Source organism: Poecile atricapillus, chromosome 16, assembly GCF_030490865.1.
Source record: "Poecile atricapillus isolate bPoeAtr1 chromosome 16, bPoeAtr1.hap1, whole genome shotgun sequence".
NCBI classification, from domain to species: domain Eukaryota; kingdom Metazoa; phylum Chordata; class Aves; order Passeriformes; family Paridae; genus Poecile; species Poecile atricapillus.
The window spans coordinates 12,544,658-12,817,525 of record NC_081264.1 but is presented as its reverse complement, the minus strand read 5'-3'; the positions used below and the strand labels follow the sequence as shown (position 1 = coordinate 12,817,525).

General features: G+C 52.5%; 18 protein-coding genes and 1 long non-coding RNA gene across 48 annotated transcripts in view; 12 read left to right on the top strand and 7 right to left on the bottom strand.

Annotated features, from left to right (window-relative positions):
* The window catches only part of PES1 (pescadillo ribosomal biogenesis factor 1), a 7,354-nt gene extending 437 nt beyond the window's left edge, over window positions 1-6,917 (top strand). Inside the window, exons 2-15 of the mRNA XM_058851218.1 lie at window positions 107-186; window positions 814-967; window positions 1,042-1,151; window positions 2,122-2,293; window positions 2,472-2,561; window positions 3,739-3,855; window positions 3,994-4,071; window positions 4,410-4,499; window positions 4,664-4,794; window positions 4,938-5,063; window positions 5,158-5,342; window positions 5,428-5,597; window positions 5,972-6,139; window positions 6,446-6,917. Of these exons, the coding sequence (XP_058707201.1) occupies window positions 107-186; window positions 814-967; window positions 1,042-1,151; window positions 2,122-2,293; window positions 2,472-2,561; window positions 3,739-3,855; window positions 3,994-4,071; window positions 4,410-4,499; window positions 4,664-4,794; window positions 4,938-5,063; window positions 5,158-5,342; window positions 5,428-5,597; window positions 5,972-6,139; window positions 6,446-6,532 (1,758 nt within the window). The 3' untranslated portion in view covers window positions 6,533-6,917. The remainder of the gene's footprint in view (window positions 1-106; window positions 187-813; window positions 968-1,041; window positions 1,152-2,121; window positions 2,294-2,471; window positions 2,562-3,738; window positions 3,856-3,993; window positions 4,072-4,409; window positions 4,500-4,663; window positions 4,795-4,937; window positions 5,064-5,157; window positions 5,343-5,427; window positions 5,598-5,971; window positions 6,140-6,445) is intronic.
* Window positions 6,918-9,297: 2,380 nt separating this feature from the next.
* Window positions 9,298-16,741, top strand: GAL3ST1 (galactose-3-O-sulfotransferase 1). Of its 2 annotated transcripts, XM_058851846.1 has the most exons (4): window positions 9,298-9,416; window positions 9,824-10,037; window positions 13,236-13,369; window positions 14,571-16,741. In XM_058851846.1, the coding sequence occupies exons 3-4, from the start codon at window positions 13,245-13,247 to the stop codon at window positions 15,718-15,720; spliced, it is 1,275 nt and encodes a 424-aa protein (XP_058707829.1). In that variant the 5' UTR covers window positions 9,298-9,416; window positions 9,824-10,037; window positions 13,236-13,244; the 3' UTR covers window positions 15,721-16,741. The 2 variants fall into 2 exon arrangements, with proteins under 2 accessions (XP_058707829.1, XP_058707828.1); XM_058851845.1 differs by lacking the exons at window positions 9,298-9,416; window positions 9,824-10,037 and adding an exon at window positions 11,147-11,469.
* A 4,641-nt stretch (window positions 16,742-21,382) lies between these two features.
* MTFP1 (mitochondrial fission process 1) lies at window positions 21,383-23,851 on the bottom strand (the record flags this gene model as incomplete). The annotated part of the gene is made up of 4 exons (XM_058851786.1): window positions 21,383-21,589; window positions 21,972-22,195; window positions 22,267-22,394; window positions 23,614-23,851. Coding segments are annotated over 4 exons (666 nt in total), but the record flags the coding sequence as incomplete, so codon positions are not given.
* An 846-nt stretch (window positions 23,852-24,697) lies between these two features.
* SEC14L2 (SEC14 like lipid binding 2) lies at window positions 24,698-30,170 on the bottom strand. Its single transcript, XM_058851768.1, has 12 exons — window positions 30,039-30,170; window positions 27,891-27,966; window positions 27,763-27,806; window positions 27,548-27,607; window positions 27,251-27,439; window positions 26,461-26,556; window positions 26,258-26,318; window positions 26,100-26,183; window positions 25,878-25,984; window positions 25,664-25,803; window positions 25,223-25,392; window positions 24,698-25,013 (listed from the first exon to the last, which is right to left on the bottom strand). The coding sequence occupies exons 1-12, from the start codon at window positions 30,090-30,092 to the stop codon at window positions 24,883-24,885; spliced, it is 1,212 nt and encodes a 403-aa protein (XP_058707751.1). The 5' UTR covers window positions 30,093-30,170; the 3' UTR covers window positions 24,698-24,882.
* A 2,979-nt stretch (window positions 30,171-33,149) lies between these two features.
* Window positions 33,150-37,095, top strand: RNF215 (ring finger protein 215). Its single transcript, XM_058851180.1, has 10 exons — window positions 33,150-33,439; window positions 33,914-34,045; window positions 34,371-34,442; window positions 34,516-34,601; window positions 35,250-35,304; window positions 35,531-35,635; window positions 35,739-35,855; window positions 35,937-36,074; window positions 36,213-36,315; window positions 36,429-37,095. Exons 1-10 carry the CDS (start codon window positions 33,164-33,166, stop codon window positions 36,449-36,451), a joined length of 1,107 nt encoding a protein of 368 aa, XP_058707163.1. The 5' UTR covers window positions 33,150-33,163; the 3' UTR covers window positions 36,452-37,095.
* Window positions 37,096-37,243: 148 nt separating this feature from the next.
* On the bottom strand, window positions 37,244-39,761 carry LOC131585260 (coiled-coil domain-containing protein 157-like). Its single transcript, XM_058851186.1, has 6 exons — window positions 39,603-39,761; window positions 39,334-39,501; window positions 38,696-38,864; window positions 38,203-38,342; window positions 37,889-37,950; window positions 37,244-37,811 (listed from the first exon to the last, which is right to left on the bottom strand). Exons 1-6 carry the CDS (start codon window positions 39,759-39,761, stop codon window positions 37,610-37,612), a joined length of 900 nt encoding a protein of 299 aa, XP_058707169.1. The 3' UTR covers window positions 37,244-37,609.
* CCDC157 (coiled-coil domain containing 157) lies at window positions 39,754-44,076 on the bottom strand. 2 transcript variants are annotated; one of them, XM_058851174.1, is made up of 5 exons: window positions 43,567-44,076; window positions 42,180-42,351; window positions 40,903-41,614; window positions 40,529-40,606; window positions 39,754-39,880 (listed from the first exon to the last, which is right to left on the bottom strand). In XM_058851174.1, the coding sequence occupies exons 1-5, from the start codon at window positions 43,812-43,814 to the stop codon at window positions 39,876-39,878; spliced, it is 1,215 nt and encodes a 404-aa protein (XP_058707157.1). In that variant the 5' UTR covers window positions 43,815-44,076; the 3' UTR covers window positions 39,754-39,875. The 2 variants fall into 2 exon arrangements, with proteins under 2 accessions (XP_058707157.1, XP_058707156.1); XM_058851173.1 differs by lacking the exon at window positions 39,754-39,880 and having other exon boundaries at window positions 40,245-40,606.
* A 134-nt stretch (window positions 44,077-44,210) lies between these two features.
* On the top strand, window positions 44,211-57,150 carry SF3A1 (splicing factor 3a subunit 1). The gene is made up of 16 exons (XM_058851168.1): window positions 44,211-44,412; window positions 46,466-46,578; window positions 47,653-47,857; window positions 48,654-48,911; window positions 49,316-49,390; window positions 49,933-50,083; window positions 50,514-50,707; window positions 51,310-51,427; window positions 51,523-51,708; window positions 52,020-52,141; window positions 52,325-52,567; window positions 53,153-53,363; window positions 54,071-54,225; window positions 55,173-55,274; window positions 55,399-55,470; window positions 56,489-57,150. Exons 1-16 carry the CDS (start codon window positions 44,347-44,349, stop codon window positions 56,588-56,590), a joined length of 2,373 nt encoding a protein of 790 aa, XP_058707151.1. The 5' UTR covers window positions 44,211-44,346; the 3' UTR covers window positions 56,591-57,150.
* Window positions 57,151-59,927: 2,777 nt separating this feature from the next.
* Window positions 59,928-70,920, top strand: TBC1D10A (TBC1 domain family member 10A). Its single transcript, XM_058851175.1, has 9 exons — window positions 59,928-60,205; window positions 63,363-63,462; window positions 66,590-66,697; window positions 66,844-66,950; window positions 67,466-67,580; window positions 67,794-67,859; window positions 68,866-69,055; window positions 69,308-69,462; window positions 69,610-70,920. Exons 1-9 carry the CDS (start codon window positions 60,006-60,008, stop codon window positions 70,000-70,002), a joined length of 1,434 nt encoding a protein of 477 aa, XP_058707158.1. The 5' UTR covers window positions 59,928-60,005; the 3' UTR covers window positions 70,003-70,920.
* A 1,245-nt stretch (window positions 70,921-72,165) lies between these two features.
* Window positions 72,166-77,702, top strand: CASTOR1 (cytosolic arginine sensor for mTORC1 subunit 1). The gene is made up of 9 exons (XM_058851181.1): window positions 72,166-72,410; window positions 72,550-72,620; window positions 74,824-75,017; window positions 75,089-75,221; window positions 75,784-75,907; window positions 76,472-76,585; window positions 76,673-76,755; window positions 76,876-76,970; window positions 77,050-77,702. The coding sequence occupies exons 1-9, from the start codon at window positions 72,187-72,189 to the stop codon at window positions 77,113-77,115; spliced, it is 1,104 nt and encodes a 367-aa protein (XP_058707164.1). The 5' UTR covers window positions 72,166-72,186; the 3' UTR covers window positions 77,116-77,702.
* Window positions 77,703-79,408: 1,706 nt separating this feature from the next.
* Window positions 79,409-83,011, top strand: LOC131585255 (uncharacterized). Of its 3 annotated transcripts, none has more exons than XM_058851179.1 (3): window positions 79,409-80,631; window positions 81,342-81,478; window positions 81,591-83,011. In XM_058851179.1, exons 1-3 carry the CDS (start codon window positions 80,595-80,597, stop codon window positions 82,053-82,055), a joined length of 639 nt encoding a protein of 212 aa, XP_058707162.1. In that variant the 5' UTR covers window positions 79,409-80,594; the 3' UTR covers window positions 82,056-83,011. The 3 variants fall into 3 exon arrangements, with proteins under 3 accessions (XP_058707162.1, XP_058707161.1, XP_058707160.1); XM_058851178.1 differs by having other exon boundaries at window positions 79,409-81,478; window positions 81,591-81,806; window positions 81,915-83,011; XM_058851177.1 differs by having other exon boundaries at window positions 79,409-81,478.
* Window positions 83,012-88,136: 5,125 nt separating this feature from the next.
* On the top strand, window positions 88,137-90,050 carry LIF (LIF interleukin 6 family cytokine). The gene is made up of 3 exons (XM_058851187.1): window positions 88,137-88,339; window positions 88,573-88,751; window positions 88,892-90,050. The coding sequence occupies exons 1-3, from the start codon at window positions 88,276-88,278 to the stop codon at window positions 89,327-89,329; spliced, it is 681 nt and encodes a 226-aa protein (XP_058707170.1). The 5' UTR covers window positions 88,137-88,275; the 3' UTR covers window positions 89,330-90,050.
* Window positions 90,051-108,715: 18,665 nt separating this feature from the next.
* Window positions 108,716-133,389, bottom strand: HORMAD2 (HORMA domain containing 2). 4 transcript variants are annotated; one of them, XM_058851182.1, is made up of 14 exons: window positions 132,772-132,840; window positions 132,030-132,116; window positions 130,596-130,673; window positions 129,687-129,831; window positions 128,055-128,118; window positions 127,042-127,078; window positions 125,773-125,793; window positions 125,056-125,073; window positions 123,720-123,787; window positions 120,651-120,802; window positions 119,822-120,075; window positions 119,566-119,674; window positions 118,174-118,238; window positions 108,716-109,245 (listed from the first exon to the last, which is right to left on the bottom strand). In XM_058851182.1, the coding sequence occupies exons 3-14, from the start codon at window positions 130,638-130,640 to the stop codon at window positions 109,129-109,131; spliced, it is 1,095 nt and encodes a 364-aa protein (XP_058707165.1). In that variant the 5' UTR covers window positions 130,641-130,673; window positions 132,030-132,116; window positions 132,772-132,840; the 3' UTR covers window positions 108,716-109,128. The 4 variants fall into 4 exon arrangements, with proteins under 4 accessions (XP_058707165.1, XP_058707166.1, XP_058707168.1 ...); XM_058851183.1 differs by lacking the exons at window positions 132,030-132,116; window positions 132,772-132,840 and adding an exon at window positions 133,370-133,389; XM_058851185.1 differs by lacking the exon at window positions 125,056-125,073 and having other exon boundaries at window positions 132,772-132,833.
* Window positions 133,390-133,680: 291 nt separating this feature from the next.
* LOC131585252 (acyl-CoA dehydrogenase family member 11-like) lies at window positions 133,681-155,803 on the top strand. 4 transcript variants are annotated; one of them, XM_058851170.1, is made up of 15 exons: window positions 133,681-134,052; window positions 137,330-137,562; window positions 138,181-138,280; window positions 139,294-139,411; window positions 139,806-139,939; window positions 140,038-140,196; window positions 140,879-140,973; window positions 141,238-141,337; window positions 142,302-142,442; window positions 142,766-142,858; window positions 143,229-143,336; window positions 148,609-148,780; window positions 149,374-149,545; window positions 149,815-149,953; window positions 153,664-155,803. In XM_058851170.1, exons 1-14 carry the CDS (start codon window positions 133,849-133,851, stop codon window positions 149,924-149,926), a joined length of 1,941 nt encoding a protein of 646 aa, XP_058707153.1. In that variant the 5' UTR covers window positions 133,681-133,848; the 3' UTR covers window positions 149,927-149,953; window positions 153,664-155,803. The 4 variants fall into 4 exon arrangements, with proteins under 4 accessions (XP_058707153.1, XP_058707154.1, XP_058707152.1 ...); XM_058851171.1 differs by having other exon boundaries at window positions 153,659-155,803; XM_058851169.1 differs by lacking the exon at window positions 153,664-155,803 and having other exon boundaries at window positions 149,815-151,072.
* On the bottom strand, window positions 153,841-228,502 carry MTMR3 (myotubularin related protein 3). Of its 7 annotated transcripts, XM_058851161.1 has the most exons (22): window positions 228,360-228,502; window positions 227,693-227,736; window positions 196,613-196,690; window positions 192,666-192,739; window positions 192,217-192,306; window positions 190,554-190,670; window positions 184,920-185,002; window positions 182,260-182,426; window positions 179,313-179,409; window positions 178,395-178,508; window positions 172,497-172,702; window positions 172,178-172,309; window positions 170,219-170,330; window positions 169,281-169,476; window positions 167,600-167,785; window positions 166,067-166,237; window positions 163,764-163,909; window positions 161,708-163,103; window positions 159,643-159,753; window positions 159,316-159,404; window positions 158,116-158,142; window positions 153,841-155,990 (listed from the first exon to the last, which is right to left on the bottom strand). In XM_058851161.1, exons 4-22 carry the CDS (start codon window positions 192,666-192,668, stop codon window positions 155,819-155,821), a joined length of 3,615 nt encoding a protein of 1,204 aa, XP_058707144.1. In that variant the 5' UTR covers window positions 192,669-192,739; window positions 196,613-196,690; window positions 227,693-227,736; window positions 228,360-228,502; the 3' UTR covers window positions 153,841-155,818. The 7 variants fall into 7 exon arrangements, with proteins under 7 accessions (XP_058707144.1, XP_058707143.1, XP_058707146.1 ...); XM_058851160.1 differs by lacking the exon at window positions 227,693-227,736; XM_058851163.1 differs by lacking the exons at window positions 227,693-227,736; window positions 228,360-228,502 and adding an exon at window positions 205,350-205,370.
* Window positions 198,776-224,134, top strand: LOC131585262 (uncharacterized). The gene is made up of 3 exons (XR_009278916.1): window positions 198,776-199,513; window positions 202,744-202,932; window positions 223,716-224,134. It is a non-coding gene; the product is annotated as an uncharacterized LOC131585262 (long non-coding RNA).
* Window positions 228,503-239,083: 10,581 nt separating the features above from the next.
* ASCC2 (activating signal cointegrator 1 complex subunit 2) lies at window positions 239,084-263,296 on the top strand. Of its 10 annotated transcripts, none has more exons than XM_058851712.1 (20): window positions 239,105-239,163; window positions 239,210-239,259; window positions 241,561-241,656; window positions 243,165-243,323; window positions 243,664-243,834; window positions 245,772-245,901; window positions 247,714-247,781; window positions 248,205-248,315; window positions 249,187-249,299; window positions 250,342-250,416; window positions 250,940-251,047; window positions 252,090-252,158; window positions 252,778-252,852; window positions 253,279-253,456; window positions 254,013-254,227; window positions 255,686-255,805; window positions 259,588-259,809; window positions 261,539-261,647; window positions 262,141-262,217; window positions 262,880-263,296. In XM_058851712.1, exons 3-20 carry the CDS (start codon window positions 241,576-241,578, stop codon window positions 263,046-263,048), a joined length of 2,250 nt encoding a protein of 749 aa, XP_058707695.1. In that variant the 5' UTR covers window positions 239,105-239,163; window positions 239,210-239,259; window positions 241,561-241,575; the 3' UTR covers window positions 263,049-263,296. The 10 variants fall into 10 exon arrangements, with proteins under 10 accessions (XP_058707696.1, XP_058707699.1, XP_058707695.1 ...); XM_058851714.1 differs by having other exon boundaries at window positions 239,107-239,163; window positions 239,210-239,226; XM_058851713.1 differs by having other exon boundaries at window positions 239,084-239,212.
* Window positions 263,297-265,396: 2,100 nt separating this feature from the next.
* On the bottom strand, window positions 265,397-267,014 carry LOC131585396 (cytochrome b-c1 complex subunit 9). The gene is made up of 2 exons (XM_058851536.1): window positions 266,834-267,014; window positions 265,397-265,625 (listed from the first exon to the last, which is right to left on the bottom strand). Exons 1-2 carry the CDS (start codon window positions 266,972-266,974, stop codon window positions 265,587-265,589), a joined length of 180 nt encoding a protein of 59 aa, XP_058707519.1. The 5' UTR covers window positions 266,975-267,014; the 3' UTR covers window positions 265,397-265,586.
* A 108-nt stretch (window positions 267,015-267,122) lies between these two features.
* Window positions 267,123-272,868, top strand: part of ZMAT5 (zinc finger matrin-type 5) — a 14,982-nt gene continuing 9,236 nt past the window's right edge. For 4 of the 5 annotated variants that reach the window (XR_009278939.1, XM_058851533.1, XM_058851534.1 and 1 more), the window contains exons 1-3: window positions 267,123-267,184; window positions 272,000-272,222; window positions 272,590-272,652. Coding sequence is in view for 3 of the 5 variants with exons in the window: in XM_058851533.1 (XP_058707516.1) it covers window positions 272,096-272,222; window positions 272,590-272,652 (190 nt within the window). In the remaining 2 variants the exon portion in view is untranslated. Of the gene's footprint in view, window positions 267,185-271,996; window positions 272,223-272,589; window positions 272,653-272,868 lie in introns of all 5 variants that reach the window. The other variant, XR_009278940.1, reaches the window with a different exon arrangement.

The following is a 272,868-nucleotide window of genomic DNA, read 5'->3' as shown; positions in this document are numbered from 1 at the left end:
CGTTTCTGCTCCCTCTCCGTTCCCGGGGGTCCCGGTGGCCCCGGGGCGGTTCCGGGGTTCCCCTCAGCCCCCCCGAGCTTCCCCCGACGCCCTTGTCTCTCCCCAGTACGAGCGCGGAGCCGTCACCAACTACATCACCCGGAACCGGGCACGGAAGAAGCTGCAGCTGAGCCTGCCCGACTTCAGGTGCGCCCGGGACCCCCGGAACTCCCCGGACCCCCCTCCGGTGTCCCCCGCTCCCATCCCTCCGAACCTCCGGTCCCCCTGAGCTCCCCCGGTCCCCACCAGGGAAGCGATGGCAGATGGAGCCTATGGTGGGTGCGGGGGGTGGCCCCGGGTCTCCCTAAACCTCTCCCCTGGATCCTCGGTGCCTCTGAACTCCCTCCCAAACCCCCAGAACCCCCCCGGGACCCCTGAACTGCCCTCAGTGCCCTCCCCCCGATCCCCAAAACCCCCCGGGACCCCTGAACTGCCCTCAGTGCCCTCCCCCCGATCCCTAAAACCCCCCGGGACCCCTGAACTGCCCTCAGACCCCACAGCCCTCCTGCCCCCCTTGAGGCTCCCCATAACTCCTGAACTCTGCCCATCCAGACCCCGCTGATCGCCCCCAGCTCCCCTCAGGGGATCAGAGGGACTCAGGTCTGTGCTGGGTGTGTGGTGGCCCTCGGGGTGGCCTTTTCCCTCGGTGTCACTGGGCAGTGTCCTGTGTGTCCTGGGTTTCAGGGGTTTCCCCTCCAAGGGAAGGGTGTGAGGTGTCCCAGGGGACACAGGGGTGCCGTGGCCCCCCTCTCCCAGCCCTGTCCCTGTCCCCAGGCGCCTCTGCATCCTCAAGGGGATTTACCCCCACGAACCCAAGCACAAGAAGAAGGTGAACAAGGGCTCCACGGCCCCCAGGACCTTCTACCTGCTCAAGGACATCAAATTCCTGCTCCATGAGCCCATTGTCAACAAATTCCGGGAATACAAGGTATTTATCCCACCCAGGGGGCCCCTGGGGCTCGTCCTGTGCCACAGAGCTCCCATGTCCCCCTGTCCCCCCAGGTGTTTGTCCGGAAGCTCCGGAAGGCGTACGGGAAGAGCGAGTGGGGCACTGTAGAACGGCTGAAGGACAACAAACCCACCTACAAACTCGACCACATCGTCAAGGAGAGGTGAGGCAGCCCTGGCAGAGCCACCTGGAGCATCAACCTCTGGGGGCCTGCACAGGAGGGACCTGGAGCTGCTGGAGCCAGTCCAGAGGAGGCCACGGAGATGCTCCAAGGGCTGGAGCCAGGCTGGGAGAGCTGGGGGTGCTCACCTGGAGAGGAGAAGCTCCAGGGACACCTCAGAGCCCCTTCCAGGGCCTAATGGGGCTCCAGGAGAGCTGGAGAGGGACTGGGGACAAGGGATGGAGGGACAGGACACAGGGAATGGCTCCCACTGCCAGAGGACAGGGATGGATGGGATATTGGGCAGGAATTGTTCCCTGGCAGGGTGGGCAGGCCCTGGCACAGGGTGCCCAGAGCAGCTGGGGCTGCCCCTGGATCCCTTGCAGTGTCCAAGGCCAGGTTGGACATTGGGGCTTGGAGCAGCCTGGGACAGTGGGAGGTGTCCCTGCTCATGGCAGGGGTGGCACTGGGTGATCTGTAAGGTCCCTGCTACCCCAGACTGTCCTGGGATTCTTTGATCTTTCACCACATCCATCCCTCTTTGGGAATCCACCTCATACATAATTTCTAGAGGTTTTGATGGAATTTTGTGTTTCTGGGCTGGAGAAGAAGGAATGAGAGAGCAGGGAATGCTCAGCCATCCTGGGTGGCTCCAGGGGAACACAGGGAACTCTCCTGCCTCCCTGTGGGGCATTTTCCTCAGAGGGCTGGTGAAGGGTAAATGCTGCCAAAGCTTTGGTGTGTTTGCTGACAGTGAGAAAGGAGGGGGACACAGGAAACCCCATAAGCCTTATGGGTCCTTTCCTAAACCGGGATATTCCATCGTTCTCTGACTGGTTCTGCTGGGATGTGCCAGTGGATGCTCCCCAGTTCCCATTCCTTTCTCACTCAGGGTCTCCCCCAGCCCCAGCAGCTTTTGCAGGGCTCTGGGGCTGGGTGTGACCCCTCCCCCATGTCCCTCACCTGGGCACAGGTACCCCACGTTCATCGACGCCCTGCGGGACCTGGACGATGCCCTGTCCATGTGTTTCCTGTTCTCCACCTTCCCCCGCACTGGCAAGTGCCACGTCCAGACCATCCAGCTGTGCCGGCGCCTGGCCGTGGAATTCCAGAACTACGTCATCGCCTCGCGCTCCCTGCGCAAGGTGGGGGCTGTGGGGAGCTGCCTTTGGCCACTGGGAGCCACTGGGACGTCAGATCACAAATCCCACTGGGATCTGGCGCTCCCTGAGGAGCCTCCTGCCGAGGGAAGGGGTGATAGTGACGGGGACACAGCGATCTTCCTCCTGCTTCCTCCCACTGAGCCTCTGCTCTGTCTGCCAGGTGTTCCTCTCCATCAAGGGCATCTACTACCAGGCAGAGGTGCTGGGGCAGCCGATCACCTGGATCACCCCCTACACCTTCGCCCATGACGTGAGTGCCTGGGACGAGCCTGGGGGATCTCCAGGGAAGGGCTGAGGGACTGGCCCCTGGCAGATGAGGCTGTGCCCAGCCTGTGGTGAGAGCACAGGGCCTGGCTGCAGAGGCACGTGGGGACACAGCCCTCTGTCACCTCGGGATCCCCCGGGGCTGCCTGTACCAGTCTCCGCAGTTCCCCGTGTCCTCAATCATCAACGCGCTTCTTTATCAGCCATTAAAGATTAACCTGCAGGAGCGACTGAAGTGGAGGGAGGGGATGAGTCAGATCTGCAGCCTCCCCAAGGGGATTCTGCTGTCTCCCCCAGGCAGCAGGGCAAGGGGAGGTCCCCACGGGGCTGGGACGGCTTCCCCTGAGCCTTGGCAGGAGGTCACAGGCACAGCAGGGCCCTCTCCATTCACTCACTGGATTTCTGGGGCTGGGCACGGTTGGGTTGAGGTTTTGTGGTTTTACGGTTCTGAATCATAGAACCGTGGAATGTTTTCAGTTGGAAGGAATCTTACACTCCATCCAATTCCACCCCTGCCATTGGACCAGGCTGCTCCAAGCCCCATCCAAGCTGGCCTTGAACACTTCAGGGATCCAGGGACAGCCACAATTTCCCTGGGCACCCTGTGCCAGGGCCTCATCATCCTCACAGGGAGGAATTCCTTCACAGTATTCCGTTTATTCCTGCCCTCTGTCAGGGGGAAGCCATTGCCCCTTGTCCTTGTCCAGCTCTGCTGTACCCTGTACTCTTCACCTTGAAGAGTTGGATGAAGTGTTCCATGAATCCAGGCATAGAGGGGTGGCAGCAGGACCCTGGGGGAATCCTGCAGAGTTCTCCCTGCCCAGAGTCAGGCAGTGGCTGTGGCATCTCTGCAATTGGGGCATGTTTAGGCTGGAGATCAGGAGAAGGTTCTTCCCCCAGAGGTGCTGGCACTGCCCAGGCCCCCCAGGGAATGGGCACAGCCCCGAGGCTGCCAGAGCTCCAGGAGTGTTTGGACAGCGCTGCCAGGGATGCCCAGGGTGGGGTTGTTGGGGGGTCTGGGCAGGGCAGGGGCTGGGTAGGAAAATCCTGTGGGTCCCTTCCTAAATGGGGATATTATGTGATCCTTCTCCCTGTGGGTGGGATGGGCCCCTGGAGAGGGAGGTCCTTTCATCCCTGTGTCCCCCCATCCCGTGTGCTGGCAGCACCCCACAGATGTGGATTACCGGGTCATGGCCACCTTCACCGAGTTCTACACCACCCTCCTGGGCTTCGTCAACTTCCGCCTCTACCACTCCCTGAACCTGCAGTACCCCCCCAAGGTGAGGCCACCACCCCGGGGTCACCAGGTCCCACCCTGGGGTGGCAGCAGCCCAGAGCGGTGGGAGGGAGGGTGGGAATGAGGGATTTTGGGGATCTCTGTTTTTGGGAGCTGCTTCCACACCCTTTTTCCTCCCCAGATTGACAGCCAGGCTGAGGATGAGCTGAAGCCTGCAGAGGGCAAGGAGTACGCAATGGATTCAGAGAGCTACCTGGAGGTGAGGGACACTGCTGGCACTGTGACCCATGGGGACACTGTGTGGCCATGGTGTCCTGCCCACAGCCCTCCTGGTATGGCACTGAAGGACAGAGGCACATCCCTGCAGGGTGGAGGGGGCTGATCCCAAACTCCCTGTTCGTGTAGGGCAGAGCTGGGCTCAGCCTCAGGCACCACTGGCCTCCCCCTGCATGGCCAGGGACCCTCTGAGTGCCTGGAGGAGGCTGAATTCTGTCCAGGCTCTGGCTCTTCTGGCCTCTTGCTCTGAGAAATCCCCTTCTCCCATGAGGCTGCCCCTTTTCCCACCCCTGGATGTGACTCTGTGTCCTCTCCCTGCAGAGGCTCTCAGCTCTGAGTGCCAGCCTGGCCCGGGTGGTGGCTCCAACCCACGAGGATGAGGTGGAGATTGATGAATTCCCAGTAGAGGGGGTAAGATCCTGGTGGGGGGCTCATCCCTGGCCTGGCTGAGGAGAGGGAATCCTGTCCTGTGCCCAGGCTGGCAGTTTGGGACAGCTCCTGAGAGCCCTCTTTGCCAAGGGGGGCTTGGCAAGGACTGTGTGTGAGGAGGAGGCTGAGGGCTTTGCTCTGAGCAGGAGACAGCAGAGCTGATGGACGCCAAGAAGAAGGAGCAGGAGGCTCTGGAGAAGCACAAGAAGCTCTTTGAGGGGCTGCGCTTCTTCCTCAACAGGGAGGTGCCCCGGGAGCCGCTGGCCTTCGTCATCCGGTGCGTGGTGGGCACGAGACCCTCGGCAGCCCTGGCCTCCCGCTCTGGCAGGACTTCTGGGACCCACCCACCTGATGTCCTGTGGGTGGGGTGACCCTGAGGCTCCCACCTGCCCCCCTGACTCCTCATGGCGTTGCCCACAGGTGCTTTGGTGGCCAGGTGTCCTGGGACAAGTCCCTGTGCATCGGTGCCACCTACGACGCCGCCGACCCGTCCATCACCCACCACATCATTGACCGGCCCCACGTGGACAAGCAGGTGGTTGGCAGGTGGGTGAGGCAGGGGGGCCCTCCCCACAACAGCCATCCCAGAGCTGTGCCATGGGCACCCGAGCCTGAGGTGGGACCCCTCTGCCTCGCCCAGGTACTACCTGCAGCCCCAGTGGGTTTTTGACTCGGTCAACGCCAAGCTGTGCCTGCCCGTGGCTGATTATTTCCCCGGGGTCCTGCTGCCCCCGCACCTCTCGCCCTTCGTGACGGAGAAGGAGGGTGACTACATCCCTCCTGAGAAGCTGAAGCTGCTGGCCCTGCAGAGGGGAGAGAATCCAGGTGCTGGGAGCCCTCAGAGGAGTTTGGGAGCTGGGCTGTGCCTGCTGCAGAGCATCCCAAGGGTAATGGTGGTGTGTCCTTGTAGATGAAGAGAGTGAAGAAGAGGAGGAGGAGGAAGTGGAAGAGGAAGGTGCCAATGACAAAGAAGAGGAGGAAGAGGAAGATGAGTCTGAAAAAGAAGAGGAGATGAAATTACAGAAGATGGAAGAGCAAAGGATGGAAGAGCAGAAGACTCAGAGCACTGAGAACAAAAAGGTGGGAGCCCATGGAGGCAGCTCTGGTGTCACTGTCCCTGCTGAGGGGTTGTCCCTGTCCTGGGACCACTGGGACACTCAGTCATGGAATGGTTTGGCTTGGGAGGGGCCTTAAAGCTTATTTTGCTCTGCCATGGGCAGGGACACCTCCCACTGCCCCAGGTTGCTCCAAGCCCTGTCCAGCCTGGCCTGGAACACTTCCAGGGGTGCTCCTGGCCCCACATTCAAGAGCTGCAGCTCCCGTCCCTGTCAGGGCCTGCTGCAGGTCCAGAGGGAGCTGTGGCTGTCCCTGCCTGCAGTGAATGGGCTGGAAATGCCTGTCCCTGTGGAAGGAGGGTGGGTTCCCGCTATCCTGAGCTCCCTGGCTCCCCACAGGTGCTTCCTGTGAAGGTGACAGCAGGGAAGGTGTGGGTGGAGGACAAGCAGCGCCTGGAGCAGGAGCAGCAGAGCGAGGAGAAGCGCTTGGCCATCATGATGATGAAGAAGAGGGAGAAGTACCTCTACAAGAAGATCATGTTCGGGAAGAAGCGCAAAATCCGCGAGGTACGGAGACTGGGCCCCTCACCTACATCCTGGGACGGGCTCTTCCCAAACCCACTTGTTCTTCCACTCCTCCCTGTCCCTGGTGAAGGTGTTGAGGTCCCTCCCAGTGTCCCCAGGCTGCCCCATGGTGGGCCAGAGCTCCCTGTGCCCCCTCAGGGCCGTGGCTCCTGCAGCCACTTTCCATATCCCATCCCTGATCCCAGTGCTGTGGGGTCCATCCTCCACGTGCAGCTGGAGCTTTGGTGGGATCAGGGGGCTGCAGCCCCTGTCCTGCTCTGACTGAGGGTCTCGGGGGTCTCTCCCCAGGCCAAAAAACTGGCTGAGAAGAGGAAAGCCCACGATGCAGCCCTCAAGGAGCAGAAGAAGAAGAGCAAGAAGGCGCGACAGGCGTGACCGGGCCAGGGGCTCCTGGATGCTTTTCCACTGCTACTTTTGGGTGGAAAACCCTTGGCTTTGCTCCTGGGATAGAAAGGCTGGGTTTGAAATGTATCCCATCTGTAAATAGACCTGCTGCTCTGCCGTTCCCTTGGTGCCCTCTGCGGAATCGGTGTTACAAGGACAGTTGTCTCCGTGCTAGTGCCACCTCTGCGTGAGGAAGAGGAGGCCAAGAGGAGCTCTGGGATGGTTCCGTGTGAATTTGCACAGCCCTGGGTGCTGGAGCCTGGCTCCCAGGAGCACCCCAGGGCAGAGGAGTGTGGAGCCCGGATCTGCTTCCCAGTATCCACACAGAACCATATTCCCTTGTATTTTTATTTTTAATTAAAGAAGGTGACGCTTTCCTGCTGGTGATTGTTGTCTGCTCTTCTGCCTGGGCAGGGGGGAGGCTTCCCTGTCAGGATGGATGTGGATGGATGTGGAGATCCATGGCTGATGCCAGGGTTGCTGATCCTGCTGGATGTGTTTGTGACATCAGCAGTGTTCTGTCAATCCTGGGTTTTCCCCCCAAAACACCTTGGAAACACTCCAGCTGGGGACAAGCTCATGGGGTTTATGGGCACACCTTTGCCCCCAAATGTGGTGAAGGCTGTGTCTCACTCTGAGGAATTTTTGGAGGACACCCCTGGCACTGCTGTGGGGACACAGAGAGGATAACAGGGAGTGACAGCCCCAAGAAGGGAGTGAGTTCAGATGGCAAACAGCTGGGAATAGCCAGCTCAAAGGACTTTCAGATTTTGTTTCCTTTCCTAGATTTTTTTTCCCAACTTTTTACATTTTTTTTTTTTTCTTTTCACCATTTCCATTCTCCCCTTTATTTTCCATTTTTCACAGTTTTCTCTTTTTTCATTTTTTCTGTCTTTTCCTTTTTCCTATTCTTATTTTTATTGTTTCATTTTTATTTATTTTTCCCCTTCACTCATTCCCCCTCTTTTGCTCCTTTCTCCCTCCCATTTTTTTCCCCGTTTCATTTTTTTTTTTTTTCTCCCCTTCCAGAGGCTTGGAAGGCTTTTCCCTTTTTTTTAATGTTTTTCTCCTTGCTTTCCCCTTCCATTCCCCTCTCCCAAGAGGAGCAGGAGTGATCCCCAGGGCCGGGGCTCCCCTCAAGGCGGGAGAACCTGAACAAGGCCTCAACCCCTGGGAGCCACCGGTTCCCACCCAACCCAAACAAACCAACCCCAGATCCAAACAAACCCCAGCTCCCAAAATCCCAGCTCCAAACAAACCCCAGCTCCCAAAATCCCGGCTCCAAACAAACCCCAGCTCCCCAAATCCCGGCTCCAAACAAACCCCAGCTCCCAAAATCCCAGCTCCAAACAAACCCCAGCTCCCAAAATCCGGGCTCTAAACAAGCAAACCCTGGTTCCAAGCAGGTGGCTCCAGGCCTCCCTCCCGAGGCCTGGCTGAGGGCCTGGGCCAGGCCGGTGCTGGTGGCCACAGGCCGCTCTGGCTCCCCGGGGCCTCTCTGCCTGATCAAGGTGTGTGTCCAGCCAAGTGTGACCCCTCGGTGTTACCTCCCCCTCAGCCTCCTCACCCAATCCCTCAGGATCCCCTGCTCCCCTGGGATCCGCGGCTCCGGCCATCATTTCAGTGAGTGCTGCTTTGTACCCCCACATCGGAGGGGATGAGCTGCTGGAGCCCTCCCGAGCACCCCCCGTGGGATGTGGGACATGGTGGGTGTGGGACATGGTGGGTGTGGGACATGGTGGATGTGGGACATGGTGGATGTGGGACATGGGGTGTTGTGGCTTCCCAGCTCCATCACATCCGTCCCCAGCCTGTCAGTGTTCCGTGGTTGAGTTGCCACATACTGGCCACTGCAGCTCTCTTGTGGCTGGAAACCCTTTACCCCTTCCCAAAAAACAGGAAACCTGGGAACACTGTGTGACCCATTCCAAAAAAAATAAAAGGTGGGGGGGAAATTGGAAAACCTTCGCAATCCATCCCCCGCAAAAAAACCACAGGGGAAGCCTGGAATCCCTTCATAACCCACCACCAAAAAGGGGAGAAACTTGGAAACCTTTTGTGACCATCCCAAAAAAGAGGTAGAAACCTGGAATTAGGAGAGGTATAGGCAGAGAAGGGGTGGGACAGTTCATTGCTCCCACACACCAGTTCCACAGCAAACGCTGTGACTGTGATTACTTGTCTTCACCCCTCCTCTTGCAATGATGATGACGATGACAGTGATCATCAGTGATGATGATGGAAACAGAGCTGTTCTGGCTTTTCCTGATCCTGGAGGGTTGTGCAGGGAACTGGTCCTGGTGAGGTCAGGCAGGATGGGGGCAGCTGCTAGAGATGAGGCAAGAGCTGCCAGCTCACTGCAAGGTGATGTCTGTAAATCCTGTGGGGTAAGCTCTGAACCCCAGACACTGATGGTGAGTCCCAGGCGTGGTCACCCCTTTTTTGGGGACCCAAGGCCGATATCACCCCCTTTAGGGACAGAGACCTGGATCTGAGGGCAGCAGGAAGAGGCTGGATCCAGGAGCACAAGAGCCCCTTTTTCACCCTGCCAAACGCAGGATGATGGACCAGCGACAGGGCTGAGCCCTCCCGGTGTGCCCAGGGCACCCTCTGGGCACCCAGTCGGCTGCCATGACTAGAGGAGGGTGGAAAGACTGGTGGCTCCATGGCTGCTCCACAGTTGTCACCCCAAGGTTGCATTTGCCAGAATATTGCTGTCATTAAGGCCATAAATCCATGGAAACATAGTGGGAGGAGGGAGGAAGGAGGGCGGGGAAGCTGTGGGAGAATGAAAAGGAGCTGATGGTGTGTGTCCAGGGTGCCCCGGGGAGCAGGAGGCTGGGACAGGGTGCGGGAGCGAGCTCCCCAAAGCCAGGTGAGCTCCGGCTGCGGGAGGTGATGGCCAGGCCATGAGCTGTCCCGTAGGACGAGGAGGAGGAGGACGATGGCTGGCGAGAAGTGGGTGCTACCGCCCAGGGCCAGCCGCCGTCCCCCGGGGCTGTGGGGCCCAGCCAGGCTGGTGGCGGGGAGCCGAGGGGCCGGCAGTGGGGCCAGCGGGGACAATGTCCCCGTTGAGGCCACGGTCGCAGATGGAGACAAACGTCCCCGTTGTTCCCGGCGCGGGCTGAATGGCTCCTCTGTGCCCCGGCAGTGGGTGGGGGCCGGGTGGCTCGCGGTGGCCGCAGGCACCCAGGGCCGGCCCCGGGGAACCGGGCAGTGCCCGGCCGCAGCCCCGCGTCCCCGGCCGGCCGCTCCCACTCCCGTCCCGTCCCCCCTTCCCAGGCCGGCGACCCAGGGCCGCGATCCCGGTGATGCCATAAACACCGCGGTGCAGTGGGGAGGCTTTGGAAAAGCCGGCGTTTGCGGGGTGCTGCCCGGGAAGAGCTTATTCCATGTCGGAGCAGCATCGGCACCCCCGCCCCGCTCCCCTGGCACCCCGCTCCGCGCAGGAGAGCAGAGGCACGGCCCAGCGCCAGCGGTGCAGGCAGAGGAAAAGGTGATGGATACTGGGGGCCTGGAGGGGTCGAGATGCTCGGGGGAGGTGGTGGGGTGCTTGGTAAGGGCTAAGGGGGCAGCGGGATGTTTGTTGGGTTGCTTGGGAGGCCGTGGAATGCTGGGGAGGGCAGCAGGATGATGAGGAGGTAGTGGGATGCCTGGAGGGTGTTGGGATGCTGGGGGCAGTGGGATGCTCAGGAAGCAGCTCTGTGGGGCAGGATGATGGGGGGAATTGTGTACACGTGGGGCACAGAGGCGATGGAGGGGTGAAGCACCATGCCTGTGTGGGATGGGGCCTGTGGAAAACCGTGTCCATGGATTTGTGGGATCAGGAGAAAGCAGGTGCATGCGCCCTGTGTATGGCAGGGCCTTGGCCCTAAAAACATTGATCCTGTGGAGAAAACCCAAAAGCGGACTCTGGGATGCCCCCAGGGAGATGGGGAGCTGCTGGGCACAGAGATGGGGCTGCAGAGCTGCGTTGCCTGGCCTGGCCCGGGGGTAACTGGAGGAAATGGCGGGGGCAGGGGTGTGCTCCAGCTGGGCATCTCTGCCAGCTGGTGCCACAGCCCCCCCAGCCGTGGGAGCCTCAGGAGAACACCCAGCGCACCACGTTTCTCCTAACGAGCTATTAATAATTAAGCTGCTCACTGAAGGCAAAGTCAATAGAGTATTTGGCCGGGGAGTACTTGCCAGAACCACCCCAGGGAGGCAGACAGGGTGGAGCAAGGCATCTCCTTGGCATTCCAGAGCTCCGGAATGGAGTGCTGTGTGGTCCTGGGGGCCTGGTGGGGTCCCATAGGGATCTGTCAGCATCCATTGGGACCCATCTGGACTCACTGGGATCCCCTGAGACTCATCAGAGGGGTTCATGGTGCCATTTCACTCACTCCTATGGAGCTGGTGCCAGCTCCGCTCCTGCCTGGCAGCACCAACAAAAGTGTGTCCCTCCAGCCCTCTTCAGTGGCTTTTCCAGGTGGTGACTGTGATAAAATCACAGCCACCGTGTAAAACCGAACTCAGCTGCTCCTGGGCACATGGAGCCCTGTGGCATTCCAACCCACACGGTGGTTTTGGGATGTAGTCAGAGCCACCTGCTCCCCCCCTGCTGACACCGTGCACCCCCACACCCATGTGAAAGCCACTCGGGAAGGGGCTGGATGCACCAGCCCTGCCTGATCCAGTGGTCCTGGCTCCAGGAGAAGTGGTGGGGACTTGGATGAGCTTTTCGGGTGCTCCAGGTGCCCTCTCGCAGCTCCCCCCCTGTCCGCGGCGCTGTGCCCAGCGCCCGGCCGCAGCCCGGGGCTCCGGTTGCATTTTCCATTCATTATTCATCGAGCTGGAAATCTCGGCAGCACGAGGCGATCCGAGCCGGGGGGGCCGGAGCGGGGGAGCGGCGGCAGCAGCGGCACCCCGGGATCGCCGCGGTGCTGGGGGTGAGCCGGGAACGGGGGGGCTTTGCCTCGGGGGCCGGGGGAGAGCGATGTGCCGGGCTGAGATTTCATCCTGCCGGAGTTGCCGCGGGAGCTCTGAGGAGCTGAGGGGGTGATGCGAGGAGGGGATGGGAGCCCGGGGGTATTTCTGGGGGTGTTGTTCAGTGGGAGCGCAGCCAGCCTTGGCCGAAGGATTCCGGAGGATGTGGAGCATCGGGAGCATCGGGAGCTGGGGCAGGCAGGCGATGCTGCTCCCTCCGCTAAATGGGGGTGCAGGGCCGGGGGTGTCAGCCCCCAGCTCGGGGGGGCTCCCGGGCACGGAGCTGTGCTGTGGAGGGCTGCGGTCACGGGTGCCGTGTCCCCGTGTCCCCGTGTCCCCGTGTCCCCGTGTCCTGCCGCAGGGGACAGCCTTGCTGCAATGCGGTGTCACAGTGAGGGTGACCCCCGTGTCCCGGGAGGAGGGAAGGGACAGGGATGGGGGCCACGGGGGGAGCGCTAGGGAGGGGGCAGGAGGCACAGGGGCTCTGTGTGTGTGTGCACACGTGTGTGTATGGGCACGACTGATGTGTGTGCACATTTTGTGTGCACCTGAGTGTGTGTGTATACGAACATGCATTGATGTGTGTGTGTCCTGGTGCACACACGAGCACACGAGGGGATGGGGTGTGTGCCCCTGTGTACCCTGTGTGTGTTCTTGTGTGTTTGGGGGTGTCTGTGTGTTTGGGGGTGTCTGTGTGTGCCCTCTGTGTGTTCTGTGTGTATGTACATGTGTGTGTGTGTGTGTGTGTGTTTGGGGGTGTCTGTGTGTTCTGTGTGTTTGGGGGTGTCTGTGTGTTCTGTGTGTTTGGGGGTGTCTGTGTGTGCCCTGTGTGTGTGTGTGTGTGTGTGTGTGTGTGTGTTTGGGGGTGTCTGTGTGTTTGGGGGTGTCTGTGTGTGCCCTGTGTGTGTGTGTGTGTTTGGGGGGGGGGTGTGTGTGTGTTTGGGGGTGTCTGTGTGTGCCCTCTGTGTGGTGTGTGTGTTTGGGGGGGGGGTGTGTGTTTGGGGGTGTCTGTGTGTGCCCTGTGTGTGTGTGTGTGTTTGGGGGGGGGGGGGGTGTGTGTTTGGGGGTGTCTGTGTGTTCTGTGTGTTTGAGGGTGTCTGTGTGTGCCCTGTGTGTGTGTGTGTGTATGTTCTGTGTGTTGCCATCCTGCCTGCACCCCTCTGTCCCCAGATCTGTTCCTGGCCCCCACCCTGGGCCAGCCTGAGCTGTCACAGCCAGAGGGGCCCCCTGAGCCCCCCACTGCTGCTGGCAGGGCTGGAGGGGCCACACTGGGAGGGTATTGCAGCACACAGACCACCCTGAGCTGCTGCAGCTCCTGCTCTGACCTGGAGATTTTCCTTGGAAAATGGATCCCAGTGCCCTCAGGGAGCTCCTGCCGGTGCTGCTGGTGTCCCAGTGGATATTGGTCACTCTGTCCCTCAGTTGCCCACTCTGCCCCTGGGCTGTCCATAGCCCAGCTCCCCCTTCCCCCAGTCCCAGCCCTGCGTCCTCTCCCGCCAGGCCTGGGAGTCACTCAGTTTTCCCAAGGCGGGCAAAGGTTGGCTGGATGGGCAGGGCCGCTGGGGCTGGGCCATGGATCTGCTGTGCCCATGGCTGTGTCATGCCAGGCGCCAGTGAGATGCTTGTCTAGGAATTGCCATGCCCATGAAATGTCCACGTGCCTCGTTCAAGCCACACACCCCCGAGTCCCCACGTCCCTGGCACCAAGGTCTCTCTTCTCCGGCTGCAGGTGACCAGGATGCTGTGGCATGGGAAGCCCTGGAGGTCCATGTGCAAGGGGCTGGTCCTGGGGACCCTCCTGACCAGCTTCATGTTGCTGCTCTACTCCTACGCCGTCCCCCCGCTGCAAGTCAGCGTCACTGAGTGAGTCTGGGGTCCCTGCGTGTCCCTCCCACTGCAGCTCGGCCTCCCTGTTCCACACAGGAACCCCCAACTGGAGATGGGGGACATGGAGATGGCCCTGGGGCTTTCCAGGCCCTGGTGGCTTCACCCCAAGATGTCCCCTTCCTGCTGGAGGCTGCACCCTGTCCCACAGCCAGGGGGGAGGTGGCTGCCAATTCCCCATGGGGCTGGGGACACACCCTGGGGCACTCACTGCTCCTGGGTGGAGAGGAGAGGGAGAGGGAGAGGAAGAGGGAGAGGGAGAGGAGAGGACTCAAGTCTCTGGTTCTTTCACTGCCAGAGCTCTGCAGTGCTCAGCTCCTGGCCATGACACCTGTGATGAAATTAATCTCCAAGCTTGAAAACAAGGTTCACGTGCCTCACAATCCTGGTGCTGTTGGATGGGATCCTTATCAAGGATCAGTTTGGCGAGTTCATTACAGGTGTCCAAAGTCACTCGACTGTGTGGGCTCTGCGTGCTGCCCCAGGCAGCTCAGATAATGTCCCATGTGTCCTCGTGTGCTCCTCCAGGGCCCATGAACTCATCTGTGGGGCCAGGCTCTGGAATTATTTCCCTCTTTGCTGGGGGCTGGATGCTTCATGGATCCCACAACGTGTTGAGGGGTCCCAGACCTCCACAGATCCCATGAGAGGTTTGTGACTCCTGTAAGGGGTTGAGAGCTCCCAGACCTCCTCCATGGATCCCATGAGGAGTTAGTGACTCTTGTAAGGGGTTGAGAGGTCCCTGGCCTCCTCCATGGACCCTACAAACAGCTGAAAGCTCCAGGCCTCCTCCATAGATCCTACAGAGGGTTGAGAGCTCTCATACCCCATAAAAATGATGTCAGCTCCTCTCCATGGATTTGTGAGGATGGAGAGCTCCCCTTAATGCACTTTTTGGCATCACTTCCACCAGGACCACCATGGCCATGCCCATGGAGACCCTCTGCTCTATTTCCATTTCCAGCACCTATTCCCATTTCCAGAACCCATTCCCAGGTCCAACACCTGTCCCCAGGTCCAACACCCATTTCCAGGGTCAGCATATATTCCCAAGGTCCAGCACCTATTCCCAGGTCCAGAACCCATCCCCAGATCCAGCTCCTCCAGCACAGATTATCCCTAAGCCTTCAAAGTGCCACTGCCATTCTCACCATGGTGCTCCACCTCTTCTGTCACCCAGGATCCCCGTCCCCTTCTCCTGCTCCTCCCACCTGTCCCCCGTCCAGGCTCTGTCCCCATCCAACGGCACGGGCAGCACCTCGGGGTGGAGCTGCCGGCCCAAGCTCAATGTCATGTTCATGAAGACCCACAAGACCGCCAGCAGCACCATCCTCAACATCCTCTTCCGCTTCGGGGAGAAGCATCGCCTGAAATTCGCCTTCCCCAATGGCCGCAACGACTTCTACTACCCGTCCTTCTTCGAGCGCAGCCAGGTGCAGCACTACCGGCCCGGGGTGTGCTTCAACATCATCTGCAACCACATGCGCTTCCACTACGAGGAGGTGCGCAAGCTCCTGCCGCCCGACACCACCTTTGTCACGGTGCTGCGGGACCCCGCGTACCTCTTCGAGTCCTCCTTCCACTACTTTGGTCCCATCATCCCCCTCACCTGGAAGATCACAGGGGAGGATAAGCTGGACGAGTTCCTCCGGGACCCCCAGCACTACTACGACCCCAATGGGTTCAATGCTCACTACCTCCAAAACCTCCTGTTCTTCGACTTTGGCTACGACAGCAGCATGGACGCCAACAGCCCGCTGGTGGAGGAGCACATCCAGGAGATCGACCGCCGCTTCCACCTCGTCATGTTGCTCGAGTACTTTGATGAGTCGCTGGTGCTGCTCAAGGACCTGCTGTGTTGGCAGCTGGAGGACGTCCTCTACTTCAAGCTCAACGCCCGCAAGGGCTCCACTGTGTCCCGCTTGACCCCTGAGCTGTACGAGCAGGCGACCGCCTGGAACCTCATCGACGCCAAGCTCTACCGCTACTTCAATGCCACCTTTTGGCGCAAGGTGGAGGCCTACGGGAGGGAGAGGATGGCCAGGGATGTGGCCGAGCTGCAGAGGGAGAACGAGAAGATGACCAGCATCTGCATTGATGGGGGACATGCCGTGGATGCCAGTGCCATCCAGGAGTCCTCCATGCAGCCCTGGCAGCCCCTGGGGGAGAAGACCATCCTGGGGTACAACTTGAAGAAGAAGATCAGCAAGAAGCACCAGAAGCTGTGCCGCAAAATGCTGACGCCCGAAATCCAGTACCTGACTGACCTGGGGGCCAACCTCTGGATCACCAAGCTGTGGAGCCACGTGCGGGACTTCCTCAAGTGGTAGGGGCTGGCAGGTGCCCCACTTCCCTGGGGAAGAACCAGGTGCTTTTGTTTTTCTTACTTATGGTTCTCTTGGTTTGGAACTGGCTGGAGGCTCTGAAGCCTGGGAACTTTTGGGGAGATCCTCCATCACCTTCCTGCAGAGCCCCAGTGTGGGCAGGAGAGCGGAGACTCTGCCCCCATCAGCAAGGTCAAGAACTGGGGGCTCAGGGGTGGTGTTTTCCTGCAGGATCCACTTCTTCCTTCCCCACGGAAAAGCTGGAGGAATAATTTATGAAGGAGGTGGCCTTGTCACAGCAGGAGCAGGACATCCATCACCAGGTTGCTGGGTGTGCTGGGACAGCAGTGGTAGAGGGTCTCCTTTGCCTGGGGTGGGCAGAGATGCCCACAGGGAACCCAACCCTCCAGGGGCTCCTCAGATCACCCTGCTGAGCCCTGCTTTGGGGTGTGGGAATGACAGAACCTGCTGCAGTGCCTCAGCCCGTGGGTGTGATGAGTGCAGCAGGTTTTCAGCCCACCCACAGCCTTCACTCCATGCCAGGCTGTGACCTGGAGCCACACGGAGCCATTTGGAGATTGGAAAACCCACCCCAAAAGTCCCGGCCTTTATCAACAGGTCCCTGTGGCAAAGGGCACCCCCTCCATGCCCCCCATCATCCCAGTTAGAGGGCCCCATGGCCCTGGTCCCCACAGGGGACATCCCAAAAGGCCAACAGGGTCTGGTGACAACTGGCATGGGGAGGAGATGGGAGTGGGTGCAGTGGGACTGTCCCCGTGATGCCATCCTGAGCACGGTGGGGATGCTGAAGGCAGGGGCCATCCCCAGTCCCCACCCTGCCTCGGGGACAAACCTCGTGCATCCCAGCTGGGCTGGATGACACCGGTGACACCACATCCCACCGAGAGTAGCCCTAGCTGGGCAAAGAGGTGGCACCTGTGGCTGAGCCACCCCCCAGCAAAGGGACCTCCTTGTGCCCCCACCTGTGTTCAGCTCCTTCTGTAAAGACCAGAAATAAAAAAAAGCAATTTACTTTTGTAATATAATTGTGTATTTGGTAGTTTTTGACGTAAGGATGGTCCAGCTGGTCTCCAGCCATCTCCTTCTTCTCCGGGATGGGATGGATGGGGTGAGGATGTTCTCACAGGCACAGCAGGATGCTCAGCCGGTCCCTGCTCCTTCTGGGAGCTCTCCAGGGTCCTGGCACCACTGTCCCCATCAGTCCTGGGGCTGGGGGGGGGGCCCGTGTCCCCCAGGAAGTGCTGAGGAATGAGACCCTCAGTGAGTGGGATGCCTGGGTCTGTCCCCTATGTCCCTGCTGGGTGCTGCTGGGGTACAGCCCCATGGTGTGCAGGTGCCCCCAGGAAGGTCTGCTGGCTTCACAGGGACACCAGAGCCACGGGACCAGCCATCACTGGTGACACAAACCACTCGAGCCACCGCATTCCGGCTCTGCTGCTGATGGGGAGCACACAGTTTCAGGGGTGGCCATGGGACTTGCAATGGGACTTCTCCACCCTCCCTGTCCCTCGGTGCCCAGGCCACCAGGTCAGCCCACTCAGAGGAGGTCTGTGGTGGGGTGTTGGGGCTGTGATGGGGACACCTGAGACAGGCAGGACCCAGGGACACAAACACTTCACCTTCAGGTCTCTGTCCTGGCTGTGACCAAAGTGCTGCTCGCAGGTGGGCTCCCTCTCCAGCAGAGCTGTGATGGGACAAGGAGGGATGCTGGGGACTGGGACTCTCTGGTGGGACTGGGATCAGCCATGGGATCATGACAGTGCTGGGGTCAAAACTGTGGTGGGCTTAGGAACCATGGGGTGGGACCAGGGACATCCAAGGGACCAAGGCTGAGTGATGGGACCAAGCCATGAGGTGAACTGGGATCAGGGCAAAGTGGTTGGATCAGGACCACGTGCAGGAGTAAAAGGATATAGTGGGAGCAGCACCATGCACAGGACCAGGACATGGTGGGCACGGGACCTTGCTGAGGACCAGGACCACAACAGTGACATGGGAGGCCCAGCATCACACCTGGGAACAGGACTGACTGGTGAGTATGGGACCAGGACTTACTGGTGGGTATGGGATCAGGACCACCTGCAGGACCAGTCTGAGTGGTGGCACTGGGACTGTGGGATGGAACGGGGACTGGAAGATGGGCACAAGCTCTTGTGGTGGGACTGGGAAGGTGTAAGGGGTAGGACCAGCCCCAGGTGTGGGGCTGTTGATGGCTGCAGAGTCCAAGCAAAGCCCCCAACTCCATCAGTGCCAGCTGGGGCCCATTGACACCCAGCCCCAAGCCCTTAAAGACCCCCAGCTGTTGGGGGGATGCTGCTCACTGGGGATGGAGCTGTGCTTGTTGCTGCTGCTGCTGCTGTGTGGGGCTGTGCTGGGGGTGCCAGGTGAGTGGGGCTGGGATCCCCCTTCAGTTCTCCCACTGGTTGTACTGGGGGGAGGTGGATGGTGGGTGCCCTTTGCTTTGCCTGCTGCTGGCTCCTGACAGTCACCTGGGAGCTGTTCTGGCTTTAGCCTTCCTAAAATGTTCCCAGGCTCTGAGGGTTGGGGCAAGAGGCTGCCAGGAGCTCCCCCAAGGTCCCAGCAGGGCTGGTGGGACCGGTTTGGGGTGGGGGGATCAGAGGCACTGGTGGGGTCTGTGGCTGCTGACCGTGGTGTCCCACCCCATGAGCAGCTCCTGGTCTGTCCCCAGCCCTGGGCAGGGTCAGGGTGCTGGGAAGGCTCCTGGTGTATTCCTGTAGTGCTGGGGACAGAGGAGCCCCTGATGTGCTCCTGAGTGCTCTCCTTGCCTTTGTGCTGCTGCCACCTGTCCCCAACAAGTCCTGGGGACACCTGAGGATGTGGATGTCCTTGCTGTGTTTGGAACATGCTCAACCCTCCCCTTGCAGGGACCACCATGGCTCCAGTTGCCTCAGAGCCCCCTGGTCACACGGTGACAGCTCCAGCAATGTCCTCAGGAATGGGGACAGGGAAGGTTCCTGCTCACCCCCACTCTGAGGACCCCATCATGAACTTCACCTTGAGGCTCCTGGATGGTGAGTGCTTGGGGGTGCTGCAGGAAAAAGCTGAGGGTTGAGACCATGGGGTGGGTCCAGCCAAGACCCTTGGGCTCAGCCAGCAGCAGGCAGTGCCTTCTCCTGGCTGGCATTAGGACCACCAGGAGAGGTGGCTGTCCCTGGCTGTCCCTGCAGGAACTCCCCCTTGTGCAGGGTGCTGGGCTTGGAGATGTTCCCAGTCCTGTGCCTGATACCACAATGGGGTTTGGGGGTCAGCTCTGCCCCTGATGGGTGACATGGTCCCTCTCAGCTCCATGGGCGGCCCAGGAAGGTGCTGTAGCTCTGGAGAGCAGGGAAGGCAGGCCTGGGGGGCAGAGCCAGGACAGGGGATGGGCTCTGGAAGGGGAAAGTTGTAGGGATGAGGGCCAAGACACCGGTGGTCTGGGATGTGTCTGGTGCCCCCAGCTCTGGTGGGATAGGTTTGGGGGTGTCACACTAAACACACACTTCTCAGAGGACTCCAGTGCCACTCCAGAGAAGCTGCCAGTGCTCAGCCCCGGCTCTATGATCCACCTGGAAGCCAGTGTCCGCTTCAGTCCCAGCATCTCCATGAAGATCCATGTGGATCAGTGCTACAGGACCACCACGGAGCAGCCAGGACACTCCAGGAGGGTCCCCATGGTGGTGAACAGCCATGGGTCAGTGCTGGTGGGACAGGAAGTAGGGGCTCCTTCTCCAGCTACCCTGGAGTCCTGTAGGACCTCCTGCTGGAAAGGGATGTCCAGGGTCTGGAGACAGCTCTGGAATGTCCTTTGTCACTCTCCTACCATAGATGCCTGCACGGGGAGAAGCTGGGGAATGTGTCTGTCCAGCACCAGAGGGGGGAATCTGTCCTCCAGCTCTCCATCCTGGCCCCCACACTGGAGGGTGAGGCTGAGGAAGAGCAGGTGAGGTGGGGATGGTGCCCTTGGTGGTGGAATGGAGGTCCCAGGGAGGGGGATGACCTGGGTGTCCCAAACCACTGCTCATCCTGAGACAGGCTGGGGTGGCCCCAGCCCCACGAGGTTGTGTGGAAGGAGAGCAGGGTCCCTGAGGAAGGACATGGTGTCTCAGCAGGTCTACGTGCACTGCCTGCTGATGGCATGGGGACAAGGACATGCCACCAGGACCTGCTTCTACAGCCACACCATGGCCAGGTATGCTGGGTGCCCGGGGACACGAGCCCCCCATGGGTGTGCTGGGGGCGGAACCCACCTCTGGGAAGACCAAGTCACCCCACTGTGGTCTGGATGTCACCTCTTATTCAATGGCAGCTGGTGGCATCACCCCAGGTCCCAGCTCCCTCATGCTGCAGATGTGTTGGGGAGGTGTTTGGAGACATCTCTGGGGAGGCACCATATGGGTCTTGTGGTGGAGTCTGAGGACCCCCAGAGCTTCCTCCCCCCAGTTCTGTCCTCTCCTCTCCCAGCTGGCATAACGCAGAGGACCCTGTCCAGAGCAGCCCATGCCACTGCTGTGACACCGGCTGTCCTGCTGCTGACACCCTCCGTGGAGACATGCCAGGTACCAGGGGTGGGACAGGGTGGCCCCATGTTGTTTTGGGGTCTTGGGAGGCTCCTGGACCTGGACTGGACCACATTGGACATATCCTCCCATAGCATTCCCAGGAGAGGGGACACTCCACCGGGAGACAGTTGGACCAGTGCTGGTGAAGAAGGAGAAGGTGCCATGGTACAAAGGTGAGGGACACCCCAACCCTCTCCCATGTCCCCAAAACCCTCACCCCTTGTGCTGAACCCTCCTCTGACCCCCAGGTGTGTTTTTTGCTGCTCCCAGCAGTGTGCCAGACGATGAAGAAGTTCCTGCTGGCTGGGCTGGCCCTGGTGGGCAGTGCTGTGCTGCTGGTCACCGTGCTGGGGCTGGCTCTGACCACCCGGCGCCTGGGCAGAGCCCGGCAGGTACAGCGGCCACCGAGGCAGAGATGTCCCTTCCAGGCTGAGCTGCAGAGCGTGGTGGGGACCCTGGTCCTCAGGGAGATGGAGAAACCGGGCGAGATGGGACCAGAGCCTCTTTCTCAGCAATAAATGTGGCTTTGCTTTCTCTAAAGCGTCTCCTGGTTGGTAGCGTGTGGATGCCACCAAGGGATGGAGAGGTGTCCCTACACTGGCAAGCCACATCTCCAGGTCTCTCCAGGTCTCTCCAGGTCTCTCCAGGTCTCTCCAGGTCTCTCCAGGTCTCTCCAGGTCTCTCCAGGTCTCTCCAGGTCTCTCCAGGTCTCTCCAGGTCTCTCCAGGTCTCTCCAGGTCTCTCCAGGTCTCTCCAGGTCTCTCCAGGTACCTGGAGATGTGGCTTCCGGGGGTTGTGACACTGTCCCAGCCTGTGGTGCTGGAGATGGTGACTCCTGGGTGGGTGGATTTTGTGTCCTTGGAGACCATGGACATGGTGGCAGCTCCTTGGGGACAGTCCCCAGGATGTCCCATGAGGCTGTAGAGATGGAGATGTTGCATGGTGGGGACAGCAGGGCTGCTCAGGGCAGGCAGAGACCTCCTCTCCCAGCTGGAGTCCCCTGAGGTTTTGGGACCCACCCAGACCCATGTGTCCCCCAGGAGAAGACATGACTGGACATGGTGGCACCTCAGCATCACCCATCGGGGTCATGTTTGAAATGGTTTATTAGGACCAGTGTGGGGCAGGGTGGCCACTCTGGGGGTCACCAGAGTGAGGGGTCACAGTAGGTGGGTCAGAGCAGCATGCCTCAGTTTCCCCAGAGCGCATGGGGCAGTGCTCAGTGGGACGTCGGGGGTTCTCCTGGTGTCCTGTAAAGCTTGCGGAGGCTGGAATCCATCAGGAAATCCACAGTCCTGCGGCAGGAGAGAGTGTCAGGGGGTCCCGGGGGGGGGGTGGGTCTCTGGGGCGGTGGATGTGATGTGGGATGGGTGGGGCTGTCCTTAATATCCCCTGAGACACCAGCACCACCAAAACCAGGTTTAGCACAGCCTCACTGCGCTAATCCCGGCTCAGCTCCGGATAATCCCCATCCTGGCAGGGACATGTCCTGGCTGGACCCCAGCAAAGCCCCTTTGGAGCGGAGACATCCCATCACCACCCCCTGCTCCCAGCTCCAAGCCCAGAGTGGGCCTTGTCTCCAAGGAGACAAATGTGCTCCATCCCTCTGGGCTGCAGGAATGGGGTGGTGGCACACGTCTGTGTCCCCGCCCCAGGGGTGTCCTGGTGTCCTGTTACCTGTCGATGGGGGTGATGATGAGGGGGATGGCAGCCAGCCCCAGGGCAGTGGTGGTCCAGCGGCGCACGGGCAGGGGCCAGCGGGTGAGGGACCCCAGCAGGGCCAGCGAGGCAGCACAGAGCCGGTTGATGGTGAAGCCGGGGATGGCCACCGACGCCAGGCTCTGCCACACGAAGGTGTCCACCACGGCCACCCCCACGCGTGTGGGGTCCTGCCCGTGGGCCTGGGGGGATACAGGGGTCAGTAGAAGGGTGGGGAGGGGGAGGCTGGGGGGTGAGGAGGGGTGGCACTCACAGCGGCGGCTTTCCGACCCTTGTCGATGGCGTCGGCGGTCACGTAGGCGGTGGCCACGCCGTAGCTGGCCCACACCACCGGTACCGGCACCAGGGGGCGGAAGGACTCACCCACCTCGTTGGCGTAACCTGAGGGGATGGTAGGGTCAGGGACTGTCCCCATGTCACCCCTGCAGGGCGTCCCAATGTCACTGGATGGATGTTGCACAGCGGGTGTTTGGAGTGCCTGTGTCTCCTTGGACCGACCCTCTGCCAGCAGGACAGCTGGGCTGGGGGTGCTGCCAGTGCTGCTGTGACTGCCCAGTGCTAGTGACAGTGTTCTGGTACCTGTGTCTGTGCCCAGTGCTAGTGACAGTGTTCTGGTACCTGTGTCTGTGCCCAGTGCTAGAGACAGTGTTCTGGTACCTGTGTCTGTGCCCAGTGCTAGTGACAGTGTTCTGGTACCTGTGTCTGTGCCCAGTGCTAGAGACAGTGTTCTGGTACCTGTGTCTGTGCCCAGTGCTAGTGACAGTGTTCTGGTACCTGTGTCTCTGCCCAGTGCCCAGAACTGGTCCTGCTCTCCAGTGTCTGTGCACGGTGCTGGGGGATGATGCCACTAGCTAGTGTTGGTGCTGGTGACAGGTACCAGGTGCTGGTGTGCAGTGCTGTCACCCCGTGCCAGGGCCTGCTGTGAGGTGCTGATAGCCGGCACCAGAACCCCGCAGTGCCCAGAGCAGTGTGCAGTACCTGGTGCTGCGTGCCCAGCACCATGAACCCGGTGCACTCTGAGGTACCAGTGCTGGGTGCCGGTGCCCACCGGCACCAGGGGCAGTGCCTGGTGCTGGTGCCCGACACAGTGTGTGCTGTCACGTTCCTAAAGCATTCCTGCTGCCAGTGCCTGGTTCCTGCTGTGGCGCCTGATGTTGGTACCCGGTACCAGCGCCCGGTGCTGTGCTCAGTGCCCAATACCGCTGCCCGGTTCCTGAGGTCAGCACCCACTGTCAATGCCCAGTTCCCGGTGTCGATACCCTGTGCCAGGGACCGGTGCCCGGTATCACTGCCCCATTTGCACAGCCGGTACCCGATGTCAGTGCCCAGGTCCCGGTGGTGGTATTTAATGTTAGTGCCCAGTGTCAGCGCCCAGGTCCCCGTGCCTGTACCCGATGTCGGTGCCCGGTGCTGGTACCCGGTACCCGATGTCAGTACCCGGTTCCCGGCGTCAGTGCCCGCCTTCCGGTGTCAGCTATCAATGTCAGTGCCCGGTGCCGGTACCCGCTTCCCGGGGTCAGCGCTCAATGTCAGTGCCCGGTTCCCGGGGTCAGCGCTCAGTGTCGGTGCCCGGTGCCGATACCCGGTTGCCGGTGCTCACCCAGGTATCGGACCCACGTGTCCCGGTACAGGTCGGGCTCCTTCTGCCCCATGGCGCGCGCCACCGCTCCCGCCGCATGCCCCGCCCCCTGCTCTACGTCACAGAGCCACGCCCACACATTGATCTGATTTGCATAACCCCGCCCCTCGGGGTCGTGGGATGGCGGCGGGGGCGGGGCTTGAACGCCCACGTGACCCCGCGGCGTCACCGTCACGGGGGCAGCTCGGGGGGGCACTTGTGGGGTGAGGGGGCAGTTGTGGGGATGGGGGGGCAGTTGTGGGGCTGGGGGGGCAGTTGTGGAGATGGGAAGGGCAGTTATGGGGCTGGGGGGGCAGTTGTGGGGCTGGGGGGGCACTTGTGGGGTGAGGGGGCAGTTATGGGACTGGGGGGGCAGTTATGGGGCTGGGGAGGCAGTTGTGGGACTGGGGGGGCAGTTGTGGGGCTGGGTGGCAGTTATGGGACTGGGGGGCAGTTATGGGGATGGGAAGGGCAGTTGTGGGGATGGGTGGCAGTTATGGGGCTGGTTATGGTACTGGGGGCGGTTATGGAGCTGAGGGGGCAGTAGGGGCAGTCCTGGCCCTGGGTGGGTGATTGTGGGACCGGGGGCAGAATTAAGGGGCTGGGGGGAGCAGTTATGGAGATGGGAAGGGCAGTTATGGGGCTGGGGGCAGTTATGGGGCTGGGGGGGCAGTTATGGGGCTGGGGTGCAGTTATGGGGCTGGGGGGGCAGTTATGGGGCTGGGGTGCAGTTATGGGGCTGGAGGGGCAGTTATGGGGATGGGAAGGGCAGTTGTGGGGCTGGGGGGCAGTTGTGGGGCTGGGGGGCAGTTGTGGGGCTGGGGGGCAGTTATGGGGCTGGGGGGGCAGTTATGGGGCTGGGGGGGCAGTTATGGGGCTGGGGGGCAGTTATGGAGATAGGAAGGGCAGTTGTGGGGCTGGGGGGGCAGTTGTGGGACTGGGGGGCAGTTGTGGGACTGGGGGGCAGTTGTGGGGCTGGGGGGCAGCTGGGCAGGTTGTGGGGTTGGGTTGGAGGGCAGCAGGGGCAGTTCTGGCGCCGGGGAGCCACAAAGCGGAGCAGACCCCGCTCAGTCCATCCCTTTACTCCCCACCCAGGCAGCAGCAGCGGTGGGTGCGGGACCCACGTAAGGCACAGAGTTTGGGGGGGCTCGGCCCCGTCCGGCCCCCGCCTCAGTCCGGCAGCTCCGGGGCTCGGCCCCGGCTCCATCTTCCTGCGGGGCCATCCTGGGGGCGCGGTGCAGCCGGGGGGGCTCAGGGGCTGTGGTTGGGGGACTCCCCCTGGATCTGCTGGGCGGAGGCGGTGTCGGGCAGCAGCACCTCCACGCTGTAGCTCACCTTCTTGGAGTGGAGGAAGCTGTAGGTGTTGTCGAAGCGCAGGACATCTGCGGGGGGACGGGGGGGGTCAGGGACACGGCTGGGTCAGGGACACGGGGGGGGGTCAGGGACACGGGGGGCGTCAGGGACACGGGGGGGGGTCAGGGACACGGCGGGGTCAGGGACACGGGGGGGGGTCAGGGACACGGCGGGGGTCAGGGACACCGGGGACGCACCGGGGGTCCCCGCAGCGCCCCGGGGAGGGCTCGGCACTCACAAATGCCGGGGGTGGTGCAGGTGAAGGAGCCGTCCTCGGGCACCATGTGTGCATTGTAGCGCTGGTTCGGGAGCACCTCTGTCATGTCAGCCGCCCGCTGCCGCTCACCCACCTTGGTCTTCAGGTACACCCCGAAGCCGATGTCAGCACCCTCGGAGCGGAACTGCCACCTGCATGGAGCAGTCGGTGCTGTGGCGGGCTGGGGACACTGCAGCTGTCACCCACTGTGGGGCTGGGGCTGTCACCCGGTGCAGGACTGGGGACACTGTGGCTGTCACCCAGTGCGGGACTGGGGACACTGTGGCTGTCACCCAGTGCGGGACTGGGGACACTGTGGCTGTCACCCACTGTGGGGCTGGGGACACTGCAGCTGTCACCCGGTGCAGGACTGGGGACACTGTGGCTGTCACCCACTCCCCGCGGTGCGGAGCTGCCGCTCACCTGAGAACGCAGCCGGGGAAGAGGATCTCGTACTCGACCTGGTGGGACGAGCCCCGGTTGACCACGACCGAGTGTTCGTACTTCTGTGCCAGCTGGTCCCGCACATAGTAATGCTGGGGCACGTCTCCCCCGTAGTTTATCTGGAAGGGACGGAGGATGTGGGGGTGGGGGAACTGCCCAGCAGCCCCAGAGAACCCGGGGGGGACCCTCCTACCTTGCTGGAGCACTTGGGGTCCCCGTCAGGGTCTGTCAGTGTCCCCCCGTACTCCACTGGGATCTGCGCAGGGTCAATGTACTTCTGCAGTTCCTCCTTCCAGTTGGCTGGGGGGGGACGACAGCGGGTTTGGGGGGACTGTGAATTGGAGTATCCCCCCTGGGTGGGGTAACAGCAGAGTGGGGACCCATTTGGGACACCTCGGGGAGGGTCAGGACTCACATCCCAGCACCACGACCTTCTTGCGCGTGTCCTCGCTCAGGAAGTGCTTGACCAGGTTGTAGGCCACGGGGAAGAGCTTGGGGGCTGGGGGCAGAGGGGGGCATTAGGGGGGTGTCAGCACCTGGATAAGGGGAGCAGGACCCCAGGGCCGAACTCACCCTTCACAATAAAGAGGCGCTTGAGGGACTCAGGGTAATTCTCTTCAAACATGGACAGGATCTGTAGGGCAGGGGGAGCTGAGGTCACCCATGCCATGCACCCACCAGGACCCCACCCAGAACACTGGGGGGTGCAGGGCACTGCAGGGATCAGGCCAGACCCCTGTGGGCCAGCGGGAAGGGGGGTGGGCAGGAGCCCTCACCTCCCCATACGTGTCCACAGCTGGCTTCCAAAGGTGCTTCAGGCCCAGGCCCTCACAGTCGTACACCATCATCACCATCTCAATCTTCTTGCCCAGCTGGGACAGGAGGATGGGGGGGATCAGGCAGGACCCATGGGGAGGTCCAGGGATGGGGTGGCCCCAACAGGCTGGTCACCCCAGCCAGAGCCTCCAGCCAAGTGTTGGTGTACGGAGAAGGGGCATCATGGGAGCTGGGTCAGGGATTTGGGCTAAGGGACAGCAGGAACGTGGAGTGGTGGGGATGGACAGGATGCAGAGTTGTGGGGTGGGAGGATGAACCAGAGATGGACATATGGGGTTGGCAGGGACATGGTCCATGGTGAGGTGGACAGGACATGGATTTGTGAGGCTGAAGGAGATGAACTGGACATGGACCTGTAGGGCTGGTGAATGAGGCCATTGGCTGGAGAGATGGACCAGAGATGGACATATGGGGCTGGGGAGGACATTGGGTGGTGGGGATGGACAGGACACAGGCTGGCAGGGACAGGCTGAGGGGGATGGACAGGACATGGACCTAGAAGATAAATAGGGCTGTCAAGGACATTGCCTGGTACGGATGGACCAGAGATGGACATGTGGGGAGGACTTTGAGTCCTTTGATGGACATGGACTTATGGGGCTGGCAGGGACCTGTAGGGCTGGGGAAGATGATGACTGGTAGGGGCAGACCAGATGTGGACACGTGGAGCTGGCAGGGACATGGTCCCACAGGTCTGTTGGGGCCAGCAGAGCGTGGGCAGGTTCCCACCTTTTCACTCTGCTGGTCACAGGCGTGCCGGAGCAGTTCACAGTCCCGGAACTTGTTCTTGATCAGGTCCTGCTTGGAGGCGGAGAACAGCAGCCCCTTGGCGTCCAGCGGCCCGATGATCTCGTACCACACCGGGCTGCCCTCCCGGTCGTAGCCGCACATCCCGCCTGACATGTACTTCCGAATCACCTGCGGGAGCGTGGGGGGCTCAGGGCACCTCACACCTCACACACACCCCAGGGCACTCAGGGGGACGGGTCCCCTCCAGGGTCACCCCGGGAAGCCAGGGACACTCACCTCAGGCGGCTCCCAAGCGATGATATTGTCGGCATCCATGTGCTTGCGGACCTCGATGTGCTGCAGCGGGGGCAGAGCAGGCCAGGGTGAGATTTGGGACAAGGTGAACCCCACGGGTGAGTCTCCCTTGGGGGTGGTGGCTCAGGGCAGGGGGTCCCACGCCAGGTATGTCCCAGCACAGTGGGGTCCCCCCAAAAGCAGGGTGCCCCTCTCACCTTGCGCAGCATCGCCTCTGCCTTGGGCAGGTCGAAGGAGCGTGCTGCAAGAGAGCAGAGAGCTCAGCCCCCCACCAGCCCCACGGGGGCTCCTGCCCTGCCAGGGCTGTTCCCCACTTTGGGGTTACCTCGGAGCCATTTCAGGAGGAAATAGTCGTCCTGGGAGGGGAGGGAGGGCAGCACGTCCTGCAGCTTCTCCCGGAACTGTGGGGACAAGAGGGACAGTTGGTGAAGGGATCCCTGATCCTCCCCAAAAACCTCAAGGCTGGAGGTTTGTCCCTTCTTTGTCCCCCCAAAAACATGCCAACCGGGACTGGGACATTTCCAGGGGAGAAGGGTCACTCTGTGTCCCCTCCCTGCCCCACATGCAGCCAGGATCAGCGGTCACCTGGCAGGGGACTGTCCCCAGGCTGGCTGCCATGCTCTGGGTGTCCCCCAGCACAAGGTGTCCCCAAGCCCTTGCGTAAGCTGTGAGTGTGGACTGTCACCACCCCGCTCCTTCCAGGGTGTCCCACAGGGACTGTGTGAATCAGTCCCCTCCAGGGCGTCCTTTGGGATGGATGGAGGTGGTCACTGTGTGTACCCCTGCTCCAGTGACACCCCAGTGGGTCACAGCCCCCCTGGCAGAGGCAGGAGGGTGTCAGGGTGCAGGACTGGGGGGGTTGGAAAAGCTGGGGCCCCTCAGAGGGGTCCTGCAGGCACCAGGCAGACCCGGCCCCGCCAATGGCATCCTTGGGATGAAGCCTGTCACCAGCAGATCATCACATGTCCCCGTTTCAGTGATGCTCCAGTGGGTCACAGCCCCGTGACACAAGCAGGAGGGTGTTGGGGTGTAGGACTGGGGGATTTGGGGTCCCCTCAGGGAGTGTGCTCCACTACAGGGAGGGGCCAAGCAGACCAGACCCCACCAGTGGCATCCTTTGGGCTGGTGCTGGTCACTGTGTTCCCTGCTGTTTGTGACCCCCGCAATGGGTCGCAGCCCCCCAGCACAGGCAGGAGGGTGTTGGGGTGCAGAACTGGGAGGTTTGGGGGACTCAGAGTCCCCTCTGCACGTGGCCCCGCTCACCCCAACGAGGCTACGGCTACGGCTCAAATCTCCGTACCAGCCGAGGCCCTCCCCTTAATGAGCCTGATTAGCTTATCTCCCGCTGAATTTAGGGGTAATTAAACCCGGGATTAGCTCCTTCACCCTGGGACAAAGCCGGTGGTGGTGGACGAACGGGTTCGGCCACTCATCTCCCTCACCCGCCCAGGGCACGGCTGGCACCGGGCACGGTTTGGGCTCCGTGCCCCACGCCAGCCCCTGCCCCCCGTGCTGGCACCCGGCGGGGTCATCGCCCGCCCGTGGAATTTGGCTGGGTCTGAAAGGCAGCGATAAGATAAAGGCACAGGGGTGCGCTGAACCCCGATAACGGCTGGCACCAAACACGAGGGGTGGCAGAGGTGGCCGCGGTGGATGACAATCACCGGGGCTGGGTGTCCCGGGGCCCGCAATCCCGGCGTGAGGGGAGGAAGTTTTCCAGTCCCATGGGAAGGGTGGAAGAAGAATATTGGGGTTCGGCGGGGCCCAGTCTGGTGGGACAGGCGGGATGGTCCTTCCCAGGTGGGAGCACCACGGGGGGCTCAGCCCGTGGGGTCGGGGTCCAGGGTGGGATGGGGGTGGCAGGAGACTGCCGTCCCAAGGGCCCTGCAGTGGGGCAGGAGGATCCCGAGCCCCGGGGAGGATGGGAGAGCGATGGGGGCCCAGCAGCGGGACGGTCCAGCCAGGGGCAGCCTCAGGAGCCAGCCAGGACGGTCCTGCCCTGGTGGCCAGTGCCACAGGGGGGCTCGGCCCGGCTGTTTGGGGTCCGGGGTGAGGGATGGAGGCAGCGGGAGCCTCCCGGGGCCGGATTTAGGGGGTGGGGTGGAGCCTGAAGGCGATGGGATGTCCCAGGGGCCAGGAATCGGGGTGAAGCCGGTAGTTCTGGGCTGCGGAGCCCTGCGGAGCTCGGAGCGGGGGAGATGCGGTGGGTTTGGAGTCCGGGATGGGGGGGCTGGGGGAGGCGGTGGGAGCCCCCCGGGGCCGGGAGTGGGGGTGATGCCGGTGGGTTTGGGGTGCATGGGGGGCTGTGGAGCCCCCCGGGGCCGGAAGCAGAAATGCGGCCGGTGGGTTTGGGGTGCGGGTGCTGCCGGTCCCGCGGCGGATGCGAGCGCACATCGGGGAGGACAGCCCGGGCCTGGGCCTGGGCCTGGCCCCGGTCCCCCCGCAGCCCCCCGGCCCGTCCGTCCCAGCTCACCTGGGCCAGCGCCTCCGCCTGCCGCGGGCTCAGGTCCCCGGCGCGGCCGCTCATGGTGCGCTGAGGGCGGCTCTGCCCGGCCCCGGCGGCCGGGACGGCTCCGAGCACCTCCCCGGGCCCGCCCCCCGCCCCGCCCGGCCCGGCCCGGCCCGGCCCCCCGCCCACCCCCGCGGCCTTGGACCCTGCCCGACCCCTGCCCGCCCGGTCAGCGCCCGCCGCCGCCCCGGGATCGGGCACGGGGGGTGATGGAGGCAGAGGGGATATGGGGGCACAGAGGGGCTTGGGGGCTATAGGGGGGTATGGGAGACTTGGGGAGTTATGGGAGACATGGGGAATTTGGGGGCAGAGGGAGACACGGGGGATATGGGGGGCATGGAGGGGTATGGGGGCTGTAGGGGTATGGGGGCTATAGGGGTATGGGGGCTATAGGGGTATGGGGGCGTGAGAAGGGCCAGGGGGGGTTGGGGACTTGGGCAGGGGAGTGTGGGGGCTATAAGTGATGTGGGGGCATGGAGGATGTGGGAGGGTATGGGGCCCATAGGGGATATGGCAGCATGAGGAGGCTCAGGGGTTATGGGGAGTATGGGGGCTACTGGAGATATGGGGGCATAGAGGGCCTGGGGGGTATGAGGGGCTCGGGGGGTGTGGGGGATATGGGAGCAAGGGGACTTGGAGACTGTAGGGGACATGTGGGGTAGGGGTGCACGGGGAATATGGGGAACAGGGGGTATGGGGGCACAGGGGACCTTGGGGGACATTGAGATTTGGGTGGGCAAAGGAGAGATGAGTGTAGGGAGCTCTGGGGGTTCAGGAGTGTACAGAAGGGTGGGGGCCCTATGAGAGTTTGGGTCACACTGTGGGGTAGAGGGGGTGTGGGAGGACATTGAGGTATGGAGGGAGATGCAGCCGTGGGATGGGAGATGGTGATAAGGGACAGGTGTCAGGGAGAGGGGACAGTGACAGGGATGGGAGGTGGAGCAAGGACAGGGTGAGAGTGGAGGGGGCAGGGACTGGGGCAGGGACAGGGATGGGAGATGGGGACAGGGACAGATTGAGGGCTCGGGTGCAGTGATTGGAAGATGGGGATCAGGAGCAGGATGCCCGTAGGGCTGTGTGTGTCCTGTGGAGCCATGGATGTCCCATAGGTGTCCTATGAAGTTATACATGTCCATGGTTAACCCATGGAAACATCCCATGAAACCATACATGTCCCTCGGGGCTGTGGATGTCACACAGAGCCACCTGTGTCCCATCTGTGCATGTTCCAAGGAACCATTCATGTGCCATGGAGTCGTATGTGTCCCTTGGAACTGGGACCCATAGATGTCCCATGGAGCCACCCATGTTCTATGGACCCATAAGTGTCCCCTGGAGCTGCAGATGTCCAGGAACCCAACCATATCCCATGAACCTATGGATGCTCCATGGGGCCATTCGCACCCCTCACATGTCCCCTCCATGGGGCAGCTCTGGCAGCAGGCATCCCCAGGCCCCATTTTGGTGTTCCCCCAATTCCACACAGTCCCCCACCTCCGTGCTCTCTGTTCCAGGCTGGTTCCCAAGCCAGCTGTGCTCCCGGCTGTTGTTTGTGGCACATCCAGACCCGTTGCAATCGGGATGTTTCACCGTGTGGTTAAACCGGCTCTGGCTGTGGCCGTGGGAGGAGAGACCGTGCCCACCCTGTGATTACACCCCCACACTTACAGCATGGATGAGGACAAGAGGGACACGGGGACACACCCAGATCCGGCCCACAGCACCCTGCAGCCATGGGAACTGGGTCCCACGGCCCCGAGTCCCGTCCCTGACGTGGCCCCTGCCAAAAGCAGGTCAGCCTGGGCCCATGCTGTGGCTAATCCAGCTGACAAATCCCCCGGAGGCACATGTGCTGGGCACACGTGGCCAGAGTAGGGCCAGGATGTGGCACCCAGGGGTCAGGATGTGGCACTGGAGGCTGCCTGGCACCCACCAGGCTGGGGGTGTTGAGGGGTGTCTGGTGCAGGGGCGGGTGAGTTTTGGGGTGTTGGTGTGTGTCCATGTCACCCAGCTGTGCCCACGTCACCTTGGGGGTGTGGCCGTGTCCCTGTTGTCCCAGAGCACACGCGTCCCTGTGTCCCCATGTGTCCCTGTATCCACACATGGGGATGTGGTGGACACGGTATCTGTGTCCCCGTGCCTGTTCCTGTCCCTGTCACTCTCCTGGTGACTGTTGGTTTCCTGGTCCCTGCATCCATCCCTGTCCTACTGTTGCTGCTGGTTCCCATTCCGGTCCCAGACTTTGTCCCTGTCTTACTCCCACTCCTAGTCCCTGTCCCATCTCTCTCCTGATTCCCATTCTCCTGGTCCCTCTCCCTGTTCCCATCGTGGTCCTGGTCCTGGCCTTTGTCCCTTTGTTGGTCCCTGTCCCTGTTCTTCCAGTGCCTCTCCTTGTTCCTGTTTTCCACCTGGTTCCTGCTTCTGTTCCCATCCCAATCTCATCCTTGTCCTTATCCCTGCTCCACCCCTGTCCCAGTGCTGGTTCTCATCGCAGTCTCAGCCCTTGTCCCTGTCTCAATCTCCATCCTAGTCCCCATTCCTTGTCCCTGTCCCTCTCTTAGTCCCTGTTCTCTTCCTGGTCTCCATCCTGGTCCCTGTCATCATCACCTTCTTCATCCTTGCTCTGTCCCCGTGTCCAGCTTGGTCGTGGTTGTTGCTGCTGTCTCAGTCTCAGTCCCCGCTCCCTGTCAGTGTACCTCTCCTGCTCTCTGTCCTCATCCTGGTCTGTATCCCCATCTCCATCCCTGCATCCCTGTCCCCTGTCCTTATCCCGACCCTTGTCCCAGTCCCCATCCCTTTTCCTGTCCTGTCCCCGTCCCCGTCCGTGTCCCTGTCCCCATCCCTTTTCCTGTCCTGTCCCTTTCTCTGTCCCTTTTTTCTGTCCCCGTCCCCACCCCTGTCCCCATCCCTTTCCCTATCCCTGTCCCTATCCCTGTCCCTTTCCCTGTCCCTTTTTTCTGTCCCCATCCCCAATCCCGGTTCGGGTCCCGGTCCCGGTGCGGGCTCTCGGGCTCCCCCTGCGGGCGGTGGGGGTCACGGCGGGTCCTCCGGGCCGGCAGGGGGCGCTGCGGGGCGCGGTGCGCGCAGCCATGGCGGCGGTGCGGGCGGCCCTGCTCGCCCCGCTGCTGGCGCTCGGCCGGGCCGGCTCGGGGCCCGCGACCCCCGCGCGGGTCGAGGTGGCCGTGTCGGGGCCCGGGGCGGCGGGGCCGGCCGGGGCCGGGGCCGGCAGCGGGGCCGCGGGGCCCGGCGGCTCGTACACGCTGCGCGGGGCCGTGCTGGGAGCGGGGGGCGGCCGGGCCGGGCCGGGCCGGGGGGGCCCGCGGGGGGAGCGGGAGGAGATGGAGATCCAAGGCCGCCTGGTGCTGGTGAGCGCGGGGAGACGGGGAATGGGGCTGGGGGGGCTGCTGGCACCGGCCAGGGGGAGCTCGAGGGCACTGGGAGATACTGGGGGAGGGCAGGGGGCAGTGTGGGAGGAGGGGTCGGTGGGCACTGTGGGTGCTGGGGTGAGTCTTTGGGCACTGGGACATGAAAGGGGCAGGGGAGAAGTGGGAACTGAAGGGCACTGGGAGGCACTGGGCGATTGGTGGCGAGGCCTGGGACACTGGGAGCTGACCAGGACAGGTAGCGCTGCTCGGGTGTGGCCAGCAGCAGAGAGGAGGTGCAGGGAGGGGCACAGAGACAGCGGGGGCCAGGCCGTGTTCCCTGTGTTACCCCAGCTGCTGTCCCTGTCCCCATGCAGTGCCTGGCTCCCCAGGACCCCTGGGGACATGGAGGTGCTTTGGGGATGCCCTGAACCTTGGGATCCATCGCAGCTCTCCCTCTCCTTGCCATGTCCCCAGGTGGGTGACGTGGAGCCGGAGCTGGGTGCTGCTGACAGCTGGATCGGGGTGGTGCCCGTGGGCACAGAGGAGCCGGCCGAGGGCCCCCGGGGTGCCAAGGAGGAGTCCTTCACCACTGCCGTTGTCACCAAGGTGACCCTCTGCCTGGCCCTGTCCCCTCTGCCTGACCCTGTCCCCTCTGCATGGCCCTGTCCCCTGCCTGGCTTGAGGGCTGCTGTGGTGTTTGCAGGTCACAAAACTGCAGAGGTGTCACCTGGGGTGTCTCCTGGCCAGATCCAGGGGGTCCTGGTCTGTGCTTGGTGGCCAAGGGGGTCTCTGACAGCTTCTGTCCCCTCTTGGGTCCCTTGTGACCCTTCACCCTGGCAAAGAGGTGCTGGGTGCTTCCTGCAGCAGGACAGGAGCTTGTTGGGGACAACAGCCCCGCTGTCCCCTGATCGTGTCCCCTCTGTCCCTGCAGATGAAGCGGGCCCTGGTGCTGGGGGCCTCTGCCCTGCTCATCCTGGCGCTGAACCAGAACGCCATCCGTGAGGTAGGACAGTGCCGGCGGTGGGGCCGGGCGGGGATCGTGCCCCGCTGACGGCTCCGCTTCCCTCCCGGTGCAGCTGGACGTGTCCCAGCTGCTCGCCAAGCCCGTCATCGTCATCCAGTCCTCGGACAACGTCACCAGGCTGCTGGGAGCGCTGCTGCGGTACGGGCTGGGGTGTGGGAGGGGCTGGACCCTGCCTGGTCACTGCCTTGTCCCTCTGCAGGCTGTGACACCCAGGGACCACCCTGGGGGTTTCTCACTCGGCCCATCGTGTTTGCTGGGGTGGTGTTGTGCCATGCCAAGGCCAGCTGGGGCTGAGATGTGTTTCCAGGGGAGATCTGGGTCAGATCCAGCCCTTCCCCAGGGCTGTAGCCCTTCCATGGTTCCCCATGTGGTGGCAGGTGTGACAGTGTCCTCACCCAAGAGCTTTAGGACTCTCAGTAGAAATCATTGAGACCAGTTATTTCTTGTCGTGGCACCAGCATCCCCACAACCTCCGTGGGTGTTTGTTCTCACCACCAGCAGCAGTGGGACCCTGTCAATCCTCCTGACATGGGACATTGGGATTGCTGCCATGGTGTCACACATGGGGAAACTGAGGCATGAGGTTGGGAGGAAGAGCTCTCTGCAGGATCACTGAGGGCTGAGCACAGCTGGGGAGGATGTGTCTTGTTGTCACCTCCCCTGTCTGTTGGTCTGGTCCCCGTTGGTGACTGTCTGGCTGTGTGGGGAGGGGATGCCCCTGGCACTGGAGAGCTGTGCCTGGATCCTGCTGTGTCCATGGAATGGACACTTTCTCTTTGCTCACAGTGGGCTCCGGGCTACGGCAAAGATCACGTACCAGGCAGTGCTGCTAGAGAACCTGGTATGTTTGTGTGTCCTCCTCTTCCTCATTCTGCCAGTGGGAGGGCATGACTGTGCCCAGCCAAACTTCTCTTATCCGTGGCAAGCAGCTGCAGGGAGCAGGGAAGGGAAGGGATCCAGTGGGAACAGAGCAGCTGGCAGCACCAGTGTTCCTCCTCCCAGGACACGTGTGCTGGCACTGCTGGACGCTGCTGTGGCCATCAGCAATGCCGTGTCCTGCCTTGCAGGGGGTGACCCTCACGCTGTGGTCAACCTGCGGCCTGTCCCGAGGGGGCCTCTACGGGGAGTGGCAGGGGGTCATCTGCCCCGGGGAGAGCAGCTCACAGGTGCAGGTACACTGCTGGGGTTTGGGTGGGGCTGGGAGTGGGGCTGGGAGTGGGGCTGGGAGTGGGGCTGGGCTCTCTGGCTGCCATCCCCACTGCTCTGTCCCCACAGAAGTACCTGCAGCAGCTGTGGAACACCATCCTGCTGATCGCCCTGCTGCTCTGCACCGGTGTCATGGTGCAGGCGCAGCGCCAGTCACGGCAGGACCTGTCGGAGCGGGACGCCGAGGTGGGAATGTGGGAATGTCTCTGCTGTGCTCCGTGCCGGGGGTTGTGGGGTGGGCTCTGACCCTCGGCTCTGTCCCCGCAGCTGGACCTGAAGCGGCACATCCGGCGGCGGCTGTTGGCGCTGAAAACCCGGCGGTTCCATCCCGGGAAGCCGCCCCGGAGCCGGGCCTGCGAGATCGACAGCTGTGCTGTCTGCCTGGACCAGTTCCACAAGAGCCAGGTGGGACCGGGAGGACTGGAGCCCACCCTGGGCCCAGCCTCCAGTCACTGGCCAGGGCCAGGGTGTCCCTGCCAGGGTCTGGGCTGTGTCCCTGCCCCCCGGCTGTGCTCACATGTGCCCTCACTTCCCTGCTGGCAGTGGCTGCGGGTGCTGCCCTGCTCCCATGAGTTCCACCGGGACTGTGTGGATCCCTGGCTCCTGCTGCAGCAGACCTGCCCTCTCTGCAAGCGCAACATCCTGGGTGAGAACCGCCCTGGCACCCAGCTGAGCCCCCGCTGGCCCCGGGCAACGGGCCGGGGAGGGCCTGGAGCCTGCCAGGCTCCCTGTGCCAAGGCTCTCTGTCCTCCCTTGCAGGGAACTGCTGCTCGGACAGCTAGCTGGCCCGAGGACACACTCCAGGGACAGACCACGGCCGCTCCAGGGACAGGGAGGGGGCAGGGGGTGCCTGGTGAGCGGCGCTTGCTGCCGGAGCAGGGTTGGTGTGGCTGTGCCCGTCACAGTGCCCAGACTTCGGAGAGGGAAGGGCTCGGGGCTCTCCTGCTGGGTGTGAGTAGAGGGGTGGGGGTCCAGATGGGCAGTGTTGGGGAGGGAAGATTTGGGGCACCCGTGGGTGTATTGGGGTGGGGGCTAGTGCAGGGAGCGCCCTGTTCCTGCTGTGCTATTGCCCTGCTCACAGCAATTTTTCTAAGTGTTGGGTTTTTTGTCTATTTGCTGGTGGCCGTGGCAGGGTAGGCAGAGCCTGGCTGCGGTGCCAGCCCCTCCGGGAGGTGGGTGACAGACCTGCCAGGGCTGGGGCTGCCAGGGCTGTGGGGAGACTCACAGCCTCAGTGTGGGAGGGCAGGGGTCAGACACTTTATTTATAATAACTTATTAGAAAGGATGGCACAAGTCGGCTGCAGAGCCAACACAGGGCTTGGCTCACCCAGCACAGTGACTGGGGACCTGCTGTGAGCCCTGCCTGGGTCCTGCCCCACGGGCTGCAACATGGCACGTATCCATCCCTATTAAACATGGAGCAAGGCTGGCTGTGTGGTTTGTGTGGGGCTTGCACGGCGCTCAAAGTGCTGGGGAGGCAGCTCAGAGGTCAGGGCCAGCCTGCACCAGTGACTCCCAGTGACTCCCAGCCCCTCTGGGTGTTCATGGAAGGGCGAATGACTTTCCCAGGTTGTGGCTGTGCTGGTGGGCTAAGGGTGGCTCAGACTCCTCTCATCCCAGGCCAGCTCTGCTTTCCTCTTCCAAGTGTGGCCACATCCCAGTCCCCTCTTGGGAATGGTTCCTGGCAGGAGTTAGCACATGCTGTGTCCTGCCCAGGGTTCTTTTGGGGACTGCAGCAGTGGCACAGCCATGGGTGACTGAGCTCCAGTGCCCCGGAACGTCCCTGGAGCAGCTCCCCAAGGAACCAGGCAGAGCCCAGGTTTCCCAAGGGAATGCACCTTCCTAATGCACAAAGAACTGGTAACGAGGTCGCCTGGGCAGGGCAGGTGGCTGCTGGTGGAACACAATTTCTCTATTGGGAAGTTCAGACTGATCTGTGTTTATTTGTGGTGAGCCCCGGTGTGGTGTGAGGGGAGGCCCAGCCCCAGGCGTCGCACTGGGAGCGTTAGGCAGGGTTTGGCCTGGGATGTGGGCTCTGCCTGGAGTTGTTTGGAGTTGTGGCTGCTGGCAGCTCCATGCCAGGCCTTGTCTGTGCATCCTGGCGTCCCTGTGCTGTCCCTGCTGCTTCCGCTGCTGAGCCGCCTGTGGGGTGGGAGCAGTTAAAGGGGAAGAAGAGCAGGGAACACACCCCCAGCCTCTTCCTCTGGGTTCCTACTCACCCAGGGTCCTGCCTGCCAGCCTCCCTGTGGAGCTGGGACCACAGCTGGGCCTCTGGGACAAGCTGGGGAAGGGAAGAGGAGGTGAAATTTCCCACCACCAGCTTCAGCTCTAATCACATCCCTTGGCCACCACAGCTGGTGGTCAGTGATGGGAAGGAGCTGGAACCAACCCAGGCAACACCAGTTAAACCAGAACAACCTCCCAGCAGCATGTGCAGCCTGGGCTTGGCCCTCTCGGGGTCCTCAGAGGGTGTCTGGGGGCCACGGGGTGGTTTAGGGGTACACAGCACCCACCCCTGTGGCACCCAGCTCACCTTGAGCACGCCCTGCTCAGCTGCTGCCTTCACCTTGGTGAGCAGAGCCTCGAGCTGCGCATTCTCCCGCTCCAGCACCTCCATCCGGATCTTGTTGGCCTGGAGCTGACTCTCCATGTCCTCTCTCAAGTTCCCACTGCCTGCAAACAAAATCCAAGAGAGCCCAGCTTGCAGCTGCTGCCTGCCTGCTCAGAGGCGTGGCCAGCCCTCCTGCCTCCCAAGGAAAGGAGCCTGCCCTGGGCAGGGAGTACCGGCACTGCCCGGGAAGTGGCAGCTGGGACCCCAAGCCCTGTGGGCAGAGGAAGCTCTGCCATGTCCTGGTCCTGCTGTATATCCTGGCCCAAAATGTGGGATGCACAGCACCCTTGCAGGGATGGTCACAGCTTTGCATGGGCTCTGAGCCCTTCCTGGCCATCAGTGGGACAGCAGGATCCCCTGAGAGCTCCGGGGACCCCAAAGCACAAACACACTGTGCTGCCATCTGCTCCCTTACTCTCAAACTGCATCTCAGCGGGGATGTGGAGATCGGGGAAGAACACCAGGAGCCTTTCCCGCTCCCTCAGCTCCTGTGCCTGTTCCTGCAGCTGGGATGTGTTTGCCTGCAGCTCCAGGATGGACTGCTCCAGTGCCAGCTTCTCCTGCTGCAGCGTGTCCAGCAGCTCCTGCGTGGCACAGCGGGGAGGAGATGAAGTTTGCAGGAGTGAGGACTCAGCCCCACATGGAAAGCTCCCACCCTTCCCTGATGGGTGGATGTCCTGTGGCACAGGACAGTGACAATGTGCAGGGTTTTAGCTGTGAGATCTCTGTGTGTGCTGGAAGCAGGAGCAGCAACTGTGAAGTGTGCAGCATGTCCAGGTGTCCAAGAACAGAAGACTGGAGATGTGGAAGCACCTCAAGATGTCCCTTCCTGCTGCTCCCCTCTGCCCTGACTCCACCAGAGACTTGTCTGGCACAGGGTGGAGGGAGAGGGCTCTTCCCCAGGGAATCCCAGGAGGATGTGACCATGTGACAGTGTCACACTAGGTCCCAGAGTATCCCTCCTGGGAAAACTGGCTGTGGGACAGGGCAGTATGTGGCTCCTGACAGCCCTGTGGCACAGCCTGTGTCCCACACCTGGGTCCCAGCACTCACCTGCTGTGCCTGGAGCTGTTTCCCACTCTGCTCCTGGCTCTGCTCCAGCTGCTCTGCCAGCCGGGCGTTCTCTGCCTCGGCCTCTGCCAGACTGGTCTGCAGCTCCTCACGCTCCTGGTCCAGGCTGTCCAGCTGCTGCAGCAGGGTTCTCTGCTTAGCCTGCAGGGACTGTGGTGGTGGGGGTGAGCCTGTGTGGGGCTGTGGCACCCATTCCCCACAGCCCTGACACCGAGCAGCAGCTCAGCCATCCGCTCCAGAGCCGGCTGTACCTCCTCGTGCCGGAACATGCTCTCCACACGGACCTTCTCCTTCTCCAGCTGCACCCTGGTGGCACTCAGCTCCTCGTCCAGGCTGTCCCTCTGGCCTGTGAGCACCTGCACCTTCTCCTCCAGCTCCAGCACCTGGCTCCGGGCCACCATTGTGGTCATCTTTTCCAGCAAGGTGGTCTTGGAGAGCTCTGGGAAGACACAGCCACCGTGGCCCAGGCTGGGTAGGGGTGAGATGCTGGAGGACCATGCAGGTGATGAGAGGGATGGGGGTGTTCAGCCTGAAGAAAAGAAGGCTCCAGAGGGAACTTAAGAACCTTTCCCAGTGCCTAGTGGGGTTCCAAAAGAGCTGGAGAGGGGCTTGGGACAAGGGATGGAGGGACAGGACACAGGGAATGGCTCCCACTGCCAGAGGGCAGGGATGGATGGGATATTGGGCAGGAATTGTTCCCTGGCAGGGTGGGCAGGCCCTGGCACAGGGTGCCCAGAGCAGCTGGGGCTGCCCCTGGATCCCTGGCAGTGTCCAAGGCCAGGCTGGACACTGGGGCTGGGAGCAGCCTGGGACAGTGGGAGGTGTCCCTGCCATGGTGGGGGGGTGAAATGGGATGGGCTTTAATGTCCCTGCCCATCCAAACCAGTCCATGATTCTGTGGTTCAGGGGCACCTCATGCCCTCCACAGGCCCTGGCAAAGGGAGACAGGTCTGACACAAGGCCTGTGGTCCCCCCTCAAACCTCCACCAGCATAAGCCCACTCTGGCACTGGGTGATGTTGCGGTGCTGCTGTGAAGGAGGCCCATTCTCTGCCCATCCCCACCATCCCCACAGCCCAGTCTGGGGTGCTGGGGGCTCCGTGGGTGTGAAACACTCAAGAGGCCAGGGTGAGAGGGGAGGGGTGTGAGCTGAGTGAGCTCCTGGGTGAGCCCCTTACCCAGCTCCTGCACAGCCACCTGCTTCGCTGCCAGCTCCTCCTTCAGGGCTGAGAGTCGCTCCTCCAGCAGAGCAGCTCCTAAACCAGCAAGAAAACTCTCTCATTAAACAGTTCCTAAAAAAAAAAAACCCTAAACCAAAGGGAAGCAAACAGCCACACCAAAGTGTTTTTGTCAAGTGATCATGTTGTGCTATCAGGGAAGTAATAGGACACCAACTCCCACTGCCTGGGATTAGCCTCACAGCAGGGAAAATCCCCCAGCAGATACAAAAAGCCCTGCTGGTTGTGGTGGGGCCAAAATCTGCCCATGGACTCTGTTCTTCTCCTGCAAATGCCCCCGGGTGTGGGAGGGGATGCTGGGAACAGCTCTGTACCTCTCCGGAGGTCGTCCTTGTCCTGCTCCAGCCTGGCCACAGCCTTGGAATGCTCCTTGTCCTTGGCTTTCAGGCTCTGCTCAGCCTTCCTCTGCTGCTCTGCTTGGGCGTCCTTCTCTGCCTGCAGCTTCCTGGAAAAGTCCTCAACCTGTTTCTGCAGCTTCTCCTCCTGTTTGCCCATCTCTTCCAGCTCAGCCTTCAGGGGGTTCACCTGCTGCAGCAGCCCCTGGAGGTGTTTATTGATCCGGGAGAGGGCCTTGCTCTGCTCCGAGGCCCAGTAGCTCATGTCTGTTGCAGACAGGTTCCTTCTCTCTGCGCTGTCCTTCAGCACCTCCTGGAATTTGCTGAGAGCAGAAGGGATGTTCTGGCTCTGGCAGATGCTGGTGATGGCTCTGCTCACCTCGTGGAGGCTGGCCTGGGTGCTGGAGCAGGTGTCACAGGAGCCCAGGGGTGACCCTGGGGTCTGCGTGGGGACACTGCGGGTGCTTGGAGCCAGGCTGGGGCCAGCCCTTGGCTGGGAGCTGTCTGAGCTGGCTGGCACATGGACACTTGGACATGGGCACACAGGTGACTGGGCAGCCTCTGGGGCAGTTCCTGACTCCAAAGCATCTGGCAAGAGGCATTTTAGGTGCTCCTTCTGATGTTTTCCAGCCTGGGGAGCAGAAGGTGGAGTGGACTGCTGTGTGGGGATCTCCCGCCTGCAAGCCTTCTCCTGAGGGACAGAGCACAGAATAAAACTGGGGCCCAGATCAAAGTGGAGATGACCCATAAAAGCCTAAATCAGGTGTGGAGATAGGACAGCGACTCCCAACTCCCCAACTCCTCACCATCCCTTCTTTCCCACCCCCCGCACTGCCTCCTGGTTTTGCCACATGGATTGTTGTGAGACTTTTCCATGAGAAAGATCATTTTGGGGAAAATGAAATGCAGGAGAGGTTGTTTTTACTACCAATTATTTAACTGTCTTGGGACAGCTCAGATCCACAGTGGGATCAGCAGAGCTGCAGCATTTTGGCAGTAGGAGAATATTTTCCAAGCTCTAGAGGCATCCCATCTCACCCATCCCGAGATCCTAGAGCAGGATGGATGCGTTGGCACAGCTGGGAGTGCTGGAGGGAAGGGGCTCAGGCTGGGAGGGAACAAATGTGTGACACAGAGGCCAGCACTCAAAGGGTGAAGCACATCTGGCGTGGCCACAGGGTGTTGAGAAGGACCACGATCCAAATTCTGCAGAGAGGGGAGTGACTCAGCTCATGGGACGTCCCCAGGTGTCCCACCTCATCCTGGAGCTGCTGGCAGAAGGCCCCAAGTTTGAGCATGGTGCTCCAGAAGGTCCTGGCCGTGAGCCCCGCGGACATGCAGGGCCCCAGGCCCCGCACCGGCGGCACCGCTCGCCCGCTGAGCAGCGTCTCGGCGTAGCCAGTGAAGCTCTGCAGCAGCAGCAGCAGCCTGTGCCGAGGGAAAAACGACTTGGAGCAGCTGGGAATGCGAGCTGGGGCACGGAGGTCGGCCCACTCCCATCACCCAGCAAAGCTGGTGTGAGGCAGGAGGGTGGGATTGTTACTCCCGGGACTCCCCAGGCATGGATCACTTCATGGAGCAGCCACTTCCAAGAGACTGTGGTCAAGCTCCCCCCACTGATTTGGGGCACCCATGCTGCTGCAAATCCTGACTTTTAGGGCCAACAGCTCAGTGGGAATGGCTCATCTTTTAAAGCAGAACTGTATTTATTTCACCCAGACTGCAGAAGGGGCTTTGGCCTCCCAAGGCTGTCGATGCAGCTGTGTTCCAGTGTTTCTGAAAAATTGCAAAAATGCTGAAGTGTTTCAGCTATGCTTTGGGAGGCAGTTTAACAAGCCTGTCCCACCTGCTCCACCTCAGCTCCTGGGTGGATCATGCTCTGCTCCTTCGTGGCCAGTTTGTGCTGGGAGCTCTAAGCAGGGAAAGGAGCTGGGTTTTAAAGCTCAGCAGGGCATGAGGCCGAGGTGCTGGCACTGCTCATCGTGGAAATACATGGGGAACAAAGCATCCAAAAAACTTCATGAAATCACGGGATATCCTGAACTGGAAGGGACCCAGGGATCATCAAGCCCAGCTCCTGGCCCTGCACAGACACCCCAACAATCCCACCCTGTGCCTGAGAGCATTGTCCAAAGGCTCCTGGAGCTCTGGCAGCCTTGGGGCCGTGATGTGGCACTTGGTGCCGTGGTTTAATCGATAAAGTGGTGTTATGGCATAGCATGGACTTGATGATCTCCAAGGTCTTTTCTAACCTAGCTGATTCTGTGATCATTCCCTGGGGAACCTCTTCAGTGCCTGAGCACCTTCTGAGGGAAGAACCTTTTCCTGATACGCAGCCTAAACTTGTGTGGCACAGCTTGAGCCATTCCTTTGAATCCCATCCCCGGCCACAGGGATCAGAGCTGTTCCCCAGGAGGAGCTGCAGCCCCGGTGAGGTCTGACCTCAGTCTGCCCTGTTCCAGCTGAACAGACCAAGGGCTCTCACCCTCAGCCCTTCACCACCCTCTCAGCCCGCATTTGGACACTCCCTAACAGCTTCAAGTTTTTTCTGTGCCGAGGTGTCCAAAACTTGGATAAGTTCAGACACACAACTCCCTGTCGTGCCCGGGGCAGGAGCCGCCCCGGGGTGCTGGTGCCTCTCACCTGTCTATGAGCAGCTCCAGCAGCACCACATGTGCGTGCTGGCTGAACTGGGGCTCGCTGTCGCTGTGCCTGTAGCGCTGCAGCAGCACCGACATGTCCAGCTCGCAGGACACCTTGTCGGGGAACTTCCAGGAGGGGAAGCGGGCGGCGCCGGCCCGGGAGGACACGTCGGCGATGGCGGCCTGCAGGTCCCGCAGGTCGGCCCGCAGGCTCTCCATGCAGCCGCGGTGGCCCAGCAGGTGCGCCATGGTGTGGGACACGGCCCGGGGACAACAGGGCCACCAGGCCAGGGAGAGACGGAGCCTGGGATGGGGGGAACGCCCTGCTGGGACAGGCTGCTGGAGCGGGACCGGCACGCTAACCCCCGGGCCCGGCGGTCTCCAGGAGTGCTGGGGAACCGGAGGAATCAGTAGCAACAGCGGAGAGGAAACGCCGGGCCCGGGTCCTGTGCTAGGCCTCGGCGTCCCAGCCCTGTCGCCATGACAACCCCGCCCCTCCCGCGCCGCATTGGTGCATTCCTGCTTGGGACCCCCCCGCTCGGGGCGCTAATGGTACATCCCACAGCGGGCGCGCACCTCCCAGCAATCTGCGCCTGCGCCCCCAGAGGCATTGCGTCATTTCCGGCGCGCACGCGCGGTACAGCGCCCGCCGCCGCCATTTCGCCCCAGTTGGTGCCGGCGCCGCGTCCGGTCCGGACCGAGCCTCGCCCGCCCCTCGATCGGCCCCGGCCGCCCCTCCATCGGCCCCGCCCGGCGCGGACACCCCGGCCCCGGCAGCGCCATGCCCGCCGGACCCGTGCAGGCTGTGCCTCCGGCGCAGCCCGCGCCCCCCGCCGAGAGCAAACCGGTGCGGGCCGGGGAGGGGGAGCTGTGAGGGAGGGAGGGGAGCGGGGAATGGCGCGAACCGCGGGGTTTGGGAGTGTGGCCCTCACGGGCTGGGCTGGGCTTGGGGGAGCTGCAGTTTCTGCCCCCTCTGCCCCACTCAGGTGAGACCCCACCTGCAGAGCTGCCCCAGCCCTGGGGCCCTGCACAGGAGGGACCTGGAGCTGCTGGAGCCAGTCCAGAGGAGGCCACGGAGCTGTTCCAAGGGCTGGAGCCAGGCTGGGAGAGCTGGGAGTGCTCACCTGGAGAGGAGAAGCTCCAGGGACACCTCAGAGCCCCTTCCAGGGCCTAAAGGGGCTCCAGGAGAGCTGGAGAGGGACTGGGGACAAGGGATGGAGGGACAGGACACAGGGAATGGCTCCCAGTGCCAGAGGGCAGGGCTGGATGGGATATTGGGCAGGAATTGTTCCCTGGCACAGGGTGCCCAGAGCAGCTGCGGCTGCCCCTGGATCCCTGGCAGTGCCCAAGGCCAGGAGCCAGGATAGTGGGAAGTGTCCCTGCCCATGGCACGGGTGGGATGAGATGAGCTTTAGGTTGCCTTCCTGCCCAGATCATTCCAGGATTCCTTTGAGACAGCAGCATCCTGCTGGGGCTGGGCAGGAACTGAGCCCTTCCCTGGCAGTGCCCCAGGGCTGTGATTGCAGGGAGTATTGGGGGTTGCCAGGAGCTGTGGGAGCCACTCCTAGCTCCAGGAATGATGTGTGGAAGGATTGAAAGTCTGAGAGAGCGTGGCAGTGCTGTGTATCCCAGTACTCTCCCAGATCCTTTCTCTCTTGGCCATATTCATGTCCTTTGCAGTTTTCCTGAGATGGGAATCCAGCTCCCACAGAGCTGGAGCTGCTGTCCTGATTCTCACAGAGCAACATCAGCACTCTTGGAGCTGACAGGGAGCTGATCTCACTGAGAACCTTGGAAAATTGTGATTCTCCCCCAAAAACCCGGTGACTTTTATGCACAGATGTTACCAAGGCAACTCAGCATCACTGTTAAATAAGATATCTCAAGTGTAGTGTTGCCTCATCCTTCAGCTCATCAAGATGATATTCTGAGGGAGTGGGAATAAAAACTAAAAATATTCATGGTGCCTTTCTCTTAACACACTTTATTAAGGTTGTATTTTATGGAATGGTTTGCATTTGAAGGGTCCTTAAAGCCCATCTCATCCCACCCCCTGCCAGGGCAGGGACACCTTCCGCTATCCCAGGGTGTCCCAAGCCTTGTCCAGCCTGGCCTGGACACTTCCAGGGATCAGTTTGACTTGAGAACATTTTCTGGCTTGGATTCTCCATGGATTTGGCAGAGCTGGGAGCTTTACCTGGATGTTAAGTTATCACTGACTGTCCCTGTTAGGATTATAAACATTTCCAGCAGGTCTGTCCTGGTTTATAACGCTTTTTCTTGGAAGCTGCTTGGTGAGGAAAGGGAAACAGCATCTTTAGTATCCTGCAAAAGCAGCTTCTGGTTTTACTGGAATACAGAGCCATGCACAAGGAGGGTTCTGGGATTTTAGTTTGGATCCTCCTGTAACATCAGTGAGAAAAACACTCTGTTGGAGGTTTTCTTTTCAAAACAGCTTCTGTTGCAACTACAGTGTTTTATTTAATGTGGAGTTAATAACTCAGGTCCCACAGGCCCCTAGGAACATTCAGAACTGCCACACCTGGTGAGGAATCCTGAATTATTCCTGGAAATGTTAGTGGAGCCTCTTGGCTCAGCATTTAAAAACATACTTGGAGTCAAGGCTGAAATAGTGAAAATTGATTTGGTTCCCATGGAGGCACCTTTCTCTGTTTCCTGCTGTCCCTGCCCCTGCAGCAGGTACCCCTGAGGGGCAGAAAAAGGTTGTCTCTCACTCTGAGAAACCAAGGAATTGGTGAGATGGATGATCCAGGTTGTTCAACCAAGTTGATTGAGGGGCTGAGGAGGAAGATGAGTAAATGTGTGCTGTTGGAATTGTGTTTGGAGTGCCCAATCCTGACACCCCTTCACCTTTTGTAATGGAACAATCTTTATTACAGCCAGAAGAGGAGCCTAAAGAGGAAGCAGCACCAGCCAAGCCTGTGGTGGGAATTATTTACCCTCCTCCAGAGGTCAGGAATATTGTGGACAAGACTGCCAGCTTTGTAGCCAGGTGAGTGACACTGGTGGTGTCTCTTTTTTCCTGGGATTTTCATGCTTCTGCTGTTCATTGCAGCTCTGGAAACTGAAGCAGGGTCCCAATTTTGTGGTTTTGCATGAGGGATTTTAAGGATTGAGGCTGTACCAGTGAGACTGGCAAAGAAACAATATTCTGCTGAGAAGGGTGTGAGACACCCTTTGCTAGGGAAACTGGTAATAAATAGATGAAGTCCTTGTTCAAATGTGCAGTGGGTGCTGCAATAACTGGGTAACAGATCCTGATCTGAGGGGGAAACCAAATTCCAGGTGCAAAGGAAGCCTTGTACAGGAGTCATGGTTGTGTTTTAAGGCTAAATGTGGTGGTTTTTGGTTTCAGAGAATTACTAGATGCTGCTCCAGTCAAACCCTTATTTTGTAACTCATCTCTAAAGTGCTGCCAAGGAGTGTTGGCTCCTTCTGAACATAAGGAAGGGGCTTGTGTTTATCCTTGGGATTGTAGAGACCTCCTCTTTTGGAGGAGTTGGAATGTTGAAATGAGACTGGGAGCTATCCAGAGAATATGAACACCCTGTGGCAGCTGGGAATTTTCTCAAAGTGCCCTGAAATAACTGGCTCGTGCTTTAGGTGGGAGGAGGGGATGTTACCTGGGCTTGGGGCTCCTAAATGCAGCACTGTGGGCTGGTCAGTCCCTGCACAGGCTGATGGTTACCTGCTTTTTTTTCCTTATATGATCATTCTGGAACTGAAATTAATCTTGAAAACTTGTAAATAGAGCAGATAAAATGGATGTAGTGAGTAACTTGTAAACTTCAGTCAGTGATGGAAATGACCTTTGAGTGCAGTCAGATGTGACTGTGGAACACTTGTGAGGTGAATTTTTAATATTCACATTAAAGACAAAATTAGGGAGAGAATTGCCTCTAACTTGTGCATGTCCAGCTGGGTGTGAGCTACTGAGAAAAAAAACTCCTCCCATGTGAGAGAGAAAATGATCTTCCAAGGGGCTGATGCCTCAACATGTCCTAGTCTGAAGGAGACCTTTACACTTGAGTTGATGACCTAAACAATTTTTCTCATTGCTCCCCAGAAATGGTCCAGAATTTGAAGCCCGAATTCGTCAGAATGAAATAAATAACCCCAAGTTCAACTTCTTGAACCCAAACGACCCTTACCATGCCTACTACCGGCACAAGGTCACTGAGTTCAAGGAGGGCAAAGCCCAGGAGCCCTCGGCTGCCATCCCCAAGGTCATGCAGCAGCAGCAGAGTGCCCAGCAGCAGCTCCCACAGAAAGTGAGTGTTCCTTTGCATCACTTTGGGGAAGAATTTGGCCACTTTGGAGTGGTGGTGGTGTAGCCTGGGATTGAGAAGGACGGAAGCTCCAAAGTCAGGAAGGAGCAGTTTGTTATACATTTGTCAAAATGCCAGCACTGTCAGGCTTGGAGTTGAGTGTCTGCGGCTTTGTTTTGATGCAGATGTGCATCTGCCAGGTGCTGGTAACTTAAAGTTGTTTGAAACTGCCAATATACAGTTTAATTGGTCCATTTTAATTAAGTTTAGCTCTGTATTGACTGATAAAGTCACAAGGGATCACTTGGACTGGATGTGGCAGAGGCAAGCCTTGGAAATCCCTTGGAGTTCTGCTTGGCCTTGTTCCATGCACTGTTTTGTAGAAACTTTTCCTGCAAGAAGGATCAACCTGCCATTAAAACATGGGGTACAAAATGGTGTTCACCTTGTTCAGCTGTGTCTTTAAATATATGGTGTGGGAAAAGGACATGGAGTGAATCCAGGGCTTTGGAGTGAATCCAGGGCTTTTCCATGCTTGGCATGGCCAGCAGCCACACCGTGGTGTTGGTGGTCCTGGAGGGCTCTAGCAAAGTCCTCATACTTTCCAGATTTGTTTGCTGTTCAAACAACATTTTTAATAGTATTGAATTATACCTGATGGATTGTTATCCTTGCACCTGCCAGGATGGCAACTGGCATTGTTTTCCCACAGCAGCTGGAGGAAAAAAAAAGGATTCTCTTGAGTGTTTGGTGAGTGTTCCTTGCAAGAAGTCACTGAGCTGTGTCCATTCTCCTGCAGGTGCAGGCCCAGGTGATCCAGGAGACGGTGGTTCCCAAGGAGCCCCCGCCCGAGTTCGAGTTCATCGCGGACCCTCCGTCCATCTCGGCCTTCGACCTGGACGTGGTGAAGCTCACGGCGCAGTTCGTGGCCCGCAATGGGAGGCAGTTCCTCACCCAGCTCATGCAGAAGGAGCAGAGGAATTACCAGTTTGATTTCCTTCGCCCCCAGCACAGCCTGTTCAACTACTTCACCAAGCTGGTGGAGCAGTACACAAAGGTACTCCGGGCAGGGTGATTCCTTCCACAGCAGGAATCCGTTTGGAGCGCTGATGAAGCCCTACAAACCTGGCTGGAAATACAGCCCCAGGAATTCATCCTTTAAATCCTGCTCTTCAGAGTACTGAACACAGTGGGCTGTCTCCTAAATGTACCACACAGTATTGTAATCTCAGTTAAGGTTTGTTTCTTTTTCAATCCAGAAGATAATTAGAAGGCCACAAGTGAATATTTTGAAGTGCAGGGATGAGCAGTAAGTAGTAGTGAGAGGGCTGCAGCAGAATAAATGGGATATAGCCCTAGGGGTCTGCTGGTATTTTTAGCAGTGTGAAAAGAGAATAATTGCTCTGAAATAGGCTTTGGCACAATGAATTGTCACCAACTGTCATGCAAAATGTGTTTCAGATCCTGATCCCACCAAAGGGCTTACTTCTCAAGCTCAAGAAGGAGGCTGAAAATCCTAAGGAAGTCCTGGATCAGGTATCCAGAAAAAAATTGCGAAAATGCTAAAGTGTTTTCAGTTATGTTTTGAATTTTTTTCTCTTTGCATGTTTTTGGCTTGTTGGCAGCAAATAGAGAGTAAAAGGGATGTGTCACTTGCTGTCACTCAAGTACAGGGGCTCAAAGTTGCTTTAAACTGCAGCTGGTGTTTGTGTTGGGGGTAGATAGCACAGAGATACTGCACAACCCCATTTCCAAGTGCTTGCAAAGCGGAATCCTGGAATATCCTGAATGGGAAGGATCCCACCATCCAGTGCAGCTCCAGTCCCTGCCCAGACCCCCCAACAACCCCACCCTGTCCATCCCTGGCAGCGCTGTCCAAACGCTCCTGGAGCTCTGGCAGCCTCGGGGCCGTGCCCATTCCCTGGGGAGCCTGGGCAGTGCCAGCACCTCTGGGGGAAGAACCTTTCCCTGCTCTGCAGCCTGACACTTCTCCAGCTGTTCTTCCTTTCATTTGCAAAGCAATAGTGAGATGGCTGTGCTGTTCCTTGTGTGACACTGTGCTCTGCCTGCTCCTGCAGGTCTATTACAGAGTGGAGTGGGCCAAGTTCCAGGAGCGAGAGAGAAAGAAGGAAGAGGAGGAGAAGGAAAAGGAGCGTGTTGCTTATGCCCAGATTGACTGGCATGACTTTGTGGTTGTGGAAACAGTTGACTTCCAGCCCAACGAACAAGGTACTGATGTTAAATATTGTCACCTGTATGAAACTGCCCCCTTTGTGCAGGAAATGTGTCCTGAAGTGCCATTTTTAGGCAGATGTTGGGGTTTACAGCCTTTATCCTCCAGAGTTGAAGGGAAAAGCCTTACAGTGATATTTTGCAAGGCTGTTGTTTTTTCTGGAGTCAGTGATGTTCTCCTTGAAGGAAGTCCAGGTCTACTTTGCCACAGCAGAGCTTGTCACACTTTCTAGTAGTGCTTCCATTTTTAAGTCTCTTCATTTGTCATGCTGGTGTTTGTACAGACTCCATCCATTCCCTTCCATATCCTCCGGCTGCCAAGGATTTTGTTGCCACTGCTTTTTGTTGAAGAATTGGTGTTTCTGTCAGTGTGTGTTGAGTAATGAAATGGGATAGAGAAACAGAAGCTCTGTTTTCTGCATTGTAGGGAATTTCCCTCCTCCCACCACTCCAGAAGAGCTGGGAGCTCGAATCCTGATCCAAGAGCGTTACGAGAAGTTTGGAGAAAGTGAGGAGGTGGAGATGGAGGTGGAATCAGATGAGGAAGATGAAAAGCAAGAGAAAACAGATGAGCCTCCAGTCCAGCTGGATCAGGACACACAAGTGCAAGATATGGATGAGGTAACTGGACAATAGGATTTTGTCCCCTAAGGTTCATGTGGTTTATGATGGTCCCCATTTTCACTGTAAATAGTTCTTCAGTTTCTTGAGGAAATGAAATTTCTCTTTGATGAAATCTCCAAACAACATGTTACTGCTGGTACATGGTTGTTTTTTTTAATGTTTTCCATGACAATGCAAGTTCCAAGAGAGAAATCCAGTAATTTTGGCACCCAGTGGTGTGGATTTTCTATTTCTGTGGTTCTAAGTCTTTCAGCCTTTTTTGTGCCCAGAGTCTGGAGCACCGAAAGATGACTCATCTTAGGCTCTGCCCACTTTAAGCTGTTTTTCTGGTAACAGGGAACAAGAGTGTGGTTAACTGTAAGCCCCTGCATGCAAGGCTGCTGTAATGTGGAAGCTGAGGAATATTTGCTTCCTCTTCTGGGGCTGCTGAATTCCTGAATTGTGGTACAGAGGAACCACTCTGCTATAGGTGTCCAAAACAGCTCCCTCGCTTTGAAGCTGCATAATCCATTCTTCCAGCACTGTGTAGGATTTTATGTCTCTCTCAAAGGAATTTGACCATTGGAACTTGGTTATGATTTTTGTTCCTTTTCAATAAGGGGTCAGATGATGAAGATGAAGGTCAGAAGGTTCCTCCTCCTCCAGAAACCCCGATGCCACCCCCACTCCCTCCCACACCAGATCAGGTCATCGTGCGGAAAGATTACGATCCCAAAGGTAAATCAAATGAAAAAACCACCTTTGTTTCTTCCTGAAAAGTCCCAAACCATTTGTTTCTAGACTGAACCAACACTGTGGTTTTGTTCTCCTAGCCTCAAAACCATTACCACCTGCCCCGGCTCCTGATGAGTACCTGGTGTCTCCCATCACTGGAGAAAAGATTCCTGCCAGTAAAATGCAGGAGCACATGAGGATTGGGCTCCTGGATCCACGGTGGCTGGAGCAGCGGGATCGATCCATCCGCGAGAAGCAGAGTGATGATGAAGTCTATGCCCCAGGTCAGCTTTGAGCATTGATTGCACAGCCCCTCACTGCCCCCACTGATCAGGACCATGTGAAATGTAGCTCTGTGTGATGCCCTTTCTGTGATAATGAGATGGGTATGTTTGTCAGCTGGTGCTTTGGAAAGTATCTTTCCAAAAAAACACAGAAAGGGGACAGGAGTTGTACTTTGATGGTCCTTGTGGTCCCTTCCAACTCAGAGTATTCTGTGTAAAAAGAGCATCAATCAGCCACTAGGTATCAAATAATAGATGAGTAAGAGGCTTGGTTATATTCTTTGAAATAATAATTGCTCTTTTTCCCTCAGGTTTGGATATTGAGAGCAGCCTGAAGCAGCTGGCAGAACGTCGTACTGATATCTTTGGTGTAGAAGAGACTGCCATTGGTAAAAAGATTGGAGAAGAAGAGATCCAGAAACCAGAGGAAAAGGTAGAGTAGAAATTGGGAATTTTTGTTTGATTGGTGGGGGTTTGTGTTTTTTTGTGATAGGTCCCTGTAGCATTGTGAATGCTCAGAGACACAAGAGTCTTGAATTTTTTCTATCCAGCTGCTTTCTGGATTTCTTTGCAGTCTGGCCAAGTTGTGTTAATCTGATGTGTTTTACTCTCTCAGGTGACCTGGGATGGCCACTCAGGCAGCATGGCCCGCACACAGCAGGCTGCTCAGGCCAATATCACTCTGCAAGAGCAAATTGAAGCCATCCACAAGGCCAAGGGACTGGTGCCAGAGGATGACAGCAAGGAGAAGATTGGGCCCAGCAAACCCAATGAGATACCCCAGCCACCCCCTCCTTCCTCAGCCTCCAACCCCCCTGCCAGCGCCCAGCCCATCACGTCTGTACCTCGTCCACCCACCGTGAGTGTTTGGGCTCTCAGAAGCCAATTACTGGGGCTGTAGTTAATTAGGAGGGGTCCTGATGGAGGGAAAGGGTGCTGGCATGGAAGAGGATTTTTTGGGAAGTTTGTGGTTTAAGAGTAGTTTGGAAATATTAGAAGAACTCTATTGAACTTGCTGTTAAAAATGGAATATAATACTTAGGTGGAGTTTTTACCTTAGAGATATCAAAAAGACTGGGATCAGCTGGGCAGTGGGATCTTGGAGGCAGAGAATATGGCTAAGGGATGGCTGGGGGCCTTTGTAGGTGCAGAGTGATGTTGGACAAAAGCAGCCCAAGGTAAGAAGGGATCTGCTCTGAGTCCCAAACAGCAATTTAGCAAAGGAACTAAGTGCCTGGAGGTCTGATCCCGAAGTGGGGAGGGAAGGAGGACCCCTTTAATCTGTTAATGAGGCTTCTGTGCCTGTTCAGAGCAGCTTGGCTTGTCCATATGGTGGGGCCACTTAGGCTCCCTGCAAGTCTTTGGGCAGCAGAACCCGTGGTTCTGTGAGGATTGTGGCCAGCCCTGGGCATTCTTGCTAAGGAAATTCACCTTCTCTCCCCAGATGCCTCCTCCCGTCCGCGCCGCCGTGGTTTCTGCAGTTCCGGTCATGCCTCGTCCCCCCATGACCTCGGTGGTCCGGCTGCCCCCAGGATCCGTCATAGCCACCCCCATGCCTCCCATAATCCACACCCCACGGATCAACGTGGTGCCCATGCCCCCCTCTGCTCCCCCCATCATGAGCCCCCGCCCGCCCCCCATGATAGTCCCCACAGGTCAGTGACTTCAGCTTTTCCTGGGGAATTGTCCGATAATTCCTTTATAGTGGGTTTCAGCTCCCGTGCCCCAATACTGGTGTGTAACTGGAACTGCAGGCCCTAGGTTGTGTTGTTAAGAGTTCAGGGGTGTTTGGTATGCTTTATCTAGTCCTGCTTTTGGGCTCAAGGCTCTGCCTACACCATAAAATGCAGGGAATCCTGTGGCCCCAGGAGCCTGCCCGGGTGAAAATTAAGAATGCAGGGTAAAGAGAAGCTGCCAGCACCTCAGTGGGGGTTACAGCTCCTTACAGAAGCTGCTGCTGCTGGAGGAAAAGCTGTTTGCTGGCCCTTTTCCTCATTAGGTGCTTTGAAGTTAAAAAGCATGATGTAAGAAGCAATTCTTCCCTTTTTTTCCATCTTCTTTTCTTCCCTAACTGGAGGAGCTGGCACCGCTGCCTGCCAAACTGAGAGCATGTTCTTTTTTTGCAAGATCTGCAGGAAGCTCTCATGCCTTGTTATCTCTTCCTGGAATGCTTCCCAATATAAGAGCTCTGTGAATGTTTGAAGTTTGCATGTTGCTGTTGGTTGTAACTTCCTCCCATGTATTGTGGCGTTTATTTTCAGCCTGTGCTGCTCTGCTCAAAGCGTTTTTGTTGTGAGGGGGTGTTTGCTGTGCACCCAGGGGGTGACTGTGAGTTGTGTTGTGTGTCCCCAATCCATTCCAGCCTTTGTCCCTGCTCCTCCTGTGGCTCCGGTCCCGTCCCCGGCGCCGATGCCTCCCGTTCACCCCCCACCACCCATGGAGGATGAGCCAGTCTCCAAGAAACTGAAGAGTGAGGACAGCCTGATTCCAGAGGAGGAATTTCTGCGCAGGAACAAGGTACATGTGTGGGTCAGAGTCCTGGGCTGCTCCACTCCAGCTCCAAAGGGACTGGAAAGCAAATTCCCTGCACAGAGGGGTAAAAATATCTGGCAAGAAAGGGACTTCCTGAGGTATCTCCTTTCTTTTGTCATTCCTGAGTGAACCAAATTCCTTTGTCTCTTACTGGGAAGAGTTACACAGAGTGGGATAGTGCTCTTCTGTAATTAAGGGCAGTGAGAGGTAGGTTATAATGCAAAGAACTCAAGTTGCTAATGAGATTTTAAGGAGAGGAGGGCTAAGCTGGAGTTGCAAAGAGATTAGAGTATCAGTGCCAGCATGATAGTAGGGTAATGTGGTGTATTCTGTAACAAGGTGAGCTAAATGTGAGCCTCAGTTCCTTCCTGAGGAGTGCCAGTCACAGGAGGAGTTTTAAATCCTTAGGAATGGTTGTATGGTTTTTCTGGGAATATTTAAAGTAAAAGAGATTTAGATGGGATATTGGGAAAGAAGTGTTCCCTGGGAGGATGGAGAGGCCCTGGCACAGGATGCCCAGAGCAGCTGTGGCTGCCCTGTCCTTGGAAGTGTCTAAGCCCAGGTTGGATGGGACTTGGAGCACCCTGGGCTGGTTGAAGGTGTCCTCTGCCTGTGATGGGGTGGGACAGGATGGACTTTTAGGTCCTTTCCATCCCAAACCAATCTGTGATTCTGTGACTTCATGTGCACAGAGAAGCTGTCTCCTGTTGAGTGCTTCACACCTTCACCCTGTGACACTGTCAGTGTATGTGCTGCTAGATAGATGGCACACAAAAGGAGAAATCCAACTGAATGTTTTATTGTGGGAGCAGTGGGGTAACTTGTAAACACATTTCAGTGTGTTTACTGAGGAGACAAGATATGGAAATAAGTACTTAGTCTGGTGCTGTGTAATCATAGCCCTGAGAGACTTTATCTGTGTTTTCCCGTAGGGCCCAGTCACGGTCAAAGTCCAGGTTCCCAACATGCAGGACAAGACAGAATGGAAGCTGAATGGCCAAGTGCTGGTGTTCACCCTGCCCCTCTCAGACCAGGCATGGAGCTCATCCCCCTGCCCTGCTCCTGTGCTGCTCAGCCTGCTCTCCACACTGCAGCTCCACGGGGCTGGGGAGCAGGACTGGGACAGAAGCACTGAAGGAGCCCTTTGATCCTCCCCAGGTGTCTGTTATAAAGGTTAAGATCCACGAGGCCACAGGGATGCCAGCTGGGAAGCAGAAGCTGCAGTACGAGGTGGGTATAAGCCCTTCAAATGCTGGTTGTTTCTTCAGTGCATTCTCTCACACCACTTTTTTACAAAGAAAGATGATGATGTATAATTTAATGCATGGTGAGATACTGGAAGAGCAAAGGGAATGTTATTCCTGCCTGCACAGCACAGCTGTGACAGAGCTGCCCTCTGTTACAGCAGGACAGGCTTTTAGTAGGCGATTAATCAGTGGATTTTCACATTGTTGCTGCTGCAGATGAGTCCTCCAAACTTGATGTGGCTTTCTCTGAAATCAGCCTCTTGTTGTATTAGAGTTTTTTTTTTTTTTTGACATTTAACTGCAGCAGCCTGCTCCCACAGCTCTGCTGTGTGCTCTGGGAGGTGGGCGAGTGTGCTTTGGATCCCTGGCAGCTCGGGGAAGGCTTTCTCCAAAACAGAGAAGGGAAGAGCTCACTCTCTCTTCTCTCTCTTCCTCTAGAAGCTAAAGCTGTGAGAAAGGCCCCATTCCTTTTTAATGACTTATTTCCAGTCATGCATGTGCCTGGGCAGGCACAACCTGCTGCCTAAGCAGTGAACTTTGTGCACTTAGCTCCTCAGAGTTCATCTGTGGGCAGATACTCTGTTAACCCTTAATGAGAACAGGAGCTGAGCTGATTATTTTTAGGGGAAAAAAAAATCTGGGGGGAGAGTGGAGCCTTTATAACTTCCCTTGTGTGTTATAGGAGCCGCATTGTCTATATTGGCTGGTCTAGTGGAAAGTGTCCCTGCCCATGGTGAGGGGGGTTGGAATGGGGGGATCTTCAGGGTCCCTTCCAACCCAACCCAATGTAGGATTCTGTACCCACCTCCAGTGTCCATCTTGGACTCTGGAATCTCTTTGGGGTCTTCAAAGCCTGCAGAGTTCTGTCATCTCCCTGCTCCGAGTGTACAGCCAGGAGGATTGGGATCTGGGTGGGATTCTGTGGGAAGGCAACACTGAGGTTTGTGCTCTGACTGCTCTTTTGTGGGTTGTTTTTTTTTTTCCTTTTCTCCTCCCCTCAGGGCATCTTCATCAAGGATTCCAACTCCCTGGCTTATTACAACATGACAAGTGGCTCTCTGATTCACCTGGCACTCAAAGAGAGAGGAGGCAGGAAGAAATAGGAGACATGGAGACCTGAGACGTAATGTGTCCGTGTTGTTACCCCAACCCTCCCAATCCTATTTCCATTCTGGCCTTTTTGGGGCTGCATCCACTGCCCCCCAGCAGTAGTCTGAACAGAGAGACTCTGACCCTCACTGATAGGAGAGAAGCTGATGGAGCCCCAGAATGTGTCAGTGTAGTGAGTAGTCTGTAGTGATCAATGCTTTGCTTGAGTGCAGGCTCTCCCTTGAATCCCCTCAGGAAAAGACATCAAGGTCATGCCCAGCTTAGTTTAGATCCATCTTTGAAGGATTTATGTTGGCCAGGAGCATCATCTGTCTGCCCTCAGCACTCACTGCTTCATTTAACCTCCTGCTAATTGAAAACTTCTTCTCCACACACTTATTAACCCCCTTGTTCTTGTTCTTTCCCTGAGTTTGATCTTGTACTGACCCTGACTTGGAGGTTTTTCCTCCCTCGGCATGAGCTTGTGTTGCTGTTCCTGTGATAAAGGAGGTCTGGGTCTGCTCTGGACAGCCCATGATTTGTTTTAATAAACATGCAGTACTTCTTCCTTGGATTTGGGGTTTTTAATGGAGATGTGCCTGGTTTCGGAGCACTCGGATGGGGAAATACATCAGGATTTGTAATTAAGCAGTTTACAATAGGAAATCCTCTTATTTTCTGGGAAAAGCTACAAGGGGCTTGTTGAAGTTTCCCTGGTGCTCCTCAGTCATTCCTGAAGGAATGCTTATGTCTGTGTGTGAGGGGGGGTGGGGGGGAAATCTGAACTTAGCAAGAATTTTATTGGAAAATGTGATTTACAATTATATCCTGCAGCTGGAATCTCTTGGTCATGGAGAGCATCTGTGTCTGGAAAACAGATGACTCCTGGGCCTTCAGTCAGAGTTTGACAGAAACACAACACAGCAAAGCTAATCCATGGAGTTAGGGGCCCAGGAAGAGGCAGGTGTCTGGGTACCTCTGGTTTTTTTGGGTAACCCAAAGCCCTAGATTTATTATTACATATATTTTTAGTCATGGTCAGGCAGTGCAGGAACATCCTGTTTACCTGATTCCATGCTTAGGAGGGGAGAGAGGGATGAAGCAGGAGGGAAGAGCCGGCATCCTCCTGCCTGTGGTGCGCTCCCCTGGGATCTGGAGGAAGCTCTGTGCCTGTGGGGAAGGTGGCTGGCGCTGGCCCAGCCCAGGTGTTCCCTGGCCAGTGTGTCCAGCTGTTGTCTCTGACAGGTCCCCACATGTCCCTGTCACAGCCTGCTCCCCTCCCTGCTGCAGGAATCCGGAGCGTGAGGCTGGATGGTGGATGCAGGGCGCTCCTGCCCCGCAGGAAGGCAGGATAATCACTTCCCTTTGCTCTTCAAAACCAGACAATAGGTACAATCCTGGAGAAAACAGGCAGTGAGTGAGTGAGTGGGGTTTTCCAGAGCGGATAGAAACAAACTACCAGGAGAGCTCTGAAATGGAGAAGTTGTGTTTGTATCCGGGGCCGGGCTGGCTGTGCTGAAGGTCACCCTGTGTTCCTCCTCCTCCTGTGCTTGGAGCCTGGTGCCCACGGAGCTTCCCCGTGGGAGCTGTTCCCTCTCTTCCCTCAGTAACATTTTCAGCCAGACCCCTTTATGGGCACTCCAGCAAGAGAACTTCCCCCTGGAAATCACTTGCATGGAGCCTTGCCAGACTGTTTCCATCTAAATCCGAGGGACGAATGCTGCAACAGACTGTGTGTGTGGAGATCTGGTGCAAAACAAGCACCATCAGAGCCTTCCACTTCAGTGGCAAGGACTGGCAGGGCCTGGCTGCCAGAAAAATCTGGAAGTAGGTTGAGTTGCTGATTTTAAGGAGCCTCATTCCCTCTTCCTTTGGCACGGTACCACTTTGAGAGGGATCCTTCCAATAAACCCCTGTTCTGTGCTGTAAAAGGGAGGAAATGGAGTGCTGGGCTCTGGAGAAGAGTCTGGAGGTGGGATGGACCTACCCCTGGAAGGCTTTATCTGGGACAGGTCCCAGCACATCCCAGTCTCCTACAGATCCTTTGGCCTGTCTGGGGTGCTGTGGATGGGGACGTTGGGGTGACACAGTGGGGGTCTTGCTGTGGGATCTGCAGGGCAGGGACAGCTTTGGAGAGGGAAACACATTCTACCACTGCCTCATGCTGGTGTGTGCCCCAGTGCTTCCCAGCACAATCCCCCTGCAGTCCCAGTATCCAGCCTTCCTGGAATGCCAGTGCCATCCCAGCCCCACTGGGGCTCAGTCTGGTCCCACTACAGCTCTGCTATGCCCCATACTGGTCCCAGCATAGCCTATTTTATCTCACACTGGCCCTATTGTATCTCATCCCAGTACAGCTGTGTTGTGTCTCCTACAGATCCCAGTACAGTGTGTTATGGCCACTCCTGCTCCCAGTACAGCTCATTATGGCTCATCCTGCTCCCAACAGAACTCGTTATATCTCATGCAAAACCTAGTACGGCCCCTTTCTATCTCATACCGGTCCCAGTACCTCCCGTTCCGTCTCATACTGGTCCCAGTACCTCCCGTTCTGTCTCATACTGGTCCCAGTACCTCCTGTTGTGTCTCATACTGGTCCCAGTCCATCCCGTTCAATCTCATACTGGTCCCAGTCCCTCCCGTTGTGTCTCATACTGGTCCCAGTACCTCCCGTTCTGTCTCATACTGGTCCCAGTACCTCCCGTTCTGTCTCATACTGGTCCCAGTACCACCCGTTCTGTCTCATACTGGTCCCAGTACCTCCCGTTCTGTCTCATACTGGTCCCAGTACCTCCCGTTCTGTCTCATACTGGTCCCAGTACCTCCCGTTGTGTCTCATACTGGTCCCAGTACCTCCCGTTCTGTCTCATACTGGTCCCAGTCCCTCCCGTTCTGTCTCATACTGGTCCCAGTCCCTCCCGTTCTGTCTCATACTGGTCCCAGTACCTCCTGTTCTGTCTCATACTGGTCCCAGTGCCTCCCGTTCTGTCTCATACTGGTCCCAGTACCTCCCGTTCTGTCTCATACTGGTCCCAGTACCTCCCGTTCTGTCTCATACTGGTCCCAGTACCTCCCGTTCTGTCTCATACTGGTCCCAGTACCTCCCGTTCTGTCTCATACTGGTCCCAGTACCTCCCGTTCTGTCTCATACTGGTCCCAGTACCTCCCAGCCCAGCCCTGCCCCACTGCCGGTGCACGGAGCCCCGCCCCTCGCCGACACCCGCCGGCGTTTGACGGACAGCTTCCCCCCGTCCTTCTGACCAATCAGCTGCGGGGGTGGACTCTCCTTACCTGAATCCTGGCGACTGATTGGCCGGGTCTGTGCTCCCGCCCAATGGCGGTGCAGGGAGGGGGCGGGGCCAGGGCGGGGCGTGGCCGCCGCCGTGTCCCGGCATGGCGGAGCGGCCGCGCCGCCGCTGAGGCGCCGCCATGGCCAAGAGCCGCGGGGGTGGCGGGCCCAGCTCGCCCGGCGGGCGCAGCCTGGCGGGCACCCGCGAGAGCCTCGCCGACCCTGGCGGCGATGAGCTTAGTTCGCTCGGCTCCGACTCTGAGATCAACGGCGGCGGCCCCGAGGAGCGACGCGTCGATAAGTTCGGCTTCATCGTGGGCAGCCGCGGCGCCGAGGGGACGTGAGTGGGGGCCGTGAGGGAGGGCCGGGGCCGGGGCCGTGAGGGGGTGCTGTGGACGCTGGGGGCACCGAGGAACAGAGGAGCCGGCCCAGGCCCGGCCCGGTCCGCTCCGGCCGCTCGGCCCCCGCAGGGCCGGGCCTGGGGCTGGGCCGGGCCGGCCGCGGCTCTCCCCGCCCCGTGGGGGGTTTGTCCCCGCCGCCCCCGGGCTGGGCGCGGGGCCGCTGTCAGGCATCGTTCGTGCCCGTGGCGGAGGCCGCAGCAGCCGGAATGTGAACAACGGAGTGAGGCTGGGAGACCTGCGGATTTTCAGCCTGGGGAAGAGAAGGCTCCGATCAGAGCTTAGAGCCCTTTCACAGTGCCTGAGGGGCTGCAAGGGGAGCTGGACTCTTGCCTTTGGACGAGGACCTGGAGTGACAGGATAAGGAGGAACGGTTTCCTTCTATCAGAGGACAGGGTTAGATGGGATACTGGGGAGAAATCCTTCCCTGTGAGGGTAGGGAGGCCCTGGCACAGGGTGCCCAGAGAAGCTGGGGCTGCTCCTGGATCCCTGGCAGTGCCCAAGGCCAGGCTGGACGGGGCTTGGAGCAGCCTGGGACAGTGGAAGATGTCCCTGCCCATGGCAGGGGGTAGACCTGGATGAGCTTTTAGGTCCTTTCCACCCCAGACTATTCCTTGATATGATGGCTTTGTAAAGAGCCCCAAAAGCTGTTCCAGCTGTCCCATCTCCCTCTGAAGAAGGGGAATGGCTGGGAAGTGGTGTCCACCCCATTTAGGATCTGGGAGCTGTCAGCACACCGAGGTCAGTGTCTGCTCAGCTCCAGGTGCTGATTCCAGTGGACTTTTGGCCTCTGTCAAGCCAGGGAGGCCAGGCCATGGTGTCCTTCCAAGGATCCCTTGTTGGTAGTGCTGGCAAAGGCACCGTGGTTACCCTGCTCCATGGAGGAAGCCCTTGGAGGAAGTGAGGCTAACCCGAGGCACTGGGCCCCAGGGCGGTGCTGACACCCAGGAATGTGCTGTTGCTGTTGAGCTGGTTCGGCAGCGTGTTTGGTGTTTGCCTTCTTGGCCCTGCTTTCACAACAACGCCCAGAGAAAGTCAGGATGACAGTGGGGACAACGCGTGGCAGTCAGCTCCTCTCCTGCTGGGACATCGCCTTGAGCGGGTTCCCTGGGTTTTGCCCACCTGAGTGCTCTGGTGCCTGCTGTGCCTCAGTTTCCCTCTCTGTGAGGAGCAGTGTTCACACCCCATAGTCTGTGGGTGTTACTGTGTTACTGTGGGTGGGTCTCTGGGGTGAAAAGGAGGTTGGAATGTTGGCTCTGGGCAAGGTGCATCACTCCGGGTGATAAACCTTGTCCCTCGGCACTGCGGGAATGGTGTGACCTCTCCTTCCCGTGGTGCTGCACTCTGTCCTGGCCACACATCACATTTAGGGGACACCTATCCTGGCTGTCATTCCCATGGCTGTCCCTGGGGTGAGTGTCCCTCTCTGTGCAGCAGGCAGCAGCAACTCTGGATGAAGGTCGTGGTGCTGGAGGCTGCTCCCAGGGGTGCTGACAGTGTGGTGGCTGCAGTCACTGGGGACTGAGCCTCCTGCAGAACCCCACACGTGTGCTGGGGCCCAGTCCCGCCCTGCTCCAGGGCTTTATTGGCTCACTGTCTGTACAGGAGCGGATGAAGGGGAATGCATGACCTGCTGCTGTGGCTGGCAGAGTTGGGATTGCCCTGCTGGGAGGGGAAGCAGAGGAAGGACAGGCAGGGTATCCCAGCATCCATGGAGGGTCTGAGGGCACCTCAAAAGGCTGAGCTGTGGGGATGTCACCCACAGTATGGATGCAGAGGAGCTCATTCCTGGCGTAGGGCATCCCGTCACTTCCCTGCCTGGAGTGCCCCCACCCTCCTGCCTGGGCCATATGAAATGCAGCCGGTCCTCGCTCCCTGCCCGCTGCCAAGCAGCCATCAGCTGGGAACAGCTTCCAGTCTGTGCTGGCGAGGTTCCAGCAGGCTCACAGCCAGCTCCTGTATCCAGCGTCCCGCGCTCCCGAGCTTCCCACGCCTCGTGGAGCCCCGGCTGGAGGCCAGCGCTGCCTCCATCCCCATGCCGGGCTGGGGAGCTGCCGGCCATGCCTGGCCGTGCTGGGGAGGGTGGGGAGCCAAGCAAAGCAGATCCTCTGGGAGCGGGTTTGCTCTCGGAACAATCGCGCTCGCCCCATCTGACCCGCCGTGCTGGGTGGGACTCGGCAGGGAAGGGCTGGGCAGGGCGCAGGGCAGCGCTGCCAGCTGGATGTGGCCCTGGACTCGCCGTCCTGCTCGCTTTCCCGCTCGGAATGTGGAGAGAGGAGGCAGGGCCTGCATGTCCTATAGTGGGGCTGGGTGCTGGAGGATGCTCAGCACCAGGCCACTGTCCTCGGGTCCTCAGGAAGGATCTGACTTTTCCTGAGATTGGCGTGGCCACAGGACAGTGTGGAGCAGAGCCTGGGAAGGCATTCAGACTCACTGATGGCTTGAAGGAGCATCTGCTCTCCTTGGATGTCCCTGCCTGGGCCTGCCCGAGCTGCCTGTCACCCATCTCTGCACAGATGCGGTGCTATGGGGGGTTGGAGGCCTTAGTGCCAGCTTCAGCATCGCAGCAGCTTCCTCCCTGCCTCAGCAGGGTTAAATCAGATTCCCTGGCTAGGCTGAGGCGTTTCTGGAAAACACTCCCCTCTCTCCTAAGGGACCCTGGTCCGGGCTCGGCGCCGGGCCTGGAGCAGCGCCAGGCATTGGGAGCGCAGTGTGGCTGGAGCTGTGTGGATGACACGATGCTTATGGCCCCGGCTCTCTCCGTGTGCAGCTGGCCCCTGCTACAGGGATCAGGTCTTGCTCATCCCTCACCTTCCTGGCGTGTCCCTGGGGATGCTGCGGCGCGTGGTGTGTGCAGTGCAGGCTGCTCCCGAGAGGTTTGAGCTGCTGTGCTGGCACAGTGACTTCACTCACGGGTGGCGAGCACTTCCGGCAGCTGCTGAAGCGCCAGCGCTGCCGAGCGTGTCCTGAGCCCTGCGCCCTGAGGGGTGCAGCCACCTGGGCATGGGGGGCACCCAGGCTGCTCGGGAAGCCAGGGGGCTCAGCACCATATGGAGGGCTGGGCACCCACTGACCGGCCTCTTCCTCCCGGTCCCACAGGCTGGAGGAGGTGCCCTTGGAGGTGCTTCGGCAGCGGGAGTCCAAGTGGCTGGATATGCTCAACAACTGGGACAAATGGATGGCCAAGAAACACAAGAAGGTAAGTGACAGCCATGTCCCCTGTGGGAGGTGGCAGTAAGGGACAGCCAGGCACAGCGGTGTCCCTTTGGGGCAGCCTGGTGTCACTGGTTCCCTGCAGACAGGCGTCTGTGTGCCTTTGGATGATGCTGTTGGTTTGAATGGGCCGTTCATTCCCCTTGGAAACTGGATACGGAGTGGTCCCGAGCCAGCCCACTTCTGCCTCCAACTCTTCCCTGCCGGGCTGGAGCTTTCCTAGGGCTTCTTTGGCTGCCTGCAGGCAGCCATGGGAATTGTTTGCTCATGGAAACTTCTGTTCTGAGCATCTTGCAGACCAAAAAAAGCTCCATGTAGGAAATGTTTGAGCCTGGTGCGCGTGACACTGGTCTGTGGACTGGGATCCCTGGGAGACTCCTGGTGTGCTGGCTCCATGGCTTGGTTTGCTGGTGCTCCCTGATCCCCTGAGCCTGCAGATGAGGTGGGAATTGGGATGCAGCAAGTCCAGGGTTGCTGCTGTGTGTCTGCTGGGAGCAGTGTAGCTGCTGGCATGGGACAGCAGTGCCAGAAAGTGGCCAAAGGGCCTTCTCCTCCTCCTCCTCCCCATGCTGGTAGAGTCTCCTGGCACCCCTCAGTGTGCCTGGAGTGCTGTCCCTACTCAGTGCCTGGTGAACTACACCGGAATCCCTCATCTGTTTCTTGGCTGCTCTTAAAGGATTTGGGAGAGTTTTCTGGGCCACGGCAGGCGGGCGCTTTGTTCCACGGGCAATTTCCGCCACTCTCCGGCCATGTGCCACAGGGTGCCCTTTGGGATGGGGTGAGTGCTCCAGCAGCCCTGTGCCTGGCACAGCAGCTCCCTTGTGCTTGGACCGAGCCTCTGGGAGTCTCTGTGGGGCTGATGTGCTGTATAGTCTGTCCTACAGCAAAAATCCATGCCTGCAGCTTTGGAGAGGCTGCTCTGGAACGTTGCTCTGTGCCTGGATCCCTGGGACTGCTCAGGGAAGGCTGCCAGGCCTGGCCTTGGATGCTGTCAACTATCTTTGGTCTGGCAAGAGCCTGCTTGGTGCAGGTCCCTGCTGCTCTGGGGGAGCTCCCTAAGCCTCTGAAAAACCCCAGTACTTTTCTGGCTGCCTCACCAGGGTTGGCAGGCAGCCCAGGGATCCCTGGGCCAGCTCCTGCTGGGCTTGCTCACACCTGCACTGCTCCAGCATCCCAAAATGCTCCCTGCCTGGCCCCAATCCCAGTGGAGCCTGACCCCACATCCTTCACAGTGCTGAGCTGTGCCAGCACCGTGTGCTGGAAGGAGGGCACACCTGTGGGTGGGCAGCACTCCCACCTCACCTTGCTTTCAGCATCCCTCAGCCCAGACACACTCCCTGTCCCTGGAAAATCATAGTGGGATTGGGGGGTCGATGGCAGGACCCCATGTGGGACCAAGGGGATGAGCTGCTCAGCCCTGGTGGTGCTGGCCTGGCCAGCTGAAGGGGCTGCTGAACCAAAACCCAGTGAGGTGGTTTCCTTCCTGGCAGCTCAGTCAGCAGGAAGGGGAGCTGCCTGGAAATGGGAGCTGTCAGCAGCCTTGGAGCTGCCCACAGCAGCCCTGGGCATCATCCACTGTGTTTCCTGCCGGCACAAAAGGACCTGCCCATGTAAACAACCAGTGAGGGAGCAACAAACCCCCTGGGGAGGTGATGGTACTGTGCTTGGAAACAACCATCTGTTCCCCAGTTGCTCCAGCAAACAGGGAAACACATCCCTGGGCAAGCAGGAGAGGCCTTAGGGGGAATTTGGGAGCTGTTAGCTGCTTCTCTCAGAGCCATGGTTGTATGTGTCACCCAAGCAGGGACTTGAGGATTGGAGGCTGTGCTGGGGTTTTGCAGGGGGTTGTGGGGGGTGACCAGGCTTGTGGGGCCCACCTTGCTGCATGCTCTGGCTGAGGACTGTGAGGAGAAAGACACATAAGGATGTGGAGCTGCTGGAGCCAGTCCAGAGGAGGCCACGGAGATGCTCCAAGGGCTGGAGCCCCTCTGCTCTGGAGTCAGGCTGGGAGAGCTGGGGGTGTTCACCTGGAGAGGAGAAGGCTCCAGGGACACCTCGGAGCCCCTTCCAGGACCTAAAGGGGCTCCAGGAGAGCTGGAGAAGGACTTGGGACAAGGGATGGAAGGACAGGACAAGGGGGAATGGCTCCCACTGCCAGAGGGCAGGGATGGATGGGATATTGGGCAGGAATTGTTCCCTGGCAGGGTGGGCAGGCCCTGGCACAGGGTGCCCAGAGCAGCTGTGGCTGCCCCTGGATCCCTGGCAGTGCCCAAGGCCAGGCTGGACATTGGGGCTTGGAGCCACCTGGGATAGTGGGAGGTGTCCCTGGCCATGGAATGAGATGGTCTTTATTGTCCCTGCCAACCCAGACCATGTCACAATTCTGTGATTTGGAGCTGCTGCTGTGATGAGGACTTGGAGTGGGATGTTGGGGGCTCTGTTTTGGTCCCTGCTGGTGCAGGCACCAGGGCTAAGCTGGCTCAGCTCCCCACACAGGGTAGGCACTGACTGCCTCGCCTGGACTTTGGTCCTGGCTGGTGCCCAGTGCCAAGGAACAGGAAACTGTGGGCATGGAGCTGGCCCCAGGGGCCTCAGGATTTGGCCATGTGTGGAGATAGGACCAGACCTGTCCTTCTGCCTAGGATGAGCAGATGGAGAGGCTGAGACACTCGTCAGGGTGCACATCCCTGCTTTCCTTGGCCCCAGGGGGCAGTGGGGGGCTGGACTGGGGGCTGGGGAGCCTCCCCTGTGTCCTCAGTGCTTCCCATGTGGACAGAGCCACCCGCTCCCCACCTTGGCTCCAATGTTTGCTTTCCCAGCTCCCAGCAGGATCTGGCTTTGAGGCAGTGCCAGGCTTGTTTGGAGCTGTTTGCAAGCCACAGAGGCTCTGCTGGGCCTCTGGCAGCTCCCCCGTGCTGCTGGTGCAGCCCTGGCTGCCATTCCAGCTGGCATCTCTGCATCCCAGGGGCTCAGGGGCACTTCTCCTTGTTTGGGAAGCAGCAGGGGACCCAGCCTGTGGCCGTGGTGCTGGCCTGGCTCCCACCTTGCCCCAGGAGTCTCTTTGTTTCCCAGTGCTCCGTGATTTTCCCGTGACAGCTTTGTCTCTCCCGCAGATCCGGCTGCGGTGCCAGAAGGGGATCCCGCCCTCGCTGCGGGGCCGTGCCTGGCAGTACCTCTCTGGGAGCAAGGTCAAACTGGAGCAGAACATGGGCAAGTTTGATGTGAGTCCTGCCAGGGACCCTCCTGCACCACCAGGGAGGGGGCAGTGCTGGGGCTGCTCCTGCTTGGGCTTGGATGTGTGTTGGGATCTCAGACATCTTTGGGGGGGAGTCAAGGGTGTTGCTTACCCCAATCATCCCCTCCCCAGGAACTGGACCTCCTCACAGGAGATCCCAAGTGGCTGGATGTGATCGAGCGGGATCTCCATCGGCAGTTCCCCTTCCATGAGATGTTTGTCTCACGTGGAGGCCATGGGTATGTGGAGCTACTATTGTGTGTCCAGCCCTCAGCAGCCATGGATGGGGTGGGCACTGTCTGTCCCAGCTCATGGAGCCACACTTCTGTCCCCAGTGTCCTCCCCATTCCTCCAACATTCCCTATACTCCCACAGTCACAGGACATCCAGTGACTGAAAACAGGATGGCTCAGACCAGCTCTGACACCCAGTGGGTGGGAATTGCCATGACAGGAGGGCAGAGGGAGGAGGTGGCAGCCCGTGGCCTCCGTTTCACCAGGAAAATGCTGCTCCCAATGTGTTGGGGAGCATCTGTGCCCCTGTGCCTGCAGCTGGGTCCCCTGCCTGTCTGTGGCTCGCTCTGGGCCACGTGGTTGTCTCCATACCTCAAATCCCAGATCCAGGCAGGATCTGTGGGCAGCACTTGCCAGGGTTTGTGTGGAAAGGGGATCCCAGGGGGGCAGTGACCCAGGCTGGTGCGTGGGATGCACGGGGGAGCTGTGTGCCGTGTGTGTGCATGCCGGTGTGTCCGCAGGCAGCAGGACCTGTTCCGGGTGCTGAAGGCGTACACGCTGTACCGCCCGGAGGAGGGGTACTGCCAGGCCCAGGCGCCCATCGCCGCCGTCCTGCTCATGCACATGCCGGCCGAGGTACGGGCACGCGGCTCAGGGGACAGAGCTGGGACCTCCTGGAGGGTGTGGGGCCCTTTGGGGGGTGCTGATGAGTGGGTGCCTGGCTCAGGGCAACCCAAAGTGCCCCAGGGATGCTTTGCTGCTTCCCACCCTCTCCCGTGGTCCCTGGGAGCAGGGAGGGGTCCACAGGGAGGTCCTCTGGGTTCTCACCCTCTGTCCCTTGGCTTGCAGCAAGCGTTCTGGTGCCTGGTGCAGATCTGTGAGAAGTACCTCCCTGGCTACTACAGCGAGAAACTGGTGAGTAAAGGGCTCATGGTGCTTTCAGCAGTGGCAGGGACCTGCAAGGTGCTGCGCCTGGTTTGGGGTGCAAGGATCAATCTGGGCAGGGGATGAAGGGATCAAGAACAGCCCTGGGGAGAAGGACTCAGGGATGCTGGTTGGTGAGGAATGGCCATGCCCTGGCTGTGTGTCCTGCATGGGCAGCAGGGGAGGGGGGATTCTGCCCCTGTGCCCTGCCCAGGTGAGATCCCACCTGCAGAGCTGCCCTAGCCCTGGGGTTCCCAACATCAGAAGGATGTGGAGCTGCTGGAGCCCATCCAGAGGAAACCATGGAGCTGCTCCAAGGGCTGGAGCCCCTCTGCTCTGGAGCCAGGCTGGGAGAGCTGGGGGTGCTCACCTGGAGAACAGAAGGCTTCAGAGAGACCTCAGGGCCCCTTCCAGTGCCCAAAGGGGCTCCAGGAGAGCTGGAGAGGGACTTGGGACAAGAGATGGAGGGACAGGACACAGGGAATGGCTTCCCACTGCCAGAGGGCAGGGCTGGATGGGATACTGGGAAGGAATTGTTCCCTGGGAGGGCGGGGAGGCCCTGGCACAGGTGCCCAGAGCAGTTGTGGCCACCCTATCCCTGGAAGTGTTCCAGGCCAAATTAGACAGGGCTTGGAGCAACCTGGGATAATGGAAGGTGCCATATGGCAATGGAGTGGAATGAGGTGAGTTTTAAGGTCCATTCCAACCCAAACCATTCCATGTTTATGTATCTCCAGGCCAAAAACCTGTGCAGCTCCTCACCATGGGTAAAGAAGGGGTGTGGGGAGGTACTGGGTATTCCCACAGTCTCCCTGTTGTGCTGTGGTTCCCAGAAGCATTCCACATTCAGGGATGGGGGTCTCAGTGGAGTATCCATGGGACACAGCTCTGCTCTCCTATCAGGTGTAGAGGATTGGCTGCCCATGCCGGGGCCAGGCACTGGGGGCTGATCTCAGGGCTGGAGTATTCACTGGGATCCTGGTCCCTGTCCCTGCAGGAAGCCATCCAGCTGGACGGACAGATCCTCTTCTCACTGCTGCACAAGGTCTCACCTGTGGCCTACAAGCACCTGAGCAAGCAGAAGATCGACCCCATCCTGTACATGACAGAGTGGTTCATGTGCGCCTTCTCCCGCACGCTGCCCTGGAGCTCCGTCCTGCGCGTCTGGGACATGTTCTTCTGTGAAGGTAGGAGCTCCCCAGCATCCTCCTCCCCACGGCCATGGGACCTGCAGCAGGGCAGGTTTGGGGCAGCCACATGCCTGGGGTGTGCAGATGGGCTGTTCTCCTGGGGGTTAGGAGGCATGTACATCCCAAATTTACCCTCTTGCATGTCCTGTTAGTGGGACTGGGATCTGCTGCCCAACTGCATTTGAGGGACATGGTGGCAGTGTCACCCTGTCCTGCCTGGCACTCACTGCCTCACGTCTCCTCTTGCAGGAGTGAAGATCATCTTCCGGGTGGGCCTGGTGCTGCTCAAACACACCCTGGGCTCCTCGGACAAGCTCAAATCCTGCCAGGGCCAGTATGAGACCATGGAGAGGCTGAGGGCCCTCAGCCCCAAAATCATGCAGGAGGCCTTCCTGGTGCAGGAGGTGAGGTGCTGGGGACGGTCTGGGGGCCCAGTGCTGCCACACTGGGCTGTCTCTGTGTGGGTGGAGCAGCCCCCAAAAGGCTTGGTTAGCGTTGCCTCTGCCCTGGGAGGGATGCCACTGTCGCTGATGGCACAAGTGTCCCCACAGGTCATCGAGCTGCCGGTGACGGAGCGTCAGATCGAGCGGGAGCACCTGATCCAGCTGAAGAAGTGGCGGGAGACGCACGGGGAGCTGCAGTGCAAGTCCCCCCCGCGCCTGCACGGCGCCAAGGCCATCAGCGAGGCGGAGCCCGCCCCTCGCAAAGCGCTGGAGCCCGTCCCCCCCATCATCGTCTCCCCCGGGCCCGCCCCCGTGCCCAAGGCCCGCAAGAGCAAGGAGAAGAGCCGGGAAAAGGGCCCGGCCAGTCCTGCCAACGGCCCCGGGGCCGAGGGCAACGGGGCGCCCGGCACGACCCGGGAGCTGCTGCACCCCCAGGTCTCCCCCCACCACCAGTCCAAGGAGAGCCTGAGCTCCCGGGAGAGCGAGGACACGTACTTGTAGGGCCCGGCCCACACCCCGGGCAGCCGGGCTCAGCGGGGCTGCGCACGGACCCGGGCGCAAGGACACCGAGGGGGACCCCTGGCACCCGGCGCTGGGGGCTCTGAGCTGGAGGGATGGGACAGGGGGGCCGTGCGGCTCCTTGAGAACAGCGTGGCCCTCTCGGGGCATCCGTGGAGCTTGGCCAGGTGTGGTGACCAAAGGGGACACCGTGGGTCTGCGCTGGGTGCCCACCCCGCAGGGTGCTGGCACCACGAGCGGTGGGAGCCCGGGCAGGGGGTGGCTGAGCCACCCGAGCTCCCTCCCCACACTGGGGGGGCTGGGCTGCCCCTCAGGCCCTTCTCCCCGTCCCAGAGCCCCTGGACCCATCACCCCCTGGGTCCCTCCCGTAGCCCCCACCCTGCGCCAGCCGGGCAGCCCCAGCCCCGGTTCCTGAGCACTTAGGCCTGGCGCAGGCCACTGGGGGTACGCGAGGAGCCGGGGGACCCCTCGCCCCCCTCTTATCTAGTGAGGATATATCAAGCTGTAGCCCTATATGTAGTACCCAACTTACCTACTCACTGAGCCTATTTATTATTCCTCCAAGGCAGGACAGGGACCGAGGCAGGATGCTCTAGAGGCAGCGGGATTTGATGCCGAGTTTTGGGGCTAAAGCCCCCCCATCCCATCCCCTTCCATCCCCAAGCTCCCCACAGCTCAGGGGGAGTGTTTACCCTGCCAGGGGTCACCCCACCACTGCCGCCCCCCCCAGGCCCCAGCGCAGGTGAGACGGGGTGGGTGAGCAGCAGCCAGGTGCTCCCTGGTTGTGGGGTCCCCTCTGCCCCCCCTGCCCTCCCCAAGGGCGGGTGGTGGGTTTGTAAAATAAAGCGGGAAAAGCAGTTTTGTACAAAGGGGTCAATAAAGCGAGTGTGTAAAGGCGCAGCCCTGGCTCCCACCTCTCTTGGGCTGGGATGGGGGGTTGAGGGTGGCAGGAGGCAAAGGTACCAGTACCAGCTCTGGGGGGGTACCCTGACCTGGACCCTACCCATGGTTCTCTGTCCATGGTGAGCACCCTTCCCTGCAGTGGTCACTGAGCCTGGCATGCACCCTTCCCTGGGTCCCACCTCCCCTGGCTGCCCTTGTCCTGGGGGGCAGGTGCTGGGCAGTGTCCTGGGATGGGCCATGCTGCTGTCACTGCTCTGTCACTGCTCTGTCACCACAGAGGGTGGCCCAGCCCCACTGTCTCACTCAGCCTTGGGGCTGCCCGTTTGAAGTGGAATGGGAGGAGGCTGAGACCTGCCCCAGCTTGTGACAGTGGTGGCTGCCAGGCCCTGGTGGGTGCCAAGGGGTGCACTCCCATCCCAGCAGCCAGGCCTTTCCCCCTCTCCCACTGTCACAGCTCTTGTGGCTGAACAGAGCCAGGGGACCCTTAATTAATCCCATGACACCCCAGAGCTCAGCTTTCCATCCCAAAATGATGCCCAGGCCATTTCTCTCCTGCCTCCTGAATTCTTCCCAAACCTCCATTCCTCCCTCCAGAAACCCCCTTTTCCTGGCACTGGCCCTCATTTGGTGAATCCCCTTTCCAGGCCTGGTGTTAGGGCTGAGCGTGTGGGACCCGGTTGGGTGCTGGGGTAGGGTGGGGTTGGCAGTGGCTCCCAGAGGGTCACCCTTGGCTGGGCACCCCCAGGGCTGCAGTTCGGGGGTAACCCGGGACTCTGAGCTGGAGCTGCTCCAGGCACCACGGGGCGCTGAATCTGGGCTGCTTTGGGCCCCATGGAGCTCTGTACTGGGGCTGGTTCCGAGGCTCCGGTGCGGCTACCCCGGGGCTCCAGTGCGGGCATCCCGGGGCTCGGACCTGAGGCTGCTCCCGGAGCGCCGGGCCCGGGTCGTTGACTTTTCCGCGGTGCCGGGGTTGTCCCGGGACGGTGCCGGGGTTGTCCCGGGGCGGTGCCGGGGTTGTCCCGGGACGGTGCCGGGGTTGTCCCGGGGCGGTGCCGGGGTTGTCCCGGGACGGTGCCGGGGTTGTCCCGGGACGGTGCCGGCTCGGGGCCCGAAGCGATGCGGAGCGGTCCCGGGGCCAGGCGGGCGCTCACAGGGCGGTCCCAGCGAGATGCGGGGCGTTCCCGGGTCGGTCCCTGGGCGATGAGGGCGGTGACAGGGCGTTGACGAAGACACGCGGGGCGGTTCCGGAGCGGTTCCGCCGCGATGCGGGGCGGTCCCGGGGCGATGCGGGGCGGTCCTGGGCCGGTCCCGGGGCGGTCCCGTGTCCGGCCTTATAGCGGCGGCGGCGGCGGGTCCTGGGGCGGCGCGGCCGCCATGGACCTGCACATCCTGGAGCACCGGGTGCGGGTGCTGAGCCTGGCCCGCCGCGGGCTCTGGCTCTACACCCACCCGCTGCTCAAGCTGCTCTTCCTGCCCCAGCGCTGCCGGTACCGGCCTTTTTCCCCCACCACCCTCCTCCTCCTCCTCCTCCTCCTCCTCCTCCTCCTCCTTCTCCTTTCCCCGACTCCCGGCCCCGGGAAACGGCGGCGGTTTTGGGATCAGCAGCACCGATTTCTTCTCCTTCAGATGCAAGTTCTTCAGTCTGACGGAGACCCCCGAGGACTACACGGTCATGCTGGACGAGGAGGGCTTCAAAGGTACCGAGCGGTGGCCTCCTGGCAGGGCGGGCTGGCACCGCAGGCAGGAGCTGTGCGCGTCCCCAGCCCGGCTCCACGCCTGGGCCGCAGGGAGCGAGTCCCGGCTTGTGCTCGGCTCCCTCGGAACGTGCCCATCCCGTCCCCTCGGCGCCTGCGCCGGGGATGTACCGGCTTGCCCGGCAGAGGCTCTCCCGGCGTGGCTGCCCTCGCTCATCCCGGGCAGAGCTGCGGAGAGCCCGGTGCCAGCCCGAAGCAGGGCGCAGGGACCTCCCGGGATGGCTGCGGGCAGCGCTCCAGGCTCTGGCAGCCCTCCTGTCATCATTCCCGTGTCTAATTTCATCCCGTCCCTCTGCCCGGTGAGCGCCAGCTGGAGCTTTGGCAGAGCAGGGCAAAGCACAGGGCCAGCAGGGCTGGCAGGGGTGAGCCCTGTCCGGCAGCGGGGTCCAGGTTTTGGGGTGTCCTGGGGAGGTTTGATCCCTTCCAAGCCAGTCTCTCTCCCGGGGATGTGTCATTTGGTGACGTCCCCACCGCTGATGCCCCGGCGTGTGCCGTGCATCACCCTCAGCACCGGTCCTGCCGGGGGTACCGGCCCAGCGGGCTGAGCCGGAGGGTCCGGATCCCGGCCCGGCTTCCCACGCCCAAACCTTCCTGCCGAGCCCGCAGGAACCGGGCGCAGCGGATCCTTGGCCGTGACCCAAGGAACGAGGGTCAGTGCTCCGGCCACGGGCACTCGGGGCCAGGTCGCAGGCTCACCTCCTTTTGCTGTGGGACGGGACCGCGTCCGGGCTCTCCCGGAGCCAGAGCTGTTCCCCATGTATTGTTTTATTTCGGGGCCTTCGGACAAATATTCCTCAATCCCGAGGGGAGGGCGGGAAGTGCTGAACAATGGTGCTGCGAGCCCGCGGCCCCGCAGTGCCCTGTGAGCCCCCCTTGGCTGGGGCTGCCGCTGTCCCCCCGCTGCCGGGCTGGAGGGGGACCCCCAGCCGAGGAGAGCTGCACCCCCTCTTCCCCTGGGGATCAGGGTTAAACCTTGGGCTGGGTGACACGGGGACAGATGGGTCCCCTTGCATTCAGCCTCGCCCAGGGTGGTGTTGAAAAGCAATTAAACACGGAGCTCTGGGACAGGTCCCCATGTCCCCGAGTCCCTGTCCCGCCTCCCTGTTCCCAGCACTGGGCCCTGGGCCCGAGCCGAGGCTGTTCTGGCGCTTCCTGCACAGGAACCGGCGCTGGGAACACCCGCCGAGGCCCTGGATCCGGCCCCGCTCCCGCCCTGCCCCGGGCCGGGTTTGGGAGAGGGGTACAGAGCCTGTCCCCTGCTGGGGTCCCCCTCCCTGGGTGGGGACCCTCCCCCGTGCGACCTCCGCCTCCACCACTGGTGTGATGAGTTCGGGGTCTCAGCGGGGCTTGGGCACTCGGTGCCCACCGAAGGGCCGGGGCTTGTGTGATCTCCCGTGGAGCTGCTCCCACCTTTCCTGGATGGGACGAGTGGATTGGAGACTCCTTGGGTGCCCTGGCCCGTCCCTCGCTGGGAAAGGGAGCCCAGAGAGGAGGGGACAGCCTGGCTGAGTGGTGCCAGCCCCTCTCCTGGGCAGGAGGGTGGCAACGAGGGGGGTGGGAGGCAGGAGCAGCTGGCATGTGCCCACCCTGCCAACACCAGCAGATTTTTGGGAGGCAGCTGTGGCCCTCTGCCAGCCTGGGCTCTCTCCACCGGGCTGGCACCAGGTGCTGGGACCCCCAGGACAGAAGGAGGACCCTCCCCTTGTCTCCTCCAGTGCCCCGTGTGCATCTCTGGTGGTGGAAGCTGGGCTGGGGGCTCCTGAGGGGCAGAGGACGAGCTGGGCAGCCCCAGGGCCCTGGTGGTGATGTTTTTGGGGTGCAGTGCCAACATCTCCATGTACCCAGCCTGGGGTGCTGGCACAGGGAGGAGAGACACATCTCGGGGTTTGGGGGAGCTGTGGCCTTGGCCCCCCTCAATCCCTATGGTCAAATCCCATTGTGGAGCAGCTGAGCCCCGTCTGGCTCCTTCCCCCTGTGGGTGGGGCTCATCTGCACCCCCAAACCAGTGTCCCCACACCTGCCACTGATCCTGCCTTGGGTCCTCTCATCATCCGGGGGACAGCGTGACACGCAGTGCCCGAGCTGGCACCGCCTCTGTGCCGAGCCCTGTGGAGCCGCCTGCCTCAGTGTCCCTTGTCCCTTGCAGAGCTGCCGCCCTCCGAGTTCATGCAGGTGGCAGATTCCACGTGGCTGGTGCTCAGCGTCGTCTCCAACGGGCGGGAGGCCCCCGGCTGCCAGGCCACCGGTGTCACCAAGATCGCGCGCTCCGTCATCGCGCCGCTGGCCGAGCACCACGTCTCGGTGCTGATGCTCTCCACGTACCAGACCGACTTCATCCTGGTGAGTGACGGTCCCTGTGTGCCCTGCGGGAGGGGTGGCACTGCAGGCCCTGATCCCACGCCCTGGAGCAGGTGCGGGAGCGGGACCTGCCCGTGGTGATCCACACGCTGGCCGGGGAGTTCGACATCTACAGGGAGGAGAGTGGCGAGTGTGTCCCTGTCACCTGCGATGACGTGAGCAATGGCTTCCTCAAGCCCAAGCCACGTGAGTGACACTGTGCTCTGTGTCCCCTGGGGCCACCCATTCCCACCCAGATGCTCCAGCTCCAGCTGGTGGTGCCCATATCCCTGAGGGACCTCCAGGGCCACCCAGTCCCCACCGACATGATCCAGTTCCCACCAGTGAAACCCACATCTCTGGGGGATCTCCAAGGCCACCCTGTCCCCAGGCCACACTGTCCCAGAGCCATCCGGTCCCTGCCAAGATGCTACTCCCATGGGTGCATCCTGGGGGACCCCCATGGTCACCCTGTCCCCAGGACCACCCAAGTCCCTGCCAAGGTGCTCCTGCTCCCACCAGCGGTAGTTGTGTCTTTGGGGGACCCCCCAGGATGCTCCAGTTCCCACTGGAGATGCCACCCAGGGCCACCCAGTCCCTGCCGAGATTCTGCAGCTCCCACCGGTGGCACCCACATCCTTTGGGACCGGCGGGCCAGCCCTCTGCTCCCCGAGAGGCTCCGGGCTGTGGGCGCGGTGGCCACGGGGTGGCACTGCGTGACTGTCCCCGAGCTGTCCCCAGGCCTGACGCGCGGCCGTTCCCCTGGCAGCCGCCAGCCCCACGCTGCACCCGGTGCAGAGCCCCCAGACCCGCTTCTGTGTCCTGACGGTGGCCCCCGACACGCTGCCCGCCATCGCCACCATGCTCATCGATGTCCTCTTCTACTCCCACAGGTGAGTCCATGGGGGTGGCCCCTTGCCTGGTGCCACCTGACCTGCGGTGACATTGGTCCCAGCCATTGGTCCCAGCCATTGGTCCCAGCCGTTGGTCCCAGTGGGTTTTCAGGCTCCGGATGGGTTTTCCAAACCGGTTTTGCCTTCCCGGGAGCTGCACTGTGAGGGGTGGGAGCCCCGAGGTGACACAAGGGACAAAGCCAGCATTGTACCGAGTTCCAGGGAAGAGACTGCAAAGCAGGAGGGGATGGCTTTGGAAAAGGCAGTGGGGATGGTGCTGGGGGAGGGGAATGCTCCTGGTTGGGTCCTCCCGTGTCCCCTGGGATGGGGTCCCTTCTGGTGACATGCTCCTGCTCCAGAGTGACCGTGACCTTTTGAGAATGCCCCAAAACCTGGTGTCACCTGTGAGCTGCACTCCCTGTGGGGACCACCTGCTCCTGTCCCCTCTCCTCCCACCCTGCAGCACCCCAGCATGATGCTCAGACACCCAGTGCCACCACCAAGCCCTTCTCCTCCCTATTTTGGGGGTTGTGACCCCTGCTTGTGTCCCCTCCCCCTCGACAGCCCCCCGTGGGATGCAGCCACCAGCAGCCAGGACCTCGACTCCATCACCTTCTTCTCCTTCTCCCTCATCGAGGGCTACATCTCCATCGTGATGGATGCTGAAACCCAGAAGCGGTAGGTGCCATCCCGGGGCTGTCTGTCCCTCTGTCCCTGGGTCTGGGGGCTCAGGGAGGGGGTGACACTTGGTTTCATCCCCCTCAGCTTCCCCAGTGACCTCCTGCTGACCAGCTCGACGGGGGAGCTGTGGCGGATGGTGCGGATTGGGGGACAGCCCCTCGGCTTCGGTGAGTGTGGCCGTGGTGGCCGTGTCCCCTCTTGTGCCACTGCCACCCAGGGGGTGCTCTGGGGCACTACTGTCCCCGGATGTCCCCATGGCAGTGACCTGAGACCCCCTGTGCCCCCAGACGAGTGTGGCATCGTGGCGCAGATCGCGGAGCCGCTGGCGGCCGCCGACATCTCGGCCTATTACATCAGCACCTTCAACTTTGATCACGCCTTGGTGAGCCCCTGCCCCTCCCCAGGGACCCCTGCCAGCCCCGGGGTGTCCCCTGAGGCTGACACCCCCTCTGTCCCCGCAGGTCCCCGAGGAGGGCATTGCCGAGGTCATCCAGCTGCTGCAGCAGCGGCAGGAGAGTGGCCGATAGCGGCCGGCTGTCCCCACGCTGACTGTCCCAGCGTGGTGTCTCCTCCTCCCCACCCCTGTTCATTCAGTTTTCATTTGAATGATCCCCCAGCACAGAACAGAGCACAGCATCACTCCCGCTGTGCTGGGGATGGGGTGGCTTTGGGGACATGGTGGCCTTGTGGCAGTGGGCACTGGCCCACAGGAGCGGGGTCAGTCCCTGTGTGCCATCCTGTCCCTCTCGCCTGGCCTGTGCAGGGTGGGTGGCAGGGTGGGTGTGTCCAGGTGGAGGGGACACAGGGTGGGGGGACAAAGAGCAGTGATGTGCCACCATGGTGCTATAGGGGACAGCCTGGGGTTGATGGGATGTGTCCCCTTCGGAAGGGAGGGGTGGCCACGAGGCTCAGGGACACCCCTGGACCAGCCCCATGGAGGGGAGAGCATTCCTGGAGCTGGGGTTACCCCTGGCACCCCAAAAATCTCCAAGGGCTCTGGTTCAGCACCAGCACTGGCTGTCACCTGTCATGGAGGGGTGATGGTGACACCCAGCCCCTCACAAGTTGTATTTTCACAGTTTTTGATAAGTCAATAAAATTATTATTATTTTTATTTCTGTGCAGCCCAGGGAGGTTGCCCAGAGCTGGTCCCTGTGTTGGTGGCAAGGGCTGGGATGGGACAGGGGGATAGAGTCCCACTGTGAGGTGACTGTGACATGGCCACTTTCTCTGCTCGGTATTTTGAGTGAAAAAATGGGCTAAAGCTTCAGCCCACAGTAAATCACAGCCCTGGGGAAACCCAAGCCCACATTTATGTCCTCCCCCTGACCCACACTGGGCCAGACTGGGGAGGAACTGAGGCAGGAGCTTGACCCCAGGCTTGGGGATGTCCCTGTCACACTGCCACTGTGTCCCCACATCCTGTTCCTTTGCTGGCAGCACGGTAAAGTGGGGTACACGGGGTGGGGGCTGTGCCTTCCCGGGGGTGCTGCAGCCAGTGGGGGCCCCCAGGGGGTCCTGGTCCTCAGCCAGACCCAGCAGGAGCGTGCTGGGAACCTCTGCTCCCATCCTGTCCCCAAAATCCATCCCCTGCTCTCCCACGTTCCGAGAAGGACAGTGCCCCGCCGCTGGCACGGCTTGCCCACGTCAGCCCCACGCTCTTGCAGCCAGCAGCTTCCTGCGGCTCTCCGGGCACTCTCCTTCCTGTCTCGGTCCCTTCTCCGAGTCATGGGACGCTGGTGACGCGCTCCCGCTGATGAAGAAATTGCCACTGCCCCATGCGGTCACCGGCGCTATTTTTGTCCCTGTTGGGTATTGCACAGTCGTGGCCACCTGCTGCCATCCCCGGGTGGCACCAGCGCGGTGTCCTGAGGGCAGGGGAGAGCTGAGGGTGGGGACCCTGATCACCCTCAGGGCAGGGCATGGATGGATGGATTGATGGATGGATGATGGATGGATGATGGATGGATGATGGATGAATGATGGATGATGGATGGATGGATGGATGGATGGGTTGATGGATGGATGGATGGATGATGGATGGATGATGGATGGATGGATGATGGATGGATGATGGATGGATGGATGGATGATGGATGATGGATGGATGATGGATGATGGATGATGGATGGATGGATGGATGGATGGATGATGGATGGATGATGGATGATGGATGATGGATGGATGATGGATGATGGATGATGGATGGATGATGGATGATGGATGGATGGATGGATGATGGATGAATGATGGATGATGGATGGATGGATGGATGATGGATGGATGATGGATGGATGATGGATGGATGGATGATGGATGGATGGATGGATGGATGATGGATGATGGATGGATGGATGATGGATGATGGATGGATGGATGATGGATGGATGATGGATGATGGATGGATGATGGATGATGGATGATGGATGGATGATGGATGGATGGATGGATGGATGGATGGATGATGGATGGATGGATGGATGGATGATGGATGGATGGATGGATGGATGGATGGATGGATGGATGGATGGATGGGGTGGGTGACACAGGGGCAGTGGGGTGGAACAGCCTGTCTGGGCAACCTGAGGAGGGATGGACAAACTGCTGTGGAGCGAGCAAGATCTGGTTCCTCCACATCTCCAGGACTGCCCTGGGCACAGCCCTGCCCACCCCAGCCCCACAGAGCCCACCCCAATCCCACAGAGCCCACCCCAGCCCCACAGAGCCCACCCCAGCCCCATAGAACCCACCCCAGCCCCACAGAGCCCACCCCAGCCCCATAGAACCCACCCCAGCCCCATAGAACCCAACCCAGCCGCCACCTCTGCCGGGGAGGCCCCGGGAAGGAGGAAGAGGAGGAGTCCTCAGAGGCGGCTGGGGAGGAAGCAGACTGTGCAAGTCGTGGCACGGTCGGGGCAGGGAAATTTTGGGAAAATAAAGCACTTGTAAAAGTGAGTCACCGCCGCATCCTTCCTCCTGGAAGGAACTGTTAATTTCTAATCTGTCCCGCTGCGCCGAACTCTCCAAATGCGTAAATTCAGCGAGGGTCACCAAAATCAACGGGATTGCGACACCCCCCGGAACGGAGACATCCATCTCTAAGGAATGGGAAACCCCCGTGGGTGCCGGGCTCCTCCCGGCAGGAAGGGGAGCCCGGGGGGACAGCGGGGGTGCCCTGGGTGCTGCTGCCGGTGCCGGGGCTGTGCCAGCCTCAGGGCGGTGCCGGTGGGGCCGTGCCGAGCCCCAGGGCTCTCCCAGGGCAGCGCTGCCTTGGGCACCACCCGCTGCCCTCGGTGTTCCCGTGGGTGCTGCCGGGCACAGAGGCTAAGCCTGGTGTCCCCCACTTGGTTCAGCACCCAAATTCGTCACCCGGAGGTGCGGGTGGGTGTGAGCAGGAGGACGGAGCATCCCTCAGAGCATCAGGCCGTGCTGGGATGCTCTGCACTTCCCGCACCTCCACCTCCCTCCTTGCCAGGGTAGATTTTTGCCTTCCACAGCTGGATTTGGGACTCGAAACACCCCGTGGTGACACGTGGGTGACATCCCTGTCCCCGCTGCCAGCCGCCACTGCCCTCTTTTGCATTGGGGTTTCGGGGCAGCCGGCGCTGGTTTCAGTTCAACCTGTTGGCTGCTGAGCGGTGACATCAGTGTGAATCAAAAAGTCTCTTTCCCAAGAAGCCAGGACTGGGGGGGTCCTGCCAGCTCCGGGATGAGCCGTGGGACCGCAGCCTCGCAGGCTGGACCCACCCGGACTCCCTCGAGGAACTGACTCGAAGAACATCCCCATCGTCCTGCCGGCCCCATTTCCTCCCGCCGCTGCTCTCACCCTGCTCATTGGGCCCCGGGCCATGCCTTCACTTCTCGCTGCCTTCCGTTGGGTCCGGGTGCCTCCTTCGGAGGTGGGGGTGACTCGGGTGCGCTTTAAAAGCCGAGCTTCCCCATCGCCGAGCACTTAAGGAAGTGGCTTGCGCGCCCGGCAGCCCCGGGCGGACACCCTGCCCCGGCCATGCGGTGCGACCGGCGGCCCTGGGGTGTGCTGGCAGGTACGTGTGTCCCGTGTCCCCGTGTCCCCGTGTCCCCGTGTCCCCTCGCGCTGCCCCGGCCGCTCCGGTGTCCCGGGAGCCGCGGAGGGAGCGCGGCCGCGGGGCCCCCATGGCGGCTGAGTCAGCGGAGCGGTGGCAGATGGCACCGAGGCTGTGCCACAGCAGTGTCGCCTCCCTCGGGGGCTGCCGGGGACAGGGACGTTCCCCGCTGTGGCACACGGGGAGCACTGGGGGTGGGCAGCCTGGGAGAGAGGGGACGCTGGGAGGGGCAGGCAGGAGGGGACACTTTGGGGACCAGGGGCAGAAGGTCAGGGGTCAGCTTGCCCAAAGGGACAGAGGCTGTGTGCGAGCTCAGTGCCATACCCAAAGTGACAGCGGGACTGGGACAGTGACTGGCCAGAGCTGGACAGCGGGACTGGATCAGGAGTGTCGCTGCTGTCCCCTCTTTTGCGGTGGCCCGCGCTGGCAGGTGGAGCTGCTGGAGCAGCTGCTGTGGTTGGTCTGCACATCCTGGCTGCTCCAGAGCATCCCCAGCATCATCATCCTCCTCCCCACCGGGTGCCCAGCAGCTTTTTGTCGCGGGGCTGGGTCATCCCTGGAGCGGGGACAGGGCTGGGGTGCAGGCAGCATTCCTGGCGCGGGGGTAGGGTTGCGAGAGAGGCTGTCCCTGCACCCAGCCATGCCCCTGACTCCCTCCTCTTCCTCCCCAGCTGTCGCCAAAGGGCTCCTCATCCTCTGGGCAGTGCCGGGCCAGGGGGGCAGGTCCCCGCTGGCCCCCACCGTGCAGCAGACCCAGGCGCTGGTGAGGCTCATGGCCGAGGATGCGCGGGAGCTCTTCACCTTCTACGTGAGTTCCCTTCCCCGGGCCGAGGGGTCACGCCCGTCCCCTCCACAGGCAGTGGGGGGCGGTCCCCGTGCTGCTTCCACATCCCTGATCTTCCTCTCCAATGTCTGGGCAGGAGAAGGAGCAGCACCTGGCCATCCACAATATCTGCCGCACCAGCAACACCCCCGAGTGGCTGCAGAGGCCGGCCAAGGGGCCCTGGGGGCTGCGGAGGCTGCGGAGGCCCATGATCCACATGGACCAGGCGCTGCAGGACATCATCCGGCACCAGCGCAACCTCTACCACCCCGAGGCCGAAATCCTTCGCCGCTTGAGCAGGACCCACCGAAAGGTGCGAGCGCTCCTCAACAACCTGGCGGGGCTCTTCCCGGCCTCCAGCCCCCGGCCCGGCCGCCGGCCCCTCCCCAGCCCCGCGGCATCCCTCAGCATCTTCCGACAGAAGCTGCAGGGCTGCCAGATCCTCTGGAGCTACGCCCGCTTCATGGCCGAGCGCAGCGCCGAGCTGGACGCCGAGAGCCGCCGGACGCGCCGGGAGAAGGGGAGATCGCGCAGGGGCTCGGGGCTGCCTGCACACCCCTAGGGCAGCCCCGCCGGCACTGGAGTTCCTGTCTGCATCTCCATCATCTCCATCATCATCTCCACCATCTCCATCATCTCCATCATCTCCACCATCTCCATCCCGTGTGACGCGATCCCAGCCCCGTTCCCAGGATGGAGATGCCAGGATGGCCGGGGAGCACCACGGAGCCTCCTCACGGTACCGAGCCTGCGCTCCCCGTGCCAGCACTCGGCTGCAGGACAGCCCTGCTTGGCTCTCGCACATCCTGCCCCACTTTCATTGGATCCAGGTAGCCCCAGTGGAGCCGGGTGTCCCCCGGGTGCGCGGCTGTTCCCTGTCCCCGAGCCCTGCCGGATTTTCCAGTGATTCAATGGGTCGGGTGACACAGCCTGACTAAGAGCTGCTGGCCCAGCACCCCCACCGGGCCCACGGAGAGCGCTGCTGCCACCGGCGACTGTCACCGGTGCTGTCACCCCTGCCTGCCCTGTGCCAGCTCCGCTCCCAGAGAGCAGCTGGCGTGTCCTGTGTCCCTCTGTGCTCGGTGTCCCCAAGCTCAGTGTCCCTTTGCACATCCCTGTCCTCATCCCTGCTCGGTGTCTCTGTGCTCTCAGTGTCCTCCGGGAGCGCACTGGCTGTTCCCATCCTCCCAGCATCCCTGTCCCCTCCGTGTCCCCCCTGAGCCTCCCAGGCCGTGTCACCACAGCCCAGCACTGTGACAGTGTGTGACAGCCCCCACTGCCTTCCCCCTAATTTATACATTAATATTTGTGTGTTTACTGTATTTATTGATTGTTAGGGTTAATTTAACTCCTGCAGCTTGCAGAAGTATTTAAGGACATTTCTAATATATAAATATCTATTTTTATTATATTTTTGTATGGTGTTAAACTATGAACATCACAAGGATTTATTTATGTATATTGGTATTTTTGGTACACATAGAAGGGCAGTGCCCTCACCCATGTGGCATTTCTTTATTTTTGTACAATGGCAAAAGGAAATAAAATGCTGACTTTGGCCCATGGGCCACTGAGACATCGTGTCCCTGTGTCCCTTTGTCCCTGTGTCTGTCCTGGTGGCTGTGGGCAGGGAGAAGCTGTTTTCTGGTGGCCAGGTTGTGCCTGATGTCCTTTCCAGGACACACGGGATGTGGCACACGGTGTGACACACGGCATGGCACATGCTGGGATGTGGCCTGTGGCATGGCACAGAACGTGGCACACGGCACAGGGTGGGACAGGGTGGGACAGGGTGGCACAGGGTGGCACAGGGCATGTGACATGACAGGCTGTGGTGTGCCACGCCAGGGCCTGGCACCATCAGGAGTGTCACACCATCAGGTGTGGCACACCCTGTGCCACACGTCACAGCCACGCTGAGTGCAGCGTCCTGCAGTCTGTCCAGGGCCACCGTGGGGACCGGGCCACCCACTGCCACCAGTCCCTCTGAGTCAAAAATCCTAAGACCTGGTCATGTGTCCCCGTGGAGTCACTTGTTCCCCGCGGGTGCCGTGTGCGGAGCCGCCGGCACCGCCTGAGTCAGTCCCGGCAGCTTCGCCACCAGGACGGCCACCGCGGCCATCTGGGGACGCTCAGGTGGGACAATGTCACCATGAAGAAGCCCGGGCCAGCTTGGGGTGCTGTGGGTGACCGTGACAGTGACCGTGACTGTGCCACCACCGAGCTGCCCACCCGGCTCTGGACAGGGCTGCAGAGGGGACGGTGCAGGTACGTGACCCCCCGGGACCGTGGGGAGGGCTGGGGGACCCCAAAGGTGGGGTGACACCAGCTGAGTGTCACTGAAGGCATGGTGGCTTCTTTGGTGTCCCCAGGAGGACCCCAGTGCCCACTCGTGGGAAAAGCCTGTGGGTGACACCTGTGGGTGACACCTGTGGGTGACACCGGTTGGTGGCACCGGTGGGGCACAGGGACAGGGCTGAGGCAGCCCCGGCAGGGCCCCATCGTGAGTCAAAGGGGAATTCGGTGCCCTCCGTTATTCAGCTCTGGGTTTCCCCGGGACAGGAGCTCCCGCCTCGCTCAGCCCTTGCTCAGCCCCCCGGGAGGGCCCCCCGGTCCCACCAGAGCCTCGTCCCCACACCTGGGGGACACCCGGGGCTTTTGGTGACCCTGGAATCTGAGTGTCCCCCCTGCACGGGGACACCGCGGGATGGGGACCTGGAGGGGAGCCAGAGGGGGAGAAGGATGGGGTGTGGGGGCAGTTATGGGGTGGGGCAGTTCTGGAGGGGCTGGGGCAGTTCTGGAGGGGCTGGGGCAGTTCTGGAGGGGCTGGGGCAGTGGGGGGGACAATGATGGGATGGGGAAGGGCAGGAAGGGACAGATGCTGGCTGGGGAGAGGGGAGGTCTGGGGTGGGGAAGGGGCAGGAGGCAGCTCCGGAACAGGGATGGGGACGGGTCAGTTCTGAGTTGGGATGGGGCAGCGGCGGCAACTTTGGGATGGGGAGAGGCCAATTCTGGGCTGGGGCAGCAGGGGGCAGCACGGGGACAGGGATGGGACAGGGATGGGGACAGGGATCGGGACAGGGATCGGGACAGGGATGGGGACAGGGATGAGGAGGGGGCAGTATAGGGACAGGGAAGAGGGAGCAGCAGGGGCAGGGATGCGGCAGAGAGGAATCCTGGGGACAGGGAAGGGGACAGGGACAGGGTGCGGTGTCTGCGGCGGAGCTGAGGGCAGTTACGGGCGGGGATGCTCAGACGGGACCGCTCGGAGGGGCACAGAGCAGCAGCGTGGCACTGGTGGCCAGGGAACACCCTGGGCTTGTCCTCGTGTCCCTGGGGAGGTCGGCGATGGGGATGGGGACAGGGGGGACAGATGGGACGGGGGGGCAGAGGGGACAAGGGGGGAAAGAGGGGACAGCTGACCAACCTCCCCCAAACCCCACAGGTCCCCAACCCTCAGTCTCTTCTGACAAGGGGGGACTGGCTCCCCCCGTCCCCTCTTCCCGCTCCCCCCTGGGACACGCTGGGACCCCCCCGCTCCTGTCACGGTCTCCTCACGCTCCTGCATCCCCGTTCTTGCTGCCCGTTCACAGGGCATCGGCAGGAATCCGTGCGGGAATGGGGAAGGGGATATTCCTGGGCATCATGTCCCATCCTGACACCTCCTATCTCCCATTCTGCCATCTCCCTATCCCGCCTGTCTGGACCAGGAATTCGGGTTTTCCCAGCCGAGCATCCCCCCCTGCAGAGATCCGCGGGTTTGTATTTCTTCCTAGACAAAACCCATCCTTTAATCCTGACACTTTTGCCCGAAGGGCTGAGCTGCAGGTGGGGACACCGGTGCCACCTTAATGATCCCACCATGACCAGGGGTCCCACACCCCTCCGGGGACACCAAAGCCCAGCTCAGCTCCAGCCTGGACTCAGTTGCTCCTGGGAAATCCAGGAAAAAGGCAAATCCATGTCAAGCCCTGCACACAACGCCTCCAGGACGTTCCCTACGCTAATAATTAAACGCTATAAATTCCTCAGCTAATTAAGCGCGTCAGGTCATCAGATGCCCATCAATATGTGATGTGCCGCTCCCCATATCCCAAAAAGACTGGGATGAGGCTGCGGGGCGGGAGATGGAGCTCATCGTCCCCGCCCTCCACAGTCCCCAGTTCATCCCTGATGTCCCACTAAGACCAGACTGGGCTAAACTGGGCATCAAACCAGGCTGGTCCTTGCGTGGGGAAACCGAGGCAAGCAGCAGCTACGGCCCAACCCCGCCAGCACAGGGGGGTCTTGGTGTCCCCCCCTCGCCGTGTCCCCCTTGCCAAGGGAGGACAGCCGGGGTCGTGGTGGCTCTTGCGTCATCGTTCCTGGACTGTCACCGCCGGTTCACCTGCCGGGGCACAAACTTGCTAAACCTGATTAAAGTTTCAGTTCGACCCCGGTGAGAGAAAAAAAAAAAAAATACAGAGAAGGACGAAAAAAAAATCCATTTAACCTGTTTTTCACCCAAATCGTGCAGCCAGCAGCTCCGCAGTGTCCTGGTCCCATGGGATCCCCACGAGACGCTGACCCAGCGCCCTCTGCCCGCTCCGGGCAGGGGACAGCTCCGCCGAGGGAAGGGTTAACCCTGGGGGGGCCGGTCCGGCCTCTCCCCCTGGGTGGGTTTGTCCTTTTTCCTGCAGAAAACCCACCCTTTACTGATAGTACTTTTGCCCAAAGGGATGAGCCAGCGCCGGGCTGGGGGACACCGCTGCCATCCCACCGTGACCGAGGAGCGCGGCACCCCCACCACCGCTTCCCCGCGCCTTCCATCCCTCCAAAACCCCAAAAAAACCCCAAACCAGACTTTTTAACCTCCTTCATTTTATTGCCTGCTCCGGCAGCCAGCGGGGAAGCCCCGGGCCGGGGAGGGGGACCCGGGGGTGAAAGTGCTTGCGGCTCCTGAGTCACAGCACCGCGCGTTCGCCACCGCGCCTCGACACCCCCGAACCCCACGTGCGCCTCCCTTGGGGGGGCTTCAATTCATCCTTCCCAGCCCACCCACTTCCCCGAGCCCGCGCGTGAAACAAAAGGCGACACAAAATTCCGTGTGACATCAACTTTTTTCAGAAGTTTATTTCTAAGAATCATTCATGATTTCCAAACCCTCCGACTTCCTGATTTCCAGTTTCAATAGAAGTAACGATAGCGGGTGATTCTCCCCCACCCCCCCTCTCCTCCTCCCCTCTTCTTACAACACAGGCTGGCTGCCGGACCGGTATATAAACCCCGAGAAGTCCCCCAGTATGAACATGAATTTCTGAAAACTTCCTCTGCCAACACCAATCCCTATTAAGTCGCTCCCGGGACGCGGCTCACAATGAAGTTCGTGCCGGCAGGTAAAAAAAAAAAAAAAATCTACTTTGGGGATACTATTTCCCCTTCTCCCCCTCCCCCTTTTTTCCTCCCCCTCGCCTCCTTTTGCCGGTGATGCTCGGGTGCAGGCGGGTCCCGCTTGGATGCCGCCGCTGGAGCCGGGACGAGGCTCCCGCCGCGCTGGGTCCCCCCCGGGATGAGCATCTCTGGGAATTGGCAGCGGGAGCGGAGCGCGGCGCTGGCGCGGTGCAGCCAACATCTGGACACTTATATAACTGGAAATGCTTCCAAGGGAAAAAAAATATCTCAAGGAGGGGGGGATTTTTTTTTTTCTTTTTTGTACTTTTAAACACTTTTTTTCCCCCCCTCCTGCTTTTCCTCCTTCTGGGTCTCCCGATGCCGCGAGCCGCTGCCGTGTCGGGAGCGCTGGGAGGATGGGGAGGCGGCCAAGTGCAGGAGGGGGGTTGGAGGGAGCAGCCCCCACCCCAGAAGCCGTTCTGGGGGGTCCCACGGGGGCAGCACCCACTCGGGACCCCCCACCCGCCCAGCCCCTGGCACACGTCGGTGCCGAGCCTCTCCCTGGCCAGCTGTGAAAGGGGCAGGAGCAGCGGCCGGGGGGACACAGCGAGAGGGGCTCGGAGGGCTCAGGGGGTCTGCGTCCCGTGGGAACAGCCGGGGCCCCGGGGAAGGCAGGGTTCCCCCGTCCCGTGCGGGAGGGGAGCGGCGGGTCAGGGATCGGAACACGCCCAGGTAAGTCCTTTCCCACCTGGGCAGGGTAAATAAATCGAGGCTTGGATTACCCGGCACCGGCGGCACGTCCGAGGCGCTGACAAGTGCGGGCGGCTTCGGCGCTCGTCCGACCCGGGGACTTCGCCTGGCGACAGCCCCGCGGTGGGCACGGGACCCCCACCCTGACAGGGCCCTGGTGGTGGCATCCAGGTCACCCAGCAGCGGGGACAGCCGGGCCACCCTCCCCGAGGATGCCCAGAGCATTCCAGGGCTGCAGAGGCGGTCTGGCCTCCCCGAGCAGGGATGGATCCCGGTTTGGGGGAGTCCCAGAGGATTTGGGGTTGCAGCGCCCCGGTCCCAGGAGGGGACGCCGGGGCGACCCAGCTGCCGGAGGCTCAAGGGTCCCCTTGTTCCGCGTCCAGGGATTTCCTGGCTGGAGTCTCTGGCAGCTGCATCGTCTCTCCCCAGGGCTCCTCGGCGCTGCGCCCACTCCTCGGACGGGGAAACTGAGGCAGGCGGTGGGGCCGGGGGCGGGAGGGAGGGAGGGCACGCCAAGAGCAGGTTTCCTTGCGGGAGCCCCGCTGAGTCAGCCGGGCCGGGGTGGGGCCTTGCTCCCGAAGCGCCCGGACCAGGATAACGGAGGAAAAAGCGTCTTGCACGTTTGATTAAACCCGCCAGGTCGCCACCGGGCCGGTTGCGAAATGTGGGAATGCTGCGGGGCCCCCCGCCGGGAAGGGAAGCGGGGGAGCGCCGGCCGGGGGGCAGGTGAGGGGGACACAGCGGGACGGGAGCTGCTGCAGATTGGGGGGTCCGGGGATTCCAGCTGCGCTGGACACACACCCAAGCGGGACGAGTCCCCGCTCCAGCTGGACACTCTCCCTTCGGGTGCCTGCAGCTGGGGTCACCCTCGGTGATTCTCTGCATCAGCGGCAGCGCGGTCCCCGCGGGCCACCTCCTGCTCCTGTCCCCGCCGTGACACCGCCTCTCTCCCCACACAGGTGTCGTGCCCTTCGTGGCCCTGCTCCTGCTGCAGCGGCGGCCCGTGGCCGGCCGGGCGCTGCTGCTGAGCGGCTCCGGCTGCCCCAGCCACGGCTTGTGCCGCTCCAACGTGCAGGAGCAGACCCGCAGGCAGGTGGCCGTGCTCAACGCCACCGCCCAGGAGCTCTTCAGCCTCTACGTGAGTGGAGCTTGGGGATGGCCACGGCTCACGGGGGGGTTTGAGCCACAAGCGCACGAAGGGGGAGGGTTGGGGGCGCCGCGGGGACGGTGGCGGGGGGGACACAGGGGACACGTGGTGATGCTCCCCTCTCCTCCCAGCTGAAGTGCCAGGGAGAACCGTTCAGCAGCGAGAGTGACAAACTCTGCAACCCCGCCGGCATCTTCTTCCCCGCCTTCCGCGTCAACCGGACGAGCGAGAGGAAGGAGGTGATGGTGGCCATGTACAAGCTCTTCGCCTTCCTCAACGCCTCGCTGGGAAACATCACACGAGACCAGGAGGAGCTCAACCCCATGGCCAAAGAGCTCCTCGAGCGGCTCCACAACACCACCAAGACCACCCGAGGCCTCATCTCCAACCTCACCTGCCTCCTCTGCAAGAACTACAACATCTTCCAGGTGGACGTCAGGTACGGGGACAGCTCCAAGGGCAAGAGCGCCTTCAAGAAGAAGCAGCAGGGCTGCCAGGTGCTCAGGAAGTATGTGCAGGTGATCGGCCAGGCAGCACGTGTCCTCCTACCTCATCTCAGCCCCTCATGAGCGCCCGGCCCGCCTACGCTGCCTCTCTGCTGCCTCCCGGATTCCCGCTTTCCTATTTATTACCCGGACCCTGCGCTGGCCCCGTCCGTCCTCCGGTAATTTATTGCCCCTTGAGGGGGTGAAGGTTGAGCCCGGAGTGTCCCGGGAGGAGCAGAGCCAGCATCCAGCAGGACGGGGCAGCGCATCCCCGAGGAGACGCCAGGGCACGGGCTGGTCCCAGGATGTGCCTCAGCCATCCTCGTGTTCCCGTGGCGTGCGGGGAGCTCGGGGAGCTGGCAGCAGGGCCGGACTCTGTCCCCCATGGACGGTGTCATCACGGAGAGCAACAGGACAGGTGTCCTTCAGCGCTGTCTGAAAGCTGTCACTTCCCTGGAAAAAGGACTGTGAGGAAGGACATTGGGATGCAGTGGCTGGCAGGGACACGGGGACACGGGGACACGGGGACACGCTCCCCCTGCACATTTTAAGGCTGCAAGGAGCCAAGCTGAGGGTACCGGTGGCTGTGCTGGCTGGGGCTGGGTCCCACCGTCTGGGACAAGGCCACCCGTGTGGGACACTCACCCCACTGCGGATCATCCCCCCGCGCAGGCACGGCGGGGCACGGAACATCCTCTCCTTCGGAAAAGCGCTTTTCCCATTGGAAGAGCTCTGAATGTACTGACGGCCAAGAGCTGGGCTTTGCACGGCTGAACACAGCCCTGGCATGGGGACATGGGGACATGGGACACAGGGACACAGGGACAAGGGGACACGGGGACATATGAGTGAGGGATATGGGGACACAGGGATGTGGGGACACAGGGACGGGCCCCAGGCCGGTGGCAGGTGGCGCTGGCTCGCTCCTGGCACCAGAGCGGGCTTTGATGGTTATTTATTGCCTCCATGGAAAGCCCAGCGTGCACTGAGAGCTGACTTTTAATAATTTTATTGTTAATAATAATTAATAATTATTAATAAGATTTGTGGTAATATATTCCTGGAATTCTATTTAAATATTTATTTTTTTATACTTCTTGCCCTACTTTTTTAAAATAAACCAATAGAAACAGACTGTATTTGGCTGCTATTCGTTGGGTCCCTTTTGTGCTCACCCTCAGACACCTCTGCTCCCCAAAAACACCCTCGGGGCTGCTCCAAAACCCCTCAAGGCACCGCTGTGGGTCACGGTCCCCTGTCACCTTGTTACTTCCTCCCTTCCCACCTGCTATGGGATGGCTGATTGGAAATATATTTTTCCAGGGGGGTGGGATGTTTAAATTGATGCTCACCAGCCTCTCAGAAGTGCTGGGATGACGATGTGGGGACCATCGTGGTGCAGGGATTGTCCTGGAATGGGCACCACCACGGTGAGGGGAGCATCCCAGTGTGTGGAGCACCGTGGTGTGGGGACCCCCACTCTGGCAACCCTGGAAGTTCCTGGGGAAGCAGAGAAAGGCTGGGAAGAGGCTGAGAGAGCCGAGTGAGCATGTGCGAGGTGCAGGGCACAGGCAGATAAAATCCCAGCCACTTCCCAGGCTGGGCTGGGAGAGGCTCAGCAGAGCTCTGCCGGGGCCAAGACCACCTAAGGCTGCATCAGTGCCCCGGTCCTCGGCGAGCGCCTCGCATGGGGCTCTATCGGTTAACAAGAGGCTGATTATACAGGAGACGTTAGAGCAGGATGATGAAATTTTCCTCCTCCTCCGGAGCCCTTGGGCCACTGGCCAAACCTCCCAGGCATGAGACAGCAAGCGGATGAGCTAAGATCCTGTGTGATCATCTCTCGTGTCTCAGAGGAGCCCCGACCTAAAGATCATCGCAGAAATTCAGAAGTTGCCCCCTAAGCCCCTCTTCCTCTGCCCTGCAGGGTCGTGCTGCCCAGTTGTGTCTCATGGCTGCTATGGGAGGTTTCATGGCATGGGTTTGACCCCAGACCGGCACTGCCTGGTGCCAGTGGCAGCCTCGTGCTGCACCAGTGGTGACAGCAGGGCCAGCGGTGCCCCTTTGCAGCCTGGCCTTGCTGTTCCTTCATGGAAGGAGCGAATGCCAAAACAGAACAGGCTCCTCCATCCCACAGCCGAGGCACCCAGGGACACCCCTGGATGCCATGGTGTGTCCTCATGCATGATATGAATCCAGCCTGCCACCAGGGAAGGGACTCTGGGTGTTCTCTGTGTCCCCACCCTGGAGGATGCCCATTTTGGGGTTGCCACCCTTTTGTGGGGCCTGTTTCCTGCCTGCACTGTGGGATACAATGCACTCAAAGCAACACAACCCCCCAAAAAACACAGAAGTAGGGCAGGGCATCATTGCCCAGAGCCAGGTCCTGCAGCACTTGTCACCATGGCACCGTGACCCTGCAGCGGGGACACACAGGTGTCCCCATGGCTGTTGTTACCACGGCATTATACAGCCAACATTTCCTATGCTGGGAGACCCAGGGCTGGACATCCAAACTCAGCCTTTCCTTGTGTCAGTACCCGCAGTTCATCCCCACCAGGGATGTGACAGGTGCCATGGGGTGCCACCAACCCGCCCCGGGCAGCCGGAGGGGTGTCGGGGCCCGGGGGCCGGGTCGGGCTCGGCGGGGCCGGGAGCTGGGCTGGGGATGATGTCCTGAGCGGGAGCGAGGAGCTGTGCACATCTGGATTTCTCACGCTTGCGTTCAACATCCCTCCTCAACCAGATGGCAAAAATAAATAAATAGAATAAATCACTGCCTCCTGACATAAATCGGGAACTCACGCCCCGGCTCTGCGTTTCATGAGTCTCCCTGGAAGACAGTCAAACACAGGCGAGGACAATGGGTTCACTTCTCCCCTGTGTCGGGTCATTCCCAGTTAAGGCTCATTAGCAGCAGGCGGGGGATTAACTCTTCCTTCCCTGGAAACGCGTGGACAAGCAAATTCTCCAGATCCCTTCCTCTACCTTCCCCTGAGGTTTTGGAGCCGGTGTCGGCGGCCCCCTGCTCGTGCCATCGCCCCAGCGATGCAGGACGCGCCGCTCTGCTCATCCCACACTCGGGAGGGATGGAAAGGGCTTTCGATTACCTCAGCCAGCGGCTGATCCCACCCAGCCGGCGCCCCGGGGAAGCGGGCCAGCCCCGCGAACCGGACCGGGAGCACCGCGAAGGAACCGGCTCTGCGGCTTCCCCAGCGGCACCGGCAGGACCCTGTCAGTGACTCCCCTTCGGCCCCAGGACCAGAGAAACTATGTTGGCCGGGACGAGAGGCGGGCGGGGCTCCGGGGAGCTATCCGCTGCGATGGGAGCGATGCCCGCGCCCCGATAACGGAGCGGCCTGACCACGGGCCCCGAGCGACGGGTCAGCGCTGCCTTCGGGGAGCGGGATACGTGAGGAGCTGCTCCTGCCCGCGGTGAAGTCAGTGCCGCTGCCTGGGTGTGACTGACTGACCTCAGTCCTTGGCCCCGCGGCGCGGATCATGTGCTGCCTGACGCCGAGCGAACCCGGCCGGACGGGCCCTGCGCTGCCCCGGGGCCACCGGCCAGACGGGACTTGCCGTCCGCGGGGGCAGGTGCGGGGCTGGGGCACCGCCGGCTGCGCGTCCCCTCCGCGGGGTGACCCGCGCTGCATCCCTGGCACGGAGCCGGAGGGAGCATCCCAAGCGGGGCCGACCTCACCGGCAGAGCCCCGGTCGGGTCGTTCCCTGAGAGATCCCTCGTGCAGCGTCCAGCCTTCCCCCGTGTGCACCCAGGCTGGGGCCGGACCCCTTGGTGCCCACGGCAGAGCCCCTTTCCCATCCAGGGGTGTCCCCAAGGCTCGGCACCGGCCAGACGCGTTTGGCTGGTGACGACCTCCCCAGCAGGTCCCCAAGCAGGGTCCCCGAGGACGGGAACATCGCATCCCGAGGGCCGGCTGGAGGCTCCATCCCGGGCTGGCCGCCGGCCCGAGCACGGAGAGCAGAGCCGAGCCCATCTGAAACGCATTCGGGCACGGTTGCTGCAATAGCAGATGCTCCTGCGGGTCGCCGGCCACATCACAGCCCGGCGGAGCGGGAACCGCACGTTCACATGGGAAGAAACAGCCCTTGTCCCAAACGGCCCAAACTCCTAATTGGGGACCAACCGTGACAAATAAACAAGACAATGGGCTGGAGGCGAGACGAACACAACCTCTGTCGCAGGACCCGGCTCCGAGAGCCGCCCCCGTGCCCAGCAGGGGACCTGGCACCGGCCCGCAAGAGGCAGGGGGAGGGCAGGGGCCGGGATCCGGACCCCCCGGCAGAGCCACTCTCTGTGTGACACCGCTGGAGCTCGGGGCTGGCTCGGGAGCGGGATGACACATCCCCAGTGGTCCCCCGAGACCCTTGTCGGCAGCTTTGCTCAGCAAGTGTTCAGTCTCATGGTGAGCGAGCTTGGAGCGGGGTCAACTCCAGCCCTGTGGAACTGCTGGAGAGGCCTCTCCTTGCTGCACCCCAGCTTGGGGCTGGCTGGGGAACCCCCGCACGGGGTTTAGGGACCCTTCTCCCCCGAGGAGGGGACGCTTTGGGCTGTCTCGGAGCGCCGGGCGGGGCCAGCCCCGGGGATCTGACAGCGGACTTATCTCGGCACCGCTATCGCCCTCCAACACAGACCGGGGCACTTCCGCAGCCCCGGCTGCGCTTGGCACTGGTGGAGGAACCTCGATAAAGTGCTCAGTGCCCTGGGAGCCTGCGGCATGCAGAGCACCATCAGTGCCCAAAAGGGAGTGAACATCCCGGCTCTTCCACCCGGCTCTGCTCGGGTCTCACGGGATGTGGAATCTGCTTTGAAGACTGAGCCCAAAGCCCAAAATTCAGCAGGACATGTGAGGTTGAAGCTGTTTGAGACACATCTGCTTAACAAAGCATTTCAGATGGCCCGAACCGACATAATTCCTGGCCCCGAGGGGAAAATCAGGGCTCAAGGAAAATATCTCACCTAAGGAAAGGGAAAGCACTTTGGGGTGAGGCAAGGGTGAAGAGATGGGAAGAAAAGTGTTTGGAAACAAATCCCAAGAAGGCTCCTAGAAGAGCAAACACTGGGAGAGACCCGCCAGGATGGCAGGGATGGTGAGGAAGGACCAGCCCTGGCACCAAGCAGGAGCTGTGGCAGGTCCCCAGGGTCCCTGGAGCCAGCGCTGCTGAGAGGACACACACCTCTTGCAGTGTGTCCCCTGTGCCCCTCCTGCTGCTCTGTGGGGCACAGTGGGTTGTGTCACCTTTGGCTGCACATCAGTGCAGCTCTGGGGGAAGATGAGCCCCTGCTGCCCCTTTTCCCACTTAGACTAATTCAGGGAGTCAGCAAAAGGAGTGGAGATTCCTGGACAAACAGAGAAAAAGCAGAGGTTACTCTCAATATTAAGGGGAGATGGACAAAAGCCCTGACTGAGACTGATGGGTCTGTCCCTGCTCTTTGCTGTCCCCACATTTTCCAACCCCAGGGAACAGCAGCACTTCCAGCCCAGTGGCACCACAGGGAAGAGGGGAACACTCCCAATTAAAACTGGGGATGCCCCTCCCTTCATTTCACTGCTCAGGGCTTCACCCAACACCAGCAGGACCCCTCTGCTGAGGACCCCCAGCCCATGCCCCCAGCAAGGCAGGGATTGAGCCCCAAAGGGCACCTTGGGGTGCCACCGAACTTGGCCGCACCTCCCTCACCTGGCTGAGCTCACCACGAGGATGCCAAACTTCCCCCCTGGCTTTCACTGCATCTGGGACAGGTTTTAGGGCCAGAACAGTTGACACTTTAATTTATTACAGCAGAATGAAGCGCTACCCGGCCTGGGTCACGCTCCCCTCTTGTTTCCTAAGAAAACAAGGTGTGCGTGCAATCCCGCCGGGCGAGCGTGTGCGCGCCTGTGGCTGCCAACCAAATTTGACTAAGGGCCCGAGGCTCCAGAGATAGGAAGTTCCTACACGTCTTGTGAAGACAGGAGTGGGAGAGGAGCAAGCTGCAAACGAGGCCCCACGGCAGCAGCATGAGCCCAGCCCTTAAAAGCCACCGGAGATTCTCCTTCTCTGCAGCCGGGCGCTGTGAGGCACAAACCTGCTCCTAGAAAGATTTCTCCTTGCTTTTATTTCCCAGCCTGGCATTTCCCATATGGGCTCTGCTGTTGGGGCAGAAAGGACAGCGATGGGTGGGCAAAGTCTGTCTCTTCCTGGCAGCCCTGGTGAGATGTCTGCCAGGCTCTGGGATGGGGTTTTCCATGCGGAAGCTGCTGTCACCCCACCTTGGTGTTGCCAAATTGCGCTGGCAAATGCCCCACCTTGGTGCTGCTGTGTGTCAGCCTGCTGTGGGGCAGCCCTGGCTCTCTGAGGTGCTCATCACCCTGGCCTCACAGGTCACCCTGACGCCTTTGATCCCATCACTGGTCACCATTATCCTGACACCACTGGCCCCCATCACCCCGATACACTGGTCCAAGTCATCCCAGCAGCCTCCAGCACCAGTCCCCATCACCGCAGCGTCACGGGCCCCATCACCCCAGTGCCCCCAGTCTCCAGGACACCAGCAGCTGCAGCCCCTCAGGGTTTACCATTCCCTAGGGACAAAGTGAAAGGCTCTCCTTTCCCAACCCTGCTGTAATTAAGATTAAAGTTTCCTTTGCCCACTGCAGCACTCCTGGGCAGAGGGGCCCAGCCCGGCTCCCGGTGCCAGCGGGGAGAGCTCCGCAGCCCCGACCCCAGGCGCATCCACATCCTCGCATGCTCGCCTTGCAGCCAAGCCTGGGAGGAAACAAGCCCCAGCTGTGCCTCTTCACAGCTACTGTGACCGGGCTCTTCCCCCAGAAGGTCTCGGCCGAGCAGCGGGAGGGAGCTGCCCTGCCCTGCCCTGCCCTGCTCTGCCGTGCCGGAGCCGGGGCAGGACAAGCCGCACTTCATGGATTGGAGGTGCAGGGTTCAACCTCGCTCCCCGCGCCGCAGCCCCGTCCTGCCACACCAGGACCTGTGAAAAGCCGGGATGAGACAGGTCCCATCCCGCGTTGCCGGGGCTGGTTCCGCACAGGGCTGTGTTTACATGTCCCCGTGCCGGCCCACATCTGTGTTTATGTGTGTGTTTCCGTACGGGTGCGTGTGGCTCCGTGTGTGTGGCGGGGTTTCTGGGTGTGTACGGGTGTCTCTTCGCGTCGGGCTCTCAGTTAACCTCTTAGAAAATGAAAACAAGCCTGGAAGCCTGGCAGCTGTTCCCGAGCCCCGCTCCAGCGCCGCTTCCAGACAGACGGTAACCGCAGGTCTGATGACCGAGCACACACACGCTTCCCTTCGGGCCTTCTTAATTGCGCTGTCAGATATTCTGAAACAAAGGAAATTAAAGACTAAACTGATAACAATAAATATGTCACGGGAGCAACGGGAGGCAGGCAGCTCCCCGGGCGGCTGGGACTGGCAGCAGGGAGGGAGAAGGGGATCGGGAGCCGTGGGCAGGAGACCAGGCTCGGTCAGGGCTCTGCCGAAAGTTGGGTGGGCATTGGCAACGCCGCTGACCCTGGGAGAGGCCTGGGAACGCTCCAGCACAGACGGGCCACGTTGGATTTCTCATGGAAACTTGCGTAGGTTCTTGCCAGGTCCCAGGATTTTTTTTTTTTTTCCCTTGTCTTTGCCCAGATTTTCTCAAAGCGGCTCCTCTGATTCCGTCCAGCTGCCTGCACGCGAGCACTGCAGCATATGCCTGGAGAGAGGGAGGTGGGAGGAGAGGTGCCACCCTCTCCCAGTGGGCACATGGCTGATGGCATCCGGCCGGAGGGGACTGCTCTGTTCGCCTGCAAAGGTCTCAGCACCAGTTTAGGGGCTGAGCTGGATGGGAACCACCAAAATGGTGCTCGAGGATGGGATGGGATGGGAGAGCACTGGGAAGCCGAAGTGGTGCAGGCAGGCTTCAGAGCAGGGATGAGCAGGATCTGGCAGCAGCTTTGGCAGCGGCTGGCAGAGCATGGGAAGCACTCTGCTGCTGGCTTCCAGCTCATGGGATGAGGTGATCGCTTTGAGAAAGCCCTGACCCAGCACGGGAAACAGCCTGGCAGAGGGGCAGGAAAAGCCCAGCACCTGCTGAGCCTGAAATGGTGCATTGGGGGGTGCAGGGGATGTGGCGGAGCAGGGCAGAGCGATCTGCTGTCACTAGAGGGTGGGACAAGACACTTTGGCCACAGCAAGAGACACTCAGGAGAGATTTTCCTGATTTTCCAGGATCTCTGCCTGTGGAAAGGTCCCAGGAGGAGACAGGACAGGGATGCAGAGCAGGCAGCTCTCTCCCACGTGGGCGCTGCTCGCTGCAGCATCTTCAAGCTTTACTCCACAATTCCACAGACTTTCTCCCAACCTCAGCTTCCCGGCTGGGATGTGCCAGCAGCTCGGATGAGAGAAGATGGAAGCAAGAGTGGCTCGGACACGGCAGGATAAGGGGCTGAATTCAGGAAGTAGAAAGGCTTTGCTGGGCTAAATCCCTTCTGGAGGCAGGAGGTTTTTTGGCGTCCTCACAGCGGTGTCCAGCCTATTGTGGGAAAGCGCTGAGCGCCGATCCCAGCGCTGGAGGCAGTGTCACACGGCTCGCGGGGAGAGCTGCAGAACCAAGGCACTTTTGGCTGAAAAACATCTTTCCATAACCACAGGGGAGGAGAGAGCCAGCTGGGCAGAAAACACAGGCAGGGCAGTTCCCTAGAAATATCCAAACACCTCCGAAAAATAACCTGAGGTAGCAACTGTCCCCAGCCCTGCGGCTGGATTCATCCCGTTTGTATCTCCCAAATCCCCTGGCTCTCCCCGCTCTGCTATTCCACTCTTCTGGCGCAATTCCTGCCAAGTTCCTTGGGCGCTGATCCAAAAGGCAGCTGGGTGTCCCTGCGGCACCCGCAGCCTTTTTGCTGATGGGCACTTTGCTGGGGCAGCTTCCCTTCCCGGGAGCCGGAGGGGAAGGAAGCGCGGCCGGCGGGGCTGGCGGTGCCCCGTGGCTCTGCCAGGAGCGGCTCCACGTGTGGCTGCCGCTTCCGCTGCTCGGAATTGCGAAGCCGCTGCCTCGGGGCACTGCAGGCAGCTGGAAGGGAGGGACAGGCCGGGGCGCTCCATCCCAGCCTGAAATCCTGGCCGGTGGCCACCTGCCATTCCCGCCGGGATGTGCTGGGTGCCAGAGGCAGGCGCATCCCCCGGGGTCAGCCCGCAGCTCCCGGTGCCGTGTGCTGGGAGAGAGGCAGACCTGCCCAGCAGCTGGTGCTGGCACACCGAACCTTCAGGTGCTCAGCCTGGTCTGGAGCCCAGGAATTTGGTCCAAGCATTGGGAGCCCTGAGGAGCAGGGCAGGAGGGTGGAATCCTGTGTGGAATCCTGCAGTTCGCTGGAGCTTGAGCATCTCTCAATGCCAGCTGCAGCTGCTTTTGGGGTGCATACCGGGAGCAGTGTTATTTAGTATCTGCATTGATTCTGTAGAGGAAGGGCTGGAGGGCACCCTCAGCAGGTTTGCAGAGGACATCGAGCTGAGAGTGCAGTGACACACCCGAAGGACAGAGCCATCCAGAGGGACCTGGGCAAGCTCAAGCAGTGGTCCATGGGAATCTCATGTGGTTTAATAGGAACAAATGCTGCTGCTGCACCTGAGTTGAGGCAACCCCCAGGATCAGTTCAGGCTGAAGGGATCAAGAGCAGCCCTGGGGACAAGGACTTTGGGGTGCAGCTGGGTGAGGGCTGCCATGCCCTGGCTCTGAAACCCCCCTGCTCTAGGCTGAGCCCCAGCGTGGGCAGTGGCTGGGGGGGATTCTGCCCCTCTGCCCCACTCAGGTGAGACCCCACCTGCAGAGCTGCCCCAGCCCTGGGGCCCTGCACAGGAGGGACCTGGAGCTGCTGGAGCCAGTCCAGAGGAGGCCATGGAGAAGCTCCAAGGGCTGGAGCCCCTCTGCTGTGAGGAAAGGATGAGAAAATTTGGATTGTTCATCCTGAAAAAGAGAAAGTTTTGGGGTGACCTAACTGTGGCCTTGCAGTTCCTAAACAGAACCCACAAGGAAGACTTTACAAGGATGATAGGACAAGGGGGAATGGCTCCCACTGCCAGAGGGCAGGGTTAGATGGGATATTGGGAAGAAATTCCCCCCTATAAGGGTGGGGATGCCCTGGCACAGGGTGCCCAGAGAAGTTGTGGCTGCCCCTGAATCCCTGGAAGTGTCCAAGGCCAGGCTGGATGAGGCTTGGAGCAGCCTGGGACAGTGGAAGCCCATGGCAGGGGGTGGGAATGGATGAGCTTTAATGTCCCTTTCTACTCAAACTATTCTGTGATCCTATGAAAAGAGCAGAGGAGGCTGTTTGATGCTGCCCACCTTTGATGCAGGAGACAGCTGAGTCCCTGGATCCATGAGGATCCTTCCCAGTTGTGTGCCACACTGGGAAGAGGATGGAAAGGGGCAAGGCAGTTTCTCTTTCAGTCTCAATGGGAAAGCACCAGGAATCAGAGCACAAGGGGAAACCCAAGGTCCTCCCCCACCTTTGTTCATTCACGTCCACGGGTGAGACATCCCGACATTCCAGGGAAATCACTCCACTGCTCCCTGTCCCATCACAGAGCAGACTGCGGCCCCGCAGTCCCACGCAGCCTGGCTGTTCCCATATCCACCTCCTTCTTCCCCAGGTGAGCCTCCAAGAAGGAACTTCCCACCAAGAACAGACTTGCCTTGCTCCCAGCGAAGGGAATCTGCACCCTCGCTTGGCTTAGGAACTCAGTGTTACTCAGAAGGGATCCAGCTTTCTCCGTAAGCTCCTGCCTGGCGTGGGGCAGCTGCCGTGCCTGGCCTCCTCTTCCTCCCGGCCCACGCAGGTGGGGGGAGTGCCTGGCACAGAGCTCCTGCTTTCCTGAGCAAAGGAATGTTCCTTGGCTGTGGGAGCAGCAGCAGCAGAGCAGGTGGGCTCCCAGGAATGAAGGGTTTTTCCCTCCTGCCTCGGCTTGAGGAGGCCAGCGCTGCCCTTGCTGTGTCCTGGAAGCAGAGGCTGGAGCCAGGGGAACTTTATCACTCTTCTTCACCTGTTGTCTTCTTCAGAAAATACCACAGATAAGGCTCAAAAAGCAGCCCCTCAATTCAGTGTGGCTCCTGAGTGTGCTCACACAAATCTCCCTGAGTTAGTTTTTTCAGCAGAAAAACAAGTTTCAGAGGAACTGGAAATAGACAGCAAAACCACCTGAACATGACACAAAACTCAGCCCTGCAGTGATTCCCATCTCATCCCACCTTTGCTTCACTATCATACACCAAACCATCTGCTCTCACATCCACCCCGTGAGCCTGCCCAAAGCAGGCTGTGCTCGCCCAGGGGGTCCATCCACAGCTCCCAGGAATGCTGCACACACTGCAGGATTCCTGGGGATCAGTGCTAATCTCCAGACTCACTAAACCCAAAGAAAGTGACTCTGTTTCTCAAAAAATCTGCAGAAATATTGAAATCAGCAAAATCCTCATCCTTCCTGCACCAGTAAGCTAAACATGATTCTAGATCAAAGGAAGATGGGAATGGCTAGATCAGACCTAAAGTCCATCCAGCCCATCTCTGCCTCCAGCAGTAACTCTCAACAGATGCTCCAGAGGAAGGTGCAAAGCCTCCTGAGTGCACAGACACAGCCTGAGCAGGACCTCTGATCATCCCCACAAGGACACAGGAGCAAGTCCAGTGGGATGCAGGTGGGACCCACAGGAGCTCATTCAATGACCAGCCTTAGGGGGGAGATGTCCTTCTGCAGATAATGGAGAGAGAGATGAAAGGCTTCCTTCAGTGATTCAAAAGGAGAGTCTGTCTCCACTCTGAATCACCCCAGGAAAGAGCTGATCTCTCTTCATCGACCAAATACGGAGTTGAAGGCCATTGGCCTTCAGCCAGAGCTCTCAAGCACCTCAAATTGGAGTGGGTGCACCAACAGAAAAGGGTTTCAACTTCAGTAACATCCCTCCATATGCACCTCTCTTTAATGCCTCCCTCAAATACCAACTAAGCTGCAGATCACAAGAGAAGGTGAGATGGCACCCAGCAGACCGCTGAATTTAGGGAAAATTAATTTCCCAAAGCCCTGCTTCACAAGGCTCTCCAGTAATATTCCAGACTAACAAAGGAAATTCCTCACAGAGATCTACACAACATCAGAAACTGCAGGGAAGCATCTGCTGAGAGCACCTTGAAGAACTGAGCTCTGTCAAATTACTCCTGGCTGGCAGAGTTGTGACCTCAGATGTCCACTTCCACTTTGAATTTCAGCTTCTCCCTCTTTATAGTGGGCATAAAGATCACTGAATTGCAGCATAATTAGGGTTGGAAGGGACCTTAAAACTCATCCTGTTTCACCCCCTGGCAGGGACCCCTCCCACTGTCCCAGGTTCCTCCAAACCCCTTCCAACCTGGCCTTGGGCACTGCCAGGGATCCAGGGGCAGCCACAGCTGCTCTGGGCACCCTGTGCCAGGGCCTCCCAGGGAACAATTCCTTCCCAGCATCCCATCTAGCCCTTCCCTCCGGCAGTGGGAAGCCATTCCCTGTGTCCTGTCCCTCCCTACATGAGACATTCAACCTCCTTTACAAAGCACCCTGTGACCTGCGGATGCACTAGGTGCTGACGGATTAATGGAATTATTAATGGAAAGCAGAGGAAAACAGCAGCTAAAAAACCCAAGGCTGCCCACAGGCAGCGTTTCCTGCCACAGTGATGCACACTGGGCCGGTGGTGACAGCAGCAGGGCCCCTGTGATGTAACACATCCAACAGCCCGGAGCTCCCGGCAGGTCTGAACGGGAGCCGCGGCGCACGCGGTCCCGCACGGCATCCTCAGCCCGGCACGGCGAGCGACGAGGCGCTCGTGGAGCGGCTTCAAAGGTGCCCTGACATCAGCAAAGCCACGGCACGGCCACGGCTCTGGCCAGGCCCACGCGCCGAGCTCCTCCTGGAGCGATTATCAAAGCACTTGAGTCACGGAGCCTCGCTGACCGTCAGAGCGCTGCCTTTGTCCGGCGTGGAAGGATGCCCAGGCGGACAGATCTGACTCTCACATCTTGCTCTTCTTCCCAACAGAGCTTCTTACACAGCACGCTCTGTTGCTGGGCTATAGGGAATTTTTGTCCTGCTTTTCTTGACGTGATCCTTTTCAGACAGAAAACCCTGACTCATGAAGCGGTGACGTTGAATGTGCTGCTGTGTAAGGCCTGACACAATGAGACACTTGGCACCCGCATGCTCTGAGCCCAGCCAAGGGGAATATATGCATTTTTAAGAACTGAATATCCTAATTTTTTATTTTTAAGGAATAAGGAAGCCTTAGCAATGCTGTAGCAACGAGGGTCACCCAAATGCAGTCAACGTCTCCCACTGGAGAGTTAAAAAAGCGAAATGAAAAAATAATGGTTTTTCCTTTTCTTTTGCAATCAGTGGCCAAATACGCTGCTGCTCTTCCGGAATGAGCAGCTGCCAATTCCAGAGGAGAGAATCTCTTGTAGCCAAGTAGCTCAGCTCTTACATTCTCTCCAAGAGCCTGGGAAAAAGGAAAGGCGGCCAGCCAGGCGGCTAAATAATTTTTGGAAATAAGTAGGTAATGGCTCTCCAACACACCACTGCCATGGCAAGTTTACTTGCAGGCTGACGGCTTTTCTTAAGGCAGAAAATTGACACATCCATGTCAAATCCTTGGATTTCCTTTACAGAAACACTGTGAGTTGATTGTGGGTCAGATTTCCGAGTCAACAAAAGCTTTAAAGCACACAAAGCTCCCCCAAAATTAACATATGCAGCAAAGTATATTTGGATGAGCCCATCTGGCCTTGGCTAAAATGTACAGAAATATTGGGAGTTGGGTTTTTTTGGATATTCCTGCTCCAAGGCTTCCAGTTAAACTCTCTTTGAAAGGAGAACACAGTGTCAGGCAACTGGCCTGATTTCTTTTTTATTTCAGTGTAATTCCAGTGCTTCGGCAGGGAAACTAGGTAACAACCATCAGGAATGGGAAATATTTGATTGTACAGGCAACTCACTGTGCCTGAATGTTCTGCTTGCCAGCATCTCCCAGGTGCTTCAGCAGGCGCTGATTTGCCATGGAATAACATGATAAATTGTTTCTGGGGAGTTTTTGTGCTGTGCTACAGGCTCTGGTTCCTCTTGAACTTGGTTAATGTGGAGGTTTGTGCCAAAACAAGAGGTCCTTGGGGTCTCTGCCCCATTGATAATTTCCCTTCCACCCTCGTCAGCTGTTGGCAATGGGGAGAGCCAGGTCAGGGAAAGGTCCTGGATGAAAACTAATCCAACCCACGGGAAGTTGATCCAAGCTTTAAGGAGAACACACAGGTTGTAACTACCTGTGCTGTCCCTTCCCAGCCCATTGCTTAGGGGACACAGCTGTGAGTCACCAAAGCCTGGCTGATGTGGGATTGTGTGCTCCAGGAGGAATGAACAACAGCAAGATTGTGTTCTCTGGATAAGATCCAGTCTTCAGTTAATGGCAGGGAAGATACCAAAACTGGGAGATGGGGATTAACTCCCATGGTAAAACCCCACCTACAGAGCTGACCCAGCACAGGAAGGACCTGGAGCTGCTGGAGAGACTCCAGAGGAGGTCACAGAGATGCTCCAAGGGCTGGAGCCAGGCTGGAAGAGCTGGGGGTGCTCACCTGGAGAGGAGAAGGCTCCAGGGACACCTCAGAGCCCCTTCCAGGGCCTAAAGGGGCTCCAGGAGAGCTGGAGAGGGACTGGGGACAAGGGATGGAGGGACAGGACACAGGGAATGGCTTCCCACTGCCAGAGGGCAGGGATGGATGGGATATTGGGAAGGAATTGTTCCTTGACAGAGTGGGCAGGCCCTGGCACAGGGTGCCCAGAGCAGCTGGGGCTGCCCCTGGATCCCTGGCAGTGCCCAAGGCCAGGCTGGAAGGCGTTTGGAGCAGCCTGGGACAGTGGAAGTTGTCCCTGCCATGGCAGGGGTGGAATGAGGTGAGCTTTAAGGTCCCTTTCCATGAAAACATTCTGTGATTCTGTGCCTGGAGAGCTGCAGCAGAGAGCAGCTGGAGATGTGTGAGCAAGAGTTAAGCATGTTTTTGCATGTAGATTTTTGTTTGTAAGCAGAGCTCCTTCACTCTGGAATTACTGGTTATTGATGGAGCTGCATCCTGCAATGCTATTTTAATAACACTGAGGAAGCACTTGGAAACATCCAACAGATCAATCCCCTGTAACAAAGTTCCTGCAAGGGCTCCTCAGATGGTTCCTGCCCCAAAGGGCAGCACTCCCTATGTGGGGGAATAGTGGGAGGGAGGGAGGGAGGGAGGGAGGGAGGGAGGGAGGGAGGGAGGGAGGGAGGGAGGGAGGGAGGGAGGGAGGGAGGGAGGGAGGGAGGGAGGGAGGGAGGGAGGGAGGGAGGGAGGGAGGGAGGGAGGGAGGGAGGGAGGGAGGGAGGGAGGGAGGGAGGGAGGGAGGGAGGGAGGGAGGGAGGGAGGGAGGGAGGGAGGGAGGGAGGGAGTCCTTCCTTAAACCACTGAATGCCTCCACACATGCTCCTGCATCCCAGCACTGCTCCTCACCCACAGGCACATGCAGCTTCGTTTTTCTGTCTAGAGTGAACTTTTAAGGAAAAGTATTCAGGGACAAAAAGCAACTGTCCCCCTGATTCTTCTATAAGGCCCTGACCCGTGGCTGCGCCTCGACCACCTGCTCAGGCTGACATTCACGGAGCTGAGGCTGGCAGAGGCTTGGGCACATTCTAGCCAACTCCAAATGCCAGTTTTGTTTTCTGGAGACACCATTTTCCTGTGTTTTACACAGTCTTACCCTCTGTTACTGAAAAAAGGTCTGTGTGTGATTCAAGGTCAATCTACTGCACAAAGGACTTGGTTTCCTGTTATCAAGCCCAGATTTTCATCAGAGTAAACATCCCCTCGCTGCACGTCCTGTAGAGAAACACAAGTAGCATGAGCAGAATATAGCATGACATGCTTGGAAAAGAAACCAGTACCTTGTATCTGCCTCCCACATCCCCCTTCTCCCTCTGGTGTTTGCCCAAAGCCCTCCAGGGCAGGGCTGGGTGCTTTTCTTATAAACAGCCATGAACCTTCCTGAAGGACATTAAATCATAGAACTGGGGAATGGTTTGGATGAGAAGGGACCTTAAAGCCCATCTCATTCCACCCCCTGCCATGGGCAGGGACACCTTCCACTATCCCAGGTTGCTCCAGGCCCTGTCCAGCCTGGCCTTGGACACTCCCAGGGATGTGAGTGTTGAATCCACTGATCACAGCCAGAGTATTTGCATTCCTGTTTTTCCAGTGTAAAGGCAGCTCCAGAGCCAGGTATTCACCCCATCAGCCAATCGATTGTGCATTAGAACAGTGGGTCATTGATGCTCTGGGGAACACCAAACAGGCCCGTCTGGCGCATGGACACCCGGGGCGGTGTTTCCTATGGAAAACTGTCAGCCTTCGGAATCTCAGCCTCCGCTTAAAGGAAAGATCTACATGCCAACCAGACTTAAATTAGCCTTGGAAACCGATTCTGGAAAATGTGCCAGCTCAGATGCAAATCCCTCTTACTTACCTCGTGATGACAACAAAAGCCTGGTGAAATTTTACTCATCCATTAACAGAAAAGACCTTGCCCGGTGACACACGTGGGTGGGATTCCAGCAGGGTGACATTATGCTTTTGGCACAAGGCCCTTGGCCCCCAAGAATGGCAGCCCTGTGGCATGACAAATGCAGGCCACAGCCACATACTTTACCTGCTGACTCAAGGGGAAGAATGCAGAACCTACAAAAATTAAACTGCCAGCCAAAATCCCGAGATGGTAATCTCACTGAACAGCCCCTGGGGTAAAAGATTGATGATTAGAATTACACTCAGGAAAACACTGGCTGATTTCTAAACACCTTCAGAGCAAGGTATAGCCAAGACATTCCACTGGGGTCACTTCCTAAATCCACTGGAGGGAAAACATGAGCACTCAGCTCACTGGGACAGTGTTTTCTGTTTCACCACCACGGATAGAGGCCCCTCCATGCTCCATTAAAATCAATGTCAGAACTCTCCTGCTTTTAGCACAAACTCATTTTCATTTCTCCTGCTCCTGGGTCGTGTTTCGTTTCTCCTCTTTGCCACCTCTCCAAAACTGAAACAGCAGCAGCAGTGATCAGATCAGATCAGATGACTTCCTAGGTCACACACAGCCATGGAAATCCCAAAAGAATCCTCTGTTTTCAGGTGAAAACCAAATGTCGACACCTGTCCACCTGCTTCCCGCACAGCACCAGGGTTATTTTCCTCTTGAGGACTGGGTATTTAAGGATGTGGTTGAGACAATGCATTTTCTGTTTGACTTCAGTTTGGCTTTCAGTTTGAAACCGAGACTGCTCTTCTTGTTAAACGCTGTCCCAGAAAGAAGGAAGGATTTCCAGAAGCCCCAGTCACCTGTCTGTGGCCCGGCAGGTTGAGGATAGCCACACCACAGCGATTGAAGAGCCTGCGGTCGCGATAAATGAGAACAGGTTCCCCTCCTTCTCTGGTTTTCTGAAAAACCCTGGGGAGCATTCGCTTTCCCCTTGCAAGAATGCTGCTAATATTTTGGTTTTTTAAAGTAGCTTTTAATCTTAATTGCTGTTGGGATCTTTGGGCGATCAAAGGGAGGATGGCTGTGATTCTTTGTATTACTCACTGCTGCATTAGCACCGGGATCACATATTCATTTATTTTGGTTGAGGAGGTAACAGTCTCCTTTCACTGCACGCACACAATTACTGTAAGCATGCAGGGGACTTGCCAAATGATGCATGAGGGGAGGAGGAGAATCTTTGAAGAAAATTGTTCAAACGTAATTTAGTTCACTAATTGGCAAGGGACCGTTACTAACGAATCGCTTCTGTTTTATGTCAGTACTGAATCAGGTTGATGATGTGTAACATACATTAAGTCAGTTAATGAGTATTAACTAGAAATGCGACTGAAACACAAGAAAAAGGGTTTTTCACCTTTAACTAGCCAAGCTGAATCACCAATAAATAAAAGGACATGTGTAAGTGGCTTAGATGATTCCAATCTGCAGTGGAAAGACTTTTCTTAGAATCTGATGGTAACCACAACTTTGTGGGAAAAAAAAAAATCAGACGCTTACTGTGGCACTTCATCACCACTTGCTTTAATTCTAACCAAGCCTGAAATGAAAATGACTAAAAGTCATTACCGTAAAATAGCTGATTAGAACCCAATGTGAACTGACACAGTGAGTCCTGGCCCAGGCTACGAGACCAGGGCATTGTGGGGCCAGCAAAGGCATGTGTTGACTTGGTGGTGGCTGTGTGTGCACTTTCACTGGGGGACAGGACACTTGGCATCCCCCAGTCTGCACCAGGCAGGCTGATGTGCCCCTAACCCTTGGGAACCACATGGAGAGGAGGGAGATCACCTTGCTGGAGCAGCCACAATCACAGCCATGCTTCACTGTCACCTCTGTGTGTGACCCAAGAGCATGACACGGCTTTGGGAGCAGTCAGGGCTGCAGGAATGTGGCCCTCAGAGCCCAGCAGTGCCAGGGCAGAACTGAGGTGACAGCAGCCCACGTGCAGAACCTGGCTCACTCGTGGATGTACAGCCCTGAGAGCAAACACTGTTACAAAACCCAGGCAGGAGGAAAGGTGCTGCCTGGCTCTGGCATGTGAACAAACTGGCTTATTAGGCCACAGGTGCAAAAATGAGAACATGGAGTGGAAGTGAGGATAAAATGGAGAATTCCTGTGTTCTGCAGGTTTTGTGAAATAGGTATCAGGCCATGGAACCTGCCAGACACTGTGGGGGGTTCAGGGACAGGTCTGTTTGCCAAGGGGGGACAGCTGCGGGATTTGCTTTAGGATTGCAATCCAACACCTGGAGAAGGAGAGTGACAGAACATCTCAGGGGGTTCAGCCTGGGCATTACCTCTGCTCAGTCAGGCAGGTCCAGCGTGGCCTTCAACTGGAGATTTTAAACTTTCTGGCCAAGCAGAGTCCAAGCAGAAGGGAGATGCATCAATCCCATCTCCTGGCAGCTCTAGGCAAGGAAAGATCACTGTTCCAGCAGGAAGGAAGGGCCCTGATGTCTGCAGCCAATCTTGGACACTGCCACAGCAGATGAGAGTTCCAGACCCTATGGGTCAGACACTTGTCATGTGTTGTTCTCCTTACCTGTATTTGCAGCCACCAGGCACCTTTCTTACAGCTGGTTCCAAACTGGGGGCATTGCAATACAATTTATATTACAAATTTATATCAGCCGAGCTGCTGAGCCCCTCAGCACACAGTGGGGTGCTGGTTTAGAAATAAGCTGATAACACAGTCATGGCAACAGTACTTGCAGAGTCAGAAGAAAAACCTAAACATCCAGCACCAGCAGAAAATGTGTACAGATTAGTTTATCTCTGCACTCAACAGAGATAAGACCCCTTCTTTGAAAAAAAAATCTAAGCTCCGGAAACAGCAGAGAGGGTGAAGTTAAGCACAATGTGGTGGATCATTAGACAAGCTGCCTGCTGGCATTGACACCTCAGAGTTCATCTGGAAATAATGTCATTAAACAGGGGTGACAGTGGCACAGGACAGTCCTGCCCCAGAGGAGGGGATTTATCCAGTGAGGGGCAGGGTGTGTGGGGAAAAGAGGCAGAAAGAAGCACACAGACACCATTCATGTGGAATGATAAATCCTCAGCTTAAGAACATCAAACAAGTGCAGCAGGTTGACAATGCCATGACAGTTCTGGTACTTGTCGTGTTTTGGCAATCCAGAGCTTCCACGAGACAAACATACAGAAATACACGTGGGACAGGGAAGAGTTAAACACTGCTCTGTAGTCAGATGACAATGCAAACTCACACCTTCCAAACGTATTGTGTGTCAGAAAGAACAGACTTTTCTGCCATTCAGAGGAAGCTTCTTTGGTTCACTGACCTTCCTTTTCTTCTCAGGTCCTATTACCTCTTCCTGGCTGAAGGCAAGGTTCAGGAGGTTTATCTGAAAGAACCATCAGAAACAGGGATCATTCTCAGAGGGCATGCTCCTGCAACATGAGTTTAAGAGTACAGCTTCCAAAAGTGCCATGTGTGTGCCTGGATCTTCTTGGCTTTACTCACTGTGATCCTGTTCCCCAGAAAAGCAATTAGGCAAGGAATCAAAACTGGAGTACTGGATGTAAGGGAATGTAAGAGTTGTGCAAGCAACAGGTTCAGCTTCAGGGACAGGGAATGGGTTTGGTGGCAAGGGGACAGGACCCACCTCCCCATCACTGACAGAAAATAGCAGGAGCAAGGAGATTTTTGAGGAATATAATAGCTGACAGGACATTTGTTTCTCCACCAGCCTCAGATAATCATAACATATGAAAAAGTACAGGGCACTTAAGTCAAATCTGTGGTCACAGACTTTCAGGAGAAGACACACTGTCCCTCTCTTTGTACCTCAGGGAATTCAGTGTGAGCTGGTCAATCTCAGGCTTCAAAACTACCTCTGAGTCTGTGAAAAATAACTAAGCCAAGTGACCTTTTTTCCAAAAGGCTTAACTTCCCTCTAGAAAGACACAAACCTCTCCCAGAAATACTCTGAGCCTGCAAATCAAGAGGTTAAGAAGCACAGATAAAGATATGTGAGAATATAAGTGAGTCAATGGAACAGACACTTCAGACAGACCACAGGGAGATGGACAGCCAGGATGACAGCTGAAGTGTTGGCTGAGCCAGGGGACAAACTCACTTATCCCCCTTATCATGTCACATATTTGCTTTTCTACAATAATAATCTGGAGCTGCTGAGAGCAGCGTGTGTTGTCGCCCACCCAGAAGGGACGAAGCACAGTCTGGCAATGTGGCCTCTCTCACTGGGGCTGAGGGGACACACCAGGCACAGAGCTTCTCCTCCAAAACAAAGTTCACTTGGATGACAGCGAGGTGAATGGAGAGGGAAAGGAGTGCTAAGAGAATTCCTGCTCCCAGACAGGAGCACCTCCCTCTAGTGTCACTGCAAGGCACGAGGAACCCCGGAACTGCAGCAGGGGAAGCACAAGGGGTTAATAGAGAGCCGTTCCAGAACACATCCCGGGGATGAGCACAAGGTCTCCAGATTACAAGATGTGGTCATTATAGAATTCCCCGCTCACGTCACCAAGGCTTGCTTTCCATCTGACCTTGGAATGCGGCTTCGGCAATCTCTGCATAGCAATGGGCTTTCTAATGTGTGAAATAGCTCTGATTAGGGATTAACAGCAAAATACTTTGAAACAGCCTGACTTCGCCTCTCTATCGTGTTACAAATTGTTTTGCTTCCCTCCTCTTCATTATGAGCAATACAATGTTGCTTAATGCAAAAGTACAATTTCCTTTCCCTAAAAACAGAGAAAATAAGAACATGCCAAAGTGGGCTGGGCAGGTTCTCCCTTATCCTGCACAGTCAGGCTGACAGAGCTTTCCAAGGCTGCCCAAGGTGTGTTTGCTTGAGGACAGAGCCATGAGTGGCCCTGTGTTACAGCTCCTCACCTGATACTCAGCTGCTTCAACTGGCATTTTTGGCAGCTATTTACTTTCCTCTCCCTGGCATCGTTTTAACCTGTCGGCTTCCTTTTTTTCTTTTCAAGTGAAGGGCCCAGAGGAGGAAACACTGCATCTAAAACCTCTGCAGTGCTAACACAGCTGCAGGGTTTGTACCCTGTCCTGCTGGCCACATAACAAAGCAGGGACACAATTCCCAGTTTCCCATTACCTGGATGGGGCAGCTCTCCCTCTGTTTTAGTTTAAACCTAGCTAGAGCTGGTGCTTTGATTTCCTCTACTGAGGAATGGATCTTCCACAGCCCAGAGAGCTACTCAGTGAAGGTTTTATCCCTTTGCTATTCCTCCAGAATTTCCTGGATGGATGGGATACTTGTGAGAGGGAGAAATAGCCACGATGAGCAGCTGCTTGCACTCCAGCTCCCCCCAGTTCTCCTGCCCTTTACCACAGGCAGCACGAGCACCTCACAGGAACCTGAGATGAGGAGTGAAAACATCCCAGGAAGCCATGGAGGGCTCTAGAGAAGCACCATTCACCCATGCAATGAATCAGATGTCAACAGTGAGAGGTATTTCACCCAAGCCAACACGTCCTGGCCTGTCCCTGCCCAAGCTCACGTAGGAGCTCGGAGCCAGGAACAGACCCCAAGTCCAACTTCAGCTCCCATCCTTAACCAAACACTCCGGCTTCTTCCCCAGAAAAGCTGCTCTAAAGGGGATTAAGTCAGCTCTGACGTGTGCTTATTTGACTTGAAGCAGAAAGTAAACCTCCTCAACGGTGTGGTGAGAAGCAGGAAATCCCTCCCATTGATTAAACATACAATCAAAGCCTCCAGAAGTTCATTAATTCTAATTTTTCCTCATGTACTGGGATGCTTCACTTGAATAACTGATGTCAGAGCTTGGACTGTGAGAATGTTGCTTTTCCTCTTACACAGTCTCAGCCCCATGGATGAGCCAGGTGCTGTAAAAGCAGGTAGGACAAGGAGCAGCCCCTTGCACCTTCACCCTAAAAAGGGACCATGCTGACAGGTGGGACAAGAGCAAGCAGCAAAGGCAGCTCTGTGACCTCCTGACTCTGAGTCCAAGGCAGAGTTCAGGGTCTGGGTCACACCATGAACACACAGTGAGTTTGAATCTCCTGTTTTACTACGTGTAAAAAAGCATTATTTTGCCGCAGGAGTTTTCCTGTAGAACTACAGCTAACTTGTGAATCATACAAGTGTTACTAATTTCTGGCATAAAACTCACAGGACAGCTGTGCGTTGTCTGGAGAAGATATCAGGCTAAAAATAGATTAGACTTAGATTAAAGCCTTCCCAAGGCAGACTGGTGGATGAAACAGAGTGAGTAGACCACAGCAGCATTGCTATTCTTAGATAGACACAATCAGGACCCAGAATTTGTGTTCTGTAGTTTGCAATCCCCAGTGTCCCCACATATTCCGGCCAAAAATTCCCAGCATAAACTGAAGAAAATTTACAGCTCTCTTGACATGTGTTTTGCTTCCCAAGGCATCCTATGCAGAACAGCTAAAATTGCACAAGAGCATTCGGCTGTGTCCCTCTTTGTCCCTGGCCTGCCCCATGCTGGGGTTTGGCACTTGGGATATTTTATGCCCTCAGAAGAGTTCCCTTTGTCCAGGACATGGAGGGTTTTGTTTGGTACCTTGTAACTATCCCCACAAATTCACAAGCACATGAATGTCAAAAGAAGTGCAGTTCCATCGAGCAAGCTGGAAGAATAAGGGCTGAGATACAAGACTGAGCTGCTGAAATAAGGCAGAGTGACCCTCAGGTGTCAGGACAACACAGTTTGTACAGGGGACTCTCATCATCAGGGATGTTAATCAGAGTGACCTGAGGCATCCTGTGATTTCAGCTGCAGCTACCACTGGCTCAACAGCACAGCAAACTCTTGTCACTTCCAAAAATCAGCTTGGTGAATCTTCAGATTGGTGCCCTAAGACCCAATTCCTGACTGCTCACTGACAGCTGGCTGCTCTGTGCTCTGAAGCACAGCAAAAACCCAGGGTCACAGGACACATCAAAGTGTCAGTGAAAGGATGAGAGGAGATGGACACAAACTGAAACCACAGAATCACAGATTTCCAGAATGGTTTGTGTTGGAAGGAATCTTAAAGCTCATCTCATTCCACTCTCCTGTCATGAGCAGGGACACTTTCCACTGGCCCAGGCTGCTCCATGCCCATCTAACCTGGCCTTGAGCACTTCCAGGGAAATACAAGAAATTCTATTTAAACATTGGGACAAACTTTTAATTTTTTTACTGTAAGGGCAACCAAGTAGTGCTCAAAAGTCATCCAGGAAGGCTGTGGAGCCTCCTCCCTTGGAGATACCACCTGAGAGGACAAGGTCCTGAGGAATGTTCTCCCTTTCCCTGTGCTCTGAGCAGGTTGGTTGGCCCTGCTGATGCTGGTGGCTGCACAGGGGTGGCTCCAAGGTTAAACCCCAGCACTGGGCTCCCATCAGTCTCCAGTGCTGTGGTCACATTGACATCAGTGGAATCCACCCTGATTCCCATCTGTGCAGGAGGATCACACTGGTTAGTGTGAAAGCCAGGTGGAACCATGAAAGACCCTCAGTGTGGTGCTGCAGTGGAAAGCTGCCAAGAAACCATGCCAAGACATGGCTGACTATCACCAGTCCTCTTCCTTTTCCTCAGCTCCTGATAAAACCTTTGGCACTCAGTGCCACTCTTTTGTCTCACGTTCCGTTCTGCATCTTGTGTCTCTTGTAGCTTTTAAAAGATCAATGAACAGATCTTTTCAGAGTACAAAAAAAAAAAGCTTCAAAAATTCCTGTCAGAAGACAAAACTATCAATATCTCTCCTGTTAATCTCCTCCAGGGCCCTCAAGCCACTCAATCCTGTCCACTTCCATGATGGACATTCTCTTTACTGGATCAATCACTTCCCAGAATCCTGATTCCAACTCTGTAACTGAGGGGAAAAGACAATGGACACTCCTTCTGCCTACTAGGCTGCTACCCAGCAGCCTCTCATGGGATATTAGATGTGTCCAACCGTCATTTATGTGGATTTCTCCAGAGGGTCTGGCTGCTAGAATGCACAGCATGAACACATGGAATGGCAGCCAGCACGGAAGCGCCACGTCTTCCCACACATGTCCCTGGGGGAGCTGCCAGGGAATCTGAGGGTGCAAAGGTTAAATCTCCCTGGATCTGTGGGGTGACAGGCCTCACCTCTGCATGCAGAGATCACTAGGAAACTGTTTCCTGCACACTAGACAGGGATAACTCATGGAAGGGATGAATGGCCCCAAGATACAGCTAAGGATCTGACGTGAACTGAGAGAAGCCAGGAATTTCCTGACCTCCCTGTCTCACTCCTCCCAGTATGGCCTGAGCTCACAGGAAGGAGAGGCAAGCTCATCTCTGAATCTTTCTCTCTTCATTGCTTGGGTCTGTGTAGCTTCAGCTGGTTTGGAGGAGAAAATGTTCTGGGAACTTCTCATCAGATACAGCTCTCTTGATAGACAGACAGAGATAAACCTTACTGCTTTTTTTTCTCTTCTGCAAAAGTTCAAGATAATGACATTGCCACAGAAAAATGCTTTTCTATTGCTTTGCTCATGGCAGGTTTCATCCTTCAACTGCCTTCTGTCATGGCACTTCTGAATGTGGTTTGCCTGGGAAAAATCAGACAACAAAGGTCTTGATCTCCAAGCTGTTGTTCTGCAGTTGAACACACTTGTGCTGATCTTTACTGCCAAAAGAAGCTTGTACAACACTGCAGCTCAGCAGGGCACAGGAGCTGTGGAATGGTTTGGGCTGGAAGGGATTTTAAAGCTCATCTCACTCTACTCCTGCCATGGGCAGGGACATCTTCCCCTGTCCCAGGCTGCTCCAAGCCCCAGTGTCCAACCTGGCCCTGGGCACTGCCAGAGATCCAGGGACAGCCCCAGCTGCTCTGGGCACCCTGTGCCAGGGCCTGCCCACCCTGCCAGGGAACAATTCCTGCCCAATATCCCATCCAGCCCTGCCCTCTGGCAGTGGGAGCCATTCCCTGTGTCCTGTCTGTCCATCCCTTGTCCCCAGTCCCTCTCCAGCTCTCTTGGAGCTCCTTTGGGCACAGAAAGGGGCTCTGAGTTCTCCATCAGGTAACTGACACTGATCCCTGGCACACCAGACAGGTGTTACTGCATCATCCATAAAACTCTGTCCACACAGCCCCTTGGAGAAAGAGCACGTGGCCAGGTAGCCAAGTCTTCTGCACAAGGAGCAGCAGCTGGAGGCCAGACAGACTGTCCTCTGAGGCCTAAAGCAGTCCTGATTCACAACACTTAGGTATGAACCTCTCCCCAGACATCCCAGTTGCAGACAGCTCCTGTCAGGAGAGCTGATCCACATGGCAGGAGCCTGCCTACAGCAGCCAGTGAATCCCAGAGCAGAATCCCTGAGCCATCACTGATCCCACTGGGATGCCCACACAATGCCAAGTGTCAACACTCTGCCTCATGTCCCACAGCAGTCTAGAAGCACGGCCAGCCCAGCAGCAGTGTCTGGCAGCAGCTGATGAAGCCAGAAACTTGGGAGGCAGAGCTGCCTGGTGCTGTGCTGATACAGCCACACCATTCCCAGCTGAGGGCGAGCCAGGGCTCCCTGCACGGCTGCCTCTCTGTGCACCGAGTCTGTGCTCCAAGGACCACCCCAGAACTTCAGCCCACAGCTTCCTGATGGGAGATAAAAGCCTGCAGAGGCGTTCACATGGTCAGATTTTACTCATCTTCTAGTTCTGTTTCATTCCAAACTCATTCCACTGCAACATGTTTGCTTACATGAAGATAAAGCTGACCAAAATCAATTTTCAGGACAAGGACATTAAAGGATGCTCTTTACAAGAGGATAGAAGAGTTCTTTGAAGAACTCAGAAGTTATCCCAAGTTCAGTGCAGGACCTCATTCTCATCAGCAGATTTCTGTAAGTTAAACTAATGGGCAGCAAGTCTCTATTTCCCCCAACTCTTCACAGCTCCTAAAATGCCAGTGGAAAGAAGATGCACAAAGATAGCACAGGAGCACAAACCTTGGCTGATGCAATCAGAAGACTCCTGAAACCAGGAGAGGTGATTTACATGCTGGTGCCTAACTCTGGATGATTAAGTGCAGAGATGCTCTGCTGGGAAAGGGCAATCTCTCATTTGATCCTGAGGATCATCAATCATGTGATGGCAGATAAGAAGCCAGTGGAGAACATGGAAATTTTTCCCCAACCTGCAAAGTCCTCTGTCAGAGACTCTCTGTGACCACTCCTAAAGGCCAGTTCTAGTTCTCACTGGGTAGGAAGAGCTGCTTCTCTTTTGGCAGATCCACATCCTTTGCCTGTCCCATGGCAATTAGACAAAAATAAGCCTTTAATACTTTCATTCCTGGTTTTTCTGAAGAGCTCTAGGTCAGCAAGATAATGACCAATAAACTCAATTCCAGTTTTTATTTTTGGTAACCAAGCAGTCAGAAGGATTCATTCCAGCTGAAGAGCAGAAATGTGCTCACCCACATTCCCAAAAGCAACTTGTGACTGTGGGTAACAGTTTTGAACTCAGAACTTCTTGAATATCAGATCCTTGTGCAGACAAATTTTCTGTGACATTCCAAATTGTTCTGGTTAGTTCAGAAAAATTTGGCATTCCCACTCCAACCCAAGAGCTGGAAAACTCTATTAATACTGTCTGGATGGCAACAAGGTGTTCACATTCACACCCCACCAGGTCTGCTCCTCCCCATCTCACCTACACCTGATCCTGTCAGAGAACACCTAACTCAGACTTCCCATCCACTTCAACTTCTCCTCATTTTTTAGGACAAACTTCACCCACCAGCATGGTTTTCTGATTCATATGGACTACACAATGGTCATTTGTTTTAACCACTTCCTTCAGAAAAGAAGGGAAAGTCCCTCTCATATGGAAAAGAGTGTCAAATTTTTATTAGTGCAGGCTTTACAGTGATGATTCTAACTACTGGCTTGACTTTTTTTTTCCCTAAACTGGGTGAAATATTAGCTAGCTTCTAAGCTATGAGATTTTAAAAATAGCATCAAAGAATACATTAAGAAAAGAATCTCCCAGGGCTTGGGATTTTTTTTTTTAAGTCTTTGGAAGCACATGATGGATAAAGTGATTCTTCCATTTTTCAGCAACTAATGCTGTTTCCACCACCTTCAGACACTCTCACTCCTGCTACCGAATTCTAATGAAATGCACATGCTGAGAGAGGTGTCTGGTGCTCTGCTGGCCATCGTGACAGCCCCAAAAGAAGGTCAGAGCATGAATCAGTGGGACAACCATGAGTCGCAAACAAAAAAGGCTCCTGTTTTCACAGACGACAGAATAAACAATGATCAGAAGGAAAGCGGAGGATGTGACATGGAAAAAAAAATGTGGTTAAAGTTTGAAAAATACCAGCCTAGGCACAGAAGTTCACTTCTAAGATCCAGAGTCAAGGCAAATACCTCGTAGATGCCTTTAGAATGACAGGGTGAGTTGCAGTCTGCAGTTGCTGTCTGGGTTAGACACTCTAGGATTCTTTTCAACAGAGGCGGGGAAAATTTTAGTAGCAATTTCCTACTCTCATTAGCTTATCCTGTAAAGATGCAGTTTCTGACCATTCAAGCTCACATGATTCTCAGCTAATTTGAATGGGAGGAGGATCAAGAGGCAAGTCTGGTGGTATTCAGAGATTTGCCATGTCACTGAACAAACCTTTGCACATACCCATGAGTTTGGGCTCTGATGGTGACTCAGGGTTTGGCTGGGCAGCCTTCAGGGTGAGATTAAATTTTTACTTATCTAAAACAACCTACCTGGTCTATACTAATTCTTTGGGTTTCCCAAACAACCATCAAGAAAGAGATCAGTGCCTCCAGGGGATAATTCTTTCTACCCCAGAGGGGTAACCAAAAAGGGACAGGATTCATTAGGTACCTGTGACTCACATGTAAAGAAAGTCTGGAAGCAAGAGGGGAGAAGTGAAGACCATATTAGGCAAAGAATACACCCTTCAAACCTAAAATAGGGTGGTGATTTCAGATCCTTAATCCAAAACCACCCACAGGTAAACCAGCCTGGCTGGGACAGAGATAGGCTTAGTCTGGGTGTGTTACTCACAGGTACCAACTCCAGAGAACAGGATCAAATTTTGGTACTGGGTGGAGGAAATAAACTGATCATGGAAAGCTTCTTCCTAAATGCCTCCAGTTTATGTTTACATCCCTCTGCTACTCTGTAGCAGCTATGTATTGTGACCCTGCACAATAAATCCACTAATGTTAGTGAATTTTGTGTCATCTTTGATGATGCAATGATCCATGGCAGTGAATTCCCCTGTGCCTGGAGTATCTCAGAACCATTAAAGCTTCCTCACCTGCTGACATGCCCTTGAGCAAGGCATCCTGTCTGTCTTCTTTACTGCCCTCTTATTCTTCCTACCTGCAACCCAAACAGCAAAGCAAAATCAGCTGCAAAGTGCTTAATTAAAAAAAAAAATAAAAATCTGGAAGCCTGACTAAACCACTGAAGCAAAAATCTCATGAAATTGTGTAAGCTTTGCTCTCAGACACTGCCAGCAGTGGCAGTTTATTCCTAGAAAGAGATTTCAGCATAAAGTGTCATCTGAACATCAGCTTGCAGCAGCTCTATCAATTATAATCTCCCTTTTAACCTGGATCTAAGAAAACAAAGCTTATGTCTAGACATGCCATAAGTGAGGGATGGGAAAAGGAGGGGAGACCTCCCCTGGTTAATATTTATTAACTTTCAGACAGTTTCAATAAAATTTGAGGGGGTGTCCAAAGTGCCCCAGTTTCATGAGGTCAGGCAACTGTTTAGAGGAGGAGGATCCTGTTAAAATCCCCAGAGCAACAAAAGTGGCAGGATGAGTTAATTCCTTATTAGTCATCAGAGAATCGGCAGGAGAAAGACCTGCAAAGGTGATTTCACCGGCAGGGAAGCTGCTTCATCCTACTGCCTGACAATCCCAGGAATGCTATTTACTATTTTGTCACTAGATGGTATTGTTCCACAGGCTATATCCCAGAGCCTCCAAGGTCAAACACAGCACGGTATAGCAGAGGCTGGGTTGGTTTTAGGCACAGAAAAGGCTTTTTTTCTCATGTGTTTTCATGTATGTTTTCCCACATGGAAGTTATTAGCAAAAGTCAAACTGTAACAGCTAAAGGAAAAGAGCTCTGTTGAACAAGGAGATAATGTAACTTGGTTTTGATGATCTCTGCATTTCCTCTGTAACTCAAAAAAACTGCTGAGATAAAGAGGTACAAAGATACTGATACAAAATTAAATGTTTCTGTTAACAAACCAAGCATAATCAACGGGCCCTTTGTTACAGTTCAGTCTCTCACAAAGTTCAAACAGCCTGACAAACTCTGCTCATCCGAAACCTAAATATTAGAGAATCACATAATCATGGAATAGGTTGGATGGGAAGGGATTTTAAAACCAATCCAGTTCTACCCCCTCCCATGGGCAGGGACACCTTCCACTGTCCCAGGCTGCTCCAAGCCTCATCCAACCTGGCCTTGGGCACTGCCAGGGATCCAGGGGCAGCCCCAGCTGCTCTGGGCACCCTGTGCCAGGGCCTGCCCAGCCTCACAGGGAAAACAGTTTTCCTCTAATATCTCAAAAAACCTACTGTTATTCACAACACTGAAAGACCTTACCCAGGACATTATGTGGAATACATTTTGCTGGGATACAATCAGGAGCAGAAGCTACTTCAGTTTTGAAACTGGGCATTTACCTGTATCTTTAAGGCAAAAAGAAGATGCTTCTGTTTTCCTGCCTGGATGGGTGTCACTTTTGTCCCCTTCATGCTCATTGGAATCTTCTCTGACAGGGCAAGGGTGATTCTGTAAAGCAAAAGACATTTTGTCTAGATAATATAACCTAAAAAATACACCCAGGTGGTAAATCCATAAAGAAAATGTTTCTTTTAAGGAGGTTTTTGCTAGATAAACTCTATTCCTCCAGTGAGAATCAGAGAGCTATTTCTATACCTTTGTGCTCTCCTCCTCCTCCTCTTCCTCGCAGTCCAGCCCTTGGTGGGAGATCTCAGTAGGGCCATTCTTCTGGATCACGTTGTTGTCAGCCTTCCTCACCCTCTTCTTCTCAGCTATCACTTTGACTTTCATGAGGTGGAAGTCAGTGGAGACTGAGCCCAGTCTCAGGTGGACAGGATCCCCAGCAAACAAGAAGTCACCAAGGCTGCCATCTTCCACGAAGCCAGGGGGCTGGTAATCCTTGGGTGTGACTGCACAGGGAGAGGAAACCCCATGAGGTCAGGAAAACCAAGTTCCATCTCTCCTAAGTCTGATTTAGAAAGAATAGTTATGAACCAGCTTCGAGTAACATTGATTACAAAAACTATTCCATGTTTTGGGGTCTTTTAGGAGGAAGGGACAGAATGCAAAGGGTAAAATGAGCTGAACAAATGTTATCAGGGAGCTCAAAGAAAAAATTTCTTCAGGATGCTGAGATATCATTAAAGTGCTGGAGCAAAACCTTCCATTCCTTGTTCCTTAAAGAAACAAACTCAAAAAAACCCAAAAACCCAGGGAAGAAGAATTTCTCCCTTTCACACCGCATAGCTGTACTTCTTATATGGATTTCAATCCTTTCCTCAAAACATCTGCCATCTCTGTGCATCAGAAAGATTTACTGTGTTACACCATTTCTCTGTGCTATCAGCCAACAGCTTCTTCCATCTCACCTTCTCTACGCTTTATTTTATTGATAATATTCCATGAATATGATTTATTCATCATATTCCATTATTACAGAGAATGATGGAATTCTTCCCTAAGGCACACGCTGCTCTCCACCTACCATCGTTGTAGTAGAGGAGTTTCATGCTCAGGGTGATGTCATTGGGCAGAGGCCCGAGGTCCTGCATGAGCACGTACAGGCTCCGGAGCAGGAACCTGCTGGCCTGCTTGACATCCCTGCCGCACAGCCCAGCCACAAACTCCCTGTGGTTGCTACAATTGGAAGAATAATGGATTTGTTATCCTCAGTCATGAATATTCACAATCCAATTACACACACAGAGTACCCACTGACTTGTCTGAAACCACCAGTGAAAAAGCTACAATGTCTTTATGTAATTTCCAGATAAACAGGGAAGTGAAACAGGCTCCAGGGATGGGGTGGCATCCGCAGAACACCCGCTCCAAACTCAGAGGCCTGGCATTTACATTTGAACAGACTTTGGAGCTGGGGCAACCATTATACAAATGTCATGACTCACTTGTTTGAACATGATTAAATTGGATCAAAGGACCATAAAACAAGTGCCTTTCACCTAAGCAATTTCAGGAACGAGAGGAATGAGTTGAGGATCCCATCTAAAGCCGATTCATCATAGGGGTTATTTTCAAGTCCATTCTGCAGTTTTTGAAGAGAAGTGAATTGCGTGTTCTCACTCAATTCCATGTAAGAAAAAGCAACTCAGAGGCACATTTTTCAGCAGTGACGAAGGGGCATTCCTCTCACCTCCTTCACCCATTCAAATGTCAGCTGGCTGCTCCAAGCCAGCAGTCCAGACAGAGACCCATGGGTGACATGAGTGGGATGACTGGCACTCTAGAGGAGCTTGCTTCTCTTTGATTAAAACTGAGGTAGATGAGATGAGCAACTCAGAGCAGCCAGTTAATTTCAGACAGAGCAGATGAATCACTGTGTGAGTAAGGGATCTGAACTTCCTTAACTTTCAATGAGAAGGGGTCATAAAGATGTGTAGCTCCTTCATTATGTCTTTGGAAGACCCCTGACACTACACATAGGCTGGAGGGTGCCCAACAAAATCAGCCCAAGTTGCAGCAAAAGTAGTAAAAAAGTAACTTAAGAATATCCCAGAGTAAACCTGACTGACTGAACCTCAGAAAGAAACAAATTAAAACAAATTCCTCCTTCCAGTTGAGCTTCTTTGGGTCATGAAAACTGGGTGGCTGTGGAACAGCTTGACTTCCCAAGGTATGGAATCACAGCATCACTTAGGGCTGGAAAAGACCTCTAAGATCATGAAGCCCAGACTCTGTGGTATTAGATGTGCATTGTGGTCCTTGATTAAACCCTGCATGTTCAGAAATGCACAGTGAGAGGAAAATGCTGGCAGTGCCTAAGGTAGAATATGCATCACCTTTACAAACTGTGGAATTAGCAGGTCAGAAATGGCAAGAGGAATGTCCATAGGAATTAACAAGTCAAGCACTGCTTCAGTATGGGAATAACATGGAGATTTTCATGCAGGAGGGAGGCAAAAAGCAGAAGATAAGGATCTGAACCTTGGAAGGAGTGGGATCTGTGGCAAGAAGTTCACCCAAAGTTCATCTAAAATAAGGCAAGGACCATTCAGCAGAAAGTTTCCCCTTACCCTTTGGATGTGATGCTGCAGCCCCACAAAACATCTCTCCCAGAGCGATTAACTCCGAGTTTGCACAGGACAACAACTGCTGCAGGTGTAAAAGGCAGTGTTATCAGCTGAAGGAGCTGACAGCAAAGATGACACAATTCCCTGATCTGTGCCAGAACTCTGGATTATTAAAGATGACAGGGACATGCATGAGCCTGCCACAGCACTGCCAATCCCTGAGGAAACAGAGCCCAGGAATTCAGTGCCACAGGCTCTGGAGCCTCAGAGCACATTCAAACATGACAGGAAGATGGCTTGGCTTCTCCCTGTATGACACAATGGACACCCAAACTTCATATGGGGACTGTTCTTATTTCTAGGAATTAATGAGTAAGGCTGACTAAAACCCCAAAGTACTCAAGGACTATCTATTATCTTTCAAATCCCAGATCTCCTCCTCCCCTCAGTGTGAGGACAAGGGACAGCAGCTTTAAAGCAGAAATGGAGGGCACAGCCAAAAGGTCATTCCAGAGGTAATTCAGATTTGCCCAAAAGAAAATAATTTTGCCTTATGGTACAAATTATTTGGATGTGTTTAGAGAAAGAGCAGCTAAGGGCACACTCCAGGAGTGCTGGGGAGGAGCTTCCTGAGGAACACACAAGACAGTAGATCTTTCTTGCTGTCCAGGCAAGTTCCAAGATCCCTCTTTCACCAGTGGCAACTGCAGAACAAACTAAAAAAAGGTTAATTATTTTCCTTTGCTTTGGTTATAGCCAACGGCCTTTGATAGTATTTATTTGAAGCTCCACAGGATTACAGCCTACTAAACACAGCTTTAAATGTCTAACAGAGAGTGCCAAAAAGAGGCAAAAAGCTGCTACTTCCTGCCACATGTTTTGCACCATTAGCTCAGGCATCCTAAGTGAAAGTTCTCTCAGGTCACCCACACAGGGCTGCTCAAGCAGAACACACGTATGCAAATGCTCCAGGGAAAAAAATCCTGGGCACAGGATCATGGTGGAAGGGCTCAAACATGAGCAAGCTTCATCTGAAAGCAAGAGGCTGTCTGGTGAAAGTGCAACAACACTTGTTGATAGCTGAGACAGCAGCAAGCTCAACAACTGGGCTGGTTTCTGCATCTCCTCCCAGATGAGGCACCACTTCTGCAAACTGTCCTTGGCTCAGGTGTACTTTGGGGGCCTCATGGTGCTATGAAAGAGCATTTCACTTCATCCTCCCAGCAGTTCATACCCTGTAAGGTGAATATCCTCAACTCTGACGGTATTTACAGCTGCTTAATGACTTGGACCTGCTCAAACCACAGAATCACAGGATGGTTTGGGTTGGAATGACCTTGAAGTTCATCTTGCTCCACCCCCTGCCATGGGCACAGACACCTTCCACTAAACCAGGTTCCTCCACCCAACCTGCCTTGGACAATTCCAGGGATGGGGAGTCTACAACCTCTCTGGGCAATCAGCTTCTTAATGCTTCAAAAATACAGTTTTTAGTGTAACCCTGAGAAATCAGCCCAAATCCTTACCTGCAGATGTCCATCTGGGGCACCTTCTTTTTGTACTTGAATTTGAATTGATACATTTCAGTGACTGTCTAGAGATGTAACGAGAGGAGAAGCAGAAATGGATCACTTTCAGAAACAAGATGTATCCTGAACTTGGAGAGTCTTTTCACACTCTCTGCCAGAGCATAGCATTAATTTAGTGACATGCTGACAATTTTAACTCTACTGTTGCTTGCACAAGCTTTGGCAAATTCTCTTAGCAGCCACATCTTACCTGGCACTGAACAAATCACAACAAAATTACAAACTTCCTGCCTCCTCCTTCCACTTCCTTTGTGAGCTTGGCTCTCCAACTCCAGTCTCTAGCAAGGCTCCAGGGCTGGCCAACCCTGCCAGTGTCCCTTGCTATAGGAAAACTGGGAAGCTGCACAGGTGACCAGTGTCACAAGGAAGCCTGGCCCCATGCTCTGTATGGGGACAAGGGCCTGGAGGACTCTTCCCACAGGAAAATCCAAACAATATTGCACTGGAAAAAGTTGCTGAATTTCACCGGTCTTGGAGTCTTTTTGAGGTAGACAAAAATAGTGGATGATTTTCCATTTAAAAGAATTAGAGAATAAAACAATAAGGAAGAACAGACAGCTTCCCCCCAAGAGAAAGGGTCTATTGTACACCAATTCCATGCCTATAATTCACTTTTTCCAGAGACAATGAGGTTGATTAGTAGGAGCTCAGCTGAGCTCTTAACTCTGAGCCTTCCTTGCAAATCCCAGCCTTGGCATGGCTCAGCTCCTGCTCTGTCCCCAAGCTCTGAGATGCCATGCAGCAGAACTGGAACCAGGTTCAGGTGCAAAAGGTCTGAAGCTGTTCTCTGATCTCCAGCATGGATGCAGAGCCCCCCAGATGAAACCAAACAGAAACACAACAGGGAACACTGAGAGGCCAAGGACAGGCATTACCCAACACATCCATCCAGGTCTGAAGGGATTCCTGACTTCTGTCCTGTTACACCCCTGCACGACAAACCAGCTCTTTTCATCAGGGCTGTTAAAAAGGTGGTTTGCAAATGAGTAATGCTGAACTTCCCATTTTTTCTCTTTGGGAAACTAAAACAAAACTGTGAACATGCCCATTAGTTGTCTGCTAACATGCCTGCCCGAGGCCCTGGTGGGCCCTCAGCCGGGTGTTTGATCACAATGCAGCTCACTGAGCTGGCACTCTGGAGAGAAGGCACAGGAACAGAAATGGGGTCACCAAGGAGCTATGTCAGGGTAGGACTTAAGCCTCCACTCCACTCTGAATACAAATGTACTCACCCATGCCTTCAGCTGCCTTAAAGATTAATTAAGACTCTTACCTCAGGATTGGTGTAAATCTGTTACAAGAAAGCACAGTGAGGGCATTCTCCCTGAGACAACTTGAACCAGTGACTAACAAGGATATTTTCAGTTTACAGCAGAGACTGTGCTATCTTTAGTGTGGGATCAGAGAAAGGAATGGCTGGGAAAGAGCTTCCTCTATCAGCAGTCCATACTTACCACTGCAAAGACAGGTAGAAGACACTCATGTGTACAATATTGGAGGAATGAGGTTAGTTCCTATTCCAACTCTCACAGGCAGCTATTGATGCCTGGGATTTAACTGCTCAGATGATGCATAGAGTAGATGGTGAGCAAAGCTCCTGGTGCTTTGCAAGGGGCTGGGGCCAACAACTGCCTATGGAACCACCAGTGTGTGGTTTCTCCAGGATCAGATTAATAAGGAGGACTCTTCTGCAGGGGGAAAAGGAGAGCACATGGCAGCTTCCATGATAGGAATCACATGCAAGTGCCTCTCAGAGTTTAAGGACACAAATAAGGCCTCAGTCAAAAGTCTGACATGCTGAGAAAAAAACATTCCCATGCAGCCTTGAACTCCACATTTACTGTATCTAAGAAAGGCCACAGCTCTATTAAAAATCACAAACATTTTTGCTTCTCCTAAAAAAGGCATAAATGGGTTGACACAACCTTGACTCTGTATCTCTTTCAAGCAGGGGATGGGAGAGAAAACCACTTTGTATTCATTTACTTACTGCAAGGACAGCCACGTGTAGCTAAGGAGGGAAAATCAAAACAAAACACAAAATCAACATCTAACCTTAGTGGACAAGTAAAAGCAAGTCCTATCAAACCCTGACTGCCTACTCAGGGAGAAGAAATAGATACACTCAACAAACCAGGAGTTAAAACCTTTTTTGCAGATTCTTCCCAGCACAGCATCAGCAACACCTAGTGGCCAGTTTGCCTGGCTTGATTCACAGTTTCCCAAAAAAACAACTCCATGCTCAGTAATCTCCCTTGGGACTCCTTTCAAACAAATCCCCAAATACTGATTTAAATCTCTTTACAAGGGCACCCATCCCTACTGAATGCATTTCCTTGCTTTCTGCTAGGAAATTCCCCAAAGGTATTTAATTTATGCTGTATCAAGGAGTTGCATATGGGACTGCCCTTAATCTTAAAACATGCATTAAATCCCTCAGTTTTTCCTTAATCCTTGTCAAACAATTAATTTATGTCTCTCATAAATAACAAAGGGCTAAATACCCCCTAGAGCTGTCAGTGAGCATTAAACTGTGTTCACAACATTGTTAATTATCTTGTGCACACTGACAGCTGTACTGATGTCTGAGAATCACTCAGATAATCACTGCCAGAACGACCAGTGCCCCACCTGGTTTGGAGGAGCTGGGCTGGTGAACAGTGCTGACACAGAGGACAGCAACTGGTGCTTTTTCCTGTGCAGGGCAGTTTTTATGTGAGAATCAGCAAGGAATATGAGCACTCACTAGGTGGTTTTGTCCTGCAAGCAGTTACATACCTTATTTGGTGAATTAAGGGGAAAAAATAAAGGACAAATTCCAAGCCTGAGAGAAAAGCCCAGAGGGTTAGAGAAGGGGAAAGATCAGGGAAAAGGAGATGAAGGGCAGCAGAAGCACAGAACTCTCCCAAAGAAACAAAAACAGGCAGGAGATCCAGATCTCAGCTCTGCCTGGCAGGGTCTCTATCAGACATAAGAGAACACAAATGTAGAGCACAGAATTAAGGGAAATCCATTGCAGGCTGAAAATTGGTTCCCACACCATGGACAGGAGAGCCCAGAGAAAGTGGACAGGATTTGAGCTCAAGGCATAAAATCCCAAATCTCATACTCAGGGCAGGGTCTTTCCCCTGTCCCACAGCTGTAGAGGTTGTTGTGTGCATCAAAGATCACAAGAGAAATACAGAAGGAATGGAAGGATAGTTTTGTCCTTTATGAAGAAATAGGACTCTCCATTAAAAAGTGAAAAAAACCCACTTACATACTGCTTCTCCAAAGCATCAAAACAACCTTGAATCCTGCCAGGGAAAAAAAACATGTTAATACTAACCAGCAACATTTATCTCCTGATCTGTAAACACACTCATTAGATGTGGGTTAAAGGGCATTTTTTCTGGAATTAGGACAACACAAGCATCAACATTCGGGGCTTGTGAAGTCCTTTTCAGGTCAGTGCTAAAGGCAGCATCCTTCTTTCTGCATCTGTGCATTGTTTATACTTCTGGGGCATTATCCTGTCAGCCCAGAGCCTGCTTGAATCCTGACAAAGACAAGGATTGGAGGCCAAAGGCTCTGAGTGTGTCCCTGCTCAGTGCTCCGTTCCAGTTCCCCAGCCAGAGCTCTGATGGCTCTTTTCCCATCAGCCTTGTACAGAGCTCGGCTCAATCTGAACATGTCTGGTCTTGTAAATCTCTGTTATCTGATGCAGAATTTACAGCAATGGATTTTCTCAAAGTAGTAAATATTTGAAGCAGAAATGGTCATATCTTTGACTCCAGATGCTCTTGGAGTCAAAGGATGTGCAGTAAAGTATCTCCTTAGCACATCAGGGACAGTTTTGCTGCTTGTTGGGAACATGCCAACTGTGAAATACATCCTGAAGAAAACTGTGGGGTTCTTAGAGAGGGAGATAAAATACTGTACATACTGAAAAACAAGTGCAAGAATCCCTATCAAAGTGAAACTAGAAAAGACTTAACACAACAGAAAGGATCTCATGACAGTCTTCACCCTCTCTCTGCCCCTCTGCTGCTGCATGTGTTCTGGGGCCTGACCATGACCTCACTGCAGCCAACATTTCCACAGACCTTGAACTCACATGATCTCTGTCACTAATTCTGTCCCATTTTCACGGGGACCAAGCACCCCCAGCTGCAGTGGGAGCTCCCCTGGCACCAGGGCACAATGTTTTCCAGTTCAGGAAGAAGAAGAATGCAGGGGCAAATGTCTCCTACTCAGCACAATCTTGTCTTGGTTTCACTGTTACTCACTTACCACTTGACTATCTGCAGTGATCCCAGACAGCTTTTATCTTCTCGGAGAATTTTTAGACAGAGGTCTGCAAAACCAGATTTAGCACATAGTTACAATCCTTATCACAGCTCTTGGGCAAACACTGAAACGAAGCCAGTCCATCCTCCCTTTTTTGGATACAAGCTTTATCTGAAGGTCCCTCCTGAGTGGAAATGCTGGGTTTCCACCGAATCCCAGGTGGGCTGACACAAGCTTATTGCTGGGTTTGCAAATGTCATTGCTCTCCTCAGAAGCCCTGGGCTCTCCCAGAAGAAGGGATGGAGTTGTAGCTTTATTACAAAACACCAGCAGCTTCATCCTTTCTTCCCTCCTCCACTCCATCCTCAACCATTCCCTAACACCTTCCCTTCTGCATTCAGACTTCACCAACATCCATGTGAAGTGATGTCCCAATGACTGTGCTCACAATAAACTTCCTGTGAAGCTTTTCCACACAGCCCCTTCTACCTTGTGCTTCCAGGCATTCAGAATGGCAAAAGGCACACCTGTCCTACAGCTGAAAAGGGGTTTTATAACACCCCAGAACACAACCAAGGGGCCCTTGAAGATGTGAGCAGGCCAGATGTTAAGACCCCTCATGAAAAAGGCACTAGACAGACCTGACATTGACCAATGGCTTTTCAGGCTTAGGGGATCAAGAACCAATTTGGGATTTCTGTGCCCTCAACCAAATCTACAAAGTACATGTGAACATGTTTCAGGGCACCTAATGCCATAAGGGACAACATGGAAATGGACTGGAATGCATGGAGACATTTCACACTTTGAATGATCATAAAGATGTTAATGAACCAAAGCACCACTAATTCTTGGGATTGTGTGACAAGAGTTTGGTTCTGAAAGTCCTTTTCTTTCCTTAAAATGTCTGATTCCCAAAGCACATATGAGATAGTTTTCTTGGAAAAACAACCCAAATCCCAACAATGAAATTGTTTTAAACTGAAGGAGGGATGATTTAGATTAGATGCAAGTAAGGTTTTCACAATGAAGGTGGTAGAACACTGGAACAGGTTGCCCAGAGAGAAGGTAGATGTTCCATTCCTGGAAATATTCAGGGTCAGGTTGGATGGGGCTTGGAGCAACCTGGTCTACTGGAAGGTATCCCTGCCCATGGCAAGGGGTTGGATTTGCTGGTCTTTAAGAGGTCCCATCCAACCCAAACCATTCTACAATTCTATGAAAACTGACAAATCTAATTTCAGCCTCCCAATGAAAACTAAAAATGTGAACTTCATGGGTTCAAAGGTCCAAAAGAAAATAAAACATTCCAGTAAGAGTAAATTTTTAAAACCTCTTGAGTTTAAAATCACTCTCCTGGCTCTGAGACCTTACTCATGGGGCTGGAAATGCCAAGGAATGACTCTAAACCAAGAGGAACACCACCAGAGAAGCCAGGTCGTCTCAAGGTCGTCTGCCATGCTCTCTGTCAGAAGTTCTGTCTGCACCCAGACTCGAGAAGATTTGAGAATTGGTAGCCAACTCCCACCCAAAGTGAACTCACACACATGCACAGCCAGCAGGTAACACACAAGCAGATTATAGGTAAAATACAGTGAGTAGAAAGAAGCACTCAGCACAAACTGCAGGTGTTACCATCCAGATAGCGAGTGCAGTAGGAGCCCTCTGGGAACAGCCCCCTCATGTAGGTTATGCAGGACACAGAGATGGCCAGGAGCCTTTTCACCAGCACCAGGGACTGCTTCTCTGTGGTGATGCTCTCAGGGAACAGCACTGCTTCCTGGAAAAGTACGGCAAGGACAGAAATAGCACTTTCTTAACTATAACACAGATTATATTTAGAAACAAGTCTCAGCAGGTGGGAAGAGGGTAACTTAGAAATGTAATTTTAAGGTTTCTCTGGTGTTTAAGCTAGGCAGGGAAGACTTGTGTCTGAGGTGGGTGGATTAGATGATTTAGGGGTAGAGATCAATAGATCTGATGTAATTACTCAGATGCAGAGTGCACTGGTTGGATGTGCCCTCTCCTTTATCACATTCCCACCCCCTCCATTGCACCAATGCTGGCACTTAACAGACAGCCACCCCTCAAAAAAGGTGTGCAGTTTTAATTTGGTGTCACACAAGCACCAGGCCTGGTGTGGCAACCACTGCTGCACCAAAGGCTGCTGGTTTGAGCTGTGACAGCAGCCTAAGTTGCCAACAGAGTGATTTTAACTCCAAGCTGTAAAATAGCACCTGGAGCTACAGTAAATACACACTGTGTGATGCCAACACGAACAATGCAGTGGACACTGCACTAAATTTAGTTCTTCTATTACTTTATTGCTGTTCTTCCTCCTCATAAAGCTCTGTGCACACCTAATGAGCCTGCATTTATTGAGTCAAATCATGTCAGAGCCCCACACTGCTTCTCACTGAATTGGACTTAATCCAACTAAGCACAGTGCAGACAACAAAAAGTGTTCTCACCTCCGCAGGCAAAAGTGCCAGGTCCCAAAGTGAGAGCTAAGATTGTCTGCATCACCATATTTGAATTTTTTACCTTACAGGGCTTTTTCTTTTGCTTGAGTAGCTGTTGAGTAGCCATCCTGTGTTTCAAAGATCCACTTGTAACTAAACCCTGAAAAATAAAGAAGGTATGAGACACGCAGAAAACACAGTCACTGCTATTTCTCATCTATATTAAAGTAAGAATGAGATTCCTCAGAGTTTGAAAGCTAATTGTCAGGCAGGACAGGTAAAGTAAAGCAAACCAAGGATACACCATGGCACTGAGCCTGCAGAGCATGAAAACTGCTCACTGGTAAACAATCAATAGTATTTGAAATTCAGGGCCACAGCTGCACCTGGTGTCAGTTGGTGCCACTTCAGAATGCATTTCTCATATTCCAAACCACAAATGTTAATTCCTACAACCATTAGGAAGTGTGAAGGGGGAATGTGAAAGAACTGGAGGTCTGCCAGTAGCAGTTAATATTTTAGCAAGGGTAAGCAGGAAACGTGCTAACATCGGTCTTGGCTGGAATAAAGGAATGATTCTTCTGGGACACCTCGAAAGGTTAAAAAAAAAAAAAGAAAAAAAAGAAGAGTCCAAATTGTTTCACTTAGACAAGCTTGGATTGAAGAGGAAAATACTCATTTTACCAGAATGGAGAGCTGATTGATACAGGCAATAACGCTGGATATTCCACGTTTCTCACTTGAGTGAGGTGCTTGATTTAGCATCACCTGACAATCCTGATTAAAAACTTCCATTAGCTGGAATTAACAAGGCCTGCGTTAACTGGTTTGAAAAATGACTTGCTGGGAGATCTCCACATCTCATTGTTAATGGGGGATATTAATGAAAGGAAACACCACGATCAGCTCCCAGAGGGATGCTGCCACATCCACAGCCAGTTGACTTCCCCAGTAACAATTAAAGTAATAGCACAAACACTGCGGGGTGATTTAACTCCTGACCTAATGCAGCCTTTTATTAACTCAGCTGATCCAACCTTGTTCAGCATTTGCACCTTTTGTGCTTTTCTTTTTCCTCTGGAAGCCTCATTTCCATTTGTTGGCAGTCATTAAGACATGTTGATTGGAACATGGTGACAGCTTTTATGCTAAATTTAGTGCTTCATTTAGTAATGAGGACAGATTACAGCTATAAAAGTATATTTAAACAAATACACACCTGCAAAATTTTTAACATGTTAAATATTTTAGCAAAGTAGCTTTTTTTTTTTTTTTTTACCCAGGCAGTGTGAGGACTGGAATGCAATCAAAGCAGACAAAGGTGTTGTAATTACAACGTGAGGTTATTAACTAAATAAAGTTGATTTAGGTGAGACAAAAATGTAAGAAAACACGTTTTATAAACCATACCATATTTATATTGATTTACTGAGGAGGAAACATCACCCAGACCAAGCTGAGCCATTATGTCCCAGCTGTTCAGGTACAAGGTACAACACTGGAATCAGTGTCTCACCGGGGCTGGAAGGTCACAAGTTGCCCTGGAACTCCAATGCTTCCCCACTCTACAGCCACCTTAACACTGAATATCAGCAATTTAGTACTAAAAGGGAAAAAAACAAATCTCAGCCTCAGGAACCTGCTGCTCCCCGACACCCTCAGCCCTGCACCCCTCACTCTGCCCTTTGTGCTTGATGTTGGAAAGGTGAGGCACCACAGCCCTTAAAAAAAACAGCCATGGCTCCAAAGATGGGTTTACTCCTTTTTGGGGGAAGTTCCTGGGGGGGATTTATGAGTGGCAGCCCAGGCCCGGCCGGGGTCCACACGGGGCCGGTCCTGCCCCTCACACGGCAGCATCGGGAGCAGCCCCTGAGAGCCAAGGGGGGCGGCGGGGCCGAGGCGCGGGAGCCGCCAGGCGCTGAGGGAGCCCTGAGGCAAGGGGGACGCCCCAGAGGCAGAGACGGGTTCCCGTGGGGAACAGCAGCTGCTCCCTGAGGTACCTGGGGTCCCCTGAGGCGCTGGGGAGCGCTGTGAGGCACGGGCGGGTCCTCCTGAGCCACTGAGGGGTCCCTCAGGCGCTTCGGGCCCCCTGAGGCGCCGAAAGGAGCTCCCTAAGGAGCCCCTGAAGGACAGGAGTTGGGGGGGGGGGAGGGTTTCCTCCTCAAGCGCGGGAGACCTGAGGGCGCTGAGGGCTCCCCTGAGGGCAGACTTGGCCCGCCCCAGTCCGGCAGGGCGGTTTCCCTACCTACGCCACCCACCAAGGCTCCGCGGGCTCCTTCGGCCACGGCGCCGCCGGACCCTCGGGCGTGGGCGGTGCTGAGGGCGGGTGGAGGCGGGGGCGGCCCAACCCTTGAGGCGGAGACTTGAACCCGCCCTGAGCCTGACCCTGCTCCTGGCTTGTCACCTGTCCCTGTTCCCACGGTTATGACTGCCCTTGCTCTGCCCCCGTCTCTGTCCTTGTTTCTGTGTCTGTGCCCTGCTGCCCTGTCCCAGGAACTCGGGCGGGACAAGGTCCTGCAAAAGCATTGCCATGGAAGGGGCGGTAGTGTGGAATCATTCCTGTCTAAAATCACTTTATAGTAAAGTACTGGGTTTATTAGCAGCATATAACCCCAAAGGAAGTGCAGTTTTAAGTTACTCAAATCCACATTTTTAGAATACTTTGGTACTTTTCTAGGGAAAGGGAGACTTACTATGGTCCCAACTCAAAGGCATCAGGAACTTCACAAGGAGCAGAGTATTTTGGAGCCAGTATCATAACCTAGGCAAGGAGGATGGCTTTGCTATTTCACCAGTATCTTATTTACAGAATAATGTGCCTAAACCAATTCTCCCCATCTCCAGGCAGTTTGTTACCCTTCAGATACGGAAACATATTTTTTCCTTTTCATCTCTACTCCAAGCAATTCAGGGGGTGCTGGTGAGAGCACACCTCTCCGTTTCCCGGTTCCCCGAGCTCTGGAAATGCCAGTCTGTCCAGTTATGATCATTTGCCCAGCTGATAGGGGAGAACACAGTGTTTCTTGATTACTTGTATTTTTCCAGGCCGTTTTCTGATCTCTTTCCAAAGACCTTTTCCCTAGTTCACTTAACAACAGCTGCTGGAAAGCTCCTCCCTGAGGGAGGGGAGAAGATCTCATTGGTTTTTCAAGAATAACTTCACAGCACTGAAAGCAGGGCTGGTGCTGCTGTTGTGTGAGGGTCTGCAGGTGAGAGCTGTAGGTGTGACCCCCAGGACATTGCTGGATCATGTTTGCCTGTAGCCCTGGTGGAGATCCAGTGCCACCTGCAAGTCATGGAAATCAGGTCACTTTTTGCCTTGGGACAGGTGCCAAATGCTGAGCATTAAAGGAATCAACACGACCGTGGGGCAGGAGCAACAGGCCAGCATGAAGGAAAAAGAAGTGTTAGAAGATCTGGAAATACACCTTGCAAGGAGAGATGCAGAGGCCCTCTTCCAAGAGCAGCCTGGGACTGGGAACCCGTACTTGGAAGACACTTTGCTTCGGAGTTACTTGAAAACACACCTTCCTCCCAAGGTCTGTTTGTGTTTCTGTGTGTACCCACCATGGCTCTGCCGAGTCGCTGCTTCAGACTCTGAATTGAATGTTTGTCTGAGCCTTTTTGTGCCTTTGAGTGTTTAACTGGAGGGAATTTATCAGCATTCCTTAAAATTTGTTGTGTTTGAGGGCAGGGGTGACAAACACTTCCAGGACACACAGAGCAACTGGCTCAGTGGGCTCCTGGGACTGGGCTGGGTGCTGTAATGCTGTTTGGGGATTGTCAGTGTGGGCATTTGTTGTCTGGTCATGTAGAGAAAGGAATTTCTAAGAGAGGAATCAAACTAAGATGCTTCCAAACTTTGCTTTGTTCTTCCACCTCTCTTCCTAGGGAAAGAGGTGTTTTAATGAAAATTCCTGAGGATTGGGGCTGCTCTCAGCTGAGTACTCAAGAGGGTGGAAAGGCCCCTTGGGGTTTGCTTGTTCTCTGCATAGGTTGGTGGCACTTCTGGGTTCATTTTTCAGCCAGGAAAGGCTCTGTGTGGATTTCAGGGGTGCAGATGGGGGTGTGGGGTGAGACCCCAAGCTCTTGATGTCTATGCTGTGAGCTCCAGTTCTACAGGAACCCCTGGGAGGAGGTGGCTCACCTCTGGCTGGCCTCTGCCATCACCCCAAGAGCCACGGGGGCTTCCCACTTTTCAGGGAGCAGTTTTCGTGCACAGTGTGACCTCTTTCCATGATTTATTCCAGCAGAAGCAATGCCATGACTTCTAAAGCCACCAGGTGAGCAGAGGGAAGGGGACCTGGCTTTCAGTGAGGTCCCCTTCCCATTTGCTCTCCAGGTCTGTGAGGCCTGGCAGACACAGGGTGGGAAGAGTGTGGTGGCAGTGCTGGGAGCTTGTCACAGCCATCCCTAAAGAGAGGAACAAGGCCTCCCTAAGCACCACCGTGGCCTTCTTGCCAGAAAAGAAGGCAGGAAAGGAGGATGCCTTTGGGTAACTGTTAAGATCCTGCTCCTAATCTGCACTTTTGGAAGAAGCATGATTCAGGTCTCCCAGAGAATAAAAGGATTAGTACAACAAGGCTGTTCCCACTCCTTCCCCAAACTGAGAAGAGTGGTTCCAAAATCCCCCAGAGAACCGGGAGCAGCATCTCCCTTTCATTTCTGTGCTCAGTCCCAGTGGGGCAGTGTTGCCTCACTGCTGGAAAGGAGAGCCCAGGCTCTGCCTGCAGCGCTGAGAACCTGCTCTCCATGGGAGAACCCTTCCTCTCCAGGGCAGCAGCAACCCCTGAAGCTTTGTGTGTCCCACTGAAGCTGGAGGCTGATTCCTGTTGTGCTCTTCCGTGTCAAACACAGAAATTTTCTTCAAATGGCACAAAAATTTTCTTTCTCTGTTTGAAGGTGATTTAAGGAGAAGACAGAATTAAGCACCTGCTTTTACTGGGTGTTGTGAAGAGGAATCTACCAGGATTTGCTGCCCTGAAAATACATCCTTTAATATAAAGGATATCTATTTGAACTCCTAATGTGCATTAATTTGCACATTTCCCATATCTTAATGCTTGGGACATCAAAGGACAGTTTAGGGTGAATGGAACCACCCAGCAGCCTCAGCCCTGACCCAAACGATTTTGTCTTCTCCATATCCCAGCATCTGTTCTTTGGAGCACCGAGGCTGCTAGGTGTGACATTCAGCAGTCACAAGTGCAGGAGTTTTGATTTTATTCTTTCACCCAGGAAATAAACACGTTTTTTTGGGTAATTCAGTGGTTTGTCAGGCTGTGTGTGGTAGGGCATGAGCTCCCAGTGAGGCTGTTGGGGGATTTTAGGAAATATGGATGATGGTGAAAGGATTGTTTAATGAGTTCTTTGTATGAACTCAGACCAAGAGATCGTGGTAGACTCATTTACTGCCCACAAAAACCCACTAGGTCAACAGTTCAAAGATTCTTGTGCTTCAGCAAAGTCCATGAACTTAGAATTCCTGGGTTATGCCTTGAAAATAGCCTTCAAATTGTTGTGATAAAGACTGGAGGTGCACACCCATGGCAAATACGGGTGTGGCACGAGCTGGAGCAGCTGACAGGCTCTCGTGCATGGTTTTGGCTTGTTTTGTGATTTTTAACACTCTTTCACCGTTCAGCTGAAGGAAAACTGGCTGGTGTGAGGATGGAGACTTTCAGAGTGGCACCTGGGGTGTTTGATCCTCATCACACACGTGGAGTGGCAGAGGGAAGAAGGAATCAATCACACAGGATGTAGATTAATGGAAGGTCAATACAGGGACAGGCAGGGAAAGGAAAATGCCATCTTTGTATTTCATCAGCAGGAAATTAATGGGGTTTATAACTGCACAATTATGGGTGAAGCAATTATGGCGTTCACCTCCATTATTTTATTGAGGAGGGAACGAGCATCTCGTGAGAGGCAGAGAACGGCAAAAAATATTGCTCTCATGGAAACAAATCGGTTGCTTCTTTGACCCCAGCAGTCTTGGATGTGTTTAGGCCAATGAAGTTAAACAAGGAAGGAGGTTGGGTCTTCCTTGCCTGATTTTTCTCATCTAATATTCAGGTTATTTAAATCTAGGTAACTTCATTTGGCTTTGCTCATAGATATGGAAGAGAACTTGCAAAAAGGCAATTCCTGTCACCCTGAAACAGGGATCTGAGGGGGCTGGAATGAATCACTCCTCTGAGTGCTGGTTTCCCTCCATTAACTATGGACATATTACTCCATCCAGGTCAGCAAGGGCACATGAATCCTTCAGGAAGCTGGGTGCAGGGTGGGAATTTGAATCTGGACGTGTTGTGTGTCAGGCTGAAGCTGAAAAGACTGCTCCATCCCTCCTTTTCTAATCTGACAGGCAGGTAGCTGCTGATCCCAGTGGAAGTTTTCCTGTACAGATGAAGGCATTCAGCTTTTGGCAGCCATTCCCCTGGCATTCTTCTCTAGCAGTAAATCACAGAGTGGCTGAGGGACCTCTGGAGACCGTCTCGTCCAACCCCCCTGCTCTCGTGCATCTGTGTCATTCTCAGCCTTGACACTAAAGTGCTTCTGTCTTTTGTGAAATCCAGACACGCTGCCAGAAGTAACTTGAAAAAATGATTTTGAGAGAAAAAAGAGAAAAAGTGACAGCAGAGCACAGCTGTGCCAGCAGAGGCTGAGGGAGCTGTCGTGCTGTGTTATGGAATGCATGGAAGGGCCAAGTGGCAAGAGACCACTGGCACTGCAGGACGACATGGTCATTCCTCTGCCCTTCCAGCTGGGACTGAGGCTGGGATGTGCTGAAGGACTCTCCTTGTTGCTCCACAGGTCCTGGAGGAGGTGCATCAGGATCTGGAGAGGTTTGGAAACCGCCTGCTGACCAAGATCCAACCTCTGAGCTGGGAATGCGAGCTGAACCCCCCTGTGTTCCGGCAGTACGATGCCTGGGGGCAGCGCGTGGATCACATCCACACCTGCTCAGCGTGGAGGAGGATGAAGGAGATTTCAGCAGAAGAAGGGCTGATTGCTGAGGCCTATGAGAAAAGATACTCCAACTGGAGGTAACTGGGGGAAATTGGGAATGACTCAGTGCCTTATTATTCTTAACAAGGTTTATTCAGCATTTTGCAGGACTGAGCTGGTTGTGTAACTGGTAGCAGATGCTGCATGGACACCAGCACACCTCCCACTGTCCCCAGCAGCTCTGTCTGTCCACTGCAATGTTCCACCTCACCAATGATAAGCCATAACTAATGGCCCACACTTGATCATAATATTCTTTGATGTCACCTTCCAGACTGTGGGGCCTTGCAGTTCCCTGCACCATTCCAGCTTTGTGTGTGTTAGTTGTAATGCAGCTAAAGATGTGGAATTTCACTTGCAGGTTTTTTGTATTCCACACCATGGAGACAGACCCACATTTCATATTAAAAACTGCACAGGCTGGCCTAGTGCTGGCTGTCCCACTGGGACTGAGAAACTCTGCTGCTCCTCTTTCCTCTCCCTGGCTGGAAGAGTTTTTCTCCTCTCAGAGAATGAGTGGTCTCAGAAATGAGTGGTCTGATCCTCACTCATTCTGTGTGTAATTTTTCCTCTCTTCCCAGTCGAGATATTTCATCCTCCTGCTGTTGCACTGCTGTGTAACCTGCCTGTTTTCCCTCTGTCTCTCCCTCTCCCAGCCGCCTGTACCAGGCTGTCAAACTGTACTTGTTCTCAAGCTCCTCTGGAGGTTTCAGCTGTCCACTGGCCATGACTGATGGGGCAGCCAAAGTCATTGAGGTATGAGCTTGGCTGGTCCCTGAGGGAGCAGCCCACGTCCTGGCACTGTGGGTTAGAGGCAGGAGCACCAGCCAAGGATGGAGGAGCACTGATCCATCTGGTTCTGGGCACGGCCCTTCCTCACTCTGTGACTCAGCTCTGTCTCCCACTGCCTTTCTCCGTTAGGGACAAAGCCTTTGTGCCCACGCCAGCCTTTATATTCACTGACAGCGCCGTGTTCAATAAGGCCTTTGCTGCACATGGCACCTGTGACACTGCAGGTAGCTGGAAAAGTGTCCCAAGTGGAAATGTCCAAGGCTTGGAGCAACCTGGTATAGTAGAAGGTGTCTCTGCCCATGGCAGGGGCAGGGCGTGGGGCTGGATGAGCTTTAAGACCTCTTGCAACCCAAACAGTTCTGTATTTCTATATTCCTATGTTATGTTTTTGCTACAAGGTAATTTGTTTTCCCATTTTTGTGTGGAGTGGCACTTAGATATTATAGGGCAGTTCCATACCTGATGTAAATTCACCAAACCACGACAACTTAACAATTGGAACATTTGGTTCTGCATCTTAGTGACCCCCTCTGCATTGCCTCAGTGCCTACATAGGATTCAGAGGAAAATATTCCTTAGGTAGCCGACCCTGAGCATTTTAATTTACCAAAACTTAAAGCAGCACAAGGCAGGTCGCTCTTCCCTGCAGCTCTCTGGGTGCTGGTGACATCCAGTGTACATGAACCTGGCACATGAGCTGTTTGAGACCTCTCTCTCCAGAAATCCAAGGGGACAGGGATGCTCAGCACTCTGTGTTGTTGTACAGGTCTGCACCTTGTGTCTGCACAGTGCTGCAGCAGCTGGTGGGAGCTGGGCTGGCTCACAGGCTCTCAGCAGCACCTGCAGATGCTCTGTGGTGCAGGACACCCACCTGGCTTCCAGACTGTCTGAGCCCTGAACACACCAGTTAAGGCAACTGTCTAATGTCAACTGTTGGGTTTTGATCATCTCAGTTTATTTTCCCTCCCCTCAAACAGTCACTGGGTATTCCTGGATCTCTGAAAAATGCTTTTGACCGTCTGACATCCCGTGACCCTGAGAAGTTCTGGACCTCTGGCCAGTGGATGACAGAGCGAAGGGGTGGCTCAGATGTTGGTAAGTGCTCTGGGGAGGGAACAGATATGGCAGTGAGAACTGAACACAAAGGATGGGGGGAACCTAAAAAGGCAGGGAGCTGGGTTAGGACTTCAGCAGAAATCATCCAAATCCTCTGCACAGCTCTGCTTTTTAACCAACAAAAGGCCCAATCTCTGTGTTCCTGTGCACATGGAGCCCTTTGTGTTCTTGGCTGTGGTAACCCCTAAAGAACTGGAGGCACTGGATTATACACACTGCATTTCTTATCAAGGGTCAGTGAAAGAGATTAACAGCTTACCCATGCTCCATCTTCACAGCAAGAAGTGCCTTAGAGGAGCTGCTGCTTACACTGTAAATTCAGCATTGACACAGAAGTTGCCATAAGAGCAGGAAATTTTTTCCTCTTTTTCAGCGAATGGCACCGAGACCGTGGCCAGGAAGCAGCCGGATGGCACCTATCGTCTGTATGGATTTAAATGGTTCACATCAGCAGCTGATTCTGATGTGGCATTAACCCTGGCCAGGATAGCAGATGCTGAAGGACAGGTAAACCATTTCTGTTGGGTGGGGAACCAGGGGAAGGAGCAGGGGCATTCTTTTTCCTCCTTGTTGCATTGTAATGAAACCCTCTGTGTGCCTTGCAGTGTGTCCAGGGCTCCAGAGGCCTGTCCCTGTTCTTCCTGAGGGTTCGGGATGAGGAGGGGAAGCTGAACAGCATCCAGGTGCAAAGGCTGAAGGACAAGCTGGGCACGAGGCAGATGGCAACAGCAGAGCTGTGGCTGCAAGGAGCCAGAGCAGAGCTGGTGTGTAAGAGTTCCCCTGCCCTGGGGACTGGACTTCTCTAGCGTGGTACTCACCCCTGAGGCTTTCAGCAGAGATCCCAACTGAAAAAGTTCCTCTCTTCCACCTCTGTAGCTTGGCTGTCCACATCACAGAACAATTCACTGGTGGGGCTCTGTGTGGGGCAGAGCTGAGAAGAGCTCAGGAAAAGATATGAGAGAAGACAACAACAACAAAGTTGTTTTAGGCTGGTCATTTCTCTAATCCTGGCTCCTGAGCCAGCTGAGGGACAGTGTGTAGTGTGCAGTAGGAACAAACAGCAGGGACCAGAACTGATCATGACAGTCTCCAAAAGCAACTTCTGTGATCATAGAAACACAATCCCAGGATAGGTTGGGTTGGAAGGGACCTTAAAGCTCATCTCATTCCACCCCTTGCCATGGGCAGGGACACCTTCCACCAGACCAGGTTGCTCCAAGTCCCATCCAAGCTGGCCTGGGACACTTCCAGGGATGGGGCAGCCACATCACAACACAGACTTGGCTAAAATGAGACAAATGTATTTTAAAGCAAGCAGGTCTCTGAGTGCCTGAGGGCAGACAGGGACAGAGTGAACAGCCTGTGTCCATGTGTCTGTTCACACATGTTCATGTCCATCCCTATCCAAGGTGAGTGCAGGGCTCATGTCAGCCCTTGTTCTTGCAGATCTCTGCAGAGGGTCATGGAGTGGCCACCATCTCCAACATGCTGAACATCACTCGGATCCACAATGTCATTGGTGCCGTGGCTTCCATGAGAAGGTGAGGGCAGCATGGATCCCTCCAGGGCTGAAGGAGCAGCTGCTCAGGACGAGGGGACTTTGCAGTGCTCGGCATTGCAGCCGAGCGTCCCCTTTGTGGGACAGGCCTGGAGCCAGCAGTGCTGGAGGAGGGTGGCCTGTGAGTGGGTGACCTGTACAGGTGTGGTACAGCTGAACAGGGTTCTTACAGTGCAGGGGACTGGAAGGGAATGCTCAGAAGTGGAAAGTTGCTGGTGTAACTGTTCCCTGTGTGTGTTCCCTCCAGGATGATCAGTCTGAGCAGGGACTACGCCCGCAAGCGCGTGGCCTTCGGGAAGCTCCTCAAGGACCATCCCCTGCACGTGCAGACGATAGCCCGGATGGAGGTGAGGCTTTTGGGAGCCAAGCTGGACCTGCTGGGAAGGAAAGAGGGCAGAGACCCTGTGCTGTTAGTGAGCACAGCCAGATTTAAATTTAGAATTTGCACTCAGATTTAGGAGGCTATTCTGCTACAGCAAGGTGGATGCAACAAGGGAACTATTGTACTCTAGTGGGATTTGATCTGATTACAGACCTAGCTCCTCTGCTGGACTTCAGGTTATCCTAAACAATTACCTGGGAGTTTCCCTGAGAGAAAGTAATGCCCTTACTACGATAAGCCATGACTTCTGAAGTTGGGTGTTTGCATCAGAATCCAGGCCTGACACCACAGTCACTTGGCTCTTGTCCAAGACTTGTATGGACTCATCCAACTTCCTGGGAGCTCCTGCATCAGGAGATGGGCTGTAAACAGTATTTAACAGTATTCCCTACCTTTCAAGATGGGAAAAGGTGGCCAAGATCTGTCAAACATGACTTCAGGCTCCAGCATCTCACTGCCTGTGGCCAGAATTCCCCCTTTGAAAGGAAGGGCAGATCCTACATAGTCCTACAATACAGAGCTCCTTACCCTGATGCTTCCCAAATCCAAACTTGCCAGGGAAGTAAGCTGCTCAGGAAGAAATCTGTCACAGACCTTGCAGCTCCTGGTGCTTAGAGGTTGGCCATCATCTCACATCCCTTACCTTTGGAAAGGATGTGCATTTGGGGCCTGGATGCTTTTTAGGAGCTTTGATAAAGCTCAAGTAGGCTTGATGAAAGCACTGCCCCTTTACTGCCTCACAATGTCCAAGAGTGGCAGAGAACCTTTAATGCTCCATACTTTGTGCCTTGGCTGCTCAGAGGTCTCTGAAGCTGTGGGTCTGAGCAGTCAGGGGAGACATTTTACCCTGGAGAAATCCCATGCATGGAGTCTGGAATCAGCAGAGTCCCAGATCCCTGCCAGTGAGTCCCCCTGTCCTCTGCTCACAGGTGCAGGTGAGAGGGGCATTTCTGCTGCTTATGGAGATCGTTCGCCTGCTGGGCCTGGCTGAAACAAACCTGGCAAGTGAGCAGGAGCAGCTGCTGCTGAGGCTGCTCATCCCAGTGGCCAAACTCTACACAGGGAAGCAGGTATGGAACAGATTGATTAGCCCAGAGTGTGCAATATTGGTGACCACAGAGCTGGGAAGAGGAGTGAGTGACACAGCAGTGAGAGCAGGGGATACCTGCAGGACCTGCAGCAGTTCCTGCTCTGGAGGCTGCTGCTCCTGCAGGTCCTCTCTGTGTCACTCAGGCTTCATTCCCATCTCTTCCTCCTGCAGGTAATGACCAGCCTGCCTCAGGAGATGAACAGGATCCCGTCAGCCCACCCCAGCAGGAGCTGCTGTGTGGTGTGGGAGGTTGGATTTCCCCCTCAGGCACTGTGGGTCATGGCAGCTCTCTGCATTTTGCAGGCTTCTGCTGTGGCTGTTGAGGCAATGGAGAGTTTTGGGGGCCAAGGTTACATGGAGGACACAGGCTTGCCAGTCATACTCCGGGATACTCTGGTAAGAGGGTGGCAGGAGAAGGTCCTGTGTGTCACCAAGTCCCCTGCACAGCACTCTGGCTCCCTGCTAGAGACACACACAGCTCTCCTGGGCTCACTTCGGGTGTGGCAGCTCTTCCCTCACTGCCTTCCTGCTGGGCCCAGCCAGGCCCAGGGAAGGACAGGATGTGTTCCTGATGCTGTTCCCTAGCACAGCAATGGAGCTGGGCTCCACTGCTCCCTTCCACTTACTGGGAGACAAGGCATCTCTGGAGATATCCTTGGTATCCCTTACTTCTGCCCTGTGTCTTTGTTCCTTCACACTCCCCTTCTTTGCTGCAGTCACTGCAAGGGCTCCCTCAGGCTCTTCCACAGTCTCCTCTTCCCCACAGGTGCTGTCCATATGGGAGGGAACAACAAATATCCTGTCCCTGGATGTGCTGCGATCCCTGGCCAAGAGCAAAGGGCAGGTGATGGCTGTGTTCCTGTCCACAGTGCAGGTGAGCCCACAGCTGCAGCCCTGCTCAGCCTGATCCACCCACCTTGGCAAAGCCTTCTTTGGGCTTTGTGCTCCTGCCTGAGACTGGCAGGGAATAGGCCCAAACTGAAAGCTTTAGACAAGTACTCCAACAATTGGAATTGTGTCTTACAATTCTGCTCCTTAAATAGCTCTTCCAAAAGCAGGATGCAGGCAGTGCTCATCCTGGGATCCTTGTGTGCAGACACTTTCAGCTCAGCAGTGGGGAGCTTGGCACTGTCAGAGTTCCTCAAGACAGGTACCAAAATAAGTGTATTTTTAACGTGACTCACCTTCCTGAATCCAAAATAATTTTGTGGTTTTGTTTCTTAACTGGAAAATCACCACAGGACTGCTGAATATTGAACCTCACTAGGGCTATCTACTGCATTATGACTTTCTATTTTTATTCCCTGAAAAGATAGAGCCAAAGGAATTCCATTTCTGTCTCTTTGGATTTGCTGTTCTTTGGCTCTACTTTTAAAGCTGCTCAGGTGACAGGAGTTCAAAGTAGCTCAGAGTTTCATGAAGGTGAAGGAGCATCACCTGGCTTGGTGCATCCCAAAAAGGGAGACAGGAGGCAGGATCAGAGGGTGTTGTCTCAGAGGTGACATTATTTATCCAGACACAGCAATCCAGATCTCATTAGCCCAGACACTGCTGGAATTCTGGGCATCTGGAGTGCTGGATTTAGTTGTGTGCAGCCTTCACCTTCCCACCCAGACCCCATGAGAAGGGAAGGGTCTGGGACACTGTTCTCCTGCAGCACTGGGGGCTGGACAGAGCTTTCCAGAGCCTGAGTAGTTCTCACAGTGGCTGCAGTTGGCAGCTTGTGTCCCATCTCACCCCCCAGTTCAGCTGTGTTCTGTACACAGCAGCTCTCTGACCTCCAGCAGGGAGGGTCCCCTTGCCATCCTCTCAGACAACTTTTGAGAAGGAAGAAATACCTCAAACGATTTGGCCACCAAACAAGAAGCCAGATCTGCTCAGGAGCAGGACTGAGCACATTAGCTGGGGGCAAATCCAGCTGCTGGCAAACAGCTGCTTAGGCTGACACTGCAGGTAATGGATGGGGAAGTAGAGGAGCTGTGGGCAGGCTCTAAAATAATTTGGAAAGAAACAGTTTCCACAGTCTTGCACTGAGTTACACAAACACCCCACAAAGGTGCTGTGCTGCACCCTGGAGCACCTCCCTGGTGCAGCTGGGAGGGCCCCTCCAGCTGCTCAACAGCTGGATAATCAGGGAAGCATTAGGGAGCACAATGCCATGGTGCAGAGCAGGGACCTGCAGAGCAGCAACACGAGTCCCGAGATTCATTAATTAACGAGCTCCTCAGTGCTCCCATCAATCACGCTGTGGGTGAGGCTGGAGGGGGGTGAGTGCTGGCTTCAAGGTCTCCAAATTCCAGTAATGCCACTGCCTTTACTATCCATGTCACACTGAAGCTGCTGCATGTCCAGGGAGAGGGACTGGGTCAGGCTCAGCAGTGTGGATGCTCCAGTTCTGAGTAGAACACATCAGACCTGGCCAGTTTAAGCTTTTCCTTTATGCCTGGGGCAGCCAGGTGCTGGAAAGGCAACCTGGGAGGGATTTCTGTCTGCAGAGTTCTGCAAGAACGTGCTTGAGTTTTTATACCAGAATCAGGTTTTCACTCACAGGTGATAAACAACACATTTCTGAGCTCCAGGTGTCCAAATTCTTTCAGTCTGTGAGTCTGGCTCATTTTGAAACATCCCTCCCAATCCTGTCTAGTGAGGAAATAATTTAACCCACCATAAAGGGGTTTTTACTGTTCCAATCCATTTCCTTTTTATTGATGCACACAAACCGAGTACAGTTTATTTTATGTTTGTCCATCAAGGTTCTCAGCGTGCAAGACTTGTGCCCATTGTCAGAGGCTTTGCAGAAAGCAGCATTAGTGCCTGTAGAGCACTTGCTTGTCTGAAGGTCATTTCAAGGGTAACTCCAGGTTTTGCCTTTATCCTTTATCAGCTGTGTCTATTGATGGTGAGATGCTCAGTTCTGATCAGGATCAGGAACCAAGGGTTGTAATTATCCTCAGGAAAAGGGAAATATAGAGAACTTAGCCATTCTTGCACAATGTGACTGTGAGAAGCTGAATTTTTAGGGGTTTTAATACACAGGTGAGTTTGTGACAAAGCACCTTGTCTAGAGGATCTACATATGGAAATCCTGGGGAGAAGAGTGAGTTTGAGAGACAGGGATGGAATCATGGAATGATTTGGGTTGGAAGGGACCTAAAAGCACCTCTCAGCCCACTCCCTGCCACCTTCCACTGTCCCAGGCTGCTCCAAGCCTTGTCCAACCTGGCCTTGGACACTGCCAGGGATCCAGGGGCAGCCACAGCTGCTCTGGGCACCCTGTGCCAGGGCCTCCTCATCTCCACAGCGAAAAATTCCTTCCCAATATCCCATCTCTCCCTGTCCTCTGGCAGTGAGAAGCCATTCCTTGTGTCCTGTCCCTCTGCAGCTCTCCTGGAGCCCCTTTAGGCCCTGGAAGGGGCTCTGAGGTGTCCCTGGAGCCTTCTCCTCTCCAGGTGAGCATCCCCAGCTCTCCCAGCCTGGCTCCAGCCCTTGGAACAGCTCCGTGGCCTCCTCTGGACTGGCTCCAGCAGCTCCAGGTCCCTCCTGTGCAGGGCCCCAGGGCTGGGGCAGCTCTGCAGGTGGGGTCTCACCTGAGTGGGGCAGAGGAGCAGAATCCCCCCTCCCCTGCTGCCCACGGTTTGGGATCAGTCCAGGACACATCCTGACTTCCAGCTCTGCTGTGGTGAGATTTCAGGTGGATACTGCACAGGGCCAGTCAGTTCGTGTTGTACTAAAATTTTATTAGCTGGAATTTTGAGCCAGAGCCCTGGGTGTACTTTCAAATTCAATTACAGTCTGAAAAGTGCCTCTAAAATAGCCTTGGGCAGTTCGTTGATTATTGCATTTGAGTCACTTCAGGTGAAATTTGGGCACATCCCAGGACAGGGTCTCAGCACCAGTCCCGCACATGTCGTGCAAGGCTCAGAATCAACTCTTGCCTCAACAATTTCTATGTAGGGCTGTAATTCAGGCTGTAACTCAGGCTGTAAATCAGCCCTGCAATCTCAGACACATGAAGTGTTTTCAGGTCCTTTTCAAACCACAACCCCAATTTTCTGGCAGCAGGAAACAAATCGAGGTTATTGATGTGGGGCTGTGTGTTTGCTCCAAGCATTGACACAAAATTGTGCTTTTAGCCCTGTTTGGGATGTTCCTCCTGTCACTGTATTTTTAGATACTCATGATTAATCTTGTAAGTAAAAACCACTCTGACCACATTGCTTGGGAGCCAGTGCAAGCAAACAAACAAGCAGCATCTTAAAATTCCTCAGTGAAAACAGAGGGAATCAGAACTATTGGAGCTGTGAAGCTCCTTTGCTGATCATTTCAGCCTGTAAGGGGTGGTGGGCAGTGATGCTGTGTGTGCCTCCTCCCAGAGCTGGAGCAGAGCAACCAGGGGAGGACAGGAGCTGCTTCTGCCTCAAGCATTGCCCTGGAGCAGCTCCCAGCCTCTCCATCCCAAGTGCAGAGAGAGCATGGAAAAACCTTCCAGAAGATCCAGGACTTTTGGTTAGGAAAGGAATAAGCGCAATTGGAACAACAAAGAAAGTAAATTATTGGTGAGCAAAGAAAATACAAGGTCTTTTTTACCCCTTAAGGATAAATGATACTTTTACATTCCTGATCCATATTTCCAGGTGTTGAAACCTTCCAGCTGTGGCATCATGTTCATGTCCCAGCCACAAGCAGCCTGTGTTGTCTCCGTGCTCAGCCAGTGCTGTGCTGGCTCCCACCAAAACTGAGGGAGTTGATGCCTTTGGGATCTGTGATCCTCATTAGCAACAACCTCTGAGCTGCTTTAGAACACCTCATTAGTATTCCATGGGCTTGGAGGTTTATGGGCTTTATGTTGGCACTAGAATTGTTCTTGTATTTGACCAGCACATGCTGGGGCTGTTTCTGCCCCTGGAGCCTGGAACAGCAGCACTGGCAAGTGTGGAAGTGTGGGGTCTGAGCAGTCAGAGAACACAGAGCAAACCTGGGCTCAGCCCAGCCCAGATGGATTTTCTGGTCCAGCAAGAGGAGCTGCGGGATCACCTCAGCACTGAAAGCCTCAGAAACATAAAAAATTCCTTCTGTGTAGCTGCTGCTCACAGGCTTCAGTCTCGTCTGCAGGTTATTGATGGAGCTAATTAATGAGCAGCACCTCCCACCACACTGTGCTGCTCACATCCAGCCTTTGGGGATGCTCTCCAAGCTGATCCCTCAGTCCTGCTGCAGAGAAAGGGGTTTGAGTGAGGAAAGATGGGATCACAGCTCACGAGGCAGGGCCAGCCCCAAACACAGGCAGTGTCCCATCCTTCCTGGGAATAACAAAGAATCACTGATGAACAGTGTGGGAAGGCCGTGCCCAAAGAACAATTCCCGATTCTCTCAGCAGAGTATCACTGCTGCTTTCACAAGGGATTTGGGATGTGGCAGAACAGAAGCTTGGCTCAACCAGGGGAACTTTCAGGCAGTGCCATTGGCACAGTTAAATGCCCAATCTTCATCAGAATCATGGAATGTTTTAGGTTGGAAAAGCCCTCTGGGATCAAGTCCAGCTATTCCTGAGCACTGCCAAGGCCACCACTGTCCCATGTCCCCAGTGCCACATCCACAGGGCTGTTTAATCCCTCCAGGGATGGGGATCCACCCCTGCCCTGGGCAGCTGTGCCAGTGTCTGGCCACCCTTTTGGTGAAGGAATTTTCTCTAATACCCAGCTTGAACCTCTCCCAGTGGAGCTTGAAGCCATTTCCTCTTGTCTCGGGGCTTTTTCCTCTGACACAATTTGCAGAGGAAAGCTCATTTAAATGTGAATTTTTCTGCTTGGACACAGCTTGAGCATATTTGTGCAAGTAATAATAAACCCTGGGAGAATTAGACCCTGATACAGGTATAGAGAGAACTGGGGATGAGAGCAGCTGGGAAGCCAGAATGGAAACAGGAACCTGCTGGCTCTGCTCACAGGGAATTCTCCATCCCCAAGGCAAGGCTGGGAGCTTCCTTTTCAGCACATCCCCTTCCCTGGCTGCTCCACCTGTGCCAGTGGCAGCCACCTGGATCTGAGCTTGTTGTCAGCAGCTGGGTGTGCCCAGGGTCCCAGCAGCCCCTTCCCTGGCACAAGGCAAATACACTGGAATTTTTCCTGTGCTTGTTCTCTCTGCAGGAGAAGCTGGAGCTGGTTTCAAGCAGCAGGGAACTGGCCTTGGCCATGCAGCGGACACGGGAAGCCATCGGGAGCCTCCGAGAGTTCATGGCAGCTGCGGGCTCAGAGCAGACACTGACCATGGAGCTGGCAGCCAGGGACTTCTCCTACAGCCTGGCACGGATCTACACAGGCAGGGCAATGACAGGAATGCCAGAAACATGGAATGGGCTGAGTGGGAAGGGACCTCAAAGCTCATCCAGTCCCACCCCCTGCCACAGTCAGGGACACCTTCCACTGTCCCAGGCTGCTCCAAACCTCCTCCAGCCTGGCCTTGGACACTGCCAGGGATCCAGGGGCAGCCACAGCTTCTCTGGGAATTCCATCCCAGCCCCTCCCTCCCCTCCCAGGGAAAAATTCCTTCCCAATATCCCATCCATCCCTGTCCTCTGGCAGTGGGAAGCCATTCCCTGTGTCCTGTCCCTCCATCCCTTGTCCCCAGTCCCTCTCCAGCTCTCCTGGAGCCCCTTTAGGCCCTGGAAGGGGCTCTGAGGTGTCCCTGGAGCCTTCTCCTCTCCAGGTGAGCACCCCCAGCTCTCCCAGCCTGGCTCCAGCCCTTGGAGCATCTCCATGGCCTCCTCTGGACTGGCTCCAGCAGCTCCAGGTCCTTCCTGTGCTGATGGATTTCAGACCAGGGAAGGGTTGGGAATCAGCCATAGACGTGATTCACACCTGGGTCAAGGGTGCAGCTCTAAAGCTCAGTCCCCACCTTTGATGCTGAAGCAGATGAGCCTCAAGCACTGCTGAGAAGTATCCACCGTCCTTTTTTCCTGAGCCCTGGGCTGTTCTGGCAGGAGCCTGGGAATGCTGACACCTCCTACTCCCCTACAGGAGCTCTTCTGATGGAACACGCGGCTCGGGCCGATGCTTCCTCCGCAGATGCCTGCACTGCCCTGAGGTAGGCACAGCCCTGTCCACCCTGAGTGTTCTGGAGGATTCCATGGGCAGTGCCAGAGGCTTTGCTCTGCCTCTGGAATGATGCAGCCCCTGGCCATGGCCGGACCCACGAGCACAGCTGAGAACAAGCAGCGGCTGCTCAGCCCCGGGGCTTCTCCCTGCTCGGGAGATTCCCGCATTGATGGGGGATCCCACCTGGGCACGGCTCGGGTTGGCAGCAGCCCCGTGTGTGAGGCAGGACTGGCACAGCCCATCCCTCTCCCCATCCAGGTGGTGCAGCCAGGAGCTGTGTCCGGTGGCCGTGGAGTCAGGGAGGGGCAGCTACAGGGGCGGGGCAGCGCTCCAGGACAGCGCCCTGGTGTTCGGGAACAGCCGGCTCTGAGCGCCGCAGCCCCGGCACGGACACCAGGTGGGTTGCAATCCAAAAAATCCCCCAAATCCTCAGACTTCTGCAGATTCGAGGTGTGGTGGAATGTTCCGTTCCACGAGGAGCCAGAACAAATCCTTTAGGAGTGACCCCCACCTGCCCCGTGCTGAAATCCATGGCTTTGAGGTTTCCTAATGCAGACACAGCCCTGAGAGCTGCTCCAAGGTGCTGGAATGTTCTCACAGTGCTTTAGGAAAAGCCCCAGTGATAAAATCCAGGCAAGAGCTAGAAGCAGCAGCTCTTCAAGTGCCAAAACTCATCTTTTTGAAGAAAACCAACCAAAATCAATCTGAAAGTTTTCTGGAGCTGATTAAATACAGAAACCCACCGTTTTCCCCTGATCACCTTCCTGCTTTCCCGTGCTGACCACAAACTTCCACCCCTGGATGGGGCTTGCTCCGGGGGCAGCCCTTTCCACCACCCATCGACCTCATCAGGAACTGCTGCTTTCTGAAGAAAAAAGGGATTTTTATTCTCTCTGGCCTCCAGAAAGTTGATTAATTCCCTATGCACGTGTCCTAATGATGCTGCAATCCATCCTGACATAAATTCTACAGAAGTTTTGGACTGGAACCCAGTAATTCTCCACCTAAGCACTGGCTGTGGGCTTCTCCTTCCCCTCAGCCCATCAGTCAACCTGCTTGGTATTGCCCTGCTGGCTACAAGTTTTTAATTAAGAAGTTGCTAATAGAAGAAGAAAAGCACTAATAGATCGAAGACAGCTGGAATTTATAGCTGGGAAATGGTACAGCAGCCAGACACTGAGTGGGAAGAGGGGGAAGGAGCTGTTTGCTGAGATGAGAGTTGTCCAGAGTTTCAAAGATGGCAGAGCCAGGACACAAAGGGTGGCTCTGGGGAGGAGCAGAGTGGAGCAATCCCAGCAGGACACAGCAAGGGAGGCTCCATGGGGCCCTGGCACAGGGATCACAGGCTGAGCCAAGCAGAGCTTCCCTGAAATCACCAAAATGCCATGAACCAACCCCAGCAGCAAAGGGCTTCTGTTGTCTGTGCATTGCAGGGAACAAAGAGTGTTTGGGGGGGTTTGGAAAATCTCCTACATCATAGAAACATGGGATCATGGAATGGGTTGGGTGGGAGGGGACCTTAAAGCCCATCCAGTGCCCCCTGTGCCATGGCAGGGACACCTTCCACTGTCCCAGGCTGCTCCAAGCCCCATCCAACCTGGCCTTGGGCACTGCCAGGGATCCAGGGGCAGCCCCAGCTGCTCTGGGCACCCTGTGCCAGGGCCTGCCCACCCTGCCAGGGAACAATTCCTGCCCAATATCCCATCCATCCCTGCCCTCTGGCACTGGGAGCCATTCCCTGTGTCCTGGCAGCAGGACTCTGTCCCTGCAGTTTGGTGTCAGAGATCTCAGGGGTCAATGCACAGGAGCTGCTGTGCCCTGTAAGGCTCAGGAGAATGGGGAGGTGAGGGAGCAACGCTGAGCTCTGAGTGACGATGGCAGAACATCCACCCCCAGCTGTGCCCCTGGGTCCAGCAGCAGGAGATGGATGTGACCCAGGAGGGAAGGTCCAGGTGCTGGAAGTGTTTGCAGAGCTGATCAACACCTGGGGATCCCCTGCTCTCCCTAAGGGCTCAAATCCAAGTGCTGCCAATCCAGGCTTTCCCTCTTCCCAGCCCATTTTACATTTCTGAACACCAGGATTCATTTTTCCTCATATATGAGCCATAATTTGCCTAAAAATAAGCCCTTCAGACTGGGAGCTCTGCAGATGCACCACCACAGAGAACAAGGGACTATGAATTCATCATAGTGTAGGAAAATGACAAATTTATTAAGATCCAAATATTCACTCTGAGGCTACAGTGGAGTAAAGGCTGTTACACACGAGGGTCTGACACTTCCAGTGCTGCTGAACAGCTCTGCCCTCAGAGCTTGGCATGATTTCAAATATTTCATGTGGTTCAAGTAAGTCATTGAGACTTCAGATGTAATTTTAATATAAATCCCACCCAAAAAGAGGACAATCAAATCCATCACCTGCTGCCACTGCAAGGTCTAAAAATCATTTTGTGACAGAGCTGTGGGAAATCCCTTTAAAACCCAGATTTGTTAAATAATAAAGTCAAACTTCAGCAGCATTTATAAAATGTCAAAATCCAAAGAACTGAAGAGCTGAAATCCCAAAATGCAACAATGGGAGCTCTGGCAGCTGCGCTGTGGGAAGAGATGGGCAGCTCCAAGGACTGGGGAGCACTCGGGCCAGTCCTGCTCCTGGCAGAGCTGCCCTTTGCTCAGTGCTGACTCCAAACCTCGTCTGGACAGTTCCAGAACCCCCTGAGCCTGCTCAGCTTCCTGCACGTGGTTACTGCCCTTTGCAGCCTCCCAACACCTCGAAACCTCTCCCAGGGCAGGCTCCATCCCACCCCTGCAGCCTTTCCCAGGGAGTGGAGCAGTTCCCGAACTCCTTCCCCTTCCTTCCCCAGCAGAGCCTTTGGTTCCCACCCTGCACCTGCCACCACCTCCCTGCCCTGTGCCCAGCTCTGAGATCTGAGCCCTCCCAGGGTGAGATCCGCTGCCAGCTCCCCTCCGTTCCCAGCGCTTCCTGGCGCTCTTTGAGATCCTGACTCTGGAGGTTGTTCCACAGCCCAGGGGCAGCTCTGAAGCCGCCGATGGTGACAGCAGCGCCGGTGTCCTGACAGGTGTCCTGACAGGCTCATGGGCTGTCCGAGAGCTGGGACAAAGGAAACAGGGAAGGAGGCTCCTTAGGAAGAAATAATCTCGGGGAAATGAGCTTTGACACCTTCAGCTGTGTCCTCCTCTGGCACAGCTGCTGCCCCTGGCAGGAGCCTTTCTGCACCTGGGGAAGCTCAGAACTTCTCTGATCCCTCTGGGGCCCGGGGCCTGTAACATCTGCAGGACAATGAGCTCCTGAAAGCACTCAGGAGAAATTCAAGTATGAGAGGAGCTCCAGGAAATCCCATTGTGAGGTGTGAAATGCTTGGCGTGGTCCTTACACCACCAAACGTGATTCCTGCTTCATCTCCACTCCAGATCACACCAGCGGCTCTACCCCAGCCTGGTTTGATTTAAGGAACACCAAATCACAGAGGGCTTGTGTTCAAGGTCTTGTGATAACACAGCTCTGGCCCCAAATCCCTCACAACTGCTCAGACCCCCAAGAATTCAGGGCAAATCCTCAAATATGTAAGAGAACAAATAAATGATGATGAGGGGCTTGAGGGGACAGGAGAGTGCCCAGCTGGAATGAGCCAGGAAATTGGAGCCATTGGAAAATGGGAATAATCCCTCTGCAGGACAAACATCAGTTGAGTTTTCCACCTTCTGGGAAACAAAGAAGACTCACTCACCTGAGTGAGTCTGGTTTGATCCCAAAGAGCCACATCCCAAAGAACCCAGCATCGGGGTAAGGCAGGGGCACGTGGGAATGGAGCTTCCACTGCGAAACCCCACTGAAAGCAGGGGAAACTCCCTGGAAATCCAGGCTGCTCCTACATTTGGGTAACATCATCAGACTGAAATAGGATGGTTGGTCAAGGGGAAAAAGAAAAACAGGGTGTGGAGGGAGCTGAGACTCTGGCACCTTTCTCCATCCTGGGAAAACCGTGCTGATTGTGCCAACAGCAGGGTGTGTGCATTGTGTACCTCCCCCTGCCTGGGACTCCTGCACCAGGAAAAACAAGATTTAATTTTTCCTCTTAAGTTTAGGAGTGACAGTTTGCTGTTCCCTGGAAAGACACGGTGTGGAACAGGAAACCAAGGGCAGCAGCTGCAGCCTCCTTTCCCAAGGCCTTGGTGTTTCTGCTGAGCCTCCAATATGTCCCCTCCGAGGGACAGGGAAGAAAACTAAGAAAGTGTGTTAGCAAATGCTCCCATGCAAAAGTCTAAACTTTATTCACTTTTATTTATATATTTAACAATTCTAAAGTATTTACTTCTCGCTTTTGACAAAAATGAAAAATATAGGAGCACTTTACTCTCTTGTGGAGAGAAGGGTTATTTCTGTACACAGCTACGGAGAGACGGCTTCCTCCTTTACATACAAAGAAAAATAATATTAATAAAAAAAGTGCTTCATCGATCCAAAAAAGCCTAAAGAGCTGCAAGCTTTTATTCACACTGTACATCCCAGCCCCGGCCCGGACCCTCTTGGCACGTGCAGAGGCTCCGGCTGATTCTGCACCACAAAGCCACACAAGGTTGGGGTGTCCCCCCCAGCCCAGCGCTGCCACCTCCCCCTCGCCACCCCGGGAGGAGCCGCACGTTCCCTCGCCCCGCTCGGAGCAGCGACGCCTGTGCCTCTCTCCCACCCCCAATCCTAAACATTCCTTGGCTGGAAACACCATCCTTCACTTTGCTTTTCCCTCAGTGTCTCTTTCTCTAGACCTGTGCCAGGGAGATCCCAAGATGCTCCGTCCGTTCCCAGACCCCTTTCCCGCAAGGACGCAGCCTCCTCCTTCCTGGACGTGGACGCCAGCGCGTGGATCCGGCAGGGTGGGAAGGGCACAGTCCAACCACCTCAGACCCACTGAGCTCTGCCAGATGGTTTCTCCATGTGACCCTCCCTTTGGATGATGTGATTGTGACATTCCAGGGAAGGGAAATGCAAAATGATCCTTTCCCAAGGTTCTTGATTTTGAACTGTTGTATCTAGCATCTCAAATACTCCAGCAGGATTCTTGGGAATACCAGAGAGTTTGGGATTTTCCCTAGGGAATGCACTGTGAGCAGGATCTACTCTTCCTCCTTGCCTGATTGCACTAAGCAGGATCTATGGGAAGGGAATGGGATGAGCACCTACCAGTCGGTTACAAATGGGTATTTGGGAGTTTCACCCTTCAGTGAGGTGAGTGATTGGGACAGAAGGAGGAAGGGAAACCCATAATGTATTTTGGATTGTTTTAAGCTCCTCAGGCAGCTTTTTCCTATCTGGAGTACACTGAAGACAGCCTGGGAAAGGAGGAGCATCCCAAGAGGGTGCCCAGCACCAGCGCAATCCGCACAGGCCGAGCCCGGCGGGCCCCGGCCGCCTTCCGTCGGTTTGGATCGTCCAGTAAAGTGCGAGTGACCAGCCAGGACCTGACCATGGCAATGCTCTGCTCCCACAGGGAATCCCACCCAGATGTGGCAAGGACAAGGCAGAGATCTGCTCCTGTCCTCGTGGATTCAGTCAGGAATTGCATGGTCAGAGCCCTGGCGAGGCCCGGTGTGATGCCTGGCTCAGCGTTCCAGGTGTTCCCGCTCCGAGGGCTCAGAGCTCACGGATTGTGTGCAGGTACAGAGCCGCCAGCGCAGGAACCTGACCGAGACCCCCTCGGGCAGCCAAGCCCACCGTGAGAACAGAGAGGGAAAAGGTCTCGGGAAGGAGATTCCCACCTCTTCTAGCAGCAACAGGTTCCCAAACAGCAGTTTCGGGTTTGGAATAACAGGAGTGATTGAAAGCACTGGAGGCTGCAGCTATTCAGGCTCTCCACTCTGGCCAGCCCGGCTCCCTCTGCTCCCCAAAATCCTCGGCCTGCAGCAGTTCTGCAGCGGGACAGATAAATACCCACAGGGACCCTGGCTCTGCACCAGCTCCCTCCCCACCTCCAGGACCCTCCCGCAAACAAACAGATATATTATTATATACACACACACGCACGCGCGGGGACACGGACACACAGACAGGACAGGCAGGGAAGGGGGAAGAGCTGGACAAGGAGAACCCCACGATCCAGCGGCACATCCTCGAGGTCTGTCCCGCCCAGCAGCGCCCCACGCCCCGAGCTCCAGGCGCAGCCTCCCAGCCTCGGCCCCCCGGGATCCGCGTGTCCGTGGGGAAGGGTCGGCTCGGCTGCTCCCCCGCCGCTCCCAGGCCAGGAATTCAGTTGGACGTGGCAGTGATGGGCTTGTCCAGTTCGAGGTCCAGGCTGGAGCTGCCGGGGTGGAGGCTGCTGTAGCAGGATTTGCAGACTCTGCTGGGCTCGAAGAGCTGCTGGCTGGGAACGGGCACCTTCTGGTTACAGCAACTGGAGCAGAACACGTTGCCACAATTCCTTGTACCAGGAACAGAGGAGAAACGGGAAAAAAAAAGATCAGAAGGAGTTTGATAAAGTTAGCTGAGCTGTAAAATGAGATATTGCCAGGGCTGGGATGGGGGAGATACCTCCCTACAGGCCAGGCTGTGGGCAGGAACAGCTCCAACGTCTGTGCTCCTCCCTCCTAAGGAGGGAGCAGATCCAGGGAATGGGCACAGGAAGGAGCACAGAGCCAGGGCCAGTGTGGAACTGCAGGTCATTCAATGCCTCTGTTCAGCACTGCTCTGAGCCAGGCTGGACAGGCTCTTGTCACACAGAGAGCTCTCTGCCATTCACCATGGAATGGCTGAGGTGGGAAGGGACCTTAAAGCTCACCCAGTGCCACCCCTGCCTTGAGCAGGGACACCTTCCACAGTCCCAGGCTGCTCCAAGCCCCGTCCAACCTGGCCTTGGGCACTGCCAGGCTGGATGTGGGGCAGAGGAGCTCCAGCACGGTGCTAATGCCACACTGGGGCACCTTCTGAGCCAGGCTGTGGGGAATGTGGGGAACATTGGGAATGGGGGGCTCTGGCCCTGCTCATGCAGCTGATCCAGCCCCGGCTCACAGGAGGGATGTGCTGGGAGCAGGCTGGAGCTCAGAGCTGGAAGGGTTTAAACACAGAAATACCAAAGCCCTCGGTTGCTGCCATCCTCCCACTGCCCCCACAGCCACTCCAGCAGTCCCACACTCCTGCATCCAGGAAACTGAGCCAAGGAGGAACATGCAAAGCCCGGGGTGGGCAGGCAGGTGTTCCATGCACAGGTGGGCACGCGCAGCATTCCCGGCACTGGCGGAGCCGCACCGGCGCATGCACCTCGTTACAGCTCAGAGTCATTAATTACCTTCTGCAGCCCCCCTCAAAACCTGGGAGCCCTGTGTGCCCTGTCCTCCTCAATTCCTACAGGGAGCTGGGAGCAGCACTCCAGGGACCTGGGTTTTGCCCTTTCCAGTAACTCTTTGGCATCAGGATTTGGTGCCGTTGTTGTTCTGCACTGGAGATTTGCTGCTGCCAAGAGACTGCTGGGGAATTCTGCTGACACCCAGCAGCTCTGATTAATCCTTCCTTGCCAAGAAAGGAGATTTCCAGCTGCTGGTCACTGATGGGGAGAGAGGCAGCAGAGAAATCCCATTTCCCACTTCAGTGGGCCCATTTCCTCAGTTCCACACAGCAGCTCTGGGCAGGCTGACAGGGACCAGCCTCTCTGCAGAGGTTCTGGACTGGAGGGCTGGAAATCCCTGTCAGAAGCACCTGCAGAAGTGGGAACAGCCCTGGGAGGTGCCACACAACTCCCACAGCCCCATCTCGCTGCTGGAGGAATGATTATCCCAGAGCAGCTCGCTGATGGATGAGAGGAAAACCAACCAGAGGGATTAAAACAAGGATCTCTTTGTTGGAGCTCACCATTCCTAACATATGCTGGGTTTTTGTTGTTTTATCCTAGACAATGGTGCTCTGATACTGCTTTGGAAAGCTCTGGCCAGCTCATCCTTCTATCCTGGTGGTCCCTAATTCACTTCAGAGATTAAAGAGAGACGTTAAAAACAGGCTGGAAAAGGGATGTTGCTTGTTTGAGGAAAGGGGGCTGAAAGTCACCTCCCCACACCTCCTCCTCATCCCAAATCTCATATTTTCATCTAGGTTTGGTTATTCTGACCCTCCCCCAGCTCTGTGGCACCTGTTCCAGCCATGGGATTTTCAGTCCTTCTAAAACAAGCGGCAGGTTTTTGCCAACACCCTGCACAGCAATACTGGAATTGTTTGGTAACATGTGGTCCTTTCCCAAAAATATGGGGAAAAAAGGGAAATGATCAAAACCAAATGCATAAAACTTGCAGGGCAGTCTCCTGTCAGTGAGCAGTACACACATGGACTGACAGTGAGTGTTAGTCTGAACCACATCCCAGTTAAGCTCCCCAAAGCCAAGTCCTAAAAGCCTTTCTGTGAGGACAGATCCAACTCCAGCTCGTGCTGGCCACCCCCAGCTTAGTTCTGGTGATTTCCAGGCAAGTGAGAAACAAAGAGGGAGAAGAGCTGAGTTAGTTGGGAGAAGTCACCCAGGAAAGGCAGACGGACAACGGACAGAGGCTGCTGGAAATGCTCACCAGAGCTGATCAACTCGGTCAGTGTCCCTGCAGGGAGGAGAGAGAGCTCAGGGCAACAGGCAGAGGGAGCAAACACTGGCAACCAAGGAAGCTGGGAGGTTTTACCCTCCCTGCTCAAGGCCTTACACTGTGAGGTTCAGCTTATTTCCACTCCTGGGGAGGGCTGTAGATGTTTACTACAGAGATACTCGTGGTGCTGGTCTCACCAAGAGCTGGGGCACTGCACATGTGGAAGCTGAAGGAGCAAAGATCCTCCAGGGAGATTTAAACCCTGAGTCCATTTTAACTCCTGGCTGGGCTGTGAGTGACCTGTGTGTATCCAGGCTCTGGGAGCTGTCTCCCAAGCTCAGCTTTAGGGAACTGAGCCCTGGAGATACAAATTTGCACAAATACAGTGGGCATGGTAAAAAAACTGAAATTCAGGTTATTCTTCTTCCCTGGGTTTGGTTAACTTTACAAAACCAAATGGAGCAAAATAGAAACCAGACACAAACCCAAAATGATGTTCCTAACCCTTTGCAACTTCAAAAAGCAGCAGAGCATCAAAATGTGGTAACTAAGATTTATTTAAATGATGTATCCTCTAATAGTTTTTGTATGTTTGGAAACCAGGAGTAGGAATTTATTTGAAACAGAACTGGAAACTGGAGAATCTCTGGCTTTAGCTCCAGCATATTGAGTCATGTGGTCTCTGCCTCCTGCTCTTCATCAAACCCCTGCTGCTGCCTGAGCTGCTGTAGCCTCTGTGGCAAAAGGTCTGGCAAAGAATAATCCAGAAAACTTTGATCTCACACAGGTGTTCTGTTCAGATTCTGTAGGAGCAAGTTAATGAAAAGGGGAGAAAGGTTAGAGAAGGAAAGGAGCAGAATTCCAACCAGCAGTGGGAAGAAGATGCTATTCCTGTATTTCATGTAACTCATATATTGAATTTCAGAATGCTAAGAGGACAAAGCTCTATTTTGTACAAATCTAAACTGCCTCCAAATCCAATTTGAGGAAAGAAAGGTGGGATCTGTTTTGGCTGGAGTGGAGCAGACCCCAAATGTGGCTTTTCATTATCTCCCTGCACAGACTGAACGGAGCAGCAGGAGCTGTTCTGTTCCCTGGGCAGCACATCCCTGCTCCACCAGGCACCCCTGGGGCAGAGCTGTGTCTGTGCTGAGCAGGAGCAGCAGCAGTGGCCGGCTCTCTCTCCGTTACCTGCAGTGGTGTTTCCGACTGGCGAGCCAGAAGGCGCTGTCGCAGCCGTAGCAGTGCGCGGCCAGGTGATCCGGGAGCCACCGCGTCACCTGTGGGGACGGCCACCGGCATCAGGGACAGGGCAGAGCAACACTCCTGAGCTGAGCCCCCTCCCCAGCTCCCAGAGGTTGTGCAGCAGAGGGCTCATAGGCACAGGTACTGTCAGGTGCGAGACCAGCGGAACACAAGGAAAAGAGTTCCCAAGAAGTGGCACACGACCAAAGGCTGGAGGATAATTTGAATTAGGATTATCCCAGAGTGAGCAATTTACAGGGATTTAGTCTGTACCTCTGTATCCTGTTTATCCACCTGTTCCCAGCTGGCTTCAGAGAAAATCTCTGTGCTGCAGCGAGACAAGCAGTTCTGATCCAGATTGCTTTCCGAGTCGGGAATAGACGTCTGTTGGCAAACAAACAGAGCTGAACGGAACCCCCCAGATCCCTGTTCCACACAAATAACACCCAGAAACCCCAACAGGGCAGCTCTGGACCCTCTGGTGATGGGATGATGCGAGGCAGAGTGGACTCAGAATCCAGTTTCTGCTGCCAAGTTCTGGAAAGGCATTGGGTGATTAACCAAAACCTGCTCCCTGTGGGTCCAATTGCAGGGTCCTGATTCCTGTCCAAGGGTGTTTCACTTTCCAAACTATAATTAGTAATACAGATATCCTTTTGTTGGCAAAGATTCTGGAAAATACAAGCCAAATTGCATATGGAAACTCAGAATCTGAGCCATGTATATTCTGTGTATATGTTTTGGGAAAAATGTTTCTTTAATACAGTCTATCCAGGTAGAGGTGGATTTTAACTCACTTAAAACTCAGCCAGCCCTTAAAATATATCAAAATAGCAAGAAATCTTGAGTTAATGCATTTTTATGCCTGAGGAATGGGTAATCCTGGAGTTCCAGAGGAAAACCTGCAACTCCCAAGCTGAGGCACAAACAGAAGGTAGAGATCAGATCCTTAAAAATGTGGAATTTTCTGGAGGCACTGCCAGCCCTACACTGCAGCTTCTGAAGGCCCCTAAAAAACAGGAGCAGAATCCATGAAGCCAAAGCACCCAATTTCTCCAAGGAATTCAAGCTTTTAGCAGTGACACTGAGCCAAATGAGCACCTTATGCTGCATCTCCAATGGGAAGAGCCAAGAAGGCTCCAAGGATTTTTCACAACAAACGTACCTGGGACTATCCAGCACCTCTGCCACTTCTAAACAGTGAATTCAATAAACAGAAGCTGGGAACCTCCTATAAGTATTTTTCTTTTTCAATTTTGCAGGCATATAAACCATGTAGGAAAAGGAAATTTCTGATGGGTGTTGCAACAGTCTCATGAACTACAGGCAAGTGCTCAAACCCATAGGAAAGCACAATTCTCCACAGAAGTCTCTACTTTTACAACTTTAAACATTTCCAAATAAAAGCACAAATGTTTTAAAAGCTCCCTTAAAATTCTTAATTTGTTGACAGAAAAACCCTTGTTGAAATACAGCTGCCACAAAAGCTCAGGTAATTTACTCTGGTTAATTTAGAATTCTAGAAATTAATTCCAGTCATTGAGCCTGGAGCACCTGAAAGGGATGGTGTGACCCTGATGGGTTTGAGCTCACAGAGCTGCCAGTGCAGCTGGAACCTACAGAGAACCAAGGGAGCATCCTATGCTGCTGTGCCAAAAATGGCACAGGAAAGTATCTTTGCCCTGTGTGAAGACAGCATTAAACCAGGGGTTTTGCTGTTTTTATTGAGGTTTGGTAAACCCAGGGTTTGGTTGGTTTTACTCAGGTTTGGTAAACCCAGGGTTTGGTTGGTTTTATTGAGGTTTGGTAAACCAGGGTTTGGTTGGTTTTACTCAGGTTTGGTAAACCAGGGTTTGGTTGGTTTTATTGAGGTCTGGTAAACCAGGGTTTGGTTGGTTTTATTGAGGTTTGGTAAACCAGGGTTTGGTTGGTTTTATTGAGGTCTGGTAAACCAGGGTTTGGTTGGTTTTATTGAGGTTTGGTAAACCAGGGTTTGGTTGGTTTTATTGAGGTTTGGTAAACCAGGGTTTGGTTGGTTTTACTGAGGTTTGGTAAACCAGGGTTTGGTTGGTTTTACCAAGGCCAGGGAAGGTGTTTAGGTATGGCCAGGGGTGTGTGAGCTGCTGTGCAACACCCATCTCGAAATAAACCTTTCTGCTCAGTCTGAAGTTTGGTGACAGTATCAGTCATATCTGCCACTATCAGGCACTCAGGCAGTGTTTGCCCTCTCCAGGATGACCTGCAGAGGTCTGCAGGAGCCCAAAGTCAGGCCCTGAGCCGTGAGCCAGGAGCTGGGGCCTCGGTGAGCTCCGTGCCCGGCCCAGTGACGCTCACTCACCACTTCGTCCCCGTAGTCGCCGTTGAGGCGCAGGGAGCTGTTGGGGAGCTGGCTCTCCAGGCGGCTCTTCAGCTCCTGCACCTGCTTCTTGAGGGTCTCCACCTCCTGCTGATGGCCCGTCTCGATCTGGCGCAGGCGCTGCTGGATGACGTCGCTGTAGACGGGCATCCCGTCGTCGTCCAGGTGGCTGCGGGCCGGCTGCTCCGGGCTGCCGGCCGCCTGCTTCCCGAGCTGGCTGCACACCCATTTCTGCTGCAAGTTCCTCAGGTGGAGCTGAGCAGAGCTGCAGCTGGCAGCGGACACCTGCCGGCTCAGCGAGGCCTTGATCCGCCCGTCCTCGCCGTTGACGCAGTGTCCGTTGGTGGCGGGGAATTTCGGGGCCGTGAATCCCGCGGGTTTCTCCACCAGTTTGTTCTCCAGCTCCAGCTCCCCGTTATACACCAGCTCATCTTTGCGGTCTGCTAGAGGCAAGGCACAAGGGGAAGGCATCGGGAGGTGTGTGGTGCTGCTACCAGAAGTCCTATGCACTCTTGATCCCAGTTTTTGGAGCTCTATCATGCACTCCCCCTCCGGCCTGTTCTCCAGAGTTCGGGACAGCTCGTCTGCGCTGTTGTCGAAGGGGTGAGGTCTGTGGCATGGAGCCCTGGGCGCGAGTTCGGGCTTTGCTTCGGTCTCCGTTAAGGTTTCCGTGGAGCTTTCAATGTTGGATGTCCTTTCCTCCAGCAGGGCTGTCAGAGGGAAGGCAAGGCTGGCCTGGGCCGTGCCGTTCGGGCTCTCTGCTTCTCCTTCACCTTTCCCAACACCTTCCTCCTCCTCCGTGTTTGGAGCGTCTCTGTTTCCGGAGCCCTCGGAAGGAAGGGCCTGCAGGCCTCTCCCCTGAGTCACCTTCTGGAGAGCACTGCTGGTGTCGCTGTGCTCGTCCTGCTGTCCTTTCAGCTCTGCAGCACCGTGTGAGGCCGGGTGGGGGTTGGCTGTGGGATTGTTCGTTACGGTACCTGTATCCGCCTTGGCCTTTTCCCCACACAGACTGTCAGCTCTCTTCTCCTTATCCAGGCCAACCTCATCCCCTTTCCCTGCTGCCTCCAGGCCACCCCTCAAGTGCTCCTCCAGCCCAACATCATCTTTAGTGGCCTCCTGCAGAATGTTCTCCATTTGTCCCTCTGCCACCCCAGCTGCCACAGAGAGCTCTGCCCCCATGGGGGCCCTGCCCTGCCTGCCCAGCCCGTCCCCCTCGAAGGGGTCGTCCCCAGGAGGGCCCAGGCTGCTGAGCTCCAGGGAGCGGCGGTGCTCCTGCCACTTCTCGTTGAGGCTGGGGTCGCTGCTCCGGCGGTTGGTTGTAGGCACGCTGCTGTCACAGGCTGTTGTCAGATTGTCGAAGGATCTTGTCTTTGGTAGCCTGCAAAGGGACAAACAATCCCACTCCCAAGTCAGAGGATGTTTTTATAACGTTGAGCTACTGTGGTTTAAAACCAACCCCCCAATTAGGACAGTAACAATCTGCCAGCTAATGGACTTGTGGGAAGTATTATCCAGGAGCACATCCCGACCATCTGTAGTGCAGAGCTGCTTCAGTGCCTCCTTTGTTTGCCATCAGGAAAATATGTTCAACCAGACTTCAAACATTCCCAGATTAATCCCTTTACCAGCAAGCCCCAATGCTTACAGCCTGGTCACACCTCCTAATTAACATGTGCTCAGAGTCACTGTACAACGAGCAAAGAAATGGTTATGCAACATTGAAGGAGAACTCAAATTCAAGATAATCAATGAAAGTTTATATCCCACAAGGATTGAAGGAATTCTCTGTGGCTGTGTGACAACCCAGAGTTTAACCCTATTTTCCCAGCTTCTCTCTGCCACACTGTCAGCCCTGAAATGTGACAGCTTCCAAACCCACCCCACGGACAGGCTGTGCTTGGGCAGCTCAGTCCCATGGTTCTGCCAATACACCCAGGAGAAATCCCTGCCCTCCCACCCCAGCCTTCTCCTTTCATATCCCCCAGTATTCTCTGTTGATCTTACTTTACAGGATGGGATTTCTGGGCTCTAGGCTCACCTGCCCAGAGGCTGCTCTTCGGGGCTAGAGCCTGGCACAGGGTACGGGGCACAGGTGTCGTCGGCGGGCGTGGAGGGGGAGGAGCAGGGCAGGTAAACAGCGCTCCAGAGCATCAAGTTCCGCACATGGCACACGGGATACAGCACCTGGCAGGGGGAGCACACGGCAAGGGTCAGCTCCTGCCTTCCAGAAGGAGAAGTTCAGCTCTGAGGGGGGCAGTTCACTGGGCAGGTCTCAGCTGGGACACATTCAGCCCATGCCAGGACTGGTGACAGCTTTTCATCAGGCACACTTGGGGCTAAAATGACCTCTTGTGTCAGAGGCAGAACAATGCTGGCCTTCAGCTCCTCCTGAATGAACTCTGCAATGAGCTCTCTGTGAATCCACACCTTCACAACTCATGGGATTCAGTGGCTCGTTGTGAGTGCTGAGGTTCCCTTGTGTGTTGTGTTAGACCGTGCCAGAGGGAGCTGAACTCATCCCATGGACCCCAATCCACCACAGCCCAGCCTGGCTCCAGAGCAGGCACTCATGGGTACATGTTCAGTACATGCACAAGTTCTTTCAAAAGACAGCTTGCTCTTAAAAGGGATTCCTTGATTGGGAAATACATTTTCTGCTTCACTTTAAAAACACCTGGGCTCATTTTAGCAATTCCACTCTTTTCCAAGTAACTTTCCCGTGGGAAAGCAGCTCCACCACACAGGCACTGCCCAGGCTCCCCAGGGAATGAACACAGCCCCAAGGCTACCAGAGCTCCAGGAGCATTTGCACAATGCTCTCAGGGACAGGGTGGGATTTTGGGATGCCCTGTGCAAGGCCAGGGGTTGGACTGGATGATCCTGCTGGGTGCCTTCCTAAATGAGGATATTCTGTGATTCTCTGAACGCTGCTTCCCTGGCACTGAGCAGGGGAAGGGCTAAGGGGTGGCTGCTGCCCTTAAACAGCTCTGGCTCTATAAGAGATGCAGCTGCACCACGGGCATCTTTTAAAGCCTCAACTAAAACCACAAGAAAATGAACCCAAAACAGGAAATTACCTGAACTCCCATGTGCAGAAGGAGTGTCCTTGTATTTCCTGAGAAGAGGGGCCAAGTGGGATAGAGCACAGAAGGGCAGCCCAAGGACAGACCTGTCCACACAGTCACTGTGAGAGCCCCCTCTCTGCTCCTCCTGGCATTTTCATGGAAATCTAGAGGCATCCACAGCTTTAAGATCCCTCCAGGCTGTGTCTGTTCTGCCTCATGAACTCTCCCCAGGAGTGTCAGGTGGGAAGGCTCCAAGGGCTGGTTGCAGTGACAGCCCAGAGCCAGGGCACACTCAGCCAAATAGTGGTTCAGGGGAGTAGAAGATTCATCTTTTTTACAACCACTGTGGCCATAAAACTCCTTCCTGCTTAGTCAGGGCTCAGTTTTGCTCTAACAGCTGAAAGCCACATCCGTCATACACAAACCCACTGCACAGTCCTTACAGTTCAGTTTATGACATCTGATACTTTGATAAATAAAAAGGGTTTAAATATTTATACAAGTCCTTGCAGTCCTAACCATGATGTCATTTGGTGTTTGCTCTCTTGCCCATGCTCTGCACCCCTGAATCCCTCATGTGACCTTGCACCAAACACACAACTGAGCCTCTTCCCAGCATCTTCAGTGAGCTCCTACCATGGAGGAGCCAAACTGAAAACCTAAAGGTATCAGGAGAAACAAAGATACACTAAATAATCGGAGCTGCTTTTTCTGTTTAGATTTAAAATGAATTTAGACACAGTGTCTAGGTTTGCAGGCAATTTTCTGTCACTCCTCTGACACAGCTCAGTTCTCCAGAGAGGTCTATTTATCAAACACTGAAATGTTTTCTGTTACAAAATATAGAATATTTAGTCACAGAAAGCACATTTCCAGCACAGAAAAATTTCTGAGGTGGCATTTGACATTCCCCAAATATCAGCAAAATTAACCCAAGACTTCAAACACCAGTCTGAGCTGGGTGTTCCAGGGTGAATGTCAGGGAGAGCTGAGCTGATCTGGAATCATCTCTCTGTCCATGGTGACAGTTCAAAGAACCACACAAGGGTTTGGGATAGAAGAAGCCTCAAAGTCCATCCAGTGCCACCCTTGCCGTGGCAGGGACACCTCCCACTATCCCAGGTTGTTCCCAGCCCCATCCAACCCGGCCTTGGCACAGCCTCAGCTGCACCCCGTGTCCCAGTGCTGGGGTGTTTCTCAGGGGACCCCCATCTGTGGGATGCTGCTTGGGGGAGCAGCCCAGGGCTCTCCCCCAGGAGGGGATTGGGGTACATACAGATTCCGACTGGGAGGAGTAGAGCAGGTTTTTGAAGGCTTTGTTTGCTGCCCGCAGCAAAGACCAGACGGAGCAGGTCCGTTCCTGAGTGTGTTTCTCTCCTCTCTCTTTCGCATTGTTGCACAGGAATGTTCCAAAGAGGCAGGAGTAGGTGTGCTGCACCAACTTCACCTGCACAGAGCCACACACACAATGTCAGCTGGCACAAGGGATCAGCCTCACCCCCCTTCCCTGACCAAACCCCTCCCCAGGGCCCACACCAACCCACGGCATTTCTCACATACTTCCTTACAAACCAATTGCAAAGGAATGCAAGGGGAGAGGAATCTTTTAAAATCATAACTGAACAAATTCAGGAAAAAATGTAATGCAGAAAGACAAAATATTTGTTCCTAATCAAGTCATGTTGATATAAACTCATTGCCCTGCAGGCCAGGCAAAGCAGAGTCACGATTCCTCTGCTACACAACATTCACTCAGCACAGAAATGCTGATCATTAATCACTCCATGTTGGGCCCAGCCTAACAGATGCCAGCTTAACTTCAGGGATATCAATGACTTCCTTGGGATTATCCAGATGTTTAAATGAAGACAAGTGGTTCAATACCATAATAAATTAGGGGTTCACTCTACAAAGGCCAGCACACCACGGGTATGTTCTCTCCCAGCCTGTGGAGATTAGCAGTGTGCTGTGAAGCCAGTTACTACCTCTTGTATCTCATTTCACAACTGAGCTACTCGGGGACTGTACATGGGCTCAGTTACATGGCTGAGCTGGCAAGTGGTAATTCCAGTCAGCCACAATCACAGGAATGTGCCTTAAATCTCTTAGTGGATCAGACACTTTGTAAAAACTTCTACTCTTCAGACTAGTGGCCCTGCAGCCCATGACTGCCACTTCCCCAGTGATCTGAGAACTGACTTGGGCCATCCAAGGTGAATTCCTAATAGGAATGCTGTCAGCTTCCAGAGAAGGTAAGCACAGCTCCTATATCTACACATTTGCAATGAAGAAACTGAAAAAAATGGAGCAGGTTGTTTTTAGAGGAGGAGTATTCAAGTCAAAACAAGATTCAAGCGGGGGGAGATTGCATTGGCAGTAAGAAGGATTTGTTTTCAGGCTGTGTGGATGTTTCACATCTCTTAGGTGAGACTATTCAACTAATATAATTTATTTATTTAAAGTCTAAAGGAAGTCCTTGAGGCTCCTGCTTTTAAGAGTGAGCAGACCCTGTGGGTTACAGAAGTTCTTCTGTCCCCTGTATCTGGCCAGCTTTCCTGTTCCCTTTATCAGGTGAGAGCATATACAGAATATATTCACATATATATATAAAATAATGGAATGGATTGGGTGGGAAGGGATCTTAAAGCCCATCCAGTTCCATCCCCTGCCATGGGCAGGGACACCTTCCACTATCCCCACCCAACCTGGCCTTGGACACCGAATGTCACAGAGAGGTGGCAAGATCCACCCCCTGGGCTCTCCAGCAGTGTTTGGCAGCAGTGAATAAACCAGGAGTCTCCCAACTCACAAGGAATGCTTCGTTAAACTCGAAGGAGCAGGGGAACTGCCTCTGGAGCTGATGGACACAGTCCAGCCACTGCAGAAACACCGGGCAGCGCTCATTGAGGTCGTCTGAATTCTCCCCGTGGCCACAGCGATCTGCAAACTTGTGGCCAAAATCCAGCCACTCCGTCTCCACTAGCACCTGGAAACCCTGCAGGGAGGAGAGGAGAGATGAAGAATTCCTATTTTTCCTTTGGTTCAGTTTTCTGAGATGGTCTGAGACTTGTGGGAATCGCTGTGTCCTCTCTCCTATTTCCCCTCGGCACCGGGCTCATTACCTCTCTTTACTGCTTCCCCTAATGCCTCTGTGCTCTGAAATGGAATTAGGACAGATAAGGGTTCCCAAATGACACAAACAGGAAAGGGAATAAGGCAGGTTAAGTCCTCAGTGACTGGCAGGGAGTATCCTGATATGAGCCCTATCTCATCCAGGCAGTGACAAGCAGGAACTTCATTTTGCCAAAGCTTCTGGATCATGGTATCCAGTACTTGGACAAGTTATATAAAAACTTTTCTTGAAAATGATGGTCAGATCCACTTGTCAGAAAAGAAAACCATCCATCCACAACAGGACATCCAAGAGCAGGTGCTTGTCTGTGCACACAGCAGTCACAAGGTTGATTAAAGGTTCACTTGAGTGATTTTTCATGAAAAGGGCAAAGAACATTCCCAAACAGTGCCTGGGTGAGCAGCTGAATGTCACACCTTGTCTCACAGGACCTGAAATCCATCACAAGGCAGGAAGGTTTTGGTTCTTAGCGGAAAGAAAAATTGTAGAGAATGTTTATTGAGTCAAAGGCTGTGATTAGAGCCAAAATAATGGCTGACAGCTGAAAAGCTTTAAATCTGACAGCACTGAAAACTCATTTTCCTCAGTGTTTCTGATCCTGGTACAGACTGCTATGGTTTATGGATTGCTCTGGGTGACAGGGAAGGCCCAGAGTGTGCACAGCACAACTCTGCTCCCCAAGCAGGAAGGACAGCACCCTTTGGAGGACCAGAAGCAGATCCTGTGCCCAGGCCAGAGCAGTAAGTTTTGCCTGATGGATGCCAGCTTCTGGAATCCATGTGGAAAAGGATCCAGGAAGTTTTCACACTTCCACCCAAAAGGCAGTTCCAGCTCCTGGTCCTAGTGCGTGTGAGGCTTTAAGCAGCAGCTCACAGCAGAGTTCTGTTCTGGACAACAAAGGCATCTTGCCCGTGGGCTGGCAGATGGCAGCCAGCCAGCACACATCCCACTGTGCTGAAAGTGATGGAATGGGGGAAAAATCAGGAGAAATATAACTCACAGAGGGCACTGAAAATGTGAGACTGGAAACCATGCAGTCAGGAAATGCAGCAAAGAGGAAGGTTCTCTATCAGGGCTTTGCTGAGAACCTGCAGGGGTGCAGCAGAAGCTGCAACTGCAGCACTTTACTCCACATTCCAAAACTAAATATGGGGAAACACAGACCATGACTGTGCAGTTGCAGCAGAGGGAATGTGAGCTACTCCTGAGTTACACATGCACCTATACCTGGGAGTAACTGCAGACTATGGGTGACAAACTCCTGCCAGCTTCAGCGCCTTTACCAGGTGAGAAACCTGAAATAATTCACAGCCAGACTCCCTCCAAGACCCCAATGACTCCCAGCTGCTTTACCCACCTCTGTGGTCCTGTAGTAGGGGTCCAGCAGGAGTTTGGCCAGGGCCACAATCTGGGGTGTGCGGTCCCAGCCGTCGGAGCAGTGAACCAGCACCGGCCGCTGGTCCCGGTCCACAGCGTGCACCACGAGCAGCGCGGATTTCAGGAGCACTGACAGGTGCTGCAGCCACTTGGTGCTCTCCAGAGCTGACAGCCAACTAGAGGGAAACCAGGCAAGACAGTTTTTGCTCTTTTAAAATGCTTTCAGGCTTGGATGTCTGAGTTTATCACGGCAAAGCTCCCGTTTCAATAAGCTTTGAGTGTCACTCTGGAGCATTTTTCTCTTGTGTCTTGTTAAGGCTTTCTCAGAGGTGGAAGCAGCAAAACCACACAGCCAACCCAAGGAACTGCTCTGGGATGAGCTGAAGGTTTGGATCTACTTTGAAACCATAGAAGGCTTTAGCAGCAAATTCCAAGTAGGGAAATGGGAGGGAAAACAGGACTGGAGTAACTACAGTGAGGACCCAAGCTCAGAAGTTTCCAAGGTTAGGGGCCATTACAGGGTAGTTACCCCACAGCATCAGAGGGTTATAGAATATTCTCCTGAAATGACATTATAAATGAGTGAAGTACATGGAACATCACCACAATTTTCCAAAGGAGAGTCAATGGTGAGAATTAAAGAGCTGGGAATAGCAGATCAGCCTAAGTGTGAGTGCTCAGAAGCCCACCAGAAGGAACAACATTCTGGTATCAATATTCAAGGTTACACTTTAATTTCAGAACTCATTTTCTAAGTTCACTTCAATCAGAATAAACCAGTGACTTCCATGAAAATGGAAGAACATAGTGCTATTACCAAGGGAAAATCCACTGAATTTCAATTTAAAAATCATCAGCAGAAAAATGAGGCTGCAGAAACATGGAACCAAGAGCCCAAACCCCCAAACTTCCACTTACTTTCCCGGATCTGGCATTTGTGTGCAGAGCAGACGCAGTGACTGGAAGCTCTTGCGGATGGAATGGATGTTTGCCATCCCCATGAACACCACTTCACAGTTGGGGTAATATTCTGCAGGAAAAGAGCAACACACAGGGAAGAAAGTAACAACTACCTTTCTAAAAGATTTTTTTTCATAAAAACAAACCCCCGTTGCTGTGGACAGATGAAATAATCTGTTTATGATTCTGTGAGTCCTTGGAGCTCCAGACATGACAGCCCAGCAAAACAGGAAGCATTTAGCAAAGACCTGTTGTATTTATTTCAAATGTTTCATTTCAGGTTACAAACAGTAGAGTGCAAACCTCTGGGAATAGGGATATTCCTCTGCTCCAGGTTCCAGAATGTTTGTTAGAAGACTGAGAAACATCAAAAGATGTGAAACATAAGTAATATTTAATTGGTAATTTATGGATTTAAGTTGATAGATTTTGGATTCCTTCTCCTAAGCACTCAAAAAGGCTGAAAGGTTATTTCATCCACTGCTTTCTTCTGAGGGGGAAGTGTATGAGGAAGCATCACACACATGAGAAACTGGGAGATCAGGAAAACAGAAAATACATGGAATTGTTTTGGAAGTGCTCAAGCAACACTGGAGGCCTGGACAGACAGGGCCAGTGCACCCCTAAATAGGGCCAGAAAATACCAGTTCAGTAGTTTTCCCTAGATTTAGTCTTCCCTCTGCTGTGATGCTTCAGTCTGCACAAGAATGATCACACAGTAACTAAAATGACCATTTCTACAGGAGAAGAATAATCAGGATTCAGAATCTGGGATACTGAGTGCTTGCATAGGAAAATTCAGGAGTCTGTGATGTTTTGTATCATTTGATTTCCCAGCTCTTTATCAGCCCAACAAATGCTGGGCCAAACACAATGAGGGACTGCAACTCCAGGAGCAGCCTCAGACAATATCAGACAACTTCAGGGTTATTTTTGTATTTTTACTGAATTATATCTAAAATAAAGCACAGCATAAATGAACTATTTTTATACAGAGAATGAAGCAGACCTGGTAATACCTTCAGAAAATTTAGCAGCAAAAATCAACACAGGTTTTGTTGAGGGTGAGAAGCTGTTTGAAAACCTTCTCCATAGAATTAAAAAACCAATATAGAAACTTCCTGTATACTCTGCTTTTCTGTTCTGAAATTTTACTCTCTGGTGGGGAATCATTTAGGGGTTTTGAGGTGTTAAATGGAAACTTCATTTTTTTAAATTGGTGGCTACAAATCAAAATGCAGCTATTGTAGCAAAGACCAAAACAAAAATAAATGGTCAAAAGAGCTTTCGTTATCTTATCTCCAGTTTTTCTGTCTGGGATTTTTTTCCAGCCTCTCCACCCATGGAATTTTAACAGGCTGCATTCATACCCAACAGTGACCATAAATAATATCTTGTTTATAAAGCCACCAACTCACGAGTGCCAAAGAACACAGAAAGTGGTGTTGCAACTGTATTACACATGCAAGGTGAGGCAGGATTTCAGTTGCTATGATACAAATACTGAAAAATGCTCCAGTTTTAGGGAAATTGCTGAGAACTTGTATTTTGCACAACCATTCTAGAATATTTTTCTCCTCTGCAGCCAGTGGGTTTTACAAGTTCAGGGGTTTTAGACATGGGCACACTGGACACCTTTGTCTCTCTCTACATCTGACTCAGCAAGGGAAAGCTCTTCAGCAGATTCCACAGGGTTCAGCATTTACTGAGCACTGTTGCCAGCTGGGTTAATGGCCTGAGAACAGACTAATTAACAGCTCAACCGGCCCTTTGCAGGGCTGGCTGGGGGCTGCCATGATCCAGAACGTTCAGACAGATGAGCAGAGTACAGGCAGTGCTGAAGGGTGTCAGGGCAATCACACTGGAGCAAATTCCTTTGACTGATTGCCTGGAAAGCTGAGGAGGAATGCTGCTCACCTGGGCACTCACAGCCACCCCCCTTGGCTCTGTTGGCCACGGCTGCTGCGTAAGATCGTGCGTCCAGGATCAAAAGCTTCTGAGGCTGGATTGCCAAACTCTCTGCTCCTGAGGCATTGGAGATGGAGGAGTCTGGGGAAGAGGAAACAGGTGAGGAGCTCAGGGGATCCTTTTGACACTGGTTACAGCATGATTCCCTCAGTCCCACCATGCACATGTTGGGGACTAAATACAACAGATTCACTCTGTTACAGCACCGCAGATTAAACTTTTGCATAAAGCTCCGCCCTCAACAGAAAAACAATGGTGACAGCCTTACCAAACTCCACATCAGAGAGGTCCCCTCCATTGGACAAATCTCTGGAACAATTCCCATTCATTAACTTGTTACTGTTGGACCTGGAGTCTGAGGCACAGGCTTTGGCTACGGACTGGACCAGGTGCTCATCGTCGGCGTTCCTCCAGCCCCACCAGCTCACCTCGGGCTGGCCGCAGCGGGAGATCACTGCCCCATTGCTCTGGTGCCTGAAAACAAAGGGAATACAGAGTCAACAATCAGGATGAAGAGCACAGAGGGCACAAAAAAATTCAGTGGAGTGCTCCAGTAGCTTCATTCCTACCAGGGAGCATCATTCAGCAGTTATCCCCAACTTGAGATTCAGCTTCCCTACAGAATGATGGCTGTGACCACAGACACTGACAGGTGAAAGTCAAAGCAAGGTCAGGAAGAGAAAACAAAGCATCTTCTTGCTCAATATTATGGCCTGTTGGCCAGTGAAAGCTGGGGAGTGTTTTGGAACAGCAGGTGAGACATGAGAGAGAAATTCAACATGGCTGGGGGATAACCAAGGACACCCTAACCTAGAAACGGCTCTCGTCTCCTGGGAGGTGACATTCAAAAAAAAATTTTTTTGTTTCACATTCTGAAGAGTTAGTAGTTATTTCCTTAAATCTGACCTGGCTTCTTGTACTACACATAAAGAACAGATCTGGAATAATTAAAACTTATTGAACCATTGCAAACATGCTCTGAAAAAGATTTGAAGGCTCTCCCCTATAATCTAGGACTGAAATGTATTATCACAGTAATTCCACTGACATCCCCCTGCTGCCACCAGCTCTGTGACTCCCCAGTCACCAAAGTGTTTGCAGCTGGCATGAACAACCTTCTCCTTGACCTTGCCCAGCAGCACCTGAATTGAGGGAGCTCAGCCCTGGGGAAAGGAGGTCCAGCTGTGGGTGCAGAGGCCAGAGCAGCACAGCCACAGCTTCTGGGCACCTCAAAATGTTTAATCCCTGCCTCATGTCCCAGCTGAAATATCCCAGCACTCATCCACATGGCTCTTCTCTGTTTAAGTCAAAGGATCAATAGAACTGTTTGGGTTGTGAGGAGTCCTAACACTCATCCAGTGCCACTCCTGCCCTGGGCAGGGACACCTCCCACTCCAGGGAGGCCTTGGGCACTGCCAGGGATCCAGGGGCAGCCACAGCTGCTCTGGGCACCCTGTGCCAGGGCCTGCCCACCCTGCCAGGGAAAAATTCCTGTCCAATATCCCATCCATCCCTGCCCTCTGGCAGTGGGAGCCATTCCCTGTGTCCTGTCCCTCCATCCCTTGTCCCCAGTCCCTCTCCAGCTCTCCTGGAGCCCCTTTAGGCCCTGCAAGGGGCTCTGAGGTGTCCCTGGAGCTTCTCCTCTCCAGGTGAGCACCCCCAGCTCTCCCAGCCTGGCTCCAGCCCTTGGAGCAGCTCCATGGCCTCCTCTGGACTGGCTCCAGCAGCTCCAGGTCCTTTCTGGGCTGGGCTCCAGGGCTAGGGCAGCTCTGCAGGTGGGGTCTCACCTGAGCAGGGCAGAGGAGCAGAATTCCCCCCTCCCCTGGGCACGGGTACATTTCTGGCAATAACAGCTTTTCAAGCAGAGGTGCCTCTGGGCCATGCTCTCCTCACCCAGGAGTCCCCCCTGAACCCTGCATTTCCAAAGCCTGCACCTGCCAATTATAATTCCTGTATGTTATGATGCAGGAAAAGATTTTAGAGCCTTCCTGCAAACAAACTGCCCACCTCAGAGTCAGGGCAAGGAGGAGTTGTTCACTTCCCTCTAACCAGGGAACCCAGAGTGCTGAGGGTCAGCTTAACCTTTAAGCAAGTCTTAACAGTCTCAGCCCTGAACAGGAAGCTATCCCACCCAAAGCAGCCAGTGTTGACTTTTTGGCTCTGAGCAGTGTGATGGATGTTTCTGGAGGTGTGACACGCTGGTCTGTGCTGTGCTGTCAGAGCTGTCACCCCGGGTGCTGCGCGGCACCTCCTCCGCAGTGTCCCCGCGGGCACCGCGTGGGCGCCGCCGCCTCCCGCTCCTCGTCCAACAGCAACACGGGGAGCAGCTCTGTGGTGCAGAGCCTCCAAGTGATCCAACAGGCTGGGATACGTTTGAAGTATTTTTCATAGCTCTTTTCTAATTGTTTCATATAAAATCCCTTCAGTGAGAGGAAGCACTGACATGCTGTGTTAAGCGATGCGAAGGAAAAGCGATGCGAAGCCTCGGCTCTTACACCAGGTGCCAGCCGACTGCAGGCACAGGGAAATGGATTTCTGCTGGAATTAATAGCCTTCCACAAACAGCTCTACCCGTAGCAAATTAGTTCAGGAAAAAATACGTGCCAATCACTGAAAGGCCACCTAGTTCCCCACTACATTTGCACAAATAAAAGAAAATAAAACATCATTATATGTGTAAGAAATCTATTTTGAACAGAGCAGCTCATTTCTTTTTCCATATGTTCTCCCAGATTTCATTACTACCTGCTGCAGAATAATTTTCATAGGTTCATAAAGAGTTGTATTTTCATCTCCAGGTCCTTGCCTCACATTATACAAATAATGAAGAATCATTAGGCCAGAAGATGAGCTTCTTGGTGGCTGTGCAGCCCCTCCAGTGCCCTGCACAAATCTGCCACATTCAGAGGTACCAGAAATCAGCACACAATTCTAGCTAGGGGCACGCTGGAGGGCTGAGGAATCCCACTCATTCCAGCTGGACTGGCCACAGGGATAAAGAACAGCCAGTGTGATGCTGAGATCCCCAGGGATAGAGCTGGGATAAGAGGGCATCACACACAGCTCAGGAACAAAATAAAATGAATCAAAAAATTTAATGCAAAATCTCCATGGAAAATTCCCTAGAGACAACAACACCTGCAGCCCCCTGCAGAAACCAAGAGTAAATCAGCATCAGGTAACTCTAAAGCCCTTTACAAGCTGTAGTACAGCTGTAGGATGCACATACACCTGTGCACAGGCTTCATCCTCCCCATGTTCAAACCACCTTGGAGTACAACAATAAATCCCCCAAGACCTTGTAACTACAGAGCAGCGAGGAGCAAGGAAGGGTGAACTGCTCCCTGTGCTGCATTTCTGAACCATCAGCACCACAATGGAACCCCTTTGCTGCAGTTTAGGGATGCAACTCAAGGCAGGAAGCGAATTTCCCAGTGCCACGGGATCCCTGGGGCTGTTTGGGGGCTCACCCTCAGCAGTGCAAGGCTGAAGGACATTTCCATGCAGAGAACCTCCAGGGACGCTCTCATGGTCCTGTCTGTACAAGGTGGGAAGCCCTCTCCACTGTCTTCCCAAGAAATCCTAAGAGCCTTCTCCATCACATTGATTTTCTGGGGCCAGATTTATCTACATAAATTATTGTTTCCAGAGAGGTTGTGGCTGTGGCTGCCCCTGGATCCCTGGCAGTGTCCAAGGCCAGGCTGGACAGGGCTTGGAGCAGCCTGGGAGAGTGGAAGGTGTCCCTGCCCATGGCAGGGGCTGGAATGAGATGAGCTTTAAGCTCCCTTCCAACCCAATCTGTGTTTCTGTGACTCTATGAAATATGTGAATAGGTTTAAAAAAATTTGAAACAGAAAGAAAAACTGCAGGGTCTGGTGTGAGATTTCTTTAGAAATCTGATCATAGAATGGAAGCAACGCTCCTGACAGTCCAATCCCCGTGGAGAATTCCTGGAGCTTGTCTCCAAATCAGCCTGCTGGGCTTTTCAGTCCTGACTGCTGCACAGGAACAATGAATTTCCTGTTGCCAATGTCTGTCTCTGGTCTCTGTCCCAGAGTTCTGTATCTGAGACAAGTGATTGGACTTAATTTTAAAAAATCCTGATTACTTCTTTTTCCCCCTGAAGTAAAGCAAAAAGAGGTTTAATAATGTGATCAATACTGAAGCAGAAATAGTTAAGTCCCGAAGTAATTCCAGTGGATAAAAAATGTTGAATAAGCTCTTGCCCTTTACTCTATCAAAATAAGAAAAAAAGCTTGTTTTGTAGGTGTATATATATATATATATATATATATAAAACTATATATTTAATTCCAATCATAGAATCATGGAACAATTTGGGTGAGAAAGGATGTTAAAACTCATCCTGTTCCACCCCCTGCCATGGGCAGGGACACTTTCCCCTAGATGAGGATGCTCCAAGCCCAGTCCAACCTAGAAATCCTCCTCCCCTCACTGCTGTGAGCTCTATTAGAGTCCAGAGTGATGAACTGGATGTCTTGAAAAATCTATTACTAAATGTCAAGATAAGGAAAAAAAAAGAAATCAAAAAAGAGAAACACTTTTCTCTCACTGATTTGAAGCTCAGCAATGAAACCCCACGTGTGGTTTATCACCCAGAGCCTCAGCAGAACTGCAGAAAATTGAACATGGGGACAGAACAATTTCAGTCTCTGTGGTCTTTTGACTTTTCAATTGCTCTTCTATAAATCCCTGGAATGCAAGGTGTTCACAGGAATGAGAACAAAGTGCTTTCCTTCTGTGCAGTGATGACAGGAGGGGGAATGCTGCCCTGGTGAAGTGTGTTTGCAGGTGAGGTGTCCCCTAATGGTGTGCCAACTGCAGAAAACGCACAAAAGCTGAACCCAAAGCCACACATAAATCATATTATTCTCCTTTATACATATATCTAATATATATACACACACATTTAGCACTCTAATAATATAATACCCAGGTTTTTAAAGGTCAGTATATGCTGGAAAGCATTCTCCCCTTCCCAGAGCTGAGCAGAGGAGGGAACAACCTCACCATTCCAAGAGACCCCATTAAACCCCGTTCTTGTTTGGGAGGAAAAGACAGAAGGATTTAAAGGTAATGGTTTGCTGCCACGAGCCAATTTGTTCTGCCTTCACTGAACAAGAACTCTTAAGCTCAGTAAACAGAGTTTTGTGGCCTACAGCTCTCCTGCCCTTGGCCCCTCCAATGCAAGCTCCAAGGATCTGCCAGCTTTCCTGCTCCCCATGTGCACAAGGAACGGGTGCCGAGGCTTAGGGAATATCAGTATTCATTATTTTTTTAATCCCTTTGTCATCTGATGTTTTAAAGAGATTTTAAAGATTTATGGGAGGATAACCATCCCAGGGAAGGGGTCATGGTATTAAATGACATGGGATTATAGGATCATGGAATGGTTTGGGTGGAAGAGACCTTAAAGCTCATCTCATTCCGTCCCATCCCCTGCATCTTTCACTACGTGAGGTTGCTCCAAACCCTGTCCAACCTGGCCTTGGACACTTCCAGGGATGGGGCAGCCATCAAATATCCATAAAATTCAAAATATTTGAAAAAGCAGATGATGAAATGTATTTCTTACTAAAGAAGCTGCCAAAATCCAGTCTCTCAAACAAGCAGTTTCATTATGAAGAATTGCTGGACTCAATCTAGGGAAGGGTCTGTGTAATTAAAATGATCTTAAATACAGAGATAGAGCTAAACTGTACATTAATTTTTAATCTGAGTTTTAGATCTCCTTCAAGTAATTTTGGTATTTGTCCTTGTTTATACTGCAGTCTGAGAATCAGCCAGATGAGTCAGGGAAAAGCCAAAGGAGTACCCAGCCAGGGAGGCCATTTATCAGTTCTCCTCTGATGTCTTCATCTTCCAATTTTCATTTTCATATTAAGAAAATTTAAAAATCAATCTTAACTGGGGTGACTGCCCCAAGAATGATTTGCAAGAGATGCAAATGCTGAGTGCTCCTCCAGTGTGTGTTTGGAATTCTAAATACAACCCATTATTCCCACTCAGAGTGCACATGGAGCGTCTGCCTTACCCAGAGCAGCCTGAGCACCTCCCAGAATTCCCAGATATGACTTACTCCAGCTTTTCTTTGCCAGGACTGCCCGTTCCCAGCCTGGTGAAGGCTGTTGCAGCTGCCCCTCACCTGTACACCACGGCAGGGATGCGCTTCCAGGAGCGGAAGCTGGCCACGCTCTCCAGCTCCTTGTCCGTGATCCAGGCAGGAACGATGATCTCCTGGGGGTAACTGCCACACAGCCTGGGGGGAAAGGGAGCAAAGTCAGGGCTATGGAGCAGCTCCAGACTTCCCAGAGAGCACAAAGCAGCACTGGAGGAACCTGACAGTCCTTTTGCTAATTCCTCCTTCCCTGGATGTTAATAAACTCCCCTTTTCCAGCATAAAATACAGAGGGATGGCTCTTTCTCCTTCCCTCGACTCGCAGAGGCCAAAGCAGAGATTCCTCCTGCAGGGACACCAACCCCCAGCTGGGAGTCATTATCCTGCACAGGCAGAGCACTCAAACTGCTCCATCACAAAGTGTTCCAGCTGGGTTTGCTCTGAGCTGGAGCAGGGATCAGCCAGAACACCCTGTCCCCCAAGCTGGGGATCACAGAGCACCTTCCTCTGCTCAGAAGCCTGAAGAGAGCTTTTGTCTGCACTTGAGCACCTCAGAAAGTGTTTTCTCTTATTCATCTAAAATTTAACTCCTCCAAACCTGTTTGGAGTTTTTTTTTTCTAAAGATGTGTCTTTGTAGTAAGTTAGAGAATAAGAAACAATAAAAAAAAAGTCAGAAAAAGTTCAAACTCCACTCTGCTCACTCAAGATCTCCTTTAGAATGCTTATTCTCTAATATACCACATCAAAACCTGGTATTTCCAAGCCTAAATCACTGTAGCAGCTAATAAAACATTACATAATTTAAAGCACATTTTTTCTATAAACCAATGAAAAATCATAATTCTGATGGTCCCTTCTTGGGAACTGTAGAAGTTGAAAGAAGTTTCAGTAACTGAGTGTTTTGAGATGCAGTCAGGCTGTGGAGGAGCAGTCCCAGCACTCACTTGTACTTCTCATTGATGTTGGAAATCCTCCAGGCATTGTTCATATCAAACCCCATCCGCTCCACTTCGTTCTTAAACCTGGAAGTTACATGTTCTCCTGGGGATCAAGAGCAGAGGGGGAAAATGAATGGGAAATAAGGAAATAAAATTCTACTTTACAAAACAGAGAAAACCAGCACATCCCTCAGTCTAAACCCACCATTTCACAGCTTCATTCTGACATCTGCACTCATGTCTCTCCCTAACCTGCTCTCCAGAAATGCCAGAGTCCAACAAGGAGTTTTTCCCTGAAATGACCAACTTCTGGAAATTTATATTAAAAAACAACTCTGCAGACCAGAACCAAGGACACCAGCAAAGGAACTGAGATCCATCAGCAATCCAAGTGGGACGGATGGCAGCTCAGAACAATTTTCTATCAGTGAGAAGAATGTGAAGCTCTGGTGAAAGGGTAAGACCTGGAATGTGCCCTGGAACGTGGGCAATCCATTGAATATGCATTTCCAGCCCCAGGTTTCCTGTATGGCTGCAGGCAAGTTCTGTCATTTATCCTGCATCTCAGTTTTCCATCGTAAATTGGACATTATTCTTCCGTGAGTCATGTGGAGATAGAGAGGTAAAATGCATAAATGATTGTTTGACATAAATATCAGTCATAAGAGCCTCACAAACTCCTGGATTAATACATTAAAGGAAGTGGAATGAGCCCCATTTATTTCCTAGACACTTTTGTTTTAAAGTCTCAAAATATAATTGAAAAATATACAATGGCAATAAAGAATAAGAAGACGAAGTCTTGAAAATGAGACAGAATTTCCAGGTTTCCAAGGCTAAGAAAAGTGCTAAATTTAATGAGCATGTGAGCAGCACTAGATAAGTGATTCTGAAAGTCCATCCATTGCTTGTCTCTCTAAATTACTGTATCATTAAATCCTGAGGCAGAGCAGCACCCAAGGGGGGAAAAAAATCTGCTGAAAAATTAATGCTTTAAGTATTACATCTTTCCATTAAATATTTTAGAAAACCCTTAAAGTCTTTTAATCCCCCAGATATCTGTAGATACATGCTTAATTCCAAGATGTAAATGCACATGTCTGAAATTATTTTTAATGTCATGTTACAGAACAATTAGAAATAAATATAAATAGGTAAATTAAGAATATTGACAGCAGCCTAATTACAGGACTTAATTAACTACAGTGTTATAAAGATCCTTTGTCAAGAGCAGAGGTGGAATTGGACAACACATTCCAGCCAGGCAACAACCTCTGCCAGATTTGTCCTTAGCAGAGATTTTTAAATCTAAAAATCCCACAAATTCTTTTACTGGAGCACCACAAGGATGGGCTTCCCCATCAGCTGCTCCTTAAAACTTGTGCTACATCCTTAAGGAGATTTTTGGATAGCAAATGAGAATACTGGAAATATCCCAAATCAACACTCCTCAGCCTGGTGGGTTTTAAGAGAAATACATCAAGCTACATGAAAATTAAATATTCTGTTTGATTTTTCCCTCTTAATTTTCAGCTACTGTGAAGCCACAGGTTTTCCTCTTGGAAACAAAACCCCAATCTTAATATTTTGTCCATTTCTCTTAAGCTGCTGGTATTTTAAGAGGCACTTTGAGCCAACATTGATAATGTTTAGAAGCATCCCAATCCACTCTCAAAATCCCAGGGAAAGCAAGCTAGGTATTTTGTGGCTTTGTGCTTCCTATTAGAGTCGACCCTGTGAGCCACAGCCTGGATCTCTACTATAGACACTGCTAACATATTTTTCCCAGAAAATGTGTTCTGTTGACACTTGGATGGATTTTGAAGCACTTTACTACTTTTGTCTCTATCTATCCAATAATGGGCTCCTTGGACATAGAAGAGAAATGGCAATGTCTTGGGATTGACTTCTTCAACCACATTCACACTGATTTATTTCAGCTATAATTCAGCTCTTTGAAGGAAAACATCTACCCCCAGCCACAGGCAGTTACAGGGGAATAAAGTTCCATTAAAGAAAATTATTTGATAGACAAAGCTGCAAGAAAAAAATTTGATTGATGAAAGTTAATAACAAGGTAAATGTTGCTTCTTTATTGCTGGCAGTGCCCAAGGCTAGGTTGGACTTGGAACACCCTGGTCGGGTGGAAGGTGTCCCTACCCATAGCAAAGGGTGGAATGAGATGGGCTTTAAGGTCCCTTCCAATCCAAACCATTCCATGATTCCACCATTATCCTAACCTAGCATCAAGCTAAAGTCCCCCTGTTTCAACAAGGGAGACTCAGCAAGTCTTCCACAGGTCTGCCAGCTCCCATTTCCCAAATTTAGTTAGGAGGGAAAAGCCCTAGGTGTGAAACTCTGCTCTGAGGAGTTTTTTTGGCATTTTCCAGAAGCTGCTAATGAACTGCATGAACAGAACAGGGCCAGGAAGCTCCTCCTCCCACTGTGTGATCCCTGCTCCTCCCCAGGCACCACAGGCATGAGAGCCTGTGCCCAGCTCCAGCAGCAAGGACAGAACCCCAGGAACATCTCCCAGCCTGGTAACTGGGACACTTCCCTGAGGCAGTGAATTGTGACTGACAGGAGATTGCAAAGCACCTGGAAATCAGATTTCTTAAACAAGTGCTACAACCACCACCATGCCAAGTTTGAGCTTTTATTTACTTGTTGGCTTCTAAAGCTCTCCAGCAAGGATGGTATTCCACTAAAAAAGATCACTGCCTGTGGCTGCAAATAAACCTCAGGAGTAGCTCAGGGGCTCCCTCCTCTTCCCCAACATCCACCTTGGAGACCACTGTTCCAGTGGCAATCAACCCAAAAACCAGACTGAAAGCTGCTGCCGTGGTGAACAAAATGCTGTTGGTTCTACATCTGACTGAACCAAACCCACCCCAGTAATTCCCTGGGGATGTGCAGGTGCTGCTCTGGTGATGGCCAGGCTGTTCCCACCTACCTGGCCGACACAAGTCCCCATGCTGCTCCTTTTCACTGGCGTAAACCTCCATGCACCAGGCGTGGTAGGCGAAGGAGAACAGGTCCTCTATCTTGGACGGGGGCCGGATGGCATTGTTCAGCCTCTTCAGCCAGTCCTGACACTGCTCAAAGGTGGAAAACTGACACCTGGCCCAGAGACAAACATTCCATGGGTGACTTTCAGTAGCAGAAATCATTCCTGAAGGTGACAGGCTGAGCGTGAAAAGCTCTGTGAGAGCACAAAGTGAGGATAAACACCTTACTGACAATTTAGTTCTGCTTCCATGTGCACTCTAATGGGAAATAAAATGAAACCTGTGGAATGAGTAAGGAAACACTGAGGGAGTCAGGACTGACTGAGCAGCAACGTTCTGTGACTGGGAATAACCAGGGTGTGCCCTGCCAGGAATGAGGGGGACATTTCTCCATGTGTTACCTATAAGATCAAGGAAAGATCATTCAGGTCAAAGACAGGAATGTGTCACAGCCCCTTCTGACTGCTGGAATCAGGGGGAAACTCAGAAACTATCCCACACATTATAATCTACATAATATAACCACAGTCCTGTAAACAAGAACAGGCTGGGAGAGCTGGGGGTGCTCACCTGGAGAGGAGAAGCTCCAGGGACACCTCAGAGCCCCTTCCAGGGCCTAAAGGGACTCCAGGAGAGTTGGAGAGGGACTGGGGACAAGGGATGGAGGGACAGGACACAGGGAATGGCTTCCCACTGCCAGAGGGCAGGGCTGGATGGGATATTGGGCAGGAATTGTTCCCTGGCAGGGTGGGCAGGCCCTGGCACAGGGTGCCCAGAGCAGCTGGGGCTGCCCCTGGATCCCTGGCAGTGCCCAAGGCCAGGCTGGATAGAGCTTGGAGCAGCCTGGGACAGTGGAAGGAGTTCCTGTCCATGGCAGGGAGTGGAATGAGATGTGTTTTAAGGTCCTTTTCAAACCCTTCTCCTTCTGGCTTTGCTGGGAAGCACAGACTGAGCTTTGCCCAATGTTACAAACTAACAACAAGCAGAGAGAATATTCCCCACACAGGAGAAACCAATCTTCAAAGCAGTGCATTAAAATTACATTAGCTTTTCTTTTCAAGAAGGATTCCTGGGCTCTTTAGAGTAAAAGGGTGGAAATAAACCAGTGATTTATTTTGCTCTGACGTTTTTCTTTAAGATTTTATAGTTATTAAATATTGCCCAAGTATTTCCCTTCGGCTCAGTCCTGGTTAATGATGGCATCTGCATTCCCCTGGGGCAGATTTATCTCCCCTACCTGTAAATAGCTCAGAGCCACAACGTGGAAGGGAAAAGCCATGTCCAACATCTCCCAAAAGCTGTCAGGAACTGCAGCCTGAGGTGTTTATTTATTTCCCATCACTGACTGTAAAGCAAGCTCAGACCACTCGCTGAGACAGGATAATTCTCTATTAAAATCCACACTCTGACAAGATACATCTCACCCTAAATTCTTTCTAAATTCTTCTGAAGTTAGTGGTGTAAATAACAAGAATTATCCCCACTTGAATTCTATTTCTCGAAATACAAAATTTGCTCATTAAAAAAATCAAGAATATGTTCTAACTCTTCTGTCTCAGTCCCAAACTTCACCATCTCCCAAACATCACCTCAATCTTGGAGATGCAATTTTGAGGGGAAATTGATAAGGATGGCAAAAATACAAATAATTTGCATTCATTCTACAATTGAAGGGAAATAAATTAATGTAGGGAGGAAGGGTGACTTTTTTAAATGTCAAGAGTTACAAGTGAAGAGGAAGTTAAACATTGAATTCAAATTAAACTAAATATTACTTCTAAAGTAAAATCAGTCCTGGTGAAAAAACAGCCTTTCAGGAAGCAGCTGACCTGTTAAACATTCCGAGTGCTCGGAGATGGCTGGGGCTCCTTTCATTACACAAAAGGTACAGCCAGCAAACATTTAATCAAAAGAAATGTTCCTTTCTTCTTAATTAAAGTTCATAGATCAAAATTAATTTCTGCAGCAGAAAAGTTTTTAAAAAAAAACCCCAGTGAGGGACAGCTCAGGCTGGGCAGCTCAGAGAGCCCTGGCCCAGGGCTGGAGTCAGGGAAGGACTGCCAGGAGTTACTGCTGCCTGCACACCTGGATTCACCACCTTCCTTCACTTCCTCTTCCCTTACTCCCTCCTTTTCTTTTCCAGGAGATTACCATGCCTCAAGGATAGTGCTTCACCCTCAAGGGTGTTGAAAATGCAGGGCAGATGAAGCCTCCAAACCCCAAATCTTAATTAAACACATTTGCAATGTGTGTATCAGTGGCTTTATCTACTTCTGTACCTATTGATATGGAGATATTTCTATATCTATAATATATTGAAGGAATGTATTACAACTGATTGCAAAGCAGGGACAACACAGTGAGACTAAAAGTAATTTCAGAATAAAACCAAGATCAACCATGTGGGCTCAGAGCAAGGTTTGCAGCTGTTCTGAATCACAACAATGCACACCCACACAGCCCACCTTGTATAAAAATCAGACAAAGTAAAAAGCTTTTGAGGGAAATCAAGGGTTTGATCAACCCCATTTCCTCGAACCATCCCAGCTGCCCATGGCACGTGGAAAGTAAATTCCCCCTCCCTTTAACATTGAGCCTCTCCTACCTTATAACCTTGCAGTCCTTGCAAGTCAAATGGAGCTGGAATATATCCCGGCACTCCACACTCTCGATGAGCTGCAATGGAACCTGCAATTAAACACATCAGATTATTTCAATTAAACACATCAGATTATTTCATTCCAGCAGCAGTAACAGCTATTTCTTTGCATATCTCACAAGGGTTACAGGCTACATGGAATCTGAAGAGAGGAAAACAAAGGAATCCATATGGAATTACTTCAGCAGCTCTGAAGTTTGGTACAAGGTATTCATATCCCAGCTCCAGTCCTGTGTAGTCCAAAAACCTTAAGGGATCCCATAGGAGAAGCTGAGAAGGCTGCAGGAATGGCAGCAGACACCCCAGCTCCTCTCTCATGGAAGCAGCTTTCTCTCTTCTACACCAAATTTAGAAATCTTAATATATTTTTAGCTGACGGTGTTCAAAAAGAACTGCTAAGCAAGATCCCCTTTAACAGATTGCTGCAGTCTGGATGCTTTTCTGTGGCAGCATCCAATGTTTTCTCCTCAGGGAAAATCCCTTTGGCCTGTTTAGATCAACACTTGTAATGGAAGCAGCTGAATTTAGAGTGATAATGCTGAATCTTTCCCAGCTGAAGTGCAGTTATAGACACTTCTGTCTCCTGGCATGTTTAACCAGCAGCAGGTTGGTCAGGCAACACAGGACAGCACATGCAAGTACCTTTAAAGGTGAAAAAATCCACAAGATGAAAATATTAATTTTCAATATTATTTTTGGAACTTTACCTGAGATGGGCAAATGTATATTGTTGCCTTAGAACAAACAGAAGTCATAAATAAGTGTCTAAATTTAGCTAATACCTGCAATAAACGTGAAGCACAAATCTATTTGAATTGTTTAGTAGATTATATGGACATTACACAAGGCAATAAAACCTCTGCTATCCTTTAGTAACATTCCAATACTCTGATTTTTGTCATCACAGGACTAAGACCCAGCAGTTTAAGGCCTGGCTTGGGGCCTGCAAGATGTGGCTGGAAGAGCCAGGGCTTCTCCATATGCGTGGGCAAGTCCTTGAAGGTCACCTCCAATCAAAGCTCCAGGATAAGGAATCAAGACAGCATCTTCTCAGGCACCACAAAGCTTAACAAGTCCCTCATTTTGGCAGAACGAAAAAAGGGAAATTAACTAAAACCAGCAGGCAAGGAAAAGAGATGTCTCAAAAATACAAACAAAGGGAAAACCTCCTGTGAGCAGGGAGATGCCTGGAACAAGCTCAGGGCAAATGCATCACCCCAGGAGAGGGATAAGAACTCTGCTGGCTCTGGGGAAGGCAGGCACAGCTCAGGGCAGCACCTCAGACAGAGCCCAGAGCGTTCTCAAATCACTGCCCAGAGCTCACAGCCCCCAGATACAACAGACAGGGATTTTTTTAATGCCCAGCCTTTCCCTTGTCCATGTCAGATCACAACCAGAGGCAGCTCTGGAGCCACCAACCCTCGCCTGCTGTGCCCAGCAAGGCTGGGACAGGGGAGTTACTCTGCTCCTGCTGTAACTGGACATTAAATGACAGAAAACCCATGGACAGGACTTGGCAAGAGGGTGTCTGACTCCACAGCCCAGTAGTTTGGGTTTCAAATCTGGATTTCAAATAAAGCTGGAACTTGAATTTCTGTTCATGTTTTCAGCACTGTCACTGGTTGAGATCTGTGACAGAATCAGTGACAAGACAGGGGCAGGAAATGAGGAATCCCTCCTGTGACAGCTGCTCTGTGCCCTCCCCAAGATCAGCCTGACTGTGGATGACTCCACCAAAGCAGCAGAGGACTGAAATGAAGCACTGCCCACACCAAGTGCTCTGTTCCACAGCTGATCCCTGTATTTCACATGCTCATTCTTTCCAAGCCTTCTCCTGCCTGATCCCAGTCTGCCAGGCAGGTAAATTGTCAGAGTTTTGTCTGATCAATGCACAGGAATGGAGCTCAGACTGGAGAATCTTCCAGTCTGTCTTCATGACTGGCCAACCTCACACAGACCTTCCAATAATTCCCAGGAGGAATTTCTCCATGGAAAGGGTGGTCAGGCATTGGAAGGGATGCCCAGGGAGGTTTGTACTCCCCATCCCCAGAAGTGTCCAAGGAAGGACTGGATGTGGCACTCACTGCTCTGGGCTGGGGACAAGGTGGGGATTGGGCACAGGATGAGCTCGATAGCCTGGAGGGGCTTTTCCAACTTAAATATTCTGAAATAACTTATTTAAACTACCACTGAGTTTAATGGCACCAACATGGAAAGTAAGGCATCTTTCTCAGCTGAGTCTAATTCCAGAACTGCTTTTTAAGTCCAGTGCTGCTTTGTCTGTTATCTTTTTATTCCCCAAGCCCTGCTTTATTCTGCTTTTTCCCATGTCCATCTTCCTTTAAACAGTTCTCAACCTTTTCCCTCGTCCTGGCATTCTGCTTGCAGCTCCTATTCCTTCTGTCTGCACTCTAATGACAAACTAATTCTTCTCCTGCATTACTTTTAATTTCCTTCTTCCAAAGTCACTCCTTGTTCCCTGCCCTTTCCCTGTGCCCTCTGCTCCCCAGCCATCCATTCCCCTCCAACAGCCCACCAGTGATTCCCTCACAATCTGCAGCTTTTTCTTCAGGACAACCTTCCCATTAATCTTTTTAATTTTCCTTCCCAGTCATAAAAATTTGTCCTCTGGTCCTCTTGTGTTTTCAATCCCCTTCCTGGCCATTATTCTTCTCCCAGCAAAGCTCAGTGGAATTATCTCCCGTCATTCCCTCCCTCCCTGATAACCTTCCCTTCCCACAGCACATCCTTCAGGCTGCTGCCAGCCCGACACCCAGAGCCCGTTCCTGGAAGAGCCATCAATTCTATCTGCAGGCACTTCCCTCTAATAATGGCATGGAAACCAGGCAGGGAGAAGCAATCATTTTGGCTTTTATAAGAATAAACATGCATTGTTATCTGAGGCAAATTACATCCCATTATAGGGAGTACAGGAGCATCCTGCTCTTGCAGTATCTCTCTACTGTCTCTTATTTAAAATTATCTCATTTTAAGTAACAGCAACATTCTACAACTCCAACTTTTTATTTTTGAGGGTTTTTTAAAGTTATTTTGATGACTGGAGCCGTCTGTTATCTAAGAGCAGTACAAAATGCATTTGGAGAAATACAGCTCTGTAGTTAGAAAAAGCACAAGTTACATTTTCAATGCTGAAACAACCCCCCACGGCCCAATCCGTGCCCACAATTCCCAGTGGGATGCAGTGGATGATGGCCAGGCTGCTGCAAGCACCAGTGGCCCTGCTAAAGACCCTCCCTGTGCCCCATTTGGCCCAAACCTCTCCAGGACCTCCTGTGGCACCCAACCTGAGAGCTGGAACTGGGATTTCCCCCTCGTTTTCCCAGCTCAGAGCTGGAATAATGTGTCAGGGTTGTGGTGCAGGCTGGTGGCTTTAACAAACACAAGGCCAAGGCTGGGTGTCCTGGAGCATGGGATGAGGCAGCACATGGAGGCACTGAGGGTGCAAGGACAGCTCTGAAGGGCTCCAGGGTGGAGGGAGCTGAATCTCCCCCAGGTTCATGGAACCCACAAGGACTGTCTGAAGCAAATTTTGCTTTTAATTACAGCTGGTGATACTTTGGATTTGTCTTGAATGCCACCTCTAAGCCCCCTCTTCTCTCACAATTGTGCTCTGAGTGTGAAGAATTTGGGCAGCAGGGCTTGAGGACAAGACAAGGATTATGCCACTCTCCAGCAGGGATGAACCACAACAGCCATGGACATGAGGAATCCAACCATTTTCCAAGCAAGGGAGAGCTCATGCTAAAACTCACCTCCTCATCAAAGTTCCCCCTTCATCATGACTTTTCTTTGGTACTGTGTCCAAAATCCACCATTGGAAAGAGATTACATGCAATCCATGCTTCCACAAACTCCACTAAAATGTTAATTCTCCCATCAATGCAATTAGCTTACAGGGAGGAAAGTGATTAGACAGAAACACTCAGCAGCTGCAAAGTCTGACATTTTCTTAAGGAATCAATAGAGTTGGGCCTGGGAACCAAACCTCCCTTGTGCACAGAGAGATCCCTGTTGAGTCTGCACTTTTATCCTGTGGATAAATGTAAGTCAACACCCCTGAATGTCATAATCCCCCCAATTTATGCATGGTCTGTGGGAGCTTTTGTTTTTTGCATTTGAAACACCATGTTCCTATTAGCACTGAGATCTAGGAAATTATCCATGGGAAAGATCTCCACACACAGCCCTTTTCTGCACTGTTGCAATGGGAACATTAACAACTTTGAATGCATTTCTTTCCCAGCCCAGGTGATCTGGAGCTCTGTGCTTCTCACTGAGGTGTCACAGCACCATTTTCACAGCCAGAGAACTGTAACCAAACAAGAGGGAAAAGCCACAGCCCAGGAATGAAGAATTTCTTACAGGTATTTGCTGAACAGCTGTGGTGACATAAAAACAGTGGGAAAGAATCAATATGAGCCCAATTAAAAACTCCTCAGTGAAGATCTGAGATAGAAAATCACCATCTGATCAAGAATTTTGGTCAGCAATAACCAAAGGGATCACTACTGCCAAAATTAAAAATTTAAATATGGTTCTTAATTACTGAAGAATGTTTTATCCTTAAAGACATCCCAACCCCCCCCGCCCTGGATTTCAGTGGAAGTTAGTAGTGATAGTCATATATGGTTACAAAGATTGATTTATATTCTGCTCTACCTCATACTCTGATTATTTCTGGTTAATGACACTAATGATAATGAGGTATCACACGGAATGAGGGGGCAGAACACTGCATGTGAAAGTCAGGGAAGAAAAATAAACATGGGACTATTGACAAGCTTCTGTGGACTCTTCCCTGAATACAATCAAGGAATGTGATTTGAGAAAACATCAATTCTTGCTATGCTCAAAAACACTGAACTGAAAATCCCTATAAAGTAATATCCCTAATTATCCTAAGGACAGGAAGTGCAGTTCATGCTCTAATGGCTTCTCTAATAAAGTAACTCCATCATTCCCTGGCATTCCTCAGAACACTTTTGATTTCCACACTGGAAGTGTCCCCAGCTGGTGAAACTGGTCTGTGTGAGCATCCCAGGACTGTCCAACACCCATTTAACTGTGTCTGGTACCAGAGGAGGTGGAGATGGAACCACTTTAAGGAATGGACACTTGGAATAAAACTCCCTAAAGAAATGCACTGCAGGTGAGGCCCCACTCCTGACCTGTTACATCAGACTGCACTCAAACCACCCAAAATCTGGCACAGAACTTCAACAGCAGGACCCACTCCCACCTTCTGAAGCTCCAAGCAAGGCACAAATCAGGTTCAGGTGCTCCAAAAGCACCTTGGAATACTGACTATTTCTCCCCACTGAGCTTGGGGACAACAGGTGGCTGACAGAGACAGCTGTGAAGGTTGAGGGCTGTGAGATGACACCTGATTTTCAGAGCTGTTGAGTCATCCTTTGGTGCTTAAATACATAAATATTGTCCCTAAGAAATCGATTTGAATATCAGAAAAAGATTTTTCATTCTTAAAAGGGAGGGAATCACTGTACTCTTATCCCAAATTCTGTTATTTCCATTGAGATCAGAACAGCTGGAAGCACTTACATTCACAACAGATTCCTTGAATTTGATGTGGAGCCTGTAGTTGGAAAGGGCAATGATGGCATCCTCTGCTCGTCCCACGTACTCCGTGCTCTCACCGTGGAGCTCAATGAACGGCACCTGCAGAAAGGCAGCAAAAATCTGATTTCAGAGACCATTTCCCAAAAATCTGCCCCTCCTGCAGCACAAGAAATCAAACAAAGCCTGCTGAGAATTCAGCCCTGTTATTGCTGCTAAGGAGGAACATCAGGTAGGGTTGGCTCCGAGGTTAATTGCAGCCTTTTTCTTAAATGATCCCTTATTTTATGTTACTTTTCCTGAGTGGTAAGTGCCTGGTCAGGGAAAGCAATGAATTTTTATGAAAAATACCGTCACATTTTGGCAAGCAGGTTGACAGAGCCCTTGATTTATGCTCTCACTCCTTACTTAATGGAGAGTGACATTTCCATAATGTTATTAAATTCATCCTAAAGTAGGCAAAACATCCAGGATGAATAATGTTCCCTGCTATTTCCCCACTATTCACCCAACAAGCTCAGGTAACCAGCCTAGGCTGACTCTCTAAATGCTACAAAGCTGAGCTTGGACACATCAAGCTTTTTGCTCCTTATTTCCCACAGTAAATATGAAAATGCACAAGCTGCTGCCTTAAAAAGTCAGAAACCTGTAGTTCATTACACCACACATGGAAATTGTCACTAGTTAATTAAAAATGGGACTTAAGCCCAGTTTAGCTGAGCTGGGTGGAAAGTGTAAATGCTCAACTTGAAAGTGATCTGATTTTACACCAAAGTAGCTTGAATCAAATAAAAATTCTTTATATTAAAATTAAACTCTTCAGTTGATATAAGAGTGTCTACATGGAGCCAGGCTGGGAGAGCTGGGGGTGCTCACCTGGAGAGGAGAAGCTCCAGGGACACCTCAGAGCCCCTTCCAGGACCTAAAGGGGCTCCAGGAGAGCTGGAGAGGGCCTTGGGACAAGGGATGGAGGGACAGGACACAGGGAATGGCTCCCACTGCCAGAGGGCAGGGCTAGATGGGATATTGGGCAGGAATTGTTCCCTGGCAGGGTGGGCAGGCCCTGGCACAGGGTGCCCAGAGCAGCTGGGGCTGCCCCTGGATCCCTGGCAGTGCCCAAGGCCAGGCTGGGCAGGGCTTGGAGCAGCCTGGGACAGTGGGAGGTGTCCCTGCCATGGCAGGGGTGGGACTGGATGAGCTTTAAGGTCTCTTCAAACCCAAACTATTCCAGGATTCTATAATAAATCATTTGAACTAAACTGATTTCAAAAGGAGCTTTGGAAAATAAAGAAAATAAATAAAATATCTCTTTTTGTGCAACAGAAGGCTTTTGATTTCACAATAACGAGATGCAAAGGCAGTGTTTAATCAGCTTAGTGCTGCTTTTTCGAAACAACAGAGTTCTAAACTATGGAATAAAATCTGACCCTTGGAATTAGTGCACAGGTGGCAGTGACATTTTTCAGACACTTGAAGGAATTTCTTGTAATAAAATGCCTAAGTTCTCTGTCCTCCCAAGAATAAAGGAGTATTTAAGAGGAAAATGAGTTTCTGTGCTAATTGTGAATTAAAATTCTAGAGGAGAGGCCAGAGAATCCATAACCAACTGGAGGCAGTGTGATTTGAACAAGAGCAGTGTGGTGATTACCTGAAGGTTCTCATCCTCTCGGATCAGCTGCTTCCTGGGAAAAATCTGATTAGCCTGGATGCATTCAAGGCTGTGCTGAGTCTCCTCATCCTGAGGAACAAAGTGTGACAGTCACCTGCAGCACTGGCACCTGCTGCCACCTTCCCCAACCACCCACAGCCAAGGAAAAGCTCCCACAGGATCAAGTCTCCAGAGAATTCCACTCAAGTTTCTAAACACTCCAACACAGGCTTTCTGACAACAAATCTGGTATTAGCAACAGGTTTCCTTCCTACAGCCTGATTAATAAAGCCATTAAAAGCTGTAAGATTTATAGCAGCATTAGGAAAAAAGCATTAGCACTATGCCTAAAACTCAACAACCCCACGTGTAAACATTAAATCCCTAATGTTTTTCCCATTTTAAACTCTTCTACTCTGTCACAGACCCTGCAAAGCCCCTTTGCTTACCATGACAGGCCCTGGGCGGGAGGAGGAATCCTCGTCTTTACTTGCAATACTTTGAGCTCTTCACTTATTAAAATCTAGAAAACCAGGAAAGTATTACGATGAAATAAGATCCATTTTCTTTTGGCAAATAAATACAAATTAGCTTTTAAATACTGTGAATGTAGCTGTTAGAAAACTGAGAGTAAACAGTAATTATGAAAAGATGAAATCCATAGAAGCTCCCTCTTCTGAGAGCCAAAATTGTTTCAAAATGTGTCTGGTTCCTTCTGTTCATCCTGAAAAATTACCTTTGGATGTGCTGCTGGGAGAACACCTGTCTGAAGGCAGCAATTAGACTAGTGTTTATATAATTTAAATTAAAACACGTTCATCTTTCTGGATCCCCTGGAATTTTCTCCCAAGTTGTTTGCAGATGGTGAATCAGAAATCCGTGGGTTACAAATCCAAAGGGATTGTTGGGATCCTTTAGGCTGATCTGGTGTGAAACACAGGGTTTGGATTCTCCTGGAACAAGCATGCTGCAACTATGGCATATGAACTGGAATTCTTACTGGGATGAAAATTCTCATTTTACACTTATGGCTCATTTTTGATATCCATGGATGTACTGAAATATCCATTTTCCTGCACTGACCTTTCCAGGAGTTCCAGATCACTACCCTGGGGACTTGTTCTCTCCAGTACCCAACAACCCCCCAAGCTTTGATCATCTCCAAGTTTTCTGGGAATATTAACACAGTCCTGAGATTATGCAAATCACACAATTAGGAACTTAATGACTGAAGTGAATAGAGGAGTTAAAATTTGGGTTTGAGATTGATTTTACACTTTTTTAATCCAGGTAGGTTGTTCCCTTTTCTACTCCACCAGGATTCACTCAGGTATTTATGGGGTTTGCAGACTGTGGCATACAAAACTTACAAATGAAAATACATCACACGAGTGCAGTCAGTTCTCAGTTCACATCCAAAGTTTGTATTTCACTTTACTTATAAATGTATTTCAAATTATCAGTATTGAGGCTGACAGAGAAAACCACTTCAATCCATCAGCTCCCAGCACTGCAGGGAGCCCTAAACACACTGTGTGCTTGATATGGAATATTGGCAGAGGGCAAAGGAGCAGCAGCTGCACATCAAGTATCTTCACATATGTGTAAATACATTTACATAAAAGGGGGGAATGATGAGCAGAATTGAGCTCAAACTGCCATGGATTCACTAAAAATTAATGCAAAAAGCAGATATAAAATCGTGGGAATGCTGGACAGGGACTTGGGACAAAGGCCTGAAGCAACAGGACACAGGGAATGGCTCCCACTGCCAGAGGGCAGGGATGGATGGGATATTGGGCAGGAATTGTTCCCTGGCAGGGTGGGCAGGCCCTGGCACAGGGTGCCCAGAGCAGCTGGGGCTGCCCCTGGATCCCTGGCAGTGCCCAAGGCCAGGCTGGACATTGGGGCTGGAGCAGCCTGGGACAGGGGGAGGTGTCCCTGCCATGGCAGGGGTGGAACTGGATGGGTTTTAAGGTCCCTTCAGACCAAACCCATTCCAGGATTGTATGATATAAAAAATACCTTGTTATTTCAAAGAACTCCTTCAGCTTCACACACAATTAGCAAAGAAACACCAACTTAATTTTTAAAAAATTGCTTTATAAAAATTTGAAGCTTGCTTAGTATCTCTGAGGAAAAGTTTTAATTTAATAGGCACTATGCTGGAAAAATTTCATATTTTGATTAGATAGATGTAGTTTTTAAGCTTATTATATAACCACCTACATATTAATAAAACCAGTATTAGCCTAGAAAATTTGGTCTTTTTAAATATCTTACAGCTGTGCTCCTGAAATCCAGCATAAACCTCCCAAAGAACCATGTTTCAGTCTAACTCCTGCATTCAGTGCAGAACAGTTTCTACTGTGACAGTGTGGCTTTTTCCATGTGAGTATCTTCCTTTTTAAGGTGAAATTTTGGGAAAGCTATGTGGAAAAAAAGGCTGCCTGTTTCACTTTGGGTCAGGATTATCAGATCCAAAGGGTGATGCTGCCAAGATAAATGGTACATGAAGTTATAGGACTGGTTCTAAAGCAAACACTTTGCTCTGGCTGCTGCTGGGCATTAGTGAAATGCTTCAGCAACTTCCCTGCCACCAAAGAAGTGCTGAAAATTGCTGACAGAAATAGCAAAAAGCTGAATTGTTACAACAAGGCTCTCTGAGATGATGGACAGTGAATACTTGGAGAGAAATCATTCCTTTCCCATCACATCCATGAGCTGATCCCACTCCCTCCAGCAGCTCAAGGTCACAGAGCTGAGCAAAAGGAAAAGGGAACAGCTCTGGGAGTAGGGATGCACCACACACTGCTCAGGACAGCCAGAACCACACCTGAATCCACATTTCTTTCTATCCCAAAGCTTTCTAACCCATTTCCAGTTCACCAGCTCTTCCCATGGGAACAGAAGGAGGATCCCAGTGACTGCTGACACCTCATAAGGGCATTTCTGGCTTTAGAAGCCTTGGAATTAAGAATGGTTTTTGAATCATCAACTCCACCAAGCACTCTGAACCTTTCCCACCATCATTCCCCACCGTGCAGCTCCGAGGGACAGCTGGGGACAAAGCCAGCCCAGCACCAAGCAGCTGCATAAATCCATCCTCAGGTTGATCCACACCACTTTTAGGACTGCAGAATGGAAGGAGAATTCTCATTTTGTTCATCTGCAGCTCTGCCCTGAGAGTAAAACCCATTTCCCAGAAGTGAAATAGAAAGGTAAAAACACAGCTCAGATAAAAAAACCTGGTCAGGAAAGCAGCCTTGAATTCAGGCTCCTCCTTATCAATAGGATCACATAAAAATATCAGCCAGCTTATACACAGAGCAGTGAAACTTGGTTTTATTGGCACAAATATTGGGTTTGGTCAGGACTGAAGCCAAAAAAAGGTGATGTTACCAATTCACAGTCTGCCCTTTTACCTGCAATTCCATGTGTGTTAAATTACATCAGAAAAGAGAATGGTCTTGTTAATTCTCCATCCTTATGTTCTGCTTGAAAGGATAAATGATGAGCAAAGGTTGTAACCTCAGACTCTGTTCTCTATGGGAGTATCTTAATTACTTTTTGTTTCAGATGTGCCTTCTGGTTTAAATTATGTACATAATTAAGAGTAGCAATAACCATCTGTTTGCCAGTGATTCTAAACAAAAAAGATTAGTTAAATAAAGGATCATTTAAATTCACATATATTTAAATGCAATTGGACTTTCAGCAAGGAAAAGGAAAAACTGGAGGGAAAAAAATGAAAAAGGAAGAATCCAAGCATTTCACTTTGTCCCCTTACTTTCTCCATCCAAACTGAATTCCATTTATTTTAATGAAATCAGACTGAGCTGACCCCTGAGCTGTTTACATACCCTGGCACAGTTGCCCTCTGAGTTTGGAATTCAAATTTATTAGCAAAGGAACATTAGAAAATTTGAGAATTGAACATTCAGGAATGTGCTGTACCTTGAGCAAAAGATGCTTCTGTTGCAGACTGAAAACACTTCTCCCCCTTTGGCAGGTGGAAGGAAATTTCTGAGATAAGGATAAACACTCAGTTTCCCTCATTTTGTCCCTGACAAGGAGGTTTCTCCTCTTTCCTGACACCACAGGTTGCAGGGAATGAGTAACTTTCACCAGGATTTCCTGGGAGAGCAGCTGACAACACAAATATTTGCACATTATTCAGGAATAGAACAGGGCAAGGAATCGTATTTGAAGCTTGGGCACAACTAAGAGTCAGGAGCCTTTTTTGATAATTAAAGGTTGTAAACTCCAACTCAGTGAAATACTAATTTTTATCTAAGATCTTGGAAAACACTTCATTTAATTAGAAGAATAATAAATGATGAGCACAGAATCCACAAACAAGTAGCTGATCATGCCAAAATAATGCACTTCTTACCAAAGAACGAGAGAATAAACAGTCCTCTCTTGTCCCAGAAAGGTCCAACTGTTCTCTTCTGATACTTCACATTGGCAGCTGCAAATACAAAGACAACACTTTAAAACATGAACTTCCCTTGAAAAAACCACTCCTGAACCAGCAGCCTAGACAGGACACTCCACTGTGAGGGGAATCTGGATTAATTCAAGAGGAGAAAGTCTCAGTGCCTGTAACAAGAGCTTAACATGCCCAGAGAGGGAATTCCAGGACTGGATTGAGATGGATACACCTGGAAAAGGCCTCTTTTCTGGCAAGGAGCAGTTCTGAAATCATGGCCACAAAGTGACTGAGATTTTCATAGATGAGTGAACAAAGCCTAGGTTACTTCACAATCTGAGCTACAGGAGAGAGTTTTATAGAAGATCCAACTGGATTTATACTGATCTTCAAAGTGGGTTTAATTTTACACTGCTGTTGGCATTCCTGGCCCCAAGAAAGTCAATGAAGACCCCCAAAGAGTGGTTGCTGCCCATGTGCTTTGGTCCAATGGTGCAAAAATCCCAGGGATCAGCAATGCTCATGAGGCCACTCCTGGTAAGCCCTTTCCTTTGAATTTTCAAGTGCTATACAAACACTTCTTGCATCAAAAATGAGGCATTGTGCCAGAAATACACATTTATAAAAAATTATATGGAGAAAACATCTGATCTGCTTCATTCCTACAGTCACTCCAACAGAACTAAGAGATGTCTCCTGTGGCATCAGAAGGACATAAAGTTTGACACTAAAATACCCAAAGCCTAAAATTAAAAGTTCCAGCCTAACCTCAATTGTTCCTAAAGCACACAAGCAGCCAAACTGATGGGACACCACTCCCTTGTATCTAGAGGTTTGGTCTTCACAGAAACTTGGAAACTCTCCCAGTAGCACACTGCATTTGGATGTGCCTGGAAAGTCCAATTTCTCCACCATATAATCCTGCTGCTGGAAATAGTTTGCCTGTACTTTGATGTGCCACAACTACTGATAATTTTCACATTCTGGTAAATGAAATAAAATATTTTTGTATTTTGTGTTCATTGTGTCCTTTAGTTTATGGCTTATGACAGGGAAAATACACAGAAGAAGGAGATATAATTTTAGGACTGATGGAGTAGAAAGAAATGGTTGAAGAAGTTGTGCATCAAAACTTGTGCACTTCAAAGAGTTGTGCCCAAGGCCCAGCATTGCTGTGTGAGGGAGGGGATTGTCCAGCTCTGCTCTGGGGTGGCCTCTCCTTGAGTGCTGGGGACAGTTTCAGCCACCACAATGTCAGAAGGATCTAAAGCTGTTGGAGAGGAGGGGCAGGAGGATGGGGAAGGGTCTGGAGGGGCTGAGGACACTTGGAATGTTCAGCTGGAGCAGAGGGGACTGAGGGGAGACTCCTCAGGGGCTGCAGCTCCTCCCAAGGGGCAGCTCCAATCTCAGCTCTGGGACAGGGACAGGACCAGGGAAGGGCTGGAGCTGGGCCAGGGCAGGCTCAGGCTGCAGAGCAGGGAAAGGTTCTTCCCCCAGAGGTGCTGGCACTGCCCAGGCTCCCCAGGGAATGGGCACGGCCCCGAGGCTGCCAGAGCTCCAGGAGCGTTTGGACAGCGCTGCCAGGGATGGACAGGGTGGGGTTGTTGGGGGGTCTGGGCAGAGCCTGGGCCTGGATCAATGATCCCTGAGGGTCCCTTCTCATGCAGGGTTTTCATGATTCCAAAATTCTAATACAAACTGAGATGCAGCATAAGGAATTCTACCATCTGACATGATGGACACTTTCGGGAATCTGATGGAATCTCAGTATTTACACAAACAGGGAGCTGAGGATGTGCTCGAACAGAAAGCCCCTGTGTCAATGCCAGCTGTCCAAAACCTCAGCTAAACTTCAATTTACCATTTCATAAAACAGTTTCTAAAAGCAACATTTCATTACCTGCAACAGAGGTCAACTTTGTTTTTATTTTTAAAAAAATCTCTCTTGGTCAACAAGTCAAACACCAATCCCAGTAACTTTATGGATTGATAATCAACCCCAGCAGGCAATGGGAAAGGGCACAGTTTGACTGTGAGGTACCGGCTTGAACATGCAACAAGTTCAACTTCACAGCTGCTTGTTGATACAAAGTCACCTTTGAGAGGAATATGGAGCAAGTTTATTAAACACACACGAAACAGCTCAAAAGGCAGACTATACAACTCCAGAATGACTCCTCAGAGACAGTGTTCAGGACACGTATTTGCTTTTCAAAAGGCAAGATACACATTTCGGGTGCAGAAGCTGGACTGATTTTGTGTGGTTTCAGTCCAAATGAGAAAAAAAAAAATCCCCCAAAAAAACCCTTCACAAAAACTGCAACAAGCTTTTTATTGATTTTAATGAGGCTCGGCAGAAGCCACCAAAGCTCAAGAGTTTTGTCAAGAAGTTTAAAAACAGGAGAAAAATGTTCCAATATAAGCATTAATAATTCCGCTTTGTTGCTGCCAGAGCTCAGCAAACCCCCCCTGACACGCTCATCAGCATTCCTGCTGCAAGGCTGCTGGGCTCTGATAAGAGCCTGCAATGTTATCACTTCCTAAGTCAACAACTTCTGCCAATATAAGTAAGAAAAGCTGCCTGTAAGAAGAAACGCTGCTATGAGTTCTGCTGGCCCTCTCCAAAACACCAATTCCTGATGGGAGCAGTCGTGGGTCAGGAGTAGCTGTTTAATTAACACATCCCAGCACATCCCAGGAGCTGCCCCTCAGGACAGGGATGCAGCCACCCCCTCCAGGTGCTCCCAACATTTCCTCTGCAGCACCTCAGCTGTGTGAGCCACAGAAGGGAGTCAGCACCATCAGGAAAGACAGAGAGGAGATGGAAAAGGGACAGGATCCTTTCACTAAATCCTGAGTCAAGTGAGTCTTTTAAGGATGGGCTGGGATGCAGCACCTTTATTGGAATGTCACACTCTCAGAGCTGGTTTGGATTAGCATGGAATGGTTTGGGCTGGAAGGGACATTAAAGCCCATCCAGTGTCCATCCTGACATGAGCAGGGACACAACCCACTATTCCAGGATGCTCCAAGCACTGGCAAACTTGGCCTTGGGCACTGCCAGGGATCCAGGGGCAGCCCCAGCTGCTCTGGGCACCCTGTGCCAGGGCCTGCCCACCCTGCCAGGGAACAATTCCTGCCCAATATCCCATCCATCCCTGCCCTCTGGCAGTGGGAGCCATTCCCTGTGTCCTGTCCCTCCATCCCTTGTCCCCAGTCCCTCTCCAGCTCTCCTGGAGCCCCTTTAGGCCCTGGAAGGGGCTCTGAGGTGTCCCTGGAGCTTCTCCTCTCCAGGTGAGCACCCCCAGCTCTCCCAGCCTGGCTCCAGCCCTTGGAGCAGCTCTGTGGCCTCCTCTGGACTCTCTCCAGCAGCTCCAGGTCCTTTCTGGGCTGGGGAAGCTCTGTAGGTGGGGTCTCACCTGGGCAGGGCACAGTCCCCTCCCCTGATTCCAGCACAGGTGCCCAAGGACATCCTGTCACTGCCCAATTCAAATATGTCAGAAGTGACTCTGCTCCAGGAATGAAGGGGATGGGAACAACAACACTTCACTCTTCCTTTGAATCATCCTCTAAGATCCTGCTCTGGTGCCTCTTTTGGGAACCTTGGCGCTGGGTGAACACTCAGCACAAAGGTCTCGCCTCCAGTTTTTTTCTTGGAAAATGTTATGGAGAAGTAGAGTAGTTGCAGTGTATATAATTCATACAGTGAAACACAAGGAGGGGGAAATTCCAAATAAAGGTTTCCAGATTGTAAAACTTTCATCCCTGGCCATAGCCCAACCCCTGGAATTCTAAGGGCTACTCAATCCAACATCAAAGTCAGCCCTACTCTGAGCAGTGATAGACTACAGGAACTCCAAAATCTAAATTATTTGAGTCTGTGACAGTGCTTCTCTTGACATTTATTTTAATAAAACATTGGCAAATAGCTAGGAAAAGCACTCTGGAGAAGTTGCAATCAACATGTTTGTTTAATTAGGCGATTGGAAAGTTGTCTCTACAGTTTCTTTGCTGAAAGGCTCTATCAGCCAAAGCAGGAGAGCCATGCCATGATTTGATAAGCATGGAAATGGCACAAGGGAAAAATAACTGGGGAGAAAAACAAAACCAGATTTTCTCTAGCTGCCAGTTATCCTCATAAAGATGTAAACAAACACAACCAAATAAAGGTTTTTTCCTGCTAATTGACTATTTTGAAGACGTATTTTCCCCTCCCTTTGCCAAAATACGGCATTTCCACGCCGGTTGTGCCACACCATGTCCCAACCTAACATTATGCAAGTGTGGTTTTTGATGAGAAGTTCTGCATTCCTGTTTACATTTTGAACTTCCCAATATCACTGTTCTCATATACCCAAGCTCTGCCATGAGGGGAACCTTCTCTTGCATGGGATTACCACATTTCCCCCCCCCCCATTTATTTCATCACCTCTGGGATTGGCTGCTCCCTGCTAACTTTAGCTCACAGGTTGTTCTTCTCCTCCTCTCTCCTTTTTCTTTCCCTCCTGGTGGATTTGAGCTTCCTTTCCCTGCTATTTTTACACAATTGTTAGCGTGCTCAGGAGCAGGAACACAGTGCTGCTATCAGCTGCCCACCAGCTGGGGGATGTGGTCAGCTCGTGGCTGAGCTGGAAACCAGAGAGGGATGGGAGCACTGGGAACCATCCAGGACAAGGCTGCTCTTTAGTAGAAAGTTCTAAAATGTGCACATGGAGAAGAAGGATCCTCAGGGAGCCGTTTTCTGGTTTTTAGTGCCACGTGTCACAGATCCTTTAAGGTTGAAAAAGACCTTTAAGGCCACAGATCTGGCACCACTGTGTTCATCACTGAGCCATGTCCCCAAGAGCCACATTCACAGAGCTGTTAAATCCCTCCAGGGATGGGGACACCAGCACTGCCCTGAGCAGCTGTGCCAGGGTTGGACAACCCTTCCCATGAGGAAATCTTCCCAAAATCCAACCTGACTCTCCCCTGGAACAGCCTGGGGCCAATTCCCTTTCCTCCTGTCCCTGTTCCCTGGCAGCAGAGCCCAGCCCCCTCCTGGCAGGGAGTTGTGCAGAGCCAGAAGGGCCCCCCTGAGCCTCCTTTTCTCCAGGCTGAACAACCCCAGTTCTCTCCATCTTTCATCCACTTCCCTGGATAAAATGACATCATCACAGCTGGAGATGAAGGTGTGCACACAGCAACACTCAAATACCTGACAGGGAGAGCAGAACAGCCACATGGAACATCCCACGTTCCCACAGCACGGATGGAACTGTCCTGCATCAGAGCATTTTGAAAAGATCTCATTTCACTTTCTGTTCTCTCTGCTTTTATGAGTGAAGAATAAAATTAATTGTAAGAGTCCAAAGCATCAAAAAAGTTTTGTCAACATCTGTCACTGCACTGACTCATCCACTAATGGCAGGTCGGCATTTGGGCTTCCTTCATCTTCCCACTCAGAAGTGGCATTAATCTGCTTTTAAAGCAGTTTGATTAAGCTGATTATCTTTGCATATTTGTTAAAGATCACTTCTTGCACTCTTCAGAAATTAAATGCAAAAGCAACAGTTCAAAGTTAAAGCAAAAAAAAAAAAAATCATGAAAGGAAAGCAGAGCCTGGAATGGCACAGGAAGGCAGCAGGAGCACTTCTGGGGGTCTGATAGCAATGAACAGTACACAATAATTTGATTTTGCATTAAGAAAGGTCTGGTGTTTCCATATTTTATGTCAAGAATAAAAATCAATATTTAGCTGGGATAACAGTATTAATTACTCCCCCCCAAAAAGGAGGCTTTTTAGGAAAGTGCTCCCAAACAAAAGACTGTACATCAGTATTTTCCTTCACTGATCTCGAAGCAATGCAGGTCAAAAGACGACAGCAAGCTTGAAATCAAAATCCACAACAAAATTACACTTCTGACAAAATTTCAGGCTTTCTTTTCTTCTAATTCCTTTTTCATTTGGATAAAACCCTGAGATCCAAAGGCTGCAATTATTCATATATAAGCCAGGATACAAGTGACCCATCAGAGATCTTCTGTACCATGTCTGTAATTTTCCTTTTATTTCAATTACTCCATATTCCTCTGTTTTATGTGCATGACAGAGGAGGAACAGCTACCAAGGACCAACAGCTACACAGATCAGTCTGAACTGTGGAGACACCTGGAAGAAGGGAACTGAATCTGGATTTTAGTATGGAAACTGACAGGACACAGACCCAGTGGATTTGTGGAGGTTCTAAGCTGGAAAGGTAACCAGGTGTGCTGGGAAGGGGATTTCATAAATCCAACAGGTAACCAAAGAGCTGTGAAATGCAGGGCAATATCAGACTGGAGTTAGGAAACAAACAGCAAGGTTAGACCAGGCAGCAGAAGTTTCCATTTGAAAAGGCATAATGGAGAAAGAAGGGAATAATTTGCTCCTCACAGTTCCCATTTTTCCATTAAGGACCTCACAGCCCATTTGCCATGAGTCACACTCCCTCCGCTCTTTCTGCCTTTCTAGAAGGAAGGCAGCAAACAACAAGTGGCTGTTAATCAAAGTCTCCAAGGTTTTACTCATCATCCCAAAACACTTCTTCATCCCCCTTCCCTCCTCCAGTCACATCTTGCTGCAGCTCAGACCCTCCTGTAAGTGCCTTAGCAGCGGGAAGGGGCAGCAGCCGTTCCCAGAGGAGCATCCCACGCTGCCCAGGACAGCTCCTCACCTGCTGGGATTTCCTGACAGCAACACTACAGACACCAACAAGAAATAAAAAAAGAGAAAGAAAGGTTTGAAAATAGGAAGAATCAAGAAGTAAATGTGATTTGAAGGTTCCTCTGGAGTTTCAAGATACAATCCTGTGAGACTTTTCCCCCACCCTGAACTTCCTCAGGACAACACACAGCCACAGCTCTCAGCTCCTCAGTTGATCTCATTTTCACCACACTTTTTCTGGCACAAAACTTTGAAAATGTCTTTAATGAAACACCACTGGATGCTTTTCTCATAAGACAACTTTTTTGAAATAGCAAATGCCTGTTATTAATAATCTACTAATGCTCTGAGAAATAAATGCCTACGTTATTACAAGGTGTTCCTAATGGGGACCTTGGTCCCCACAGAGGCCTGGCAATCATGGAATGGTTTGGGTGGGAAGGGACCTTAAAGCTTATCCCATTCCACCCCTGCCATGGGCAGCGACACCTCCCACTGTCCCATGTGCTCCAAGCCCTGCCCAGCCTGGCCTTGGGCACTGCCAGGGATCCAGGGGCAGCCCCAGCTGCTCTGGGCACCCTGTGCCAGGGCCTGCCCACCCTGCCAGGGAACAATTCCTGCCCAATATCCCATCCAGCCCTGCCCTCTGGCAGTGGGAGCCATTCCCTGTGTCCTGACACTCCACACTCTGACAAAAGCCCTTCTTCAGCACTGCCACACAGCCTGGGACAGGCAGGACACAAGTCTGTTTGCTGTTATGAAGAACCAGAACGAGACATCCCTTTCTCTCCTTACACACCTTGCACAATGTAATTATGGGTAAAGCTTTAATCCATTAATTCTTCACCTGCATTGAAAAGACCTGTCCTGTCAAGGAGGCCACAGAAGTTCCACACATCCACCCTCACTGCCTTCATCGAGGAACGGAAGCCATTGGGAGGCTCCGTGCTCCAGGACTCGCACTGGATCACCTTACACAACTGGGAAAGTTAATATTTCAAACTAACCCAGCACTCAGTAGAATTGTGGCACACTCCAAAAATGCCTTTTTTGATGTGGTATTAAGGTAGTTTTGCTTTAAAACAGACTGTGCTGCTATTCCCTGAAGCATGGTGAGCCAGCAGAAAGGGTACTGCTCCCATACTCCTCCCAAACAAAACACCCTCCTTCCTTAATTCACACAACTTTGGCATTTCAGACCCAGCATAGCATATTCTAACTCCTCAATAAAAGACAAAACTAACCCAGAGAGCAGATCATGGAACCATGAACCAGTGCCACAGATGTTGCTTGCTTTCAGAGCAGCACAGCCTGAAAAACTACAAGACATTTAGATTTATAGAATTGAAGGCAGCTTAAGAATCACTTCAGCTCCTGCAGAAATAACATTTCTTTACAAAACTAATCAATTAGCTTGCTCATCTCTTAGCCTGCTCACTTCTTTGTGAAATATTCAAGTAGTTTTAGTTTGAATGGCATAGTTTGCAGTACAGACACCAAGAACCCTCCCAAAGCCCTGATCCACTTTAGAGCTGTCAAGCACACGACTGCATTCTGTACTAAATGGAATTGAAGGGGCTTTTAGGAGTAATTCATGTATTTCTGCCAAAATCTGTGAACCTGAGGATGAAGAGCCCTTCCCTTCAAAGTCTCTTCAATTACCATGTCAGGGGACAAGTATGTTTGATCACAGCATTATTTACAGTATAAAACAGTAATTAATTCAATCCAAGAAAAGCCTTGAGTTCAGGTATTCCCTTATTAGTCCATGCAAAACAATCCTGAATGGAATAAAATAACCATACTAAAAGAGCTGACCTAAACTGAGAGACAGCTTTACTTAGCTACAAGAGAACCCTCCTGATGAAGTGACCCCCTGAATTGCACATTTTAGGAACTAATCAAGGATCAGAATAGGTTTTCTAGGCTCACAAAAAGCTGTTTCCTAGAGAGCAGTCCACACACTTGTTTGGGCATCACCAATGAGGCTGCCAAGACACCAAGAGCACTCACCGTTCACCAGAGGCCCCATGTGTGCAAATACTCCAAAAGTTAAATTTGGAGGAGATAAAGCCAAGTGTGCTTGTCCACGATAAGGGGACCAGCAAGAGCTGGGTCAGGAAACCCCAGCAGCTCAAGGGACAGCACAGAGCTTTCTGCTGGGTCCTATCTACCCAGCAAGTTCCAGGCACACCCAGGATTTACCAGAACAGGGTCCTGCCCTCCCTGCACTTGAGCAGCAACTCCTTCCAGGGAGAACAACCAGGCATTTCCACCAGCCCACTGCCAATTCCACCCTCTCCAAACTTCCAGCAGTTTCCAGACAAGTTACCTACAGAGGGAGAAGATTCCCAGTGGCATTGCCCTGAGCCAGGCACAGCAGGGAAGAGCTCTGGCTCCCTACAAGAATTAAGACACACTCAGGACTCAAACACTTCTCCTGTTAATTCCTGCATTTAGATCACAAGGGACAAACTGGTTTGGATAATGTACCAGCACCCTGCCTCCAGCAAACCTGCTGCTTCCTGGCCCTTCCCTGCTCAGCTGATTCACAGAACCATGGAATGGTTTGGGTTGGAAAGGCCCTTAAAGCTCATCTGGTTCTACCCCCTGCCATGGGCAGGGTCACCTTCCACTATCCCAGGGTGGTTCCGAGCCTCATCCAACCTGGCCTTAGAACTCCTCAGCTCACTAATGCTAAAAGAAAAAGCAGAAAAAGCAAGTACTTTCCCTCCTGTAGTTAAATCACCTCAGTATCTTCCAAGTATTAAGACAGTTGTTTATTCCTATCTTTTTCCACTCGTGGAAAGTCACAGTTAATTTCAGAAGCAGGAAATGTAACAGCAAAATATTACTTTCCATTCGCAAGCTGCACTTAAATAAGAGCTGGAGATGGATCTCAACTCAAACAAACAGCAGGCAAAGAAAAAGAAACTTAAAGAGGGTCCTGCCCATGAAGTCACATGGGAAAGGGACGTGGAGCTGTCTGAGTACCCAGCCTTAGTGAGGAGCAGTGAAAGTGCATCTCACCAAGAGCCTCAGCAGAGCAGCCACCAGGGATTGAAGCAGCACAGCCCTTTGATGTGGGAGGCAGGAGGCCCATGGAGGAGTCTTGCAGCTCTTGTCATCGCCTCAAGAAATGTTTTAATGGGCTTCAATTCCCGTAGCTGGTTTGGAAGATCAATTACACACATTAGCAGTATCTGGTGTGAAGTACAGAGGTCTTTAATAGAGCAGTTAATTTTGTCACACTGCACTATGCATTCCTCTAGAGACACAACAGTGCTGCTTCAGAACCCATTGACTCTAAGGCATATTTTTCTACTTTTATGTATCTTTAAGCCCAATAGTCCTCCAACAGTTAAATCAAATGTTCAAATCTTGAATGTGTCAAAAGTAAGAATGACTACGATTTCTAAAGTCAAGTCTCCAGACTGCCCAGGGAGGCTGAGTTCAGTCAGGACAAGTCCCCAAAATACTTTCTCCACAACAACTTCCATAATATTGAAGGTACACAGGCTTGTTCCCTTACACTGAAATTGCACAGCCCTTCAGTGCCAGGAAGGAATTTACTTGGATTAACAGAATATGCTTATTCTAAAAAACTAAACAGCACGAAGCCAAAGTTAAATATATTTAGGCATTTCAGAGACACCAAAGAAGGGTTTGTGGTTGCTTGAGGCACGGATGTGTATCAAAACACAGTTTCAGCTAGAACTGAAATTGAGTTCTGCAACAGACTGCAGCTTTGCTAGTGAAGCAAGGTTTGACAGCGCTCTTGTTAACAGCCACAGTCCTGCCCTTCTCTTATTTAAAGTAAAAAATCCATTGAAGTCCAAGCTTCCATAGAAGAATACCAGCAGATACTTACTTAGCTGATGTGGAAAAGGGAATTAATTCTATAGGGTACCTGTACCTCCTCTGGTCAATCCTGCTGTCCAAACAGCAATTCCAACAGGAATGAGTTTCTCTGGGGAACAGGAAGATTTCCCTTCTGACCTGCTCACTTAAATCAGACCACACCAAGTTCTCTACAGCAGATCAGTTTTTACCTAAGAGAGATATCCCTCCAGTATCCTATTTTATACTAAATGACCTTTTCAAAAGCACAACAAATTAGTATATACAGACACTTATTTAAAACCTCTCTCACTTATTTTCCCTAAAGAAACTCATTTATTTTGGTAGATACAACAAACCCTGAGAAGGAGGAATAATAGTACAAAAAATGTAAGCAGTCATTTAAGTGTTTTATCCTTTAGAGAACATTCACTCCTTCCCTGTGTGACTCAAAACAAACCTAATTTACTAAGAAAGACTTGGTTGCAATTAAAAGATAAATCATCATTTTAAAGAAACAGAGGTTTGGACTCTTCAGCACATTACCCAAGCACAACACATCCACATCTTCCCCACGGGCACTGCAGAAGTCAGAGTAGTACACAGCTCACTCTGTTATTGATGCATCAGGGAAAGGAGTTTTCATTTAATTCCACATTTTAAAAAATATGTATGTCAGGAGACTGCAGTTATCCACTTCAATTTTTGCATTTAAATCATTATCAGCCAACAAGACTTAGCCTTCCTTTAAAGAATATAAAGATTTATAACTATCCTTACAGTAAATTTACCATGTCCCCTTTAAACTGAACATTAGAAAAACACAAGAGCATGTGTGTATTAATCCATGAACTTTCCTAAAGATGTGAAAATAACACAAGTCACATTTGTAACACTGCAGTTCTTACCTGTGACTTGCAGATCTCAAGCTTCAATTAAATACACAGAAGTGGCACTCCACAGTAAAAATTAAGATCAACTAAATCTATTTTTGGTCTCTATCATTCCCTTTGAAGCACCCTCTGATAACCACCTGAGTAGCAAAACCAAGCCTGTACTTACTGAACATAAACTCTGAGAAGTCTGCATTAAAACCATGAGGGTAAAACATTCAAGGTGCATTTGCTTGGAGTGAAAAAGTAAATCTGGAAAATTTTGGTTTAAAAAATAGTTATAATATAGATAAGGAGCAATAAACATTAGGGTTTGGGTCCTGCCTTACTGCCCTTCCTCTGATGAAATTAAATGGCAAAACCCCCTGACCTCAGCTGACACCCTGGGTTGTGCTGCACACACAGGATGGAGCTGTTGAAAATGAACAAACACAATTCTGAGCCTCTGTTTTCTCAGGTACTCAAGGACCTCCTTAAACATCTTATGAGGTGCAACCTCTGGTCAAAATCCAAACCAAGAGAGGGCAGGAATTTCTCCCCTTCCCGTAACTCTCCAGGCTGCCTGCAGTAACACTTGCCATCAGATCCAGGGGGACTGAACTTCCCAGAAAGCTTTCCTTCAGAGACTCCAATTCCCCACCAGATTTCTGTCACAGAAACAAGGTTGAATATCCAATTACAAAACAAACAGAAATTACTTCTGCCCCTTTGAGTGCAAGTGGGGTTGTACAAAGAACCAAGATCAATAAATATGCAAAAAAAATCCAGAACAATTTGGAATGAATGGAGAAAAGCACACCAGGGAGTGCAAGCCCCCACTGGCACAGTTCCATTACATCAAGTTATTCTTTGGACTCATCCAGCTGAGGTTTGAGGATCACCAGGCATATCCTTTCTCGACAATCAATTCCAGTATTAAAGCTGGAATCTGAAACCAACTTCAGAGAAATACTCGAAGGCAAAGCAAACCTTCATGCTCTGAGCAAAAACAGAACAAGGGTAAGAACAATGCTCAGAATACTTAAGTGTGCCTTGCTTTTACTGTAAGCCTTTATTTCAGAAGGTTATGCAGCTGATATAACACAAATCTACATGTGAAGACAAATCTAGAAGCAAATGCTCAGAGCTGAGATGAAAAAGCATCTATAATTTAGATAAATAACAGCTCGCTGCAGGAACAACCTCAGCATTCAGGTCTTGTATTTCAGAGCCTGCACAGTTTTGCTCATTTAGATTCAAATGCCAAAAAATAGCCCAACTCCTCTCCTGGATGGAAGATTACATCTTTATGCAGGAAAGCTTAGCTGGAAGCTTAGATGAGTGTCAAGGAAGGACAAGGATCCAAGGTATGGATGTTTATTAGAAATACCACTTCATTGTCATTAGCTTGGAGATGTGACATCTCTGCATCAGCTCCAGTCCAGCTGACAGAACTGTTCCACAAGAATTGCCTGATGGGAGAGGCCTCCAAAATAAAAATGCCACTATGAACCAGCATTTACAGCCAACTTCCATTTGCAGCCTGAACAACTTGAAGCTTGAACTAAAGATTTCTCTATTCCAGTTGCCACTGGACTGGGTGCTGAAAAACAGATCCTACAAGAACAGGATTCTGGTATTTTACTATTTCACATATTTCAGGAAGTCAGAGCACTGGTGTGGAAGTGCTGCTGTAAGGGAAGGGATCCTTGACAGGCTGGCATGGCTCAGTGCTGGATTTTTGGCCTAAGGTGTTACATGGAATTGCACAATCAGTAAACAAGGGAGGCAAATCTGACAGCCCAAGCCCTGCATTAAAGACCCAGCAGGTATTTTCACTGCTCATACACACCATGGAAATCAACTTCTAATTGCAGCCTAAAGCAGCCCTACATAAAAACCATGGAGTAAAGGGTTACACATTAGGAAATGCAAGCACTGTGATCACCTGTGAAGCTTCTGCTCAGCCTCTCTTGGAATATGTCCAATCCTTAATTCCCTTCTTCATCCTCTTCTTACCATAAACCCTCACCCAGTGAGCTGGAGGGGACAGAACTCCCTGAATGCAGAACTTTTCATACAGTCCTTTTCCTTAAACCCTGCAGTCAGTGTGGAGTCCTGAAGCAGGTCAGTCCTTCTTGCACAGCTCCTTTCATGGCACCTCTTCTGCTATGGATCCACAGCACTCACCGGAGCTCCCACACTGTTCTGAACATTAAAGGACTTTTAAAAGGCTGGAAAACTAAAGATTGTAAGAGTTCAAACAATCAGAAGGATCTTCTGAGCCCAGAACAGGTGTCCATAGTTCAGTTTTTTGAATACTCACAATTCTTATAGTGTTCTTGCTCTGTGGTTGGAAAATACAACTCCACTACCAGGGGTCTGAGCAGCAGAGTGGAGCACTCAGGCCTGGAGTTGTGTACTCAGCACCCAAATCATAACTCTACACACATCTGGAAAGGTTCCCAGCAACTTCCTAGCCAGGACCACAACCCACAACCAGGCAGGGACACACCTGCCTCTCCAGAATGGCACCAGCCTGACTCACCAGACCACCACCTACAACTTCTTCCCAGATAAAGCCACCTCACCCAGTGCTTCTACAAATACCAGGTAATTTAAAATCTTATTGGGCCACCTGGAAATTCTGGATTTCTTCAGGTGTCCCATCCTACTGCACCCTCTGTTTAGAATTACCTCAGTTATTACCTGTGGGGATGAACTACTGATGTCAGCACACTCACAGCAATACTCAAAAGATCAGACAGATTGTTAAGACACCTGAATATCCAATCATCATTCCTCCCACAAACAGCCTAATCTTTATTTATATTAGTTTACTGGCTCAATTGCACAGCACAGACAAACCTCTTTGGGAGGGAGGCAAACCCCTGGCAAGCCTTCAGAACAGACCAGCACTCCCAGTTGGCATGGGAGCTTCATCAACAACCACGGCCATTGGTACCAGGAAGCCCAGTTCATCTGGCTCTGGGCACCAGTTATTTCTGCAGCAACTTTAGAGCAGGCTGTTTTCTTGAAACCATTGACAAAAAAAGCCACTAAATTAGCTCACAAGACATTTTGTGTAACACAGCACAGGCCACCTGCCTCAGTGAGGCCCCAGTGCCACATCTTTAACTCTTACTTAACTTATCAAAAGGATGTCAGAAGTCTTATGCAAGTTCACCTCTAACGTACTCGTTATCCTCTTAGGAGCCACTGTGAAATGAAATGTGAGTTAATGAATAACACAGTAGGAATTATTTCATTATCCCCACGGTGAGAGAGAGCCATCTAATTCTTGGATATGATGTCAGACTTGAGAAACAGCCAGTGGTACTTACTCAGGCTTCCACTGCTCACTCAACTGCTACAGCAGCACTGTTCCCAGAGCAAGGCTGCAGGCTGCTCTGACAGCTCGGGAACAAAGCTGCTCCAGGAGAAATCAGGAATTCAAGCAGCAGGAGTGAGGAACTGGAGCCTGTCACTCTGCTCCCACAGAAGGGAGAGGTTTCTAGCAGCTCACATTTAATGTACAGGCCTTGCACAGGTATGGGAATCAAGGCAGTAAGAGCACGTCAGCTCTTCACATTTTCCTCTTTTACAGTGTCAACCCTACTGCAAGTCACCAGTTGTCTCTGCTATTAAGTCAACCTGTCCATTAAACTCCATCAGAAGCCCAGGACACCTATTGAAAGGGAAGTCTGAAGCAAGGTATAGATCCTTCATCTTCACCTCCATTGGCAATCCCATCTTTTGGCATTCCAGGCTGCCTCACTTCCACTTTTGGTTCAACTGACTCTATAGCACTTGATGCATTGTGGCTACAAGTAAATGCTCACCCCTCTGTGCAGAACACATCTCCTGCTAGTGCAGGTAGTGAGGAGGACAACTCCAAGGAAGACCCAAGCCTTTTTTTGTCTGCAATAACAAACCAGCTCTAGAGTGCCTTAAGAGTTTGTATGTTTAAAAGACCAGGTGGCTTCAGAAGGTGTTCAGAGCTGGTATTTTATTGATTTCCTCACTGTGAAGTCCATCCTCACTGCTATCAGGCCAGCTGTGCCTGGCAGTGCCCTTCCAACAGTTTGGCTCTCAGGATACATTTTCCTTCCTGTCCATAACACCCCCAGACTCCCTTCACATGAGGAGGAGCAGTCAGGAGTAAGAAAGCAGCAGACATTTGATCAGTGCACACTAATCCATTACAGATGTGTAAGTGTGAGTGTACATTTCCTTCAAGTATTATTTACCAGGTGTTCCCCTCTAACAATCTGCCCATTGAGGGCAACTACTAAACTACTACACAAGCAAGCTAAAAACTTAGGCAAGAAGAAAAACTGGAAAGCCCGGGAGACTAAAGCCAGAAGATGGACTTCTCATGCAGATGAAAAACCGGAATTATCTCCCTGACATGTCATAGCCAACAAAAGGCCCAACAGAAGCAGATTTCTCTGCATGGACTACAGAAATTCTCATTCAAAGGAAAGATTTCCCCATACCCTGCTGCTTGCACTCAGGCTGGACAGCCCCAGAGCACCAAGCCTGTGTAACATGTCAGAAGCAAAGGACAATCGTGCCACACTCCTTATCAAACGGAAAGAAACACTATCTTCAAGCCTAGCACGTGCTGTCCTGTCATTCTCACGTGGAGGATGTATTCATAGGCCAGGCCTGGCACCACAATCACTGTCAGGATTGCAATGCTGCAGTATATTTAGAATGGCTCTGTTCATACTATAGTTCAATTCCATGATACTGTTAACATATCCCAGCCTGCAAACCCACTACTGTTCTACAAGAATTCAACTTCAGTTCTTCAATAACTGCTCAAAATACCAATACTTAAGATACAAATCTCATGGCAGTATCTGTAAAACTGATGGAAAATTCAGCAAGAAACTATGACAAGCTGACTTGGAGCAACTTTCTGTCATGTGAGCAGCTTCTGAACTGGTATGGAGCAGCACTGCCCTGTGAGGAGCATCTGTGTGCAGGAATGCCTGAGCCTTTGAGTCACCCTGAAGTGCTCACCTCAGTCAGTGCCCACTCACCCCTCAGCTGATCAGCAGAGCACACAGTGGTGCCCCAACATCCAACAATCAATGCACAACACCAAGGAGTGAGGTAGGAACCACGTTTCCGAGGTGTGATGCCACCTAAGAGTGGAATGGGATTGAACTGATTCCCTCAGTGCTGAGGCTGGGAGCTCTCATTCTGGCTCGTACACTGATACTGCCAAAGTTGAACCACGTGCTTACATTCCCCACTGAGTCAGAGCTGTCCTTACACAACATGTCCAAGTTCCTCAGGGCTGCTCAGCAGGCCCTTCACAGGCTGCAGCTGTGCTCCTTCTACAGCTGTGCTGGTGAACCAGGCTCTCCTGCCAAGGAGACAGCCAAGAGAGACTGGGCTCTCCTGGAAGCATCCTCAGTGCCACATCCACAGCAACTGCACACAAAAACTGGCCCTGGGACCTTAAGGCATATTCTTCTCACCAGATTTTGTGACAGATATTGTCACTTTTCAGCAGTCCCACATTCTATCCCTCAATGAGCAGCTCTTGCCTATTTTGGCCACACACTTGAGGAGACAGACACGTACTTGATTCAGCTGTGTGGCCCTGTGAACAGGGCAGCAATATCCAAGTGTCTTTAACTCCACAGTTTCCAACTTAAAAACACTTAAGACTCACTAGAAGGGAATAAACAATGTCACGCAGACTGTCTGGGGAAACATCAGTCATTTAAAAATATGCTTTTTTTTTAAAAAAAGCTGCACACTGCAGCTTGGGGTTCAAATGTGAACAAGAGCTGAGACATTCCCTCTATTAATGATAAAGCCACTACAGCTCTTCCTCACACCCCAAGCTTTTTCCTAGCATTAAGCAGCTACCTAAGTGAAAGTCAGTTATTTTATCGTGACCACTATTTTCTCAAAGCTTAAAAATTAAATCAACTACTCTGCTACTGGAATTTTCATTACCAGGAAGCTGCAGTAATGCTTACTGCATTATGGTTATTGGTTTGTTCTCCCAATATGATAACTGCATCAGTTCAATGCTTTGAGTTAATTATTACTGTTTAACTGAGGTAAATGCAAACAGAAACCTAAACAGCATGGAATAAACAGCAGGAAACCAAGCTCAACTATGTAAAGATAAACCAAATACTTCATGATCACCTGCAAGTATTAGGGAAATTTTCACACAGCTCTCATATGTATGATAAATGAAAAGCCCTGACAACCACAGCTTCAGAAAATGGCTGCTACAGGAAAGCTATACAGCGAGGTAAAGACTCAGGGTTTTTTCCTCTATCTTGACACTTGGAATAAGCTCTGAAGAAAGGTTTATTATAATATTTTAAAAAAAAAGTAACTGGACTATAGATGCAATATTTCCAGAATGTTCTGTCAGATTATCCCAGCAATAAAACATAAATAAGAACAAATGATTCTCTGGAGAGACCACCACACCTTCAGAGATCCTCTGGAACTTCTTCAGCACTGATGAAAAAAGTATCTCCAGTGGAACTGTGCTCTCATTTGCCTGAGGGGCAGGAGCTCCAGCAGCCAGGGGGTGATGAAGGCAGCAGAGTCAGCCCTGGCACAGACTGATTGTGCTCAAGGGCCACCAGTTGCCATGGAAGTCTCCCCGAGTTCCGCTGCCGAGGCTGACCTTGGAGCTGGTGAAACAAGTGGCTCATGTGAAGCTGCTGCTCTGAGATGCTCAGGAAAGCTGTGAACTGCCCAGAGGAGTGACTGCCACACAACAATGTGCTCACTGCAGAGCAGTGCTCCAACACCACTGAATAGACAATGCAAAGAGCCATTCAAGTGTCAGTCTTCCAGAGCGGCCAGGACAAAGTGCTTTTTGTTTCTGTCTTTGAGATCCTGACAAATCAAAACTAGATTAAGTGTGCTGGCAGAGTGGCCTTACCTCCCGGCCGGATACGCGATCCCGTGGCAGAGGGCTGCCAGTGCTGTGCAGTAACTCACTCCCAGCACACCCAGCCATGCTCTGCCCTCCCCGGGAGAGCTTTGAAGGGAATCACACCTTGCAGCTTGATGGGAAACTCAGAGGAATCACTCTGCTTACAGCCAAGCTCAAATGTAACTCGGAAATAAGAACTGCAAGTCTTGATTCTATAGGTAAAGAGGAGTGTGTGCAAGAGCACAGTAACCACTGAAGGCTTTATTATCTCTAGCAGAGGCTCTAAAATAGATACATTTATGTTTTCTACAATTTCCATTTAACCTTGCTAATTTCCTCAGCATTATTTTTTGCAGCTCAGGGACAAACAGCGTTACTAAGTAACTCTCCAGGATGAAGTTTCAGTGCATTAGTTCTCACTGCTGAATTAAATAAACACATAAGCATCTTAACATGCACAAATCCAACAGCCCACTACTCCAGAACCCACACAGACTAAGCACATTTTATCTGTGCAAAACACATGAACACTTATCAAGGAACATATCAAATCTTACCACAAATACTAAACAAAACCCAGCAATTCAACTGCTTCAGTTAACAATTAATAAAAGCTCTGAGGAAAAGGAATGCATCTGTTTCCACTTCCTACATAAATCTCAAGTACATCTGAAGCAATACTTCGGATACAAAACAGTTTCAGGAGCTGCATTTTTAAAGGATAGTTTGGAAACACCAGTAGTGAATATCCTTTCAGTACTGAGGCTTTCCTGTGCCAGGTCAGTTGAAGCCCCCAGGGTCACAGGATCCATGGAGCAGCCCTGTTACCCTGTTCCTGTCCCAGGGTACAGCTCTGTGCCCAGTGAAGGCTGCTCTAAGCCACCACCATCAGCACAGCTACTCTTTTACGACAGAAAGTCAGCAAAGCACTGCAAAAATACTTGCTTCACTTGCAGCAAGCCTGGTCTAGAAGGGTTAAAATCCCCCTCAGAGTATCAGAGACTGCTTGTTAAACTCTGAACAGGCAATGGGCTGACACAACACAGGTGGAGCTGCAGATTTCTACCTCAAATGGGTCTGCAAGGAGCACTGTCACTCTGTCACTTGTGACAAGGAGTTAAAGCACTGGCAGGAAGAGAAAGAACAACACTGGAATTGTGATGAACTTAACTCTCCTCCAGCAGCTCAGTAAGAGCACCAGTTCTGTGAAAGGTTTGCACCCAGCTATCTCAAAGTACTAAAATGGGTATAATGGTATAATTCAAGCCTACTGTGTAACACCAAACAAATCTGCTACTTTTCCACTTGAAAACTCAGTGAGGCTTCAAAGCAGGACACACCTAACTAGATAAACTAGAAGACTGATTCCTTACTTCAGTGTTGAAGCCTTGAGACCCTTTCATCCAACCTACTTCATTTTTAAGATATTCCATATATCCAGCATATGGCAGAGCATTCACACAGCCTGTTTTGTGTAGATGAGACATCAGCAAGGACTTTTCCCCATTCCTCCCCAAAAAGCACACCTGTAAAATTGCTATCAGGTACAACGTAAAATGTATCACTTCAAGATAAGTGATAGACACTCATCTCAGATATTTCAAGAAATTTCCAGGATATCACAAAAACTCACCAGCAGACCAACTCTTAAATCCTGATTTAGCAGTTCCATAAGCAAAACTGAAGAATGAGAAAGGTGTAGCAAGACGGGCTCAGCTGCTTGTTCACTCCAGGTCACATTTACTTTTCGGCTAAAGAAGAACTCACTGGGTAGGTAGGGTTTGAGTGACACACACTTTGGTATTTAAATAACTGAGATCTAGAGATGTAGGACAGAGGTGAACAAGCAGGAGTTAACTCTTCAAACAAATGCAGGTTTTAACAGGATAAATTCTTACCCTATACTTAAGAGTTTAAAGGTTACAAAAACCTCAGTGTTGGAGGCACAGATCAGCACCAGGCAACAAGCTTTTTTACAACATGGCAAAGATGCTCTGAATTCCGTGTAGAGGCTGAGCTGTCACTCACCCAGCATGATCTGTGGATTCCCAGCTCCACAGGAAGGTTCACACTCTCTCTTTCACACTCTTATATGCAATAAACTCTCAGTTTTTTGTTAATCTCTGAGTTCTGGTTAAAATGTTATTAAAAAAAAAAAAATCAAAGTAACCAAGTCATGATTTTTAGGGGCCACGGGCCATCAGGACTCACCTATTAAGCACTGGGTTCTTCAGACAAGTTTCAAGGCATCAAATTTGTTTCAACATGTACAAACTCTGCTAAGTCAAGTCTTTCAACAACACTCACCAAAGGGTGACCCAGGGGAGAATAGGATGGCACAATCTGACTAATTACTATTCAGTCAAGGTGCTGGCTGTGTTTTCTTTTGCAGGCATGATGGATGCACAGGGTTGTCCTGCCAAAATTACCTTCACACAGCTGCACAAGCCCTCTCTGAACTGACCCCAGGGTATTGCTTCACCTTCTACATTTGAATTATTTACAAATAGTTAAGAACAGCAACCCCACACAGGGACCTAAGTTCTTTCTCCTAAGTATTCCAGAGTCAAACAGGAGGTTTGATGCTCTAGAAAACAGGTGGTGTAATACCAGTTTAAAGTTTACTGTTAATCAACCCATGGAAGCTTAAAAGTCAACCTTTCACAAGCAGCAAAACCCCAACTGGCTACACCTGCAAGTGCACCACAAATATGCTCCACAGCCATTTTTCTGACTCCTAAAAATCAAATATATCAGCAATGAAACCACCAAGACTCATCAACCTACCTGAAGAGGCTGGAGTGCTCTCTGCATCTGCAGAAGTGGCTATCGCCTTCCAAACCCAGCCTGGAAATTCAGATTAGCTCTAGGAATCCTTTAATTGTCTTGGCAAGAGGCAGCATAAAAATTGTGGAATTGAAGTGCATAAATTAGGTTTTGAGGGTGTTTTGGCATTAGGCCTTTCTTTAAGCTGGAAGCTAAACTAGATTCTCCCCAGCCCACCTGCTCACTTCTTGCACAAAAACCTTCAGTTCTTTCTTATCCTTTTCAGAATCTGAGTCACTTCAGACCAATTTCTTTGGACAAGGCATATTTTAACTGACCACTCCTTGCCTTCCTGAAGTCACTTCATCTCAATATACATTACTAGACCTGCAGCATATTTATAGAAAAATTATTTCTTAACTACTACACAACTTGGTCTGCTGGGATTGACACAGGGCAGTAAGGGTTGACAATGAGACTAAAAGCTGAATTTCATTGGAAGAACCAGGGAAAAAAAAACCTAACACTAGTTAGAAATACTTAGAATTTGAAAGGAGACGAAGTAGATTAAGCCATATTGCAGTCCTGGGGATCTTGAAATATCTTCAAATATATGAGGCTTAGCCCTACTAGGTCTCTGCTTTGAATACCAAATAATTTGGGTCTAGGAGAGAGAAGCATTCTAGAAGCAGGAATGGATCTGCATGCAGCAAGAGCTGCTCAGGTAATCCCTGCCTCTGTGAGCAGTGGTCCAGCCTCAGGCACTGGTACAGTTTAGAAAGCTGGACAATAACTTGAAATACTGATGTTTAGGAAAATAAGCTATAGGGCACAGCAGCTTGTAACTTACTCTTTAGGGAGCTGCCAAGTGCTTCCTCCCCGGCCAGAGCAAACCAAGGTGCCTTATGCAAGAGGAAAAGTCTTCATACCTGAGTGCTGAAGGCGGGCTGGGACATGATGCAACAGCACCATTAGTTTTAATGGGGCTGCTCTCTGGGTGTGACCCTGCCAGGAGGGGAGCACAACCGGGACCGTGCACAAACAGCTTAGCAAAAAACCAGGCTTCACAAAGAAAGCAAGAAAAAGATCTTATTGTCTTTGCTATACCAGTCTTACACTTGTCAAATGAAGCAAAACCTTTTGTCCGCAACTCCCCTGACTGGCTGACTCCTCCACCAGACCCACCCAGCTCAGGCATCAGCAGTGGCAGTGATGAATCCAACCACCCTCCACAGGTGAGCAGAGCATCAAGCAGGTTTCAAGATTGCTTCCTACTCTGAGCTGATTACAACAGCAGGTTTAGCACTGCTGTGAATGACTCTTAGAACTCCCACCCTTAGACCTCTGTGTTAGACCCTGCTCAGTTACTGCCAGCCCTTCAAGAGTTCACAGGAAGAAGTGCCTGTGCAATGAAAACACTGCAGAGGAGTTGGAATGCCCCAGCAATGGAAAGCTAGACAGCTCTCCAGCCCGCCAGTCAACTCTGGAGAAGGAAATGATAATTTGCCTAGAGTAATGAGCTAAGTATAGAGCCACCACGATTCCAGTGGCCCAATTACCCCTGCAATTCTTCTGATCCGAGTGGAACACCTTGGGAAACAGCCAGCTCCAGCTAAAGGTAGAACCAGGGACTGAAGCTACCGCCCTGATCTTGTGCTTAACAGACCAAATTCTGCAAAACCAGCACCAAGAGTCAAGACTAACATTTTCTAACTCACTGGAGTCTTTTTTGCCATCCTCACTTCATTACCATATTTCAGCACTTTAGGGAATCCTATTCTATTTTAGAAAACCCCTTACCCAGTCCTCTCCCCAGGTCAGTGTTTAGCAGTCACTCTCATCAAGTGTCAGCATTCAGCCTGTCATTTAAAAGCCAAAATTCCAGTTTGACAAGTGCAAAGCATTTTGGTTCCAGCTTCTAAAGCCTGCAGAACTGAAGAGGGGAAAAGCAACATGACAGTGAGAAGGCATATTGGTATCATTAGACAGCTATACAGGGTTTACTGCTTTTTGAAATTCACTGTCAATGAACATTTATCATCCATTTACTTTAACAAGGGTTTATGTGTATTACTTATACAGCTCAATATCCACTGATGTCCCATGTGGTCACACACTCTAAAAGAAGGACCTACAATTAGCTGTACCACCAGTTTTTCTGCAAGGTGGTTTCCCTCCAAATCCCCTTGTATTGATTTGAACACTGCAGGATACTGAACACACCGGTACAGTGTCAGTACATTGAAGCTGGAATCCTTTTCATAATGAATTTGGAATTTTAGAGCAGGTATCTGATCTCCTTTCTTACTGACAAGTCTGACCAGATGGTTTTGCCAGAACACAACCCAGCACAAAACATTAAACACTTGGCCATGGATCTCCAAAACTGAAAATTTCCATGTGGCTTCTCTGTGCAGCCCCAATTTACTCATCTGTTACATCCAGGGATGCTCTGCAGCAGTGAAGTACACTAACCAAACACCTCCAAATCATGTGATACTCATGCTTGAGTCTGAAGGGATTAAGAGATTCCAGCCCAAAGTAAAAGAAAACAAGCAAGCTATTGTATTCTGCATTAGAACACAACTGTGCCTTGACCATAATCCACCAGCCAAACCTACAAGGAAAGCTGAGCAGACCTCAAAATATTTACCTTGTTCCATCTTCCTCCTTTTTCCTCAGAGAGTTCAGATTTTCCCAAAGAGCAAAAAGGTGCATTCTTTTGGAAGTTACTCAAAGAAAGGTTCACTGAACATAGACAAAGATGATAATTTAATTATAATGGGTATCCAACCAGAATATAATGCCCTGTTCACAGCAAATTCCTGCTACCAGCAGTGAGAGAAAATTAAGAATCTGAATTCTCAAATGTACTCATGACTAGTATATTCACCAATCAGCACACAATTAAGCATTCCTGTTCTCAAACTGTAAAGATGAACACTTGTTTGATAAAGATTAGTCATTAATTTGATGAAAAGCTTCTCCACTCTCAAAAAAACATGCACAGTGTTTAGATGGAAAGCAAAGTTCTGTAGGCAATAGCAGTAAATTTGCAAGTTTACATTAAGTACACTTCACTTGCTTTCAAGTTTCCATTTATTAAAGGAAAATAATCAAAATAATCTAGAAATGCAATCTGCTTAGACATTTTAGCCAGGTTGCTTGGATCAAAATTTCAACCATGCCTACACTACACTATTTGTTCTCAGAAGCAAATAAAAAGGAAATAAAGAAAATTCAAATACAATAATAAAAAAAAAAATCAAAGCTATCAAGTCAAAATGCATGAAATAAAGGTGTTTCTACTGTGGTCAGACCACAGCAACCTGGCTGCATGGAGTTCAGAGAAATGCCCATTAAATTTCAAGCCAAGCTGCTCTATGATATGGCAGGTGAGTTTTCTTCTCACTGCCTCTAATGCTGGTTCATCTGTTCTTTGTCAGGAGACACACAAGTATTTGAAAAACCTGAACTTAGAGACCCACAGAACAGCACAAGTCAGCTTTGACAAGAGTAATTTTAGTTGGAGAAGACACCAAAGGCTGAATGCAGGTAAAACTGAAGACAGATTCCAGCTGCAGCACATCCAGCACTAGGTCTGAAAAGGTCTCAAGCAAAGGTCTCCAGCCCCACAAGGACACAGCAACCAGCACAACTTCCCAGCAGCTCCTCTCTCTCTCTCTGGTTTAAGTTTCCATGATAGAAATTACACACTTGCCAATAGCAGTAGAACAAGCAAAGCTTTTCCAGGTACACATTTAGGTCAATTATGGCTCCAAGAGATGAGATCAGACAGCCACAGCCACTGGCTTCATCCCTGTCCTCATCGACTTGCAAGGAGAACAGGGACAGTCAGGCTGCTGGGTCCCTCCTAACTACTGGATAGGATATTCCAGGGAAATGCTTTCCACCAACTCCAATCTGAGAAATACCAAGGAAACTTTCCAGCAATTCCAGACCTAATAGCAGCCACTTCTATGAGCAGCTTTAGACATAAACTCATTTTGAATGGACATAGTGATAACATAACAGTGACAGGACAGAGCTTAATCATTGATTGGCTGCTAGACTGGATCCTTCTGACAACTCCTGTACAAAATTAAGGCCTCACTTCAAAATACCTGTAGTTACTTTACTCAGGTAGCATCTTGTGTAGGATGTGGAAGGTATTAAAACTCCACAGCCATAGTTCCACCAGTACAGTTCAAATAAATTGTTCTTAATCTCTACATCCTCAGTCTGTTTGTTACAGTTTCTTTAATCAAAAGATTAAAGTTTCACTGAACTCTTCAATTCTTCCAACTACTACTCCTAGCAACTGAAAAACCAAAATCAGTATTCTGGTAGTCTACCCTTGACCTAGACAGTGCTAAACTACACATGACAGGGAAGATACTCAAGGGAAGATCTGATTTTCCATCTGTTTTCTGAAATCCTGCCACCAGCTGCACAGAAACCCCAAAAAAATAAGAATCCTACTTGCCCAGAACAGTCAAACCTCAGAGGAACTGAGGAGTCAGACTCACAGGGCCTGGGAGTCTTATGATGCACATGAGCCCTACATGAAAGGCTGCTCTCAGGGTGAGCTGGGGAGATGCCCTGCAGCGAGTCCTGCCTTTGCTCTGCTCTCCAAGGGCACTCAGGAACCCAGCCAAGTGCATCTTGTCTTTACAGACTCCATGTCAACCTACACAGACAGCATTTCTGTCCTGTCCTCCCTCAGGTGCCTGGCACCAGCTTCCCCCAGGCACTTCCACAAGCAGAAAAAGCCACACTGGAGAAAACAAGTCTCATTTTGTCAGAAGTCTGCCCTTTCCTGGTTGATAGAGAAGTCAAAACCCTCCTTTAAAGGTACAGGGAAAAAGAAATTATTTTTATTTCTCTGTCCTTTCAGGTAACACCACAGAATTAATGCTTTGATTACAGCCCTAGTTTGCAGTCCCGAACTTGGAGAAGCAAATGAGGCCCACAAAAGGGCAACACAAAACTGTTCTACCAGTGTTTCTATAAATAATGCCTATAACAGTGCACAAATCTCTGGTATTCGAAAGAAAAGCTAAAAAGACTTAATTATGGCAATATAGCAGCCTTCCTCCACAAATTCAACCTGAAGTGTATTACTTTCCCCCATACTGATTACATGTTCCAGAAACTAAGCCTCAGAGTACCAGAACAATCCAAAATACTTAGAGACTATTAGACTTGTATATACAAAAGACTTCATCATACAGGCAGGCACCCTAGAGATTTATTTCATGCTACCTTGTTTTCAGAAATCTCAGTTAAAGAAAGATTTATACCATTTTCACTGGTTTTCCCTGATGAAAATCTTTCTTAAAATAGGGTACAAGAGCCTTTGGTAGAAGTCTTAGCCATGGGCCTGGTGTGCTCAGAGCAGGGCAGAAACACATCCCAAAAGTAAAGTTACTTGGACAATGATGTTCCCTTGAAAAGCAGAAAGCAGATATGAGTGGAAAAAGTTTTTTTCAATTCTTATCTCAGAAAGGGCTAAACCAAGCAGGACCTGAGAGGTTAAATCTGGTATATCCGCTAGAGATAGGTCCAGTAAAGAATAACTTCAGCTCTGAAATAAACCCAAGACAAGGTCACTTTGCAGATGATGCAGGAGTTTTTGGAGTAAAATCGAATGGAGGGGAGCACAGAATACACAGCTCAAGATCAACACACACAGGATGGGAGAAGACAGTTAAATATCAAAGTAACACAATACAAATCTTTCCCACATGGATATTCACTGCCTTCTAAGCCACACTGTGGAAGCTCTGAGCCCCATGGCAGCCTTCCCTGCTGTCCAGTCCCAGAAGTCCAAACAGCTGAACATTCCCTGTTAGGGCTCTCCCTCTGAAGAACACACCCCAGTCAGGGGGGTGGCCTGTTCTGGCTGCCCTTCAGAAAGCTTTTCCCAAGTGGACAGGGACTAACACCAAATTTCTGATTTCATTCCAGCTTCAAGCTAATTCCACAGGTGACAGGATAATCATCCAAGCTAAGCTAATCTAGCACTGGTTCTAATGCTTCACCAGATACAGAATCAACTCTGAAGCTGACCCCCACCACGCTGCTGAATCATTTGGTGAACAACCAATGCCACAGAAGTCATGGACAGCATCAGCTCCATCAGCACCTCAGATGAAGCTCTGTACACCAACCCCAGCCTCATTTCCATCGTGGTTTGTCAGCCCATCACAATGAACGCTGCAAACAACAGTGAGATGTGCTGAGCAAGGCAAAGGACAACTTGCTTTGCTTGTCACCTCCCAGGGCTCCTCCAAGCCCCAGTTTCTTTGATGTTCTGCCCTCCTTCAACTAACACCCAACTGCAACATTGCATTTTGAAGTATTTACAATTCAGTATTTTGGTTCAATTTCTCTTTAAAAAGGGGGTTAATACTACTTAGAATCTATCTGCTTGTGTTGATGAGGACACATTTCATTACTGGCATAAGTGGTTATGTACAACTGCCTGCCCCCAAGCCAGCCCACCAATGCTGCTTTACAGCTCCCCACTGCATTCCTAATCAAGAGGAAAAATAATGGATTTACTACTCCAGAATCAACTTCCACTGGAGTCTTGCTCAAGGTATCCATTTTTCAGAAATGGCAATAATTCCATACAGCATCTTGGAAAAGTTTAGTTACAGTATCATTGAACAAGGAACATCCAGCTTCAAGTCTTCTGAAATCCAGCTCCCCAAGGAAGGCAAAAAACACCCTATTTAGGAAGTCTTTTGCAGAGCCTGTGTTTTCCCCTGCTTCTTATCAGAGTTTGGAAGAGTTCCACCACCACCATGATAGCTATTACAATGTCATTAGCTGCCTCACTCATGCATATACACACACAAATTCCAAAAAACCTTCCAGACTGATTTTACCATGGTTGCAACCATTTTCAGTATTAACCCGAAGCCCTACAGAGCACAGATCCAGTTACCAGCTTAACCTGCAGCCACACTCACGTGTCAAAACAACCGTGCTGCTTTCCAGACTTCACATGAAGATTCCAAGCCTGAGGAGTTTCAGAAGACAAACCAAAGCCAGGAATCAGCAACTGTGTCTTAAGAGAAGCCTTTACAAACAGTGCTTCCTGCTGGACATCCTTGACTCCAGAAACAGCTTTACCATTGCAACCAACATTCCAGAAAGCCGCCTGTTTGCCCTCCCTCCCTTCCTCCCCAGCCCACTTTGCATGGCTGTGCAGGCCCAAGCCTCGCTTCCAGGTGCACACTGCTACTTCCTGGAGAACAGAGCACCTGTGGCTCAGAGCAGCACAACCTGACACCTCCTAACAGACGGAATGTCAGACTTACCACTGCTCGCAACAAGATCATGCTGCACCTCTGCCCTGCTACTACAGGCTGGTTCCTCCCTGGAGCTCTGAGCAGCAGGGATGGATTCAAGGCCTTCCTTGTGGGATGACACATTATCCCTGGAAAATCTACAGTCAGCTGGGGGTCACCTCCTTGACACCACTACCAGAAACTAGAAACAGGTGAGGGGAAGAACAGGTTGGGGCTACTCACGCTCCAGTTTACCCTTAGATTTCTATGGTATCAAGTCCATTCTGTCAGTGCTTCTCAACTGCTCAAAGCAAAGGGACAAAGTTTGGGCTGTTTTGCTAAAGCTGCCCTCCAAATAAGGCCAGCTGACACCAAAGGAGGCTGTGGTTTGTGACCTCTGCCCATCCCACAAGCAGCTGACACATTTGCAAGCCAATGCACACAGCAATCCTGCACCATTCAGGGCTAACACATCCAAGGTAGAAGCTGGAAAGCAGCAGGAGCTGAGGGCTCCAGCTCTTTGCTGGGCATAGCAAGCAGTCCCAGTAAAATGTCAGTATTTCAAATTCCTGAATTGCCGCTGACTTCACTTTGAGGTCTTCACTTTGTCACTAACTTCACTTTGAGGTCTTTCATGCAAACCACTCAGTCATCCTGAAATTTTGAAGCACCATGAAGAAAGAAATACTTACCTTTTAACAACCCAGTTATTCACAAGAATTACAGCACAGTCTGAGTCGTAAGTATATCCCTAAAGTTTTCCGGGCAGGACTGGGAAGTTATGGCACCAATATCTAGAGGAGGGCTAAAGTTACAAGACATGAAGCTTGCTTCTCAGAGTTTAAAACCCACATTGGATCTCACAGGCAGATCTTTACACCACCAGCTACTCAGGGTGGAGACAAATGCATTAGAGTTGCACATTATTTCTGGGACAATTCAGTACCTAACAGGTTATTTTGAGAGAAACATGACATTACTTTGATTCAGCCAGTGAAAGCTACTATGAAACACATGCATGTTTAAGTATCTGGAAGTTTTATTCTGGTTCACAGGATCTGATAAGCACTAATTTGGGAGTCACGTGCTCTTGAAGACACCACCGACACCAACTGGAAGAGTCCTAACCTGTTGTATCCAGTTACAATTCCCAGCAGGAAGCCACCAGAGCAGGAACAGCCTTCAGAGCCCTTCGAGCTGCGCAGGTGAAATGATCTCAAACTCCATGCTGGATGTCAACCCAGTTCCCTCCACAGAGACAATTCCTCTTTTCTGTCCCATCAGACTTGCCAGGCTCCTGCCCGTTACTCCAGCAGCCCAAAGATCCCCTTCTCCCTAAGTTACTCCTTTTTTCCAGGTTACTTGCCAGCAAAGCACTGCACAGCCACGGTCCTCCTACTCCTGCAAGCTGACAACATACTTCGCTCCATCATCCTGGCTTGCACGTAGGTGGAATGAGATCTGAGATAAAATATTGTATCCTCTATTTCAGAAGCCTGGGCAGGCTCCATTTCTGTCTCCTCCAGCTGCAGATGGCCACTTTTATGGAAAATAAGTAAATAAAATAAAAAGAGAGCTTATCAAGTTGACCTATTCCACTTCCGTGGTATCATTTGTAGGTTGCATGGCTTGTTCCTTGAGAAGGTTAACATTGATATTTTAGTAATTGCTAGTGCAGACAGTTCATGCAATAGCTATGAACAGAACCCTGGACAGGCACCTATAGCACTGCCAGTGAAGAGAACTCAGCTTGGCTCTCAATTTACTATTCTTATAACCTGAAGTGGGACAAGAGCACCTTTCAGTGCAAGCACTCAGAAAAACATCACTGTTGGTACACCTCTGCCCTTCCCCAAGCTTCAAAGCAGGCACAGAACTACTTGTCACTGAAGCATTTTAGAACCTCGTGCCCCGCCTTCACTTATCTGCACAAAGTTTCAACACTTACAGCCCAGTATTTCCTGTGCTAGGAAAGAAAGCACCATTTCTATCTCCCAAACCCACTGTAATCAGTAACAGTTGAAGCAAAGCAGGTATCAGATGTCAGCCTCCTCCCCTCTAGTTTACAAGCCCTCCTTCATAAAACCTCCTTCATCTCCACCAAAAAAGTTCATTTCCAAATACCACACGCTTTAGTAGCAGACAAAAGGCATCTCAGTTCTTTATCTAAAGCTCAGAGCATGACAGGTACTACAACAAACCTGTAATAGCTCCTTCCATCACGCTGCCACCCCTTCTCAGTAGGCTCACCTTCATAATATAAATAATATAAATATACCTTTATATTCACCAGAAAGCCAAGCTGCGTTTCAACTCAGCACTACCTGACATGATTCACTAGCCACGTTCTTTTCTTCTAAAAGAAAGCCTTATTGCACATGGCTACATCACGCAAGAAAACAAACGGGTGAAGCACACAAAAAAGTGCCTATAAGACCTGAAGTCTGCAAGAGTTACAAGCTCACACCCAACCTTCCCACAGTAAGGGAAGCGTGCACAGAAAGGAAAGAAATCAGTTTCCTGTACAGAGTTGTGAAGAAACACCAGGTCTCATGTAATGATCAAAAAACATTCTCAAAAAGAGCAAGACCAGGAACAACTTCAATGCATAAACTTAAACTCCATGTTGGGGGACAAAGCACTTACCAGGGAAGGGCAACATCTGCTCATATCCCAGCGAAAGAACAGGACTGTTAAAAGGAACACGGGGAAGAGGCGCAATTAAAGCCCCAAAACCATATACATAAAAAGCCTTAACAAGTCCCACTCATAAAAGGAACGGGAATTTGGGCCGCACGCACAAGGGCAGCTGAACGTTGCTGACAACACAGCCCCAGCGGCCGGAGCAGCTGAGCAGAGGCCGGCGGTTGCCAGCGGCATGGGGCGACCCCCGGCCGGGCTCGGCGAGGACCGGTCACCGCCGCGGCCCGGGCAGGGGGACGGCAGCGCCGGGCGAGGCCCACAGGCCACGGGCAGTAGGAGCCACCCTGTCCCGGGGAGCCCTCCCTGCCCCGGCAGCCCCGAACCTCGCGGTGCAGGGCCCGGCCCGGGGCCGCCCGGTATCGCCGCCCGCCCGGGGACAAGAGGCCGCCGCACCGCGGAGCCAGGCCGCCTCCTCCTCCTCCTCCTCCTGCCGGCCGTGCCGACCGGAGCGGGGCCGAGCGCACCGTGCCGGCCCCGCCGCCGCCCCTCACCCGCAGCCGAGGGGGCGTGTGCGGCCCTCAGTGACAGCGCGGCCGCGCTCCGCCAGGCCCCGGCGCGGCGGGCCGGCCCTCCCCGCCGCGGGACAAGGGGCACCCCCGCGGGTCCTTACCGCTGGGCAGGGCATGGCGCGGAGCCCCCGCCCGTGCCGGGGCGCGGCGTCCTGCCGGGGCCGGGGTCGCTGCGGGCTCGGGGCCGCCGTCGCCGCCTCACGGACACAACAACATGGCGGCCGCACGGCCTCCTCCCTCCTCCCCCCGCGGGGCGGGGCCGGGCGCGCGCCGCTCCCGCCCTCAGGGAAGGGGAGGGGAGGAGGGGGGGCGGCTCCCGGCCCGCGCTTGAGGGGGCAGTGGGATCACGGTGTTAGGGAATCACAGAATCGCGAAATCGCGGCGTTATCGAGGCTGGAAGATCAGCTACTGGTTTAAGATCATCTACTGGTTTAAAATCGTCTGTTCCAACCGTCAGCCCAGCAGCACCAGCGTAACCCCTAAACCGCCGCACCACATCACCTAGCGACAGATGCAGACGCCTCTTGAACGCCCCGAGGGAGGGTGACTCCACCACCTCCCTGGGCAGCCCCTTCCAAGGTCTGACCGCCTGGACGGTGAAAAGTTTCTTCTAATCTGTAAGGTCGCTCCCCTCAGCGCTCGCCGTGCCCTCAGGAGGCGGCTGCCATCCCTCGGCCCCTCAGAGGATGAAAGGCAGGGCCAACAGGGATGAGTAAGGGACTGAGCATCTCCCTGAGGAGGAGACACTGCGGGAGCCGGGCCTGGCTAGTCTGGAGAAGGGAAAACTCGGAGGGTATCTGATCAATCCGTGCAAATATTTCCAACGGGTGCCAGAGGACAGTGCCAGACTATTTTCAGTGGTGCTAAGAGAGAGAATGAAGAGCAATGGCCATAAATTAAACACAAGAAGTTCTACCTCAACATGAGGAAAAGCAATCCATTGAGCAGAGCACTGGACCAGCTGCCCAGGGAGGACATGGAGCCTCCCTCTCTGGAATAATCCAAACCCTGGACGTATTCCTGTGACACCTGCTCCAGGTAACCACCTCCAGGGGGTTGGACTGGGTGATCTCCAGAGGTCCCTCCCACTCCCAGCTTTTCTCTGGTTCTATGATTCATGTGAAGCCAACTCACCCCTTCCCCATTATCCCCCTGTGAGCTCTATAAGCCTGGCACTGGCTGAGCGAGGCTGTGGAACAGGCATGGTCTCAGCACAGGTTTGGCACACACCTCGGCCAATCTGTGAATCAGGTAACAGTGAAAGTGTGTGCTAAGGGAGGCTGAGGTGAATGTTCCCACACCTCACAGCATCCGCTGCCATCCATCCATCCATCATCCATCCATCATCCATCCATCCATCCATCCATCCATCCATCCATCCATCCATCCATCCATCCATCCATCTGTCCCCCTCAGGATCCTCAAAAACCCCTAGAGAAACACCCTGTTCAGCTATAACCTGGGGTCAGCTCAGTTGGTCAGGGTGGTGCTGAAAACACAATGAGCTCAATCTCTGTAAGGGCCATTCATTTAAGGTTTGGACTTGATGATCCTTGTGGGTCCCTTTGAACTCAGAATATTCTGTGGTCTACAGAAGCCGTTCTGGCGCACAAGGTCTTGTGGCCGATGTTTCCTGCGTTGCTTTGGTGACATTCAGCTCAGCTGTAGGAACATGTGTGGCCCCATGCCACCAGGCCATGCGCTGTCCAAGGCACCCTGCTCTGCCCGTGGCTCCTAAAGCATGAGGTAATGGGGAGCTGGGAGCCAGCATGAGGCAGGACTGCCAAAAACCACATGGAAACTGAGAGACAAGTGATAAAGCAAAAGGCCTGTGAGCATTAAACTACAGAAAACACGGGGAAGCTGGAGAGTGGCAGCAGTGTTGGAGGTGGCAGGAATGTTGCTGGTTCCAAAATGAAGCTCTAGCTAAGCCTTGTGCTATGGAGCTCCTTTCTAGCAGCAAGATTTATATCTGGGTTTTGTTGCAACTGTAATGGATCATTAATGTTTTATTTTTATACATATCTTTAATTTACAGTACTGAATGTAGGTCAGGTTGTACTTTTGCAGGAGATTTCCACCTGCTCCTCATGTTCGCCTTGATCTGAAATGAAATGCTTGCAAGTAGCTATAAAATGCACTCCTAAATTATCCACAGGACTCTCCCTCTGAGTCCAAGGCTAGTCATTGTAACAGATGGACTTCAGTCTGTCATTAGGTCATGTCTAAGCTGGAAGGAGCATAAGTGTTCAGAGGCAACAATGCAAAATACAGAAGCCTGTGTCTTCACACTCAGATATGAGCCATGCAGTGAATTGTGTTCTGGTTTGGCTCCCTTGGTCAGGGACAGCTAACTTTTGACAGGAAGTTAATTAGCCCCTCTGAAAGGATTTTTTTCCAACAACAAGCCATCATCTGAATGCAAATGTGATCTGAATGTCAATATGTACTTTCAGAAGAACTTTGGAAGAAATACAGGTAACTGAAGGGAAAAACAGGATCCCTGGCCTGTTTACACCCAAAAGGAATGAAAATATGTAGAGCCAGAAGAGCTGTAGCTGTAAAAGATGTGTGTTGACAGCATCAGCAAGCAAAATATGAATTTTGAGAAGTCCCTGTTAAATGCTGGCTTTTGCACTGTGCCTGGAGGGAGATCAAATGTGACCTACTTTGGGAAGCTGGATCCTGGAGACCTGGGGCTCCTGTACAGCAGAACCTGCTGGGTGCTCCTTCTGGTCATTAAAGAGGGGGAAATCCTGCAGTGCCATCCCTGTGACAGGAAAAGCTGGCACTTCCAGCTGCTTGTTATATTTATACATTTTATCTTTACCAATCTGGTCACACACAGTGCATGGAGACATTCCATGTACTGTGTCCCAAACCTCTCTGTATCTTGTGTTCCAGCCTATTTTTTAATACATGGCCCCGTGTAAAATTACTTTTGCTTCTATTTTCCATGATGATTAGGGCAAAGGATGAGACTTATTTTATGGAAATGGAAATTACTGGACCCAAAGGGAGAGCAAGGCCTTTGAGAACCTGACACACAGCTCAGGGAACGAGGTGTTCCCAAACCCAGAATCCTGAAGGACCTGGAGTGTATCCTCACTCATCCAGGACAGGGGTTTTAATTTGGGAGGTGGAGAGTGGTAATGAATTGTGGAGGAACTCCTGGAGCACTGGCTGGTTTTAAGCAGGAGGAAGTAAAGCAATCCAGCCTTTTAGACACTGTTAGTGTGACCTCAAGAGCATTAAAAGCTTAAAATATAAAATAAAAAAAGGAAAAATTTGGGGACAGACAAGTAAGTTAAAAAATGTAAAATAAAAACGTGATGTGTCTTTACACATACACATACATAAAGATTGATTGCTTTTAACTAAGATTAATTTAGATTATACCCTTGATAATTGTTTCCTGGACATGGATATATAATAGATGTATTAATTTTTATATAATAGATGTAGTAACTTATTGAGTAAATTAATGGAAAGGAGATCCATAAAAAAAAGATAGCTAGGTGGAAAAGGTAGGAAAGTCACCTCAAACGTACATCAGCTGTGGATGCACCAATGGAATCTGTGGGATTACAAAGGGAAGAGTGAGCAGAAAGTGCCTGGATTCCCTTGTTCCTCCCAGGTAGCCTCACCTCCCTGAATCCCAGAACCACAGCCTGGCCTGTGTCTGCTTTTGCTCTTGCACAGTATTTTTCAGACAGGCCTTGGAACAAAAGGTAGGAGGGAGCTGATGGCATTTGCTGATGGCTCAAAGCTGGGAGGCACTGGCCGTGCAGCAGGAATAGCTGTATTGCTGGAAGAGCTGGATAACATGGAGTGCTGGCACACTGGAAATGGGATGAAATTTAATAGTGGAAAGTACAAGGTCATGCCCTTGGGAATTGCTAACAAGAATCTCTGCTGCAAGCTGGGAGCTCATCAGCTGGAAATGACAGAAGCAGGGAAAAATCTGGGTGTATTTGTTGGTCTCGAGATGACGACAAACTCCCAATCTGAAGCAGATCTGACAAAAAGCACATATCCATGGAGGTATTTCCAGGAGAAGGAGAATGTTAATGCCATTAAAAAAGCCTCTGCTGCAACCTTCTCTGGAATTATGCATGCAGCTCTGGTCACTTTTAATCAGGGGACACAAACTTAAAATGTGACTGGAAAGTAATTATAGGCTAATCCTAATTTTTTTCTTTTACGAGGATCTTGAGATAATTTGTTTAGCTGGAAAACCTGAATGCTGAGAAAAGATACAGTTGTTCTTTGTGAAACTTAGAGAGTAAACACAGCGGTAAACACATCTCCCTTAAGAGCAAGGGTGATGTTCCTGTATGAGAAAACAAGTATCCGATGGCCATGAGAAGTCTGGGCTGAAACATGAGAATACCAGAGCTTCCAACAGCTCAAGTCCCGAGGCTCTGGGTCATCCTTCCCAGAGCTGCTGTCCCCTGATGCCGTTGCCACCAACAGCTGACCCTAAAAGCCCAACGAGTCCTTTCCAAACCACTCTTACCATTTGAGGCACAGCCACTGAGTTACCAACTGGCTTCTTAGGGAAAGAAAAGAGGTGCCTGGTGTGGAAAGATATTCCTTGGGCTGCAGTTGCAAGCCAGATGTCACTGGAGTTATTGGCTGTGTTAAAATCTGCATGTGGTGGTGGTGTGGTGACAGCATCCTGTCCTGGATCACCCCACCCTGGTCCCTCAGGTCACCTTTCCAGAGGCTGCTCTCATGCCCATCCTCTACAAGAGCTGCAGTCCTGCAGCCATTCCCACCTGGAACAGGGAGAAACAGCAAAAACAAAGGTGTGCCAGGTCCTTTCCTGCCCCTGGTACCACCCAGTGCCCTTTAATGCACTTCCCTCCTGTGGCCCCAACAGCCACCTCGGTGTTTTTGGGCTGTTTCTGTTATGATGAAAAACTGATGGCAGGGTTAGATATGTCTTAAAAAAACCAGTCAGCACACGAAGTTCCGGTTCAGTAAGAGCAGTCAGACCACAGAACACAGGGCAGTTCACTTTCTCAGGGCTTCAAACTGGCTTCTTTGGCCAGTTTTTTACCCAAAACCAGCTCTCCTCATCCCATCTCTCCTATTTTGTTTGGGTTTTCATCTTTTATCCTATTTAAATGTTTCACTCATTTTACTCTCCTGGGGTTTTGATGGATGCCTGAAAAGCATGCTGACCCTGACCACAGTATTTACACTGTGTTCCTCCACGTGTAGGTGTTTCCATTCTTTCTGCTCCCATCCAACAAGTGCTATTTCATTGTTCATTCAATCCAGGTGGCAGCAGGTGACATTGGGGTCAGCACAGCGTGAGGGCCAAGCCTGATTCAAATGAGCCAGGAGAGAGGCACAGCCAGTCATGCTGATGGGGCCCCCAAAACAGATGTTCTGACACATTCCCTTGCAAAGTAGATGAATAATTTGAAAATAATGAGATTTTTATTACATATGTATAATTTTGGTCAGAACATTTTGCAAAAGACTCATTTTAGGATTTTCTTTGTCCTGTAATAACCCCATTTTACAACTAGATGTGCCATTAGTGATGCTTTGCTGCAGGGAAGCAGCACGAGGACGCTGCCCTGGCTGCCCATCAAGATCACAGGACTATTCAAACAGGAAGCCTTGGGGGTCTCAGAACTTGAAATTCAGTGGAACAGAGACAACATTTTTGAGAAAACACTGGAAATGGCTTTGGGGACCATGTTTCCAGGTAGGAGCACAGCTGGCTGAGCCTGGCTCTGCAAGGATGCCACCTGGAAGTCAAAGCAGAAGCCATCGGTACTGAGGGTGTGCCAGGAGCTCAGTATGGGCAGAATATCCAGAAATCTTGGTTTATGAATGCTTGTTTTCTTTAACAGACTAATAATCCATATAAGATTATTATTAGATTAATATGGCTTCATGACTCATCATTTTCTCCTATGGATCCAGGCTGGGAGAGTTGGGTTTGTTCAGCTGGTAGAGAAGAAGCCTCAGGGGAGACCTCAGAGCCCCTTCCAGCACCTAAAGGGACTCCAGGAGAGCTGGAGAGGGATGTGGGACAAGGGCAAGAAGTGAGAGGACACAGGGAATGGCTTCCCACTGCCAGAGGGCAGGGATGGATGGGATATTGGGCAGGAATTGTTCCCTGGCAGGGTGGGCAGGCCCTGGCACAGGGTGCCCAGAGCAGCTGGGGCTGCCCCTGGATCCCTGGCAGTGCCCAAGGCCAGGTTGGACATTGGGGCTTGGAGCAGCCTGGGACAGTGGGAGGCGTCCCTGCCATAGCAGGGAGTGGAATTGGGGTGAACTTTAAGATCCCTTCCCACTCCAATCATCCCATGACATTGTTTGCCTCGTGAGTTAAAAAGTAAAAGGTTGAACATTTTCTGCTGAACCTGTCTTTTCTCTGGAAAAGCAAATTGGCACAACTCTAACCTGTGTCATGTGCTGTGTTGCTACAACAAAGCTGCCTGAAAAAAATGCTTTTCATAATAAACCATATCTATTTTCCTTAATAAGCACTTAATCACCTTCCTCCTGAGCCTGGATAATTAGAGAAACAGCAGGCAAAGAGAGGGCAAGAAGCTGTTGGATCAGAGGAGCTGCTTGAAGTATCATTAGAAGACAATATTATTTTAGCTGAATATCTTCAGTGATATTTTTTTCCTGTAGACACAGCCTGGTAACCTGCTCAGGGCTGTGCCTGCTGGGAATTCCCACCCACAGGAATTTGCACCACTGAAACTCCAAAGTTGAGCAGTTCTTGGTCCCTCTGGCCAGGTGGATGCTGTACCTGCAGCCTCCTGTAGCAATGGGAACTGGAGTTCCTGCCCCTGCACCACTGCAGTGCCAGGCAGGGAGTCAAGAAGCACCTTGGGTCACCTCTGGTGCCTTTCATTAGTGACCAAAATAAAAAATATCCTACAATAAGACTTCAGGCTAAGAATAAACTCAGAGGAGGTTAATTAGAGAATGATGGAAAATTGAAAACATAGTTAATAAATGACTCTTGGATCCATCAGGTCAACAGTTTAACGCTGACACCTTTGTCTCTGTGGCTGTCAAGGATGTGCTGTGGAAGGTGTCATTGTCATTGAGGGGCTGCAGCGTGTCCAGGGCAGGGAACGGAGCTGGGGAAGGGGCTGGAGCCCCAGGAGGGGCTGAGGGAGCTGGGAAAGGGGCTCAGCCTGGAGAAAAGGAGGCTCAGGGGGCCCTTCTGGCTCTGCACAACTCCCTGCCAGGAGGGGACAGCCGGGGAGGGTCGGGCTCTGCTCCCAGGGAACAGGGACAGGAGGAGAGGGAACGGCCTCAGGCTGGGCCAGGGGAGGCTCAGGGTGGATTTTGGGAAAATTCCTTCAGAAGGTTGTAAAGCCCTGGACCAGGCTGCCCAGGGAAGTGGTGGGGTTCCCATCTCTGGATGTGTTAAAAAAACGCATGGATGTGCACTTAGTGGCTGGTGTAGTTACCAAGGTGGTAATTGGTCAGACTTGGAGGGCTTTTCCAGTCGACACAATTCTGTGATTCCAAGGTTTGTAACTTCCATTAGTCCTTGATAAGCTAATGTGTATATCATTAAGATAAAATGGAAAAGAAGGATAAAGTAGAACTGGATTGAAATATTGCAAAGCCCAGGGTTATCCTGATTCATGCCTATTACTGTAATTGCATTTCAGCTGCTTTGAACATTTAATGGCCAATTTCTACAACTTTGCAATTTAGCATTGCAGATAGCTTTTTTTTAAGATTACACTGACATTTTCCTCAGCCATTTTAATACTGCTTCATTTTATTCTATTTTTTAAGTATGTTTAAGAGTGCTGGTCCTTCAGGGTTCCCTGGGCTCTCTGACCTGTGTGTGAGCAGCGTTAAACCCTCTTTGGTGTCCCTGGAGAAGCAGGGCTGGGGAGGGGGAGCAACAGGGGCCTCACCTGGTTTGGGTGTGGGGCCCAGAAATCGCTGAGACTCCTGTGTGAGTAGAACAGCTCCCTTTGGGGCTGCACAACAGCAAAGCAGATCCTCTACCCAGCTCCAGGCTGTCATTTGGGCCTTTGAGGTGGAATTTGAGCAAAGCCAGAAGCTGTGGAAGCCTTGGTGCTGTTCAGGAAGCAGGATGCTGGACTGCAGCATCCATGACAGCCCTGCAAGGAAAACACATTGACCTTCTGCAGCACATCCCTGGGGTCACTCCAGCCTTTCAGTTCTCCTCCTGGTGCTTTTTGTGTGGCTCAAAATGAAAAAGCTGGGCACAATTCTGTGTCTTGTCACCATCCGAGCAGGGAGCAACCTCCCCACACAGCCGGAGTCAGGAGGTGATCAGGTTGTGTAGCTGTCACAGCACCGGGACAGCACTGCCGGAACAGGGCACTCGTCCCAGGCCTTGACTTGTGACATCTGATCATCCTCACCGTTACATTCAGTGCTGAACAACTTCCTCCTGGCCATGAATCACACTGGGGAAGGATCCTTTCAATAAAAGCTCATTTTCCAAAGCTTTTTTTCATGGAGAAATTCTCCTCTTTCACATCTGATCCGAAGCCTGCTTGCCCTGTACCTTCAGATGGCTCTGGCTGAACCTAGAAATATGGATTTTCAGCAGAACCAGCAGCCAGCAAGCTGATATTAATGCTTTGCCTTATCTGTGCAAGACAGGTCGGCAGTTTCCCTGCACACTGAGATCAGAAAGCTGTGATTTCCATTAAGGCTCCAGATTTAAGTTTTACTGTTGTGAAGTCTTAAAGGTCTCTGGCACATTGTCACAGGTGAACAGATGCAGGGTTTTTTACCAGATAAATTTGTACAAATAGCATGTCTACATACAATTATCTAACAGGGTTATACATGGGAAGTTAATATCCCCAATATTGGGCAGAGGCTCCAACAGCTCACAGTGCTTTAGGAAATCAAATAGGGAATACACAGTTGGTAAGGTTACAAAAAACATCCCAAAAAGAGGAATAGTGACTCAAAACAGCTCGATGACACATTCAAAGCCCACTGAGCCACCTGGCATCTCACCAGCACTGCTCTGAGGAGGGTTGGCACAGGAGGGGAGATAAACAGATGCCTTTGCGAGGGAATCATATTTCAGTTGCCAAGTGTTCTCCTCCAGGAAAGAGAATTGGAGCAAACCTTGGCTCGACATCATCACTGGGGTTTGGTTCTGGTAGGCTGTTCTGCGCAGCGTGTTGGTGCTGGAGCTCCAGTCCCAAGGTCTGACTGGTGCAGTGATGTTTGAGAAATAGAAACAATGAATATTTCATTTAAAAATTACTAATCCGACAGAATGGGGGAGATGGCAGGTTCCAGACAGCCCGTCGTGACATTTGCAGTGTGAATCCCTAACACCCACCCAGCTCTGTGTGACGGGAACAGAGCCCGGCTGTGCTGCTGGCCCGGGAGGAGCCCTTGGGGTGCTCTCTCTCCCCGCGGAGTCCCGGGCACGGCGGTGCAGTCCAGCCGGGCAATGGGCACCGAGAGCCCGGCTGTGTGCGGGGCACAGGAGGAGCCCTTGGGGTGCTCTCTCTCCCCGCGAGGTCCCGGGCACGGCGGTGCAGCTCAGCCGGGCAATGGGCACCGAGAGCTCGGCTGTGTGCGGGGCACGGGAGGAGCCCTTGGGGTGCTGCCTCTCCCCTCGGGGTCCCGGCACGGCGGTGCAGCTCAGCCGGGCAATGGGCACCGAGAGCCCGGCTGTGTGCGGGGCACGGGAGGAGCCCTTGGGGTGCTCTCTCTCCCCGCGAGGTCCCGGGCACGGCGGTGCAGCTCAGCCGGGCAATGGGCACCGAGAGCCCGGCTGTGTGCGGGGCACGGGAGGAGCCCTTGGGGTGCTCTCTCTCCCCGCGAGGTCCCGGGCACGGCGGTGCAGCCCAGGCGGGCAATGGGCACCGAGAGCCCGGCTGTGCTGCTGGCCCGGGAGGAGCCCTTGGGGTGCTGCCTCTCCCCGCGAGGTCCCGGGCACGGCGGTGCAGCTCAGCCGGGCAGTGGGCACCGAGAGCCCGGCTGTGTGCAGGGCACGGGGGGCACTGCGAGCGGGACTCGTTCCAGCCCGGCTCTAACGAGCCGCACCACACAGCGCATGGTTTCTATTTTAGGCCACTTTGCCATCTAAAGCTGGACTCTGGGCTAAGTTTAGGACAAGCTCCCTGTGCTCAAGGAGGAGAACGGAGACCTTTCTGAGCAGCGATTGGTGACGGCTGGCTGTGCCTCTGTCACCCTGCAGGCTGGGAAGCGCCCGGTTCCCCGAGTTTCGGTGCGGTGTAAATGCGACTGATGTAATCTGTTCTCACCATCGGTATAGTATATATAGTATACTATAGTATATATAGCTCGTATGAATTGACGGAGGAATTGCCCTTTTCGTGCGCTGTCGGACTGTAATGCACAGACACTCCCCGGGGAGCAAGAAGTGCCAGCCGAGGGAAGCAGTGTGAGGGCTGTGAGAGCCGCCGGCTGTGACAGGTCCCTGTCCCCGCAGAACTCCTCCCCTGCCCGGCCTCTCCCCGCCTTGACACTGGATGGGGCAGCGCAGTTAAGTTTAAAAGGTCTCCTTCAAAAAGCTGATTTATTGAACCAGCTGGAGGCTCCTTCCCCTCCCAAGACAACCCACGGACCGTAACTGCCCCAGCGCCGCGGCTGCAGCCGACCCGGAGAGCGGCCGGGGGTTCGGGGCTAAACCCGCCCGTTTGGTCTCTGCAGCACGGCCCGAGCCCGCAGACCCACACCCGGACCGGAGCCGGAGCCGGAGCCGGACCTGGCCCCGCTCCCGCCCCTCCCATCCCCAGCCAGACCGGGAGCCGGGCCGGTCCCGCCGCCGGGGCGGAGCCGCTCCGGGCCCCGCCCAGCCCGGTAGTTCCGCTCGGGGCCGGAAGCAGCGCCTGGACACGGGAGCGTCGCGGGGCCGGCGGGACCCGAGTGTGGTACCGGGGTTCTGGTACCGTGCGGGGCCGGAGGGACGGGAGTGCCGGTACCGGGGTTCTGGTACCGTGCGGGGCCGGAGGGACGCGAGTGCCGGTACCGGGGTTCTGGTGCCGTGCGGGGCCGGAGGGACGCGAGTGCCGGTACCGGGGTTCTGGTGGCTGTGGTTGGGTTGGGGTGGGCAGCATCTGCTGGGCAGGGACAGGGATCGGGCAGGGGACGTGGCCGCGGGGGCGGCGGCAGCGGCAGAGCCCGGGTTAACCGGGGGTGTTGGGTTAACCGGGGGTGTCTGGCCATGGGGTAGGGCCGAGGTGACAGAGCTGGGGGTGCTCAGCTGGAGAACAGAAGGCTCCGGGGACACTTCAGAGCCTCTTCCAGGGCCTAAAGGGGCTCCAGGAGAGCTGGAGAGGGACTGGGGACAAGGGATGGAGGGACAGGATAAGGGAATGGCTCCCACTGCCAGAGGACAGGGATGGATGGGATATTGGGCAGGAATTGTTCCCTGGCAGGGTGGGCAGGCCCTGGCACAGGGTGCCCAGAGCAGCTGTGGCTGCCCCTGGATCCCTGGCAGTGTCCAGGACCAGGTTAGACAGAGCTTGGAGCATCCTGGGATAGTCCTTGCCCATGGCGAGGGTTGGAATGGGATGAGCTTTAAGGACCCTTCCAACATAAACCATTCCATGAATCCATACTGCAGCATTCCCTGTGCCAGCTGTGCTGTGGTGGCTGCCTCATCCTCAGCAGTGTCACCTCACCCTGGGCATCCCCATCAATGGGAAGTGCAGGGCAGAGATCATTTCTGGCACTGGGAAAATAAGTTTCCCTAGTTCACAGTGTTCTTTGTCTGGCTCTTCCGCTGTACCTGGAATCACAGGGCACAACAGATTAATCATGGGTTTGTGGTTTAGCCCAAAGTTCTTTGTGGGGGAAAAGCTTCTGAGAGTGATCAGGAATAATTTTCTGTTGAGGTTATCCCATACTCAGGTTTATTCTCTTCTCTGGCTGAACAAGCTTTTGGGCAGGGCTTCTGTCTTTCTCAGGATGTTTTTGACTTGGACTGGAGGTTTTGGTGTCTTCCAGGCTTGAAATGGGACACTTGACATGTTTGTCTGTGTTACAAACAGCCATTTCTATGTGCAACTTTCAGAATGACTCTAAAAATTTTAAGGGCCAAATTAAATATATGATGAAACTGAACTGAAAGCCAGCTTGGCTTATTCTGTTGAAAAGTTTTGGTAATTTTTTTCCCCAAAGAAATTGTTTATCATAAAGTAATAGTTGCTCCTGTCAACATTCTAATTTTTAAACTCCCCTGGAAAGACAGAATTATTTTTAGTTTTCTTAGCTGTGGTATTGCTGTTGCTCTGCTGTATTATTTTAATTGAGCTCTAAAATGTTAGATTGCAGAATTTTTGCCTAAATCCATAGGTGACAACTTTATGGAATGAAAAGTGTTAGTTTTTCACTTGCTGTTTAAACCATGACCCCACTTCTGAGTCAGAGTTGTTCAGCTTTAGAGACACTGCTCTTGCTTTAATTGTTATTCAGCCCAGGCAATGTGACTGCAATTAAATGTGCATCCGAGGAGATGTGTGACCTTCTAAATAAGAACATAACTTTTTAGTACCATTTTGCAGAATTCATAACCCCCTAAAGAATTTAAAAGCTCTGTTAAACTGTAACTTCCATTTTTTGTGAGTCTGAACTTTTTTAACAGCGCCCATAACATTCTTTCTATTGAGTTACTCTGATATTTGACTTACAGCTCATGTCAGAAAGTTAATTGAAACATTTCTGAGCCCACAAATGCTGTTGAAGATGGAGCTGTGGTTTTTTGAGCACATGGGAATTGGCAGGAGCAGGGAAGGCTTTTGTAGGATCAGCCTGTGTCCCTTGTCTGGCTGAGTGCCGTGAGATTCTACATGCAGGCACCAAAAATACTCGTTTAAAGCACAGGCAAGGCTGTGTTTGGGTTGTCCCTGCGATTTGTGCTGTCAGGAGAGACACTGCAAATGTTGAAAGAGGCTGCAAAGGCCAGAGTTCAGCACAGCTCTTCAGCAACCCAATTTAAATATCTAATTTCCATATTAAACAATGTCCCCAAATGTGTTTTGTTGTCCTGGAAGATACCTGTGGCCTTCCAGTAATGAACAGGGATGAAAGTTTAGTACCACGTTCCAGATTTCCTCTGAGACACGTCCAGGTGGCTCCTGGGTGTTCCCTCAGGATTTGGCATTTTGGTGGGGTATAAATTGCTGGGTATAAATTGATTGGCATAAATGTATTCCCAGCCAGTGTGTGTGTGTGTTACAGCAGGGCTGCAGCCTCTTTTGTTCTGCTTTTGCCTGACTGACCTTGTAAAGTGCATCCTGTGCTGCTTTTGTTTGCTGAGAACAGGAACAAGCCACCAGGATGCCAGCGCTGCCTCTGGATGAGCTCCAGCTGACTGAGAGGGATCCCAAGACAGGGAAGCTGAGAACTTTACCAGCACTGGTGAGCTCTGTTTTACCTGAAAGCCAAACAGACCTTCAATAAATAATTGTCTTATATTGAGGCTTGGTCTGGGGTATGTGAAAGGAATGGCTGGAGCTGTGTCAGGAGATTTAGGTGCAGATCAGGGCAAGGTTCTTCCCCCAGAGGTGCTGGCACTGCCCAGGCTCCCCAGGGAATGGGCACGGCCCCGAGGCTGCCAGAGCTCCAGGAGCGTTTGGACAGCGCTGCCAGGGATGCCCAGGGTGGGGTTGTTGGGGGGTCTGGGCAGGACCAGGAATGGGACTGGATGATCCTGTGGGTCCCTTCCAGCCCAGAACATTCTGTGATTCTGTAAAATTTGTTCAGTCTGCTTATTAAAGAAGATTTGTTTTTAATGTGTTCAGATAGTTGAGATTTCATTTACTCACCATAAAAAAAAAACCTAAAACACAAGAACTGAACTTACTGTATTCAACATCTGGAGTAAACTGTGTTTTCCCAGCACAACCCCCTCTCTTGAGTCTGTAACTTCTGCTGCAGTGGAGGGATGCTCAGGGAGTTTTTGCAAGCTCTGCCTCAAGTTTAGCTCCGAGCTGTGGCTCTGGGATCCATCCCTTCAGCTTGATGAAATCAGAAAATTCAACCCACAGAAACCCTTTTCTCCCAGAAGTAAGGCCTGGAGAGAGCCTTTTGGGTTTGTTGCAGGAGTGGGACTGTTAATGCTGCTCACTCCTGAGAAGCTTTACCCTGAGTACACATGTGGGATGAGGCAGAGCCCAAACCTGCTCCTCATTGGAATTCTCCTTTTAGGGTGGGTGTATTTGGGAAAAGCCTGTTCAGTAACCCTCAGGAAAGGTAGTGAAGTGTTTCTTTCTGTCTTTGATGGTTGTGTCAGTTTGAGTTCATGGAATATTGTGCAAGAACCAGTTCAGAGGAAAAAGAGAGAGTTCAAAGGCATGCCAGGAAGCTCCTGCTCTTTGTTTTGAAGGTGTGGGAGGATTGCTTTGTCAGGCTTTGGTTAAGAGAAAACAAGGAGCAACATCTGCCAAATTATCAAGGTCAGAAAATGTTGCTCATAAAGAAAGATACAAACCCAGTGTCTTGAAAGGGTAGAAAATGGGAAGTTACCAGGGAATGGAATGTTCCTGTCATCAGGACTATAGTGACAGGACAAGGAGTAATTGGTTCAAACTGAAATTTAGGTTAGATATTGAGGAGAAATTGTTCCCTTTGAAGGTGGGCAGGCCCTGGCCCAGGCTGCCCAGAGAAGCTGTGGCTGTCCCTGGATCCCTGGAATTGTCCAAGGCCAGGTTGGATGGAGCTTGGGGATAGTGGGAGGTGTCCCTGCCTGTGGCAGGAGTGGAACTGGAGGAGCTTTAAGGTCCCTTCCCATACAAACCATTCTGTGATTCTGTAATGCCAAGTTGTTTTAAAAGGTAGCTTTTGTGTTTCCTGGAATTCAGTGAGCAGATGGTAACTGGGCATTCCTGTCACTTTAATACAGTGGGGTTTTTTTTGGCTTTCTGCAGCACCCAGAAGTTAAGACAGATCGGTCGTTCGTGCTGTACAAACCCCCTCCTGCCATCAGAGACCCTGCTCTGGTGGAAGAGTTCCTGGAGCGAGCAAAATTCATTGCAGATGACCTGAACTGGCTTCTGGCTTTGCCTCATGACAAATTCTGGTGCCAGGTAATCGTTGCTTTTTATCTGAAGATACAGTGTCAACATCTAGGTGCTCCTAAGAGCCATGAGCTTTACATCATTTTCATAAAGATTTGTTTATGCTTATTATATCATGCAGAAAACATTTTAATTTCCATTACTGCACCTTGGAATGCAAAGAAAATATTTCCCTAAGGATTTTCTATTGTGAATTCTAAGAGTTGGCTTGTATTTGATGGATATGGGAGTCCTTTTCATATACCTGAGTGTTTTAGATTGCTTTAAATTTAACTGGGCTGCTCAGGAGCACAACCTATGAAGGTGTGACATTCCCTCCTTCCCATTTTACTGTCTTTCCTTGCACCAGGTGATATTTGATGAGACCCTGCAGAAGTGTTTGGATTCCTACCTGCGCTCCGCCCCTCGCAAGTTTGACGCTCTTTGGGATTGCCATCCAGAGGTGAATGAGCTGCAGAAATGCCTCCATCGGAGTGTCTTCCTCACATTCCTCAGGATGTCCACCCACAAGGAATCCAAGGTAAATATTCCTATGCCTTGCAGGTGCTCCAGGCTGTGTGACTTAGGAAAAAAGAGAATTAGAGAAATGAATCATTTTCCTTCTCACACGACATTCCTCTCCCTGATAATTTTATCAGTTGGATTCTCTGTGTGGAGATAACACTCAGAGCTGAAGTATCTGAACTTGATTGCAGTGACTCCTTGGTTGACTGCCTGGATCTCCTTCCTGAGTAATCCATGTGTTATTCATGTGTCATGTTGGATATGTCATGGAAAGAGGAGAGAGAGCACATTGGCCTTTGTGTTTCCACATGGAACAGGCTCTTCAGGCCACCAGTTCCCGAGCATTCACTCCCTCAGGGCCACGTGGTGCCACAACATTCCTGCTAATGCTTATCTCTCCTTGAGCTTGCCCCAAGTTTTGGACATACAGTGAAATTGCTCTAAATTAGTGTTATCTTGGCATCATCAGGCGTTCAGCCTGGAGAAGAGAAGGCTCCAGGGACACCTCAGAGCCCTTCCAGTGTCCAAAGGGGCTCCAGGAGAGCTGGAGAGGAATGTGGTACAAGGGATGGAGGGACAGGACACAGGGAATGGCGCCCACTGGCAGAGGGCAGGGATGGATGGGATATTGGGAAGGAATTGTTCCCTGGGAGGGTGGGGAGGCTCTGGCACAGGGTGCCCAGAGAAGATGGCCGTCCCTGGAAGTGTCCAAGGCCAGGCTGGATGGGGCTTGGAGCAGCCTGGGCTAGTGGAAGATGTCCCTGGCCATGGCAGGGGTGGCACTGGATGGGCTTTAAGGTCCCTTCCCACCCAAGGCATTCTGAGGTTCTATAATTAAAAGACATCCTCAGCACTAATTGTGTGAGTGCAGCTCCCATCTGGAGCTGTGGGATTTTCACCAGGCCTTTGGGCAGGAGGAGTGAGGCACCTTGTGTTTTAGCAATCACTGCCTGGGTCTCCTCATTGGTTCATGATGTGTTAGGGCTGTGTTGGTTCTCTTGCTTATCACAGTGGTGACGTTCAGGATGTTTTGAGGGAAAGGCCTGGGAGTGGGGACTGGGACAGGAGCAGGGGGAAGGAATGCTGGAGCCTGCAGCTGGCACCACTTCAGCAGAAGTACCTGACACCTCTGTGGTGTCTTTCATTGCAGGATCTGATTAAACCTCAGCACTCCAAGAAGCAGGCGAGCATTTGAAACCATTTTCTAGCTGAGTGATCTGCAGGGCATGAATAGTCTGTTGTCATGCAGGAATCAGCAGGAGTTCTGGGAATGGAACCTGGCCAGCCCTGAGCCCCATCCCTCTGCTTCAGCAGGGAGAATGTGCCCTGCCTTTCACTGGGACTGAAAACATTTGCTGTCACAGGCAAACCGGGCTTCTGAAAATCCAAAATCACATTTCAGCTGCCTGTTTCTCAGTGTCAGAGAATGGAATTTTTCTCATCTAGAATTTTGTAATAAATGGCTTCAGCATGGTGAGTTTTTGGCACGGTGTTCAGCAGTCAGCATGTAGAGCTGCAGTTCTGGGGTTTCTCCCTGCCTGTCCCTGATTCTGTGGTCTCTGGTGCCGGGTTCTGCTCTCCCAGGGTACAAGAACTTCAGGCTGTCCCTGTGCCTGGTTACTCATCCCTGGTCCTGAGCTGAGCTGTTCTGGTGTCTGGCTGGGAGCTGGGGCCTGTAGGGAGATTTTTTTGTAAAACTTTTAGGTAGATTAATTAATCTTCCAGTGAAGGGATCACTGGGGTGCCTGGTGTGGCAGGGACAGGAATGTGGGAATAGATGGCTCCACAGAAGCTGTTTCAAGCAGAGTTGCTGCCTTCTATGAAATAAAATTCCTTAATACACCTTTGAGAGATGTTTTTACAGGTGTCATTATAATGCTGGAGTTACTGCAGAGCAAGATATGGATTATCCTTTAAATTCCTTTTTTTTTTTTTTTTTTTCTGTCTTTGTAGGATCATTTTATCACTCCCTCTGTCTTTGGAAAAATTATTTACAATAACTTCCTGTTTGATATCCCCAAGATTCTGGATCTCTGTGTCCTTTTTGGGAAAGGAAATGGCCTCCTGCTCCAGAAGATGATTGGTCAGTAAAAGCCAAGGAGCAACTTGCTACATTTAAGCTTTTGCTTGTATGACGAGTGACTTAACAAGGTTTATACCAGTGGAACTGCTCTGAAAATTAATAGTTCAGTAGTGTTGCTAAATCAGATTGTGCTTTTCTTTTCCCATATGCACTTTGCTTGTTCCAAGGAAGAATTTATGTCCTGCTTTGCTGCCCTGAGCTAGGCATTGTTAGGCATAAGCCCACGCTCAGTTATTTCCTGTGGCAATTGAATGTGTCCTCAGTCCTTGTAAGAGGAATGTGGGGCTCTGTAAAACCCTGGTAGAGGTGGGAAAGGGTGAGGAGGGAGGAGGGAGAAGGGTTGGGAGATGGGCACAGTCCAGCTGTGAGTGCTGATGTTCCCAGAGCTGGGAGCCAAGTGAAACATTCAGTGTGAGGTAATCACTGCTGTGGGAAGTGGGAGAACCTGAAACTTCAATGCAGACATTGATGTATCCAGAGCTTCCAAACCACAAACACTTCAGAGCCTTGCTCAAGCTGTGCTTATCCCTGGATTTCTGTGTCTGTACACATGACCTTAGTGGTGAGTACACAGGGAGGAACATCCAGCCATGGATGTTGAGGAGTGAAGATGGAGCATATTGATTTAGCTTCTCTATTTATCCTGTGCTCCCTTCACAATCCTGCGATCTTTAACATCACCTGAGCACCTGAGTGGAAGAATATCTACCCTTGGATTAAGTGAGCCCTTCCTGAATTCTAACACACTTTGTCTGCAGCTCGTGGGATGAAGGTTTTCCATTTCTTTGGTCTCATTTTCAAGTTCACTAACATGAGAAGTGTTAGAGATCATGTGGTGCAGACAGATTTCCAGCCAGAGAATCATAGATAAATCTTTGCATTTTTAATATTTTTATCCTTTTTCAGTAGCTTCTACTCTAAATTCCTCTGTGGAGCCTCAGAGATGGAAAGCAGGCATGGCAAGATAGATGCTTCCCTTTCAGATGCAAAGCTTAGATTATCTGGGTCTTAAAATATTCCAAAAAATACCTAAATAATGAAACCTCCTTTGAATTCCACTCTGGAGTTCCACACAATCATGCTGCATGCGAGTGACCAAGAATTTGCTCACCTGATTATTTCATTATGTTGTGACAGTAATGGCATGAGCAGTTCTGGTGTGTAATTCATAACTTCATAAACGTGAGGTTCTTCTCAGGGTATAAATTTATCTGAAACTTGTCTCATAGCTCTGTCCTTGCTGGAGAACTCTTAATTTTCATAATCTGAACAGTAATTCCCAGGAAAACAGAAGCCTTGGTGCTTACTTGGTGAGGATTTATGGTATGGCGTAACTCAGTGGAGTATTTTGTAAAGATAATGGAGTCCTGGTAATATAATAGCAGGTTTTACTAAAGCCTCATTACCTTTAAGAAATATTCGGCAGCACATCTCCTGGTGTGTGCTGAACTGTTATCAGTAATTAAAAGTCAACTCCAGTTGTCAAATAAAGGAACTGGGGTTGTTCAGTGATAGTATTTGCATTATTCATTGATTCAGCCCCTGGAGCGTGAATCATCTGACATCTCATTTGCTGTGCTCTGATGAGCATATTCCCATTGCTGGATCTCCAGTGGCATTGGAGAGCTGATGGATCAGCTTTTCTGGGAGCAGGGCCTGTACATGAGCTGAGGAGTGAGGGTGGGCTGTGTCCCACATGGGCAGTAGGTGTGTCTGGGGTGTGTCACCAATGACTCCAGTATTTTCTGGTGCAAATTTGCTCCTTGACATCAATGTCTGAACTGATGGAAATGCTCTCCTTTCCCTTTTCAGGAAATATCTTCACTCAGCAGCCCAGTTACTTCAGTGACCTTGATGAAACTCTGCCCACTGTCCTCCAGGTACTGCTTTCCTGCTGGGATTTCATCTGGAAATGTGGGATAGCTTGGGGAGTGAAAAGGGAACATTGTAGGCAGGCAGAATGGATTTCATGAAATCATGGAATACCCTGAGTTGGAAGGGACCCACAAGGATCTTCAAGCCTGCACAGACACCCCAACAATTCCACTCATTGTCCAAACACTCCTTGAGCTCTGACCACCCTCTGGGGGAAGAACTTTCCCTGATATCCAGCCTAAACCTCCCCTGACTGCTGTTTCTCCCTTTCCCTAGTTTGTTTATGTGTGTGAGGGAGGTTTAGAACCTTTATCTAAAATTATTACTTGATGACTCTTCCCTCCCACCTTTCTTCAGCTTCTTGCCTTCTCTGCTGTGTCCCACTGCTGGCTCCTGTCTGTTAACACTGCCCTGTTCTCCTGATTTAGGTCTTCAACAATATTTTGCACAAGTGTGGTTTACAGTGTGAAGGGGCCTGTGCTGAGCCCCAGAAACTGGAAGAGAAAGTCAGTGTGACTGCAGGGAACATGCCCCTCCAGGTAGGACTGAGCTCTCTGTACTCCTGCACGCTGCACAGACCACAGAGGATCATTCTGTTCCCAAAAGCTCCTACAGCTCATGGTTCTGTGCCATTGTTGCAATCTTTGTTCTGGGACAGGATGATAAAACCTTTCCACCATGAGCTGATTCATTTCAACCATATCCTTTGGAATGTGAATACTTTTAAACCTGGCAACTGTTTTGCTTAACAAGCTTGTAAATAATGTAACAGAATATCTGACAGAAGTCTCCACTTAACCCTGGCAGTGATAAGAGCTGATTCTTTTTTTTTTTCCAGAAAAGTGTGCTTTAACACCAGGGTAATTTAACTGAAGTTAATTAAGAGGGATTTATTTGCTGGGGGCTGTACAAAGACAGTGAATGTGGTCCTCTACAAAAGCTTAGTTTTTCAATTTGTGTGTGGGAACAAACTATCAGTTCAGACTATGATTTATTGACTAACGTTAGTTTGAAGCTATCATTTAGTGTGTCATTCAGTTTGTTTCAGCTGCCTCAGAAATGCAGCTTGCACTGGGTCAGACTGCTGAAAACATTCCTTTGATTCCCGTTTTTCTGCTGTGCAGTGCTGCATGGGGAAGAATTCCATTTGTGTGGAGGGTGTATTGAGGGCAAAGCCACTGTCCAGAACAGAACCTGATGAGGATTCTTGTAATCTTACAGGATCCTTACTGAAAGCAGACAGATGGGATTGCATTATAGAACTTTACAGCATAGGAGTTTTAGGAGAAATGTTGTCTTTATGGTTGATACAGACTCTGCAGTCAGGAAGAGGCCTGGCCCCAGTGTTCTGTGTCCCTGCTGGGAAAACTTGCCTGGCTCTTCCCTCAGTAGCTGCTTTTTCCCTCTCAGGAGCTGAAGGACATTGTGCTGTATTTATGTGATACCTGCACAACTCTCTGGGCTTTTCTTGATGTCTTTCCCTTGGCTTGCCAGACCTTCCAAAAACACGAGTTTTGTTACAGGTAAGTCTTGGAGTGCAGACAGAGCTTGTCCTGGCCGTGTAAAAGTACTGAATGTGCTACTGTGTCCTGTCCCATTGTTAAATGAGAAGACAGATGTAATGCAGAGGCTGCTGGGTTCTCTCTGACAGGAATGCAGCATAATAAATACATGGATCTAGGGATGTGTGGATTTTCTGTTCTATGTGTGTCATTATCTGGGGGTGATCCTAGAGCCAGGCATCCATGACAGTTTCCAAAGTCAGCTGAACAGTACTTGGTGTGCTCTGGGAAGGGTGGAGAGGGATGAGTTATGGACAAAAAGAACTTCCTGCTGTAGGACCCAAAGCAAGGGAAGCAGAAAATATTTCAGAGAAACACTTCTTCACAGTCTGCAAACAAATGTCTTTGATATTATGCCCAAGTTTTATGCTAGAGAATATCAGTGAGGTTTGGCAAAAGCTGGGTGGCTGGGAGAGGGTGAGAAGGCATGAGAGGGAATGGCCTCAGGTTGTGCCAGGGGAGGTTCAGGCTGGGTATTAGGGAACATTTCCTCATGGAACTGGCTGTCCAGCCCTGGCACAGCTGTCCTGGGCAGCAGAGTCCCCATCCCTGAAGGGATTTAGCAGCCAGCTGGATGTGGCACTTGGGGACATGGTCTGTGGTGGCCTTGGCAGTGCTGGGCAGTGGTTGGACTCAGTGATTTCAGGGGCCCTTTCCAACATGAAGGTTTCTGTGATTCTGTGAGCGTTGGGTCTTTGCAGGCTGCAGATCTGTGTTGGGAGTTTTTCTGGGTTGAGCAGATGGTTCTGATCAGCATCAGGATGCTTCTCAAATGCTTTTCTTTCCTACCTCTTCAAAGACCTCTCTGTGATTTCCTTAAAGTGCTGCTCTTTTTCTGTGGTGTGTTTGCTTGTGTTTTGGGGCAAAAATACCAAAATGAGGTGATGTTCATGGGTACTGCTGGTGAGGAGGGTTTAATGAAATCAGCCATTTGTTCTGCCTTTTAGCAAATGATTTTTGGAACTTCAGCTGACAGGTACAGGTTTGTTCCCCCTTTGTACAGATTAGCTTCATTTTATGAGCTGGCAATTCCTGAGCTGGAATCTGCAATCAAGAAGAGGCATTATGAAGATAACAGGTGAGAATTCCTGCAAAGACTTCCTTTCAATCTTCAGTGAGACTTCCCAGGGCTTAGTTTAAAATTCACTTTGTGCTGCTTTACCCATCTCTGAGGAGTCTGGCTTTTTTTATGCTGCTCTGAGGAGATGACTTCTGTAATTCCAAATTTTCCTGGGCAGTGGGATGACAAATCATTTTTAGTGCTGTGTAAGAAGGAATTTGATGGGAGGTGTATTCAAATTGTAGCAAAGTGTGAGACCATGAATGATATCTCTGTGTACTCAGTCTCTCTGTAAGGCACAGGCTGTGCTGGTACAGTGGGGGCCTCATGTGGGAAGCTGCCAGGACAATTGGGATTAAAACCAGCTTTATTTGGAGCGTGGATTTTTCTTAATGACCATGAAATGTGTCTAATATCTGCTCTTTGCAGCAAGAAAATTATTCTCCTAATGAAATTCTTCTTCTAGAAGATTAACTCTGGCATAAAGGTGCGTTACAGATTCTTGTGCTGACACCAACAGTGTCTTTTGCTCTCCCTGAAGTGTTTTTGCTGATTTGTGGAGGAGGATTTCACACTCCAGAAAGAAGATGATAGAAGTTTTTCACATCCTAATAAACCAAGTCTGTCTGCAGCCCATCCTAGAGAGCAGGTATTGGCACTTGGCTCTGTGCTACTCACCAATTACTTGATTGTGTGGGAGAAATTGTTTCTCATTTACAAATTTACTGGAGAAAAAGAACAGAAACTGCTATTTGTGTTGGGATTGTAGCCAAAGACTTGGCTAAGGTCAAATTCTCTTGTCCTGTGTATCAGGAATGTTCCAGATGGAGCTGTTTGGTCCAGAGTCTTTCTGGTGAGCTGGGTCCAGTGGGCTTTCTGACCCCAGTGTGTGGCTTGTGCAAATTTTGATCCTGTGTAACACCTTGAGACCTGATTGGAACCCTCCAGGATCTGGAGGGCCCATCAGTACAGATGTCTCCATCTGTACTGTTTACAGGGGCTTGGAGTGACAGGACAAGGGGGAATGGCTTCCCACAGACAGAGGGCAGGGATGTTGGGAAGGAATTGTTCTTTGTGAGGGTGGGGAGGCCCTGGCACAGGGTGCCCAGAGAAGCTGGCCATCCCTGGAAGTGTCCAAGGCCACTTGGATGGGGCTTGGAGCAACCTAGGATAATGGAAGGTGTCCCTGCCTATGGCAGGGGATAGAACTGGATGGGCTTTAAGGTCCCTCCCCACTCAAAGGTGCCTTGGAACAAGGCTTGGAGCCTCAGCAGCACCCAGGGGTTTGGGCACTGAGGCTGCAATGGGAGTTTGCTTGGCAGGTGTTCTTGCACAGGTGAGCACAAACTTTCTGGAAAGTTCACTGGTGTAATCCCAAAACATCATAAAGGCACAATTACAGGAGCTCTACACACCCTTTTCTGCTCACTGCAAGTCTGAGGCATCAAACTATTTGTAAAGTCTGTCTGAAAACTTGTAATTCTAGGTGTGATTCAGCTTTAGATCTAAGTGCTGAAATGTTTGCTGAAGCCTTAAAGGCCACTTTCTTCCATTTGACTCTTTGCTCCTGCTAAAGTCAAATCTCTTTTCAAATGGGGCTTTCCCTTGGTGTAAATGCGAGTGGTTTGGCTGGTGGGGCCAAATGTTGGCAGACTTCCCTCTGAGTGTTCACTGTGCTGTATTTCCTGCAGCTGTGAGAATATTCAGCCATTTATTGAGGAATTTCTGCAGATCTTCACCTCGGTGCTTCAGGAAAGGAGGTGAGTATGGCTGGCAAGAGGCCCGAGGGGGGCTCAGCTCCTTCCTCTGCCATTCTTTACAGCAGAATTGCCTGAGGCAGCATTACGAGGCATTTGGGAGTCAGAAATCGTTGTAAGGAGTTGGGAGAAGTGAAGTGAGAGGCTTTCAGCCTGCAGCACAGACCCTGGCACTGAGAAATGCTATTCTTCACTCCCTTTAATCTAGCTTCTCAAAGAGGGGAAGAGCAATTTAGCCATTAGCTCCCTTGACAAGTTAGGCTGTTATTACTGATCTGTGCTTTCCAGCTGGGCTGACCAGACCAGAAAAATATTAAACACTAATGCTGGAGATGCAAAGGAAGTGAAAGAACTGGGAATTCCATCTTGTCCTCCTGCCCATGCTGGCATTCTGAGCATGTTCACATGGTAAAGCAGATTTTCCCTGTAATGCAGCACTGGGTTCCAGCCCTTATACCTGAGGAGTCTTGCTGTGATGTAGTGGGACCAAAATCAGGCATAGCTGGAATCCAGCATTGAGTAACAGGTTCTCTGTTCCTACCTGAGCACTGAGGCAGTCAGAGAGGCACAGTAGTGGTAATTAGTTGAGCTCCACTGATTAAACTTGCTCCCGTGTCTTCAGATTTCTCCGTGACTACGATGAGCTGTTCCCTGTTGAGGATGATGTGAGTCTGCTCCAGCAGGCATCTTCTGCACTGTATCCTTGGGCTTTGCACACCTGACTGCTCTTGGATTCCTTCACACCACTGACATTTCTGCCTCTGCTTAAACTGCAGGACTGGCAAGGAGTACTGGAAAGTTTTCCCTTAACAGAAAAAAAAAAAAAAAAAAAAGGAAAGGGGGGATTTGTTGCCCAGAGAAGCTGAGGCTGCCCTGTCCCTGGAAGTGTCCAAGGCCAGGCTGGACAGGGCTTGGAGCACCCTGGTCTACTGGAAGGTGTACTCTGCCCATGGCAGGGAGTGGGTCAAGATGAGCTTTAATGTCACTTCCCACCCAAACCATTCTGTGGTTTTGTGAGTGTTGATGCAGGCACAAGCTTGAACATCGCTGAAAATCCCGTAGTTTTGTCAAGGTGATCCCTGAACATGTGCATGCAGGAATGTCCTTAATGCTGTGCTCTTAGAGACGAGACCAGGACAGCCTATATCCTCCAAGCAGTGGAAAGTGCCTGGGAAGGAGTAGACAGGAAAAAAGGACAAGCTGTTAAAGATCCAGCAGCATCCAACGGAGCTTCAGCGCTAGTGGAGAGCACCCCTGAGGACGGGGAGCACCCAGGGGCTGCGTGTGCCCTGGAGGATGAGGTGGGTACAGCTCTGTGGTGGGACTGGGCTGTGCTCTTCCTGGGGGCTCTGCTCTTCCTGGCCTTCCTCTGTCTGTGAGGACAGGCTTGATTTGCTCAGCTTTGGGGACAACATGAGATCTGGTGTAATTTCTGACCTTTGCTGGATCTCCATGCAGCCTTGGGAAATGAGAACTGAAGGTACACCTGAATCCTGAGTTATCTCTGAGCAAATTGCTTCCAGCTCCCATGGCTTGGGTTTTCCCTTGCTGGGGATTATTCAAATACTCTGCTTCATCGCTGCAGTTCATGTGCATATTTTTGAAATGCAGAGCTCGCCTGTTATTTGATGAAGGGATTCTCCAGGGTGTCCTTGCTGACTCAGGGACTGGCAAAAGTAGCTGTGTGGGAAACCTTGTGTAGTTTAAACTGCTGATTTCTCTTTTGGCTCCAGTATTGGACTTGTGTGTTTAAATCCTGACAGCCCAGAGTGCTGCTTTCCCTGTATTTCTGTGCACACTGTCTGTCCCCAGCTCTGTCCCTGCCCAGTGCCCACCAGTTGTGTTTGGTGTCCGCAGTGTGCCGGCGCTGCGGCCGCACCCGTCGCCTGCGTGTCCGGCGTGGAGCTGGAATCCCTCATCTCCCAAGTGAAGGATCTGCTGCCAGACCTTGGAGAGGGATTCATCCTGGCCTGCCTGGAGGAGTATGGATACGACACAGAGCAGGTGATCAACAACATCCTGGAAGATAAGCTGGTGCCGTACCTGGATAAGCTGGACCGAAGGATGCAGAGGTGTGGGACAACCTCTGGTTGTTTCTGTCTCACTTAATTGTCCTCGTTGAAGCCTCAACACTTGTAGAGCTCTAAGAATTTGCATATTTGGGGTAAAGAACTGCAGTGAGAGTTTCTCATTGTCACTTGTCACCAGTTTTCTGCCCTCCTTGTGTCCCTGCAGAGGACTGGGACCTTTGCTGCTCAGTGTTGGAGTAGAGCAGGTGCTGGGTTGTGTTTTGTGACAAAACCACTTGGAGTGGAATGGAATGGAATAGAATAGAATAGGTTACCTTCAAAAGTTATTTTGCTGCAGTGTTTGTTGTCACAGATGTGAAAATCCCAGCTGTCCTGCAGGAAAGGGCATCTTCAGAGAAGCCAATTCAGCTGGAATTCAATCCCCAGGGTCAGATATGGTTATTTCACAGGCTGCTGTTTTGTGAGTGAAGATATGACAATTCAGATCCATTTTTATGTTCCCTCTGACAAACTTGCCAGGCTTGTCCTGCTTTCCTGGATTGGACAAGGGATGGAGGGTTTATAGCTGGTGGCAGGATTGAGTTGTTGGAGTTTGTCTGCAGCTGTGAGTGTGTGTTTGTGCTGCACCAGCAGTTCCTGACAGAGCATCAGGATGTGAATGTGCTGTTTGTTCACATTTCATGGAGTTATGGGCAGACTGTTGCATTAAAGGAAAGCATCTTTATCGGAAAAATGATGTAAAAAAATCTTAGTTTTGCAACAATCTTTGTGTTCCCACAGTCAGATCTGCTGACTTTGGCACAACTGGTGCAGGACGGGCTTTAGGAAGGATTGGTTTTCTGCACAGCCAGCAGTTCCACAAGATAGAGCTGGATTTTTTTCTTCCTGCCTTTTGCATCTTGAAACAAAGCTGCTGGTTCGATAGGAAATGTCGAATTCTGACCCCTGCTGATTTATGGGGGAGCACAGCAGCATTTGCAGATGCCCAGCTGAGCTGTATACACCACCAAAATGAATGTCAAAAGTACAGTCTTTTGACTTACAGGTCGAACAAAAATAAACCTGGAACCCTGAGACAGATTTAACAAGGGCGATAAATATCTTGAAATCAGCAGCAACAAATTATTGGATTTTTTTCCAGTCTGCAATTCATCACACTTAGTGTTTGTCTTCACTGAGTCACTGTGTTGAGACCAGACAGTCTGTTGAATATTCTGTTGTCCTGCACGGTTTGATAGACTCTGAAATGAAGAATTTTCTCTTGGCTTTCTGTGAGCACTTTAGTTTCCCCTCAAATCCAAGCTTTGGGAAGTGCTGTGCTTGTGCTGGAGCATGGCTGGGAAGGGAAGAGGCTGTGCCCTGTGACTCAGCCAGCACCTCTTGGTACTCTCAGGATCGTTTTGGGACTGAGAAGGGATAAACCAAGGGCTAAGAGAAGGGAGAGGATTTCTCTTCCTCACTTCACTTTTGGTTTTATTCTCTCTCTTTGTTTTTTAACAGACAGCTGAAGCCAGATCCTACCCCTCTGGTCAGCTCTCGCTATAACGTTTTCCAGAATGATGAGTTTGATGTTTTCAGTAGGGATGCAGTGGATGTGTCTCGGATCCAGAAAGGCAAGAGGTGAGTTGCCACCCAGTCATTAACTCTGCCTGTCAGGAGGAACAAACACCTGGGAACCTGCACATTTATCTCTCCTAAAAACCTCCTGCAGGAATGTTTTGGCAGGGGGGAAGGCTTATCAAAAATGTTTCCCACCTGTCTGTCTGGGGAGGTAAAATGAAATATTTTGAGGGGGTTGGTTTCATTTAGTGTTTTTCCTAATGGGCTTTCCTGTGTCTGCTGCTGGAGATTGCTCTTCCAAGCTCATTTGTAATGTCAGGTTCTTGCTCCTTGGGCTTAATGTTAAACTTGCAGTGAACAACAAACCTTGAAAAGCACCATCCCTGAGCCTGGGATTGTGACTCAGAGCTGAGAATAGCTAATGATTTGATTTAGAGCCAAGGGAAGATTCAGTATCCATCTACTTCAACATCTGATAACATTCAGTGCCTTAGATTACTTCTGTTGTTCCTGCTGCTGTAGAGCTTCCTGCAGAGGGGGACTTGCACTGGTGGAGTAGTTTGGGTTGGGAGGGACCTTTAAAGGTCATTTAGTCAATCTGCCTGCAATGAGCAGAGATTTCTACAAAACCCCACCAGTTTTCACTTTGCTTTCTGCTTGCTGAGTGTGTGGTGCTGGCTCCCACTGATGTCAACTCGATAGTGTGGTTCCCTTGCTCCAGTTTCTTTTAAAACATATCACAGAATCATGGAATGGTTTGGGTTGGAAGGGACCTTAAGCTCATCTGGTTCCACCCCCTGCCATGGGCAGGGACACCTTCCTCTAGACTTTTAACACCTCCTCTAACCAGCCAAATGTGATCTAAATGTTGGGATGTATTTACACAGCAGATAACTAAAACTGGCTGGAGTTGGAGCCATGTGGCCTGAGAGCTCCCAGTTAAGGTTTTGGTTGCAAAGTTGCATCAAACTCTAGGAGAAAACCTCTTTTGTCCCCAAGTCCAGTGGCCCAGCTCCTCAGAGCAGTGCCACAGTGCACTGAGCAAGAAAGAATTCCTTTCTTGCTTTTCTCTCTGGCCAGGGCCATGACTTCTGTTGTGTCCATAGCTGAGAATTAACAGACAGAACCTTTCTCCTCATGGTGGTGCCTTGCTCTGTGAGACAGGTGCATTGTACAGGTGTGCTGGGTTATCCCTGATTCCCAGAGCCTTACACAGCTGTGCTGGGTTATCCCTGATTCCCAGAGCCTTACACAGCTGTGCTGGGTTATCCCTGATTCCCAGAGCCTTACACAGATGTGCTGGGTTATCCCTGATTCCCAGAGCCTTACACAGCTGTGCTGGGTTATCCCTGATTCCCAGAGCCTTACACAGCTGTGCTGGGTTATCCCTGATTCCCAGAGCCTTACACAGATGTACTGGGTTATCCCTGATTCCCAGAGCCTTACACAGCTGTGCTGGGTTATCCCTGTTCCCCATTCCCTTGCTGCAGCAGCTGGTCAAGGCCAGAGAGCACCGAGTTCAGCACAGAGCATCCAGTGGCTGGAATATCCTGCTCGGAGCTCCCTCTGCAGATCACTTGGAGAGCTTTGGAAGCTGTAAATCATCCCTGAGCTGGGCTCTGGGATCTGCTCCCATGGCACTGCCCTCCACGGGTGCCTTCTCTCCAGGGGTACCATCACTCCTGGAGAAGTTCTCCTCTCTCCTGCTGTAGCTATGTGACCTCTTGGGATTATCCTCTTGTTGCTGCTCTTCCTGGCGTTGTTTGCCTCTCTTCATTTCAGAACATTTGGGAAAACTTTGCAGGACTCCAAACAAATTAGTTGTGGTTTGAGTAGTTTAAAACCTGGAGATCAGCAATGCCCAGAGATGACCAACTGAATCTAAGGAAAAGCTGCAGTACCTTGTCTCCAGGATTTAATATTCAGCACTGATGGTTCACCCCAGTGTTGGGGTAACAGGGCTCTTCAAGCTCAGTCTGAGATCTGCTTTGGATTTGAATTGTATCAGATTTTTTTTTTTTTTCTCTCCTTATAAATACCTTTTTCTCACCAAATTCTCTTGTGTTCAGGGTGCTGTTGTCTGGTATCACTGTAGTGCCTAAAGAGCCAGAGCAGGTTGTTCTGGCCACTCTCAGCACCAGAGGTTGGGGCAGGGACTGTCCTTGAGAAAGAGAAATCCAGCCAGGATGAGGAGAGAATCAAACACAAGGAAATGAATGTGCTAACATAGACTCTGCTGATCCTGAAAAGTGATGCCACTTGCCTATGCCTGTCCAGCCCTAGCTGTCAGCTGAATCTGTCTCCTGAAGCCAGAGCATGTCCTGAGCTCCATGGGACTAGAGGAGCTATCCCACTGTTTTTCCTGGGATTGGTGCCCAGACCATTTAATGCAGCTCCTCTGCAGTCATCAGACCAGCTGGACAGGAAGCAATTACCAGGTGCTAGGTTCACCCTCAGCTGAATTCCCACAGGAGGTGTTATCCCAAGGATCCCAGCCTGGGTGAGCTCACCATGGCAGTGAGTCATGGCAGAGGGGACCACCTCTGGCTGTAAACTTCCTTTGTTTTGAGATTCTGAATGAAAACCTGGGCTGCTGGATCACATCGCCACAGTCTGTCCCTTCCTGAGTCACTGCCACTGCCTTGGACAGGTCCTTTCTCTGATAAAATCCACTGATGCTGGATCCTCCTGGACTCTGGGGGCTGCAGATTGTCTTGGGAATTCTGGACAGCAGAATCCCCTGTTGCTGTGCTGTAAATATGTACTTGTCTGGTCTGAGAAATGGGGCTTCAGAGCTTATGCTTGTGCAGCTTGAGACACTCAGCAGCTGCTCTTTAATCCCTCTGTTGGTCTTTCCTTCTTTAAAATGACTATAATTTACTTGCCTTCTAAATTTAAAGAACAAGCCCTTGCAGCTCTCCAAGAGGTTGAATCACAATCACTCTCTGCTGGTTTGTTCTTTGTCTTGGGAGTTGTGTTTATTCTCATCCTCACCTGCTTATCCTCACTGGTTATTTTTTGGATCTCTCTGTCTACGTTTGTCCTTCTCCCCTCACATTTATGCTCCATGCACCTTGGCCAAGTTTCATCTGGAACAGAATTGCATTTGGCCTCCTGTGAAAGTTTCCTGAAAGCTGTCTGAAGTGGTAGTGGTGGTCTCCAATTCCTGCTCTGTGTCAGTGGCCAAGCAGCCCTGGTACAAGTGACCCACCCTGGATCACTCCATCCAGCCCTGGGGCCTGGCACAGGAGGGAGCTGGAGCTGCTGGAGTGAGACCAGAGGAGGCACCAGGATGATCAGAGGGATGGGGCAGCTCTGCTGTGTGGAAATGCTGGGAGAATTAGGATTGTCCAGCTTGAAGAGAAAGCTCTGAGATGACTTAATTGTGACCTTCCAGGACCTGAAGGGTCTGACAAGAAAGATGGAAGAGAGACTGTTTGCAAGGGCTTGGAGGGACAGGACACAGGGAATGGCTCCCACTGCCAGAGGGCAGGGATGGATGGGATATTGGGAAGGAATTGTTACCTGGGAGGGTGGGCAGGCCCTGGCACAGGGTGCCCAGAGCAGCTGGGGCTGCCCCTGGAAGTGTCCAAGGCCAGGTTAGCCAGGACTTGGAGCAGCCTGAGCTTGTGGAAGGTGTGAGGGTGGAATAAGATGAGCTTTAAGGTCCTTTCCTGTCCAAACCATTCAATGATTGTATAAACCAGCAGGTGAATAGGTGGGGCCTGTGGCACTGGGCACGAGGCTTGCATTGCTTCACATTCCCTGTTTATACTAACGGGGAAAAGCAGCTTCAAGGGAAGGTTTTGACCCCTGCCTTTTCCTCCCCTGTTCCCGGGCAGGAGGGAGAAGGACACGACCCGGAGCTTGGTGAATGACAAGCGGCTGGTGACGGAGCAGAGGGAGCGCTACAGCCAGTACAGCGTGGTGCTGGAGGAGCTGCCCCTGGAGCCGGGAGCAGCGCAGCTCTACGAGGACTACGAGGATGAGTACGACGACACCTACGATGGCAACCAAGTGGGCGCTAACGACGCTGACTCGGATGACGAGCTCATCTCCAGGAGGTGAATGCTGACGGGAGCAGGAGGGAGGGAGCCACGGGAGAATTCTCTGGCTCCCACAAACCTGGGAAATGCTGGGCTCTGTTCCTCTATGAGAGCTTCAAACCACCCCTTCCTCTGTTTTCACTGTGATGTTCAAGGAGGAAGGTTTGGGTCCCCCTTCTCCTGTGGATAGGGAGGGAGTGTTCCCATACCAGACTATTCCTTGAACACAAAATGATTGCAGCCTTGAGGCAAAGAACCTCAATGGAAAGTGGCTGTACATAAATACAAACTCAATTCCTAGCTAAACAATTCCTAAACTTCAAGAGTGTGTTACTTAGGAAAACAGAGTGTGCCCAGGATGTTCTCCAGCTTCCACTTGGCCATTGTCTCAATTAATCAGCAAATCCAAGAGGGGAATTTGCCATGTGTGGAAACTTGTACTCAGCAGAGCTTCTCCTTAGAGAAACTATCCTGCAGCAGGGAAAAAGGGCTTGGAAAATCAGTGGGACTGGGCAACCTAAAATGGCTGGTTAGCAAAGGAAAACTTCAAAATTTGGGAAATTTTACAGCCAGACTTTTCCCTGCCAATCCCCTCTGAGTGCTGACAGCTGGAATTGAGTCCCTGATGGGCTGCACAGCACTCTGCACCATGACTGGCAGCTGCACACCATTAGCTTTTGGAAAGCAAAGGGTTAGTGGAGACAGAGGCTGGAGAATATTTATTTTAGAAAACATGTGGTTTAAAGGCTGCTTTAACATTTCTGAAAGTGGCATTTTGAATTCTGATGTCTTATGAAGATGTCACCATTCCTAACCTCAAACCAAATTAAAGCTTTGAGGCTCTTTTGTCCCTTTTTTCTCCCCTCCTAAAGTGTTGGGAAGTTTCAGTTTAAATCCTTTTTGTGTTTTGCCTGTAAGAATGTGGCACCCAGGTGTTTTCCCCTCTTTCAGGTCTCACTGCCCCTAGAAACAATTAGTGGATGTCACTGCTGAAAACTGGATCTGTTGGTTTGACATAAGAAATGCTTTTCTGGTTTTACATTTATTTCTTTGGCAGTGGAATGGTGGGTCTGAATTCCAATGGAATTTAAACACAAACACATATTTATGTTAAAGAAGAGTTATAGACATGTGGTAAATTCTTCCTCCACCCCCAGGCCTTTTGCTCTGCATGTCCAGAGTGATTCATAAAGCTTGGTTAACTTCTCCAGGGATTTCCCCCTGTAGGAAACTGGGGCACAGCAGTGGAACTGGGGCTCCCTGGATAGCCTGACCAGTCAGAGGGTTTGGAGCACAGCACTGGCTGAGCATTAATGGTTCTGTCCAAATTTGTCTTGTACAACAGATGCTCCCTGTCTGCTGAGCTAAAGCCTAGCAAAGGATACTCCTTAATATTGCTTTGTGGCTGTGTCTGGATGCCCATTTCCCAAAGGCAGCAGTTGTTTCTGTGGAGAAATTCCTTGTGAGGTTTCAAGGTTGTTTTTATTTAACTATTATTATTATTTTCAGTGACAATTTCATAGTGAACATTCCCCAGTGGAGAGTGTGTGTTTGTTAATTGCCCGTAGGAATGTGGCATTAATTCCTGGGTCTCCTGGGTTTTTTTGTTCAGGAAAATTAAGTCTATGAAATCTGTAGAGTCTCATCTTTTTAAAGACATAATGCAAACCAAAAAAGATGTGCTGTTCAGAGAAATGTTTGTGGCTGTGCTCTTTTCTTTTCTAACTATTTGTGTCTTAATTCCCAGGCCATTCACAATTCCTCAGGTCTTGAGACCTAAAGGACAGGATGAAGGACAGGAGACAGAGGAAGAAGATGAAGAGGAGGAGGAGGAAGCTGAAAAGGAAAGAACAAAGGTGACATTTAGCTGGAGTTGCATTAAGATTTACCATATTTCTTCCCTGCTTCACCTGCAGGTGATGTGGAGCAGATTTCCTGTTTCAGAGAGGGAATCTTTGAGCAGCAGCAGGGACTGAGCTGCTGTTCAGTGGCTGCTGATGTGTCCCCAAGGACAGCTCTCCACTGCTTCCTGGCCTGACTGTGCTGGAGCAGTGACACTTCCTCCGTGGGGAGCTTTAATCTGCTTTATCCCAGAGACAGACAGTGCCAGCAGAGCACTCTGAGGGTCACTGGCACTGTTTCCATGGATGTGCTGGGAGTAGCCATGGTTTGGGAAGATTTTCAGGCAGGTTTTGTACCAGGTGTTGTGTTTAGAGTCCCTGACACCAATCCCACTGGTCCAGAGGTAATGAACCAGGAATTGACTCTGTTCCCAACAGAATCCTCTCCTCTCCAGGCTTCTGCATGGTGCTGATGAGTTTCCTGACCTGTTCCCTTGCCTCCTTGTAGGACCACTTTGTGCAGGACCCGGCAGTCCTGCGGGAGAGGGCTGAAGCCAGGCGCCAGGCATTCCTTGCCAGGAAGGGGTAAGCAAGGATCTCCCTCCAGCTCTGCAGCTGTTTTGCTGCTGACTGGAATAGCAATTCCAGGGTGTTCCTGCCCCTTGACATTCCTGTGTGCCACCCTTTACTTCCCTGCTGGTTGTTTTATCCCATTGAATAGGGGTAGGCATGGCATGGAATCATGGAGTGGTTTGGGTGGGAAGGAACCTTCAGGACCATCTTGTTCCACCTCCTGCCATGGCATGGACACCTGCCACTATCCCAGGTGCTCCAAACCCCTTCCAACCTGGCCTTGGACACTTCCAGGGATCCAGGGGCAGCCACAGCTTCTCTGGGCACCCTAGGAACAATTCCTTCCCAGTACCCAATCTAAATCTCACCTTTTTCAGCATAAAGCCATTCCCCCTTGTCCTGTCACTCCAAGCAGCAGAACCCTGTGCAAGACAGAATCTTGGAGAGCACAACTTCCAGAGCTCCAACAGCTCCCACAAGGATTTGGGGACAGTTTCATAGCTGTTTTCAGCTGATGGGCTCAGTGTGTGGGAGGACAGTGGTGGTGTGGCTGCTGCTGCGATGAGCCGAGGCCCGAGGCTGAAGCCCTCACACCCCAGTGTGGTGGGGGTCTGGGATTTTGTCCCCAGAAGTGCAGTGTGCCTGTTGTGATGTCCTTTCTCTGTGTCCTCCAGGTACAAGCACGACAGCTCTGCCGTTGTTGGGAATGCCAAGGGCCACGGGCAGAACCGGGAGACGGTGCAGGAGCGGAGGAAGAAAGAAGCGAACAAAAGCACAAGAGCCAACCACAACCGCCGGGCCATGGCCGACAGGAAGCGCAGCAAGGGCATGATCCCTTCCTGAGCAGCTCCTGGGGCAGGGGCTGCACCGTCCCCAGGCCCTGCCCGGGAGGAGGGTCCGTTTCCTCAGCATTCCCTTTGCTCAGGGGATGGATGTTGTGTGCAATACCCGGCACCTGGGCTCACAGGGAGCTGCATTCCCTGTGGGAGTGCTGCCTGTTCCCAGGAAGGAGCTGCCCTGACTGTGTGTGCCAATGGCTGCACCCAATACACGGGACAGGCTGCAGCAGCCATTCCTGCCCTTTTGTACTATTTATAATTCGCAGAGTTTTATTTTCATACTGGCTCCATGCGCCCTCCATGCCCACTCTGGAGTGGGCAGCTCCGAGAACACGGCTTCCATGGAAATGCCTTATCCTGAACTGGAGTTACAGCTTGTCCCAAGTTGGAAGGGACCCACAGGGACCACGAGTCCCATTCCTGTCCCTGCCCAGACCCCCAACAACCCCACCCTGGGCATCCCTGGCAGCGCTGTCCAAACGCTCCTGGAGCTCTGGCAGCCTCAGGGCCATGCCCATTCCCTGGGGAGCCTGGGCAGTGCCAGCACCTCTGGGGGAAGAACCTTTCCCTGATCTGCACCTAAACCACAGCTGCATGCTGGCAGAGAAAGGCTCAGGCTATTCCCACTGCCAACAGAGCCAGTGGGGTTCAGGTGAGTAAGACCTTAGGGATTTCTGTCCCTTGAGTGAGGCCTGTGAAGACAGATGGTACAAATAAAAGTTGTAGATGTCTTAGCTGCTTTTTTAAAGGCCCTTACAGACAGTATTGATGAACTTCCTGGTATCCAATTAGGCTTTGTTTGGTTAATTTACTGGTTAATGTGCCCTGACTGCCATCTCCCCACCATGCTGTATTTTCTTGCACTGCAACAGTGCCTGTGGCATTTTCCCACTGTGAGAAAATCAGCAGTGGTTGTGCTCCAGGGAAATCCCAGTGCTGCAGGAGCAGTGGGATGGTCAAGTGGTAGTAGGGTGGTTGTAAGGTCCACACCTTGATGCCTGGTGTTGTGCAGAGGGCAGGAATGTGACTGGAGCTGCTGTGGGGCTGTTTGCAAAGCAGAAATGCAGAACAGCCGCTGGCGTAAAATGAGGGGAAGCCCTGAGTGCTCTGAGATTCTTCTTTGCCTATCAGTGCTGCCCAAACCTCTCAATGACAGGCATGGAAAAAGGAATTACATTTACCAGCATCCCTAAATGCTGGATCCAGGGCAATCCCCTGCTGGGATAACGCTGCTTTCCTGCAGCTCCCGCTCTCTGCACCGATGGCTTCAGCTCCTCCCTGCTGCCCACTGCAGTGCTGTCCCCTCATCCTGTATTCAGCTTTGGTTCCTGCTGCTCAGAGCCTGCAACTCTCTCTGAGCTGCTCAGCCTGATGTGGAACCAGCAGCAGAGCACGGGGAGCCAGCACTCACTCGGATGGGAGTGTCCAGGAAAGCTTAAACCTTTCTCTTAACCATCTCCATAAAACACAGCTGGAACTGGGACAGCTGTACTTGGGTTTAGCTCCAAAAACACAAGCGTTTAAGTGCTCTTTGTGTTCTCAGAGTAAATGTTTTACCCCCCTGGCACTCGTTTGCAAACACAACAAAGCTGCTGTGAGCACTGGCTCTAATGGGCTCTGCCTCAGCCTGTGCTGAAATTCCTCCTGATTAGTGAAAAGTGAGGGGAGAGAGAGAGAGATGGGGGCTGGGAAAGGGGGAAGAGGAGTCACTCAGGCAGATCTCCCTACAGCCACCTGAGAGCTGAGGAATTAACTGAATCATTGCCCCAGGAAGTGCCCAAATATCCTCTCCCATGTAAAAAGAAGTGTTTGACAAAGCCAGGCAGGGCTGGGCTCTTCAGGGAGAAGGTTCAGGGGGGAGGAACTGAACAATCTTTAAGGTCCCTTCCCATTCAAATCTTTTCATGAGTCCTCCTCTGAAGCTGCTGGGGTGAACTGAGTGATCCCTCTCCCTTCCCAGCACCTTCCCTTGAGTCAGTCGAGGTGGAGGCAGGTGTGTGACACACAGACCTGACATCACTTCTGCTCCTCGAGCCATGGCAGGAGCCAGAAGGGACAGAATAATGAGGAAAGGGATCCCCATTCCTCTGTTAAGGCCAAGCTGGGAACTTCCATCACCACTGAGCTACAAAAAGGTGCTGTGAATGATTTTAAGCCCCTTTTCTGTGGGCAGACCAGAAGATGCAGACAGCTTCTCATCCGTCCCAGACAGAAGCCAAGGGCTGTCATGAACTGTCTGAATTGCTTTCAAATTTTTAAGACATTGTGATTCCTGACAGTGCCTTGGAACTAAGGAACTGTTTTTAAAGATTCCCCACCTCCAAGAGAAAGAGGAGGCAGTGAACACACAGACACAACACAGGACCAGGAGTTTTATTTGAACACAGTAAGTCGAGTACAGCAGCAGAGCTCCTTGAGTCCATCTGGCTTCACATCATATCAGTAGGTGGCTGATAACATCTGGCTCGGAGTTGTTCCAGCAGGAATCCATTCCCACTTTCAGGAGGCTGAATCCCTCAGCTGGTCCCTGCTGCTGAGCTGCTCAGTTCTCATACTTGTGCTTGATGTGTTTCCACAGTTTCTGCATGCAAAACAAGCAAGGCAAAAAAAATTTAAAAAATCAAGATGTTTTAGGCAGATTCTCGGTGGGGTTGGGATAACAGAATCCAAAATACAAATTATCCTGCTTAGGGAGGTGGTGATGGAGTCCTGGACTGGATCTGGGGGACACAGGGATGCACATGGGGGCTCCTGGCTCCTAATCTGGACCGGGAGGCAGCTGCAGAGATTCCCCTTCCCCTGTTCAGCTCTGGATTAGTGGCCCAGAGACACCGCCTTGAATTCCCACCCAGACTGGAGAGGGCAGTTCTGCTCCTGCACACAAGAGATGCACAGAACAATCCTATTCATGAAATCATGGAATAGTTTGAGTTGGAAGGGACCTTAAAGCTCATCCAGTGCCACCCCTGCCCTGGGCAGGGACACCTCCCACTGTCCCAGGCTGCTCCAAGCCCCAATGTCCAACCTGGCCTTGGGCACTGCCAGGGATCCAGGGGCAGCCCCAGCTGCTCTGGGCACCCTGTGCCAGGGCCTGCCCACCCTGCCAGGGAACAATTCCTGCCCAATATCCCATCCATCCCTGTCCTCTGGCAGTGGGAAGCCATTCCCTGTGTCCTGTCACTTCAGGCCCTTGTCCAAAGTCCTTCTCTCATCTCCTGGAGCCTCTGTAGGCCCTGAATGCGGCTCAGGTCTCCTCCAAGCCTGCCTCGGTATCCTGCAGTCATTATCCCATCAGCACTGTACTTAGGAACCTAAGGACGACTTGACCTCTTTCACCCAAGGTTCACGCTGGGCCACCCAAGGCCACCAGCCCTTATCCCCTTCCTCTGCCAAGGGCAGATCGGCCAAGCCGGGGGACTACAGAGCACAGAAGCTCCTTTTACCCCTCTCGCTCTCCACTGCCTTGCACGCCCCTTCCAAGCGGCGAGAGTAGTCCAAGGACACCCCGAAGCACCGAGTGCCACGACAGCCGCGGAGCCCCCTCGACGAGCCGCGCTGACCCTCAGCGAGCCCTGACCCTCAGCAAGCCCTGACCCTCAGCGAGCCCTGGGGCCGAGCAGCGCTGACCCTCAGCGAGCCCTGACACTCAGCGAGCGCTGACCCTCAGCGAGCCCCTCGGCCGAGCAGCGGGCCCGGGGCTGCCGGGGCGCGGCCCGCGCGGGGCCGGCCTGACCTTCAGAGCTGGGCCCGCACCCAGGCGGCCCCGCGGGAGCCTTACACCGCCCTTACCCCTTGATTGAGGTGCTCGAAGAGCGCGTCCGCGGCTTGGTCGAAGGCGCGCTCGAAGACCACCGCGCCCAGCACGACCGACAGCGCGAACGTGGAGCTGCGGCGGAACAGCGCCCCGTACACCTGCCGCAGCAGCGCCATCTTGACCGCGCGCTCCGCGCCAGCGCCGCCCCGCAGGGGCTGCTGGGGGCTGTAGGCGGTGCTCTGCTATTTGTACAGCGTGTCAGCGTCCGTAGGGCATGCTGGGAGTTGTAGGCCGCGCTCTGTGCGCTTTGTGACCTGCGCATGCGCCTTTGCCGTGAGGCATTGAGGGAGTTGTAGGCGGCGGCGGCGGCGCGGGCCTGGGCAGAGGTGGGTGAGTGTGGCAGGGGGTGCCGGGGGTCCCTGTGAGGGGTTCCTGTGAGGGAATTTAAACACTCCAGTCCTCCTGTCCCTTCCGCCTTGTCCTCAGCGGATTCCGCTGGGCAGCCCCGGGGTCTCTGCCCGGCTTTATGGGGTGAAACCAGCTCGGCCGTGGCTGGGGCGGGGGCAGCGGGGAGGGAGGGCTGAGGGGACAGAGACACCCCGGGCCAGCCCTGCCCTGCCCTGCCCTGCCCGGGTGTGCGGCCAAGGGTGACAGGGACAGGAAAGAGCCCGCGGTCATTGCCCTCAGCTCAACCCCGGAAGGCGGGTGGGAGGGGATTTGGGATGTTTTCTGCAGTTTGGGGTTGCAAAAGGTGGTTGATGTCAGTGTCGGGGGAGTGGGAGAGGGGTGTGGGGCTCAGGATTAATGGAATGGCGTGGAAGGGACCTTGAAGCTCATCCAGTGCCACCCCTGCCATGGCAGGGACACCTCCCACTGTCCCAGGCTGCTCCAGCCCCAGTGTCCAGCCTGGCCTTGGGCACTGCCAGGGATCCAGGGGCAGCCCCAGCTGCTCTGGGCACCCTGTGCCAGAGGACCCTGGCAGCTGCTCCAGAGGCCTCGGAAGGAGTGGGACCTGGCCCCGTGTGGCAGAACAAAAGTGGGAACGTTCCCATTTGCTGCCCTCTCTTCGTGTTTCTAACTTTTTAATCTCAGTAAGGGCAAGCAGCGTGGGGTGACTCTAGCACTGATGGTAGAGAGGTAAATTTGGATTTAGGAAGGCAGCACAGACAGGGATGGGACAGAGGAATCCTGACATTGAAGCTGTTTCCCCACAGGGCTGTTGTTAAACATGAAATTCCAGAGCAGACCCTCAAGTGACGCTGCTGTGTCATTTTGTTTGTCTCACCCACTCAGAAGTAGCACAAGGTCTGGCTGCAGAGTAATTTCTCCTGATTTATTTATGTTTGTTCCCTCATGCAGTGTCTGTGGGGATCTGTGGGATTTTTCAGGGTTAGGACAAGACCTCTGCTTGTTCTGGAAGCCTGGAAGGTGCCTGGCACATTCCTGTATAGTGTTATCCCTTTGGAACCCTGGAATATCCCGAGTGGGAAGGGACCCAGGATCATCCAGCCCTGCCCTGCCCTGCCCAGACCCCCCCAACAACCCCACCCTGGGCATCCCTGGCAGCGCTGTCCAAACGCTCCTGGAGCTCTGGCAGCCTCGGGGCCGTGCCCATTCCCTGGGGAGCCTGGGCAGTGCCAGCACCTCTGGGGGAAGAACCTTTCCCTGCTCTGCAGCCTGAGCCTGCCCTGGCCCAGCTCCAGTTGTTCACTTGGGTTCTGTCCCTGGTCACCACAGAGCAGAGCTCAGAAAAACTCAATTTTTATTTTTCAAATGTAACTGCTCTGGTTTATCAAAGACTAATTCCCCCAACTGCCAATTAATTGGTGTTTGTGAATGGTCAGATTGGTGTTGATTCCGAGTCAAGATCTGGATTTCCACTAGAAGGTGTCCCTACCTGGCAGGGGTTGGAATGAGATGAGGTTTAAGGTGCCTTCCAACCCAACCATTCCATGATTCTATGACAGGACACAGGGAATGGCTCCCACTGCCAGAGGGCAGGGCTGGATGGGATATTGGGAAGGAAATGTTCCCTGGGAGGGGGGTCAGGTCCTGGCACAGGGTGCCCAGAGCAGCTGGGGCTGTCCCTGGATCCCTGGCAGTGCCCAAGGCCAGGCTGGACGGGACTTGGAGCAGCCTGGGACAGTGGGAGGTGTCCCTGCCCATGGCAGGGGGTGGACCTGGATGAATTTTAGTGTCCCTTCCAATCCAAATCATTCCATGATTTCCTCTGTGTGTAATGGAAAGCAGGATCTGTGCCTGTCATTGGGAAGGTGCTGGCAGACTCTGCTGCCATTCCAAGTATCCCTGCAGATCTGAGCCCATTTAAATTGGCAGCTGAGTATCATAATCCTGACACTTGGATTTAATTAATTCACATCTGCCTGGGTAGCCAAAGTGGCTGGAATGGCCCCGAGCCTGGGCTGTGAGAAGGCAGGAAATTGAGGTCAAGGCCCAGGCTCCTCCTGGGGCTCGGTGTGGAGAGCAGCAGCTCTCCCCAGACATAAAGGAGTCTGCCCCTTCCGGGGTCACCTTCCTCCCTCTGCCCGGTGAAACACCCTGGGGAGTCTGAGATAAAACCTGCAGCTGATACAGAGCAGTGTGGAGAGTTCTGGCAGCAGCTGGAGAAGGGAAAATGTGGGATGGTGCCCAGGGTATCTTGGCTGGAATTGTCCCAAGACCCTTGCTGTCACCTTCAGGGTGCCTCACAGCAGGGTATTGCTCACCCAACAGGAGACACAGCACTGCATTGCTGTTATACTTTCATACAACACAAAGCCCTGGGTTATTTGGGTTCTGGGTTTGTTTTTTTTTATTTGCATTTATTCAGGAAGACTTTTAAGCTAGCACAAAGCCTGGCTGGAAGCATTTATGGCTGCGGTGGGTCCAGGTCTGAGCACTCTGATTCAGTTGCAAATCAGGGGCTGGAGATGCTGAGACAGTTCTTTATAGAGCAGCTACATTTACTTTATTTCATAGTGACTAAGATGGATCTAATTAGGAACCATCTCTGTTTTCAGCTGAAAAATGCTCTTTGTTTACTGCTGGAGCCGTTAGGGGAGATGGAAATAGGTTGGTGCTGCTCAGAAGCAGCTTTTTACTCCTCCGGACTCACAGAGTGCTGGGAGGTGCTGGTGTTGCAGAGAGTTGGCAGAACCCAGCAAGGTATCCATGCAGTGGAATCCTTGAAAAGATGGGAATAAGTGTTGGGTATAATCACTGAAGGGGGAAGTCTCAGGGAGAATCTGATACTCCTGTAATTGCTTTTTACGATCCTTCCGTCCCCTGCAATGGGAATTGCTTGGAGAATTTGGGAGCAGGCAGCCGTGGGATGTGGGATCTGGCTGTCTGGAATCTTTAGGAGCTTTCTGCCCTGGTTGTTGGGGGAGGAGGGGGAAGGAGCTTCTGCAATTATTGCTGTCGGGGTGATGAAAGAGAAAGTTTGAAATACGATTTCAAAGGCTGGCTGCTGCTGGGCTTCCGCAGGCAGAATTCCCTGGGAGATCTCTGGAAACTTGTGTGGGACCACTGCAGAATCTCATTTGTTTTCCCTGTTTGCAGCATTCTCTTCTGCAGAGATGGAGTGCAGGAGCCAGCAGCTGAGACAGGGAGTTTTTTGTGTCACCAGGAACTTTGGGAAGACTATGGAATAACATGTGGAACAGGGATTTTTTTCAGTATTTAAAAGAAGACCCTGCCAGTGGGCCAGACTCGTTCTCTCTGAATTCCAGCAGCCCCACCACAGTGCTGCAAACCTGGCTGCAGAACTCAGGGATGCAAAGGATGAGGGAATTTATGGCTCCATGCTCATTAAGCAGTGCTTGGGGTTGGATTCTTGGGCTGGAGGAGGATGATTTCAGACCTCAAGCCCTACAGAGGTGGATCAGGATCAGCCCAGGGCATGGGGGATTTGGGGTCCCAGCACACACAGCTGGGGCATGGCCAGCCCTCACCCTCCCAGGAAAGAACCTCAACATGAGATTTCCAGTTCACTTGGAATATCTGAACATTTTACCTTCAGTGTGGAGGTTTTCAGTCCAATTTAAAGAATCTCAGGAGGTCTTCCCATCAAATGCAGCTTTGCTTTAACTTGTGGTGTGAGGCCTTAGAGATTTCCAGGGATTTGATTTGGAAGGAGCAGTTCCTGGGAGCAGGGAGGGAAGGGAATGTGGTGCTCCTGCTGGAATGGATGTCAGTCAGGAGGCTTGGCAGCCCTGCCTGAGCTGGGCACGCTGGGCTCTGAGGGACTGCCTGGTGCTCTGCTCTTCGTGCTGAGCCGGAGGAATCAGCTGGGGGGCTGTGATTGATTCTGGGCTTGTTTTATTTATAAAATCTTTATTTCTTGTGCTGGTCTCTGTGCCACTTTTTAAATGCATTCAGCTGTCAAAGTGTCAAAACCTGGAGAATTGCTTTTGGAGTTTATCTCCCAATCCATCCATCTTTGCCATTCATCAGGTACCTTTATATCCCTCAGAAGAGAGCTTACAGCTCCTTCAGGGTGTTTGTTGCACCTCCAGCAGGAACACCCGGTGGGGACAGGTGCTGAAGGATAAAACACAAGCAGATCTCACCTGCACTGACAGTGGCTCCAGGCCCAGCACAGGTGGGAGCTCCCAAATTCTGTTCTGATCTTAGTGCTGTACTCAGAGCAGACACACCTTGGTGCTGTAGGCTGGGGAGAATGGGGAGAGCAATCCATGATGTACAGGTGGCTCAGGGGATTGTTGGAAATGTGTCCTGTAATGTTTGTAATGCAGCTTCCCACCTGCAGGACAGGTGAGATCAGCTTCTGTTTTATCCTTGAGGATAAAATGAGCTTTGCTGAGTTTCTTCCTTACCTTGCAGAGATGGACATGAGGGAGTTTCCTTCCTCTTTTGTATCAGCTGGTGGAGGTTGTGGTCAAAGGTCCCCAGGACCTTCAGCTCCTCCTGCTTGCACCTTGGATGGTTTGTGCTGCACCTTCCCTGGAGCCTGTGGCTCTGTTTTCTGTGGTCTGAACTCGGGGAAGGGGAATCCTTCCAGCAGAGCTGTTGTTGCTTTGGGTGACAGAGACAAATGCAGATCAGGCCTTTTCTCCCATGTACAGGCAGCAGATCCTGCCCCAGCAGTCTGTGATGGACAAGGATATAAACTGTTGGGTCTCACCTCTTCCTCTGTCTGCCAACCCAAAGTGATTTGAGTTCTCCTCATTTGGAAGCAGGCGCTGTAAATCCTGGATCCTCCATTCCCATGGCTGGGCGCCGAGGAGCTGCCTGACAATTCCAGGACATGCTGATTCTGTTTTGCCAGGGAAGAGATGGGGAAAAGGTACTTCTGTGACTACTGTGACAGGTCCTTCCAGGACAACCTGCACAACAGGAAGAAGCACCTCAATGGAGTGCAGCATCTCCGGGCTAAGAGAGTCTGGTACGACTTATTCCGAGGTGGGTGCTCCCAGATGTCTGCTACTCCCTTCCTGGGACTGGGGAGGTGATGGGTGAGGGGGGGAGTGGGAAGAGAAAATAAATCAGCACTGATGGTTTACACAGTGTGTGCCTGCAAATTGAGCACGTGATGCTGCTGAGTCAGGCAGTCTCAGAGGTGAAACCCTCGTGTGTGGCTCTGACCTGTCTCAGCACACAGTTCCAGCTGTGTTAGTGCCAGCCTGAGGAGAGTGGGTTAAACTGGCTGTGAAACCATTGCTTGGGTGTCCCTCTGCTTCCTTCTGGCCCCTGACCAGTTTGGGACTGGACATGATGGGATTTTGCTGTGGCCAGGATCTCTACCTGGGTTCATCCCTTGTCTCCCCAGATGCTGCTGCTATCCTGCAGGAAGAGCAAGTCAAGAAACCTTGTCGGAAGTTTCTGCAAACAGGTGAGGAGTTCTGAGGTGGACAGAAGTGCCTGGGCTCCAGCAGCTCCTTCCAGAGCCAGCCCAAAGCTGGAGGGAGGGGTTTGGGCCTGTGGCTGGCATCCAGGTGTGATGGAGCCTGGGTTTGCTTTCACAAGGACCTCCTGTGGGTGGTTCTCATGGAACTCTGATTTTTCCCAGAATTATTAAAGTTGGAAAAGACCTTTAAGATCACGAAGT

Bases quoted from the DNA above. Each gene is read 5' to 3' on its own strand.
- LOC131585396 (XM_058851536.1), bottom strand. From the start codon at position 266,974: ATGGCGCTGCTGCGGCAGGTGTACGGGGCGCTGTTCCGCCGCAGCTCC. The intron at 265,626-266,833 runs GTAAGGGCGGTG...TTTTGCATGCAG, and splicing joins TCGAGCACCTCAATCAAGGG to AAACTGTGGAAACACATCAA.
- CASTOR1 (XM_058851181.1), top strand. From the start codon at position 72,187: ATGCGGGGCGGTCCCGGGGCGATGCGGGGCGGTCCTGGGCCGGTCCCG. The intron at 72,621-74,823 runs GTACCGAGCGGT...TGTCCCTTGCAG, and splicing joins GGACGAGGAGGGCTTCAAAG to AGCTGCCGCCCTCCGAGTTC. The intron at 76,756-76,875 runs GTGAGTGTGGCC...CTGTGCCCCCAG, and splicing joins GGGACAGCCCCTCGGCTTCG to ACGAGTGTGGCATCGTGGCG.
- SEC14L2 (XM_058851768.1), bottom strand. From the start codon at position 30,092: ATGAGCGGCCGCGCCGGGGACCTGAGCCCGCGGCAGGCGGAGGCGCTG. The intron at 27,608-27,762 runs GTGAGAGGGGCA...CCCCCGCTGCAG, and splicing joins CAGAGGCGATGCTGCGCAAG to CACATCGAGGTCCGCAAGCA. The intron at 25,014-25,222 runs GTGAGTGCCGAG...GTCCCCCCGCAG, and splicing joins CTGCACCACCCCCGGCATTT to ATGTCCTGCGCTTCGACAAC.
- CCDC157 (XM_058851173.1), bottom strand. From the start codon at position 43,814: ATGGCGCACCTGCTGGGCCACCGCGGCTGCATGGAGAGCCTGCGGGCC. The intron at 41,615-42,179 runs GTGGGACACCTG...TCTGTCCCTCAG, and splicing joins GCCAGCAGCTCCAGGATGAG to GAGAAGGCTTGCAGGCGGGA. The intron at 40,607-40,902 runs GTACAGAGCTGT...TTGCTGGTTTAG, and splicing joins CAAGGACGACCTCCGGAGAG to GAGCTGCTCTGCTGGAGGAG.
- LOC131585255 (XM_058851177.1), top strand. From the start codon at position 80,741: ATGGCGGCTGAGTCAGCGGAGCGGTGGCAGATGGCACCGAGGCTGTGC. The intron at 81,479-81,590 runs GTGAGTTCCCTT...ATGTCTGGGCAG, and splicing joins GGGAGCTCTTCACCTTCTAC to GAGAAGGAGCAGCACCTGGC.
- RNF215 (XM_058851180.1), top strand. From the start codon at position 33,164: ATGGCGGCGGTGCGGGCGGCCCTGCTCGCCCCGCTGCTGGCGCTCGGC. The intron at 35,305-35,530 runs GTATGTTTGTGT...CCTGCCTTGCAG, and splicing joins CAGTGCTGCTAGAGAACCTG to GGGGTGACCCTCACGCTGTG. The intron at 35,636-35,738 runs GTACACTGCTGG...CTGTCCCCACAG, and splicing joins AGAGCAGCTCACAGGTGCAG to AAGTACCTGCAGCAGCTGTG.
- GAL3ST1 (XM_058851846.1), top strand. From the start codon at position 13,245: ATGCTGTGGCATGGGAAGCCCTGGAGGTCCATGTGCAAGGGGCTGGTC. The intron at 13,370-14,570 runs GTGAGTCTGGGG...TCTGTCACCCAG, and splicing joins CTGCAAGTCAGCGTCACTGA to GATCCCCGTCCCCTTCTCCT.
- ASCC2 (XM_058851713.1), top strand. From the start codon at position 241,576: ATGCCAGCGCTGCCTCTGGATGAGCTCCAGCTGACTGAGAGGGATCCC. The intron at 254,228-255,685 runs GTGTGGGACAAC...GTTTTTTAACAG, and splicing joins CTGGACCGAAGGATGCAGAG to ACAGCTGAAGCCAGATCCTA. The intron at 261,648-262,140 runs GTGACATTTAGC...GCCTCCTTGTAG, and splicing joins CTGAAAAGGAAAGAACAAAG to GACCACTTTGTGCAGGACCC.
- HORMAD2 (XM_058851183.1), bottom strand. From the start codon at position 130,640: ATGGCTACTCAACAGCTACTCAAGCAAAAGAAAAAGCCCTGTAAG. The intron at 129,832-130,595 runs GTAAAAAATTCA...GTACTTTTCCAG, and splicing joins AAAAGAAAAAGCCCTGTAAG to GAAGCAGTGCTGTTCCCTGA. The intron at 128,119-129,686 runs GTAACACCTGCA...CTGGTTTTGCAG, and splicing joins CTGCACTCGCTATCTGGATG to ACCTCTGTCTAAAAATTCTC.
- MTMR3 (XM_058851161.1), bottom strand. The intron at 185,003-190,553 runs GTAAGTGCTTCC...GTTTAATTGCAG, and splicing joins TCAAGGAATCTGTTGTGAAT to GTTCCATTGCAGCTCATCGA. The intron at 166,238-167,599 runs GTGAGTTGGGAG...GGCTCTGTGCAG, and splicing joins AGTTTAACGAAGCATTCCTT to GTGAAGTTGGTGCAGCACAC.
- SF3A1 (XM_058851168.1), top strand. From the start codon at position 44,347: ATGCCCGCCGGACCCGTGCAGGCTGTGCCTCCGGCGCAGCCCGCGCCC. The intron at 52,142-52,324 runs GTAGAGTAGAAA...TTACTCTCTCAG, and splicing joins TCCAGAAACCAGAGGAAAAG to GTGACCTGGGATGGCCACTC. The intron at 52,568-53,152 runs GTGAGTGTTTGG...TTCTCTCCCCAG, and splicing joins CTGTACCTCGTCCACCCACC to ATGCCTCCTCCCGTCCGCGC.
- LOC131585252 (XM_058851170.1), top strand. From the start codon at position 133,849: ATGCTGAGCATTAAAGGAATCAACACGACCGTGGGGCAGGAGCAACAG. The intron at 140,974-141,237 runs GTGAGGGCAGCA...TGTTCCCTCCAG, and splicing joins GCCGTGGCTTCCATGAGAAG to GATGATCAGTCTGAGCAGGG. The intron at 149,546-149,814 runs GTAGGCACAGCC...CTCCCCATCCAG, and splicing joins GATGCCTGCACTGCCCTGAG to GTGGTGCAGCCAGGAGCTGT.
- LOC131585260 (XM_058851186.1), bottom strand. From the start codon at position 39,761: ATGACCACAATGGTGGCCCGGAGCCAGGTGCTGGAGCTGGAGGAGAAG. The intron at 37,951-38,202 runs GTGAGCTGGGTG...TCCCTTCCCCAG, and splicing joins CTGAGCAGGGCGTGCTCAAG to CTTGTCCCAGAGGCCCAGCT. The intron at 37,812-37,888 runs GTGAGTAGGAAC...CCCACCCCACAG, and splicing joins GCTGGCAGGCAGGACCCTGG to GCGGCTCAGCAGCGGAAGCA.
- LIF (XM_058851187.1), top strand. From the start codon at position 88,276: ATGTGGGAATGCTGCGGGGCCCCCCGCCGGGAAGGGAAGCGGGGGAGC. The intron at 88,340-88,572 runs GTGAGGGGGACA...CTCCCCACACAG, and splicing joins GAGCGCCGGCCGGGGGGCAG to GTGTCGTGCCCTTCGTGGCC. The intron at 88,752-88,891 runs GTGAGTGGAGCT...CTCTCCTCCCAG, and splicing joins AGGAGCTCTTCAGCCTCTAC to CTGAAGTGCCAGGGAGAACC.
- TBC1D10A (XM_058851175.1), top strand. From the start codon at position 60,006: ATGGCCAAGAGCCGCGGGGGTGGCGGGCCCAGCTCGCCCGGCGGGCGC. The intron at 67,860-68,865 runs GTGAGTAAAGGG...CTGTCCCTGCAG, and splicing joins GCTACTACAGCGAGAAACTG to GAAGCCATCCAGCTGGACGG. The intron at 69,056-69,307 runs GTAGGAGCTCCC...CTCCTCTTGCAG, and splicing joins GGACATGTTCTTCTGTGAAG to GAGTGAAGATCATCTTCCGG.